The sequence below is a fragment of the Trichosurus vulpecula genome, chromosome 8 (genome assembly GCF_011100635.1).
Source record: "Trichosurus vulpecula isolate mTriVul1 chromosome 8, mTriVul1.pri, whole genome shotgun sequence".
Lineage (NCBI taxonomy): Eukaryota > Metazoa > Chordata > Mammalia > Diprotodontia > Phalangeridae > Trichosurus > Trichosurus vulpecula.
Genome location: NC_050580.1, coordinates 234,361,369 through 234,633,435, shown reverse-complemented (window position 1 = coordinate 234,633,435; position 272,067 = coordinate 234,361,369). Strand labels below are relative to the sequence as shown.

General features: G+C 39.4%; 2 protein-coding genes across 2 annotated transcripts; both read left to right on the top strand.

Moving 5' to 3' along the window:
• Nucleotides 1-62,199: 62,199 nt before the first annotated feature.
• On the top strand, nucleotides 62,200-238,208 carry SPTLC2 (serine palmitoyltransferase long chain base subunit 2). Its single transcript, XM_036734628.1, has 12 exons — nucleotides 62,200-62,423; nucleotides 105,908-106,102; nucleotides 118,410-118,564; nucleotides 119,654-119,802; nucleotides 121,229-121,353; nucleotides 135,357-135,450; nucleotides 137,729-137,834; nucleotides 138,850-139,069; nucleotides 140,424-140,550; nucleotides 225,439-225,574; nucleotides 227,513-227,642; nucleotides 232,560-238,208. The coding sequence occupies exons 1-12, from the start codon at nucleotides 62,286-62,288 to the stop codon at nucleotides 232,677-232,679; spliced, it is 1,695 nt and encodes a 564-aa protein (XP_036590523.1). The 5' UTR covers nucleotides 62,200-62,285; the 3' UTR covers nucleotides 232,680-238,208.
• Nucleotides 238,209-239,933: 1,725 nt separating this feature from the next.
• On the top strand, nucleotides 239,934-265,785 carry ISM2 (isthmin 2). Its single transcript, XM_036769513.1, has 6 exons — nucleotides 239,934-240,089; nucleotides 255,388-255,639; nucleotides 259,859-260,210; nucleotides 261,865-262,005; nucleotides 262,406-262,483; nucleotides 265,268-265,785. The coding sequence occupies exons 1-6, from the start codon at nucleotides 239,934-239,936 to the stop codon at nucleotides 265,783-265,785; spliced, it is 1,497 nt and encodes a 498-aa protein (XP_036625408.1).
• Nucleotides 265,786-272,067: the final 6,282 nt, after the last annotated feature.

Genomic DNA, 272,067 nt, shown 5'->3' with positions numbered 1-272,067 from the left:
GCCCTATATGCTAAGTTTTGGCCACCCCTAATAAAAGACTTTAAGCCAATAGGGCAGTATGTAGACATTGTTTGTGCAGTGGTTGGGGTGGAAAGGTGCAGAATTTAAATTAGGAAATGATTCAAATGAAGGGAAATTACAGTAGCATATTTATTGCTACTCTTTAATAGAAACATGATATTCCATTATGGTTTTGTTACTATTACAACAAGGGGAGTATCCTAGCCTACCTGCTTGTGCAAAGGTCCATCCAACACCTGATGCTTGAAATGTATTATCTACATTTAGGATTCACTTAAGTGTACATTCCCTGTATGCCCTATATTCAGATTTCTTATCTGCACTTAATACTAATGTCAGATGATCTTCTGATTTCTTAGAAATGACTGAGGAATAACTAACATATTTTTGTAGGTGTAAATAAAGAAGTTGTGAGGTCAGCAGAGAAAAAAATAGAGTGGATAATTTTTGACCAATGACGACAAAGTGTGACCTTTTCCCCCATTCAGATGTGTGTAGATACAAAGCTAGAGGTTAGAGTTAGCCCTAATATGGAATAAGCTATGTGTAAGCCATTTCCTGGAACCTAGACTTAAACCTTAAACTAAAGAGAAAGTTTAGTTTTCCTTTTCGTGAAGGGTCCTATATTGGACCTGGCTCCATCATAGGAAGGAGTGATAATGCTATTAGAGGGAGGTCCTGAACCACGTCAATTCATCCAGTATGTGTATGGTATCTAGAGGGACAATATACATTGAAGTCACTACCAGAGGCATATATGAAATAGCCCATTCACCACAGACAAGTCACCTCCTTGAATTTCCCTGGATCTATCTCTTACCAGAAGGGTTTCTTGTCAAGAGGAATTCATCTATTAGTCTGTACTAATAACCTCAACAGATTGCCTTGCTTGTCCTACGCTTCCAACCTCTTATCCACACTCCCTTCAGCTGACCTCCCTTAGAAGGATTCTTGAAAACTGGATGAGAAGATGGATTGCCAAACTGGATAGAGGCTCAACAAAATGACTTAGCAATTCTCCTTAGGAATTTCTCATTTTCTCTCTTCCTTTTGCAATGAGATAAGAGCTGTTCTTATCCTCTCTCTTCTTCCACTTAATCTTTAAAAAAAAAAAAAGCCTGTTTATTAGAGTAAGAAAAAATAAAAGTCTAAAACCCTGGATGAATTTGGCTGAGACAAATTAGAATGGTAATGAGGCAGAAAGGAGCCCTAGAGATAGCTATTGATTTCAATATGATGGAGTTGGTGAAGCAGGGCCTGAAAAGAATGCGACACTGCGTATGCTTTCTTTTCGAGAGGTCATAATGAAAAGCGCAGATGAAATCATAGTGTCTAGATCCTGACTTTAGGTTAGAATTATATCCCTTTTGGTTCAATTAACTCAATCCAACAAACATTTGTTGCACATTCTATATGCTGGGCCCTAGAGATACAAAGATAAAAATTAAAAAAAATCAACTACTATGCTGTATCTTTCCATTACAACAAATGTTTATCAAGCATTATGTTCTAGGCACCAGAAATGGGAAACTATTCCTATCTTCAGGGAGCTTATGTTCATTTTAAGAAGTGAGAGGTATAGACAAAGACAGGTTTGAGGTGGGAGAGATCCTTTAACAAAGGGAACCAGGAGAGGTTTAGAAGGAAGCTAAGAATTCAAAGGGGAAAGTAAAGGAGAAGTCCATTCCAGCCATGAGGGCAGCCTGTATAAGGGCACATAGAAGATGGAATGCCAAGCATGGGCTTGATAGATACAGATATAGATTGATATGACATAGTAAAATATATGTTACATAGTATATATAATAACTTGTTCAACAGTTTGGCTAGAACTTCAAGTGAATGAAGAAGAATCATGTGAAATAAGTCTGGTAGATTTTGGACAGGCTGAAGGTATTTAGAGACTATGGTGAGAAGTTTGTGTTTTATCCTAGAGGCATTGAGGAGCCCCTGAAGATATTTGAGCAGGTAAATTATGTGCTCCATCCTATCTGTGTCTTAGGAAGATAATTTTGGCTTCAGGGGAAGTAAGAGAGGGAAGAGACTGGAAATAAGGAGACCAATTAGGAGACTATTGTAATTATCTAGACAGGAAAATTGATACAAAACAACAAGAGCCATTCATCAACAGATAAATGCTCAAAGCACATAAACAATTCTCAAAAAAATTGTGAACTTTCAACCATGTGAAAAAAAAATTCTATCAATTGCTAATAATAAAAGAAATGCTAATTAAAACAATTCTAAGGTTTGATGCATCACATCAAATAAATTGGTAAAGATGACAAAAGATGAAGTGTCAATATTAAAAGGGTTGTGGGAAGACAGGCACACTGATGCAGGAGCTATGGAGGTCCCACCATTCTAGATTTCAGTAAGAAAAATAACTTCATACTACTCAAAACAGTAATTCCACAAGGAAGTAAAAAAACCAAACAAACCAAAGATTCAATATATGCAAAAACTATGATCTTTCTGGTTGCAGACAACCAGAAACAAAATGAATGTCTTATCAATTGGTAAATGAAAAAAACAACTATGATATGTGTGATAATTGAATATTGTATAGTAAGAAATTATTAATATGAGGGATTCAGAGTAACATGGGAAGATTTGTATGAGTGGTGAGTGAAATAATTAAAACCAGGAAAGCATCAATCATGACTATGACAATGTAAAGGGAAAAATCCCTACAGTTTGGTAACTAAAAAAAATCTATGAAGGCCTTGAAGAAAAGATCATGAAACATAATCTTTATATATGTTTATAAAATTTCTCATTTTTCTCCCAAGTTTTCCTAAGCCACAGCTGGTTTAGGTGAGGCTGAATAAGAATGAAGTTCTAGGAACGTGGGGGGGCTAAAGGAAGGAAGGGGGGGAGAAAGCATTTATTAAGCACCTACTATGTGCCCGGCACTGTGCTAATCACTTTACAAATATCTCATTTGATCCTCACAACAGCCCTGGGAGATATGTGCTGTTAGAGGAATTGAATGTATTAAGTATCTTTTTAAGGAAATATCTCACTCCTCAAATAATTATATTTAAGTTAGGTAATTGAACATACAAATTTAAGTATTACTTATTTTCTGAATGTTTCATGATAAGTGTTTAGCCTTACCCAACTTAACGTAAATAGTTTAATATTTAATAAGACCTCATCAATTCAGAATAAATGGGGCTTATATATGTTAGTGAAGTATGATAAGATGCCAAATGTGCAGTTTTATTACTTGTAGGAAAATCATTTTATTATTTTCAAATTGTTAGACAGTGAATAGAATGCAATTCCATTTCAGTATGTATAAATAGAGAGAAGAATTTTGTGTAATAAGAAACATCTTTTGGGATGGTGTAGTAGAAAGAGTTTTTAATTAGGAGCCAGGAGGTCCAAGTTGTAGTCCTATCCTGTTACTAACTTGGTATATGGTGAGTCAGTTAACTTTTCTGGGCTTCAGTTTCTTCATCTATGAAGGGATGAGACTGGATGATATTTAAGACTCCCTTCAGCTCATACTGGCCTTCTTACTGTTCCTTATGATGGCATTTTATCTCTTCTGTCTGTGTCCTTAGCACTGGCCTTCCTCTGGACCTAGAACATGTTCCTTCATCACCCCAACATCTTCGAGTTCCTACCTTCTTTCACACAGCTCAAGCCCCACCTTTCTGCACAAAGTCTTCCCCAATTCCTCCAGATGATAGTTCCTTTCCACACAAAATTACCTGGTATCTGTTCTGTGTGTGCCCATGTGTGTGTGTGTGTGTGTGTGTGTGTGTGTGTGTGTGTGTGTGTGTGCTGTCCTCCCTAGTTCACATGTAAGCTACTTCACTGTTGTCTTTGTCCCCAGAGCTTGACATAGTGCCTGGAACATACTAGTTACTTAATAAAGATTTGTTAATGGATTGATTAAATCACATTAGCTAGGGGCAGCTAGGTGGCACAGTGAGACCTGAGTTCAAATCCGACCTCAGACACTTGACACACTTACTAGCTGTGTAACCTTGGGCAAGTCACTTAACCCTAATTGCCCCTGCCTTCCCCCCTCCAAAAAGAAAAAAGAAAAAGGAAAAAAAAATCACATTAGCTTGCGAAGTATTGTATACGTAGTAAAATAGTAAATGTGACTTGAGATGGTCTGTCCAATATGCAGAACTATTTTTTTAGCACATTATGGTATTTGCTGTTATTTCAGATGCTGTATAGAATTGCTCCATAGAAAGAAGTAAATCGCACTAATTTTTTTTTATTCTAGAGTTGAAGCATGGTGTGGTAGAAAGTGCTCTAAACCAGGATGAGGAAGACTTGGGTCTTATATTTACTGAGGGAGAGATGTTGGGCTAGTCACACTACCTATCTGGGCCTCAATTTTCCTTAACTGTAAAATGGGAACATAGTAATAATTGCCCTAACAAGCTCAGAGGCTTACTGCAAGAATCAGATGGTGACCAGCAGTGGCCCTAAACCTCCATTCCAGTTTGAAACTGAGGACATTTAAAGTCAACTTGCGTGGTCCAGTGGAACAAGCATTGAATCTGGAATTTCACATCCAAACCCATGTTTCAAACCCAGCTTTATCCCTTATAACCTCCCTGTCTGACCTTGGAGACCTCATTTAACCTCTCTGGGCCTCAGTGTCCTCAGCTGTAGATTGATGGAGTTGGGTTCCTTCCAGCTTCAAAGCTACCATCTAGCTAAGACCTTCTCCCTCATGGCAGAGAAATAGGGAATTACTAGAACAGAAGATCGTTTTCATTTTATTACATGTTTTTGCTTAATTTTTGTCATAATAAATATTTCTTAAGTGCCTACAAAGTGCCAGGCACTGTCCTAAGCACTGGGGAGACAAAAAGAGGCCAAAAAAAAATCAGTCTCTGCCCTCAAGGAGCTTATAATCTTATGAGGGAAACAACATGCAAACAAATATATACAAAGCAAGCTCTATTCAGTATAAATAGGAAATAATAAACAGAAGGAAGGCACTAGAATTAAGAGGGGTTGGGAAAGGCTTCCTGTAAAAGGTGGGATCTTGGAACTTAAAGGAAGCCAGGGAGGTCAGTACTCAGAAAGCAGAAAGGAGAGTATTCTAGATACGGAGGAAAGCATTGGAAAATACCTGGAGTTGAGAGATAAAGTGTTCATGGAACAGTCGAGAGGCCAGTTTGGCTCAGTTTGGCAGGAGGAAATTATGATGTAGAGACAAAAATAAGTCATTTTTTTAATAGTCCAGGTAAGAGGTGATGAGGACAGAGAGGGCAGAGCCAAGATAACAATTCAGAGGCAATCCAGCTGGACTCTCAACATTCTCCTCCAAACACCTTTAAAATGATGCCTCAAATCAAATTTTGGAGTGGCAGAGCCAACAAAGGGTCAGAGTGAGACATTTTTCCAGCCTAAAAAAATTTAGGAGTCCAGCAGAAGTTTGGGATGCTGGGGTAGGAGCCTGTCCAGAGCCCAGACACATGATGGCAACAACAGCTTTGAGAACTCTCAATCCAGAGATAGTAACGGGTCAGACTACTGGTCAGAAAATGATTACAGGGGACCCTTTTGGTGGTATTGAGTACAGCTGGCACTGATTTGCAACTTTTTTGCCCATATACAATTCTGGATCATGGTTCAAGGGTGGAGAGGACAGTCAGTCGCAAGAGCTCTGATTGAAGTTCCAAGGCAAAGAGAGTCCTAGTGCTTGTGGCTGCAGGGATACAGAGGCCCTTCTTGGGTAAAGACCAGAACACAGACCAGAAAAGCAGTGACCACACCACCTTGGAAGCACCAAAAACTTGCAGACTGCCCAAAACTAGCTTGGGAAACAGCAGCATGAAAAACCTTGAAACTTGAGACAGGCCTCCTCACCCCAAGGTGAGTAGAGCCCAATTTTAACATAAAGTTCAAAGTCAAGACATAGGTTGGAAAAAATGAGCAAATAACAACAAAAAGAGCCATTGACCATAAAAAAGCTACTACAATGGCAGAGAAGACCAAGACATAAACTCAGAAGAAGACAACCATGTGAAAACAGCTACAAAGAAAAATGCTAACTGGACTCAAGCCCAACAAGAATTCCTAGAAGAGTTAAAGAGAAAAAAAGTGGTAGAGGAAAAATTGGGAAAAGAAATAAGAGTGAAGCAAGGAAATACTAAAAAGAGAATTAACAGCTTGGCAAAAAAAGAAAAGAAAATAATACCTTAAAAACAGAATTGTCTTAATGGTAAAAGAGGCAGAAAAATTCATTGAAAAAAAAAACTCCTTTAAAAGCAAAATAGGCTAAATGGAAAAGTAGGTACAAAAAAATCACTGAAGAAGAGAATTCCTTAAAAAACTGAATTGGCCAAATGGTACAAAAAATCACTAAAGAAAATAATTCCTCAAAAATTAGAACTTGGCAAGAAGAGGCTAATGACTCCATGAGACATCAAGAAACAATAAAACAAAGTCAAAAGAAAGAAAAATAGAAGAAAATATGAAATATCTCATCAGAAAAAGAAGTGACCTGGAAAATAGATCAAGGAGACATAATTTAGGAATTATTGGACTACCTGAAAGCCATGGTCAAAGAAAAGAGCCTAGACATCATATTTCAAGAAATTATCAAAGAAAACTGACCCAATATCTTAGACACAGAGAGTAAAATAGAAATTGAATTCACTTGAAGGCTTCATTTCTAAAATATATAGAGAACTGAGTCAAATTTATGAGTACAAGTCATTTCTCAGTTGATAAATGGTCAAAGGATATGAACAGGCAATTTTCAGAAGAAGAAATCAAAGCTATCTGTAATCATATAAAAAAAACCTCTAAATCACTGATTAGAGAAATGCAAACTAAAACAACTCTGAGGTACCACTTCACACCTATCAAATTGGCTAATATGACAGAAAAAGGAAATGACAAATGTTGAAGGAGATATGGGGAAATGCTCTGTTAAGTGGAGTTGTGGGCTGAACCAACCATTTTGGAGAACAACTTGGAACTGTGCCCAAAAGGCTATAAAACTGTTCATACCCTTTGACCTAGAAATAGCACTGCTAGGTGTGTGTATCCCAAAGAGGTTAAAAAATAAATTTAAAGAAGAGAGAAGGACTTATACATACAAAAATATTTACAGCAGCTCTTTTTCTGGTGGCAATCGCTTGGAAATTGAGGGGATGTCCATCAGCTAGGGAATGGCTGAACAAGTAGTGTATGTGACTGTGATGTAATACTATAAGAATTGACAAGCGGGATGCTTTCAGAAAAACTTGGACTTATATGAACTAATGCAAAGTGAAGTGAGCAGAACCAGAACATTGTACACAGTCACAGGAATATTGCATGACGATCAGCTGGGAACGATTTAGCTATTCTGATCAATACTGTGAGCCAAGATAATTCTGAAGGACTCAATGAAAAATGCTCTAGAGAAAAAACTGTCGGAGTTTGAATGCATATCACAGCATACTTTTTTTTTCCTACTATGTCCTTCACTTTTTTTTAAATTTATTTATTTATTTTTAGTTTACCACACACGGTTCTACATAGTTTTGAGTTCCAGATTTTCTCCCCTCCATCCCCCCTCCCTCCCCAAGACGGTATGGAATCTCATATAACTGTCATGGATAACTTCGCATTGAATTAACTTATGCACTAGTCAAGTTGTGGAGAAGAAATTTTGACCAATGGAATGAATCATGAGAAAGAAACAGCATACTTTTTAAACTCCATTTTTCTTATTTTGTGTGTGTGTGTTTTCTTTGGCAACATGACTAATATGGAAATATGTTTCGTATGACTGCATGTAAAATTGCTATGTTGCTTGTCTTCTCAATGGGTTGGGTAGGGGTGGGAAGGAGGGAAAGAATTTAGAACTCAAAAAAATGAATGTTAAAGAAATTATTCACATGTGTTTGAGAAATATTTAATGAAATAAATAAATATATTGGGGGCGGTGACAGAAGGAGGCGATGAGGACAGAACCACGGCAATAACTGTGTGAACAGAAAGAAGGGAATGGATGTAAGGTACGTTGTGGAGGTAAAATCAACGAGACTTAGTTAGCAACTAATTGAATTTAAGCGCTCAACAAGCATTTGTTAAGTATCTACCATGATTTGGGGGACAAGGGAGAGGAAAAGGTCCAGAAAGATACCAAGGTTATAAAACTAGGTGACTGAAAGGAAGGTGATGCCTTCAGTAGAACTTGGAAGACGTGGAAAAGGGGTGGCTTTATATGGAAAGATAATGATTTTTTTTTTTGACGTTAGTGAGACATCGAGGTGGAGACACTAGGCAACTGATGATGTGAGGTAGGGAAATATACACACACACACATATACACATGTGTGTATACATATATACATATATACATATATATATATCAATATATACATATATATTGATTTGGGAGCCACCTGTGTAGAAATAGTTGAATCCATGGGAGCCAAAACAGAATGGGGGTGGGGTGGGGGTGGAGGGAAAGGGGGCGTGCACAAGGCAAGGGTGACAGTCTGCGTCCAAAACTGCAGGACCAACGGGAAGAGGCCCGGCTGCAGTTGGAAGAGTCCCAGCGGTGAAAAGGCTCTGGGACCCCAGGGCAGCTTGTCTCGTGTCGTCGGCCTCGAGGAGGCTTGGGCTGAAGAAGGCGCTGGCCTCGGGGGTGAACAGCTCTGAGTCCGGGGAGCCCCGGAGCACTGTGTGCGTCAGGCCGAGGGGCGCGCATCGTCATGATCTCTTTGGGCTCCTTCCTGTGGTGCAGTGCTGAGGACGCCGCCAGAGGCTGCCTCGGTTTGGTTGGTTAGAGTTGTTTTTAACAAAGAAAAGGGGTTGTGGGCGTGGGAGGGGGGGGGGCGGGCGCGTTGTAATCTGGGAATGGCTGTGATTTAAAAACAAGGATCCACAAGGTGCTGAGGGGAGAAGAGAAATGTGTGGTCAGGCTGCCCGGTCTCCGCTCTCGCGCATCCTCCTCCCACTCACACCGCACAATTTGTGGTTCTTCAGCTGTCCGTCACGTGCGGCTCTCCGTGACCCCACCTGGGGCTTTCTTGGCAAAGATACTGAAGTGGTTCGCCATTTCCTTCTCCAGCTCATTTTACAGATGAGGAAACTGAGGGAAGCAGGGATAAGTGACTTGCCCAGGGTCACACAGCTAGGACGTGTCCGAGGCTGGATTTGAACTCGGGAAGAGGAGTCTTCCTGACCCCAGACCCCGGGCTGGCCACCGGCTGCCCTTTAGGCACACAATAGCGGTTCTTAAACCACAGGTCTGACCATACTGCTTCTAGGATAAAATCCCCACCCCCGTTGTGCATAGCCCTTCACATTCTGGCTCCCACTGGTGTTACCAGCTAGCTTCATGTTAACTCCCTCCTCGTGCACTGTGCTTTTCTTAGCCAGACAGTCCTATTTGTTACTTCCTGTAGGCGTCCCATCTCCTACCTCCCTGCCTTTGAAGAGGCTGTGCTCCTGGGCCTGCCATGCTCTCTCTCCTCCCCTCTGCCCTGTTGAATTCCTAGCTGTACTCGAGGCTTCAGTCTAGTGCTGCCTCTTTGCAAAGGCCTTTCCTGTAAATTTCCCCATAGTTAGAGGGTCCCATCGGGCCTCTGATTGCGCGATTGAGCAAATCACTTACCCTTTTAATGGTCTAGGCCAGAGGTTCTCAGGCTTTGGGCTTCAGGGCCCATTTATAAAGCTCTTGAAAATCATTGAGGACCCCAAAGAGCTTTAGTTCTTGTGGATGATGCCTAGTGAAATTTACTATATTAGAAATTAAAATATCTTAGTATTACTAGGAAAATAGTTTTGACCTCATGGACCCTTCCCCAGACAGAGAAGGTGATGGCCCCCCGCTAACAGAGGGAATTTCCTCACCTGGATGTTGCCTGTGATAGCAGGTTTTACATGGCACTTTAGTGTTTCCAAAATGCTTTACAAATAATTTCTCATTTGATCATCACAACCACCCTGGAAGGTAGGTGTTATAACCCCGATTTTAAAGATGAGGAAACTGAGGCAAACAGAAGTTAAGTGACTCACCCAGGGTCATAGAGCTACTCAGTGTCTGAGATGGGATATGAATTTGGTTCTTTCTGACTCCAGACCCATCTGTTGTGCCGCTTCTGCTAATGAATTCAAAGATCCAGGCACTGTCCCTTATTTTCGTATATGTCACTTAACCTCTGTTTGCCTCAGTTTCCTCATCTGTAAAATGGGGGTGATCATAGCACCCGCCTCCCAGGGTTTTGTCAGGTTAATTTTTACTTTTCTGTGTCCCTATTTCTTCCCCCCGGTAGAATGTAAGCTCCTCAAAGGCAGGGTCTGTTTTCACTTCTGTTTTTGCATCCCTAGCACCCAGCATGATGTCTGGGGCATGATAGGTGCTTTAATAAATGTTAATTTTCTGACTGGCACATAGTAGGCACTTAGGAAGTATCTTTGCCTTCAATGAGGTGAGCTCAGGTGGCTCATTCTGACAAGAAAGTTTCACTTCTCTCTTATGAAAATGCTGTATCTTGGCCTTGGCTACTGAATTAACCTTAATACTGAGTATAACCGAAAGGAAAAACACTGCTCTTCCTGCCCCGCCCCCAACCCCGACCCATTTCTGTGGTCCCCTAGTGACTTCCTGGGCGGATCTCAGCAAAGTCAATAGGGCCTAAAAGTTAATATTGTTTCTCTTAGCCCTGTGGGGCCTCCTAAGATATGCGTGCACATTTGACATGCTTGTAGATGGTTTCCTGTGCAAGTATTTCCCTAATCATTTCCCAGACTGACAGTACCCTTGCCAGTCCAGCGTTGCTGGATTTATTTTGGCCTCAGCTGTTGAATCTCCCAAAGGCCTGGACCCCTAAGTGTTTATGGCAGTGGTGGGGGGTTTCATTTGCTTTCACGGAGAGACATACTCTCCGCTATGCTGTAGCTCTTTCTGATTAATATCAGCTTATCGTTCGTAAATGAGCATTTATTGGAAGTCATTGGATGCGAGGAATGCGCTAAATGAGACTTTCAGATATTTTCATTCTAGAGACGGGGGAACTGTATGGTAGAGTGAAGTGAGCCCTGGATTTGGAACAAGAGCACCCAGGATCAGGTTTTAGCTCTGCCGCTCACTTGCCATGGGACCCTGGACAAATCACTTTCCTTTTCTGAGCTTTATTAGTTTTTTCATCCATAAAGTCAATCAACCAGTCAACATTTATTAAATACCTAATATATTTTAGGCACCTTACTGGGGAGCTGAAGATAAAAAGATAAACAATGTGTGATGAGAATACTTTGGGGCAGCAAGGTGGCTCAGTGAGTAGAGCACCAGCCCTGGAGTCAGGAGGATCTGAGTTCAAATTTAGCCTCAGATACTTGACACAACTACTAGCTGTGTGACCTTGGGCAAGTCACTTAACCCCAATTGCCCTGCCTTCCTCCCTCTAAAAAACAAAAAGAAAAAGATAAATAGAGTACTTGTACTATGTACGTCAAAGGGTTGTGGTAAGAATTAAATGAGACATTTTATGCAGAGTGCTTTGGAAACCTTATCAGATATTGTCATCATTATTATTATTACTTCAAAACTAAAACGAATCTCAATTTCGTCTGGTTACTCTATCCACCGATGTAATCCCACCCTCATCTTTTCATCTGGTTCAGCTCTTGACTATATCCTCTCAGAAATTCTCTACAGATTGTCTGAGGACAATGATAAATATTAGAGAAGATGTGGTAAAATTAGAACACTAATGCATTGTTTGTGGAGTTGTGAACTGATCCAACTGTTCTGGAGAGCAGTTTGGAACTATGTCCAAAGGGTATAAAACTGTACACACCCTTTGATCCAGCATTACCACTGCTAGGTCTGTAACCCAAAGATCATAAAAAAGGGAAAAGGACCCATATATATAAAAATATTTACAGCAGCTCTTTCTGTGGTGGCCAAGAACCGGAAATTGAGAGGATGCCCATCCACTGGGAATGGCTGAACAAGTTGTGGTATATGAATATAATGGAATACCATTGTGCTATAAGAAATGATGAGCAGGAAGATTTCAGAAAAAACTGGACTTACATGAACTGATGCTGAGTGAAGCAGAACCAGGAAAACATTGTACAAAGTAACAGCAACATTGTGTGATGATCAGCTTTAGTAGACTTAGCTCTTCTCAGCAATACAATGATCTAAGACAACTTCAAAAGACTCATGATGGAAAATGCCATCCACATCCAGAGAAAGAACTACGGAGTCTGAACGTAGATCAAAGCAGACCATTTTCACTTTTGTTTTTTTTCTTTCTCATGTTTTCCCCTTTTGTTCTGATTTTTCTTTCACAACATGACTAATGTGGAAATAGGTTTAACATGATTGTATATGTATAACCTATATCAGATTGCATGCCATCTTGGGGAGGGGGTAAGGAAAGGAGGGAGAAATTTGGAACTCAAAATCTCACAAAAATGAAAGTTGAAAACTATCTTTACCTGTAATTGGGGAAAAATACTACTAAGTCTAAAAAACTGTTAGTTATCATTATTAAGTTGCAACCTATCACTCACTATACATGTCTCCTGTAGGCAACCTATGATTTTGAATCTTCAAAAATTGTATTATTCCGTATAGCATCACTGGAACAATGCCGATGGCACTGTTCTCATTCAAATGAGTATCAAATGGTTTTTGAAAAAGCACTTAATACAGTGCCTGGTACATAGTAGGTGCTATATAAATGCTTATTACCCTGTTCTTTGCTGGAATACAACACTGATTATTTTGGTTGGTGGGGAGTAAATTCAAAGAGAAACAAAATTTTGATAAACTCTTGGTTGCAATAGCATTCCTTTCTATTTGCTTTCCACCTCTTGACCTTATTAAGATAAATTATTTACTGGAAAAATAGAAAAGCATTCTGAATTATAAATAAATAAATGCTTATTCCCTTCCCCTTTCTCCATCATTCAGAAGCCTCTGCAGCATTCCCTGGACTCAATGCAATCAGTACAATGTTACCCACAAACAGGAACATTGGAAGAAGTTGGCCACCAAAGGAATCTCTGATTTGAACCTGGTGCTGGACATTCTTCATGATAGGGGTAAACACTTCTGGTAAGTACATAGCTTCCTGCTTTATGCCTCTTTTGATTGTAGTAATCAGAAGGTTCTCAAAAGGTCATGCAAGTTTCAAGAGATCTTTTGAGATTTTAGCCTAAGTATGAGAGAGACTTTGTTGAAAGAGAGACTTTAGGGTTGTATTTTGCTCTACCTAGTTGATTTTTAAAAATTCAACCAACAGTAAGCACAATGATATCTAGTATTCTCTGTGCCTTTCAGTCCCTTGTGTAATAAAGATGTCGTCTGCTGTAGAATAATGTTTGTGAAAGCCTGCCAGCTCTCTTCCCATAGTTTCATTAAAGATTTGCTCCCTATGTGTATAGGTAATTCTCATAACAATTTTGTAGGAGATGGGAAAGCAGACATATTGGTCAGTAGTTACTGATATTTTATCATTTGTCATTTTTTAATATGTGATAGCATTGGGTTTCCTCCCCTTTAATGTTTTAAGAATTAGTTTCTCAAAGCCCTCACAATCACCTCACCTCTGGCCCAGACCTCCACAGTGGATGCTTGCCTTATTCTAGCTTTTCTTTACTGTTATTTTTGCTTCTTTGCATAGTATACTGGGGATTGTGACACAAGAGTGCAAAACAGTCCAAATGTGGTGGATCTACTGAGAAAGAAAAGGTTATGCTGTGAGAATCTTGACAAATACATCTTTTGAAAAAAAATTAATTTCCACATTAGCTGTGTTGTGGAAAAAGAAGCAAGAAAAATATGCTGCTTCAACCTGCACTGAATCTATCAATTCTTTCTTTAGAGGTAGTTAACATTTTTCATCATGAATCATTTGGAATTATTGTGAATCATTGTAGTGATCAGAATTGCTAAGTCTTTCGTAGTCAATTATTGTTATGGTATTGCTTTTACTGTGCAGTTTGTTTTCCTGGTTCTGCTCACTTCACTTTGCATCAGTTCATATAAGTCTTCCCAGGTTCTTTTAAAACCATTCCCTTCATTACAGCACAATAGTTCCATCACCATTACATACCACAACTTGTTCAGCCATTCCTCAAGTGATGGATATCACTCAGTTTTGAATTCTTTGCCTCCACAAAAAGAGCTGCTACAAATATTTTTGTACATATTATAGCAGCTCTTCTTGACATATACTATTTATTTCTTTGTCTGTTTGTCTTACCTTGATCTCTCACCAAGCTTTCTTGCTAAACTTGTTCTCCCCACTACTTCTTGCTATTTTATGAGGTAATTTTGCTTATAAGCTACCATCCTGTTCTAAGACTTTTTGAAATTTTCTTTTTTTATTATTATGAATTTGACAAACATAAGCAAATGTGATTTTTCCATAAACAAAGAAGAACAGGGGGAAAAAGAAGTGTATATGAAGCTGCAGATCTCTATTCTGAACAGCTTTTTTGAAAGTATGTATTAAATTTCATTTTCAACACTCACCCTTTTTTCTGTTTCTCTTCTACATTTCCTTCTGATGTCTTTCACATATTTTTTAAAGGTTTGACTCTCTTTTCTTACCTCTATGTTTCTTGTAAACAAAATTTTGTTAAATTCTTCTCTCTAATCCATACTATGGATTCTCTCTTTTATGGGAGAATTCATTCCATTCATATTCATAATTATGATTGTTAATTGTTTATTTTCCTCTATTATTTTTTTCTTCTTCCTTAACCTTTTCCAAAAAGAGGGAGGTGGAAAAAGAGAAAGAATTTGTCTAGGTGGCACAGTGGATAGAACTCTGGGCCTGAAGTCAGGAAGACATCTTCCTGTGTTCAAATCTGGCCTCAGATACTTACTAGCTGTGTGACCCTGGGCAAATCACTTAACCCTCTTTACTTCAATTTCCTCATCTATAAAGTGAGCTGGAGAAGGAAATAGCAAACCACTCCAGTATCTCTGCCAAGAAAACCCCAAATGGGGTCACAAAGAGTTGACACGACTGAAACAACTGAATAACAGCAATAATCTATAACTGGAGTGAGCTCTTCTTTGATTGCAAAACCTATGCCAGCTTCATGGCACCCTCCCTTCACTGTGGCCACTCCAGAAAAAGTGTGTATCCAGCTCCAATTTCAATAAATTAACCTTCATTTTCAAGCCTTGTTTCACTCAGGCCTGCTATTTGCATGTGATGCCTGCTGAGTTCTCTCCCAACAAGAGCTGTTCATTTCAGGTCTACTGGATTTCTTATTGTCCATAAGTGTATACACATTCCATGTACTGATGGTGAATGGAATCATCTTTGCAAAAGTTTTTGTACATTTTTGTGTGTGTGTGTGTTTCAACTCAGGGAGGGGATCCTCACCTGCCACACTAAAAGGCCAGGCTTGGGTGAAACAGACAGTTTTTAGGATGCCTTTTCTAGTTCCTTACTCATGCCAGGAGGTGAGCAGTGCAGTCCTTAAAAAGACTGCTCAGACACCCAGGGGGCTACCAAATACTCTGCCCCTGGCATTTCTCCTGGAGTTGTTGAGCAGTAAACAAACAAAAAAACATCAACTCTTTTGGCCCTTTCTGAAACCACACTGTCTTTTGGGTAAATGATCATTACATTTGCCTTTCCTCTTCCTATTTCTTCATTTATGATCCATCCTTCAGAGCTAATGTTTGTTTTTCTGGTGACTATTCCTTCCCCTGTTATGCTCTCCCTCCAGGAAAAATGCCAGGAACAGAGTATTTGGTAGCTCCCTGGGTGTCTGAGAAGTCTTTTTAAGGACTGCACTGCTCACCTTCTGGCATGAGGAAGGAACTAAAAATTGTCTGTTTCACCCAACCCTGGCCTTTTACTGTGACAGGGGGGATCCCACCCTACAGTTGAACCCACAAAAAATGTACAAAAACTTTTGCAGAGATGATTGCATTCACCATCAGTACGTGGATGCCGCGTTCCCCCTAGGCCTCTTCCTGGGCCGGGGGTCGCGGGCAGTCCTCCCCGGGGGACCTCTTCTGCTCCTACACCGAGCCTTCGGTCGTCACCGGCCGGCCTGGCCTCCACCCAGACCGGAATTCACCAGACAGAACGCCAGAGGATCTCGCTCACGGTCTTTATTGGTACATCTTCCACGGCGACTGCTCGACTCTGACTCACTTCCCCTATCCCCGTACATTATATAACCTATTGCAGCCAATCCAGTGGCGAGAGCTATAACATTGCCTTATATGGACGGGCTTCATCCTAAGCCGGCACCGCCCAGCGATATACCCGGAAAAGCGTTATACCCGGAAAGCTGTAGTCCCTGCCCCACCCTCCACCCAGCCCTAAGCGGCGTCCCACCCCCACCCAAATCCCAACAATTCACCCCTTAAACTAAAATTAAAAGGAAGAAGGGGAAACATAGGGCAGTGCTCACAAAGCGGAATCAAGATCCAACCAACCTGAGGGGTCCTCCCCCACACCTACGGCCCGCAGGGCGCGGTAACCAACCCGCTGGCGGCAAGAAAGCAGGGAGATGCGGGCGCAAAGAACGCGGACCGCAATAAGCAGGGCGAGGAAGGCCGCCGCAGCAGCCAGGTAGGGCCACCACCGCAGTCGGCGCAAAGGAGCCATTCCAGCAAGGGGAGAGGTAACATTCAACCTTTGAACAGTTGAGAAGGGGGTCGGAGAGAGATGCGTTGATGAGGAGCCAGAAGAAAGGGGGTTGGACGCAAACGTCCTGGGGGGGAACAGTCTGAGGAGTCAAGGTCCAATTTTCTCCCTCTTTCTCCCAAGAGAGAACCGCCGCTCCCGGTGAACGATGAGGAACCCCCAGAGCAGGCGAAGTCCAGGTGTCGGGCACATGGCTGACGGAGAGGGACCCAAAAGGGCCCGTCCCCGGCCTGGGGGCCCTGTACAGCCAGGCACCCGCGGCGTCGGGCCACAACCCGACTTGGGCCGTGCCATTGTCCTTGGGGGTCTCTCCAAAGAACTGAAGACCCCTCCCGGGCGCGAACCGGAGGCGGAAGTATGGAGGTGGGGTCTGAGTGTCCGACGAGACCGGCGTAAAAACGGGCCGCCGGTGTCGTCCCGTCTGCGCGAACAGACAAAAAGTTTAGGGCGAAGAGCACGCGGGCGAGGTCTGGGGTCGACGGTCGACGAGGGAGTTTGCCGAACATTTTAGTAAAACAATCCTTCAGGCTGCGGTTGGTGCGCTCGACCACCGCCTGTCCCTGCGGATTATAAACGATGCCCGTGGTATGTAGGATGCCGAACTCACGGCAGAAGTCCTCGAAGGCCTTTGCTACATAGGCAGGGCCATTGTCCGTCTTGATCTCCGTAGGAACGCCGATGTGTGCGAACGCCTGGTAGAGGTGAGCAATAACACAGCGGGCCGTCTCCCCAGGCTGAAAGGAGGCGCTGACAAATCCCGAAAACGTGTCCACTGAGACGTGGAGAACCCGGGAGCCAATGTGCGTCATGTCCATCTGCCAGAGAGCGTTAGAACTGTCCCCTCTGGGGTTGCGAGCTCTTTCCGGGATGCGGGGCTGAAAGGGGGCGCAAGAGGCACAAGCTTTGACAATGTCTCTGGCCTGCTGTCGAGATATTCCGTACAGATGACGGAGAGATCGGGCGGAGAGGTGCCAACGGGAATGGGCCAATTGGGCCGGATCTTCGGAAACCTCATCCGCGACAGCAAGGAAAGTCTCAGGCGGCGACCGGAGGGCGGCGTCCACAACAGCATTCCCCGAATAGATGGGGCCCGCGGTCGTCCGGTGAGAGTGGACATGGAGGAGGTAAACGCGGGCGGAACGAGTCTGCAGAGCCTGTTGGACCTGTGAAAAGAGTGGGTGGAGCGGTACACCGGGAGAAATAAAGGAGTCTGGGAGGCCAGAAACAAGCTCCACGGCATATTTGCTATCTGAAATCACATTAATAGGCGTATCAGGGAACAACTGGAGCGCCTGAAGGATCGCCCACAACTCACTGGGCTGCACCGAGGGATATGGAGAGCGCAGTCGCAGGCACTGTTGCAAATGGGGGATATACAGCGCCACTCTGTGGTCCTTAGAAGCATCGGTAAAAATCTGGGGCCCCTGTACCGGTTGCGGGCTCACCGGGGACGGGGCGAGGGAGATGGGGAAAAGGGGGATGGTCTCCAAGAGTTTGGGCAAAGGGCCGCCGCCCACCGGGACGTCAAGCAGTGTCACCGCCCACGCCCAGGACGCCTGCATCAGTTCAGGAAGGACGGGAACAAGGTACGGTGCGTCCAGGGTGGGCACACAGCCTAGCAACGCTAGGCAGCGACGCCGGGCTGCTATTACAAGGCGAGCCAAAGCGTCCAAGCGCCCCTCCAGCGAGGAGGCCGCGCCTGAAACATAGATCCACTCAATTACTCCATGGGCCTGATACAAGGCACCCCATGGTAATAGGCCGTCTTGCAGGGGCCTAAAATAAACTGTCTTATTTGGCTCATATCGTGTCAGCGCGGACGTGGCTCGAGCAATGATGCGATGCAGTGCATCGCGGGCTGCAGGGGTCCAAGCTCGAGGAGATTTAAGGTCCGTGGGTCCTCTGAGAAGGTCATAAAGGGGTTGCATATCCCCGGGGGGAATAGGAAGATAAGAGCGGACCCACTGCACCGAGCCCACAAGTTTTGAAAATCATTAAGAGTCTTGCAGCGCGCCTCCTGTAGCACAGGAAAGGGGCGCCGCACGGAGGTCTCCCCCACCACCGAGCCAAGATACTTAGCCGGGACCGTAAGTTGGACCTTCTCAGGATCCAGGAACAGGCCCGCACGGTGTAGCGTCCTCCGAACATCTCTCAAGCAAGGGTCCAACAATTGCTGAGTAGGCGCCGCCACCAGGATATCATCCATATAATGAAGAAGGAGAGCTGAAGGGTGGTCCCGACGGACCGGTTCCAGCACCCCGTCCACATGTCTCTGGCACAGCGTAGGGCTGTTGGCCATTCCCTGCGGGAGAACCTTGAACTCGAACCGCCTGTGGGGACGAGAAACATTAGTAGATGGCAGAGAGAACGCAAACTTGGGGGTGTCTTTCGGGTGGAGGGGAATGGAGAAAAAGCAGTCCTTTATGTCCACCACGGCCAAAGGCCATCCAGCCGGAATGGCCGTGGGAGAAGGAAGCCCGGGCTGGAGCTTCCCCATTGGTAACATAATACGGTTGATGGCCCGCAAGTCCACCAGGAGTCTCCAGCGGCCTTTTCCACCGCGTTTTTTAATGACAAAGGCAGGAGAATTGTAAGGGCTAGTGGAGGGCCTAATTTGGCCCTGAAGGAGCAGACCCTGGACAATCTCCTCCATTACGACGAGCTTTTGCAACGGGAGGGGCCACTGGTCTACCCACACTGGCGTGGTAGATGTCCAAGTGATTCGGGGTGTGGGGGTGCCCGTGTCACGATCAGTGGCCCTCAAGAGTTTAAAGTATCCGGGCCGGACAAGGTAACCTCGAGCTGTGCAAGGATGTCACGACCCCATAGTGCGTAGGTGAGACCGGGAACGCACAAAGGGCTAAACTGGCCCTCAAGCGCGTCCCGTCTCCAAGTCATAGGCCTGGCGGCCTCCCATGCCTCCACTACTCCTCCCACTCCCTTTACTGGCTTGCCAGCTCGTCGGCGTGGAATTTGAGGAGGCCACTGGTTGCGGGGCAGCGCGGAGCGATCGGCTCCCGTGTCTACGAGACCCCGCACTGGCTGTCCCTCCACCAGGAGGATCATCATGGGGCGGTCCATTGTGATCTTCTCCATCCAAAGGCAAGAATCAGCCTCTGTGTCCTGGAACGGCACTGCCTGAGCGAGGACCTCACCTGGGAAAATATCAACTAGAATAGGGTGTGGGTTAACTACCAGTAACGGGTCACCGGGGGCCAGCACCTGGGTGGGAACGGTATAGCGGGACTGAAAAGGGTTCCCCGTGGCCAGGAGCACTCCTGCTGGCCCTTGGACCGGGATTTCTATTGCCCCCCACGAGGGAAGGGTGGTTGAGTCTCGGGCCGTAAGGACTGGACCGGGGGGGGGCGAGTTGCCCGCTTTCTCGGCCCCCCGTGCTCGTTTCCCGACTCCTGGGTGGGGTTCCTTTGGTCGGAGCGGCAAAATTTCGCCATATGGCCAGGCTTTCCGCAGCGGAAGCAATTTGGGGTGCCTCGTCCCGACCCGCAGCTTTGTGGACACTGGGCCCGAAAGTGACCCAGCTGACCACATTTAAAGCACCGACGGTCGGATCCGGAGTCCCGGGAGACCGCGAGGCGGTTCAAAGCCTCTACCAGGGCGTCATTTCTCGCGGCCTCCTCTTTCAAGCGATCCCTCCGGTCCCGTTCTATGGCCGTCGCCAAGACTTCCATGGGACAGGGAGGAGCGAGGGACATCACCTTTTCTATCATTTGGTCCGGGGTGGCGTCGGGGGGCAAGGCCGCCAGAGCTGTCTTCGCCTCCCCCCGGAACCCCTCTCGGAGGATCTGCTTAATGATGAGTTCCCGGCCCGGCCCTGCAAACGTGCTGTCCACGTATCTCCGCACTCGCGTGGCAAACTCAAGTGCGCTCTCCCCTGGCTTCTGGCGCATATCGGCCAGGCCAGCTGGGGTTCCTGCAGAGGTACGCCCCAGCCTTTGCCATGCCTGTTGATGCACTACCCGCACATCCTCCAGCTCCTGGTTACTAAAAGTGGCCTGTACCCGGGGATCACTGTATTGTCCCCGGCCCAACAACAGGTCTACCCGCCCCGGGGGCCCCCCGGTGCGCGCTTGGAGCGCTCTAGCCTCCGATTCTTTGATAGCCTGGAACGCCGTGTAGTCCACAGGGCTCAGGACCCCCAACGCGAGGTCATCGAAATCACGCGGGGTCCAGACTGTGGAGACAGTCATATTAGAAAGAAGGCGCTGTGCCAACGGGGAAGCGGGGCCATTCTCCTGCACCGCCTGCTTAAATTCCCTAATGGTCTTCAGCGGCAGGGGCTGAAAAACTCGGGTACCATTATCCAGAAATAATGGAAATGCCTCAGAGATTTCTGAGTCCACCACCTCTCCGGACCGCATAGCTTCGCGGATCGCGCGAGGTATCAGAGGAAGGTACCCGCCTGATCTATCCCCCGGGCTGAGCCGCTCATAGCGGCTTTCGCTTTCGCCGTCAGAGTGGGGAAAAGAGGAAGTAGATCTGCGTTCCTGTTCTGGAGGGCGGGGCAGTGGGCGGCCCTCTGGCACACCACCCCTCCCTCGCGCCTCCCCTTCCCCGCAGGAGGGAATCGCCCGCGACTCCTCCCTCGGCCGGAAACCAGCGCCATCTTTGCTGGGTGCGCCCACCGCTCCAAAAAGTCGAACTGCGCCTGAAGCGTGGTAGCAGTTCTCCGAGACTAGTCTTTTCGTCTCTAAAAGGGGCCATTGTCCTGTATGTTCCGCCTGAGGCCGCTCATTTCCCGCCTCCTGCATATCCTCCCAAGGGTACAACGGGGGAGCAGAGGCCGCGGGCCTTGGCCCAGTTACCACCACCTCAGTCAGATCAGTCTCCCCTCCCGGGCCCCCACCGAGCGGCCGGGTCTCCGTCTGAGTCTCTGCCGTGCTGGTGTCCGGAGGAGGCCTGGGGTCGAACAACCCCTTAATGGCGGCCATCAAGCCAAAGTCCTCCGGAAGAAGAAAACCCGGGCACTGTTTTTGATAAGACAGCATTTGCTGCTGTAAGACCGGAAAACGGTCCGGCTGAAACCCCGAGTGTATGAGCCACGGAGCCACCACCAGCAACTTTTTCACGAGCCGCTTTAGCTGCTCCGTGGAGGCGGACAACCCCCGTTTAGACAAAGCAGTTCTGACCTGTAAAGTTAATAAGTCCCGATCCTCTGGCCGCAGCAAAGGGAGGCTGCGCGCTTGCCCCATCTCCGGGCCTTTCCCCCGTTACCTGCACGGAGAAGCTGTCTGGTCCGCCCTAGTCGGGCTAGTCCCCCCTATCACCGGGGCTCTTCCGGAACTCTGCAACGGTCCAGCCGTCCTAGGCCGGTCCCTGTTCGGGCGCCAACCTGCCGCGTTCCCCCTAGGCCTCTTCCTGGGCCGGGGGTCGCGGGCAGTCCTCCCCGGGGGACCTCTTCTGCTCCTACACCGAGCCTTCGGTCGTCACCGGCCGGCCTGGCCTCCACCCAGACCGGAATTCACCAGACAGAACGCCAGAGGATCTCGCTCACGGTCTTTATTGGTACATCTTCCACGGCGACTGCTCGACTCTGACTCACTTCCCCTATCCCCGTACATTATATAACCTATTGCAGCCAATCCAGTGGCGAGAGCTATAACATTGCCTTATATGGACGGGCTTCATCCTAAGCCGGCACCGCCCAGCGATATACCCGGAAAAGCGTTATACCCGGAAAGCTGTAGTCCCTGCCCCACCCTCCACCCAGCCCTAAGCGGCGTCCCACCCCCACCCAAATCCCAACACGTGGAATGTGCACAGACTTATGGACAATAAGAAATCCAATAAACCTGAAAGATGAACAGCTCTTGATGTGAGAGAACTCAGCAGGTGTCACATGCAAACAGCAGCCCTGAGTGATGACAGGCTCATGACAAAGCAATTACCACTCTCAGGAAAGCCGCCATGCCGCCATTTTCAGTGCACAGGATCCCACCATGATGAGTCTTGATAAGGTCAAAGAAAAATGTTATGAAGATCTGGAGACTCTCATCATCAGTGTGCTGAAAGATGACAAGCTTATAATTCTGGGTGACTTTAATGCTAGAGTAGGCACGAACTATCAGACCAGAGGAATGAGAGTGATGGAATTGGAAACTCCATCCTGAAGACTTGTGCGTCTCATGACCTTCTCCTCACCAACACTGCCTTCCATTTACCTAAATGCAATAAAACTTCATGGATGCACCCTTACAGCAAACATGGCATTTAATAAACTTTGTCATTGTAAAGAGGAGAGACAGGATATGAGAGTGACAAAGGCCATGTGTGGCATAGATGGCTGGACCAGTCAGACTTATCCCCTCCAAGCTAAACATCTGCATTCAACAAAAGCAGTGGTCCCAAGGAAAGACAATTACCAAAAGACAGATTAAAGTGCTTCTCTGAACATGGATAGTTCATTGCTAACTTTGAGGAAAACTGAGCCAATACACGTTGGCAACAGTGGAACAGAAAAGGAGTGGGTAGCTTTCAGAGATTTAATGTATACCACTGCATTTACTCATCTGGGCCAGAAAATTTGCAGATGTCAAGATTGGCTTAACGAAAATGATGGGGAAATTCAGAAGCTGCTAAGTGAGAAATGAGAACTCCATAGGGTTTACTGGAGGGATAGTTCATCTGTCTTTAAGGAAGCAGAGTTTAATCCATCAAAAGTAAAGTTCAAGTGAAGCTTACAGAGATGCAGAATGCTTGGCTCAGTAAGAAGGCAGATGAAATTCAGCTTTATGCTGATAGTAACAATCCAAAGCATTTCTGTGATGCCCTGGAGGCTATTCATGGCCCAAAGACTTATGGCACATCTCTACTACTCAACACTGATGGAGCCACATTGATTAGCGATAAGGGCATGATCCTGAAGAGATGGGCTGAACACTTCCATAGTGATCTCAACAGACTGTCATTAATCAATGCTGAAGCCATTGACCATATACCTCAGGTTGAAGTCAATCTTTCTCTAGCTGAATTTCCAAATGAAAAAGAGGTTTTGAATACCATTGGGCTCCTCTCATGTGACAAAGCACCTGGTGCTGATTCTATTCCAGCAGAGATTTACAAGCCAGGGGGTCCACTGTTCATACAGAAGGTGATGAAAATTTGTTGGGTTATATGGAAAGAGGAGGTCATCCCCCAAGAGTTCAAGGATGCCTCCATTGTCCATCTCTATAAAGGAAAAGGAAATAAGTTGTCCTGTGACAATGGAAAGGGGGTGCTTTCTCTTAGTCATTGCTGGCAAGATTCTTGCCAGAATTCTCCTTAATAGGCTGACCCTTACTTCACTTGGAAGATGATAATGTACCCAAGAGACAGTGTGGCTTCAGAAAGGGTCAAAAAAATAGTCGATATTTTTGTTTGTTTGTTTGCTGCCCAAAACTCCAGGAAAAATGCCAGGAGCAGAGGAGGGGTCTGTACACAACATGTGTTGATCTAATCAAGGCTTTTGATACTGTCAGTCATGAAGGCTTGTGGATGATCATGGCAAAATTTGGTTGCCCAGAGAAGGTCATCAGTATTGTATGCCAGCTCCACAAAGGCATTTTCTGGATCTTTGGATGATGCTGTCATGCTTCCCAGTCCCCAGTGGAGTGAAGCAAGGCTGTGTGCTTGCTCCCCTTTGTTCTTAGCATCACATTTTCTGTGATGTTGGATGCCTTCAAGGGGCAGCAAGGTGGCACAGTGCGTAGAGTCTGGAGCCTGGAGTCAGGGTGGACCCGAGTTCAAATCTAGCCTCAAACAATTACTAGCTGTGTCCCTTAACCTTGTTTGCCTCAGTTCCTCATCTGCAAAATGAGCTGGAGAAAGAAACAGCAAACCACTCCAGTATCTTTGCCAAGAATATCCCAGATGGGGTCATGGAGAATCTGAAACAACTCAACAACAACCAAAAAACAACATGTGGAGGCCTCCAACAGGGATGAAAACAGCACCAAGGCCAGCTAACCACACCGATGATAAATTATTTAACTTGAAAAGGACGCAAACCAAGACTAGAGTGAAAGGAGAGTTGACGTATCACTTTTTGTTTGCAGATGATTGTGTACCCAGTACAGCCTCTGAGGCTGAGATGCAACAGAGTATGGATTGTTCTCTGCCACTTGTGCTAATTTTGGCCTGACAATTAACACCAAGAAAACAGAGGTTCTTCACCAGCCAGCACCCACCGTCCATATATGGAACCATCAGTTACAGCAAATGGAGAGATTCTGAATGCTCTGGATAAGTTCACTCACCATGGCAGTATTCCTTCCAGGGATGTGTGCAGAGATGATGACGTTGATTGTGCATATTGCCAGAGCTAGTTTAGTGTTTGGGAGTCTCCAAAAGAAAATGTGGGAGAGAAGAGGTATTAAACTGATTACCAGACTGAAGGTCTACAGAGATGTGGTGCCAACCGCGTTGTCGTATACCTGTGAAACCTGGACAGTATAACAATGCCATACCAGAAAACGGAATTGCTTCCATTTGAACTGTCTTAGGAAAATTCTGTAGATCACCTGGCAAGATAACGTGTCAACCACTGAGGTCCTTTCTTGAGTTGAACTGCCAAGCTTTCAAACTCTGCTGCAGAGAGCACAGCTCTGATGGGTTGACCATGTTGACTGAATACCAAATGCACTTTTGCTTAAAAGATTATTTTTCAGAGAACTCACGCAAGGCAAGCATTCACATGGTGGTCAGAAGTAGTAATACAAGGAAACTAAAAGTCCCTGAAGAATTTTGGAATCAATCATGAGACATGGGAGATGCTGGCACAGGGCTGTCCAGCATGGTGCACTTACATCAAAGAAGGAGCTGTGCTCTGTGAGCGTTTTTCAGTGTTAAAAGCTTGTTTGAACAGGTCAGGCTGGAACTGATTTAATTGCACATATCCTCTTCTCATTACTTTTAGTTTGGTATTGCTTTTGATCTTTTTGATAACAAGTTATAACTGATTGAAAAGTCACTTCCAAATTGTTAGCCAGTCATTTCCTAACAACGCAGAATCAATTTCAGGTTTTTTTTTTTTGCATAATGTTATTTAGTGCTTGCCATGTCTAGCACCTCCTGAAATTTATTCGATAAAGGAAGTATTCCTAATATATTTGACTTCTGTAGAGTGTACAAGCCTTTGGCCTCTTTCATTTCCTAATTCTGAACAATATTTTTCTTTTTACTTTTCCACTATCCCCTCATTCCCGCCTTGTATCAGTTACCTAGTATTAAAATTTATATTGACTTGATTAGAAAGATTTTTTTTTTCGAGGGGAGAAGGCAGGGCAATTGGGGTTAAGTGACTTGCCCAAGGTCACACAGCTAGTAAGTGTGTCAAGTGTCTGAGGCTGGATTTGAACTCAGGTCCTCCCGACTCCAGGGCCAGTGGTCTACCCACTGCACCACCTAGCTGCTCCTAGAAGGATTTCATTGACTTCATAGTATTTCTCTACTTTTTATCCTCTGCAATAAATGGTAATAAAGAAGCTGCAGTGGTATTTTCAAAAATTTTTATTATGAGCACAATAATTCTAGATGACCAAATGCCTCTTAAAATGACATTTCTTGTTTCTTTTGGACCTCCAATAAAATAAACCCTCCCAACTCATTTGTCTTCTCTTAAGGAGAAGTTGTAAGCCAGTCTTTCTAGTTTCATTTATAGAAATCATGTCAGTATTGACTTCCTTCAGTAGTATGCTGGTTGCTGGCCATTAGAGAGGGCTTTTGCATTTGTATTGTTACATTTAAATTAATATTTGTAGTTGGACTAAAACTGTGGTTCTCAATACTTTCAGCCCCCTTTTCCACCACTCTGCTATCATCACCGTCAAAGTGGGAGGGGATCACTGAAGCCTGGAGCCTGTTTTATACTTCTCTTTATTTCATGATGTGCCTTAGCCATAGGCTACCCTCTATCCAATTCATCACCTAATGGTCCCCCTCCTAGCTGCAAGCCTCTCCATACTTGGGCTGGTCCTTAGAAAGCGTATGAGCTGATGCTGGGACCATACTAGATAATAATATAATAACAGATTGACAGGAATAATAGTCAGAGCCTTAACTAGCAGTCTTTGTGCTTGGAGAAGCACACGCTGTTCCCAGGGCATGTAGCATGAAATGCTCCTTCAAATGAGTGTTCTAGCCTTTGGGACACCAGGAAGCCCCTCTGAGGAGTCTGAAGTGAGTGGGCAGGGAGCAGGGCCAAAGAAGAGCTCGCTTTGTGTTTGGCAGGCCTTCTGGTAACTTCCTATTTTGAACTAATTCTTCTTGGTACTAGGTGCTTTCTTCTGTTGTGTCTTCTGCTGATGAGCTGCAGCTATAACATCCTCTAAATCCAGTCTGCTGTAGCAAATCCCCAATCACCATGATCTAGTTTTGGTTCTGATAATAATAATGAACAGAGGCTCTGCAGATTTCTACAGGGAAGGGGTGGGAAGAGTATACTCTCTCTATTGAGTTTTGTTATCTTTGAAGACAATGACTCTATGTCTGTACTATGAGCTGTTCATGTCTTAGAAAACTCAAATATATAGTTAAAGAGCGGACCGAAAGGGTAAATTTAAATCCTATATCTCAAAGCTCATGTTCTCTTGGCTCAGGCATCAAGTCCACAGTTCACACTAGCTTTATTGTTTTCTTTTTTGGCTGAATGCTTCTTGTTCTCTCACTGTTTGTCTCAGGCTGCTCATAGGCACACCGTACTAATAGTGGGACAGAAGCACTCCAATACAGCTAGCTTTACATTGTTCTCTGAAGGTGACCCACATTTTGCACGCTCTGGGATGCTAAGCAGCACAATTTAGAATTTGCCACAGTAAAGAAATGGCTAACAAAGATACCCTTGTTGTTGCCTGCCCAGCCCAAACCACGCTTACCTTGTGCTATGTTGTACGATGATCCCTCTCAATGGTAAGGGGATCCTTATTAATCCCAAATCATTGGGAAGGAAATGGAGCCAGAGACCAGGATGTGGCAAGCATGTAACTAAGGGAAGATTAATGGCTTATACTTATCAGTGGATCAGTGGAGACTCCAAGTCTCTTGAAAAAAAAAAAGAAAAGCTTCAGACTCCCCCATCTCACACCACTGTTTCTCCCCTTTGACACTCTCTTGGGGTTTGTGGAAGGGTTATAGATGGGGTTAGGCATCTGGTGCCTCGAAAGTCCCATTGCTTTGGAGACTAAAGGCAATTGAGGTGCTTTCAGCCAGAAAAATATAATTTAAGGGCTTGGCATCTGGCTGGGAGCAGAGAGCTTGGTTGCCATGACAATGACTCGCTTCATTTAACAGTAGCATATCCCTGAGTTTGGTCACATCCACATACAGATGCACACAACACCCTGTCATACACCCTTTCCACAACTGTGCACAGCCCTTGGCACAAACCGCTCTGTAGAGGATAGATGAGACACAACCCCACTCCCTACCTCCTCTCTCTTCAGCACAGGCATCCACATGTCCTGATAACCCCACAACTCTCACAACACACATTTCACAACATCTCAATATGCTCAAATTCTAGATATACACTCTCCCCAAGGACACGTACCATCTCTCCAAAATTCCATAATAGGCCCATATGGATGTCTGCTGATGTCATGGGTTTACAGGATTCAGAGCTGAGAGAGACTCCAGAAAACCATCTAGCACAACCTTCTCACTCCACATGTAAAGAAACAGATGCCCAAAGAGGAGAATGTTTCAAACGCAAGGCCTCTGATGCTAAGTCCTATATTCTCTGACCTATACCACAACGCCTAGCGATACACTAGTTCCATGTCCCTGTCACTGACAGCCATTTCCCTATACCTCTCAATTTCCATATATCTCCCTAGTAAGGGCTATTGAACACTTATAGGGTCAGACTACCCCAGAAGGCACTCTAGCATTCATCCAGTGCTATATGGGAGTGGTCATAGGGTTGGAGGAAAGAGAGAAATGGTATCTATGCAGAGTTCTCGTATTCTGTCCCACTCCTAATTCTGTCAGTAAGACAGGTAAATTATAGGAGGATGAAAGCAGCTAAGAGGTTCCAGTCCTGTTGTGAGGTGATGAGATCAACAGACTGGGTTGGGGTGATAGTGGTGGGAATGGAGAAGAAAGGATGAAGAAAGAGATGTTTTAAAAAGAAGAATCAACAGGTATGACATAGGAGATGAAGGAGAAGGAAGAAGCAAAGATGATTCCAGGTTTCTAGTGTGAAACTGGGCAGGAAGAATGTTCTAAGCTCTTTGAGAGTTGGGATTGTTCATTCTTTTTTTCATTCTTTGTGATCGTATCTTCAGTATCTAACACAGTGCCTGGCACATAGTAGGCTCTTAAATGGTTACTGAGTGATTAATTAACTAATTGGTGGCAGAAACTCTGGATTTGGGAGAGGACCCAGCTTGCTGGAAAAGAATATCGTTTGGGATATGTTAAAATGGAGTTGACATTAAACTGTCTAAATGGAGATGTTCTGTAAGCAGTTGGAAATATGGTCCTGAAGTACAGGTGAGAAGTCAGAACTGGAGATGTAGACTTGGAAGTCATCTCCACAGAGTTGATAGTTATATAGAGGAAAGGACAGAGGACTGAAGACTTGACAACAGTACCTCTGAAGATACCCATTCAGCCCCTTGGGGAGAGGTAGTGCAACTGAACAATTAACACACACTCAGACAAATATTCCCAGACAATCCCAACAGACTCTGACGTGTGGCACATTCACATATCCTCGTGTACCACCACCCCCAGTCACAGAGCCAGATAAGTGGACATACGTGAGCATGGGAACAGGTGAACATATGCCCATATACTGTCACCATTTTCCTGCTGCAAAGAAACACCTATCAACTACAATACTTCTGTTGCCCCAGAATACTTGTATTCTCCCAACCATAGCTTTGCTCCTAATTCGACCCATTTACTGGAAGATTAGTTTGAATTTATTTCTCTCCCTTGCTCTTGTAAATGCCATCATCTCCATTACACGTTGCCCAAAACCATAGCTCTACCAGGAAGAATGAGAGATAGCCATTTCCTTTATACTTTCCTGCCCTTTGGGGTTCCCTTCCTTCTTCTTTAGGTTTCTTCATTGGAGGAAGGGGAAAACCGCAGACTTGCAGAAATGGAGAACATTTTGTAGGCAAAGGAAGTTCTGTGATGGGATCTGAAAGTGAAACACTAGACTTAGGGAACTAATAAAGTGTTTCTCTTTGTTAGTCATAGGGTGAATTGTGGAAGGCCAAAGAAGGATGGAGGGAGCCAGTTTTGGGGAAAACCTGAGGCAGAATCTAATGCAGATTGTAAAATGGGGTCTCTGAAGTTCCTGGGACTCTTCGAGCACTCAGGAGAGGCCCCACCTGCCTAGTTCATAATTCTTCCATGTATAGTGAGCAGGGAAGCCAAGGTGCATCCAGGAAAGAGGCAAAGGCAAAAGATGGAGAGAGAGAAGGAGGCAGAGATGAGAAGCCATTCAAGGGGAAGCGGAGCAGATGGAGTTGAGAAATTTGGACCTAAGAAGGTAGAAAGAGGCGAGGCTGTCATTGTACTAATTCTGGTAGCAATTTTTCTTAATGAGTGGGAAGGAGAAGAAAAGAGACCAGAAAAGAGATTGGAGTATTCAAGACAAGACAGGATGACACCAATGACTAGTGATTTAGCACTAGTCAGAAAAGGCAAGTTAGGAAAGAAATGCATGGAGAGGAAGAAACAACAGGCTTTTCACTTGATTCACTTACAAGAAAAAGATGTGAGCAGCTCTTGAAGAAAGATGTGGATATATTCATCATTCTTGATTTACTAGAACAAGTACCAAGGGATTTGACTTGATTCTATTCCAGGCTCTTGCAACCTTTAGCAAACTACTGAACCATTTTCTGCCTTAATGCCCCCTTCCATAAATAGAGATTTATACATTATTTGTACATTATTAAGATTTTTTTTTGTGACAAAAAGTAATCAAAGACTTAACACTACTATATACTTTGGGAAAAGAGATGATCAGTTAGCATAGATAATCTTTAAAAAGAAATGCCCTTTCTTGGCTCAGTTAATATGAAGCATCATCAGTGTCACCATCAGCAAGAATTTACTGACCTAAAATATATAGGTTACTCTGTGAGGAAACAGAGACCCAAAAAGCACTTGGGCAGGACAGATCAGAAGAAGGCAAGTACATAAGGTTAGCCAGAGAGAAAACCAGTAATAATAATAAGAGGATTCAGTTTGGTTTTGGTTTTTGTTTTTGTCTTTTGCAGGGGGTAGGAAGGAGGTCTGGACTTGTGATTTCACCAGTGTGAGAAACTTCTTCTACTAATGCAGAATAACAATTCATCTCTAACTTGGAGTCTTAGATTCAGTTCAATACAGTTCATTAAACATTTATACCTACTATGTGCCAGGTACTGTGCTAAGCGCTGAGAATACAAATAAGAAAAGGAGACAGTCCCTGCCCTCAAGGAGCATACAATCTAATGGGGGAAGACAACACACAAAAGAAAGTTGAATGGGGGTAGCTAGGGGAGCACTTGGTGCAGAGGCATGATGTCCTATGGAGTTGAAACCAAGCGGAGCTGTGGATGAAAGATGGAGAGAATTCGAGAATTCTTAGAGAATTGTTTGTGAGCACTGTGAGGATTGTCAGGCTCTATTACTTACCTGTGGTCACCCAGCTGGTTTGTGTCATCAGAAGCACAGCTGGAGCCCGGATCTTTCTCATTCCAAGGCTGGCACTCCTTCTACCATGCCAGCAGAAATCAAGCCACTTTATTATATTTGTATAATGCCCTTTAGTTTGCAAAGAGTTTTCAATCACAATGTCTCCTATCATCCTCATAATGACCCTATGAAGTAGGTAAGGAAGATAATTTCACCCTGTTTTACAAATGAGAGCCCTGGAGTGGCCAAAGTCACACAGCACAAAGCTGGGGAGAGGGAACAAGTTTTTTGACTTCAAACCCAGTGACCTCTCCACTCTCTGTGGTCCATTTGAATGGGCTGGGACAACCAGAGATGAGAGAGGAGAGAGAAAAGGGACTGCTCTTCTGTGTGAGATGGGAGAAGAGTCATTGATGAAGGGCAAAGCAAAGATGTTGAAACCTGCCTGGGTAGTTCTTTATCTTCCCATTTGTTCCTCCTCTGCTGCTGCAATCTGTAATCCACAACTGCCACTCTATTCCTGGCCCAATCTTGAGCCATGTGTTTTTTGGCTAAAGAGCTGCAGTGTAAGGGCTGGAGAAAATGAGATACAGTATAAGAGATACTCATAAGACAAGAGATGGAGAGAGTAAGATACTGAGCCCCACTCCCCATGACCTAACGGGCTATGTAAGTCACATTTAGAATGTTCCTTATTGCGCATCTTTACGCTGTCTTAGCCTCACCACCTCTAGCACTGCTCTCCCCAACAAGTAGGCACTTAATAAAAGTCTCTTGTGAGGATGAATATTGAGAAGACTGGAACTCTTATGCACTTATCATTTAAAATGGAATTTATATCATCTATGTGTCTTATCGGCCTACTAGAGTACAAGGTCCATGAGGGCAAGGACCTTGACATGTCTTATCTGATCTAAATTTTCAGATGTTGCTCCTTTGGAACCACATCCCACCCAGACCAAAGGATGATATTTCTTAGACCACGCCTCCCTCTAGTGCCCAATCCTGGGACAACAGCAAAATGTTCATTATTTGAGGAACAAAAACCTGGAAATTAAAAAGCAGTGTTGGGTAGCTCTCATCTTCTCAGTAACTTTAGGTCCTTCTTTGTTTCTGAGAGGTTGGGGTTTGACTGATTAAGGTTAAAAATCTATTATGCAATAGAAGCTCTTTAGCTGGAGGGAAGGGGGTAGTACAGTGGGAAGATTAGAAGTCGGAGAGTGACAAATTCACTTTAATGCTGCAAGCATTTATTAAGTGCTTACTAGGGCACCTAACAAGGATACAGAGAGAAGTAACAACACATTGCTTGCCCTCAAAGAACTTATGATTTAATAGGATAAGACAGGCACAGATAAAAATGATACAAAACCAAGTGTGAAAAAGAGCAAAGGAGGGATCGAAAGTGGCATGACAAATAGAGGAGAGAGAAATCACTCTTAGAGCAGATTAATGAGGCTTCACGTAGATGCATTTGTGTGGGACCTGCAAAAAAGAAGACAATTTCAACATAAATTCTTGTTTAATGGATTGTTGATGGCATAAGCATAGATGAGGAATATGTACACAGCCTACAATCTTGGGCAAGGTACCTCATCTCCCTAAGACTCAGTTTCTCTGTCTATAAAATGAAGCTAAAATATGCTCTTTAAGCTGTCTAAATTCATCAAGGCTCAGAATGAAAAGTGATTCATGAGGTCATCTAATACCGGAACAGAAATCTCTCTAGCATTCCCAACAAAAGATTGTCATCCAGCCTACATGTGAGCTCCAGTAATGGAAACTCACTAGCTCCCAAAACACTCATACCACTTTTGGGCATATCTAATTGTTGGTAAGTTTTTGTTTTTGTTTTTTACTAACATCAAGCCTAGATCCCCCTCTGCAAAATCTACCCACAATTCCCAACCTGTTCTAGACCAAGAAGAATATGTCAGAATTTCTTCTTCCATATGGTAGCTATTCATTGAAGACAACTATCACACCCCCCATAATGTTTTCTTTTCTCTAGGTCAAACATCTGGATTTCCTTTGACAAATCTTCATGTGGCCTTTTTTTCCCAGTCCTCTTGCCATCTTGTCTTTCTCTTGACAGGCTTGACAGTTTGTGAAAGTTCTTATAAATGAAAGTCCTCCTAAAAAGGTGTGCAGACAGGAACATAACTCTCCAAAAGTGACCTGTGTTTAAAGTATTTAGAAAACCTTAAAGAGCTATATAAGTAGTTACTATGATGATGGTGATGATGGTGACAATATAGCATTCAAGAAATGGTAAAAAATATGGTATAAAGGACATGAATGATGGGGGAAAAAGAGGTAAAAAGAGGGTACTACTGAGATACTAAAGAACAGAAGGAAAGCCTCTAGCACAATTTTTTTTTGGTTTTAATAATAATTTATTTTCCCCCAATTACATGTTAAAATAATTTAACTTTTTTTAAAGTTTTGAATTCCAAATGTTATCCCTCACCTGTCCCCTCCCTGAGATGGCAAGTAATCCAATATGGCTTATACATGTACAATCATGTAAAACATTTCCATATTAGTCATTTTGTACAAGAAGACTCAAATAACAAAGGAAGGAAGAGAGAAAGAAAGAAAAAGAAGAAAGAAAGGAAAAAGGAGAAAGAAAGAAAGAAACAGGATGTTTTAGTCTGTATTCAGTCAATTTCAGTTCTCTCTCTCAAGGCGGATGGCATGCTCCATCATGAGCCCTTTGGGATTATCTTGGATCATTGTATTATCTAGCACAGTTGTTAGATCCTCAATGGAGGATTTATGGGAAAACATGAACATGTTTCCAGGTTCATAACTTTAGTGTCAGCTTTGACTCCTCCATTTTCCTCACCTAAGGCATGCAATGAAATGCCAAATCCTGCTGTTATTATATACTTCACCATCTCCCTTCCCTTTACCACCTCCTCTCTAGTCCCACTGCAATCATGCTTAATTCAGTTGTTCATCTCTTGACTCCAAGGCTATTATAAAAACTGGTCTTCCTCCTTCCAGTATATCTTTAGTCTCCTCAATGTCTAGCCTCCTCAGAGTTGCCCCAGTTATTTTCCTAATTTCATCACTATGCTCTATTCAAAAGTCTTTAGTGACTCTCCACTGCCTCCCACAAAATGTTAAGTTTTTGAGGGCAGAGACTGTTGCATGTTTGTCTTTTCTATCTCCAGTATAGCATCGTGCCTGGCACAACGTAGGCATGTAATAAATACGTTGAATTGAATTGTCTACAAAATGAAGTGTAAGTACCTCATTCTGGAAATCAGACCCCTCTACAATTTGGCTACAACCTTCTTGTCTAACTTTATTGCATATTGTTTTCCTGGACATATTCTGAGTTCTAGCCAAACTGGACTACTCTCCATCCCATATTTTCATTCTGCCTTCTCTCTCCTCCATGCCTTTTTTTTTTTGAGCTGTCCTTCAAGCCACAAATGGTCCTCTTCTCCCAGTCCCCAACTATTAAAGTTCCTCCCTCCTTTCAAGCCTCAATTTGAAAACTACTTCCTCCAAAAAGCCTTTCCTGACCATTCTTAATGGCAGTGGTCTCTCCTTCCCCCAATCTCTCACATGACTTTTCTTGGATCTTGCATTTGTACTTATTCCACTAGCTTTTGTATCATCATCATCATCTTTTTGTCTCTTGCCTCCTTTCTCCACAATTCAATTTAAACTCCTTGAGAGGAAAGCCTATATGTATCTCTATTTGTAGCTTACCACCTAGGACACAGCCTTTTACCAGCAGATGCATCTTAGGAAACGTTTAATAGAAGATACAGCTTTTTGATGCTATTTTTTCCCTTAAGTCCCATGACTGGACTTCCTTAACCACTAGGCCATTTTGTCCCTCTCATTATTTCATGTTTGTATAGTCCATGTAACCTAATCTTCTATATTTTTGATAATAAATAGTACACGAAGGATGACAAATGGGGTGGGGGGGAGAGAGAGAGACAGAGAGGGATTAAGAAAATAATCAAGTTGAGTTAAAAAAGTTGCAAATTAAATAAAGTTATAATAATAATAATATTTGTATAGCATCTACTATGTGCCAGGCATCATGTTAAGCACTTTACAATTATTATCTCATTTGATCCTCTCAAAAACCCTGTGAGGTGGGTGCTATTATTATCCGTATTTTACAGATGAGGAAACAGAAGCAGAAATCGGTTAAGTGACTTGTCCAGGGTCATACAGCTAGTGAGTGTCTGAGGCCCTGTTTAAACTCAGGTCTTCTGGACTCCAGGCCCAGCACTCTATACCCTGTGCCACCTAGCTGCCCAGATTAGAACTGCTCCCAGCCTCTCCGTTTCCAAAACTTAACTTCAGAACCATCTCCTTCTTCCCCTTCTTCTACTTCCTGCCTTTACAATCTTATAAAGAGCCTTTGTTTTCCCTACTATCTCTACCAGGGAATCTTCTTTCCTGGCTTTTCTGCCAACTTTACAGAGAAAGGCAAACTAGATTGGAAATGATAACACTTGCCTGTGTTTTTTCTCCCTGCCCCAGCTCTCAGCATTGCCCTCAACTTCCTCCTCATCCCCAAGAAGTTCTGATCAACTTCGAGGCACCTTATCAGAGCCGACCATGTAGCAACCTGACAATGAACATTGTGATTCTGAGTTTACATCCAGTTTTCTAATCTCTTTCCCCTGGTGATTTCAGGGTGGATGCCAATATCCCCATGTGACATTCTTCCTAAACAATTACACAGCAGAAAGTAGCCACAGATGCATACAGAGGACCAGAGAAACTCCATAGGCTTCTGTGCATAAGCACAGATACACTTCCTGAGAGGAAGCAATTTATCCTAAGGTGACCAGACATTAGGCTCTAGGCTTTTCATTTCAGCATTTGGCTTCCTGTCCCTCCAAATGCCCTGTGTTGGCACATTTTCTCCCCACCCACTGGTCCTTGACCCTTTCCTTCCTTTCTTCTCTTCTGTTTATTTACAAAATCAGCGCTTATATTTTTGTATTTTACCTTTCCACACCCTTGTTGCACACACTCCTCCTGTCATTCAGCTGCCCATTCAAGAGACTGCAAGGGGAGTGCTATAGTTCTGGGTGCTAGCAGTTAAATACAAAAGAGAGACAAGGAGAAGGGGGGAAGGAGAGAAGCATTTATTAAGTGCCTACTGTGTGCCAGGCACTATGTTGAGTGCTTTACAAATATTAGCTCATTTGATCCTCACAACAACCCTGGGAGGGAGGTACCATTATTATCCTTATTTTACAGATGAGAAAACTGAGGCAGAGAGAGTTAAATGACTTGCTCAGGGGCACACAGCTAGTAAGTATTTGAGACTGGATTGGATGGGCCTGACTGCAGGCCCAGCACTTTATCCGCTGGGCCACCTCTATCAGTATCACCCCTTTCATCTGTGTTGTTACTAAATCCAAAGTTGTTCTCCTACCTCCAGGTCATGATCCTTAAAAACAAGAAGCAAATCTATATTTGTCTTCGTATTAAACACATGAAGACAGTTTTCATTTCATGCATCAGTTTATTTTTCATTTCATTTCCTTATACTGACAATCCTTATACTGGCAATTTTCTGTATAATGGCAATCCAGCTTTTCTGATCATTAACAAGAACCAGAGAATATTAGCCTTTATGATACCTTTCATCTCCCTGTCAACCGCCTTAGCATCCATCAGACTAATCCCATGGGGTCAATCCCTTCTTGTCCAACAAGAGGATCCACCATATGCAGCCAGAAGCATGGTAATCACAGACCATCCAATCACTCTTCTTCTGGCCCTCCCTTCCCTCCCCCTCCTCCCTACACCATGAAGTCAATCACAAAGTCATCCGAACTCAGTCTTGCTAACTAATACCAGTGTTCTGGGTCAGACTTAACTTAGGCCAATCCAGTGCATCAGATACAGGATTGAAATGCAATGAAACACTCACAAAATTCAACAAAGATAAATTTACTTAATAAGAGGTTTGAAAGAATGTATTCACTAATTCATGTAGATGATGCCCCCCTTCTCCTCTGAATATGTCTTGCCAACATTATGCAGTCAGAAAGACAAATAGCTTCACGTAGAAGTGAGGATTCGTTCCATCAAGTCTAACCCTAACCCTAAATGCCTCAGATGCTGGGCTTTTTATACCTCAGGCAACTAGGAAACCATGCTTCAACCCTAATCCTCCAGACCAATGAAATCCCAAAGACAGCCTCTTTGCCCTTTTAAAGAGAAACCAGGCTAGCCAACATAAAACAAATTCCTCTGACAAGTTCCTCTCTGCCCTCCTCCATTACCTGTACTTTCAATTGCCCATCATCTCTGATGTAGCCTGCCCCACCCACTTCCTGAAGATCAAACAGATATTTGCTCTGCTATAAGAAAAGTACTTGGGAAGTACCCACTTTTGTGTGGGTAAAGATCTGCACCCTATAATCTCATCAGATTGACTGAAGTGCTCACTAAATTGAATAAGGATCTTTTGTTTTTGTTTTTTGCTAACCCTGCTATATCAAGATAATAGAGACAGTGGGCTGCTATGAGAGTTGGAGGTGACAAATAAGAGTGGAGGGGCAATTGAAGAGAACAGAAGCTATTTTCTTAGGAACTTAAGGATGCCAGGGAGTAGGAAGGCTGCTAATGTTCAAATGGCTTGGTGGCAGATGGAGACCACCTCTGGTGGGAAGAGTTTGGTGATGAAGGGGAGACAGAATTGGTATAAAGCTAAGAGATGACATCAGTATTTTTGATCTTGGAGCTCCTCTCTTGTGTCATCAATCACTATGATATATAGGGGAGAGTTCATAGATATGTTGGTCCAGGTTATGCTTTGTGTTGTTACTGACCCACATATAGTGTGTACCAGTATAGGGAATAAATAATTCTGAAGATGTGAAATCAGTGTAACATCACCTTTCAAAACTTTCCCAAGGGGACTTTTTGTGATAGCAAAGAATTGTAAACGAACTAGATGCCCAGTGTCTAGGGAGGAGCAAAACAAATTGTGGTACGTGAATGTAATGGAACCACACCATAAGAAATGATTCATGTGAAGAATTAAGAGAAGTATGGGAAGACATATGAACTGATGCAGAGTGATGTAAGAAGAATCAGGAAAATAAAATATACAGTAACTACAATAATTCAAATGGAAAGGACAAAAGCCCGAAACTTTCATTTCAGTGACCACTAAAGCTTGGCTCTGAAAAAGATGTAAAAAAATACATCTTTTTACAGAAGCAAGGCATTATAGTTGTGGAATATTATATATAACTATGAATCTCAGTAGTTTTTCTGAACTATATTGTTTTTCTCTCTTTTTTAAATTGCTATAAAGGATGGCTCACTGGGGAGTAGAGTAGAGAGGGATATGGTTAGAAATGATGGCAACAAACAACAAAAAACAACAACAACCTTGATCAAATGAACTTGCTCCCCATTTGTGGTTCATAGAGCATGGTACTAACATTTGTATCAGGACTAAGCTTTTGCATTTTGTAACATGCAAATAATAGCTGTGGGGAGCAAAATAAAGATAAATTTGGGTGAAGACTTCATGGAGAAGTTGGAACTAAAACTGGCATTACAATTTAAAAAAAAAAAGATATGTAAAACAAGTGTGAGAAGGACAGAGATCTTTGCCAAGGTAGCAGGAAAGCAAGGCAAAGCCCACCTGCTCAATTTTGTGCCTTTGAGTGTTGCTGAAAGCTTCTTTGAGACTTATCAAAGCCTCAAGATAATTTGAATAGAATTTGTGCCAGCTGTTAAGAATATGACGGTAATTGAAAGAAATTCATTCCCTCCATCATAAGCAGAATTGTAAAGTCCTAGGGTACATGCCCTTCAGTGGTAGTGTGTGAGGTTGAATTAAAAAAAATCTTGAAATCCCTTTTGGCTATGTGTGGTGGTGGGCCTGACTAATATTAGGACTGAAAATGTGCTGGTTAAACCCCAGGTTGGTTGGCTGGGGGAGGTCTCACCAAAGAAAGAGGACATTTTCTTTGAGGAAGAAGCCTGAGAAGTAAATGTAACTAAAGTTTCAGAAGATGGCCATGCTGAAAGATGGCGTCTACAGCTTGGTTATGAAGAAGCAAAAGGCAGCTGTGGAGGTGGACTCAAGCAGCAATGAGAAATAGCCAGTTGCTGGAAGGGAGTATCAGGAGAAGTGTTCAAGCCTGTAACAACAACGTTGCTTGCAGCTGTTGTGAAGGTGTAAGGCCAATAACACCAGCACACAGGAAGGCTGCTAGCACAGCTTCTTTGATCTGCTTTTCTAAGGAAAGCAACTTTAAGGGGTTTACAATCTCACTTTAATTAAACAAACATATATCATTCACTTTGTTCAGGGGAAAAAGTCAGCACCCTGAACTTCAGAAAAAACACAAACAGAAATTACAAGCAGAAATTATATAAACAGAGCAAATAACACAAATCAGCAGACAGGCTTCTAAACGTCTGTTCATAGCAATACACACATAGTTACCAGAGAGAGAAGCACCAACATCTGGGTTTTCAAAGCCGGAGCGGGGGGAGGGGGGCACTCCTTAACAGCTACCCAGAGTCTTGTCTAGTGACATCACAGGAGCTCTCTTCCGATGAATGAACCCCCAAAGCAAAATGCTAACCTCAGAGTATATATGTACTTCTTCAGGGTAAGCCCACAAAGGGTGTCATGACCATGTGACTTGAACTCATGTGGCTTAAGCAGGTCATCAAAGACTCTTAATTCAAACAAAGGCAAGTCTCAATCAAAGGCACTTGATCACCCTAATGTTGAGAACTAGAACTCCAAAAGAAAAAAAGAGCAAAACAAAGAGTCCCACTTTGCTCGCCATAGCCCCACCCTAAAAGCATGAGTATCTGAGGGTGTTAATTGTCAGAGACATTCCTCTCTGTCAGTCCTTTTCAGGTTCACTCCTGATTCTCCAGATTCTCTCTGCTATCATCTTCACCATGGAAGCTCACTCCGCCTCTGGACTTCACATATTAGATATTCCTTCTGGTCTCTTCCCTCTGATAGGCTAGTTCCTCCCCATGTCCCCCTCCCCCTTTTCCAGTCTCCCTCTATGCATGGTCTTCTCTCATTAAAATATAAATTCCTTGAAGGCAGAGATCATCTTTCCTTTTGTTTATATTTGTATTCCCATTGCTTAGCACAATGTCTAAGATTTCACCTTGCTGGTTTCTTTGGTTATCTGTCTTAAGTCTTCTTACTTGTGCAAGCTGGCTTTTGAGCATGCGCAGTTTGCCTCATATGGAGCTGCTGTGTTCCCTACCATGTGGGTGGGGCAGCCTCCTTGATTGGCTGTCTGCTTGACTAAGACTGGGAAGGGATTTGCCTTCCTTTGCTTACTTCTCTAAATGGACCTGGAGGTGTTTCTTTTTGTTCTTTCTGCCAATCAGGGTGGCATAGAAACCCTGAGACTCAAGGAGCCCAAGGAGGGTTTTGAACTTGGAATGGGGACTGTGCTCTAACCGAACTAAGCTAAACTGAACCTAATCTCCTTCCTCTCCCCAGGGACTGAGGTGGTACAGGGGAGTAGGATTATGCTTCTTACTTGTTGGGGGGGAGTATGTTTGTATATTTGTGAGGATACCTTTGGAAGTAAATATTTTGTAAAACCTCTGCCATGTTACCCTTGATTTATTGTTCCCTTTCTGGTCTGTTGAAATGAATACACTGGATGGAAGGAACTCAGGGTAGCCAGGGGTTCTAGACTCATGTAGGATCCATGTTATAGTTTTTTTTTTTTAATTCTGTTTCTAAAGGCAAGAACTGCAATGTTGTATGGGAGTTGGCTACAAGAGGAAATGATGTATAAGAACACGTGGTATAAGAACAATTGGTGAGAAAGAACACAGAGCTTGGAATCAACAGACCTGGGTTTGAGTCTTGGCTCTACTAGCTGTAGCTGACCTAAGAAAAGTCCCTTAACATTTCTGAGCTTTAGTCTCCTGTTCTCTTACATGGTAGGTAATGATACTTGTACCACCTATCTCACAGGGTTTTTGTAAGTGGAGCAGGATGTACGGGCACTTGTTGGTTATCCCAGGTGACACCTGAGATACTGTATTAGCAATAGTAATTCATACTGGCTCATGTTCTTCCTCAAACCCACAAGAAGACAGGGTATGACTTTACAGTTAATCAACAAAGGAGTGTAGTTTTTTTTTTAATTTTAAAATTTTAAATTTTTAAATTTTGAGTTCCAAATTCTCTCCCTCCCTCCCTCTTGCCCCTACCATTGAAAAGACAAGCAATATGATATCAGTTGTACAAAACATTTCCATATTAGCCATGTTGAAGGAAAATACAATAAAAAGCAAGAAGCATAAAAAAATGAAGAACATATGCTTCAATCTGCACTCAGAGTTCATCAGTTCTCTCTCTGGAGGTAGATAGTATTTTTCATCATGAGTCTTTTGGAATTGTCTTAGATCATTGTCTTGATCAGAGTAGCTAAGTCTTTCACAGTTGGACATCCTTAAAATATTGCTGTCACTGTGCACAATGCTCTCCTGGTTCTGTTCACTTCATTTTGCATTACATATAAATCTTCCAAGGTTTTCCTGAAACTGTACTTCTTATCAATTCTTATAGAACAATAGTATTGCATCATCATCACATCCACACAAAGAACTGCTATAAATATTTTTGTGTGTATATAAGTCTTTTTCCTCTTTTCTTTTATCTCTTTGGGATAGAGACCTAGTAGAGGTATTGCTGGGTCAAAGGGTATACCTCATTTAATTTCCCTTTGGGCATAGTTCTAAATTGTTTTGCAGAATGGTTGGACCAGTTCATGATTCCAGCAATGCATTAGTATACCTATTATTCCACATCCCCTCCAGAATTTATCATTTTCCTTTTCTGTCCTGTTAGCCAATCTGATAGGTATGTGGGGAGCAGGGGGAACCTATGGCCTTGAGGCCACATGTGGCCTTCTAGTTTCTTGGGTGTGGCCTTTTGACTGAGTCCAAGTTTTACAGAACAAATAGTTTTATTAAGCAGATTAGTCCTGTGACATTTGGATTCGGTCAAAGGGCTGCACTTGAGGACCTAGAGGGCCGCATGTGGCCTTGAGGCTGCAGGTTCCTCCCCCCGGATAAGGGGATACTTCAGAGTTGTTTTAATTTGCATTTCTCTAATCAATAGTGATATAGAACATTTTTTCATATGACTGTTTATAGCTTTGAAATCTTCTGAAAACTGCCTATTCATGTGCTTTTCATCATTTCTCAATTGAGAAATGGCTCTTATTTCTCTGTTCTCTATATATTTGAAAAATGAGGGAGTGTACTTTTCAATGTGACCACCAGGTGGCAATATATTAAAGCCACCAACCCAAAGGTCTCATTAGGTCTTCCTGACAAATGTGTAGAATGGTCCTTCTATAGACATGTGGCAGCCACCTATTCCAGAAAGCTACATGTTTCAAGAGATTTGGCAATAAGGAAACCCCTGCTAGTAAGCTCTAAGTCTAAACTAGGGATGATGAAATGTATCTCTGAATTATTGGAAAAATATAGTTAAGTCAATGGCTCCTTCCCCGCCCCCAAACTGCATCTGAGATACTTCCTAGGTAGGTCTTGAACCTCTACATTTATTTTCTACAGGCAAGGAATATTCAGTGGTCATGTGGCCTAAATTTCAAAGAAGACAGTTAAGCGCTTTTGCCTTGAAGTAGCTCACTCAATTGGAGAGATAGATAGAATAAGCATTTATTAAATACCTACTATGTACCAGGCAATGTACCAAGTACTTTATAAATATTATGTCATTTGACCAATTGTTTTTTTTAATTTATTTTTTATTTTTAGTTTATAACACTCAGTTCCACAAGTTTTTGAGTTCCAAATTTTCACCAATTCCCTCTCCTCCCTGCTTCTCCCAAGACAGCATGTAATCTGATATAGGTTCTACATATACCTTCCCATTAAACTTATTTACACAATAGTCAGGTGGTAAAGAAGAATTATAACCAATGGAATGAACCAGGAGAAAGAAGAAACAAAACCAAAAAAGAAGAAGAAAAAAAGGAGCAAATAGTTTGCCTCAATCCACATTCAGACTCCGTAATTCTTTCTCTGGATGTGCATTGCTTTTTTCCATCATGAGTCTTTTGGAGCTGTCTTAGAGCCTTGCATTGCTGAGACGAGCCAAATCCATCAAAGTTGGTCATCACAGATACCGTGTGTCTGTAATCGTGTATAATGATCTCCTGATTCTGCTCCCTTCACTCAGCATCAGATCACATAAATTTTTCCAGGTTATTATGAAGTCTATCTGCTCCTCATTTCTTATAGCACAATACTACTCCAACATCGATGATAATCATGAATATGCCTATGTAGTTCTGTATTGCAAAGTATGAAAGACTCTACATATAGAAGGTAGAAGAAGTAAAACATTTGTTCGGACACCAGATAACCATATCCAATAACCAGGCAATCTGCTCCCACAACCAGTAAGTCCACTTTGTCATAACAGCAAGGAACTTAAAACACAGCATGGAGTCTTGCTGTTCCAAAGCCTCTCTGACCCCTGGCTGGGGTCTTCTCAAAAACAAACTCACAGTACAGCTATCACAGGTCAACTTTCTTTACCTCAGCCCTAACTATCATGACAGCCATTAACAGCCATAACAGCTCTCTCTGCATTTCCTGTGACACAACTTCCTTTTCCTCTTAGGAAGCTCCTCCCACCACATGTAACTTAGGCTTCTTGTGATGTAAGCAGGTCACATGGCCTATTAATGGGTGGGAAAGATCTTCAAATCTAAATTGCTATTACACTCTAGAAGTGGTATTGCTGGGTGAATGGGTGTGCACATTTTTATAACTCTTTGGGCATAGTTCCAAATTGGTCTCCAGAATGGCTGAATCAGTTCACAACTCTACCAACAATGTAACAGTGTTCCTGTTTTCCCACATCTTCTCCAGCATTTATCATTTTCCTGTTTTGTCATGTTAGCCAATCTGACAGAAAAGATGTGGTACCTAAGAGTTGTTTTCATTTGCATTTCTCTAATCAATAGTGATTTAGAGCATTTTTTCATATGACTATAGATATCTTTAATTTCTTCCTCTGAAAGCTGCCTGTTCATATCCTTTGACCACTTATCAATTGGGGAATGACTTGTATTCCTATAAATTTGACTCAGTTCCCTATATATTTTAGCGATGAGGCCTTTATCAGAGACAGTGGTTGTAAAAATTCTTTCCCAGTTTTCTGGTTCCTTCCTAATCTTTGTTGCATAGGCTTTATTTGTACAAAACTTTTCAGTTTTTCAGTTAATGTAATCAAAATTATCCATTTTGCATTTTGTAATGCTCTCTATCTCTTGTTTAGTCATAAATTCTTCCCTTCTCCATAAATCTGACAGGTAAACTATTCCTTGTTCTACCAAATTGCTTGTAGTATCAGCCTTCATATCTAAATCATGAACCCATTTTTACTTTATTTTGGTATGCAGTGTAAGATATTGGTCTATTCCCAGTTTCTGTCATACTGTTTTCCAGTTTTTCCAGAAGTTTTTGTGAAATAGTGAATTATTAACCCAGAAGCTGGACTCTTTGGGTTTATCAAAGAGTAGATTACTATAGTCATTGACCACAGCATCTTGTGTGCCTAAACTATGATCAATTGTTTCAAATCCCTCCTTCCACATTCTAGGTTACAGAGAGGAAGTGATGGAGGGTGGAGCAACTCCAAGTCCTGAAATAAAACAGTGCAAGTAGTGAGACAAAATAAAGCGCCAGGGGTAAGTTTGGTCGCTGGCATTCTTAGGGATAAGTTAGGTTTTGTGGCAGCTGTCAGTCCAGTCCTAGTCTATCCAAACTCCTCCAAATAGCCTAATATGCCTTCAGTTTCATCTCTTCCCCCAGGTTCTGTAGTCCTGACTTCCAGGGTTGTCTCAGATTTCTCTCTTGACTTGAGCCACAGGGGCAGCCTGTGACAGCAGTAGCAGCCAGCTGCCAAGGGTGACTGGCAGTGGCTACATGATCTCCTGGAAATTCTCTTTTATTTCCTCTCTGTACCTGGCACTGGCATGTTGGGCCTGAAATCCTCAAGTCCTAAGGAAGGCAGAGGCAAAGAGGAAGGGATGACTCATGTACCCACAAATAAAATTCTCCCTTTCTTTCCCCTCACCAACTTCATCCCTCATTCACTGGGTAGTCCTACTTCCAGTGTCTTGCTGACATAGTTTCTCTTTTGGGAACCCTCAGCTCACACAGAGGTGAAACTCATTGCATATTTCCCCTATTATATAAGGACTAAATGGATGGATGGATGTGAAACTACTTTATGACCACAAAATGCTATGTAAATATTAATGATGAAGAAGAAGAAAAAGAAAAACAGGGCAGGTATATAACCTGTGCTGGTTTTTTCTCATTTCCTCTTTAGGGAGGCCACCTGAGAGAAGTCATCTTAGGGTCTTGAATCATCCAAGGGTTTCATGTTAGTCAGTAACTAAAAAAAAAATCGTCCAAGCAGGGACTAAAATGGTACCTTGGAGCACCAGTCACCAGGAAGTGTGCCCACATGGCTGTGGGGTGAGGAAAAGGGAGGGATAGCAAAGATTATAGAAAGGAGGTGTCCAAAAAAAAGCCTATGGAGGAAGAAAAGAAGAAACCAAAGGAAAAAAGTATCTTTAAAGATATGCAAACTATTGTCTGAATGCAAAAGAAAGTGCATTATGAATTCAGGATTGGTTTGTATCAGTACAAATACAATTTAAAGGAGCTTTTGGAGAGATCAGTGACATCACATTATTTCCTTGAAATCTTCTGTGATTAATTAGAACAGAACTGTCCATCTTCCTGTAACCCTCCTGTATTTCAGGATGTAACTCCCATGACTCTCCGCTCAACACTCCCCCTCATTGCCCTTTGGTCATAGGTAAAGTTCTTAGTTATGTATGGTATTTATTGGGTTCAGTTTTATTCTGATTCTCTATCTGCCTATATGTGTCATCGTTGTCATCTGTACCCAGAGGGCAGAGACTGCCCATTACATCTGTTAAAACTGCTCATTAAGGCTGCATAGTAAATGGTTGCATAAACTTATAGAATGTTAGAGCTGGACCTCAGAGGTTAGCTAGTCCACCCCCCTCATTTAATAGATAAGACATCTGAATCCCAGAGAGAGGAGTGACTTGCCCAAGGTCACACAGCTTCCAATTTAAAATATAGCACCTCCTCTAAGGCTGCTTCCCCAGCTCCCAGTTGTAGGATGGGCCAGGTCCCAAATAAGAGGCTATTTATTTTCACTGTTCCAGGGAGTAACTCTGAATGGCTGGAATTTTTAGTATTGTTGATTGTAAGTCCCCAGTAGTTTACTCCCCATTAATAATTAGCTACCCAGACAATTTTCAATCCTGAAATATTATAGCAGGAACAATTACTACGAAATACCTACCCTTCCAAATGAGGACACTGCAGAGTACACAGGACACTCCCTGAGGAGCCCAGGCTCAAATTTAAAGTGTGCAGGTAACAAATGAGATGATACTTCTGGCATTGGGAAACCTTTTCTCCTTATACCATGTCCTCCCCATGTTTCCCTAGGTGTAGCTCCCTGCTAGGTGAGCAGTACAGCTGGTGTTCAGAGATCCTTGCCTTTCTTGAATCCATATATCCTCATGTCTTCTCAAGACTCTCTTCAAGAGTGGCCCTGAAGCCACCACCATTGTCATCTTTCCATGTCTATCTGCTGCTGCTGCTCCCATTACTGTCAGCTACCACCAATCCAATGACTACTGCCTCCATTCCTGGTTGCCAATAGAATCTCTGGATCTCAAACTCACAAGGTTTCTTGGGCACTTCCATTTCTAATACTCATTTATTAAAATCAGGAAAGAATAACCACAAAGAGATAGAGATGGCCATATGTTCATAGCCAGATTCCACAAGTAGATGGGAAACAAAACTATATCCCCTTTCCCACAAGACTATTGGGACCAGTTCTAAATAGTCTTCCCTTCTCAAAACCTTAAAGAAAAAAAGAGATATAAGGTCAGGCTTCCTCTTTTGTTTACTTATTCAATTATAACTCAGAAACCTCTGAATCATCAATTCTTCTGGCTCTTCAGCCAATTGGGAAATCGTTACTACACCATATAAACCCCTGATTCACCATTATTATGGTCTTGAATCATCCAGAGATTTCACGTTGATCACTTGGGACATGGGACTTGGACTGAAGTTAAGCAGGAAGTAGCTATACATGCTTCAGGGATCTGCCTTCTTAGGTCAATCCATTCAGACTATAAATTTTATTGATGCCCTTTACTTTTTATAACATAGTCATCTTCTGATATATATCTCCCCTACCCAATACCATGGGGCCCTCCCTTGCTATAAATATCACGCTCTTACATAAAGAAAACCAGTTAAGCAAAACCAACTGACACTGAAACCTCATCTCGTAGTTTATGCAACATCTGGCATCCAGTGTCCCAACCTTCACCTCCACCTCTTCTAAGGTTCCTTCCAACTCTGACATTCTTTGGAATTTATACACACACACACACACACACACATCTGTTGTATATGTGCATGTGTATGTTTGTGTGTATATAAATAAAATTTCTTTGCTTCCTGTTTTGAAGTTTAGTTTGCAGAGTGGGTGTAATTCCTCATAGAAGTGAAATACATTCCCATGGATGGCATGTGGTGGCTCCTGGAGATCTGGGTTGTTACACTTCAGAATGAGATAGAACTTGAAGGACCACTTGATCCTCTGTCTCATACTGGGACAGAATGATGCCTCCCTGACTCAGCACAGGGTCAGAATGACTCCATCTCCCCCCCACCCCCACCCCAAACACACCCTCTCCCACCTCTCTTTCCAGTCAACCACTAGCTGGATATCTTTTGAGGACAGCTATATCTTTATTCTCCTCTACACCATCTCTGAAGAATTCCCTTTCTTGATTTCCAGCTGCTCTCCTCTGGACTTTCCATCATGACTCAGGAATCGGCTCATCCCACAAGTGCACTGAAATTCACACTTCATCCAGACCCTCTGCTCCTGGGGCCTCTCCCTGAACTGGAGGATGACAAGCTCCTCCCAGATCCTCCATTTAAGGAAGAGGCCCAGGTCAGCCATCTCTTCATTTACTCTCCTCTGAACTTCTCTATCCTTCCCCTATACCAGTTATCTTCTCTGTCTCCCATTTTTCAGCTTCCTTTTTGTCTTTCCCCGATTAGTTGGTAAGTTTCTTGAGGGAAAGGACTTTCTTTTTGTATTTGTATTCCCAGCACTTAGCACAATGCCTGGCTTTGTGGTAGGTGGTTAATAAATTTTTATTAACTGACTAGTAAGGTCTAGACTCTGGGGGTAGGTTGAGCTCTCTTTAGCCTTCTACTCTTTAGATGATATAGGTAAATGAAATCACCTAAACATTTTGTCATAATTTTACAAGTCCTGCTAATTCTATCACCATAACATTGTCTTATCCTCCCTTCCCTTCCCCTCTGTTCGCACTCCCATCAGCCGGGTTGAAGTGTGGACTAAACAATAGTACAGATGTTGTTGTCCAGTGATCCCATTTTGGGTTCTCTTGGCAGAGATCCTGCAGTGCTTTGCCATTTCCTTCTCCAGCTCATTTTACAGATGAGGAAACCAAGACAGACAGGGTTAAGTGACTTACCCAAGGTCACACAGCTAGTAAGTGTCTGAGGCCAGACTGAACTCAAGAAGATGAGTTTTCCTGACTTTAGGCCTGGCACTCTATCCACTGCACAACCTAGCTGCCCAGATACTATAGATAGATGAATATGAAATTTGTTAAATGGTCAGTCCCAAAGAGCTATCATTAATGTATGATTAAATATATGGTTGTATATTTAATAGCATAGTGGTTCATGGCAGTTTGGGTTACATATGCCTAGAAATCAACACAGAAGGAGGTTTCTAGTGGAGTGGTCTGGGAGCGTATACTTAGTCATGTGCTATTTAATATTTTTTATCAGTGACTTGAAAAATCTATGGGTGGCATTCCTATCAGCTAGCTAACATGTGGGGAGAGAGAATCAGCATCCGGTGTTGTCATAGGATCAGAGATCGAGAGCAGAAAAGAATCTTAGAGATTTTATTCCACACTGCCATTTAAAAAAAAGAGAGTTTGGCAGAACAGAATAATGAGTTAAGTCCAAGAAAATGAATAGTGATAATGATAGAATTCTACATTTTTAGTTAAAAAAAGCAACAACCCAGTTTTACATGTTCAGATTAGAAGAGGTACTGCTAGACATTTCCTATGGGAAAAGATCTGAGCTCTTTAGAGGACAGGGAGCTCAGTATGAGTCTACCAAATTATAACATATCAGCCACAAAAGCTAATGTGATCTCCAGCTGCATTAAGAGAGACATAGTGCTCCCGGGCTACAGGGGGGTGGTAATAGTTTCACTATATCAGGCCCTATTGTGCCACATCTAGAGTATAATGTTAACTTTCAGTAAGTACATTGGTTATATGTTTCAGTAAGTACATGGGTGAACTAGAATATGGTGAAGCAAAGAGCCTCAAATTCATGCCATGGCATATCAGGATAGATTGAAGAAACGTGGGCTGGCTGGCTGGCATAGTAGCAGTCTTTAAATACTCCAAAATCTTGAAGAATGCTATTTGGAATGGAAGTTGCAGAGAGGTAGATTTAAGCTCTATACAAGGAAAAACTTACTAATGAAAAGTCTGGATGACCATTCATCATGTACATTAGAGAGGAGGGGTTCTTGTTCAGGTTTGAGTTGGACTAGATGATCCTTGAGATCTCTTCCAACTCAGATTCTGGGAGCCCTCCTCAGGAACCAGTTTTGGTCATCACATTTCATCTGAGTTCAGTGCCCTTTTAGCATTTTCATATACATTATTATTGTCACTATGTATATTATTCTCCTGATTCTGTTTTATTACTCTACATAAAATGATACAAATTCTCCCGTTTCTCTGAATTGCTCTTACTCATTTCTTATGATGTGATAATTCATATACCATAATTTGATCAGCCATTTCCCAATTGGTGGGTCCCCATTTTTTCCCCAGTGTTTTGCTACCACAATAAGTGCTGCCATGAGTATTTTGGATTGTAGGGGCCCTTTGCTGACTGTATATTATATAAGGAGGATATACTGGCCATCTCTGTTGCTAGCCAAGTGAGTGTTCACCTCACAATCATTGAGTTATTGTAAGGATCAAATGAAGCCCTTAATAAATACCTGTTCCTATGCCCAAAGGGCTCTAAACTCATGCATACCCTTTGACCAAGCAATACCACCACTAGGCTTGTATCTCAAACAAATAAAAAACAAAAAGGAAAATGACCTATGTGTACAAAAATATTTATAGCAGCTCGTTTAGTGGTGGCATATAATTGGAAATTGAGGGGATGTCCATCAATTGGGGAATGGCTGAACAAGTTGTTGTATATGAGTGTTACGGAATACTATTATGCTACAAGAAATGATGAGCAGGATACTTTCAGAAAAACCTGGAAAGATTTACATGAACTGATGCAAAGTGAAATGAACAGAATCAGGAGAACATTGTACACAGTAACAATAATATTGTATGATGATCATCTGTGAATGACTTAGCTATTCTCAGTAATTCAATGATCCAAGACAATTCTGAAGGAATTCTATCCTCCTCCAGAGAAAGAACTGATGGAATCTGAATGCAGATGGAAACATACTTTTTCTTTACTTTATTTTCTTGGGGGTTTTTTGGTCTCTGTTTTCTTTCACAATATGATTAACATGGAAATATGTTTTGCATGACTACACATGTTTAACCTATATCAAATTGTTTGCCTTTCTCAATGTGGGGGGGAGGGGAAAGCTGGAGGTAGAGAATTTGGAATTCAAAATTTTAAAAAACAAATGTAAAAAAATTGTTTTGACATGTAATTGGGGCAAATAAAATATTAAACTATAGAAAACAAATAAATACTTGTTCCTTTTCTTCTGGAGGTCTTTTGAGGGGCGGTTAGGTGATGCAGTGGATAGAACACTGAGCCTAGAGTCAGGAAGACCTGATTTTAAATCCAACCTCAGACACTTCCTAGCTGTGTGACTTTGGATAAGTTACTTCAATGAAGATAATAACAACACCCACCTCCCAGGATTGTGAGGATCAACAAGATATTTGTGAAGTGCTTAGCATGGTGCCTGGCACATAGCAGGCACTGTGTAAATGCTAGCTATTATTATTATCATCATCATCTGAACAAAGGTTCTTCTAGTCTCACTAAAGGCAGCCTATCCTCATCTCCACACCATCTCATTCATTTTCTTTATTATCTCTCCCCTCACTCCCTTCCTGGAGGAAGAAACCAAAGTTCTTTTTCTAAAGCAGTGCCTCAGCTGGTTGTAGCAAGCGGTCTTCTGCGTTTACCTACAGGAAGCTAGTCCATAGTGACAGGAGGGGTATGGCAGGTAAGGACGTTGCTTAGAGATTCCTGTAAAGAGAAATGACTAGAGCAGTGTCTACCACCATCAAATTCACCTATTCCTAGAGAGCCTATCTGTTTTCTCTTAGGGCTTCCATCGCAAATGCCTGTCTGACAGATTGCAGTCACTATACTTGACGCTGTAATTGGACCAGGCATGTAACAGGTGTGCAATCAGTAATCATAATAAATTATTGCCATTTGCATAGCACTTTTCCTCTGAAGAACTCAATGCTCCTTGATGAGGATTCTCACTTATCCTGCCTCCCATTGGTAAGGGCAGGCATTATTAGCTCCATTCTATGAATGGGGACACTGAGGCATCACATGGTGTAGGAACTTCTCCCAGGTTTCCCAGCAAAGTAGTGACAGACAGCCAGGAATAGAATCAAATTCTGTTATCAATTCCACTACTTCAGGATTTCAAAGTGTAGAAATAGCCTCCACTGGTACAGATTGCAAACTACCTATGCTTTAGTAGACGTATGGACTTTGAGGATTGCTTCGGATCACCCGGTGGCCAATCATCCGGTGACCAAACTCTCCAACTTTGGCAAGTTTGGTCCTCAGATGTCAATCAGCCCCATCACCAGGCCTGTACTCAAAGCCTTTCTAGCTTGGCAGAACCTGCTAGAATTTGAGGCCTGCTGGCATGGGCTTTGACAATGCAGGGGTCACCCACATGCCACGTTGATGAAACGAGGACTTTGAGGTAGTGTGGTGGAGTACTGCATGACTGGATGTGGGGGAGTCACTGTGTTTGAGTCCTCCCTCTGCCACTTATCACCTATTTGATATGGGTAAAACACCTCTCTGGACCTCGGTGTCCTCATCTGTAAAATGAAGGCATGGGACTAGATGTCTCCAAGCTGCCTTTGTTGCTCTAGATCTAGATGTGTATGATTTAGGGGAGGCATCCACATTTTGCTTAACTTACCTTTAACTTACCCTTCATCAAATGCCTCTTTCTCCTTCTCCCTCCTATCTCCATGTTGAGTGAAATGTATTTTTGTATTCAACTGTATGTGTGTTCTTCCCTCCTTTGCCCCCTTCAGGAGAATGAAGTTCAAGTTCAGCACTAGTTCTCTTAGTTTGTATAGGTATCTACTTGTATTCTCTGATAATGTGAGGGCATTCTCCCCCACTCCATGAATTCCTCCTCCTCTCCCTTTCCATTGTTCTTCTAAGATCATCAAGATATAACAGAACCACTCCCGGACCTTCTGCCTAATAAGCCTCCTATGACCTCTGATGATTCATGTATTATTTCATGTTAAAATGTAAGCAGTTTATCCTTGTTTGTTGTCCACCCATCATTTACCTTTAGTTCATTGTTCCCTCATGTTTACCTTTCTTATAGTTCTTTCCATTTATGTGGCTGAGCTTTAGAGTTTCTACGCAGCTCTCCTCTTTTCATCAGGAACACTTGGAAGTCCTCTATTTCATTAAAGATCTATTTCATCCTGTAGGATTATACTCAGTTTTTCTGGGTAAACCATTTTTGCCTGTAAGCCTCTATCTTTCGCCTTCTGGAATATAGTATTCCAAGCACTCCTCCCCCTTATAGTGTTGACAGATCATGTATGATCCTGACTGTGGCTCCTCAGTACTTGAATTCTTTCTTTCTGTTTGAAGTATTTTTCTCCTTCACTTGGAAGCTTTGAATTTTGGCTCTAAAGTTCCCGGGACCTTTAATTTTGGGGTTTCTTTTGAGAAGTGATTTGATTTCTTTTATTTTTACTTTGTCTTCTGATTTCAAGAGATCCGGGCAGTTTTATGATTTCTTGAAATTTAATGTCTAGGTTTTTGTTTTGGTCATCACATTCAGTTAGTTAATTTTGTTTCTCTTTGATCTTTTTTTTCCAGATTGGTGGTTTTTCTATGAGATATTTTGTATTTTCTTCTATTTTTTTTTTAGCCTTTTGACTTTGTTTTAATACATATTCCATTTGGTCTTCCATTTGGTCCGTTCAAATTTTCAGGGAATTTGTTGCTTAAGCAAGATTCTGTGCCTCTTGTGCCTAGCTGTTAATTCCCTTTCCAGTTCTTTCTTACATAACTCATTTCTTTTTCCTTTTTTTTTGCCTCTAGCACTCTCATTTCACTTGTTAAAAACATTTTCACTCTTGTTAAAAAATTCTTGCTTCATCTCTTCTAGGAATTTTAGTTGAATTTGTGCCCAAGCTGTTTTTTTTTCTTTAAGATTTTACTTGTATATTTTTTGAAGTCATTTTCTTCTTCTAGGTTTGTGTCTTAACCCTGTCACTTAACCTTGTGGCTTTTTTTTTAATGGGATTCTCTTTTTGTTTGCTCATCATTCCAGTACTTGTTGACTTTGGACTTGGTGTAAGGCCCAGGCTCTGTCGTTCCTGGAGGAAAGGTCTGGGCTGGGCTGGTTGCTTTCTTGGAGTATTGAATGTTGTGTTGTTCCAGGACCTCAGGGACATCTCAGGCTAGGGACCTGCATGCTTTCAGTTTTCCCAGAGTGGTCTAAAAAGACAAAGTCTGATTGTTGTCCACCTGTCTGAGCTTTGCAAGTTCCTGATCTGGGTTTGGGTCTGACTAACAGTAGCCTGCTGCTGTCAGTCAACTGGGAAGCTCTGCTGCTTCAGAATTACAGAATGTCAGTCTCCCCTTTAGTTGGGAATTCCTGCCTTAGTTATTCCCTTTCAAACTTCAGATGGGGCTGCAGGTGGACTCTGCTTCTGGAACCTGAGCCACTCTGTTGCTGTTGGCTTCTTAAACTTGCTCCTTTCCTGGTATATTGCCTAGCGCCTGAGACTGCTGGGGATGGGGACAGTGGAGGGCTACTGCAGGGACAAGTCCTCTTGCCAGTTCACCCTGAATCTGTGACAAGGAAGCGGGTAGAAGGTAATAAAATCGCCAGTTTGCACATCCCCATTGTGATGCCCTGGTATGGGTCTAAGACCCCTTCTTGCCATGGTTCGCAGCTTCCCTGGGTGCTGGTGTGCTTTGAGTCTTAGTGTGCTCTGAGTACTTGTGTGTTCTCCCCCCTACCCTTTTGCTCCCCATGCTGTGTGCTCTGCACACAGGGTCCACAAACTTCTTTGTCTGTGCCTATGACCTGGCCTGGAAAAATGACTCACTATAACTTTTTTCTTGGGTTTCCCCATCAGGATTCAGTGTAGTGTGTTTTCTAGATCTATTTGGAGGAGTTTTGGGGGAGAACTCCTTGCTGAATGATTTCCTGCTACTCTGCTATCTTGGATCTGTCCCTAAATATCACTTTGTAAAAGCTAATTGATGTTAATTGGCTAAATGATATTTGGGCACAAATCTCTATTTCAGTCAACAATATAGGGGAGATGCTAACTCTAACTGGCGCTTGATATTGGAGAGAACACACCAGAATGGAAGCTTGAGCCCAAAGCACTTTTTAAACAGCCCCTAACTCCTTAGGGCTGTCCCTAGAACCCTGAGGGGAAGATGTAGCTAGTTGCTTTCCTGAAACCTGACCTGTAAGACCAGAGTATCATTCCACCAGTACTAGAAGGCTATGATAAAAAAGCTTTGTCAAATTCTGTGACTGATTCTGTGCTCTGTGGTCTCTACGCAGGAAAAGAGAATACCCAGAGGGCACCAGTGGACCCAGGGCCAGGCATTACTGAGAACAGAGTATTGTGAATGAGAGGTCCCTAACACACAGTTACTAACTCTCTGAAGTTTTGCTTGGAGATGTTGAAGTCATTGTCTTCCTCTGTGTTTGTGTCTTGAGTTTTCCTGTTTCCCTCGATCAGGTTCTATTTTCGTTTGCTCATTTTTCAAGCTTGCTTCTTGACTTTGGACTTTATGTTAGTTTTGAGCTCTGTTTACCTCTAGCCATGGTCTTAATGGGAGGGACTGTGTAGCCTGAGCTTCTGTCTTTCATGTCCTTCTGTTGCTTTCACAGCTCAGGCTGGGGCCTTTAAGATTTTGATGCTTCCAAAGTGGTTTGATCCAGGGAGAAGGCTGTTTGCTGCCTTCCTGGTCTGAGCTCTGCAACATCCTGATGCAAGTTTGGGTCTGTTGGTTTGTGTGTAGTTGAATTTTCACAAACTGCTGCTGGATTACATCACTGTTAGCCCACTGGAAGGTTCTGCATATTCAGAATGACTGAACTACAGACTCTTCCTCAGTTTTGTTCTCCTGTCCTGGTTTATTCCACTAGAGGCTTGTGAACATTAAAACCGAGTCTCTAATCTGTTTCTGGGTTCAGAGAGCCACAGCTATGTTTCTGGAACTTGTTCCTTGGTCCTTATATAAGTAGGGCTCCTGTTCCCTCACAACCCTAACCCTGAACATGATTTCTCCTCTCCTTCCTGAAATTGTTACTTAGAACTGGGTAATGGGTGACAGAGGTGTCAAGTGGCACCTATTTCTGCTCCTTGTGCTAGTACAGGGGACCCCTGAGATTTTCTCCTACCCAGGTATTCAATCCCCTTACTGTCCCTGGGCTCTGGGCTGCTCCTTGCAGCTGCTACTGCTGCTACAACATGCTGCTGCTTCTGCCTGCTGCCACCTTGTGCTCCTGACTAGCCCCCTATCCTAGTGTCTGCAGACATCTCTGTCCATCCTCCTAAGCTGACCTGGGCTGGAAAAATCACTCACTGTGACTTTTCCTTGGCTTTCCTGACCAGAATTCATTCTGGCATGCTTTATAGGTCATTGTGGAGGGGGATGTGAAGGAGCTAAGGCAAAATTGATACCTCTAAGGCATCTAAGATTGCATGTTGCAGAACAGTTGTCAGGTTGCCTTGTTAGAAGGAGTTACTCACACCAATGAAATCAGATATAGTTAACAACGAAAAAAACTTACAACTTTACTACCCACTCACTCTTTAATTCCCTGTCACCTGACTTCTAGCCTTATTACTAAAACTCCTCACTCCCAAGGTCATTAGCCAATCAGTTAGTCAACAAACATTAAATGTTTAGTATGTGCCCAGCACTGTGCTAGATATACAAAGAAAGGCAAAAGCAATCTCTGCACCCAAAGAGCTCACACTTTAATGAGGAAACAACCTGAAAAGAACTAGGTATATATTGTATTTCATCGCATATCATAGATTTTATGCCAATTTTTTTGGGGGGAAAGGAGGTTTGACCATTATGGGGAGCTTTTTTAAAATTGTGCTGGTATACTTAAAAATTATTTATTACTAAACTGTCTTTGGTGCAAGATTAGGATGCATGAAATACTCATGAAAATTAAATGCTGACAGCTTAAGCTGAGAATTCTAGGCTCTTGCCTTGCAATGCGGGAGAGATAAATGTGTTTCCATATACCACTGGTGAATATGTTGCTGCTCTGTTTACCTTTTATGCAGCATGACAAATAGATATACATGCAGGCAATTATGGGATGAAAGGCAAAACTAAGTTTTGGACTAAAAAAAAACCCACAACAACAAACGCAGGGTGCCATGATTATGTGGTGGTCACGAGTATGCAGTGAAATACAGTAAGATAAATGTAGAGTAGTTGGAAGGGGAGACAGTCATTAGTAGGTCAGAGAGGACCAAGAAACTCCTCCTACAGAAGTGAAATTTAAACTGAGTCCTAAAGGAAGAAACTAAGGTAGAGGTGGGAAAGCAGGGCATTTTAGGCATGGGGGAAAGTATGTGCAAAGGCACACAGTGGGTAGATAGTATGCCATGTGTGAGGAATAGCAAGTAAGTCAGTGTTCATGGATTGTAGTCCACTGAGGATAAAAATAGTAAAGGGTAAGAAGACTGGGAAGGTAGGAAGAATTGAGGTTATAGAGAGCTTTAAAAGCCAAATAAAAGAGTTTCTATTTGATTCTGGAGATAATAGGAAGACATTGGAATTTATTGGAGGAGACCACATGATCCAAGTTATGATTTAGGAAAATCACCTTGGTGGCTGAGTAGAGGATAGATTAGAGTGGAGACAAACTTTAGGTAGGCATACACATTAGAAGCGTATTCCCAAGAGTTCAGGTTTTAATCACCAAATCCAACATTAAATCCAATCAACCAAATCTCAATCATCATTCTTATATCTTTGTGTTCATTCTTTATATGGCTTGGAAACTGGTACCATCTCCTTCTTGATGTGCCTATCCCTTAGATTCTCTGACACTTTGATTCTTCTCTTTTTTAATCTTTCCCTTGCTAGTTCATCTTCCTACTCCTGACTTTCTAAATTGGAGTGTTCTCCAGGGCTCTCTTATTGGATTGCTTGTTTTTCCTCACTAAACACTCTCTTCCATGGAGGTCTCACCTGCTCCTATGATCACTTCAATGATCACTTTATGCAGATGACTTCCAAATCTACATATCCTGTGCTGACCTTTCCTGTGAGTGCTGGTCTTAAAATTTCAACTTCCTACTGGACATTATCTGAATATTCCACTGGCACCTCAAATTCATCCTGTGCAAAAGAGAACTCACCTCCCACCCAAAACCCACCCTTTTTCTCAACTTTCCAGTTTCTCTTGATTACAGTATCATTCTCTGAGTCATTTGGGCTTGAAACCCCAAAGTCATCATTAATGCTTCCCTCTCTCTTACCCTCTGTACCTAATCAGTTGCTAAGACCCATTGATTATACCCCTGAAATCTGGCACATCTGGCCCTTCTTTTCTTACTCTCATTGCTACCACCGTAGTTCAGGCTCTCATTACATATCTCTGTACTACTTCAGTAGTCTCCTAACTGGTGCCCTTACCTGCAGTCTCCTCCCACCTGATGCATTCTTCTCTTAGTGACCAATTTTCTGACCACATCATTTCATTGCTCGTAAACCTTGGTGGTTCCCTGTTAAATACAGGATAAAATACAAACTCCTTGTTTTGTTCTCTCAATGGGATGGCTTCAATCTACTTTTCCAGTTTTATTTCATATTACTCTACACTTATTGGGGGTTTTGGCCAAACCCATTGCCTCTCTTGCCTCCTGTTGCTAGTCCTTGTCCCAGGAATGGATTCCATTTCCACTGGTTGAAATCCTTCTCTTCCTTCAAGGCCTAACTTAATCCATGAAGCCTTCCCTAATCCTTTCCTCCCAAATATGTCCTGCCTGCCCATTTGACCTTTCTTATGCAATTTCCTCATCATCTGTACTAAATTTATTTGTGTAGCTGTCTGCTTACATCCCAAGGAAAGGAATGGTATCATTTTTCATCTTTATATTCCCCATGCCTAGCACAGTACCCTCCTTGAATTAATGAGGGCTTCAAGAAAGCATTAAGAACTTAAGGTCCTTTAAGCACAATGCCTATTGCAGCAAATTGACACTTGATAATGTGCTACCGTGGACCATTATTTTAACTTATTGTTAGTTTCTTTAATAACATTCCACAAATGTTTACTAAGTTTCCACTATGAGTTACTACTGGAGATACAATGTTCAGATAAGATATGGAGTTTGTAGCCTAATAGAGTCTTAAGAACAGAGGCCACATTGTATATTTCATTTGTATCTTTCATAGCCAGAAGATCAATGTCTGCTGTTTGTTTATGCAGGAAAATTACTCAATATAATGATGTGTGACCCAAAAGTCTTACAAACCTGTAACATATTATGATCATACAAGAATCCTTGATAGATGCAACCACAGAGATAACTCTGTATAACAGCAGTTTGATTATCTGTTAGTAAGGCATAAAGCAAGGAGGCATATTTTGCCAAAGTTGATCACAGGTGTCATGGAAGATGTCCTACACAGAATTCAAATGGAAGAGGGATTCCCCATATACAGTGATTTTTCCATAGGTGCTCTTACTTCTGAATAAAATTTTGATAATTGCATAAACCCCCAGAATACTAAAGGACATGCTCAATGAGATCTATTGTTATTTAAAAGAGATCAGCCTAGTAATCCACAGAGGAAAAAATCTAATGGATTAAAAAAATGCATATTGTCCAGATTAAGAAACCTAGTCGGAGGCACAGCCAGTTGGCTGAGGCCATTAGTACACATTTAAACAGGAACTATAGATGAGCAATGAGCTGGATCTAGAGTGGAATAGAAAGAAGAGAACAAGCTGGAATCTAACTGATAACACTGGGCAGCACTTGCAATGAACCTAAGCTGCTCCTATATTAAAACAAACAAACAAACCCATCTTTCCAACACCAATATGGCTATAAATCATGAAATATGATTTCTAAAAAATCACAAGTTTAAACATTTTTCATTAACAAAAGGAAGAACAGATCAATGAATTAGGCAAGAAACGGCACAAAAAAAACCCCTATGAAAACAACTTTTAAAAAACACAAAGATAAAAATTCTGAAAATTAAAGTGACTAACAAAACTAAAAGCAAAAAGAGAGAAACACGTTGAATTGGTAACTAAAAAGCCTAGTTAAATCTATAAACTGTTAGCTGGCAGATTGAGAGGAGGTGGTTAGGGAAATCAAACCATACATAACAATAATGAAAAAAAGAGAACCTACAAAAAATAAAGAGGAAATGAATGAATAACTGCATGAACATTTGTTAAGTGCTTACTAAGTTCCAAGCACTGTGCTAAGTGCATTGAGATAGAAAGAATCAAGACAGTCCCTGCTTTAAAGTAGCTAATACTCTTAGAGAAACAACAAATAAAAGAAAGTTTCACTTCAGGGCAGATAGAAAAAAATCACTTACAGTATAATCAAGAATTTAAATTTCCTATTATGAATTAACAAGAAAAAAAGCTTTAAAATAGCCCCAATCAATAAGACTGTACATTATAGGACTACTATAGTGTAGCTTGGGTAATGAATCAGTCACCAAGAATATATTAAGCACCTACCTCTGTGCATGATTCTGCTGGGCATTGGGGATACAACGACAAAAAAGAAATAGTCCCTGCCCTCAAGGAGGTAATGTTCGAGGGAGAAACAAAATGTACACATATAAATGCATATATACAAAATATTTATAAAAAGTAAATGCAAGTTTGGGGAGAGGAAAAAGTTACTGTCAGCTAGGGGGATGAGGAAAGGCCTTTTATAGGAGGTGCTGCATAAGCTGAACTTTGAAGGAAGTTAGAGATCTAAGGGCAAGAAAGCACACATTCCAAGTATGGGAAATAGATTGCAACCAAGCAGGAACAGGCAATGGAATGTTGTATACATAGAAGAGCCAGTAGGCCAATTAGGTTTTTGGCAGAACTGTAGAATGAATGAAAGGGAGTAACGAGTAAGTCTGGAAATGTAAGCTAGAACCGGATTGTGAAGGACTTTAAATGCTAAAGGGAAGAATTTGCATGTTATCCTAGAGGAAAAACAGGAGGGTGACAGGGTCAGATCTGTGTTTTAAGAATATTATTTTGCGCTGAGCAGAGGAAGGATTGAGTGGAAAGACTTAAGCCAAGTAGACCATTCAGGAAGGTTACTGAAACAGGGCATCTGAGAAATGATAAGGGCCTGCCCTAAGGTAGTGGTCTGCCAGAGAGGATAGAGGAATGCAAATGTGAAATATGTAGAGGTAGAATCTTCGAGGCTTGGCAACTGATTGGATATTTGGGGCTAAGGAAATAGCAAAGTGGAGTATGATTACAGGCTATATTGTGAACCTGGGGCACTTGGAGAAAAAGAAATGGCATTGACCTCCACAGAAAGTTCAGAAGAGGTCAGGGGAAACCAAAGAGGGGAAATGAGTGCAGTTTGGGGAAAGTCACTTCCCATCTCCAGGCCTCAGTTTTCTCATCTGTAAAATGAAAGGATAGAGCAAGATGACCTCTAAGGTCTTTTCCAACTCTAAAGATTTAAGAAGCTCAGGAATTTCCCAACTAGGCAAGGAGAGCAAAGATACCACCGAGAGGCCAGGGGCGAGGGGCGAGGGGCGAGGGGCGGGACGAGAAAGGGTCATGCAGTGGAAAGAGCACCGCCCAGGAGTCAGGGGAACCCAGCTCCGCCACTTCCTAGTCCCCATGAGACCTAGAGCAATTCACTTTCTTTCTCAAGGATTCACTTTCCTCTTGTGTAAAAGGAAGGAGTTGAGCTCGATGACCTCTAAGGTTCCTTCCAGTTCCAGATATCTGATCCTAACAGCATGAACCAAAGAACCCCCCACGTGGTCCGGGATCTAAAGCCACAGAGCCCGGGCTTTGGCTCCGCTCCCTCCCTCATTCCCCATCAAGGGCTCGGCCTTCTTCCCGTCCCTCTCACTTTCCCCCTCGGATGTGCTGCGGGAGTACAGCGGCCGAGCCCTTTCCTCAAACAGACGATCTCTAGCAGCACGGTTACCGCCCCAAGGTCCCTCGGAGGCGTGCCCCCACCCCATACCTTCGGCTCTCACGTCCACTTGGGTCTCACCAGCGATAGGCCGAGCGGGAGCTTAGACCACACCCTCTCTTCCTCTGGATTGGCCAGTGAGGCTTCGGACTGTTCCTCCCTCTCCCTGCCCCCTCCTCTTTCTCCCGGCCTCGGGCCAGCCCAGAGTCCGGGGGTGTTGGGTCCCGCCTCCATGTGACTGCCGGGTCGGGAATTGGCGGCGGCGCGGCTGCCATTTCCGGTTTGCTGGAGGTGGGCGGGTGGGGTGCGGCGCCGAGCCCGAGTGGCCGCCAGATCCTGCCTCGCACCTGGTGCTGCCGGCAGGATGCGCCCAGGGCCCGGGGGCTGCTGCTGCCGCCGCCCTCCGCTGCCGAACGGCTGCGTCGCGAACGGGGAGCTGCGGAACGGGTATGTGAGGAGCAGCGCAGCAGTCGCCGCAGCCTCTGCCACCGCCACCAGCCAGGTACGGGGCCGGGGGCCGGGCGGCTGTCCGGGGGCAGGGCCGGCCGGGGACCTGAGTTCCCTCGGGATCCGCTGCGGCCGCCGCCGCGGGGTGGGAGTCGCTGGCCCGCCGGGCTTCGGTCCGAGGCGGGGCCGCTGCCTGTTCAGGTGTTTGGCTCCGGATTGTCCCCCCTCCCCCCTTCCTCCGAGCTGCTCCCCCCTCCTCAGGATGCTCGGCCCGTGAGGCGCTGGGGGTGCGTTCCTGTCACCTGATTCTGCTGGGCTCAGGCTGCCACCCCGGGTGATGGGGAGGGAGGGAGAGAACTGACCAGGCGGCGGCAGACAACCCCATGCCCTGTCCTTCCCCAGGCCAGGCCGCGCACCCCCAGCTGACCTCCTCCTCTTCCTCCTTTACTCTTTTACTCTACTTCCTCCTCCTTCCTCTCAGGTGTTCGCCTTACCTGTTGGTCGACAGGGGGAATAAACCCTCCTTCTTCGGAAGAAGCCTGAGGCTGACATCCAGCCCTTTGGTCACATTAAGTGTTTGCCACGTGCAGATCCAGGCTGCATTGCCTCCCTCCTGCATAAACGGGCTAGCTAGCCCCTGCCCCCCCTGGCACGCACTTGTCTCTTCTTCCCTCTTGGAGAGGACCCATCCACTGGGCAGAGCAGTCGTAGTGGTTTATATCTCCCTCTGTTTCAACCTGAACACTGAACAGGCTATAAACTAGGGGATCTTTTGACCAGGTAGTGATTTGCAGTGAGTCTCTAATAATTGAGAACGAGGACGGACTTACCACCAACTTCAGGAAGCATTTCCCGCAGCAATTCTTAATTTCTCCATGTGTGCACGAATTACAAACAAAAATCACATAGTCCCTGCCCTTGAGGAGTTCTGAGTTCTCTTGAAACGCCATAACTTTCACTCACTAGTGGAAAGTTTCAGTTCAGAACAGTGACTTTTTGCTGTCAGGTAACCTGGCTTTAAAAATGCCAGGTTATGTGGGATAGTTGTGATGATTTGCAATTTTCTATTAACCAATCCCTTCGGGACTGTTTTTCGTCTTTGCATGGGGGGTGGGGAGGTGGCGGAAGTAGTTTGGTACCTGATAAAGAGTGGTGTTCAGTCGTTCTCAGTCTTATCCGACTCCAGTCGTGACCCCATTTGGGGTTTTCTTGGCAAAGATACTGGAGTAGTTTGCCATTGCCTTCTCCAGCTCATTTTACAGATGAGCAAACAAGCAAACAAGGTTAGTGAGTTGCCCAGGGTCACACAGCTAGTAAGTGCCTATGGTCAAATTTGAACTCAGAGTCTTCCCGATTCCAGGCCCAGCACTCCATCCACTTTGCCACCTAGCTGCCCTGATACAGAGTAGGTTCTTAAAAGGTGAAAGGTAAAAGGTAAACTTTATAAGTTTAAGTAATTTGAAAAAAGGAGTCAAGGTTTCCTCCAGTAGCCGAGACAATGGCGGTTTTCAATAGGATGAGTATCTGTAGTCCTGGGAGAAGAGAATAGAGAACCTAGCATACAGCACCCCATGTCCCAGCATTAGCAAAGAACACACACGCACACACACACACTGTATATTTCTCCAAATACAGCATCTACCGGAGTTTGGTGGTAGTGGTGGAAGTGGTGTTGAATTCAGTAAAGAGAAAGAATAGGTCAGACACCCATTCTGTTTTAAAATATAAGGTCAACTATAACAGATAGTGGTGTCCTGAGGTTGGAAGAGCCTGCCTCCCTTGGAGTCAGATGGAGCTAGGCTCAAGTCCCTGCTACATTTACTACCCGTGTGATCTTTGACAAGTTAATATTAATTTCTCTGACAGTTTCCTCCACCATTAAATGGAGATGATACTTGAACTCCTTCAGTGTATTGTGAGGGAAGTATTTTAAGATTTATGAAGCATTGTATAAGAAGACATTAATACACTGGACCGTCTTTTTATTTTTCTTATAATTGTATGGGAGATTAATAATTAGTAATAATGAAAGGAGCTTTCAGTTCTATGGTGACATGAAAATATATGTAACATGTTTTTTCCGGGCCAAAATGTAGCATTGACATTTAACATGTTTTCCTGTTGAAGTTGTAACTAGGAAAGTAAGTTGCAGTGAAAGAATGAAAACAAATGTTTCTTTTCCAATGGGTCATGACCCTTCTAAGAGGAAAAAAAGAATCAAGAGGAAGATGGTTTTCAACACAGGCCTGTGTTCTAATGTTTGGAGTGTTTTCTGTTTTTCTAGAAAACAAAAGTTGGGTCCCAGTCACCCAACAATTAGTAAATTTGCATTTATAATTATGAACTGTATTCAGAGGTTTTCAACTTGGAAGAAATATCAAATTACAAGAGTGAAATAAATGTATAAAAGATAGTCTTGCAACAAGTGTCTGACTTAAATGGTTGTGACCCAGTCAAGTTTATAGCCCAAAGGGGAAAATACAATTCTTAGTATCTTTTGTGTTTTTAAAAGAAGAGATGGCAAATCTTCTGTGGAACTGTTAAGATTGCGGTATACCTTATTTGAAACTATTTATCAGAATAAAAAGGATTTTAAATTTTGAGATCTGTTAGTGCTGAACTTCATTTTCAGAACTTTTGTTCAGTACACTTAGTTGGCTGGAGGAATACTGCTTAATTTGCTTCCTTTATTTTTTAGCAGAGAACTCAATATTGGTAGTTTTATAAGGACACAAAGTGTTCCTTCATGGCTTTTTTTTTTTCAAGCAAGTTAAGAAAAGGAGCAAAGCTCACAGGCAATAAAGAATGAAACCGATGCATTGTGATCCAACTATTTTGTTCTTCTCAGGGAAAATGTTACATCATATTATAAAAGATAAATTTGCAGATGTGTGGCACCTAGCTATATGTTAGCTAAGAAGAACACTAAGACACCGTAATGTGGTTTCGAAAACTAAGCTATAAAGTGGCTTCCTTATCAAACCAAATACTCACCCACGGTAAATGGACAAAAGCTGGTTGGATTAGCCAGGCTTCCCTACAAGGTACTTATGATTCCTATCACCACTACTTTTGTAGTAATTCTTAGCGTTCAGTTTGCTCTCCTAAATTGTATGTGTGGTTGCTATCTATATATTTCTAGCTACCTTGCAAGGTTGTTTTGAAAAAAGTGTTTTGTGATCTGCTGTTATTACACTAACTTCAAAACTCACAGTCCTAGGAGCACAGTCACAGATGATTAAAACCAAGTGGACACAATGTATTGTATCCAGACCTCTCCTTTTACAGATGAGGAAATTGAGGCCAGAGGGCTGGAGTGCCTGTCATTGGACAGTACCACTTAGTCTGTCTACCTCTGCTTATTTCCCTAGGAGCTTTTTGATTGTCTTTGCACTTGTTCTAGCTCAGATCTTTAGGAAGAATAGAAAGAATAACGAGCACCAGGGCTTCTTTACCTTCCATCCTGACAAATATATGGCCAGGAAGGAAATGTATGTGCCAGATGTTCTCAGATTGTACTTTGAGCCTTTCCAGAGAGTGTCTCAAGGCCTTCACTGAACCCAATTTGGGGTCCCAGACTGTACCATAGCCTATAGTGGCACGCTATCCTCTTTTTACTCTCTCTTCTTTTCCTTGAAAATTGAAAAAAAATGTTCCAAGAAATCTAGGGGCTGAATTGTAGATGCAAAATGAACCTGTGAAGGGATAAAAATAAATGTGCTTAGAGGGTGAAAGCTCTAGACTGCTTATAGGAATTTAAGATTGTGCCTTTTGCTCATAGGAAAGCATTTTGAGGGGAACAATCAAACATTATTGTGTAATGGTGCCTCTGGATGCTTATGGATATCACCAAGAAACACAGCAATTGAACAATAAAGCATTGATTTTTCAGGCTCCCCCTCCCCCATGTACAGCTGAACAGGAGGGTGGGTCTTGGTGGTAATTTATAGTTGGGAAAATTTGCTATTACCAAGAGCTTTCAAAGAATCACAGAACTAGAAGTCATCTTAAAGTATTTTACAATTCATTTTCTGCCTTTTTGTAGGATATTATTTGAAACATCCTAGTTACATTGGTTCCCTGCCTTGGTATAATGGGAGGAAAAAAGAACACTATTAAAATCAGAAGATTTGGTGACTTTGGGAAAGTCATTTAACTTCCCTGAGTCTCAGTTTTTTCCTTTATAAAGTGAAGGGATTGGAAAGTGATCTTTAATGTCTCTTTTAGCTCTCAATCCTATGATTCTACCATCAGGGAAGGAGATTTAATCATATCCCCAGAACAGCATATTGCTATCAAGAATATACCTCAAGAAGTAGCTAGATGGCCAATCCCTTGTTCTGTCTGCAGAAGTGAGATAGTGTGACTGGTTACTGTCCTTCATTATTAGTGAGTCTCAGCCTTCATTTCTGTGATAACGTGTATCTGTCTGATCTCCACAAATCTCAGAACAAAGTTAACTTCAAAAATTTTTAAAAATTTATTACTCTGGGGAGGGAAGTACTACAAAATAAGCATTATAGGGCATTGTCCTTGCACTAAGGTTGGGGAATAATACTTTAACATTTGGCTGTGTTAAACTTTTTTGAATATTTCCATGTATGTATAGTACAACATTCAAATTTCCATTTAGAAATCTTGTATAAGTAGGCATTCTCATCGCCATTTTCAATACGAGAAAGCAAAAACAAAGACTTGATGGAGTAGTGGAAAGTATCTTGATTTTGGAGTCAGAAGACATTGGTTTGAATTATTTTATCACTGTGTGGTCATAGTAGGCAGGTCACTTATGAAGATGGGGAGACAGTTTCCTCATCTGTAAAATGAGAGTATTCAATTCAACCTCTTAAGATCCCTTTCAGCTCTAAAATCCTCTGATATTATGACTGAGCAATGGTTACCTGGTGAGTCAGAGGTATAGTTAGAACCTAGAATCAAGTTCTCCTGGCTCACTATTCAGTTCCATGAAATTACTAATATAACAACCAATCAATTATATGAAGACTGTGGTCTGCTATATGTGGCACAGCCCCAGAGACAGGAAGACTCATCTTCATGATCTCCTCTGGTCAGAGATGGTTCCTAGCTGTGTGACCCTGGGCAAGTCACTTGACCCTGTTTGCCTCAGTAAACTCATCTACAAAATGAGCTGGGGAAGGAAATGCCAAACCACTCCAGTACCTTTGCCAAGAAAACCCTAAATGGGGTCATGAGGAGTCAGACATGACTAAACAACAACAACAAAATAGGAAGACTAATTACTTAATTTTTTCTGTAGTCTAAAGAAAATTGCTTTCACCTTTATGTTGTGTATGTCAGCTCTTTAATTTTATCATTGTGCTGCTTTTTAAAATTTTTAAAATGTCTCCAAAGCAACTCTGAACTATACCTCATATTCTTAGATATTTGAAAACTATGGGAGAAGAATCTTAATCATACCATTGTCACAAATTCTTCTCTGTCAATCAGTTAATAAGTATTAAATACCTATTTTTGTGTTTGGTGTTGGAGATAAAAATATAAAGAATGAAGCAATCCAGAGGCAGCCAGGTGGTACAGTGGATGGAGTACAGGCCCTAGAGTCAGGAGGAATTAGGTTCAAATCTAGCCTCAGACACTTATAGTTGCTTGACCCTGGGCAAGTCACTTAACACCGATTCTCCACCCCCCTCCCCAAAATGAAGCAATCTGTATTTACAATGAGCTCATATTATAAAGGAGGAGACAAGTATGTACAGGGTGTCCATAAAGTCTGTATGCAATTTAAAATAGTTGTAACTTTGTAACTACCATATTTCCCCATGTGTAAGATGTACCCCTTTCCGAAAAATTTGGAGTCTAAAAACTGCGTGCATCTTATATGGTAGTTGTAGATTTTTTTACTTGAATTTCCCACTTTTTGCGCTTGTTTTTGCGCTCATTGTAGATTTTTTTACTTTCATTTCCCGCTTTTTCAAGCTTGTTGTCTTTGCGCTCATTGTTTCTCATTTGTTACTGGTATATTAGGTTACATTTTGCCACGTTCTGCTCAGAAATGGCTCAGAAAAGATTTTCGTACAGTGCTGAATTCAAGTTCAAAGTGATCCAGTTTCCAAAAGTGAGTGGAAGTTGTGCTGCTGAACCTAAGTTCGGTCCTCCTCCAACTGAGAAAATAATCTGAGACTGGCTATGGGAAGAAGAAACCCTACTGAAAACGCCATGGCAGAAGAAGGCCATGAGAGGCAAGTCAGCAAAATGGCCTGACTTAGAGAGGGAATTGAAGATATGGATTGAAGAGCAAAGGGCAATTGAAATTCCTGTGTCCACAAAGATGGTTCAGCATGAGGCAAGAAGAGTTGCTGATGAAAAAGAAGTTACTGACTTCAAAGGAGGCCAAGATTGGTGCTTCAGGTTCATGAAATAGAATGGACTAAGCATGTGTACACACACCGGACTTGCCCAAAAGTTGCCTGAAAGCTATGAGCAAGTGAATAAAACTTGAGTTTATTCAATAACTTTATGTAATACATTTTTTTTTCCAAATTTCAGGCCCCAAAATTAAGGTGCGTCTTATACATGGAAGCATCTTATACATGGGGAAATACGGTATATGTGATAGAATCTGTAAAAAGCAAAAGAAAGAAGAAACACTTAATTTTTTTATTGTTCTTGTTAATTTTCAACATGTCCACCATCATTACTAATACAAAGGGTAATACTATTCTGTAGTTCACGTAAAACATTTTCAAGCTGATTTTCAATAATGCCAGCAATCACATCAGTTATTGCAAATCTTCTTTAGATCAAGGTTTGGTTGAATAAACATTAGTTTTCACATGTCCCCATAAAAAGAAATCCAGTGGAAGTCAAATCTGGCAAACCTGGAGGCCAAGAAAATGGTAGACTTTGAACAGCTGTGGTAGATTTTAGTTCAGCCAACCAAAGAACACAGTTTACTTTCTGTTCTAGTGAAACCATGGGTCAACAGTAATCCTGAAAAAATAAGTAATTTTTAAGTTGAATTTCTTTTTTTTTTTTTGCTTTTTTTTTGGCAGGGCAATTAGGGTTAAGTGACTTGCCCAAGGTCACACAGCTAGTACAAGTGTCTCAGGCCGGATTTGAACTCAGGTCCTCCTGACTCCAGGGCCGGTGCTCTACTCACTGCACCACCTAGCTGCCCCCAAGTTGAATTTCTAAAAATAAAAATAAAATAAACATAAAATTTCTAAAGACAAAAATAAACTAGATACATCGAGCTTTCTAATCCTTGTTACAGATTCTTTCTATCACATATAGTTACAAAGTTACAACTATTTTAAATTGCACATAGACTTTATGGACACCCTACTTAAAAATGTATGCAGCATAAATATAAAAAGTAAATACAGAAACTACAATGTACAATGTAGATTTAAGGGGAGCATACTAGTATTTGGGGGATGGGATCAGGAAAGGCTTCATGAATATGACACCTAAGATGCATTGTACAGGTAGAGATGGGGCAGAGTATGGGAATGCATTCCAGGCATGGGGGATGTCCACTGCAAAGGTATGGAGGCAGGAGATGAAATGTCCTGGAACAGACAGAAGGCTGGTTTGACTGGATCACAGAGTACAGTAGCAAGAGTAATCTCTAATCAAATGGGGAAGATTAGTTAGGTCTAGGTTGTATTGGACTTTCAGAAAAGCTAACCAGAGGAGCTTATAAAAGATCTGAGAGGCAATAGGAAGCCACTGGAGTTGGTTTAGTAGTGGAGTCATGTGTCCACTCTGAACTTTGTCTTTTGCCTAGTTATGGGTATTCAATTCTCATTTTGTATTTTTTTTAAAAATTTATTTAACATATTTAGTTTTCAGCATTGATTTTCACAAGAGTTTGAATTACAAACTTTCTCCCCATTTCTACCCTCCCCCCCCACTCCAAGATGACGTACATTCTGGTTGTCCCTTTCCCCATTCAGCCCTCCCTTCTGTCACCCCACTCCCTTCCCATCCCCTTTTCCCTTCCTTTCTTATAGGGAAAGATAAATTTCTACGCCCCATTGCCTGTGTATCTTATTTCCTAGTTGCATGCATATTCTCTCCCCTCTTCCCTTCCCACCCACCCTCCCTATGAAGTCAAGCAATTCAACATAGGCCACATGTGTATCATTACGTATAACCCTTCCACAATACTCATGTTGTGAAAGACTAATATTTTGCTCCTTCCCAACCCATCCCCCTTTATGGAATTTTCTCCCTTGACCCTGTCCCCTTTCCAAAGTGTTTGCCCTTGATTACCTCCACCCCCATCTGCCCTCCCCTCCATCCCCCCCCCTTTTTTTTATCTTCTTCCCTCTTCTTTCCCGTGGGGCAAGACACCCAACTGAGTATGCATGGTATTCCCTCCTCAGGCCAAACTTGATGAGAGCAAGATTCACTCACTCCCCCCTCACCTGCCCTCTCCCCTCCTCCCCCAGAACTGCTTCCTCTTGCCACCCTTATGCGAGACAATCCACCCCATTCTATCTCTCCCTATCTCCCTCTCTCAATATATTCCTCTCTCATCCCTTAATTTGATTTTATTTCTTTTAGATATCTTCCCTTCATCTTCAACTCACCCTGTGTCTGCTCTTTCTCTCTTTATATATATGTGTATATATATATACACACACACATACATATATACATACATGCACATTCACTTATATATATATATATACACACATAAACATATATATATGCATATTCCTTTCAGCTACTATGATATTGAGGTCTCATGAATCATACACATTATCTTTCTATGTAGGAATGTAAACAAAACATTTCAACTTTAGTAAGTCCCTTATGATTTCTCTTCCTTGTTTACCTTTTCATGCTTCTCTTGATTCTTGTGTTTGAAAGTCAAATTTTCTATTCAGCTCTGGTCTTTTCACTGAGAAAGCTTGAAAGTCCTCTATTTTATTGAAAGTCCATATTTTGCCTTGGAGCATGATACTCAGTTTTGCTGGGTAGGTGATTCTAGGTTTTAATCCTAGCTCCATTGACCTCCGGAATATCGTATTCCAAGCCCTTCGATCTCTTAATGTAGAAACTGCCAGATCTTGGGTTATTCTGATTGGGTTTCCACAATACTCAAATTGTTTCTTTCTGGCTGCTTGCAATATTTTCTCCTTGATCTGGGAGCTCTGGAATTTGGCAACAATATTCCTAGGAGATTTCTTTTTGGGATCTATTTGAGGAGGCGATCTGGGGAGTCTTTCAATTTCTATTTTGCTCTGTGGCTCTAGAATATCAGGGCAGTTCTCCTTGATAATTTCTTGAAAGATGATATCTAGGCTCTTTTTTTGATCATGGCTTTCAGGTAGTCCAATAATTTTTAAATTATCTCTCCTGGATCTATTTTCCAGGTCAGTGGTTTTTCCAATGGGATATTTCACATTGTCTTCCATTTTTTCATTCCTTTGGTTCTGTTTTATAATATCTTGATTTCTCATAAAGTCACTAGCTTCCACTTGCTCCAATCTAATTTTTAAGGTAGTATTTTCTTCAGTAGTCCGTTGGACCTCCTTTTCCATTTGGGTAATTCTGCCTTTCAAGGCATTCTTCTCCTCATTGGCTTTTTGGCGCTCTTTTGCCATTTGAGCTAGTCTATTTTTTAAGTTGTTGTTTTCTTCAGTGTATTTTTCAGTATTTTTTGGGGTCTCCTTTAGCAAGTCATTGACTTGTTTTTCATGGTTTTCTTGCATCCTTCTCATTTCTCTTCCCAATTTTTCCTCTACTTCTCTAACTTGCTTTTCCAAATCCTTTTTGAGCTCTTCCACGGCCTGGGACCAGTTCATGTTTTTTTTGGAGGCTTTTGGTATAGGCTTTTGCACTTTGTTGACTTCTTTAGGCTGTATGTTTTGGTCTTCTTTGTCACCAAAGAAAGAATCCAAAGTCTGAGACTGAAGCTGGATGTGTTTTTGCTGCCTGGCCATATTCCCAACCAGCTAACTTGACCCTTGAGTTTTTCAGCGGGGTATGACTTCTTGTAGACCAAAGATTTCTATGTTCCACATTTGGGGGGATGTGCCAGCTCTGCCACACTAGCACTCCTCCTTCCCCAAGAACCCCCAACCCAGACTGAGCTTAGATCTTCAGCAGGCTGTGCACTCCTGCTCTGATCCACCACTTAATTCCTCCCACCAAGTGGGCCTGGGACCAGAAGCAACAGCAGCTGCCCCACCTCCGCTGCCCTGGGGCTGGTGGCCGAACTGTGAACTCCTTCCACTCCCACAGCTTTTCCCACTAACCTTCTCTGCTGTCTTTGGTGTTTGTGGATTGAGAAGTCTGGTAACTGCTGCAGCTCACTGATTCAGGGCGCTAGGGCCCGCTCAGCCCGGCTCCTGGTCTGGTTGGTCCGAGCAGCTCACCATGGGCTCTGCTCCGCTCTGCTCCCAGCTCCCAGCTCTGCGTGGGATAGACCTCACCCAGAGACCATCCAGGCTGTCCTGGGCTGGAGCCCTGCTTCCCTCTGCTGTTTTGTGGGTTCTGCAGTTCTAGAATTGGTTCAGAGCCATTTTTTATAGGTTTTTGGAGGTACTCGGCGGGAAGCTCACTGTTTTCCAGCCGCCATCTTCTCATTTTGTATTTTTAAAGCATTTTTTTCCTTCTCCAAATGTACCATTGTGCATTTTTTTTTTTTGCATTTAGCACCAATCTTTTGTAATTCCCCCATTTTTACCAAAGTCATTTTGATTTCTAATCCTGTTATCCAAGGTACTGGCTCTTCCACACTCAAACTTCTTGGTAATTGACCCTATAAAATTTCTTAGTCTTTAGCTATTGGGAAAATATCTTCCAACTTCTTCCATAAATATATCTCAAGTATCATATTTAGAATTTCCATTTAAAAAAAATCATCAATGTTGGAGGGATTGTAAAGCGACAGAATTACTAAATGCACAGATGGAGCTGTGAATTGGTCTAACCATTCTAGATACAATTTGGAGATTTAAAGTAGGGTATGTAAATTATATGTAACTTTTGACCCAGGGATCCCACTACTGGATTTATATCCCAAGAACATTAAAGACCAAAATAAAGACATGACAAAATAATCACAGCAGCTTTCTTTGTGGTTGTAAAGAACTGGAAACAAAGTAGGTGTATGGCAGTTAGAATTGCTAAAAAAAAAAAAAAACCCACTATGGGGTATGAATGTAATAGAAGATGCAGTAAGAAATTACTCAGAGAAATAATGCTAAGATTTGTATGAATTGATAGGGTGAATTAAGAACCAAAAGAAGCAATATGTATGATTATATCAATGTAAATAAAAATATCACTAAAAGGACAAAGAACTGATCAAGGGAAAAATCAGCAAAGATCCCAGAGAACAAATAATGAAATCGACCTTCCCTTTCACAGCATCAGGTAGAAGATCTACTAGGTTAAAATGCTATGTACATTATTAGATGCAGGTACAGTATTAAATATTTGTCCTTAATTGTTACTCTTTGTCACAAAGGACAGTTTAGTTGAGGGAGGAGAGTTTTTTCCCTCTGCAAAATTGACTGGTGTCAGAATCGACAAAATGCATTAACAAAATATTTCCTGAAATATCAAATATTCTGAAGTGGGGAGAAGGTAAGAATACAGAGAAAACTTATCTGAGGTATATTCATGCTTACAGGAGACCAGACTGGTAAATTGTAAGTAGCTTGATACATATTTTGTGAATTCTAATTTTACTAGAATTGGTAGATGCAGACCTGTGAATTTAACAGTTGAATGAATAAATGTAACTTCATTCTCATTCCCAGTGAAACAAATGTGACTTCTCTTGAAACTGTCTCCTAAAATAGTTTATTTATTTTTGGGGTATTTTTTTTTGCTTTATTTAATATTTGTAGTTTTCAGCATTGATTTATTTTTTTAAAGTCCCACCTTTTTATTGTAGAATATTTTTGAAGATTTGGGCTAATTTTTTTGCCCTTAATCTTTTACTAAGGCAGTAGTGTGTCATAGTGAATAAAGGAAGACTGCCCTTGGAGCCAAGAGGACCTGGGTTGAAGTGTTCCCTCTGACATGCATTGTACTAGCTGTGTGAGCATGGACAAATATCCTAACCTCTTGGTTGACAGTAAGATGTTATAAATTACAGAGGACTTGCTGAAGTTTACACATTGGGATTTCTAGACCAAATGAAAACTTTGTTTTTCTTTTCTTCCCTGGCCCCTAATGAGTGAGGGAGAGAAAAACAGATTTTTGTTAATTTTTTTTTAAATGGGGGGGGTGGGGAACATGGTAGATGTGATTGACATATGTACCTTCAGATGAAATCACTGTATTATTAGTTTTACTATTTCACTGTTATAAAATACTTCTCATGAAGTGAGAGTAATCTTATATTATTACAAATAAATATTTGTAATGTTAAAATAAAACATATCAATAAAACTAAAAAAAAAAACCACAAGAATGGAAGGGAAGGAGAGAAGTTATCCTCTCACAAACCTACTATTAATTCAAACCTCTGCCCGCCTTGAGGGTAGTTATACTGATGGGATTATAGAGGACCTTCTGGTTAAGAGGATTAGTTAGATTCTTTGACTGGAAGAAATGAAGGCATTTAATAAATTAAGTTCTAACTCAAATAATTAAATCATAAGGCTGTTGTTGTTGTGTTTGTTTGTTCTAGAAGAGGACCATGACATCAGGGAAATGATGATATGACTTGTACTTGATGTTGATTTGAGTGAGGGAAGCAAAATAGAAAGCAATCTGACTCTGAGTGTCTTGCTATTTAAAATAGCCAGGTGTAGAATGAATAATAATGAAGGATTCCTTACTTAATAGTTACTACTAGCTTTCGTTTCAAATGGACTGAAAAACCTGGGACTGTTGGCTGTTAGTTACTTAATAAACATTTTTAAGGGCCTACTACGTGCCTGGTTCTTATGTTAAGCTCCCCCCCCAAAAAAAGTTCCTGTTCCCAAGAAGCTCACAATCTAATGGGAAAGACAACACACAAACAGCAATATGCAGACAAACTGTATACAGGATAAATTGGAAATAATTGACCCCAGAGGGAAGGCACTAGAAATAAGAGGGATTTAGAAAGGCTTTCTGTACAAGATTGAGTTTTTATCTGGAACTTTAGGGAAGCTTGGGATGCTTAATGCAGTAGTAGTAAAGTAGGAAGGGCAGCTAGCTGGGGCAGTGGATAGAGTGCTGGACCTGGAGTCAGGAAAACCTGAGCACAAATGTAGTCTCACACAGTTCTAAGCTATCCCATGCTGGGCAAATCACTTAACTCTGCCTCAGTTTCCTTGTCTGTAAAATGAGCTAAAGAAGGAAATGTCAAACTACTTCAGCATCTTTGCCAAGAGAACCTCATATGGGGTCACAAAGAGTTGGACACAACTGAACAGCAGTCAAGGAGGAAAAGAAAAAGTCCTTCCATGGCATACTGAAGGCACAATAGGCAAAAAGTTCAGCAGGGCTCAGTGACACTTATCATGGAGACCTAAAGACTGCAGGAGTTCTAGTATTGTAACTATTTACAACTTGTGAGACCAGATCTTGGAACACCCAAGGAGTTTGTTCTTAAAATGTTTGCTTTAAGAACCATAAAATGCTGGTACTTGTTAGCTAGGCCTGAAGGATTCTAAAATAATAAGTCATAGTATGTCTGTGTGGTGTAACGGAAAAGCACTGGATTTAGAGTTGGAACTGTGATTGAATCTCTTCTCTGCTACTTTATTATCTGTGCGATCTTGTTGAAATCACTTCATTTCTTGGGGCCTTAGTTTCTTCATCTGAAAAATGAGGGGCTTGTATTAAATAATATCTCTCTCCCTTCAGCTCTAAATCCTTTGGTCCTAATCAACCTCTTTTAGAGAAGTAACTGGAGGGAACTCCAGAAAAATATTTACATGTAAAGATGTCTCATACTTTAGGAGGCAGTTCTTTTGACCTTGAACATCCAAGGGTATCTATTTAGAATATTCTCTGGTGTCTTGGAAACTTTGTGGTGCTCTGATCAAAATGGTTAATTTGTTTAGATTTAATTTGTGTAAAAGCAATATTTGTTGGAAGGAAGAATGGTTGATTTTTTGGGGGGGGGTGTGATTAGAGGCAGTATTTACTTTTTGCATTCCAGAGAGGCATGCATGCTTATATTGGTTAATTTGTGACTTTAAATGAAGCCCTTTTTTCTTTGTTACAGTAGAGGACAAAGAATTACCAACGTCTTCATCTATATTATTTTCAGCATATTTTTCTGCAAAATATCTTGAAGACTACCAGGAAACTTGAGGAAGCTGAATATTTTTCTTAATAATGCAGGAAACCTTTTGTGTGAAACATCCATTGTGAAGTCTAGTAAACTTTAAAAAAAAGCTAAGATAATTTGGGGTGGTATTTATACATTTTTTTTAATTTATTTTTTTATTCTTGCTGAAGATCTTTCAGGGATTAGGAAGGATTTTCTGTTTGTGAATCCAGTTAGTTCCTCTTACCTGGAATACTGGTTAGTAACCTCTGTAGTACAAAGAAATGGATGTTTGAATCAAGGTAAACTAATTTTGTTTATGCCTAGAATGAAGCCATTCATGCCCAAATAAGATTTAGGACATAAAAGTTGGCAATGACCATATTTTATTAAACATAATTGAGGGGGTGGAGCCAAGATGGCAGCAGAAAAGTAGGGACTTGCTTAAGCTCCTCCCAAATCCCTCCAAACACCTGTAAAAAATGGCTCTGAACAAATTCTAGAGCTGTGGAATCCACGAAATAGCACAGGGAAACAGATCTCCAGCCCAGGAGAGCCTGGATGGTTGCTGGGAAGGGTCTATTGCATAGTGCTAGGAGTGGAGCACAGCCCAACATGGGCTGCACCGGGACAGACCAGACCCAGAGTCAGGCAGAACAGGCCTTGGGGCCATGAATCAGTGAGTTGTGGCAGTTACCAGACTTCTCAACCCACAAACACTAAAGAGCAGGTTAGGAGGAAACTGCAGGATAGAGTTCAGAGCGGTCCAGCCACCAGCTCTGGGGGTAGAGGAGGTCATGCAGCAGTGGCGGTAGCAGCAGCAGGAAACTCCTGAGGCCGCCTCCAGAGTGCCAGTGGCTTCCCGAGTCCCTGGCTCACATGATGGGAGGAATCTAGCAGCAGATCAGAGCGGGAATGCAAGGAGCGCTTTGTGGGCACAAAGGCAGATTCTCTTGCTGTGCCCTGCATGGATCTGTATTGTGGTCCTGGTTGGTGGTTCTTGGGGGAGGAGGAGAGCCGCTGTGACAGAGCCTGCAGTGATGGTAGAGTAGAAGTAGCTCTGAAAACAGCAGTGCTTGGACCCTAAAACTTGGGATAAAGTACTCTCTACTCTACAAGCAGTCATATCTTGACAAAAAGCTCAAGGGTCAAGTGGTTGGCTGGGAACATGAACAGGCAACGAAAATGAACTCAGATCCAAACACAGACTCAAACTCAAACTCTAGATTCCTTTTTTGGTGACAAAGAAGATCAAATCATACACCCAGAAGAAGTCAACAAAGTCAAAGAGCCTACATCAAAAGCCTCCAAGAAAAATATGAATTGGTCTCAGGCCAAGGAAGAGCTCAAAAAGGATTTGGAAAAGCAAGTAAGAGAAGTAGAGGAAAAATTGGGAAAAGAAATGAGAGTGATGTAAGAAAACCATGAAAAACAAGTCAATGATTTGCTAAAGGAGATCCAAAAAAATACTGAAGAAAATAACACCTTAAAAAATAGACTAACTCAAATGGCAAAAAGGCTCCAAAAAGCCAATGAGGAGAAGAATGCCTTGAAAGGCAGAATTACCCAAATGGAAAAGGAAGTCCAAAAGACCACCAAAGAAAATACCATCTTAAAATTAGATTGGAGCAAGTGGAAGCTAGTCACTTTATGAGAAATCAAGATATTATAAAATAGAACCAAAGGAATTTAAAAAATGGAAGACAATGTGAAATATCTCATTGGAAAAACCACTGACCTGGAGAATAGATCTGGGCAAGATAATTTTAAAATTATTGGACTTCCTGAAAGCCATGATCAGAAAGAGTCTAGACATCGTCTTTCAAGAAATTATCAAGGAAAACTGCTCTGATATTCTAGAACCAGAGAGTAAAATAGAAATTGAAAGAATCCACCAATCACCTCTTGAAAAAGATCCCAAAAAGCAAACTCCTAGGAATATTGTCACCAAATTACAGAGTTTCCTGGTCAAGGAGAAAAGAATGCAAGCAGCCAGAAAGAAACAATTTGAATATTGTGGAAACACAATCAGAATAATACAAGATCTAGCAGCTTCTACATCAAGGGATCGAAGGGCTTGGAATATGATACTCCAGAGCTCAAAGGAGCTAGGATTAAAACCAAGAATCACCTACCCTGCAAAACTGAGTATCATGTTCCAAGGCAAAATATGGATTGTTAATAAAATAGAGGACTTTCAAGCTTTCTCAGTGAAAAGACTCTAGCTGAATAGAAAATTTGACTTTCAAATACAAGAATCAAGAGAAGCATGAAAAGGTAAACAAGAAAGAGAATTCATAAGGGACTTAACTAAAGTTGAACTGTTTTATTTACATTCCTACGTGGAAAGATGATGTATGTAATTCATGAGACCTTTCTCAGTATTAGGGGAGTTGAAGGGAATATAGACAGAGGGCACAGGATGAGTTGAATATGAAGGGATGATATCTAAAAAAATGAAATAAATTTAAGGGGTGAGAGAGGAATATATTGAGAGAGGGAGAAAGGGAGAGATAGAATGGGGTAAATTATTTCACATAAAAGTGGCAAGAAAAAGCAGTTCTGTTGGAAGGGAAGAGGGGGCAGGTGAGGGGGAATGAGTGAATCTTACTCTCATCTGATTCAGCTTGAGGAGGGAATAACATGCACACTCAATTGGGTATCTTACTCCATAGGAAGGAAAATAAGGGTTAGGGGATAAAAAAAAGGCAGGATGATAGAAGGGAGGGCAGATGGGGGAGGAGGTAATCAAAAGTAAACACTTTTGAAAAGGGACAGGGTCAAGGGAGAAAATTGAATAAAGCGGAACTTGATAGGATGGAAGGAAATATAGTTAGCCTTTCACAACATGAGCATTGTGGAAGTGTTTTGCATAATGGTAAGTGTGTGATCTATGTTGAATTGCTTGCCTTCATAGGGAGGATGGGTGGGAGGAAAGGAAAGAGGGGAGAGAATTTGAAACTCAAAAGTTTTAGAAGGAGATGCTTAAAAAAAAAGTTAAAAAAAATTTTTTTTGCATGCAGCTGGGAAACAAGATATATATAGGGAATGGGGCATAGAAATCTATCCTGCCTTACAAGGAAGTAAGGGGAAAGGGGATGGTGGTGGGAGCGGAAATGGGGTGAAAGAGGGGAGGGCTGACTGGGGTAGGAGGCAATCACAGTATATGCCATCTTGGAATGTGGGGGAGGGTAAAAATGGTGAGAAAATTTGTAACTCAAAATCTTGTGGAAATCAATGTTGAAAACTAAACTATTAAATAAAATATATACAGGAAAAAAAAGATAGTTGAGAATGGGTGAGCTACAACAGATGGTTTCAGCCTATGCCTTAGTTATCTATTGATTTTTCCTATCTCCATCGAGATTCCCAGACCCGATTTTAATTGTTTTGGACATTTTGTCATGTGCAATTATTTTGTCCACGTGATTGTGGATAAATCTTATGAAGAGTTCTTTAAACTGACAAAAAGTACCGGATGGCTTTTTTTCCCTTAAGAACTTGCTTGAGAAATTCCAGTTGTGTCATTTGATCAGTTTTCAGGTAGGGCAATTTCTTAGGGGAAAATAGTCATATAGATAGGGAGGAAAGATCACCCAGTGGGATTTGATGTTCTTACTGATAAGATTCTGTGGATATCTATGATATCACTTGTTTGGAAAACTAGTTCATAACTACTTTGTGCAGTGTGGAATTAAATCACTACTCTGAATATACAAACATTACTGATTATTTTCCTCGAAGCAATTTTGTTTGATTTATATGTTGTATAATTGGGAAAACAGATTTTAGAGCTGTGACAGGGAATTCAGTAGTGTGAATACTTAGGAGAGAGATACCATTTAATTGTTTTAAGTTATGTTGGACTTAGATGATCAAAAAAATTTGTTTAATTGCAGCCTAAAACTGTAAACTTTTGGTACATAGAACTCTCATACTTATTGTTCTTCCTGGGTAAAACCTTTTTCTATTGAAAACCTAGTGTTATGTTAAAAAAAATTATATACTTTTTGTCACTTTAATTTTCCAGTATATCTATCTCCCTTTTTCTTCCCTACTGGAAAGCCATCCATTGTAATGAATAATAAATTCAAAAAAGAAGGTAACTACATATATATGTATATGTATATATGTGCATGTGTGTGTGTGTATATATATATATATTATATAGTTATTATTTAAGATTAGTATTAATCTAAGTCACTGAGAACCTTGAAATTTGTAGTATAGGTGGTCACATTTATTTATTTATTAAATTTATTTTTAGTTTGCAGCATTCAGTTCCACAAGTTTTTGAGTTCCAAATTTTCTCCCCCTCCCTTTCCTCCTCCCTTCCCCCCAAGTTGGCATGTAATCCAATATAGGTTGTACATATACCTTCACATTAAACTTATTAACATAATAGTCAAGTTGTAAAGAAGAATTATAACCAATGAAATGAACCATGAGAAAAAAGAAACAAAACCAAAAAAGAAGAAATAAAAAAGAGAGAGCTAACAGTTTGCCTGTATCTGCATTGAGACTCCATAGTTCTTTCTCTGGATGTGGATAGCTTTTTCCATCATGAGTCTTTTGGAGCTGTCTTTGAACCTTGTATTGCTGAGAAGAGCCAAGTCTGTCATCAAAGTTAGTCATCACAGATACAGTGTGTCTGTAATCGTGTATAATGTTCTCCTGGTTCTGCTCCCCTCACTCAGCATGAGATCACGTAAGTCTTTCCAGGTTATTATGAAGTTGGTCTGCTCCTTATTTCTTATACCACAATAGTATTGGTGGTCACATTTATATTTTATCATCAAAAATAAGTGTCACAACTCATTCATAGGATGATAGATTTATGCCTGGAAGTTCAGCCATGGTTGCTTTTAGTGTAAGACTAAAGAACTTATTGGATCAGATGTGATAATAACTGACTTTGTATAGTGCAAATTGCTTTACATAGATTATCTAATTGGAACCTCACAAGAACTCTGTAAAATAGATCATACAGACATATTGTTGTGATTTGTTCAGTCATACAGCTAACAAGTATTGGAAGAGGGATTCAAACCCAGGTCTTCCTGAGCCCAGCACTATATACCAGGCTGTCTCTATAGACAAGTGTCCAGATGATTTAAATCCATAATCTAAATCGGGTGGGGAACCTGTGGCCTTGAGGCCACATGTGTCCCTTTAAGTCCTCAAGTACAGCCCTTTGAATCCAAACTTCACAGAACAAATCACCTTAAGCAAAGGATTTATTCTGTAAAGCTTGGACTGAGTCAAAAGGCCACACTCAAGGGACTAGAAGGCCACATGTGGCCAGGAGGCCTCAGGTTTCCCACCCCGGTCTAAATTTTATGCCTCTCAAAGTTGAGTAACTTAAATATTAAAGATCAGAGGTGAATTGAAATCAGAAGCTAAAATTAGAGCCTTTATTTTTTACTAATATCTATTTTTCAAAACGTTCTCATTGATGGCTTAAAATATTGTTCATGGCCTGGTGGAAATTGGTTAGTTTGTACCTTGATTTAACATTAAAAACAAAGGTAAATGATGAATTAGTCAACAGGAATCTTCAATTCTTTTTCTCTTCTCTCTTCCCCCCTCCCCCTTTCTTTTTACTTCTTGGTGGTGGCAGCAGCAGCAGCAGAAAATTAAGTGAAAAGGAGGAATTGGAGGTGGAGGGAAAGGATGGTAGTAGTGTAAAAATGCTGGTGGTGCTAGTGGTATATCTGGGAGCTGCCCCATGGGGAGTGCTATATTTTATCATGAAATCCAAATTAAAATAATTAAAATGTAGCATATTTTAACAACTGCATTTGGAATCTCCATGTATAGAAATGTTCTTTAATGCCTCTTGATTTCTTTCTAAAGTAACTACTTTGTATTTTATTTATTTGCATTTAAAATTTTTATATAGTAGCTCAAATGAAATTATAACGTCAATAGTAGAGAAGCTAATGTTGCTCTGAGCTTAATCATATGATTGATTATTATTAGGTTTTGGATTGTGCAAATAGCTGAGCCTCTCAGCAGTGATCATCATCATGCTCTGGAGAGTCTCCTGTGATTTAGCTTGACACTTTTGTTTTGGAATTAACTCTGAAAAAATTAATTTTTCAGTTTTTAAGAAAACAAAAAAATTAAGTAGCATTTTGCCTTAGGATTCCAAGGCTCAGTGTAACATCCAAATTTGGGTAACTGAAGATGAGGATGGATCTTGAGGGAAAATTTGAAGGGGAATGCTGAGTACATCTGGCAAGAGGGTCTTTCACTACACTATGCAGGAGATAAGCAGAAGCTCTGAAGGCTGGCCATATTCTTTTTTTTTTTTTTTTAAACTTGCCCAGGGTCACACAGCTAGTAAATGCGTCAAATGTCTGAGGCCAGATTTGAACTCAGGTCCTCCTGACTCCAAGACTGCTGCTGTACTCACTGTGCCACCTCGCTGCCCCACTGGCCATATTGTGTTGGTTCCATTCATTACTTCTCCACATTTGTACATCAGAAACAATGGCTCAAGTCTAAGCTGGAACAGGTTTGTAGGAAGCCTAGGAGTTTGAGCACTGTTCAGGCAGATCTCCACTGTTGGTTGTAATGCATCTGTTCCTTCAAGTTATGTTGGTAAAAGGAAAACGTGCATGAGCAGGAAGGATTAGATGTACTTCTGTAGTTTCAACTAAGATGGCCCTGAAAATACTACATGACATTTGTTAAGCCAGTGACTTCTAACATATGAGTACTAGGATAGGGACTTGCCTTTTGAAACATCATCAAAACTTTTGGGAATACTTTGTAGCAAAATTGCCTAGTAAAGCCTCTAAGCACAAGGTGATAAACATATTCATTGAATGAATGTGGTAATGCTCTCCGAAAGAGCTTTTGGTTTCAAACATTGTTGGCTTATTTGCTAGTGGTAAGCATTTTCTTTAGTCAAAAGGGGCCAAAAGGCCTTGGAAGTGTTCAATACAAAGACCTATGGAGTGACTTCATCCTAACCTGTGAGATAATGTTAAGAATTGAAAAGGATCACAGAAACCATTTAGTTCAACCTGCACCTGAACAGAACTCATTTCTGCAATATGCCTAGAAAGTGGTCAGCCAGTCTTTAAATGAAGATCTCTAGTGAAGGGAACCTATTAACTCCCAAAGCAGCCCATTCCAATTTTGGATAGCATTAATCGTTTGGAAGTTTTCCTCACATCAAGGCTACATCACCAATTCCACCTGCTACTCCTAACCTCTGGAAACAATCAGAACACATCTAATCCCTCTGCCACATGATAGCCTTTTAAATACTAGAAGACAGCTATCATGTTTTCTGCCTAGTCTTTGCTTAAAAGTTAACCTTAATAAAAATTGATGCTCAGAACTAAACACAATTTAGATATTTTCTAAGCCAACATAACAGCAGCAATGTTACCTTGACATTTCTATTAATTCAGACTTAGAATTAGTGCTTTGTGGCAACCATTTCACACTGGTTTGTTGAGTCAAACACATGAACTGCCTATCCTGTACTTGTGGAATTAATTTTGTTTTTGAACCAAAGGCTAAGATTTTACCATTATTCTCATCGAAGTTCATTACATTAGGAGTCCATTCTCTTAAAGTGGAAAGACCTTTTTATATACTGCTTGTTATATACCATATTAGTTAACCTATTCAACTTCATGTCATTGGAACATTTGATAGATATGCTTTGTATGTTTTCATCAAAGTCATAGATTAAAATATAAAGAATAAAAGTCCATTAGAGGACATGTATCACTGGTAGAGATATTCCTTAACTGTAACAGTCCACTCATGGATATGTTCTTTGGATACAGTCATTTAACAAGTTACAAATTCACTTAATTATTGTTATTCGATCTGTGTTTTTCTATCATGTCCAAAATGTCCCGTGAAATACTTTGTCAAATACCTTGCTGAAATACACTAATAAAACTAGCATGATTTTTAGTGACTTTTAGTGATTGCTTCCTATTTTGTTTAAATGTTTTATTGATGCTTTTTTAAAAATTGCTTTCGCTTCCCAGTGACTCCTCCATATATATGCACCAGTTGAACTTGCTCTTGTAGCAGAGAAGTACAATCAAGCAAAACAAGTGAATTTATCCATAATATCTGGTAACATCTGCATCACTCTATGCCTGTCTCCTGAGAGGAGGAAACTGACTTTACTGTTAGTCTTGTGAAGTCAAGATTGAATTAAAGATCTTTTCAGTGTTATTTTCCTTTGTCATTATGATCATTGTGTAACTTGTTCTCTTGGTTCTGCTTATGTTGCTCTGCATTTATTTATACTGCATTGCCCAAGTTTCTCTGAGCCTTTACTGTAATACATTTATTAACCATCATGAAATAAATACTTAAATGCTTTGGAGAATGGAATTTCTTGCATTAAAAATATATACATCTATAAAAAATAGTATTTTAAAACATCCCTCATTTTGACTCACTTTGTGTTGTACCCTAGGTGGCATGTTTTGCCGATCCCTCTAATAATTATATAAGAAATTCAGTTATTTACTTTGATGCTCAGACAAAAGTGACTCTTGCACTCTTCAAAAAAAAATATCCCTGCCTAGTGGAAGAAATTTTTCAGAAGTAGGGATCTGTGAGCATAGACTGTTTTCTGTGACTACTGCAGATATAAGCTGTTCTCTGTACTCTGTGGTATGCTGTGGTGAGAGGCTGGTTCATTTTAATAAGATTCCAGCAAAAGATTATTTCAGCAGAAATGGTTTTGAAGGGGCATTTAAATAGCTTATGCCACTTTGAAATAATTAGCATTCCTCTCAGTGCAAAGGCATGGAAACAGTCTCCATTTTGAACACCAAAGGGAGTTGAGTATTTCACACTGGAAAGTATTGTATTTAAGGAATTATTTGTACCCATTGCAACCTCTTTATTTTAAGCCAAAATTGCTATCTGTAGGGCAAATCATGTCCTTCCAATCCAGAACAGAGGAAGATGTTTGCTTTGTCTAAACCTGTAGGTAGATGACTCTTGAGTACTTTGCATTTATATAATTACTTTCTACATCTATTTTCTGTGATGCAATATCCTATATCGTAAAGGAGCAACATTTACAACTGTCTTTTTGTTTTTCCTAACACCTAATAATTTAACTCATATCTCCCACCACTGGTACCACTGTCACATTTGACATTTTAGTTCTCTTGGTCTTTGTGTAGACAGACATTTCCCTAGACGAGGTTGCAGTTTTTCATAATGAACTTTATTTGGTGATGAAGAGAAAAGTAAAATACAAGGATAGAATTGACAAGTTTACATACAATGCAAAACTAATTCTAAAGTAACCACAGTCTATCCACATACTGCCTTTGCTGAGAAAACTTAGATGGCACACTTTATGTCCCATTCTTATTCTTCTTCTTAATCCTGTCTGTAAGGTCATTCTACCTAGTTAAAAAATCTAGTTGCTTTACTTGTTTTCCTAGGCTACCACTGGGTAGCTACAGTAGATAGTGTACTGGGCTTGGAATTAGGAAGACTCATCTTCATGAGTTCAGATCTGGCCTCAGACGCTTACTAGCTGTGTGATCCTGGGCAAGTCAGTTAACTTTGTTTGCCTTAGTTCCTCATGTTAAAAATGAGCTGGAGAAGGAAATGGCAAACCACTCTAGTATCTTTGCCAAGAAAACCCCCAAACTGGATCACAAAGAGTCTGAGATGACTGAACAACAACAGCTAGGCTACCATCCTTAACTTCTCAGAACTCCAGTCCCATATTTCTGTCTATGGAGCTCTTCAAAGGATGTACACCAGAATAACCCACCTCCAATTAAACATATTAAAAAAAAAAAACAAACCTTTTCCCTTACTTTACCATACTGTGTCCCCTCACAGTGGTCATTGTATCTCTTTCCTCCCTTTTTCAGTCAAATCCTCCCCAAAACCCTCTGCACTTTTTTCCTTCACTTTTCTACCTCTTGCAGTCTTACTACTGACTTCATAAATCAAATGAACCTGCTCTCTCCAAAGTTACTAATGATATCCTAATTGCCAAATTCCATAGCCTTTTCTCAGTCCTCATCTTTAATCTTTCACGCAGCATTGACCATAATAACTCTTCTGATAGGTATTCTCTTTATGTTTTTCTTGACTGTTTTCTCTTGGTCCTCCTATCCTTTTAGTCTCTTTGGCTGAATCTCTGTCCCATTTCATAGCAGTGGATATATCCTAATGCTCTTTTCTCTCTTATCTCATCCTTTCTCACCTATTTAGTTCTCTCTACGCAGAAGACTCCCATGTTATCTATACAGCCTTACTCTCTTGAGCTAGAGTTCTCCAACATCACCTGCCTATTAGATGTTTCCCACAACATGTCCCATAGACATCTCAAACCTTACATGTCCAAAATTGAACTCTTTTTCTTTTCTCTCCCAAGCCCACTTCTTTTTTCTAACTTTTCTGTCTATGTTGAGGATACCAACATCCTTCTGATCACCAAGGTTCTCAAACTTGGAGTCATCCTTTATTTCTTGTTTTTGCTCTTCTCCACACTACCTTCCAATCATTTGCCAAACCTCATTGATTTTATCTCCACATCTCTGTATCACCTTTCCGCTCACATAGCTTCCAGTCTAGTTCAGGCCCTCATCACCTGCTTATTTGTCTTCCTTACCATGTGACTTCTCTGCTCAAAAAGCTGCGGTGGCTCCCTATTGACTCTAAGATAAAATGTAAACTCTTTTGTTTGATATTTAAAATTCTTCACCATCTGGCTCCAGCCCACCTTTCTGGATTTATTACACTTCTCTTCAAACACTCTATGGGTTAATCCAAACTGGTCTACTTATTGTTCTTTGTACACAATGTTCCAACTCCCTTTTCTGCCATTTCAAAGGCTTCCCTGTGCATGGAATGCTTTTCCTCATCCTCTGCCTCATAGGATCTCTGGCTTGCTTCAAAGTTCAGCTTACGCACTATATTCTGCATGTGGCTTTTTTGATTCTCCTTGCTTCTCTCCCTACCCAGAAATTACCATGTATTTAGATGGACTTATGTATGTTGTTTCTCCTGATAGAATATAAGGTCCTTAAGAATTCCAAGAGAGTATTTTGTTTTATCTTTGAATCATTAATGCCTAATCAGTGCTATATGCACCTCTTAGTTTCTTAATGGACTGATTGATTTAAATATTCCCTCTCCCATCCCTAAGTGAAGATAATCTCTCTCTCCAATTTCTCTTAGAAGTTTGCCTGAATCTCTCCTTTGCATTTCTCTCTGGTCTCATATTTGTTTATCTATTTTCCCTTCTTCCACCCGCCACTAGATTGTAGGATCCTTGATGTTGGGGTTTGTGCCCTCTTTATTTACATGGCATAGTGCTTTGCATGTGTTGTTGGTCTTGAGTCTTTCAGTCATGTTTGGCTCTTTGTGGCCCCATTTGGGGTTTTCTTGGCCAAGATACTGGAGTGGTTTGCCAATTCCTTTCTAGTTCATTTTACAGATGAGGAAACTAAGGCAAACAGGGTTAAGGACTTCCCCAGGGTCATACAGCTAGTGTCTGAGACTGGATTTGAACTCTCCGAGAGGAGTCTTTCTGACTCAAAGCCCAGCACTCTATCCATTTTATCACCTATCTGCACATAATAGTTGCTTTAGTGTAAGTTTAGATTCCCCATTTGACTTCTCAGTATTTGTAGAGCTTAGACGATGTTTTCATTGCTACCCACTTCTCCACGTTAATGATTTATCTTCAGGTGCCCTCCTCCACAGGGGAATAACTTTTCAGCATCTTATCCTTATGCTTTTACCATAAATATATGTGGATTGGTGTCTCTCTCTCTCACACACACACGTACACACATATATCGGTGTGTCTGAGTATTTATATACATGGACCTGTGATTTTTTTGGCATAGGTATCTACTGATGAGGAAACTTCCCCTACCAGTGCAGGTTGGTATCCTCTCTGCAATTTATGGTCAGAGCTGTGTGGGGGCTCTGACGGGTCAAGTGACTTGTCTAAGATCTTACAGCTAGTTAGTATGTTAGAGGTGGGGGTCCACCCTGCCCCTTCTCTCTCTCTCCTTTATTATAAAAAAACTATTTAAAGCAGAATGATAATTTGAAGTAAAAATAAATAAAATATGTGTGAAAGTGCTTTGTGAACTATAAAATACCAAAGAAATATAAGATGGTATTTTATCTTAATTTGTCTTGCCTACATGAGAAAAATGTAAGCTTTCCAGACTATCTCTGCCTGTCTTCCTTTTTGGAAGGAAATTAATTTTAGCTATTAAGTCTGTTTTATAGATGTGTCTTTGGACATGTTATATTTGAAAATGATTGCTCAATCATAGATCTTAGAGCATTATAATCATAGTGTTTTAAGGTTTTCAACATAATTTCCTTATAGCAACCTTAGAAGCAGTGATATATACTGTCATTCCCAGTTGACAGATGAGGAAAACTGAGATGGAAAATTTTAAGTGCCTTGCCTAGGAGTTCCACAGCTAGAAAGTATAAGAACTAGAAGTTAAACCTAGGTGTCCTTTCTTTGTGAACTCTTCTGCTCAACATGCTGCTTAGATCATTTGTGATTAAAATTTTAAAAATAATGCTTTTTATACATCTTTTAAAAATATTTTTTCCTTTGATTTTTATGGCCATTCTTGCAAACACACAAACCAAGTATGTCAAAGTAATTCATTTCAATTTTCAGGATTTCTGAAATTTTCAGTTCACCATTTTTAAAGAGCCTATTATATGTGCAGGGTGCACCGCTAGGCAGGGTTACAAGGACAAAAATCTTGGTAAAAAAGCCTCTGTTTTTAAAGAGCTTATATTCTTCTCATTCCCTAAGATATATCTCTAGGATTCTTTAAGGGATTCTTCCTGTAAATTATATTTTAGGAACAATCTAACATTCTCTTGTCACTGCGAAATGTTGACAAAAGTAGTAACATTGGTATTGTTTTTTCACTTGGAAAAGTGTGATGCCAGGTTGACTTTAGTTTGTTTTTCTTGATAATCTCAAGAAATTTGCCTAAACTATTAATGAAATCATCCTTTGCTCAGAGATTTGTTCTTTTTAATAGTGAGAAAAAGCATTTGAATAATTTCAATTCTCATAAATTATCTGGATAATGAATGTAATGTCCCTTTTCTGTTTTTCTGTATTTTAGTGATCATCCATTTGAAACCAAGAGAGAGCTGAGTGGCCTTGGGCATGTCACTTAACATCTTTCGACTCAATTTCCTTGTATATTTTTGTTTTAAATAAATAAATACTACCTGGCCTACTGCCTATGAGACTTAAATGAGATACAGTATGTGAAAGTGCTTTGTATACTGTAAAGTACTATACAATGTTAGGTGTTTAGGAAAAGCGGCAAGAACATTTGAAAATTACTGTATTTTAAATAGCTATAACTCACATTAGGATTCTTAGGACATTATATATCCGAAAAGCTTGCTTATCTATGACTGGGTTTTTGTGTTTTTTAAAAGATAATTTGGGAGCAGCTAGGTGGCACAGTGACTACAGCATGGGCCCTGGAGTCAGGAGGATCTGAGTTCAAATGTGGCCTCAGACACTTGACACTTACTAGCTGTGTGACCTTGGGCAAGTTGCCTTGCCTTCCCCCCTTGGAAAAAAAAAAAGATTTGCCTTGTCTGTTGGCCAGAAACTCTACTGGTTTGATTTTTACAAATGGTTTTTCAAGGGTTGAAAAGGCATTTGATTTTCTGAACATTTTACTTTGTTTCTCTAAGCAAATCAGCATGACATAGTAGAAAGAACCCTGAATTTGGAGTCAGGATCTGTGTTCAAATTTGAGTTTTGCTGTTTACTGTCCGTGTGACTTCGGCCAATTCTTTTTGGACCCAAGTTTCATCATCTGTAAAATGTGGTCTTTGGAGATCTCTTCCAGCTGTAAATCCTATGATCCTAAGGTCTTGATTGAGAGAGCTTTTGAAAGTATTTATGTTCTCACTCAGTAGAATTGTATGTACATATGAATTATACTGTCACTTTAACTTTTATTTAAGGCATATTTGGTTTAGGACTGTTTCTCTGATCGTCGCACAAAATTTCTTTTTTAAAACTTCATGTCCTCATAAATAAGCAGGCCAGTTTCTGGTATCTTTCACAAATTCTTTCTAATTTGGCTTGATGACTTTTTTTTAATTGCTTACTGCTATGGGAAACAACAGTAAAGTAATGAAACTTTTAACTACACATGATCTCGTTTCTTTTTTTTTTTTTTTCATCTATATGTATCCTTAAATTACAGGAGGCTTGAACTGAGGTCCATAATCTTTAAAAATCAACCTAATGGTTTCTTCCTCAATGGACCAACTATGTTAATTTAGTTGCTAATGGGAGTTTGGGTGTGTCTCAAATCAACATTGATATTTTATAAAGAGTTCCACCCATAACATTCCTGAAACATAAATCTGCTACACATCAGTTGACTAGAGCTAGAGATTGCTGAGCCTCTGCAAATTGCCTGGTTTGTTACTGATTTATTCAGTTGAGTGGGAGTAGTTTTGAAAACAAAAGAACTTTGGGCCTACACTATAGTATATTTAAGACAGTTGGTAAAATTTTTATTAAAAAAATTTTTTTTAGAAATAATTGGAATTTTTCTTCTCATTTACCTTAATAAGTGTGTGTATGCACATACACATTTGCATTTCCCAATTCTGTAACCATCTTTTATCAATTTCCATTGCTTTATTCGTTCTTAGACCTTCAGATCTATTGGTTCTTTCCAGCTTATCCTGTTGGAAATCCTGTGGAGGAACCTTACTTCTCACTATCTGAAAATTCTTGAGTTTTAGCTTCTCAGGAGAAATGGATGTCTTACAAAGAGGTTTCAAAAATTGTTACAGCCATAAAATTCCTTTTTGGGCCACCAGATTTGAATTTGTTCAGTGTCATTATCCCCAACTGGATTTCCACTCCACCTTTTTTTTTTTGCCAGATATTTCTCCTTTCTTATAAAATTCTGCTTAATACTTAGTACAGGTAATTTTCTAGACAAATACCGTTGTGGGAATTTTATTCCCCACAACCCCTTAATATTTGACCATATGCATCAGTAGAATTGTGTTTTGTTACATATGTGTTCTTAGTGTGATGGATTGTGTATCTTTTTTTTTGTTATTGGTGTTTGTCAGCTTTCCAAATAAGACAGGAAATTATATTTCTTTCATCTTCAGTAAATTTTCACAATATTTTCCTGTTGCTTCACCAGAAATTTACAGCCACTATGCATTGATTAACTGTCCTATCTGTGATAAACAATACTCCACAAATGTAAATTCTCTTTAAGCAAAAAGGAAAAGGGGGGGGGTGCATAGTGGCTAAGATAGTAACTCAAAGGTATAGATTAATATTTAGCAATAAAAATTCCAACAAAACTAATGATAGGAGTGTTCTCCTTCCAAGATTAGGAACCGAAACTTACTTCAATATGTAGAGACAGACCAGTTGCTTGCTACTGTGACAGTTTTCCCTTTTGCTTCCATTTGGTTTCGTTTCCTTTCCATATCTGCTCTTACACAAGAATCTTCCAGCATTGTGTAAGAGTTATACATCTGTGTACAATTATGTGAATTAGTAACAGCAGAACTTAATGAGAATCACTAAGGCTTAGTGGTAAGAGTTATTAGAAATCATACGATTGTGTAGTTTGTACCTGCACAATTGTACCACAATAAAAATATTTGAAATATTTTGCTGTGTATTTGAAATAATTTTATAAAATAATAATAATAGCAAAATAAAATAATTTTGATTGCCTTTTCCTGAAGTGCTTGATTTGCTATGCATTTATTAAACTTTCGCAAAGGAAATAATAAATTCTTAAATGTTGCATTTTTATATTTTTTTATGGTGTGGGATAGAAAATAATTGATAAGGACTTATATGTCAAGCACTGCGGTAAGCACTGGCAATGCAATAGAAAATTGAAATAGCTTATAAAACCACCCCATGACAGAACAAAGATGCTGGCTACACTTAGTAGCATTTTTCCTTCTCTCTGATACTGAGTGGGAGTTTTATTGTGATATTTGTCTTCTAATATGGTAGAGGTACGTGTAGCTTATGTGCTTCCCTAAAATCCCAATTATTTAATTATTTAAATTTGAGCATTTAATTATTAAATTATTAATTTAATTTTGTTACTTCCCAATTACATGTAAAAACCTTTTTTAACCTTCATTTTTTTTTTTTTATGATTTTGGTTCCAAATTCTCTCCTATCCTCCCTTTCATACCTTTTCATTGAGAAGGCAAGAAATTTGATAGAGGTTATTTATGTGCTCTTTCTATGTGAAACAAGATTGTACTGATTAGATCTTAATGTTTTAATTGAATTATTTTCTCTTGTCTAGTCTGTGATTTCATTGGTTTTGGGAACTGTTGCTAATAAAATTCTCTCTTCCATTGTAGATCCACCAAGTAGACTTTTTAGAGAATTGCCTGAGGGCATTAAGAGGCTATGTATCTTACCCAGGGTGGTCACACAGCCACTCTTTGAGTCAGAGGCAGGACTGAAGCTCAGGTCTTTCAGACTCTGTGCTGGCTTTCTATTCCCTAACAGGGGTAGGGAACCTGTGGCCGCAAGGCTACATGTGATCCTCCAGGTCCTCCTCAGGTGGGGCCATTTGACAGAGTCCAGTTTTACAGAACAAATCTTTTTATTAAGGGGATTTATTCTGTAAAGTTTGGATTCAGGTAAATGGCCACACTTGAGGACCTAGAAGACCCTTACCTGTGGCCTCCAGGCCCCAGGTTCCCCACCCCTGCCTAGGTGATGCTGGCTCTTTTGCTCAAATGGATCTGTGATCTCATCAATGTGGATGTTTCCTCTAGTAATTCAGATGTTCCCAATCAGGATGATGATTTGGGGCCATTAAAGGAGCTTTGTAGTTTCCTGAAGACTGTCCAGCACACTCACTTTCTCCTATTTAAGTTGGAGCCCAACTTATTGTCTATTTATAATGACTGCCTAAAATATATGTACATTGATGGATAAGCTCTGTATGTTGTCCATTTAAATCTATGTTGTAGTCTGGACAACAAATCCTCATTTGATTTATTTTCGTTCTTGTTGTTTGTTGGATTTTTTCTTTAAATCTGAATTTACCACGAAATAAAATAACTATTTCTATATGTATATGTACACTATAGAAGGAAAGGATTGTACATGAAACTGAATATCCCTATTATGTAGAACTTTTGCTAAGTATATAATAAATTCATGTAATTTTCAAAGTCATCTAGCTTGTCTGTTATTCCTTCTGACTTTCTATTTTCTTCTCATTTTGGAAGGGGACCCTGTACCTAACCCCACTCTCCCTCCCACCAACCCCTAATTTGAAAGAAAAACAAAAATTCTTGTAACAAGTGTGCATAGTCAACCTAAATAAATCCCTATATTGGCTATATATAAAAATACTACGTCTCATTTTGCATTTTGAGTCTATAATCCATCTGTCAGAAGATAGGCAGCATGCTTCATCATTCATACTAAGGAATTGAAGTTGGTTATTATTTTTGATCACACAATTATATAATATTATTATTGATTATAGAATGATTAAAGTTGTTTTTCTTTGCAGTGTTGCTGTTGTATAAATTGTGTTCCTGGTTTTGCTCATTTAACTCTATCAGTTCATGTAAGTCTTCCCAGGTTTCTCTGAAATCTTCTCCTTCATTATTAATTCTGGTTCAGTAATATTACATTCATATGCCATAATTTGTTCAACTGTTCCACAGTTGATAGGTACTTTCTGGTTTCCAGCCCTCTGGTACTACAGAAAGAGTTCCTATGAATATTTTTATAACCGTGGTTCTTTTTCTTCTTTCTTTGATCTCTCTGGGATATAGAGAGAACTAATAGTCTTGTCATACACTTTGTTTACTTTGGAAGCATTGTTCCAAGTTACTTTTTAGAATGTTTATAGCACTTCATAGCTCAATTGTATATTAATTTGCCTGTTCCAACAGATATTTTTCATCTACCGTTTTTCCCCATGTATAAGGTGCTCCCATGTATAAGACCCACCTTAATTTTGGGGCCTGAAATTTGAAAAAAAAATGTATTACATAACGTTATTGAGCTCAAGTTTTATTCACCTGCTCATAGCTTTCAGGCATCTTTTGAGCAAGTCTGGTGCATGTGCACATACTTAGTCCATTCTATTTCATGAACCTGAAGCACCAATCTTGGCCTCCTTTGAAGTCAGTAACTTCTTTTTCACCAGCAATTCTTCTTGCCTCATGCTGAACCTTCTTTGTGGACACAGGAATTCCAATTGCCCTTTGCTCTTCAATCCATATCTTCAATTCCCTCTCTAAGTCAGGCCATTTTGCTGACTTGCCTCTCATGGCCTTCTTCTGCGATGGCGTTTTCAGTAGGGTTTCTTCTTCCCATAGCCAGTCTCAGATTGTTTTCTCAGTTGGAGGAGGACCAAACTTATGTTCAGCAGCACGACTTCCATTCAAAATGAAGAAAAATGAAAAATAGCATGCTTCAGTCTGTATCCAATCAGTATCAGTTCTTTCTCTGGAGTCAGATAGTATGCTTCATCATTAGACGTTTGGGATTGTTTTAAATCATTGTATTACTGAGAATAGGTAAGTCATTCACAGTTCTTCATCGAATAATATTGCTGTTACTGTGTACAGTGTTCTCCTGGTTCTGTTCACTTCACTTTGCATCAGTTATGTAAGTCTTTCCAGGTTTTTCTGAAATCATCCCTATTTCCTTCTAATACCCTAATCAAGTATGCTCTTTATGTTTATATAGATTATTCTTTAGAAAATTTCACAGATAGGGAAAGTAAGCCTATAGATTGATTGCTATCGCTATCTTCTCAGTCACCTTTTTTGTTTTAATAAGACCTGAAAAATTTTTCCGATCATTTTAATATTCTCCCCTTCTTTAGCTGTCATATGAATCAGTCCCTCGGTGCTTTTAAAATTGTTTCCTCCAACAGAGACGTTCTCATGGTACATTTACATTTCTCATTTTATTCTCTTTAGTGCCATTTCTACCTCCTTTATAATCGCCTCCAGGACTGGTATTATTGTCCAAGTATGGTGGCTCTATTTTCCTCATTGGTGAAATTTATGAAAATCTTTTAATATCTTTGCAATTTTTTCTTTTCTTTGTTATCCTCTTTCAATTTTCATTCTTAAATGCCCTCAAGATGACTTTGCCCAGTTGTATTTCTTGCTGAGCTTTTAAAAACTGGTTTTAGGCTTTACTGCTTCTCTGTTTTACAAGGCGATCGTAACTTTTTCATGATCTTGTACCTTATTTCTCTGTTAGATTTTACTTAGGAGTTTATATTCTTTTTATTTTTTAAAATTTTTAAATTTTTTTAAATTTTAATATTTTTATTTAATATTTTAGTTTTCAACATTGATTTCCACAAGATTTTGAGTTACAAATTTTCTCCCCATTTCTACCCTCCCCCCATTCCAAGATGGCATATGTTCTGATTGCCTTGTTCCCCAGTCAGCTCTCCCTTCTTTCACCCCACTCCCCCCCATCCCCAGTTTCCCCTTACTTTCTTGTAGGGCAGGATAGATTTCTATGCCCCATTCCCTATATATCTTGTTTCCCATTGGTATGCAAAAAACAACTTTTTTTTTTAAGCATCTGCTTTCAAAACTTTGACTTCCAAATTCTCTCCTCTCTTCCCTCCCTGGGAAGGCAAGCAATTCAACATAGATCACACATGTATCATTATGTAAAACACTTCCACAATGCTCATGTTGTGAAAGGCTAACTATATTTCCTTTCATCCTATCCTGTCCCCCTTTATTCAGTTTTCTCCCTTCACCCTGTCCCTTTTCAAAAGTATTTGTTTTTGATTACCTCCTCCATCTATTTGCCCTCCCTTCTATCATCCTGCCTTCTTTTTAATCCCCTTCTCTTTACTTTCCTGTGGAGTAACATACCCAATTGAGTGTGTATGTTATTTCCTCCTCAAGTTGAATCCGATGAGAGTAAGATTCACTCATTCCCCCTCACCTGCCCCCTCTTCCCTTCCAACAGAACTGCTTTTTCTTGCCACTTTTATGTGAGATAATTTACCCCATTCCATCTCTCCCTTTCTCCCTCTCTCAATATATTCCTCTCTCACCCCTTAAATTTATTTCATTTTTTTAGATATCATCCCTTCATATTCAACTCATCCTGTACCTTCTGTCTATATTCCCTTCAACTCCCCTAATACTGAGAAAGGTCTCATGAATTATACACATCATCTTTCCATGTAGGAATGTAAACAAAACAGTTCAACTTTAGTTAAGTCCCTTATGAATTCTCTTTCTTGTTTACCTTTTCATGCTTCTCTTGATTCTTGTATTTGAAGTCAAATTTTCTGTTCAGCCGGAGTCTTTTTCACTGAGAAAGCTTGAAAGTCCTCTATTTTATTGACAATCCATATTTTGCCTTGAAATATGATACTCAGTTTTGCAGGGTAAGTGATTCTTGGTTTTAATCCTAGCTCCTTTGAGCTCTGGAGTATCATATTCCAAGCCCTTCGATCCCTTGATGTAGAAGCTGCTAGATCTTGTATTATTCTGATTGTGTTTCCACAATATTCAAATTGTTTCTTTCTGGCTGCTTGCATTCTTTTCTCCTTGACCAGGAAACTCTGTAATTTGGTGACAATATTCCTAGGAGTTTGCTTTTTGGGATCTTTTTCAAGAGGTGATTGGTGAATTCTTTCAATTTCTATTTTACTCTCTGGTTCTAGAATATCAGAGCAGTTTTCCTTGATAATTTCTTGAAAGATGATAGCTAGGCTCTTTTTTTTTTTTTAACACGGCTTTCAGGTAGTCCAATAATTTTTAAATTATCTCTCCTGGATCTATTTTCCAGGTCAGTAGTTTTTCCAATGAGATATTTCACATTGTCTTCCATTTTTTTCATTCCTTTGGTTCTGTTTTATAATATCTTGATTTCTGCTGAAGTCACTGGCTTCCACTTGCTCCCATCTAATTTTTAAGGTGGTATTTTCTTCGGTGCTCTTTTGGACCTCCTTTTCCATTTGGGTAGTTCTGCCTTTCAAGGCATTCTTCTCCTCATTGGCTTTTTGGAGCTCTTTTGCCATTTGAGTTAGTCTATTTTTTAAGGTGTTATTTTCTTCAGTATTTTTTTGAATCTCCTTTAGCAAATCATTGACTTGTTTTTCACGGTTTTCTTGCATCACTCTCATTTCTTTTCCCAATTTTTCCTCTACTTCTCTTACTTGCTTTTCCAAATCCTTTTTGAGCTCTTCCTTGGCCTGAGACCAATTCATATTTTTCTTGGAGGCTTTTGATGTAGGCTCTTTGACTTTGTTGACTTCTTCTGGCTATATAATTTGATCTTCTTTGTCACCAAAAAAGGAATCTAGAGTTTGAGTTTGAGTCTGCGTTTGAGGCTGAGTTCATTTTCGCTGCCTGTTCATGTTCCCAGCCAACTCCTTGACCCTTGAGCTTTTTGTCAGGGTATGACTGCTTGTAGAGTAGAGAGTACTTTGTCCCAAGCTTTAGGGTCCAAGCACTGCTGTTTTCAGAACTACTTCTACTGTACCAGCACCCCAGGCTCTGTCAAAGCAGTGCTCCTCCTCCCCCAAGAACGACCAACCAAGACCGCAATACAGATCCATGCAGGGCACAGCAAGAGAATCTGCCTTTGTCCCCACAAGGCACTCCTTGCACTCCTGCTCTGATCCACTGCTAGATTCCTCCCACCGTGTGAGCCAAGGGACTCAGGAAGCAGCTGATGCTGTAGCTCTGGAAGCAGCCTCAGGAGTTTCCTGCTGCTGTCAAAGCCACCACTGCACCACCTCCACCATCCCCAGGGCTGGCAATCAGACTGCTCTGAACTTGATTCCGCAGTTTCCCTCTAACCTGCTCTTTGTCATTTGTGGGTTGAGAAGTCTGGTAACTGCCATAGCCCCCTGATTCATGTTTCCAAGGCCTGTTCTGGCCGACTGACTCTGGGTCTGGTGTGTCCTGGCGCAGCCCACGCTGGGCTGCGCTCTGCTCCCAGCACTGTGCGATAGACCCTTCCCACTTCCCAGCGACCATCCAGGCTCTCCTGGGCTGGAGACCTGTTTCCCTCTGCTGTTTTGTGGGATCTGCAGCTCTAGAATTTGTTCAGAGCCATTTTTTACAGGTGTTTGGAGGGATTTGGGGGAGAGCTTAAGCAATTCTCTGCTTTCCAGCTGCAATCTTGGCTCCACCAGGAGTTTATATTCTAAACCAGTATTGCCCATGGCTGCCATCCTAGCTAGACAGACAACTGATTTAGGAACAACTCCTACATCAGTAACAAGTCATTTCTTGTCTATTAAAATGGCCTTTTATTTTTTGTGATGTTATTAGTTGCATGGCATGTCAGTGTGATTTTTTCTTGAATAAAATATTCACGTTGTATATAAGAATAAAGCATCTGTGTAATCTATAAGACTTTGAGGTGTCTCATTCTTTATACCTGATGCATATTTTCAAATACTTCTTACTGTCCTCACCTATTCCCATCTTTTCATTAATGTCAACAAGTACTGGAGTATGTGTTGATAGAATTTGGAGGTTCTTATTGAGTTCTTCATAGAATTTCTCTACAAATTCCTTTTCTGTAATAGATTTTGGTGCATATGCTGGGGTTATTTTTATGGTGATATTTTTGCATTTGCCATGAGCACTGCCATTACAAGATGACCAAATCAAATATTCTATGAAATGATGTTTTTTGTTAACTTAGGATGCATGGTACAACCAATTCTGCTAACTCCTTTGTCTTTCCAAGGAGAATCTTTTAGCCAGACTTCTATTCTGCTACAAATTTTTCTGTCTTAAAGCTTGTATATATTGAGAATATCAAAATTAACATAATATCGATCCTCTAGTAATATGTTCATTTGTTGCTCATTGGACAAGGATATCACTTTTAGACTATAAACAGCCAAGTCAAACTTGTTATCTGCACCAAAAACTAGGTGATTCGTGGTATGCTCTGCTCCCTTTTCTATCAGTCTTTTAATGTCACTGCATTATAGAAGCAGGATTGTTTCATATTTTGCTTTGTTTCATGGATTGCCATGGTCAAAGGAATCATCACTAAATAAAAAGGCTATTGGTGATGAGTTTCTCACATGACTCACAGAAGCCCGACCCAAAGAGGGCAGACTCAGTGTGATGCCAGTAACATGCACAATCTTCCCATTGAGGTAGAAAATATAAGATCTTGTATTCTGTAAACATGGTCTTTAAGAGGATAGATCACTTCTTTTTTTTTTTTTCAGAGCAGGGGAGGCAGGGCAATTGCCCTGGGTCACACAGCTAGTAAGTGTGTCAAGTGGCTGAGGTTGAATTTGAACTCAGATTCACCTGACTCTAGGGCTGGTGCTCTATTCACTGCGCTGCCTAGCTATCCCTATAGATCACTTCTGAGAAACAGTGAGGCATCAGAGTAGGACCTACTCATTAAACGTTTCATGTGAAATTTCCTTCTTAATTATGTGTGTTTATTTGCTTATTATCTTCTGAATAAACACATAATAAAAAAATTTATACAGTACTGAGTGGTTAACAAAATAGAATTAAATGAACGACCAGGCAAAAAACAATGAAAAAATGCTGTGTCCCTTGTCTTCAAGCCCATCTGAAATCCTGCAACATTCATCGTTGTTTATATGTATGTGTGTGTATGTACTCTCAAGGTGCATACATTCTAATGGAGAGGAAATGATATATGAATATCTAGGTGTATGTATAAGATATATCCAGAGTACCTTCTAAGATACATCTAGAGTACGCGAAAGTAATCTGAAAGGAGTAGTTAGCATGGCATGGGTGTGGGAGAGGAACCAGGAAAGTCCTTCTGTAGAAAGTGGGAGGAAAGCCAGGGAAACTGAAGAGGTGGGAATGAGGGAAATAGCATTTTTCAGACATGGAGGTAGCCACTACCAAGGCACAGAGGTAGGAAAGGGACAATTATGTTAAGGAACTGCCAAGTAGACCATATATCTGGATTGCAGAGTTTGTGAAGGGGAGTAATCTGTATGAAGGCTGGAAAAGTAGCAAGGGACTAGGTAGTGAAAAGCTATAAATGCCAAACTGGGGACTTTGTATTTGATCCTGCTATCCTTCCTATCCTGATAGGATGCCACTGGAGTTCCTTGACCAAGGAGGTGATGTGGTTGGATCTATGCTTTAGAAAAACTATCCTGGCACCTGAGTGGAGGAGTGTTTGGAATAGGGAAAGACTTGGGCAGGGAGACCAATTTGGAAGACTGTCCAGTGATTAACAGGTGCCTGGCATACCATAGGTGCTTAATAAATGCTAACTGCTAGACTGAACCAGAATTGTAGTAGTCCAGGTAAGCTGTAAGGAGACCCTGAATGAGGCCTGTGTCTATATGAGTCGTGAGAAAAAGATACATCCATGAGATATTGTGACAGTAGAATCTACAATATTTGGCAATGGATTGGATAGCTGAAATGAGAGAATAGCAGGTGTAGGATGACTGAGGTTGTGTACTTGGGTGATTGGGAAGATGAAGATTGAGAAATGACTAGTAGATTTGGCAACCATGAGATCTCTGGTAACTTTGGAGGGGTCAGTTTCGGTTGAATGATCATGTCAGATGCCAGTTTGCAGAGCCTTTAAAAGAGAATGGGAACATGACTAATATGGAAATATCTTACATGATTGCACATATATACCCTATATCAAATTGCTTACCTTCTTAGATGGGGGAGGGGATAGAGGGAGGGAGAAAATTTGGAACTCAAATTTTAAAAAATTAATGTTAAAATTGTCTTTACACGTAATTGGAAAAAATAAAATACTATTTAAAAAAAAAGAGTGGGAGGAAATGGAGATTCTGACTGTAGATGATTTTTCCTAGGACTTTAGTCACTAAAGGGAGAAGGGATATAGAACAGTATTTAATGGGGATGGGTAGGTTTAAGTGAAATTTTTTTTTTTAAAGGATTAGAGAGACATGGACATGTTTGTCAGCAGCAGGAAGGGAGCCAGTAGATAATGAGAGATTAAAGACAAGAGTGAAAGAGGGAATGATAGTGAGTGTAATATGCTGAAGAATCCAGAAGGGGTTGGGATCAGAACACACATAGAGAGGTTTGACTTGGCAAGGAGAAGGGCTACCTCTTAATCTGTGACCAGAGTGAAAGAAAAGATAATGAAAGATGTCTGAATGCTGTGAGATGAGGCAGGGAGGAAGAAGATGGGAGTTCTCGCTCTGTTTTTTGAAATTAGTATGAAGGCCTTGGCTGAGAGGGGGCGGGGGTGGGTACGGTTTGAGACTTGAGGAGAGAGCCATCTCTCACATTATAAAGACCCTTGGTCCTTGTGGTCTCCTCTGATGTTACATCCTCTTTGCAACTGAAGTCTCCTATATGTGTTACTTCTCTCAATTAAAATGACTTTTGTGAGCAGCAGCTATTCATTTTTCTACTTTGTATCCCTAGTACTTAGCTCATTTCTTGGCACATAATAAGCACTTTAATAAATGTTTTTCAATTCTAGTAACTCAGTCAAAAAAGTTTATCTTTCAAGATTGATTCTTGAAACCATCCAAACCACCCACTTACTCCTTTTCTAGATGTTCTCTTACCGGCCTCCGTTATTCTATAATTAAAGATCAGTGTCACTAGCTTACACTTTTTAGGCCCCATTCTCTTCCTTTTTATAGAAACCAGGACACTGGTAGTTTTACTGTCTTGTATCTTTCCCATTTTGTAGTCGTTCAAAGATCTCTAGCAATCATAGTTGTCAGTTCTTTCAGTGCCCTAGGATATGGTCTATTTAGGTCTGATGACAGACCCATCTAGGGCAGCTAGGAGCTTGCTCTCTATATCTCACCATTAATCTCATTTTTCAGCTCCCAGGTAGCCATTTCTGTTCAATCCTTTCCTGTCCAGATTCTCCTGAATAGTGAAAAAATAAGGAAAATTAAAGTTGAGTATCTTTGACTTGTCTGTCTAAGCACTGATCCTGTCCCTTTTTTGATCTTCCTCTTCAGCATATTTTTAATATCTTTTTTAATAGTTGTAGTACTTAGTTTTCCTCATTGCAAGCTTTGAAAGTTCCTGATACTATTCTTATGGAACTATGCCACACTTTTATATCCACCCTCTGTTATCTGACCTTGCTTTCATTTTCTGTACATCTTTTAAAAATCTGAGTTGGCCCTTGAACCAGAGATTTCATTGTTAGGCATGTGCCCCAAGGAAGTCAAAGACATGTCTCACATTCACCAAAATATTCACCATAGCCCTTCTTAATAGTGGCAAAGAACTGGAAACAAAGTGGATTGAAGAATAGCTAAACAAAGAGTGGTACATAAATGTAATAGAATATTAGTGTACTATAAGAAATGATGAATATGAAGGATTTTAGAGAAGTACGTGAAAACTTGAATGAAGCAAGCAGAACCAGAAAAAAGTATATACAGCAGTGTAATTGCAAAGAACAAAAGCTTGGATCTATTAGGCCTAGGTATGCCCTTCTACAGTCATATTACAGTCATGGGTTTCATTTCATGAAGTTTCAGTGATATCTGTGAGTTAAAGTTTGCCTTCGTGCATCAGAATCTCTAGATCTTTTACTTGGTGCATTTTTGTGCATAATTCAGGTGTGAATAGATTGTATCTCTATCTCCTTCCTTGGATTTTGTGTTCTGTGAAAACAATTGACTTCTATTCTTCCTACATTACAGTGTAGCCACAGCTACTCTTTGTGATGTTTATCCAGCTTGGTTTATATGTATAGACAGCTTTTTCCCTACCCTTCCATTTTAATTTCAAACATTTTTATCAGATTTGCAAAATTCCAAACATACATTCTATTAAAAAAGTTTTTATTCTTAAAAATTTATCTTGTTTGTTTATCTTGTTATCTTTCATTTTTTACATCATATTTATTTCCAAATATATCCTTCTTCTCTTCCCCACCACAGCAAACCATCCCTTGTCAACAAAGAAAAAAAGAGGAGGAAGCAGTTTAGCAAAATGGAACTGATATATTAACTGTATCTGACAGTTTATGCAAAATTGTACATCTATAGTCCTTTTTTTTTCAATCAAAGGAGGGAATTGCATTTCACAACTCTGCTCCAGGGCCAAACGTTATCATGATTATGCAGCATTATTTCTTTTTTGTTGTTCATTCTATTTACATTGTTGTAATCCCCAAGTTTTCCTGGTTCTGCTTGCTTTACATATCTTCAAATGCTCATAATTGTTATATTCATCCTTCCTTATAGATCAGCATACAATTGAGATCTTCAGTCCTTTATCATTCTTGTTAGCAACACCCTGGAGATAGTCCTTTTTAATGATTTTTAATGATATAGTTCTAATAATGGAATCTAGGTCAAAAAGCTTGATCAACTTTGTATATAATCATATTGTTTTCTATAAACGTGGTGCCCATCTTCTGTCCCACCAGCTTTGTTTAGGGATTCCTTTGAAGTTTGAGTGTGTCTCTGCAAACTTGTCAAAGTCTGAGGCTTCTCAGATGTACATTTCTTGCTTTCAACAAGGTTTTGGAAGGAAAGATCAATTTATTTTTGGACATGTTGAGTTTAAAAGATCTATGAGATATCCACTTTGAGTTATCCAGTAGGCTATTGGAGACTCGAGTCTGGAGGTTCGGAGAAAGGTTAGGGCTAGCTAAGCAGATGTAAGAATCATTAGCAGAGAGGATAATTGAATCCATGAGAAATGATGAGATCACCAAGTGGGTCAGTACACAAGAGAAGAGGGCCCAGTCCAGAGTCCTGGGGGAACGTTCATTATCTAGCTACTGTGATACTATTATTGCTCCCTGCTGAGTGGGTCCTTCCTCCCCTTTTTAACCCTGGAAACTTTAAGTATTTTTCCTTTTTTTTTTGTAAGGAAAGACACTTTAACAATATAATTTGTATAGACATATTGAATATTGGTTTCTTCCCGCCCCAAATCATGCTCATTTTTAATAGCTTATTCTAATTCTCAAAAAGAATATAATGTTGAGATTTTAAAAAAAATTCTGGGATGTCAGTGATTTGGAGATGGCTACATTGTGACCTGTTTTTGAGATCTGTCATTTGAATTTCTGTTTTCCTGTTGCTTTGCATTGTGAATGAATGGAGACGTGTTCATAAGCGGTTACTATGTGCTAAGCAGGGTAACTAGGTGGCACCGTGGATAGAGTGCCAAGCTTGGAGTCAAGAAGACTCCTCTGCCTCAGTTCAAATCCAGCCTCAGACACTTATTAGCTGTGTGACCCTGGGCAAGTCACTTAACCCTGTTTGCCTCAGTTTCTTTGTCAGTAAAATGACCTGGAGAAGGAAATGGCAAACCACTGCAGTATCTTTGCCAAGAAAACCCCAGATGGGATTATGAGGAGTAGAGCATGACTGAACAACAAAAATATGCAAAGCATTGTGCCAAGCCCTCAGTATACAAATAAAAAAGAGACAATTTCTGCTTTCAAGGAGTTTACATGCTTATTGAAGTTGGGAGGGAGACAGTACATAGGATGGTTCAATTGTAGGGCAGTTGGTAAGGCCTATTGGTTTGTCATCTTATTAAAAGGATTGTAGTTGGTGACTCTGTACTCATTTAATTGCTGTGAATGACCATATCCATCGCATGGGGAAGTGAAAGCTGGAAGAACCTGAACCTCATGACCATTGGGAAGAGAGGCAGAGGGCTGGAGTTTGAATGTCCTTCCCATAGGGATGAGGCTGGCCTTCAGTTGAGAAGGGAACCTTGGAAAGAAGGCGTAGGGGTAGAGGGAAGGACATTCATAGACTGATCAGTTACATGTCATCCAGTCCTTTTATTTTTCTTTATCCTTTTAAAGCATCTCTTCATTACATCTGGAATTCCTCTGGTAACTCTTCAGTTTCTTCAAGGTATTCTTTTATTTAGGCCTGTGGTTTTCTTACCTCTCTCATTCACTTGAATATGTATCTCAGGTTATCTTGTTTCTTTTTCCATCTGTCTTTTTCATTCTTTAGCTATTGGAATTGCTCCATGCTATTTTTTAAGTGGACACTTTTTGTTGCTTTTCTCATTTTCTATTGTGTGTGCAAGAGCATTTTTTTCTTCTCATAGTTGTTTCTCTCCTTTTTAAAAAGAATATCAAGAGACTTATTCCCTTCAATCTTCTCTCTCTGCCACCTTAGCTGAAAAGCCTCCTCTCACAGAAAGCTGAAGTTATACCCTAATAGAATTTTTAGGACTTTGCTTATAAATTGAAATCCTTTTCTCATTGTGGTTGGGATATAAGTAAATTCTAAATTCGAATTTAACTTCTGTTCTAGATTCATCATGTTACTCAAAATGGTGGACTGTATAAAAGACCATTTAACGAAGCCTTTGAGGAAACCCCAATGCTTGTTGCTGTGCTTACATATGTGGGGTATGGTGTTCTAACACTGTTTGGATATCTGCGTGATTTCTTGAGGCATTGGAGAATTGAAAAGTGTCACCATGCAACAGAAAGAGAGGAACAAAAGGTAAGTGAGATTTTTTGATTCTGCAATGAAAGTTCATTATGAATTTTTTTTCTCCTTAGCCTTTACAAGGATTGTTTTATTATTCCAAGTACAGTAAAATAAAACATTTGGAGCCAAGTCAAGGTATAAAGGAGTTAATGACACCTAATGGGGGAAAAATTAAGTAGAAGACATCTGTGTCTGCTATAGACCTTCCCAATTAACAAATAAATTGTGTTCCACAAGTTAATTTGTAAGTTAATTGTTATAGAATATTTCCCCCCTGAAACATGATTAATGGGTTCTTAGGCTAACCCAAAGAAACAGTGCTATTAGTGATGATTTACTTTCTTGGCCAGTCCACACATGGCTGGTTTAACCCATACTCTATCTTGAAATACTACATATTTGCCATATAAACACTGCACAAAGCAACACTATTATATTATTTGTAATCCAACAAGTATGTATTAAGTGTCTACTGTGGGAAAAGTAATGTTCACAGGGGAAGATGCTGCTTTTAAATAAAGACATGAACATGTTTTTTAATTAAAGACATGGAGCTTACAGCCTCTGTGCAGTCTCTACAATCCAATAAAAATGTAAATTCTTATCAGAACCATACAAAGAGATAGGTAAAAATGAAGGAATAGTACATATGGCAGACTAACACATAGACTGATATTGTTGATTCAGCATCTTAAGTCATTTATTTATGCATCAATCCATCAGTTGATAAATAAATGTTTAACCAGTTGTAGAAAACAGCTTAATAGAGATTAAAAAAAAGAATCACAGCTGATGTGATTATGTCACAGATACAAAAGTCAGAAAAGCGGATTATTTGAACAACCTATGTACATAAACTAGCCATATTAAAGATTTAACAATTAATTGGAGTAGTGCTTAAGTTTAAGGCAAGTATCCATTCAGTAAAAAGAGCCCAAACAAAAGAGAACAAAATTGAATCTGAATAGTTTTTAGTTTATTTATGTATTGAGAGTACATACATGTTGTTCTTCCTCTGGCTTTTACCATTTCACTATCAGCCCCAAATAGACCTTGTTTCACTTTTGCTTCCCAATCCAGTAGGTATCACCAGCTGGCCAGAAAGGTTGACTTGTTGCCAGGCTGATTGCATAGCCCTACCTCTTGGAGGGCAAATGGGAAAGTAAAGTTTTCAGTCAAGGAATTCTTCTTTGTATGCATACTGAACTCCAGGAGTGCCCAGAGAAATTGCTACTGGGAGCCCCAAGGTAATGAAAGGACCGTCTTTGCTCTATGGCCTAATTTAGCTGTGTCTTTATACTAGTCTTTACAATTAACTGCCTTCAAATTAATTACATAGTGAAAGGCTTTAATGTGGAAGACTTTTTTCATGTTGTAGGTTGATTTGAGTGGTGTTTATATTTTATAGGACTTAGCTATGCATGCTATGAAATGCATAAACCATTTTTTGGGAAGTTGAAGGGCAAAGGTATAGCATGAAAGCCACCCAAAAAATAAGGAACAAGGTCTTTCTGCACAGGGAGTTTGTAATTTATTTGTGAATATTTTATAAATCCATGTTGTATGAAAGGGAATAACTGGATTTGTAAAAGTATATTGCCACTCCTGAGAAAATTAAGTAGTGTTTATTTTGGTAGAACAATAGAGACAGTGCATTATTACAGAGTAAATGAAATAGATAAGCTCTGATCTTTATAAGTTTGTAGTGTAAACCCAAACCTAATTAGTTTGTAGTACTATTAGGATTAAGTTATCTCCCAGCTTTTACTAGCTAGGAAGCATATAGATTCCCCCATGGATTTATAATTTAAATTTGTAAAATGTAGCAGCCTTTATTGTTTTGGCTCTTTTTGCTAAATAAATGCTTACCTTAAACTTAATTGTTTCTCTAATTATTCACTTCATATTTTGAATAGTTAATGTAATGTAATATTCAGACAACCTGCTTTCCTGACTTGCTTGACAATGTATGTGACGTAACCATATCAATTGTGATTCATTTTTTCAGTCATTTTCTGCTGTTGATTAAAGTAAAGTAAACTTTTTTTTATCCTTTGATAAAATGGTTGAAAAAATGGAATCTATAATACCCCTCTCATGGCACTAGGATAGAATTAGAAGCAGTGGATGGGAATTTCAGAGAGATAATTACTATAAGAAAAACAACTTATTAAATGTTAACATTGTTAAAATTGGAAGAGACTGCCTGGTAGTCGTGATTTCCTCTTCACTTAGAGATTTAAATAAAAACTGACCAAACATTTGTTGGAGATGTAGAGGCAATTTACCTCGTACAGTTATGGGTTGGATTTAAGGTACTTAATTATATGGTTTTATATTTACTAAGCAAGATACAATTGAGCATATTCATATGTTTATGTTGAGTATGGGAGATTAAAGCAGTAATTTGAGTAGAATGGGGTGAATCAAGGTATGTTTCCTGGAGGTGTGAATTTGGAAGGAATAGAGGAACTGGAGAAAAGGAAGGTCCAAAAAAAAGTCTAGATATTTGTAACATTTAATTTTGGCTGTTAATCGTGAAAACATTATTTTGGGTTTAAGCTAAACTAGCCATAGAAATTTCTAAAAGTTATCATTAATAGAGAAAGTTCTTAAGGGCCACAGGACCTTAAGATTATTGTTGTAAGGATAATATAAGTAGTCCTATGTACATTAACTTTTGAAATAGATAGTGAAAGTATTATCCTTTTTTTACAGTTGAGAAGCTAAGGTTTAAAAAGGTAGTAACTAGCTCAGGTCCTTACAGTATTAAATGGAATGAATGCAAAGTGAGGTCTTCTTTCTCCAAGATCAGTGTTCCTTCTGCTGTACTAAGCATTTTCTGTTTGAGAGGCAGAGTTAGACAAGAGAGGGATTTTTAAAATAATAGACTGGGGAGAGGGGGAGTCACGTGGTGCTATAATTGGTGCCAAATGCCCACCTAATTCTAGGGGATTATAACATGCAAGTTACATGCTATTATTACCACATCCTGATCTCTTCTGGGAAGTTGCATCCCCAACATGGTACCATCTCTGTGTCATCTACCATTCCTCCTTCTACACCTAATGTATTAATTCTCTTCTTAGGACAATTGATCAAGTAACACTGAATTCTTCAATTAACAAACCCTCTGATAAAGAATTAATTAGAACAACTTTTATACAAATTAAATATGATTCTTGGTAGAGTGATTTTCCCTGTTAATTGGGTAGAGCTGGATCTCAATCACAAATATTAAGCTCAGATGTATAGATTAGACTGTATATGCCTTCCCAAGATATTGTTTTATTTATCTCTTTTGCAGTAGGAATGTACTAGGAATTCAGATACATATATTGCTTTAGGTCCAGCAGGACTTCAAATTTTTCAAATTCATTAATGTCCAAACATGAAGTAAATAGAAATTATAAGGAATCTTGGAATTAATTATTTTGGGTAGTTACCACATGCTTGTTCTACTTTAATGTTTTTGTGGTGCATTTTAAATGATTTTGTTTCCAGAAATAGGAAGGATGAAATGATAAAGATCAAAGATTTGGGGATGGAAGAGGAGTTAGAATCATCTAATCGAACCCCATAATTTTAAAGTGAAGACCAGGGAAGTTAAGTAGCTCATCTGAGGTTACTCGAGAAACAGCACTATCTGGATTTAAGCCTAGGTCTTCTGAATACAAATCTAATACTCTTTTCACTGCAGTGCTCTGAAAGGAGATACTGGGGAGGGCCTCATATGTGATTACAATCTGGATTGTTTAATTTTCATATACAATAGGAGGAAATAGATCTGATTGTATGAATAAGGATTCCTGGAAGGATTTTGTTCTTAACTTCCTTCAAAATGTACCCAACAGAGACTTTCCTGTTAATTGCTATTCTAACAGCCTCTTAGGACAGTTAATAACACAGTGTTGTTGCTTGGTATATTGAACTACAGGTCCATCAACAGGGCATCAATATGTTTATTTTCCCAAAGCCCCTCTAACATTTTTCATTTTCGTTTTTCATCATCTCTAACACTCTGATGGGTGTGAGATGGAATCTCAGAGTTGCATCTTTTGGGGTTTAGTTTCAAATTGCTTTCCAGAATGACTAGACCAGTTTGCAGATCCACCAGTTTGTATGTGGGCCCTCTTACACCCTCCAACAACTGTAATTTTCCATTTTTGTCGTCTTTGCTAAATAGGTGAAACCTTTGAATTGCTTTAATTTTGCATTTTTTTTTATTAATGATTTAGAGCCTTTCCCCCCCACAGTTAGTAGTTTTGATTTGTTCCCTTGAACAAATTCATATCCTTTGACCTCTTGTCTATTGGGGAGAGACTATTCATTTATAAGAGGCTCTTTTCAGAATTAGACCTTTTAAGAAGTCTTTGGTTATGTTTTTGTTTGATTTGCCTCTTTCCCCTTTGTACTAAGCCTGCAAAGAATTGTTTTGTGTACAGAGTATACATATAGCTATTGTGCTGTCTTGTTGCACTTAATTAAAGCATTATTAAGAATATTTTGAAGTCACCCGCGGTGGATCATCTCAGGTTTTCTTTGTGCTTGGTAATTTAGAACATATCTTAATTTTTAACTTTGCATGTTGACAAAATTGCTTCTGTTAAGTTTCCATTAAACATCTTTGCAAGTTTAAAGGCTGATTTTCTGGCTGTTGATCTCTCTCCCAAAGCTTAAGATTTGGAATGATACTGGTCAGTAGTTGCTTTAGAGTTAATAGCTATGAAACAGATTAGTCTCATACCAGTGGAATGAAAGTGCCACCTATCTACCCATATATGTGACTAGTTCTGTGTAAAGTTTATTTTTCTCTTATTTTGTTTGTGATCATTACTTTAAAAAAAAAGCTTTTTGAAGATTAAGGAGTTAATGAATAACATAGCTATGGAGCCACACTTTAAATTACAAAAAAAAAAAAACACCTTACATTGTTATCTTTATGGTTTTATAATACTGTTCTTTTTTATTATGTTCCCCTCAGCCCCAGCCCCCAGGCAACCCTTATAACAGGAGTAGAAAAGAAAGACGGGGAAAAAAAGCAGTTTAGCAGAACTGACTAATATAATAAGCAAGTCTGACAATATACATGCTGTTCAACGTCCATAGTTCTTTCTCCCCTGACACATGCCCTCTGCAAAGGAAGGAAGGTAAATTTTTTCATCTCATACTTGGAGAGAGTATGATGAAGTATGTATAATTACACAGGATTGGATTTTGTTTTTGTAGTTTTGTCCTTTGATGCATCCCTTGATATATTTAGACACATTTATTTTTAAATCCAAGGTTGTTGTATTTTTCTAAGGGCAGTTTTAAGATCTTGGCTTTTTCTCAGTATGGTTTTTTTTTTTAAATGTCACCACATATAGCTTAAGGAATAGCAGAAAGGGTTGGTCTTAGAGTTAAGAAGACCTGGGTTCAAGTCTTGCCATTAGTAATAGTAGCTACGTGAGCACGGGCAGGATTTTTAACCTCTCAGCGTCCCAGGTACCTCTCTAAGATTACAGGTTACAAGTGACTTGCCAATCCTCATTGGTGGAGGGAGGTCTCACCACAGTATCAGCATCATGAAATTGTTCTTAGGTCACTGATGTAATAATTTATTAACAAATAATTTAATGTCTCCAATATTCCTTATTAAAATAATGTGTTGAGATTTTTAACAGGAAAACATTTTCATTTTATGCAATTAACTTTATGCTTTCTAAAATAGAGTAATTGATTTTTTTAGTTTTGCCTCATATAGGAGTTCCTTGGGATGTGCTCATTTTCTAAAGTTGTAAAAACTAAAATAGTTGCTTATGCCTGAGATGTTTCTAGATCTATTGGGTTGCTTTCTACCATGGAAAAGAAACTACCTAAATTCAAAGGTTTATGATTTCCTTTTTAACCTGCCTTTGGTAAAAGTCTACTTATATGTGGCTTATGGCCCAGAATAAATCAACAGCTGTATTGAACTATTGTAACTTAAAAGCAGTTCATTCTTATTATTATGTTGTCAAGTGGCTTGCATTTGGGTCCAGCTGATCCAGAATGTAAAGAACTTGGACCTTTCTCAGACAGAAGAACTGGAATAATTTTAGCACTATTGCATCACAGTTAAAATGGATTTCCTTAAGGTCAGATATTAGTCTGGACTCTAGAAGAACCTAGATTGTCATTTTGGGGAGAACCTAGGTGGTACAGTGGATAGCATACTGGCCCAGGAGTCAGGAGGACCTGTATTAAAATTCAGCCTCATTTATTAGTTATACAACCCTGGGCAAATCACTTAACCCCAATTGCCTCCAAGCCCTGTCCCCCTCAAAAAAAAAAAGACATTATCGTGTTGGACCTCTGTCTGCTCAAGAGAGATGCAAACTTTTTTCTGAAAAAATGAAAGCTCTTGAAGGAGAAGAGAGAAAAAGACTACCTAATAGAAACCTTTTAGGAGAAAATGTAAGTCATGATAATTTTTTTTTCTTTCCTTCCAGTGTTTGGTTTCTTTAGTTGGAGCACAGTCTCTTAATTTTTTTTTAATTATGTAGCAATCAAGTAGGAAAAAGGAGAACTGGGGGCCTGGAGATATTTTAGATTGTAAAGAAACAGGCAATTCAAGAGAAGGGGAATTTGTCAGTATACAACTTGAAGAAGGTTTAGTCAAAAAAACCCTAGATTTCGAAAGTAATTTGAGCACACCTCAAACCCCCCCCCCTCCCCACACACACAATATGAGAAACCAATTTCCTAAAGTATACATCCTATCAAAATTTTTATGACGGCTTACTTTGGAAGTATAAACATAACCTGTATCTGATTTTTTAGAAGTTTCTTATAGAAAGTTATGTTTATCTTTTAGGAAAATAAAGTTTCACTGCTTTTGTATGAAATGCCCTTCATTTGTATCTCAGGTTAGTTTCAAGAGGGTTTCAATTCCTTATTGGTCTCCTTTGCTAGACCACCATCCCTCTCATGCTTACCAGTTGTGGGTGTCTTGGATCCTCTTCCCTTTATCTCTCTACTTCCACCAGTGACCTTATCAGCTCTTATGGGTTCAGTTGTCAAGGATGTGAACTCCTTGAGGGTTGAAATGATTTTGCTTATTACATGCCTCTATATTCCCAGTTCTGCACATCTAGCTCTAGTATCTCCTGAGCTCTAGTCCTGCATCACTGACTGCTTGTTGGACATTTTGAATTGGATATCCACTAGGCATCTCATACTCCACATGTCCAAACCAGAACTTCCCTTTTTCCCCCAAACCTCCACCTCTTTCAAACTTCCCTTCATGGATGCCCCAATAACCCAGGTTTGAAGGCTCAGTGTTATCTTTTGCTCCTCACTCTCACTCATGCCTTGATCTAGTTAGTCGTCAAACATTGTTTCTGTGTCAGTGGCTCTCTCCTGGGCCTACTGCACAAAGCTACTGCTCTCCCTCAGGTCCACATTGCCTTTCACCTGGGCTGTTGGAGTAGATTGCTATTGATTATTTTGCCTCAAGGTTTCCTCCAGTGCAATCCAACTGTAGCATCAATAATTTTCTGGGTAGCATAGTTCTGTCACTCTGAAGCTCGTAGATTGGACTACGATAGGTCCCTGCCTAAACACCACTTAATAGCTGTATTTGGGGCCCTTCTGCCTTAGAGTGAATGTCAATGGTAACTGTTTCTCTTTGGAACAGCAACCCTGAGGGCCTTCCCCTCTCATCTTGATTTATTTTTCTTTCTTCTAATTAAAGGGGCCATCTCTTGATTTACTTCTTAAAGAGGCCTATTCACTGAATGGGCGTTACCTCACTCTAAGTGAGTGCACAAAAAGGTCTGAGCCTAAAAGGGCCAGGGTCTGCCAGTGCATCCTGGGCCATCTCCAGTTTCCTGATGAATATCTGGTCACTGGACCCAGATGACTCTGGAGGAGAAAGGCTGATGACCTTGCCCAGCCCTCCCTCACTCAAATCAAAGTCAACTGCAAGTCATGTCATCATCTCCCTGATGTCATGGTCCTCTTTGAAAACGAAGGACAAACACAACCAAGTTCTGTCCATGTTTCTCTACCACTCAAACTCCAGTGCCTCTCTAATCCTGTAGGATCAAATAAAAATATTGGCTTGGCATTTAGAGCTCATTTTGTAACCTAGCTCCACCCTGCTTTTGAGCCTTCTTATACATTGATGCCTCACTGGCTAGATGCTGTTGCTCACACAAGACATTCCGTTTGTCATCTCTGTATGTACTGTATGTACTGTATATGCCTCATCCCCCGTGTGCTGTCTCCTTATTCCTGCCTTTTAGCATCCCTGGCTTTCTTTAAAACATAGCTTAAGCTCCGCCTTCTGCAGGAAGCCTGTCCTAGTCCCCCTACTTGGCGGTGCCTTCCCCAAGTTTCTCTTGCATCTGCTTTTTATGTGTTTTGAATATGCCTTTGTTACATATGTGGGAAATTAGGTGTTGCCATGGATAGAGCATTAGGCCTAGAGGCAGGAAGACTCATCTCCCTGAGTTCAAATCTGGCCTCAGATATTTACTAGGTGTGTGACCCTGGACAAGTCATTTAACCCTATTTGTTTCAATTTCCTAATCTGTAAAACAAGCTGGAGAAGAAAATGGCAAACTACTTCACGATGAGTCATGAAAAGTCAGACACAACTGAAAATGATTAAACAACACTTATGTGTATGTGTTGTCTTATTGTTGGGGATGCGAACTCCTGGAAGGGTAGAAACTATTTTGCTTTTGTCCTCATACCCCCAGCATCTGGCATATAGTAGCTGCTTAGTAAGTGCTTCCTTGATTCCCATTGCTATAGGTACCCTTCAAGGCATATATATCAGCATATAGAGAAAAGAAGTAAAAGATGGTTTGAGAGCCTTATGGCTACATGAGATATTTCAGAAATAGGTCAAAGAGAAAGAAAAGGACAATATTGGGGAAATAGCACAGCTTGAGGGGAAAATTATACTGCTTTTTTGTTGAAAAGTTAATGGACCATCATTTGTTCCTTAATAACAGGAATATAAAACTGTGTCACTGTATAGGTTGTTCTCCCTTCCTTTCCTCCCCTTAATTTAAATTATTCCCTGTGGAAGAACTACATATTGTTCACTTCTAAACAAGTAAGGAAGTAGAAGGACAGAGGGTGGAAAGCAGGATCTTTTTATTTTTTAGAATGTTGTTTTACATAGGGAAGGATCCTCTGTTCTGTGTTAGCAGCTATAGTTTTTACATATTGAACATTTCAGGGTTTTGTTTGTAGCTATAAGAGAGTAGGTAGCTCTCATTTTTAAAATAAGCAAGTATCAACTTAATTTTCAAATTATTTGGAAAGACCTGAGAATTCTTAATCCTTTGAAAGCATTTGATGCCCAAGTGCTAGGTGGTATTATAGAGAGGAAACTTTGATTTCCTAGCTTTGTTAATTTTTTGAGTTGGCTTTCCAAATGAAATGAGTTTCATTTTCAGAAATGAGTTTCATTTTCAGAAATTACTTGACTGCTAGAATCAGTTTACTTGATTGTGGTTCTCCTTCTGCCTCCCTCCTCTTCATCAAAGCACAGAATGTCAAGGATGGAGTTTTAGATCTTTTTGTGTGGACTGACAGATATTTGAGCTTGAGTTTTTTCAAGCTCTTCATCTCAAGGTCAGAACAGTTATTGTTAGTGACTTCAAAAGCTAGCATGTCAAAATGAAATCTCATTTGATAAGGTATACAATTTTAAGCTGTGTCCTTTGAGAGGAATTCAATCTGTGGAATCAAGACTAGAGGTGAGAGTTCTTGTTGGGATCCATGCTGAGAACATGTAAACAGTCCCAGACCAATGAGTGTTTATACTCATTGTGCTTCTGAATTCTGGTAACTTTGGACAAGGCATTTCATCTTTCTATTTCTAATCCATAAACTGAAAATCATAACTATTACTACTGTCTTTGACTTATGACTATGAATTATATAGAGATAATACTTTATATTCAGATAGTAGTAGTTATGTGTGGCTCCTAATAATTGAAATATCTGCCTGTGAATTTGTCCTCTAATAAAGGATGTCTCTGAGGGACTGAAATAGTATGTCTAAACAACAACAACAGCAGAATCATGGAATCTGGATGGGGAGGCCATTTGGGTGAGAGCCTCTCCCATTACCTTTTAAATCTTACTGTGGAGAGGGTACTCTATTCTGCTGGCCTCGACCACATTTCTCATCATAATGACAGCCTCAGCCCTGGAGGAATAAAAGGTGATATTGGGGAGAGGTGGGACATAATTTGCCCAGAGAATTACTCAGCCCCCTCTGGCTCCTGTAAAAAGTAAGGAATCCGTTGGTCAGAGGTTTGAGCATGGAGTCATAATGTTAGGATTTCTTTAGTAATAAAGCTAAACTATACATAGATCCTTCTGTTTTTTAACCACAAAGAACTTCCATCATTCCTAGCTGAATTAGGTATGTTGGAGGTGCCAACCTTGGGAGTTTAGGTAGGGGGAGTTGTGATGAGAGGGATAAAGGTTTAATCTGCTCTTCTTTCTTTTAGTAGCCTCCTCCAGTCTTGCTCCCCACTCCCTTTTCTGTCCCAAGATCTACTCCTTTTTCAAGACTTAAGTTGTCTCACTCTGTAAACTGCGTAGAGAAGAATAGAACCCTTGCCTAATTCCCAGGCCAGGTACAAGTAGAGACAGGTACCAGCCCAGGTTAGTTCACTTACCTTGGGTTCATATTCCCTTGACCACTTGTCCAGCATCTCAGACATTCACTGGGAAAGATTATTTTCATCCACATGCAGCATAGGCTCTAGTGCGTACCACTGACTCCAAAGGTTTCTTTTCCCTATATAATCTAGGAAGAACTCTGACCTATGAACCTCTCTGGATTATCATTCTCAACCATTTTCTCTCTCACCCTGATTGAGGTTGTACCTGAAATTGGAAACTAGTACCCTAAAAGATGGCAGAGAAAACTTTTGGGGAAAACCTTGATTTATTTGTAGAAAAAACTGACTGGCTGTGTTTTTCCTTGTTCTACTTTTTACCTCCTTTTTCAAAGGCTTATTTTCTTCCTGTGAGATAGGTTTCTATATTGCGTATCTCATACAGATTTCTAAGTCAATATCCTATTTTAAGCACAACTGAAGTAGATATTTGGAACATTTCAATTTGGAAATTAAAAATAGAGATATGTATCATATATTAAGGGGCAGTGAGGTAAGTACCGAGCCCAGCATCTGGAATTAGAAGACCTGGGTCTAAATCTCACCTCTGACATGTAACCTCCAGACCTCAAGTTCCTCATCTGTAAATTGAGAACATTGAACTGAGTGGCCTTTGACATCTCTTCCAGCTCAAGATCCAAGATCCATGGTCAGTGAAAAATCTATTCAGGAAGGAGATCGGATTCTTTAGTGTTTCATTCTATGAAACAATATAGAATTGTCATGGATGACTTCTTTTGTCTCTTCCCTCCTCCTCCTAACTCCTTCAATATTTTAGGAGAGTGAATAGAGCAATCACTCACTAATGTGTTTACTGACTCACTAAAAGAAACTCCTGACATCCTCTAAGACAGTGCTTCTTAAAATGTGGGTCTCAATCCACAGTGCTAAGACTACGGTGCTAAGAAGCAGTAGAGGGGTCCCAAATGGAAAAAATTTAAGAAGTCCTGCTCTAGGAATACAGGTAGAATTATACTTAACCATTAAGATAGCTATCCATTTTTTTCTTAGCTCAGTAGAGGTAGATATTCCATAACTTCATGTCAAGTAACTTAAAAAGATAGGAAATCTTTCCCAGTGTCTAACTTATTAGTGATTTTTTTTTTAACTAGGGGAAACTTTAGGTTTTAAGCACTTTCTGCTTAAAAAGACATCATTAGAGAAAGTCAGGGATAGCAGAGGGATAACATTGTGTATTATCCAAAAAATATTAAAATATCTCAAGGGAGCAAGTATTCTCATAAATACATTGCAAAGTTGCTCTATGGAGGATTTATGGAAAGATAGCTAAGAACTGCATAGCTGGATTGTAGTCTTCATGGATTAAGGGTGTGCCCACATTTGTGATTTCATGGGTCCCTTGAAGTTTCAGAACCTTAGAGTTCTCATTTTCCTTTAAATTTATGATTCTGTTACATTTTAGGTTTCTTTAAGATCTGTGGTGAGAGAAATGTTACAAGTTTGGTTTTGTGCATTTTAAAAAACTAGTTGAAACTAGTGCTTGAACTTCCAAAAGCTATAGTAGTTTAACTTTTTTTTTTTTTTTGGCATTGGATTGCTGGCTAAAATGTGAATTCAATGAAAGACAAAATTTCTAACTTTGAGTACCATGGTTTTTCTATATTTTATTGTTTGTTGGGCAGGACTTTGTCTCATTGTATCAGGACTTTGAAAACTTCTACACAAGGAACCTCTACATGCGAATTCGAGACAATTGGAACCGACCAATCTGTAGTGTGCCTGGAGCCAAGGTGGACATCATGGAAAGACATTCCCATGATTATAATTGGTCATTCAAGTGAGTCTATATTATGGATAATTTACCAGATTATAACTCTATAGTGAAAAAACAAAATAGACTGAATTTTGGAGACATTTGATAATGAATTGAATGAAAGATTTTGCGGGGGGGGGGGGACCTAAGCTTAATTCCCACCATAAACCTACGAGTTTCATTGAAAAATAGATTAAAAATTGTTGAGTTTTTGAAGTTCTTTTCTGACATTTTACATTTCTGTTACATTTAACTTTGTTGGAGTTAAAGTCCTAGCCAACAATATAACATATATGTTGTACTGCTTTGGAGTCATTAAATTTGGCCTTCAAACAAAACCAACCTTATGCTGCTTATTAAAATCAAATGTCTGACTTTTTAACTGCTTCAAGGGTTATAATAAGATTGCATGGAAATGTTACCAAAAAGAAAAAAGAAAAAGTCTGAAAAATGGTGTTCACAGATTATTTTAATTTAAGTGCTTTAAAGTTTGCATATGGTATGGAAAAATTTCAAATTATTTACAGACAATAGGCTGCAGGTTTTTCTTTTCTTTTCCATGTGTCTTAATATCTGAGGAGCAAAAACAGTCAGAATCATAGAATCTTAGAGTTGAAAAGTATTTTACAAGTCTAGTTCAATCCACATGTAACATTAGGAAGCAGGTCCATTTTTAAAACATCTCAAATAGTTAAGGCGTTTTTCCTTATATGGATCTAAATCTTCCTCTGTGTGCAATTTCTATCTACTTTTACTGGTTCTCTTCTCTGGTGACAAGCAGATCAAATCTGATCCCTTTTCCACACAACATCTACACTACTACTTAAGCAGCCATAGCCACTTATCCAAGCTAAACATGACCAGTTCTAAATTCTTCCCTTGGTTAACTAGTTCCTAAATGTATTTAAGTAGCTTTTGCTTGATATCCACACTTGCAAATGATCAGATACATGATAGGATTTAAACTCAAAAGGAGTATTTTTTTAAAGTATAAGACTAGGCTTTGTTTATTTACTATAGTCACTAGCAGTTTTTTTATACCATTAGTATATTTATTATTAAATTTTTCTTTTGATTTATGGGTTTCATTTACCACATACTACTAAAATACAGGTACACAGGAAACATAATTAAAGATGTTATCAACATGGGTTCCTACAACTATCTTGGATTTGCAAAGAACACTGGGACATGCAAAGAAGCAGCAGCCAAAGTCCTGGAGGAGTACGGAGCTGGAGTTTGTAGCAGTAGACAGGAGATTGGTAAGCTTGGACTCAGGGTTACATTTACAAAATTGAAATTTCCAAAATTTTTATTGGTTAATGAACTAATTATCAAAATTATGTCTATAAATATCACATAGTCAAAACATTAAAACTGAATATTTTATCATTGAATTTTCAGCCATTGTTCACATCAGATAATGACAGGTAACATATGATGGAACACCGGATTTGGGGTCAAAGGGCCCAGGTAATCATTCAACAGACTTTTTTTATTAAGTGTCTGTTATGTACTGGGCTCTGTAAAGTAATGTTAATATTTCTTTTTTTTCCGTGACATTGGGCAAGTCATTTAATGCCTCTGGAACTCATCTGCATCCTTCGTAAAATAAAGAAGATTGGACTAAATGATCACTAAGATCATAAGAAATCATATGAAATAAACAAAATCTTGACTATGAAATTTCACAGGCTTAGTTTTGATTTTTTTCCCCAAGTGTACTTACTAATTGATGTTCCCTAGTTGCTTGAATATAAGAAAGCTCCACAATATTAGGAAAGATAGCTTTGTAAAAAGATGAACTTTTTAGAGACTAAATTTAGTTTTTATTTCAGAGGTAGAGTAAAAGAAAAATGTGTCTGCTCTTAAAGAATTGGTTGTCATGAACATTATAGGATAGCTTTATCCTTCTTTGGTTTTATAGTATCATTAAACTTACAAAAATTACATTTGAACTTCAGAATTTACATTGTTTTCTTGCCAGTATTGACTAGTGCCACTGCCATAACTCTTCTCCTTATAACATTCAGCCTCATATGGCTGTTTTGGTTAATTGTACAAGTTTTGACAACATCTATTTTGCATATTAAAATATTTTGTTATTATATCTACAGAATCATGTTAGTCTTGTTAATGGTAATTGCAAAAATACCTTCATAGTCATAGCTATGTAAACAGAGTCATCTAGAGAAAATACTCAATTCCTCCACTAAAGTAGGTTTCCAACAAAAAGCAAGCTGAACCAAGAGGTCAGATATGTTATATTTCTCTCGGACCATGGATGACCTTTTTTGTGGGGAGCAAGGTACCCTAAAGAGCCTTGGATTTCCTAGCTAGTGCTATTAAAACAGAAAGATCTTACAATACGTTCAGCTCACAACTTTATTTGTCCTTGTCAAGTGTGTAAGGAGCATTATTTAATAAACATATATAGCAGATATTATGCTTCATAGGTTATTCACTAAGCAGTTAGCTGCCACTTGTGTGCCCACACGGTACTAATTTGTCTTTCAAATTATGAATATTTAAGTGTTATGTTTTTTAAAATAAGTTAACATTATACGTAACTCTCATTCCTTTTTAATTCCTAGTCTACAAAGTTACACTCTATTTGGATTCAAATTAGAAATGTTTCTTAAATTTGGAAAGTTTGGGGTTTTAAACTATTATTCTTTCTGTACATAGGAAACCTCGATAAGCATGAAGAGCTAGAGAAGTTAGTGGCCAGGTTTTTGGGAGTGGAAGCAGCCATGGCATACGGAATGGGTTTCGCAACCAATTCAATGAATATCCCTGCTATTGTTGGCAAGGTAAGACAGTAACTCATTTGTTAAAGACTGATTGTGATCGTTTCCCCCTTGATTTTGCTGAAAAAGTAAGATAAAACAGGATGGGTTATAAATTTCAGTTTTGGCTGTGATTACCATACATTCTAACCAAACCTACATTTACTGCTTCTCAGGTTTCAGATAAGCATACCCCATGGCAAATTTGGTCACTTTGAGTAAGCGTATGACTCTTTATTAAGATTTCAGACTTATGTGTTACTATCTTCCTTTCTTGCAGAAAAAGTTTATTTCAGTCCCTAACTTCTAACAAAAATAATTTAAGGGAACTTTTAATTTATGTAGAAGATTCTTGACAAAAGTCCTATTCTGTTGTCTTCATCATTGCATTGAAATGACCCTGGGCTTTGCTACACCATCAAGCTCTAACAGGTATTATTAGGCAGGATAATATGTATATGTATGGACTTTTCAACAGAGTGTATGTCTGCTGTGCTTGGACTGACCTAACTAATTGTGGAGTTTGTTACCAGAATGTTGCTCACCATTCAAAAAAAATTTTTTTAACCAGGTCATACTTGATATGGACAAAATACAAAGTGAACATTGGTTCAATGCAGTTTGCTATGAAAAGGGGGCTAATGGGGCTTAGTCTACAAGCACTAACTTAAATGGCTATATCTAATATATTCTTTGTCCAGTGACTGAGTTGACATGGAGAAACTGAACAACATCTATATTGACATTCTTACTGTAAATGAAACCAGGAGAAGTAAAGACCTTGCAAATAAATGAAAGGATGGCTTGTTTTCCTCAGAGGTGAATACAAAGGCAGCATTGTTTAGTGTATAGATAGAGCCTAGGACTTGAAATCAGGAAGACCAAGCTTCAAATCTGGCTTCAGACACTTACTGGTTGTGTGAGCCCAAGCAAAGTCATATGACTTCTCTGTGCCATAGTTTCCTTCTCTATAAAATGAGAGATTTGGGCTTGCTGGCCTCAGAGATCCTTTCCAAATCTAAATCTGTGAGCTTATGAGTCTGTGATTAAATGTTAGCTAAGTTGGCGCCTGGTAAGAAACATAATTTTACGACATCCTTGGTCTCATTGTTCATGAGGAGCACTACCAAAGAGACCACCATGAGGATTATTATAATATACATGCCAATATCCATTATACAATGAAGAAATGGTGAAGTGGGTAATAGATTGATTTTGGAGTTGGTAGACCTGGATTCAAATCCTGTCTTTTCTACTTATTTTTTTAAAATATATTTTATTTCAACATCATTTTCATTTCCCAAAATATCCCTTCCCCTGATGTCCCCTGAGAGAATCATCCCTTATAACAAAGGATTTTTTAAAGAAAGATGGGGAAACAAGCAGTTCAACAAAACCAACCAAAAAACATACTGACCTGATAATGTATGTAACATTCCAGGTCTGTAGTCCACCACTTTTATAATGAAGGGAAAGGAAGTCCTTTTTCCCAGCTGCTCTATGTGGCCACACTTTCTGATTATTGACATGGTATACTTTTTTCTTTCTGTGTTTTTTTTTTTTTTTTGCTGTTATTGTTGTAGTCATGTGTATTGTTTTCCTGGTTGTTCTGCTCATTTCACTTTATATAAGTTCACATGCTTCTGAATTCTTCACAGTCATTTCTTACAGTTTCCTAGTGTATTCTATTACATTCGTGTACCTTAATTTGTTTAGCCATTCTCCAGCATTTGCTTTATTTACAGTTCTTTGATACTATAAAAAGTGCTTCTGGCATTAACTAACAGCCAGTCACTGGTAATGATGAGACTCTCTAGTCTCAGTTTCCTCATCTGCAAAATGAGGGGCTTGGAATAGATAATCTCTAAGTTTTCTTTCAGCTTTAAAGGCATCTGATTATATGTAGAGAAATTCTATAGAGAATCTGATGAGATTCTTTAACTCATATGTTTTAATACTTTGTGACTTCAGTTTAAAAAATATGGGCATAGGGAATGACATTGAAAACTTCTGGAAAATATAGTTAAGTGAAATCTCTTGTAGAGTATTCTAACAAACCAAAGCTATGACAGGACAACAGACTTTCTGTTTTTCCATCTAAGAAAAACAGCAGAGTAGAGCTTATCTTCTATACTTGTTGCATTTTGTGGAATCACAAGAAATTGCTCAGCAAAAAATATGTGGTCCTGGGAGAGGAATTGAAATATGTGTGGAAATGGAGGACCATAAAAGTAAGCCTAGTTATCATTTTGATGGCTTGAGATGTTTTATGCTATCATCAGGCTCTGTAATTATTTGAGAAATAGGATTTTCTCCATCCATTGTATCATGAAGAGATTTCTAATGGATAATTTTAATGTACTTGGATCTTATGTTTCCTATTGCTATGATGTGTGAAGGCTAGATTCACTTATTCCCCTGAGCTAGCAAAATAGAACACTAAGGAAGGAGAAGAGAATAAGGCTTAAGATCAAGAAATGAAAGAGGCCAACATATAAACCTTCTTAGGTACAAGGTACAAGTATGTATCAACTGAATCTTACAGATAAGGAAACATACTACAGGTGATGAAATTGACTTTCTTAAGAGACAAGAAATTTACAACTACTAGTTATCTTAGAATCAGCTACCTGATTGCTATCAGGTAATCAGAACTGGAAAAGGTGAGAATAAATAAAAAATTAGAATGATAAAGATGAAGAGAAAGGATATCTATCCAATGACCTTATTTTTTACCTGATAAAAGCTGCCAACTGAAAAATAGGAGAGAGGGGGGCAGCACCAAAATGGCATCTGGAAAGCAGGGACTTGCCTAAAGCTCTCCCCCAGGACCCTCCAAACACCTATAAAAGTGGCTCTGAACAAATTCTAGAACTACAGAACCCACAAAATAGCAGAGGGAAGCAGGGCTCCAGCCCAGGACAGCCTGGATGGTCACTGGGTAAGGTCTATCGCACAGTGCCGGGAGCGGAGTGGAGCAGAGTCCAGAGTGGGCCATGCCCAGACCAACCAGACTGGGAGCTGGTCGGAACAGGCTCTAGTGCCCTGAATCAGTGAGCTGTGGCAGTTACCAGACTTCTCAACCCACAAACACCAAAGACAACAGAGAAGGTTAGTGGGAAAAAACTGCGGGGACAGAGTGAAAGGAGGTTGTGGTGGGCCACCGTCCCAGCGACAGCGGAGGTGGTGCAGCTCTGAGGCTGCTTACAGAGCTATAGCTGCAGTTGCTTCTGGCCCCAGGCACACCTGGTAGGAGGAAATAAGCAGCAGATCAGAGTGGGAGTGCAGAGCCTGCTTAGATGTGAGTCTCAGTCTAGACTGGCAGTTCTTGGGGGAGGAGGAGCACTGGTGTGGCAGAGCTTGCTGTGTGGAAATAGCTCTGAAAACAACAGTGCAACCCCGTCAAGCTTGGGACAAAGTACTCTCTACTCTACAAGCAGTCATACCCCAACGAAAAGCTCAAGGGTCAAGTAGTTGGCTGGAAACATAAACAGAAAGCAAAAACGAACTCAGATTCAGACTCAGACTTTGGAATCTTTCTTTGGTGACAAAGAAGACCAAAACCTACAGCCAGAAGAAGTCAACAAAGTCCAAGAGCCTACATCAAAAGCCTCCAAAAACACATGAACTGTTCTCAGGCTGTGGAAGAGCTCAAAAAGAATTTGGAAAAGCAGGTTAGAGAAGTAGAGGAAAAATTGGGAAGAGAAGTGAGAGTGATGTGAGAAAACCATGAAAAACAAGTCAATGACTTGCTAAAGGAGACCCAAAAAAATACTGAAGAAAATAACACCTTAAAAAATAGACTAACTCAAATGGCAAAAGAGCTCCAAAAAGCCAATGAGAAGAAGAATGCCTTGAAAGGCAGAATTAGCCAAATGGAAGAGGAGGTCCAAAAGACCACTGAAGAAAATACCACCTTAAAAATCAGATTGGAGCAAGTGGAAGCTAGTGACTTTAGCAGAAATCAAGTTATTATAAAACATAACCGAAGGAATGAAAAAGTGGAAGACAATGTGAAATATCTCATTGGAAAAACGACTGACCTGGAAAATAGATCCAGGAGAGATAATTTAAAAATTATTGGACTACCTGAAAGCCATGATCAAAAAAAGAGCCTAGCTATCATCTTTCAAGAAATTATCAAGGAAAACTGCTCTGATATTCTAGAACCAGAGAGTAAAATAGAAATTGAAAGAATCCACCAATCACCTCTTGAAAAAGATCCCAAAAAGAAAACTCCTAGAAATATTGTTGCCAAATTCCAGAACTCCCAGGTCAAGGAGAAAATACTGCAAGCAACCAGAAAGAAACAATTTGAGTATTGTGGAAACACAATCAGGATAATACAAGATCTAGCAGCTTCTATGTTAAGGGATTGAAGGGCTTGGAATATGATATTCCAGAGGTCAAAGGAGCTAGGATTAAAACCAAGAATCACCTGCCCAGCAAAACTGAGTATCATGCTCCAAGACAAAATATGGATTGTCAATAAAAACAGAGGACTTTCAAGCTTTCTCAGTGAAAAGACCAAAGCTGAATAGAAAATTTCACTTTCAAACACAAGAATCAAGAGAAGCATGAAAAGGTAAACAAGAAAGAGAACTCATAAGGGACTTACTAAAGTTGAACTGTTTTATTTACATTCCTACATGGAAAGATGATGTGTATAATTCATGAGACCTCAGTATTAGGGTAGCTGAAGGTAATACATACACACACACACACACAGAGGGCACAGGGTGAGTTGAATATGAAGGGATGATATCTAAAAAATAAAATCAAACTAAGGGATGAGAGAGGAATATATTGAGAGAGGGACAAAGGGAGAGATAGAAGAGGGTAAATTATCTTGCATAAAAGTGGCAAGAAAAAGCAGTTCTGTAGGAAGGGAAGAGGGGTCAGGTGAGGGGGAATGAGTGAATCTTGCTCTCATTGGATTTGACCTGAGGAGGGAATAACATACACACTCAATTGGGTATCTTACCCCACAAGAAAGAAGGAGGAAGGAGATAAAAAAGGGGGGATGATAGAAAGGAGGGCAGATAGGGGGAGGTAATCAAAAGCAAACACTTTTGAAAAGGGACAGGGTCAAGGGAGAAAACTGGATAAAGGGGGATAGGATAGGAAGGAGCAAAACATAGTTAAGTCTTTCACAACATGACTGTTGTGGAAGGGTTTTGCATAATGATACACATGTGGCCTATGTTGAATTGCTTGCCTTCTTAGGGAGGTTGGGTAGGGAGGAAAGAGGGGAGAAAATTTGGAACTCAAAGTTTTAAAAGCAGATGTTCAAAAAGAAAGTTTTTGTATGCAACTAGGAAATAAGATATACAGGCAATGGGGCATAGAAATCTATCTTGCCCTGCAAGAAAGTAAGGGAAAAGGGGATGGGGGGGTGAGTGGGGTGACAGAAGGGAAGGCTGACTGGGGAATGGGGCAATCAAAATATATGCCATCTTGGAGTGGGGGGGAGGGTAGAAATGGGGAGAAAATTTGTAATTCAAACTCTTGTGGAAATCAATGCTGAAAACTAAAAATATTAAATATATAAATAATAATTAAAAAAATAAAAATAGGAGATAGAAAAAATTCAAGACATTGATTCTATCTACATCTTTTATTTTTTATTTTATTTAATTTATTTAATATAGCTTATCAATATTGTTCTTTTTTTCCATTTTATTTAACATTTTTTAGTTTTCAGCATTGATTTCCACAAGATTTTGAGTTACATATTTTCTCCCCATTTCTACCCTCCTCCCCGACTCCAAGATGGCATATATTCTGTTTACCCCATTCCCCAGTCAGCCCTCCCTTCTGTCACCCCACTCCCCTCCCATCCCCCTTTTCCTTCTTCTCTTGTAGGGCAAGATAAACTTCTATGCCCCATTGCCTGTGTATCTTATTTCCTAGTTGCATACAAAAACTTTTTTTTTGTTGTTTTTGAACGTCTGTTTTTAAAACTTTGAGTTCCAAATTCTCTCCCTTCTTCCCTCCCCACCCACCCTCCCTAAGAAGGCAAGGAGTTCAACATAGGCCACATGTGTATCATTATGTAAAACGCTTCCACAATATTCATGATGTGAAAGATTAACTATGTTTTGCTCCTTCCTAACCGATCCCTCTTTATTGAATATTCTCCCTTGACCCTGTCCGTCTTTGAAAGTGTTTATTTTTGATTACCTCTTCCCCCTGTCTGCCCTCCCTTCTAATGTCCCCCCTTTTTTATCTTCTTCCTCCTTCTTTCTTGTGGGGTAAGATACCCAATTGAGTGTGTATGTTATTTCCTCCTCAGGTCAAATCCGATGAGAGCAAGATTCACTCATTCCTCCTCACCTGTCCCCTCTTCCCTTCCTATAGAACTGCTTTTTCTTGCCACTTTTATGCAAGATAATTTATCCCATTCTATCTCTGCCTTTCTCCCTTTCTCAATATATTCCTCTCTTATCCCTTAATTTGATTTTATTTTTTTTAGATATCATCCTTTTTCATATTCAACTCACCCTGTACCCTCTGTCTATATATATATATATATATATATATATATATACACCTAGATATATACACCTAGATATATACATACATATACACACATACACATATACCTGCATATTCCTTTCAGCTATTATGATACTGAGGTCTCATGAATGATGCACATCATCTTTCCGTGTAGGAATGTAAACAAAACAGTTCAACTTTAGTAAGTCCTTTATGATTTCTCTTTCTTGTTTACCTTTTCATACTTCTCTTGATTCTTGTGAGTGAAAGTCAAATTTTCTATTCAGCTCTAGTCTTTTCACTGAGAAAGCTTGAAAGTCCATATTTTGCCTTGGAGCATCATACTCAGTTTTGCTGGTTAGGTGAGTCTTGGTTTTAATCCTAGCTCCATTGACCTCTAGAATATCATATTCCAAGCCCTTCGATCTCTTAATGTAGAAGCTGCTAGATTTTTGGTTATTCTGATTGTGTTTCCACAATATTCAAATTGTTTCTTTCTGGCTGCTTGCAGTATTTTCTCCTTGACCTGGGATCTCTGGAATTTGGCAACAATATTCCTAGGAGTTTTCTTTTTGAGGAGGTGATCTGTGGATTCTTTCAATTTCTATTTTACCCACTGGCTCTAGAATATCAGGGCAGTTCTCCTTGATAATTTCTTGAAAGATGATATCTAGGCTCTTTTTTTGATCATGGCTTTCAGGTAGTCCAATAATTTTTAAATTATCTCTCCTGAATCTATTTTCCAGGTCAGTGGTTTTTCCAATGAGATATTTCACATCGTCTTCCACCTTTTCATTCCTTTGGTTCTGTTTTATAATATCTTGATTTCTCATCAAGTCACTAGCTTCCACTTGCTCCAATCTAATTTTTAAGGTAGCATTTTCTTCAGTGATCTTTTGGACCTGCTTTTCCATTTGGGTAATTCTGCCTTTCAAGGCATTATCTACATTTTTTAAAAAATAAATTTTTATATATACTTTTTGTTCTGACTTTAGCTGCACTCTTTTCTCCTCCCAGGGAGCCATCCCTTAAAACAAAGAATAAAAACGAGAGGGGAAAATAGTTCAACAAAACTAACCAACACATTGACAAAGTCTCACATTATGTATCAGATCACACAGCCTTGTTGTATACCTTTTGCAAAGAATTTGAGGAGGGTCAGACTTGTTAAAATTTTATGGCATTACTTTAATTTTTTTCTTTCCATTTTGAAATATTATAATCACTGTATATATTGTTTTCCTTATTTTTTCCTCATTCTTACAGAAGCATAATGAGTATAAATTTGTTACCACCATGAGGTCAAAAGAACTCAGAAATTTCCTTAGCCAAGAAGCAATCTTTTTTTCCTTTTAAAAAATTAAAAATTTTTATTTTAAATTCCAAACTCTCTCTTCCTCTCTCCACCCATTGAGAAGGCAAGAAATACAAAACTCTTTATTCGTATGAAGTCACGCAAAACATATATTCCCCTATTAGTCACATTGGGAAAAAAAAAAAGAAAGTGGAAAAGAAATGCTTCAGTCTACACTGAGTTCATCAGTTTTCTCTCGAGGTGAATAGAATTTTTCATCATGAGTCCTTTGAAATTTTGGATCATTTGTGTTGATCAGAGATGTGAAATCTTTCACAATTGATTATTATTACAGTATTACTGTTACTGTGTACATTGTTCTCCTGGTTCTGCTCACTTCATTTCACATCAACTTATATTCATCTTCCCAGGTTTTTCTGAAATCATCCCCTTTATCATTTCTTATAGCTTAGTAGTATCTCTTCAAGATCATATGGCATAACTTTTTCAGTAATTCCCTAACTGATGGGCAATCCCTTAGTTTCTAGTTCTTTGCTACCACAAAAAGAGTTGCTACAGATATTTTTATACACATGGGTCCTTTTTCTTTCATCTCCTTAGGGTACAGACCTAGTAGCAGTATTGCTGAATCAAAGCATATGAACAGTTTTGTAGCCTTATGGGCATAGTTCCAAATTGTTTTCCAAAATGGTTGGACCATTTTCATAGCTCCACCAACAGTACATTAGGGTACCAATTTTCCTATATGTTCTCCAGAATTTGTCATTTTTCTTTTTTGTCATCTTAGCCTGATGGGTATGAGATGGAACTGTAGAGTTGGTTTAATTTGCATTTGTCTAATTATTAGTGATTTAGAACATTTTTCCTGTGACTATTGATAGCTTTGATTTCTTCTTCTAAAACTGTCTGCTCATATCCTTTGACCATTTATCAATAGGAGAATGACTAACAGTCTTCTTTCTAAGAGGAAAAGTATGCACAAGGGCAATGCCACTTGACAGTATAAGTTCATTTGCAAAATATTATGGAGGAGGAAGATTGAAAACTGGATATTATCACCTCACAACAAGAGCAAAAACTAGTTCAGAAAACCAGTCTTCAAAGAGCTAAGCCAGACCATTCTGACAGCATTTGTAGATGAAATTAGGACAACAGACATGAAGTAAAACAGATTTTCTGGTATTTTTATACTATTTTATTTTTATCAGTGATATAGAAGCCTTTACATGGACATTTCGGTGCCCAGTGTACCATGTGGTGAAATGTCAGTGGTACTTCAAGATGAAGTAGAAAAGTGCAACAGAACCTGATCAAATATATATGAAAGAAATCTGTGTTGAATATGACATAATTTTTGATGCTTAGGAATTGATTTTTCAAGCTATTTCAAAGGAGAAATCGAAAAGAAAGGAAAAGGAGATTTCCCTCATTTATATCTTGCCATCACATTCAGATTGAGTTATTCTGCAGTTGATGGACATCTTGTTTACTACCAGAAAATTTGCTGTTATGAATATTTTGATGTATTTTGTCTTCTCTCTCTTCCTCTCCTCCTTCCTCCCTCTCTCCTACCTTTCTTTCTTTCTCCCTTTTCTTCTCCTTCTCCCCCTTAATTGCTTACCAGAGTGGCTGGACTAATTCATAGCTTGATCGCCATTACTTTAGCATGCCTGTCTTTCTGCAGTCTCTGTAACATTGATTGTTGTCATTGGGGGGGGGGTGTCATCTTTGTAAATGTGCTGGGTATGAAGTGAAATCTCAGAGTTGTTTTGATTTCCTTTTTCCTTATTAGTTATTTGGAACCACCTTGTGATAGCTTCATTCCAAAGTAAGAAAAAAACCTCAGGAATTTTCCAGGAAAATTTCATTGTTGTTAATATATTTATTATTTTGTTCCATTCTTACCCTTTCTGTTATCTTTTCAGCAGCAAAAATCATTTTGGAAAAGTTCAAGTATGGGGGTGGCAAATTTTAAGTCTAAGAGTTCTGAAATATATAGAACCATTCTTTCACTTTGCATTTTCTAGCTGAAAAGCTGAGGTTATTTGGCATGGTGGAAGCACATTGGACTAAAAGGGAGAAGACTTGGATCTAGCCCCAATTTTTCCTTTAACTAGTTGTATGACCTTGAACAAGTCAGTCACCTTTTTAGGAACTCAGTTTCCTTATCTGCGGAATGAGGGATTTGGATTAGATCTTGATTGTCCCTTCCACTTCTAATTCCTATGTTTTTTGTGAAATCTTTTATTTTTAAATTCTACTGAATTCCTTCTTCCCTTTGCAAGAAAACATAACTTTCCTCAACTTGTAAGAAGTTTTCAGTACTTTCTAGAGTAGAGGATTGGCTTAATACCTTATCCTGTCTCTGGAGAAATAGGTTTATTTTTATCATCTAGCAAAAGTATTATTATACCAAATAAAATGATAAAAGGCATCACAAGGAATTTAAGGAATCAAGAGGCACATGGTATATTGAAAAGTGACTTTGGAGTTATTAGACCTGGAGTTTGAATCCCACTTTTTTTTTTGAAGGGTTTGGGAATATTTGTTTGTTTATTTATTTGTAAATAGTATTTTTTCCAATTACATGTAAAGATAGTTTTAACATTCATTTTTTATAAGATTTTGGGTTTCATTTTTTTCTCCCTCCTTCCGTCCCCTCCTTCCTCCCCAAGACATCAAGCAATTTGATGTAGGCTATACATGTGCAATCATGTAAACATTTCCACATTAGTCATGTTGTGAAGGGAGAAACAACAAAAGGGAAAAGCCACCAAAAAAAAAAAGTGAAAATACTATGCTTCGATCTGCCTTCAGTCTCTATAGTTCTTTCTCTGAATGTGGATACCATTTTCCACTATGGGTCTTTTGGAATTATCTTGGATCATTGTATTGCTGAGAAGAGCTAAGTCTATCATAGTTGATCATCAATACAGTGTTACTGTTACTGTGTGCAGTGTTCTCCTGGTTCTCCTCACTTTACTCAGTATCAATTCATGAAAGTCTTTCCAGGTTTTTCTAAAGTCTGCCTACTCTTCATTTCTTACAGCACATTAGTATCCCTTCACAATCATATACCACAACTTGTTCAGCCATTCCTCAGTTGATGGGCATCCCCCCAGTTTCCAATTCTTTGCCACCACAAAAAGAGCTGCTATAAATATTTTTTACATGTGGGTCCTTTTCCCTTCTTTATGATCTCTTTGGGATGCAGTAGTGGTATAGCTGGATCAAAGGGTATGCACAGTTTTATAGCCCTTTGGGCATAGTTGAATCACCCTTTAGACACTAACTGTGACTCTGGGCAAATTATTTAAGCTCTGGGTCTCAGTTTCCTCATCTCTAAAATGAGGGATTTGGATTAGAAGATCTTTAAAGTTTTTTTTCTGTCTCTAAATTTATGATCCTGATCAGAAGAGAGAAGAAAATCTTAAAGAGAGGTGTGTTAGACATCATACTTCCCTTCTTGGTCATGAAAACTGTATATTGTCATTATGGTTTTCATGATATTATAAAAAGTCTGAGATAGGACTTTGGATATCTATTCCTAAGGTCGGGAGGGGGTGAATTCTACAAATGATTTGTTACCTCAAGGCCATGAAGTGGTGGGTGGAGCTGTAGCTAGACTAGAGAGGTTTGCTGTGTTATATATTCTTTTCACCTGTAGTTAAGGCCTGTCAGAAACTGGGAGTCCAAAAGCTGTACCACTTTTGATATGAGAAATAAAAGATAATTACTTCTGAGCATTGGACAAAAATCTCAGTGTCTAGTTTTTAGGGATATAAAACAGCAGAGCTATTTAGCTAGGTTTGGTTTAGGCTACAGCACAAGTTAAAGGGAAACAATCTGGGTTTCACATAAAGGATGAGCCAGCTTAGTGACTAAGTGGATGCCGATAGAATGAGATAAGAACAGAATTCTAGAGAAAGAAGGCCAGACATAGATATACCAAAGAATATTACTATACTTTTGAATTTCAACTGTCCTATTCTTCCTAAAATAGTTTTACTTCTCCCCACTCCCAATTCTTTAGTAAACTGTTTATTTGACTTTCTGCCAGTTGAATTGAGGGTTATTACATTAGCTTGCTGGCATCAAGATCAGAGAGTCAAAGAAAGCATTCTTTTTCCCTCAAGATGCTCTGGTGTAGTCTAGTAGCAGAATGAGAGAAGTTAGAAAATTCATTTATATAAAACTTTAAGATTTACAAAGTGCTTTCTCACGCCAATCCTATGAGGAATCTGTAAAGAGGTATAAAAAGCTAGTTGTTATTAGGGAGCATAAAAATTATCTCCATCTTACAGATGAGGAAACAGACTCAGATATAGAAAACTATTTGCCCATAATCATGTCTCTTAAGTGTCAGACCCTGTACTTTGACCCAACCCTTCTAGTTCCAAATCCAGCATACTTTTCATTATCCCATGCTGACCCCAGAAGGAAGAAACACTGTCAGGGTGAGGTGGGACAGAGGGAAGGGATTTCATTTGTGGAAACCATTCCTGGACTTCCAGGGGGGATTTTTATACTAATAAGAACCAGGGAAATTTAACTTCACATGAGTGAAAAAATGAATTCTGATAACCAGACATCACCTAGGCAAAAAGTAACAAAGCACTAAAGAGCGCACATTGCAGAGTATGAGAAATTATTGATGGAAATTATTAATCTAAAGTTAGTCTAATAGAATTTACAGTTGATTCTTCTGCTTAAGTCATGCTGAGGTGTGGTTTTCTTTCCTGGTTGCACACCTGTTACATAACTCACTGACCTTGCTTTTCTAGTAAAACATGCCAGGAGAATCACTTGTAAACATGAGTCTGCTTGATTCATATACCATAGATCCCATCTGTTGAAATCCAGCTAACCTTGTTGTAAATTTGTGCTGCATGAATAATCCTTTAGATGTATGTGAACTGTTGTAAAGGTTACTTGATTTTTAGTATCCTTAATACCCTTTTGAGGAAAAAAGGGAAAAATTAAATAATTTCATTGAATTTTAAAGTATTAAATATATTCCAGAAATACATTGGGCCCCATTAATGATCAGGTTCAAAACTATTCCCTTAATGTACTTAAGGGGATAAGAGGAATGCAGCCCCTCTTGAAGTAGATGATCTGGTAGGCAGCTTTTTTGAAATCTGACTTGAATCAGATCAGACTGTCTGAGGAAGTACTGAAAGAATATTCCTATGATGTGTCAGGACAGTTGAAATCCATTTGTAAGAGGGAGAAGATATTCTAATCATTGCATCACTAAACATTTTCTTTCAGGCTCATTTTGGCCAATAAATCAAACCTCCCACCCCCCATTGAGCCATTGCCAGGAATGAAGACAATTCAGTTCACTGAAAGAGATTTCTATTTGACAGGAAAATCTGCTTTTGAGTACAGGTCTTACCTGTTGAAGATTGTCAGCAATCTTATTGGCAAGATTATTTTGAGTCCTAGGACAATGTGGTACATCAGACTTTGGGAGTGGTTAAATAAGTAGTGAAAAATATCACATTTTCCTGCTTCAGCAAAAACAAAGTATCTTTGTGCTGGATGGAGCTCTGTGCTAGGTTTTAGAAGCAAAGCTAAAACTTTGACTTTGCTACCCATTTCTAACATTAAGGAAGGGCAAACAGACTCTGTGTGAGAGACAACAGTGTTACCCTTGGTCCCAGCCCTTCTCCTTCCCCAACTCGTACAAAAGCCTCAGAACAAACAACTCAAACCCCTAGGAAATTGGACGGGTTTCAGATACAAGTTTTTTAAAAATCATTCTTTTAACTATGAACCTACAATGTGTTATCATCCAAGAACTAACCTTGAGAAGCAACTCACTACAAACTTCTACTTAGCCATGTAACGTGCATCAGTTGGGGGAGTGCTAAGCCGATGATAAGTATTTTGAGGTATATTGAACTATGCAGTTGGTTATACATATGACCTAGTTTAGTAAGCCTGAGTTTTTGGAATAAGAAAATAAATTGGGAAGGTTATTTTTTATCGACCTCTAGGTATATATCCCTTATCAAGGTGAATATGGGAAAAATATGATTTATTTGCTTTCATGCTGGCTTTCATTTTCCCCTCAAATTTTCTGGCTTTGCTTTTGTGTTTGTTCTGCTTAACAGGATACTGTATTTTTAGTGGTTTTCATTTTTTGTGATTTGTGTGACCTGCTTTTTCTCCTTAATTTCTTCTTTCCTCTGACTCTTCTACACAGGGTTGCCTCATATTGAGTGATGAACTGAACCATGCATCTCTAGTTCTTGGAGCAAGGTTGTCTGGAGCAACAATTAGAATCTTCAAACACAATAGTGAGTGGTTTCCGTGTTTTTTGGTTAGTCTTAGTTATTTAATTTTTCTTGATCACTGGTTAATGTAGGCTGGGAATCCCATTGCTTACACCACGCATTGTAACTATATTGGAAAGTATAGAGGAAATAGCAGAATTTAAAGATGTTTCTATTCTTTTAGCAGATATTATCGTTTCAGTTAGATTATGGGGAAAGGCTGAAGCGGAGGGCTTTTTCTCCTAAAGTAATCATTCCCTTATGTTCTTTCTCCCCTTTGTTGTCCAATTCTCCTTCATATGGCAAAATTTCTATATATAAACCATTTTATTGGAAATATTTTTTCCTTTGAAACCTAGACTAAACTTCCTATTTTTTTTCTTTTTCCTTTCTGAATATAAACATGAAAAACTAGAATAATCACCACATTTTCATGTGGTTCCTTCTAAGTTTCCGTACTTTACTGATTTAACAGAAACTTTGGTTTCAACTCCAGAAAGCATACTTTGGGGAATTTTTTTTTGAACGTCTGGATTAGTTATCATTTGGCTTGTTTGGTAATGCATCACTTGAGATTTAAACATACATACTCTGCTGCTTTATTGTTTTTTAATGCCATGTTTCTAACATCTTCTCCCGTCTTTCCATATATCTTCCTTTATGCAAATAGGGAAGTAATGTTTCCCCCATATATCTGTATTTCTTGAAAAGGCTTTTATGACAGTGATGTGTACTTTTAAAGTCACCCCCCAGATTTTATGCTGCACAGATTTTTTCTAGTTTATCTTGATGTGTATCAAACCCAACATAAGTATGTGGCTTATTGTGGTATTTAGAACTTTAAAACTAAATAAATCTAACGTGAAAACTTCCTTCTGCTTAGGAAAACTACAGTGTTGGAAATGGCAGTTAAATTATTTCCCAGGCTAGTGAACCCCTCGAAAGGGGCAAATAGAAAAGCAAGACCTCAAGAAGTTAAGAGTCCTTTGGATATAATCTGTACATAACTAAGCTCGATTTAAATTCCTTGGCCCAGGTATAATGAAGAGTATGCTTTATATTTCCCAAACTAAGATAATTCTTTTCTCCACATAAAAATTATTCCCCTAACAATTTTTTAAAAAATCATTATTGAGATAATAACTGTATGGCTAGTTACCTTACTATTAGAGAACATACAGACTCTTTCAAGGAAATATTGTACATATTTGAAGAATTTAGCAAACTCTAATGCTTTGGTGGCTTTTAGTTAAATAGTTAAACTTAACTGTTAAATTTATTGTTAAATATTTAATAATTTGTGGGTCTTACTATATCCCTAGTTAGAAGCCATCTTTTTTAACTTTCCCAACACTTTGTGAAATAATCATATATGTTTGATTTTTTTATCCATATTAATAACTCCACATAATTGATCAAATCAAGTATTTTTTATCCCAATTGACTGCTGAGATGACTGTGAAAATATGGGATCAGTGGTAGAATTCTGGCAGAATCAGGGCAGAATGAGGATAAACTGCAGATTAGCAGAGCACACAGTCTCAACATAAAGAAAAACTTGCTAGTAATTAGAGCTATTCAGAATTGGAGTAGAGTGCCTTAGGAAGGAGTGGGCGCTTCAACAAAGGCTGAATAATAGTCACTTATTGGGGATGTTGTATAGATATCATTCAAACTCAATGTTCTCCAAGATCCCATGATTCTGGTAACTTTTCAATCGCATACAAAGATGACACTGCTCACCCACTATTAGCATTAGGACACGTGTTTTATTGTTATGTGGCATGATGTGGAGAGTGTGTGACTGTGTTTGTGTTTTAATTCCCACAATAGGGATAGTGTACCTTCACTGATCCATCCAACCTCTGTTTCAGCCTTTCTTGTGCATCCATTTGTGGAATGACCAATTGAGGTTACAGATGTAGCCTGTGGGCATGGAACAGAACAAAACTCTTAAAAAGAAATAAAATCAGAAACTTTGGCCTAGTTTGGTCAATTTCTGCTATTTAGAAGCTTATAGTCTCATAACCAGGCCTGAGTTAGCTCTAACCAATAGTAGAGTCATATTAATTGGGTCAATTAGGTCATATTAACTTAAGCAGGACCTCAATAATTTCTGATGACATTCCAAATGAAAGATCTTAATTCAAACTGACCAGCTTTCTCATCTTCCTCAACACTGTAACAATATGCCATTTCTGGCACCTTTCTTGAATTAAAAAAAAAATCATATATTCTTGGAACGAATGAAAGAGAAGAAAATTTGTTGTGGAGTGTTATGATTCTTTTCTATTTGCTCTAGATATGCAAAGCCTTGAGAAGCTGTTAAAAGATGCTATTGTGTATGGACAGCCTCGAACACGAAGGCCTTGGAAGAAAATCCTCATCCTTGTGGAGGGAATATACAGGTAATCTTACAGCCCTTCATCTTGGTGATGTTGTTCCATAAAATCATAGACTAATAATAATAGCATTAACATTGGTAACTTTGCATAATGTTTTTATGTTTATAAAGTGCTTTGCCTAATTATATTTAAATGATCCTCTTAATCCTTCGAGATAAGTCCTATGAGTGAAAAAATTTTAAACTGACGTTAGGTATCCCCTCATTTTGAAGGTAGGGAAACTGAGGCTCAAATTGTGAAAGCTATTTGCCTAAAGTATATGCTATATAGTGGCACAACTAGGAGTATAACTCTTCTCATTCTGACTGCATCACTCTTTTTCTTATGCCACACTTTCTCCTTATCTCCCTTCTGTTTAGATCCAGTGTGTATTTGCTGAGTATAATTATGCATGCTGGCAGCTTATTTTCTTTTTAAAAATACTGTTTCAGATGTTTATTTCCTGTGACCATACTCCTCCCCTTCCCACACCCAATTTGTTTACTGTTTGTCCTTGCTTCCATCAAAAAATTTTAAATCTGTTGTTGAGTGCTAGATATAAGCTTGAGGAAAATCTGTTCTGATCTTTTTTCTTCCAAGGTAGATTAGTTTCTGTTGTTGACTGCTTATGAAAGAAAATTTCTTTCCCTAGAAGTCTGCAGAAACATGGTATTCAAGTTGTTTAGCAATCAATGATAACATTGTAATATGGCATCTAAATGTGTGCTTAACACCATTGTGTCATGAACTGTACTTAGAAGCTATAATTGAATTCCTGCCTTAGAAGGGACTGGATTATGAGAAATAACTTTCGAATTGAAATAGACATTGAGGCTTCTTAGATACTTTTAAAAGCCATGATGGTTTCAAAAAGGGTAGCCATCCAGTCATGGGACCAAGACAAGTTTCAGTGTTTTCGTTGCTGCATATATAACAATCAGACTTTGTTCAAACATCAATAAAGTTAGCAAACAGGAGCCAAAATATTAGCTTTTAGTTAAAATCTAAATTTATGTATCCTGTTATCTTGTTTTGCCAGCATGGAAGGGTCAATTGTTCGCCTCCCTGAAGTGATTGCTCTTAAGAAGAAATACAAATCTTACCTGTATCTAGATGAAGCCCACAGCATTGGGGCCCTGGGCCCGACAGGTCGGGGTGTAGTAGAATACTTTGGTCTGAATCCTGAGGACGTGGATGTTATGATGGGGACATTCACAAAGAGCTTTGGAGCTGCTGGAGGATACATTGGAGGCAGGAAGGTAAATGTGGGTTAAGAAATGGGGAGCATGCTTGAAGCTTGAGTGATGTATCGGTAGGCCCTTGAGTAGCAATGCTGTGGGTATAAATTTGTTTCCTACTTGGATTTGCAGTACCAGTGAACTTCACACTTTGGTTGTATGGTGAGTAAATCTCATGTATCTTTGCTGAACTAAAGGTACCTTCTATTCTTTGTTTTTCATTCTTACAGCTTTTTCCCAAACTAAATGCTGGTCTGAGGTACAGAGTGCAGTGTTGTGTGAGAGAACACATAGTGGTATTTCCTATTTACAATGGACTTCTATTTGGTTTGAGTTGTGCTAGTGATCCTAGATGCAGAGGATTTTAGAGACACCAACTGGGAATGAAGTTATTTTACTTGATTTGGGGTTCCAGATGATTTGAGATTCTCAGCTGGGTGTTAAGTATTAACAGCAGGAATTTGGAAGAATCCAGTATTTTCCTGATTTTGCCAGAATTAGTCTTTAAGTGACAACCTGCTAATGGTATCTCATAATAAGCATACAACATCTGTGTTAGGTTTTCTTTTGGAAGGCAACTGTTTAAGAAACATGAAAACAAAATATGAAACCCTTATATCTGGCAGACCTTATTCAGTGACTTTAACTGATGTTTTTGCTGATTATATTTAGGTAGTTTCCTTTTTTATAATTTTTGTTGCACTTCATTCACCTATGGATAGATCTTCAGGGGTTTGCTTGGGTTCATAAAATGTTGAGTTTGAGACATTAACAATATTTTATTGGTATGCTGTTTAGGGGCTTTAAAGGATTAGTTTGTGGAGCTCAGGATAAAATGTAAGTGATAGCTTTGTCAAAATAGAAAAATGTACAGAAAGAGTGACCACAGACAACTGCCTGGGAAAGCCAGCTTAGTATCTTTAAGAATGTGAGGTGGCATGGTCTGCTGAGTTTAGACTTTGGAGGATATAGTCTTCTGTGTTAGGACATGGGGAATAAAATTCAACAAGCATCTAGCATGCAGAAATAAGTGCAATAAATACTTATTAAGTACATGCTATGTGTGGTACCACGTGAAGGACTAGAGATAAAAACAAAGCCAAAAGTGAAGCAGCCCTGTCCTTGAGAGTTATATATTCTCCTAAAAAACTATGGATGCCATATGCTTTCCTATATTTTCCTGATTTGGGGGTCAGTTCTTCTTGAACTATAATGGCAATAATTTTATATGTCAGCTTAACTTATTTGAGATCAGAATTGAGGACAGTGAAACAAAAAATTTGTACTAGCTGCCAATAGGATAGTGGTTTCATCATTAAAGTCTTTAAAGACAAGAAATGCCTCTTAATTGTGTGTTTTTTGCCAACTTCCTCAGGAACTGATAGACTATCTCCGAACACATTCTCATAGTGCTGTATATGCCACATCATTGTCACCACCTGTGGTGGAACAAATCATCACCTCAATGAAATGCATTATGGGTGAAGATGGCACAAACCTTGGTAAGTATTCATTTTATTACATAATATATCTCTTAGCTTAGGAGTTGTAGTTATAGGGCAAATGTACTTTGCTGCTGTTCTTCCTGAACATTTTTTGGGGGGCAGTCTCTCACAGAATTCATTCTTGTAATCCCTAGTGTACCCAGTGTAGAATGAGTATATTCAAGTTTCTTATTCTCTAGACCTTATAATCTAGCAGATGAGCCCTTTCAGGTAACAATCAGGCTCTCTCACTTCCCTTTGAGTTTGTTTATAGTCATATTAATTTTAACATCACAACTTTTAAAGTTATATATCCTTCCAGTCTTGGCTGACTGCAGTTGTGTGTTTGGTTATATGTTATGGTATGATATGTAAAAGCTACTACTTCGTTGATTCATTGTCTTAGGCTTTCTTGTTTCATATAAATAGTAAAGGATAATTCAACCTTTATCTCCAATTATTCTCAGGTCTAATAAGTTATTTGTGTTGTTTTTTTTAATGTCTTAGAATAAAAGTTGAAAAATAATATTGTTTATGCTAGTTGGTATAATTGTTCATCACTAGGGGGCAGTGTTGATTATACAGTGCTTTGGATCTTGATTAAAAATAGAAGATGATCTTGTGGCTTTGGAATGTTGTTAACTTCATATAGCAGGAAGACCTGTGTTCATTTACCTGGTTGCCTTTTTAAGTATTTTTGAAAAAATTTTGGTGCTAGTAAAAGTTGTCAGACCCACAGTCCTTTGAAGTTGCAAGAGGCAAACTTAGATTGGATGTCAGGAAAAACTTACTCACGATCCAAGCTATCCAAAGGTGGAATGGACTGCTTTCAAAAGGGTGAGTTCTCTCCCTTCATAGTTCTTCTATCATAGGATGGATGACCACTTGTCAGATATGTTATAGGAAAATTCCTTTAGGGAAAGAGATGTTTCTGAGGTCTCTTCTAGCTTTCAAATTTTATGATTATATGTAGGCTGTCCACAAGGTAGAATTCATTTTGTATTACAAGAATGAGGAGATAGTTGTCAGCTAGATACTAAACATAGTTTTAAGATTCTTTCAACTACAGGCTATTTTTGATTGTATTTGAAAAGTGTGAAAATGCATTAACAGAGGGTAGCGGAAAGTGTTCAAATGTTACTTCCATTCCTTACGTATGAGATGTTGGGCAATTAATTCACTTAGACTCTCTGAGCCTCAATTTTCTCATCTGTAGAACTGGACAAAGATACCTGCAGTTCTTACCTCCCAGCATCAAACAAGAAGTTGGATGTCAGCTGCTTTGCAAAGCTTTAAGTGCTATTTAGTATCAGTTGTCATCATGGCTCAGTAGCTTATCTGTCCACAATTTTCAATTTTAATTCCTTAGAATTGTACATTGTTTCAAATTTGTCTATGAATGGGAAATAGAAGTTAAATTTTGTTCAGTTGAAATGGCAAAGACGGTGGATACCTTCAGTTTTATTCCTCCTGATTCATTAAGATTTAAACTTTGTTACTCAAAGTTGTAGCATTCCTGTGACTAATACAAGTACTATGTTAGTAGGAATTAAATTGTATCTCCAAAACCTCTTTCACTTTTGTTTTTAGTTAGTGTCCGTGCCATTCATATCTCACTTTCACTAAATCTGATCTTTCAGGCATTTCAGACACTTCATAGGGAACACTAAAACAATATGTAAGCTCACATGTATAAAAACAAGTCTTAGTTTGCTACCTTCCTTATCTCCCATAATATAGATCTACATAAAGTATTGCTTGAGCAAATTAAATATCTTTTAATAAGAGAGTGATGTGTTGGTGAAGGGGACAGGAAATATAGTGACGAGACATAGGCTTTTTGGTAATAGGAGTCTGGCAAATAATGAAAAAAACATTAATCCCAAAGGCATTTTTGAGAACAAATATCACATTTTTGTCTTTGTAAAACCAGAGCCTAGCACAATATCTTGCATATAATAGGCATTTAATAGATGTTTGTTAAATTTAATTTATATTAGCTGCACATATATTCATCAATTCCTTTGTTTGTCCTAATCATTTTTATCGCTGGCTGCTCAATAAAATGAAGGAGCGTAGTACAAACAAAGGTTGTGCTTAATCTGGTTGTGACAGGTAGATTCACAGACTTGCTCCATAGAGACTTCCTTGAAAATTATCTCAAAGTAGAGAAAAAGAAGTTATATAAAGTTACTTACTTTAACTTTAGATCTTAGGCATGTGAAATAATGTTTATTTCATGGTTTTGTTAGAAGAGCATCTTTCTACCTTCCTAATAAGAAGGAGGAAATGCAATCAGTACTGTGCCACTTAAGTGAATTTACAAGGAGATGGTGCCATATGCTAACATTGGAGGGGCAAGGACCCTTAGGTCCCTAAAATATCGTTATCTTGACCTTTTTTATGTTGAAAGATTAGAATTGGATATTAAATTTTACTCCAAATAATATTTTTAGGGATTGTTGTAAGGCAAAGGAATGCACAATTTAGATAGAAAGCAGCATAATATAATCTAGGCAAGGTGACAGTTAAGAATGACCAAACATAGCATTCCTAATATTGAGTGTCATCTCAGTCCTTAGATAAAGAGTAGTTAATGAGTCTCCTTTTGGGTTGATAACTTTTAGGAACAGCATCAAACATATCCTACTGCGAGGCACAGATACTTAAAATATGACTCGCTTAGTTTTGGCCTGCGTGCAATTTCTTCTTTTAGGCTGAACTGATAAGAGATTTTTTTAAGGTATTGATCTTTTTATATCTATATGTATATGTGTGTGTATATAAGTCTATATACATGATGTATATATAGTATGTGTATATTTTGTCTCTGATATATATACTTAGATCTTTCAACGCTATTTGAAATTATTGGGATTGTGTATAAATTGTCCTAATAGTATTATTCTTTTTAGTTTAATTTAAACTATAACCAGTATTTAAAGTAACAAAGTTTATATTGTCCAATACACCTTATTTACAAAATTTGAAATCTTTTTAACACTTTTTGTTAAGGAAGACAAATATATCTCTGCTTAACAGAAGGAGAAGGAATATCATAAAAAGCAAATTACTTTAGATCACGTGGTGCTTTAAGGAGATCTTAGGAACAACATCTAGATATCCTGTTCCTTATTCCATTGTCTTGAACTCTTAAGTTAATACTCTGTGCCTCATTTTTTTTCACTTTTAAATAAAAAGAAAAATAATGAAAATATGCATAGAGTCATTTCAAGACATGTCTTTTTATAGGATACCCTGTGTTATGGTATTCTGTAAGATTATTAAACTTGTATAGTCTCCCATAAACTGATTGTTTACAATGAGTATTCCTTCCTCTGAGACCATTCCAGAAGTCTGTCTCTAACCAAACAGAAAATAAAAAGATAGCATGATTTCGTGTAGTGGACTGATCATTTTTATAGGTGAGACTGGAGGAATCAGTGAAGGAAAATAACTAGGTGATGTTTTATGAGTATGTCACATCAATGAGCAAACTCTTTCTTTTACATCTAAATTTTGATATTCCCACCCAGCACTTAGTTATGGAGCAATAGAATTGTACAAAGAGTGAATAGATGGAAATAATTTCTGTTGAAAAAATGCTGCTTGCCTACTCTATACCTACTATGTTCTTACCAGTATTTTGGTTGGTGAGAACCCTGAACCAAAAGTATGCCTACTATTCTTATGTCAGCAATGGATAATAGAGAAGAATTTTTATTTTGCAGTTGCTCTATTTAATTCAATTCAATAAATACTTATTGAGGATCTACTTTATGCCAGGCACTGTGCTAAGCACCGGGAATGCAAAAAGAGGCCAAAGATAGTCCCTGCCCTTGGGGACAATCTTTGACTATATTTGCAATGTTCAAATATCGAGCTTTCAGTCATAGTAATAAAAGGTCAGTCAAATTTTTGGACCTATTTGCTTTATTCTAAAAAGTTGAATTTTATTTAGAGAATACAATAGTTGTGTAGTTGAAAGAAAAGTTTATAGGGACCCATAAAGCTTCTGTCATTGGAAAAGATGACACTTATTATTAGGGGTTCAAAATTTGAAGTCTTACATATTTGATGCTCAGAAGGGAAGATGTGCCATCTTTCATCTTAGTAGCACATTAGTTATTCTTTGTGCATCAGCCCTTTTGAATTAAGAACATATTTTTCTAGTGGTGTTGCATTGGCCATTGCATCTTTTGGAAATTTTTGTTCTTAAAATTTTTGGGAAGTGTCTAGGAAAAAAGTGATCACAACATGGGTAAAGTTCCTAATTACAGGTCATTGAATATTTGAGGAAAAGACAATTGAACCTGATTCAGAAATTGAACAGGCCATAAATGAACTACAAAGGAAGGGGGGACCCTTGGTTTCCAGGATTTAAAATAAAGTACATCAAATACATAAGAAATAATTAATACCTCTTCTACAAAAGTCATTCTGAACAAGTAAGGGGGAGAGCACTGTACCAAAATCCTTTTATAAGACCAGTGGTTCTGATACTCAAAGGAATGAGTAATGAAGGAAGTAGAGAACTGTTGACCCATTTTACTAATGAATATTGAGTCAGAAATTTTAAATAAAATCTTAATAAAAAGACTACTGCAATACATAAAAATTTGCTGTCACCAAGTTGAATTTTTAGTTGTTGTTTTGTCATTTCAGTCATGTCTGACTCTTCATGATCTCTTTGGGGTTTTCTTATAGCATTCCACCTCTGCAAAGATAGGATGGAAGTACATATTTATATCTCATTTTTGCCACCAAACGTGGACGTTATAATTATACATCGTTAAGTTGCTATTTTGGGTTGTTGTTTTTATTTACTTTGTCATAAAAGTGTATTGTTATGTTACTTAGTTGGAAGCTAATCAAGATAGAACCTCCAGTAAAGTGATGAGATACAAAATATATCTTCTCAAAATCATGATTATTTGTTACTTATTAGATAAATTGTTTTCCTGCTTCTACTTGCTTCACTTTGTATATCTTCCCCAGCTTCTCTTATTTTTCCTATTTCTCATTTTTTTACAGTGCAGTAATAGTCCAGTGCCTTAATACATCATAATTTAAACATTTCTGAATCTGAATATCTACTTTGGTATATATGAGACCTTTTTTTTTTTCTGTATTTGACTTTCTTAGGGTAAATGCTTAGCAGAAAAATTTCTGAATCAAAGGATCTGGACATTTTAATCATTTTTTAAAACCATAATTACAAGTTGCTTTCCAGAATGGTTGGCCCTGTTCATGACTCCACCAGTAGTGTATTATTGTGTCTATGGAAGTGTCCTTTAAAGCAGTCAAAAATGTTTAACAAACACCAAGAGCTAGCATTATTTGTCATGGAGAAATCTTGGATCCTTTCCTCAGCAAGTAATGGTGGGGGTAAAACAAGGATGCCCCTCTATCAGCTGTTACTTGACATAGTACTAGAAATGCTAGCTATCACAGTCAACAAAAAGGAGAAATTAAATGTATAAACAAACAGGCAAAAGTCAAGGCCAAATTATTCCTATTTGAAAATGACACACAGAAAGCCTAAATAATTAGGAAAAAATAATCAAAACCATACCTCCAGTAATGTGATAGGGTACAAAATAAATCTATAGAAATCATGAATATTTCTATATAGTACTAATAAATACCAGGAGAAAAGCAATAGAAAAATAAATTTTAAAGTAAATACCAAAGGCATAAAAATTTTGGAAGTTATGCTCCTAAGATTAACTAGGAATTTATATAAATATACCTATGGTTGTTTTTTTTTTTACAGAAATAAAGGAAGATTTAAATAATTGGAGGGATATTCTTGTGACATGATAGAGTCTAAAGTGATTTACAGCTTTGTTGCTATGCTAATCATAAGGGTTTTTTTTGTTTTGTTTTGTTTTTTTAGAAATAGAACTAGAAAAATTAAAACAATCCATTTTTAGTAGTAAAAGGTTTAGGACCTCAAGGGAAATAAAAATTTAAGTAGTAATGAAGGGGGCCTAGTATCACCAGATCTCAAACTACATTATAAAGTTGCAATTACCAGTAATAATTTTCTATTCTGTTTATAGCATCGTAGATTTAGAGCTAGAAAAGACCTTAAAGGTGATTTGATCCCAACTCCCTCATTTTATAGATGAGAGCACAGAGGCTCAGAGAGCTGAAGGAATCAGCCACAGCAAATTGCAGAGAGTGAGTGTGCACTCAGGTGCAGGTGAATCCAGCCTGGATCCCTCTTCTTCTGATTCCCTGCTTCTTCACATCTGCTGCTTTAGCTCTAAGTCACCTTTCTCGTGTCCTCTTGTGTCAGCAGCTCATCTTTTCAACCTCTTCAGATGCTTTTGTTGTTGTAGTTCTGGTACTATTTTAGAGAAAAGAAAATGTCACTAAAAAAGGGAAGAAAGCAGTAAAATAAATACAACTTCATTATTGTATGGGAGAAATAATCATTTCTTTATGATTTTACAAGGGAATACCAGAACTGTTAAAAAACAAAACTGAAGTACATGTAGCAGTTTTATCCCTAAAACAGTTAACAAGACTTGTCAGGGGGCGGAGCCAAGATGGCAGCTGGAAAGCACAGACCAGCATGAGCTCCCTGCTGAGTCCCTCCAAAAACCTATAAAAAATGGCTATGAACCAGTTCTAGAACTGCAGAACCCACAAAACAGCAGAGGGAAGCAGGGCTCCAGCCCAGGACAGCCTGGATGGTCTCTGGGTGAGATCTGTCCCACACGGAGCTGGGAACGGAGTGGAGCAGAGCCCAGCCTGAGCGGCGTGGACCAACCAGACCAGGAGCCGGGCGGAGGGGGCCCTAGCACCCTGAATCAGTGAGCTGCGGCAGTTACTAGACTTCTCAACCCACAAACACCAAAGACAGTGGAGAAGGTTAGTGGGAAAAGCTGCAGGAGTGGAAGGAGTTGGTGGTTCGGCTTCCAGCCCCGGGGGCAGCGGAGGTGGGGCAGCTACAGCTGCTGCTGCTTCTGGCCCCAGGCCCACCTGGTGGGAGGAATTAAGTAGCAGATCAGAGCAGGAGTGCACAGCCTGCTCAAGATCTAAGCCCAGTCCGGGTTGGGGGTTCTTGGGGAAGGAGTAGTGCTGGTGTGACACAGCTGGCACCTCCCCCCCAAACGTGGAACATAGAACTCTTTAGTCTACAAGCAGTCATACCCTACTGAAAAACTCAAGGGTCAAGTTAGTTGGTTGGGAGTATGGCCAGGCAGCGAAAACGTGCCCAGATTCAGTCTCCGACTTTGGATTCTTTCTTTGGTGACAAAGAATTCCAAAACATACAGACAGAAGTTAACAAAGTCAAAGAGCCTACAACAGAAACCTCCAAGAAAAACATGAACTGGTCCCAGGCCATGGAAGAGCTCAAAAAGGATTTGGAAAAGCAAGTTAGAGAAGTAGAGGAAAAATTGGGAAGAGAAATGAGAAGGATGCGAGAAAACCATGAAAAACAAGTCAATGACTTGCTAAAGGAGACCCCCCAAAATACTGAAAAATACACTGAAGAAAACAACACCTTAAAAAGTAGACTAACTCAAATGGCAAAAGAGCTCCAAAAAAGCCAATGAGGAGAAGAATGCCTTGAAAGGCAGAATTAGCCAAATGGAAAAGGAGGTCCAAAAGACCTCTGAAGAAAATACTACTTTAAAAGTTAGATTGGAGCAAGTGGAAGCTAGTGACTTTAGCAGAAATCAAGTTATTATAAAACAGAACCAAAGGAATGAAAAAATGGAAGACAATGTGACATATCTCCTTGGAAAATAGATCCAGGAGAGATAATTTAAAAATTATTGGACTACCTGAAAGCCATGATCAAAAAAAGAGCCTAGATACCATCTTTCAAGAAATTATCAAGGAGAACTGCCCTGATATTCTAGAGCCACAGGGCAAAATAGAAATTGAAAGAATCCATAGATCGCCTCCTCAAATAGATCCCAAAAAGAAATCTCCTAGGAATATTGTCACCAAATTCCAGAGCTCCCAGATCGAGGAGAAAATACTGCAAGCAGCCAGAAAGAAACAATTTGAGTATTGTGGAAACCCAATCAGAATAACCCAAGATCTGGCAGCTTCTACATTAAGAGATCGAAGGGCTTGGAATACGATATTCCGGAGGTCAATGAAGCTAGGATTAAAACCTAGAATCACCTGCCCAGCAAAACTGAGTATTATGCTCCAAGGCAAAATATGGATTTTCAATAAAATAGAGGACTTTCAAGCTTTCTCAGTGAAAAGACCAGAGCTGAATAGAAAATTTGACTTTCAAACACAAGAATCAAGAGAAACATGAAAAGGTAATCAAGAAACAGAAATTGCAAGGCACTTACTAAAGTTGAACTATTTTGCTTACATTCCTACATGGAAAGATGACATGTATGATTCATGAGACCTCGGTATTAGGGTAGCTAAAGGGAATATGCATATATATATATATATATATATGTTTATGTATATACATAAGTGAATGTGTATGTATGTATATATCTATGTGTATATATATATGTATATATATATCAAAGAGAGAGAGAGAGAGCAGACACAGGGTGAGTTGAAGATGAAGGGAGGATATCTAAAAGAAATAAAATCAAATTAAGGAATGAGAGAGGAACATACTGAGAGAGGGAGATAGGGAGAGATAGAATGGGGTGGATTATCTCGCATAAAGGTGTCAAGAGGAAGCAGTTCTGTGGGAGGAGGGGAGAGGGCAGGTGAGGGGGGAATGAGTGAATCTTGGTCTCATCAGATTTGGCCTGAGGAGGGAATACCATACGTACCCGATTGGGTATCTTACAACACAGGAAAGAAGAGGGAGGAAGATAAAAAGGGGGGGGGGATGATGGAGGGGAGGGCAGATGGGAGTGGAAGTAATTCAAAACAAACACTTTCAAAAGGGGACAGGGTCAAGGGAGAAAATGCAATAAGGGGGGATGGGTTGGGAAGGAGCAAAATATAGTTAGTCTTTCACAACATGAGTATTGTGGAAGGGTTATACATAATGTTATACATGTGGCCTATGTTGAATTGCTTGACTTCTTAGGTAGGGTGGGTGAGAAGGGAAGAGGGGAGAGAATTTGGAACTCAAAGTTTTAAAAACAGATGTTCAAAAACAAAAAAAAAGTTTTTGCATGCAACTAGAAAATAAGATACACAGGCAATGGGGCATAGAAATTTATCTTGCCCTACAAGAAAAGAAGGGAAAAGGGGATGGGAGGGGAGTGGGGTGACAGAAGGGAGGGCTGACTGGGGAACAGGGCAACCAGAATATATGCCATCTTGGAGTGGGGGGGAGGGTAGAAATGGGGAGAAAATTTGTAATTCAAACTCTTGTGAAAATCAATGCTGAAAACTAGATATGTTAAGTAAATAAATTTAAATTAAATTAAAAAAAACAGTTAACAAAATGAATTCTTGTTTTAAAAAAAAATTCCCTTGTAAACAAATGGTCAAAAATATGAATAGGCAGTTTTCAAATTAAGAAGTCCAAACTCTCAATAACCATATGGAAAAATGTTCTAGATCACTAATTATTAGAGAAATGCAAATAAAAGCCCTTTTGGGGTTCTACCCCTATTGGCCAAGATGACAAAAGAGGAAAATAACAAATGTTTGAGGGGTTGTAGGGAAACAGGCAACAATTAGTTACTGTTGGTAGAGATGTAAATGGGTGCAGCTACTCTGGAAATCAAATTGGAATTGTGCCCCCAAAGTTAAAAAACTGGGCATACTCTTTGACTCAACTGTACTACTACTAGGCCTATACGCCAAAGAGATCAGAGAAAGAGGAAAAAGACCTATATATACAAAAATTTCCATAAGATCTTGTTTTGTAGTAATCAAAAATTGGAACCTAAGGAGCTCTGTTCTCTTATTTCAGAATGACTAAGGGACAATTTTTTTAAAAAAACATTATGATATATGAATGTGATGGACAACAGTATAGAGGTAATCAGGTCTGAAAACTTTTACAACTCTAATTCATACAGGGATAAACTACTAGTCCAGAGTACTGAAGATCTAAGCAACTTTCACCTCTTGACAATGAAGTAAAGAATTTAAAATGCCAGAGAGCCATGAGTTTTCCAGCGTGACTAATATAAGAATATGTTTTGCTTAACCATGCATGTTTATGATGAGGGCTTTATTTTTCTTTTTTCTTCGGTTGGGAGAGGGGGAATGGGAGGTCCAAATGATAAATTTATGTAAAAATAAACAAATTTAATTTTTTTTAAAAAAAGAAACCAGTCAGAGCCAGAAGCAGTGCAACATAATAGCATCATGTTTGATAAACCAAGGAACCCTAATTCATAGGGTAAAGAATCAGTGCCTAGAATGCCTAGGAAGTTTGACAGAAGTTTGACAGAACTTAGTTTTACACCAATTCAACCCCATATGCCAGAAGAATCTCCAAAGCTGATATGTGACCTAGGTGAACAGATTTAGAGAAGCACAGAAAGAAGTACCTATCACAGGTATGAATAAGGAAAGAGTTCTTCATCAAACAAGGGATAGAAAGGATCACAGGAGACAAAACGACAATTCTGATTCTGTACAATTGAAAAGTTTTTGCACAAAATTGATGCAATAAGAATTTGTGGGAAAACAACTGAATGCAAGAAACCTTTAAATTAAATTCCTCTGATAATGAACAGATATCTAAGATTTATAGAGAATTGGTTGAAATATATATGAATAAGAACTATTTCCAATTCCATAAATGATCCAATGACCTGAATAGTGTGAGAAATACTTCATTTGGACTCCTATTCCAGTCAGTATGAATCCATTTGGTATTCTACGTAAATCATGTAGGGATAAATAGATTCTTATAATGGGCCTCAAACTTTAATGTAATGTTCATACTTGTTTACCAAGTCATGAGGCACACTTGCACAACCACAAGAATGCTGACAAAGATATCTCCATCCTGTTTTACTCAAATTCCATATCCAAACCCAGCCTAAGTGGCATGCCTTGATGCTTTGGAAAGTCCCCAACTTATTTTTTATCCACTAGGACCATTCTTTCTTGTCCATTATGAGCAGGTGACCATCTTATGACCACTTGGTCAGTGGAGATGCCCCATGCTTAACCCAACCTATGATCCCCTTCCCTCTCCCCACTGATTTGTCATTTTTGGCCCTCAAGAGCAAGGTCTATCAACCAATAAAATTCCATATTCTGTCATGCCTCTTTTGCACATTTGGTTATCAAATCCTATAAAAAACAAGGTCCCAGAAGAAAGGGGCACTTCAGATTGTGAGGTCCACTTCATTGGAGGGGATCATGGACCCTTTAATAAAGTGCCATTGGCTCAGAGCTCTGCTTCAGTCTCTTTTATTGTAGGCTGGACAGTTTTAATCCCTACATTATTGGCACCCAAGATGGGACTGCAGTGTGTGGATCTCCACCTCGTTAGGCCAGCTTCCACAAGGGACCCAAAAATGAAGTGCATACCAGGTGGAATTTTCGACACTTTCTCCCCCAGGGATGGCAGCCCTGGGAGGTTGCACTTCCCTTGCTGTCTGTACTCAAATTCTCTGAGCCTGAGGTAAGTCTGTCTAAGCTGAAGATTGATTAGTCTGCCTGGATTTATCCTAAATTCATTTTCTTTAAGAAGGGTCCCTGATTGGGCTAAGAGAGACTGTTTTTGTGGCTAATGTCTAAATTTATAAGCTCTGGAGCACTCAAATTCTATTTTTATAAAAATTACATGGCCACAATTTTAACCTTTTATACCCTGGCTTGGTTTTTTGTTTTGTTTTATTTTGTTCTGTTCTTAAGACCAGGTTGATTCATCAGTGGAATTGCTAGTTCTTCATTTTCAGCCAGCTAGCCACCTAGCTAATTTTAAAAAACTTCCTATTGGCTGGATTAAAATAATTTTTTGCCTTTAAATTCTTTTACCAAAGAGTAATTAAATGATTCTTGTCATTAGTAGAGAAATCTCTTAAATTGGTTGAGTGTAAACCTTTGCTCACAGTGGGCAAGGAACCCATGTAGAGGACCCTATGACCAGTCCCTGGATGCGTAGGGCTTGGGGGAGCCATTCCCCACTGAGTGCTCTGACACCACCTTGAGGGAGCAGTAATTCAGGCCAGACCTGATAGCCTTAGGGGAGAGATTCTCCACCTCAACAGCAAGCTGTCAAGGCTGTAATAACCATCCTGGGAGAAATCCCACCCTCTTCTGACCTGAGAAGAAAGCTCATTTTAATGTTTTACAGAGATGAGGAAAGGAGATGGCTCCCTTTCATTTAGTGAGTAAGCTTATTATCACTTATATTTGCTTAGCATTAAGTCAGTCTGACTATCAGAGCTAAATTTTCACCAAGTTTTAAAGGAAAGTAGATATAAATTTTGCTTAATATTCCCTTATAAAGAACCTTTAGGCCCTTGTTGACTGGTCTTTAGGACCCTAGAGGTTAAGCCCAGAAATTAAGGATTGGAAGTATTAGAGAATTGGCCAAAACAAATCCCTGAATATTACAGTGGTAACTATAGGAAAAGAACTTCCATATAGGCGGAACTCAGGCAGAGAGAAGATTGCCTTCCTCAATTCATAATTGAAGGGAGGCCGTCTCTGGTGTCTTCAGTGGGGAACTTCTCAGATTGAATAAAGCCAAAAGGCTAGTACCTCAGGAGTCTAGTCCAGTTCTCTCAGAAGTTCCTCTGAGGAGTGCCCCTCCTGTTTGGGGACATCCCCAGGAGAAAATGGGGTCAGTCATAAGAGGATCAAGACACCCTACAGGATTACCACTGGGACAAGGGTGGACTCCCTATCCTGGGATGATTAAAGAAAGTACTATTAAACTATGTAAAGTTTGGTTTGAGAATACAAAGAGTTTAGGGAATTGTTTTGACTAAAGCATGGAATTTTTGATTACTTAGAAAGTTAAAAGAATTTTATTGAACAGTTTCTCAAAATCAGCTTAGCACAAATGAACTGTTGATGTTGCTAAATTCTTCATCAGTCTCAGTCTTTCTTCCTGTGATTATACTTTCTCAAAAAGTCTGGAGGAATGGAATTTTAGCCAGCTCTTCTATCAGGGATTTGTACTAAATACAAAGTGCTCTTTAAGTGGGTGAACCCAATTGGCAAATTAGACTAAAGCAATTTGTATTGTTACTAAATTACATGTTTTATTGATAAAATTCTAAAAACATTGACACAATTAGGAAACAGAGGAATTATCTTAGGCTGACAGGAGGACCTCAGCCACAAGCTGGTCATAAGTCTATACTTAATAGAAGAAGCAGGTAAGGTCTTGACTTCAAAATCACCTAGAGAAAAACTTAGGAGAAGGTCAGGCCTGATTTAATGTTGTGTCTTGTTATTTGTTCTATATGTGTCTGTTTTGTAAAGGTGAAACTAAGTTTAGGAGTAATGAGTTCTTTAGTTCAGATAGAAAGGGACTTTATACAATTAGGAAAATCTTTAAGAGAATGGGAAATAGTATCTGTTTGTGTTATACTATTCATGCTTTGTGCTAATCCGTAGCTAACAGGTGTTTTACTTATACCTTTTCTTTTGGTGTGATAAACCAAAAGAAATGAGCTATTTTTTAAAAAAAGTTATACTTTAAAAAAAAAGCCTTAAAAGATGCCAAATCTCTCTGTTTTCTCTTTCCAATACTGGCCTTGTTGGAGATTGCTGAGATGAAAGACAGAGATTAATTGAAAACTAAGATACAAAAAATGATTAGAAACCAAATTTGTGAAAAAAGAATAATCACATTTCTTTTATTTCTAAATTATAACTTGTATGTTTTCCTAAGTATTTTCAATGAGTTTATGGGGTATTACCAAACTCTATAAGTGTAATGAAAGTGACAACAACAACAACAACAACAAAATTCACGGGTCAGTTATTTCTTAATAGGACCTTTAAAGTGACCAGGGATTGATTTTAAGGCTGTAGTTTGAATTTTAAGCACTGTCATGAGATATGTTCAGGAGAGATTTAATGAAATAGGAATTTAGGTTAAGTGTTAAAATAAGAAAAACTTAGGAAATAGTATAGGAGAAGTTAGATTAAAATTCTTGTGAGCTTAAATAGTTTCACAGCTCAGAATTTTAAAAGGAAACATATTTGCTAAACCCAAAGAAGTGTCTGTTAGCCAGTCCCTAAGTCTGAAGTTTTGGGGTAGCAATCTGTGAAAATGGTTTTAATTTTAGTGTAGAATAAAGTATACTTAAAAACTGTACTTGAAGTTGGGATAAGTTTATTGCAAGATGGAATTTTTGTTATTAGAAGGCAGAATAAGGAAATTTTAGAACATCTTCAGAAAAGAATAAAAGTGGGTAGAATTTTAGTTCATTTACCCTTCTGTTGCTTACTGCTTCTAAACAACCAATCTGAGGGCACCAAGCAAATCCTGATTAGGGCTCCCAGATTGAAGGTCAATCCCAAAGTGTTCCCAGGAAAAAGAAAACTTGTTTTGAAATCGGAAAGCAACTGAAGGTAAGTGAAATTTAATGATACTACTACAGTTTAGGTCAATTGTTTAGGTAAATTAAATAAAAGTGAAACTTGTGTTGAAATCAGTTGGTTAATGAAAATAAGTTCAAATTGCATAAATAAGGCAATAGTGAGTTAAGGAAAGAATTATTGAAGATAGAATTAAAATAGAATATTTTTTTAAAGATAGATATATAGGAATAAACTAAATGCATGCACACCTGATAGGGGATGCTCAGAATAGAAAAGATCAAATTAAAATGAGCATATGACTTATAAAAGTATAAAATACTGACATTTTGAGAGGGAGAAGCAGACCTTGAAAATTAGTTCAGAACAAATAAACATTTTATAGGATGAAATAAAGAAACTTACTATATATATATATATATATATATATATATATATATATATATATAAAATTCTTATCACTTGGAAGTTTGCACAGTCATAAAACAAACAGTGATATGGAATATCTACTAAATGATACCTTATGATAGGTTAAGTAAAGGGGGGAATATGTACTTAATTTATGAGTGATTTGAAAGGAAATAGCGAAAAAGTTACACCCTAAGCCCTTCAGAGAGGTACGATCTCCATCAGATAGTTTTCCAGTAGTGAAATTCCTGTTAACCCTATAGGAAGTCAAAACTATGTGTAAAAGCATCTTTCTAATTCAAATCATTGTCAAACATATATTAAAGCATGAGTATATTGATGATATTGGGCCCTGAAATTTGAAATCTTGGCAGTTAGTGGTGTTTGTGGAAGCTGAGATTTTTAAATTATTGAACTGTTTTTCATTTAGGTGATTTCAAAATTAAATTAGTGTAATAAGGATTTCTGTTCATTTATAACTATTAGGAAATTAGCTCTTCTTTTGATGAAAGGCAAATAAAACTCCTAACAAGGAAATTACAGTTTTGGAAAATACCAAAACTTTGTTTAAAAAAAAAAAAGAGGCAATTAGGAATCAGGATCATTTACAGTCAACAAACACCAAAATGGAAATTGCCTTTGAGAAAACTTTTCAGTGTTTCATTAAGACTGAATAACAAAGAAAAGAGTAATAATGGTAACTTACTGTTGTGAGAAGACTAGCAGAGAATGTTTTAGGGTACCAATGTCTGTGACATTCCTGTGCCATAGTTGGGCTTTAGCTGATCCCCTTTGGCATTGCCAAAACAGCTGGATGAATGCTTTCTGGCATAAAAGAGGTTAGCTTTGAGGAGATAGGTGGTTCTTCTTAATAAAGCTGATTTTAGTTTTAAAATGACTTAGTTTAAAATATAAGCACTTGCTTTATGTTTAGTCTGCTTGTCTACCACCTCCTTTCTCCCTTGCCTCAATGGTGCAAATAACACAGGCATCTTCAAAATAAGATAACTCTTTCCTTATGGAATTTGCTACTAAAGGAGGTCATGGAAACTAAGGGATGTCACTAGAGCACTGTCCTGTTGTTCTTTCCCAAATTTGGGGTTCAGGATCTTGTCTTTTCCTATCTCCATTTCCTGGATTCTCCAACCTCCCCACCCCAAAATAGGATTTCCAAATAGCTGATACTCAAATGTGGAAAATAGAAGATAGGTGAAAGAGCTTTTTTCATTTCCTAGGTCCCTTACTCACAATCCTCCAAACTTTTTACACCTTCTGTAATGCTGATGCAAAGAATACATGATATTTGGGGGCTACCAAGCTTGGAGCAACCACATCCTGGTGGCTTTTCCTTGACCCTTTTGTGTTATGAACTATGGACCCCTTCTCAGAAAAATGTTTTTACATTTTGCTTTTGAGTCTCCTTTTCCAATTGGTTGATTTTGCCTCTCAGGGTGTCCTTTTCTCTCTCTAAATTCTGAATCTCCATATCCTTTTCGCCAATCTTATTCTTTAGGGACTTGATTTCATCAGTGAATTTTTTTTCCATTTTTTCCATATTTTCTTTTAGCTCCCTAATTTGGTTTTTAAAATCCTCCTTTAGCTCTTCCAGCAGTGCTTTTTGGGCTGGAGACCAGTTCATATTACCTTTTGGGGTATCTGATGTATCTATAGTATCGTTACTTCCCTCTTCCATATTTGTATTTTGATCCTGCCTGTCTCCATAAAAAGAATCTATTGTCCTCGGTTTTTTTGTGTTCTTCTTCATGTTGGTTTGCCTTTTTCTGGCTTTACACCTAATTTCTAACCTTTGGGCCTCAGGGCTTTCTGTCCCAGTTTTGTTATTCTGGGAGTTGTGAGTCTAGAATTATAACCTTCAGTTTCCTGAGGTGTGGGGGAGGGGTCTGGCTCCCTGGCATCTTACTCCCTGTGGGTGCTCTCCAGCACTTGCTTTTCAGCAATGGTCTCAGCTGTTTGTTGTTTGAGCTGATGTCTGGCACCTCCCCTGGGGGAGCAAGGTTATGTCTGGGCTGTTGCCTTTGACCCCTGCCGACTCTGCCCCTCTGGGACTAATGAACTTCTGCTATTTAACCGCTGAAGCCCCACTACTTTCTGCTCAGTTCCAGCGTTCTTTTTTTTTTTCTCGAGGGATTCTCTGGGTGGGGAGGGGAGGGATTAGAGCTGTTTACCTGGACATTAAGAACTCCCAGAAGTTCAAGAAGCCGCAGTTCATACGTTTGGGCTGCAAACCTCTGGAGTCAGTGTATCCCGGCGGCGTTGTGCTGCCTCTCGTGGCTTCCACAGACTGCCGACCTGTGTTGGGAGGTCTGGGGATCTCCGCCGGTTTCAGGCACCCAGCTTTCTCCCAGCCCGTCTCCCACGTGGATTTCCCGGCCAGCCGCTTCCGCCTTGGTCTGGAGCAGCTCTGCACCAAGCACTCTCGGAGCCTACAGGTTCATGCCTCCGGCCTTTCAGACTCTCCCGGCTCGGAAATTTGCCCCATGCAGACTGCTCGCGGTTTCTGACTCTCTCAGATCTGCTCAAATTCAGTTTTTTATAGGAATCTGACAGACCTTGTGAGAGAGCTCCGGTAAGACACTGCCTTCACGCGGCCATCTTGGCTCCGCCCCCCAGAAAAATGTTTTTAAATACATAAAAAGAAATATATAGACTTATAAAGGGAACCAATTATATTGAAATAGACTTATAAAATTTTTTTTAACAGATTAGCCCAATTTAGGGTTTTCTTGGCAAAGATACTGGAGTGCTTTGCCCTTTCCTTCTTCAGCTCATTTTACAGATGAGGGAACTGAGGCAAAGAGGGTTAAGTGACTTGCTCTGGGTCACATAGCTGGTAAGTGTCTGAGGCTGGATTTGAACTTAGGTCCTCTGGGCTCCAGGCCCTGCTCTCTATCCACTATGCCACCTAGTTGCCCTTACTAGAGGATTTAAAAAAAAAAAAAAGGATTGTTGTTTGGGCCATTCATTATAGTGTCACTTAACAACATTAAAGAAATTTTTCTTACCTCCTTCCTATTCCTTTCCAAATCCAAAAGAAAAGATAAGGTTAGATGTTTCTAGTTTCATTGTTTTTGTGCCTTGACCATAATTTTTTGAGTTGGAAAAAAAGCTGTGAATTAGAGTAAGACCCAGACAACTTGAAAAAACTGAATCAGACATTTGTGAAGCTTTCGCTCCCTATATTTCAGAATTTAGGGTTATTAATCGAAATTAAGGCTCAACATTCATTTATGAATCAAAGCAAATTAAGATATACCACTGAATTAAAGAGGGAGTGGTCTAGTGAAAAGTGTGATGAGTTTGCAGTCAAATATCTGGGTTTGAATCCCATCTCTCACGTTCTGCCTGTGAAAGTTTGGGCAAGTTATTTAATCTTTCTTGATTTCAGTTGCTTGCTCTGTAAAGTGAGGGGTTTGGATTAGATGATCACAAAGATCTCTTCCAATTCTAGATTTATGATGTTATATATTATACATAAGTCAGTTGTGCAATAGTTATCCTTAAATAGATAAATTTTTATTTTCAGAGTAACTGGCCTGTATTTGATCAGGATTTGCCTTATTCTCAAATTTGTATTTTGACACACACTACTTTTATACTTAGATTATATGTGTGTATATATTCAAACATGTAATTCAAGGAAAATTTGGGAAGAGTGAAGGTTTTCAAGGTATTTTATAGTGTTGCATATTTAACAAGATGTTGAAGTAAAATTCACTAAAGCATAGAATAAAATAAGCTAGATTGGTGCTTTTATACAGGGATTTAAATATGTACCTCATAGCAGACTTTATTTAGAACTTTTATTTTCTCCTCTGTCCACAGTATTGTAAAGAATTGGATTATACCCATTTAGTTTAGATTAAAGCAGCTATTTCTCAAGAGGAGGATTTTTTAAAGCATGTGGTTGATTGAGACCAAAAATATTCAATTAAAATTAAGCTTGGCTCACTTGAATTTTTTCCAATAATGAACTTGTTAATGAAGTGTTAATTTATCACTTTGAGTTCCCCAGGGCACTGTCAAAACTAATTTTTGAGAATTGAAATTTAACCCTTCTGAATCTCAAAGCTAAAAGGAATAAAACCTGAAAAATAAATGGGGAGGAAGGAGGGAAGAGAAACCATAAAGAGAATTTCTTGCTTTTTCCCAGGGTACTAACGCTTTTAAAATAAATTACTTAGTTTTTTTGTGTCTGATAAGTTTTTGGTCTGATTGAACTTTTGTAGCTGTCCTAATTAGCAGAATGTTCACACTGCAAGCAAACATTTAAATTTGGAAACAGTTCTCTCAATTGCTGTATAAAAGAAAAAAATATTCTTTGGTGGTTCCAGATGAATTTTGTCCTGGACAGTAAGCCATCACAGTGTTAGCTTGTGGTTGCTTTCTTCCATCTTTTCATTAATTTTCCACTTTAAGACAATTAGTATGTTAGAGTTTTAGTAGCTTATTCACTTTATTTAATATGAAAATTATTTTTCAAGTAAGTACAATTTTGACCTCGTATATCACATAGATTAAGCAATGTGTCTGTTACTGAGAATTGATGACCAGATGTTAAAATCTGTGCTCCCAAGACGATTGTTAATAACAGCTAATGAACCCTTATGAAAAGAAATTTAAGTCATCTAGTCTAACTTCCTCCTTTACATCACAGATGAGCACTGTTTCAGGTACACTGACTTGTGGGTAGAGTTGTTAAAACTAGTGTGTGTGTGTGTGTGTGTGTGTGTGTGTGTGTGTGTGTGTGTGTGTGTGAGAGTGTTTTAATGGGAAGAGTGGTAATATCTCAATTTCTTAAAATTTCTCATCCCCTCAAAATAAACAAAGCACTATCCAGAGTCAATTGAAGCAATTGATCCAAACACAGATCATTGTGTGAGAGCTAGCACGGTACCATGGATTTGGAGCTAAAGTACCTGAATTTGCTATTTATTTATTACCTGCATATATTTGGCTAATCCTTAACCTTTCTGGGCCATAGTTTTCTCTTTTTAAAATGAAAGAGTTGAACTATATGATCTTTAAAGATCCTTCCCATTATAAATCTATAATTTAATGACCAAATGAATCAATTAACAAGAGTTTTTAAAACTTCTCTTGTCAGAAATCAAGAGAAAAATAAAAAGTGTTTTTCTTTTTACTAATTCTAGTAAGTTAGACAAACACTTTGTGGGTGAAGAAAATGAAGTAGACAAGGAAAGGATGCACTGAATTTAGAGACTGCCTTCAATAGAACCCTCTATTCCTGAACTCCATCTACTTAATGTGGAACATGTTTTCTCTTTCCTTAGGAGTTGACCAAAATGCAAAGACTATCTCAGGTTGGTGTTAGGGTCTTCTAATCTACCCATAAAAGTTCCTCTAGGCATTTACCTACCTGTTTCCTATTCATGAATGAGTTGCCTCCTTTACCCTCCTCTTTGCCCCCAAGATCTACCTAGTGAGTTCCAGAGTTTTTACTGTGTTGCCTTTTTTTTTTAAGTTCCTCTTTTCACTCCTATCTCTTTCTTCCATATCCAAATGCTAATAAAAATCTTTTGCAACAAGAGTAGTCTTCCCTTTTGTGTCTTGTTTTAATTTGTTTGAAGCTAGTTAAGATGGAATAGATGGAAGTTAACCTTGGAACAGATGTAGATGCGTTTTAAAGTAGAATACTGGTTTTGTTTGTTTGTTTTAGTACAAAGGACAAATGGAGAGATTAGATGTGTTTCCATGGGTAGGAAAGGCACATTGAATTCTTCCTCATTTAGAGATAGAGAAGACAAATTCTTCTACAAGGAAGATAGCCTCTTTATCTTGAATATTACTTAAAAAGCTATTATTTTTCAAATTGTTGGAGAGGACAGAGTTCCTTGGTATTCTGTCACATTTTTAATATAGAAGTTCTCTCTCCTCTCCTTTCCTGGTTTCCCCCTCATCACTTGAGTTTGCTGAAGTGCACAAAAAAAAAGCTCCCATGGACATTTTGAGGAATAATTGTAACTTCCCAAAACTTACCTGGTAGGACTTGCTTTCTTCAAGATTATCTTTAAAGGCTTTGTTGTCTAGGAGACTTTATCCCAGTCACTCTACAACTTTATAGAAATATATGTTACCACATGAATGCCAGCATATGGAACAAGAATCAAAACAATATAAACTGTGTTTGTTCTTAATTAAAAGCTTATAGTTAGTTCAGTGGAAATTTCAGTCCTCTGATGGTTTGCCAAATTTGAGGGCTTTCAAAGGAGAGGTTGATTTTAAATTCTGTCACCTTTGGCTTTAAGAGAAAACTACTCTTAAATATTTGATTTTTTTCTCATCTTTTTTTGGAAAACCCATTCACAGAGTGTTTTTTATGTCTTTTAAAGCATTCCTCAGCTGCATGCATAATCATATCCTTGCTGCTGGTTTAATCAACCTCAGCCTCTGCCTTCGAAAGATGAATCTCCTGAGGAATGTTCCACTCAAGTTATTAGACAGTGCCTGCTGGCTTGGGAAGTGTGAGTCCTTGTTTAATTTGTTGTAAAGGTTGCCTGAGGCCTTTATTATCCTAGAAGTGTCTGATTCTATATGAGAGCCTAATGCTATGACTTGTTGGTGAGTATTTCAGGGATTAAAGAGTTATCTTGAAGACTTCTTGTACAAATCAGAGGAGGAAAAGACATCTCTTTACCAATCTGTACTCTTTCAAGGAAAAAAAAGCAGGGAGGCAAAATATTTCTTCTAAAAAAAGGAAAGTGAAAATACAAATTTGGAATATAGGGAATAGGAATTTGTCATCCAAAGAAATAGACTGTTGTAAAATGTCCTTGGAATTCAGAGTAGGTAGAAGTTAGTCTTAATAGGTAGCAAGTGACCCTTGTTTTATTGCTAAGCTTTGACAGGGATTTGCAAACATAGAAGGTAGAAATTGCAAGATAAGAGTTAAGAGACCTATTTTAATGATACTTAAGGCTTGTGAGATTGTAATGTTTATAGTTTTCTTGGGGATCAGTTCCTTCTTTCCTTTTCCTTTCATTTGAGATAGTTTTTTCCCCCACTGATCTAGAAATTACTTCATCCATTATAAAATGTTTAACATGGTAATTTTTGACCAACTGTTTCAGAGAGTTGTGTATGGCTTTGGTGTCAGATATTGATACATGGAACCCCAACTTTCCTGCCATTATTTTATAGAGTATCCACTTGCTAAATATTTAGATTTCCAGGTGGATAGTTGACCCCATCACAGGTGCTTTTTTTGACGAAATCAGCAACGACTTATTTAAATAGTCTTTAGGCTCATCAGTAAGATCCATCTCTTGAGATGAAGGTTGTCTTGGGGATGAGTACTCTTGACCATGTGTTGGCACTCTTCAGTTCTCAACTCATTTATTTTTCAAGGGGACCCAGACTCTTTCTTCCTTTTGTTCAGGGTCCTGTTTCTAGCTGTGCCTTAGAAGCCATTCCTTTGGAACTCTGATTATAATGAAACAACTTTAAGCCATGACCCCTGCTGTTTGTAGCACATCCTGTAGCAGTCATCAGGAACTGCAAGAGGAAATCCTGGTTCTTGGCATTGGAAGGATTTAAAAGATTAAGGCACAACTAGGAGGGAGTGGGGGAGGAGTAGTGATAGGCATTGCCTTATTATACTGATCCTTCTGTTTCCCCTTTAGGAGGTATTCAGTATTTGAATCTTTTTGGCAGAATGTTTAGATAAAGATACTTTTTTTCTCACCTGGAGAGGTAGGGCATCAAAAGAATTCTGTTCCATTGGTCATCCTTAAGAGTTGGGGGTGGGAGTGGGGGGAACACAAGCAACATTGTCTATGATGTATGGCAGGCAGTTTGACTGTGGCCCAAGTAGAACACTCTGATATGTCTCCAGTCTGGCAAAACAGAGCCTGTACCAAGCAGATATTATACATAGCTCACACTCACTTTGGTTCAGAGTTAAGAAGCTACTGAAGTTTGACTCCCTGGAAGTCCATTACAAATATCTCTTTTATGACACAGTTTGCTGAAACGCAAAAATTCCTTAGCTTGTCAAAAGACTTCTATAGGTATTTTTTTTTATTCTTTATGACTCCTAAGAAAGTAGCAATAAGAAAAACTTTTCATTCATATTTAGGTTAGGGCTTAAGACACAATTTGTCATTAAGATAAGCCTTTTCAGTTTTTTATCTGCCACTTGTCATTTTAGTTCATATTTTTTTCTTGTTTATCTTCCTTTCTCTGAAATACAAATTTTAATAATCATAATAAAAGATGGATATAGTAGGGTTTGGAATAGCTTCTGTCTCTTCCCTACATTCCTTGGCCCCCTTTCCCACTTCTACTGTGTTTAGTAGTTAAGATATGGTTAACAATTCACACTGTTTCTAGTAACTACTGAGGTACCAAAAAAAAATGGATTTAGGTACAAAATCAAAAGAATAGGATGACTTTAATGATAATTTGATTTATTCGTATATAGTTACTATACATGTTTTTGTTCCTTTCCTATTCCTAGGCAGGCTTTGAGCTGCCTGTGAGGTGCTACCTTCAACAAACATCCTATCTCTACAGCTAGGCACTTGTGACAAATATATTACTTATTGACCTGAAGAGTGCCCTGTGGTGGAATCTTAAAATGTTAACTGTTCTCTCCTCCCCATGTCTGTTGAAAGAAATTGGACATTAATAAATTATCAAAAGAAGAGGTGTCCTTTCTTTAATATATAGATTAATTAAAGAATTAATCTAAGTTGTTCAGCCCATATAGTAAGGTGTGTTATAAGTGGGAAACATTGCTACACACTAAAAATTCAAAAATTATTTTGTTTTGTTGTTTTATTGATTTTTCTAAATAGAATGTTTCGAATTAAAAAGAAACTTAGATATTTATCTGCTATGAAATTTACTTTAGACTATTGGTATTTCATTCAGGTAAGACGTAATGAAATATAACAGTTAATGGAAATAAAACAGTAAATCATTCTGCCGCTACTTATAAAACAGGGATTTTTTTCATGAATTAGATTTTACTTTTATTATATAGTAAGCCACAGATCATTTGGTTGCTAATTATTTATCTCTGCCCTCCCCTGGCAACAGGGTATGGCCAGCCTATCAGAGCAAATTTTTGTTCTGATATATTTTCAGTTATTCCTGATTTTGGGTAACATATATCATACACAAATAGTCCTCAAGCATCAGAATCTGTTTATTTTGCAATTGATAAAGAATAAAAAGGTACTTTGGGGGGCTTACAGTAGCATCACAATTCATCCATTAATCCAGGATAAGGTGGTAGTTCCTTGTTCAGTTTGCATGAATGAAGAGGCAGAGTACAGCTAGTACCAGAGACTTTCCTGCAAACTTGTGACTGCTGCCAGTGTTAGTGACCCCCTTACTCCGGATGATCGAGGTCTGACTCCTCATTTTGGATTGTGTTCTGACGACTGTCACCAGCTCGCTGCTTCCATGAGGTTTCTCCTTTGCTTCTGATGACTCTCTGTCACCAGCTCGCTGCTTCCATGAGGTTTTCTTTGCTTCTGACGACTCTCTGTCACCCGCTCACTGCTTCCATGAGGTTTCCTTTGCTTCTGATGACTCTCTGTCACCAGCTCGCTGCTTCCATGAGGTTTCCTTTGCTTCTGATGACTCTCTGTCACCAGTTCGCTGCTTCCATGAGGTTTCCTTTGCTTCTGACGACTCTCTGTCACCAGCTCACTGCTTCCATGAGGTTTCCTTTGCTTCTGATGACTCTCTGTCACCAGCTCGCTGCTTCCTTGAGGTTTCCTTTGCTTCTGATGACTCTGTCACCAGCTCGCTGCTTCCATGAGGTTTTCTTTGCTTCTGCAGAATTTCGTCTTTTAAAATGGCACTAAGCTCAATTCTGTTGACATTCAATGCATGTGTTGGGTATCTACTATATACAGAGTTTGCCCTTTGTCAGGCCCAGAGAAAAATATAAGGTTTAGACAATATCCTTGCCCTTTTAGAATTGATAGTCTAGTAGGAGAATATAACACATTCACGTAATTAGAATACAAAATTGTACTCAAGTGATTTAGAGCGATGTACACTAAAGTGTTGTGTGAAATGGGGGAAGAGGAATCCGTGACTGTAGTACATAAGGGAAGGCTTCATGGAGAAGGTGACCTTTGATATGGGCTTTAAAGGTTAGATAGGAAGCGCAAATAAAAGTACAGAGGCAAGAAAGATATTCTGGGTTGCAAAGGAAAGTGCCTTTTGGCTGGGTATAGAGTAATAAAAGAGTGGTATGAGAAGGCTAAGGTAGAGTGGTATTGAATTATAGAAGGCCTTGAAAGCCAAGCAAATGAGTTTAAATTCCATAATAGCAATAAGGAATGATTGAAGCAGTGGCATAACATGACCAGATCTATGCATAAAGATAGATAAGTCTGACAGTAACATGATGTCTGGATAAGAGAGAAAAGCAGAAATGGAGGCAACTCCAAGCTGGACATGAAGTCTAGAAGACTGCAAGAGCCACTCTTAGGGTAGTGACAATGGAAATTAAGAAATGTAGTAGAAATAGATTTGGTAGATCTGTAACTTTTAGATATAAGAAGTGAGTTAGAAGGAAGCGTCAAAGAGAATCCCAAGATTTTGAACATGTGAACTTAAGAATAGTAATAATACTGCTGGAAATAGTCTTCAGAAAAAAAATCAGGTTTATGGGTCAAGATGATAAACTCAATATCTATATCTTCTACCACTTTATTTTTATATATCTTTTTAATATTCATATATAGTTTTTTATTTGTTCCTTTTATGTGTGTTACCTATCAATTTTCTCTTGTTAAATACTCTAACCACCTGGAAGACAAGAACAATGATATGTACTTTAATTTGTCTTAGTCTAACACAATTTGTCTTGATGTTTCTCTTTTAATATAGTTCTTTCAATATTTTAAAATTAATATAAAAAAAACCTTTAGCTCTGCTGATTTTTCTGCAGTAGGAAAATGTGCAATATGAACCGTTTTATCTACAAAATAAACTTTTTGCTGGGGATAGTGGCATGGCAGGGTATAGAGGAGGTCCTCTATGTACCTTCTTTTCCTTTCTTCTTCACCTCCAGTTTTGAAATAAGTATGTACCCATTATATGCAAAGGAATAGAAAAAAGGTAGAGAAGAGAGGTAACAGATAACATGTAGAGTTGTCAGAGAATGGGGGAGATAAAGGGGAATCAGTTTTCCATGGCTAATAGTTGTACTTTTTTGGCCTCAAAATAATAGCTTACATAGAAATAGTCGTTTGTTCACAAGCTGCTTTCTTACTGCATCCCTGTGAGATAAAGGTGAGGCTATTAAAAAAAATTGGCCAACATAATGATAGTTAAAATAGTGGGGGGTGGGGGGGGTGAAGCCAAGATGGTGACTAGAAAGCAGGGACTTGCGTGAGCTCCCTGCCAGGTCCCTCCAAAAACCTATAAAAAATGGCTCTGAACAAATTCTAGAACTGCAGAACCCACAAAATAGCAGAGGGAAGCAGGGATCCAGCCAAGGACAGCCTGGATGGTCACTGGATGAGGTCTATGAGCGGAGCCCAGTGTGGGCAGCAGCAGGACCAACCAGACCAGGAGCTGGGCGAAACAAGCCCTAGCACCCTGAATCAGTGGGCTGTGGATGTTACCAGACTTCTCAACCCACAAACACCAAAGACAACACAGAAGGTTAGCGGGAAAAGCTGTGGGGGACAGAGTGAAAAGAGTTTGCAGTTTGGCCACTGCCCTGGGGCAGCAGGGAGGAAGTACAGCTACAGAACTAGAGCTGCAGTTGCTTCTGGCCCCAGGCCCACCTGGTGGGAGGAATTAAGTGGCGGATCAGAGCAGGAGTGCAGAGCCTGCTTAAGATTTGCGTCAGGGTTGGCAGTTCTTGAGGAAGGAGGAGTGCTGGTGTGGCAAAGCTGACTGTATAGAAATAGTTCTGAAATCAATGGCGCATCCCCTCAAACTTGGAACAAAGTACTCTTTACAAGCAGTCATACCCTGCTGAAAAACTCAAGGGTCAAGTAAGTTGGCTGGGAATACGGCCAGGCAGCGAAAACTCATTCAGATTCAGTCTAAGACTTTGGAATCTTTCTTTGGTGACAAAGAAGACCAAAACATACAGCAAGAAGTCAACAAAGTCAAAGAGCCTACAACAAAAGCCTCCAAGAAAAACATGAACTGGTCTCAGGCCATGGAAGAGCTCAAAAAGGATTTGGAAAAGCAAGTTGAGAGAAGTAGAGGAAAAATTGGGACGAGAAATGAGAATGATGCGAGAAAACCATGAAAAACAAGTCAATGACTTGCTAAAGGAGACCCAAAAAAAATACTAAAAAAAATATTGAAGAAAATAACACCTTAAAAAATAGACTAGCTCAAATGGCAAAAGAGCTCCAAAAAGCCAATGAGGAGAAGAATGCCTTGAAAGGCAGAATTAGCCAAATGGAAGAGGAGGTCCAAAAGACCACTGAAGAAAATACTACCTTAAAAATTAGATTGGAACAAGTGGAAGCTAGTGACTTTATGAGAAATCAAGATATTATAAAACAGAACCAAAGGAATGAAAAAAATGGAAGACAATGTGAAATATCTCATTGGAAAAACCACTGACCTGGAAAATAGATCCAGGAGAGTTAATTTAAAAATTATTGGACTACCTGAAAGCCATGATCAAAAAGAGAGCCTAGATATCATCTTTCAAGAAATTATCAAGGAGAACTGCCCTGATATTCTAGAGCCACAGGGCAAAATAGAAATTGAAAGAATCCACAGATCACCTCCTCAAAAAGATCTGAAAAAGAAAACTCCTTGGAATATTGTTGCCAAATTCCAGAACTCCCAGGTCAAGGAGAAAATCCTGCAAGCAGCCAGAAAGAAACAATTTGAGTATTGTGGAAAAACAATCAGGATAACACAGGATCTAGCAGCTTCCACATTAAGGGATTGAAGGGCTTGGAATATGATATTCCAGAGGTCAATGGAGCTAGGATTAAAACCAAGAATCACCTACCCAGCAAAACTGAGTATGATGCTCCAAGGCAAAATATGGATTTTCAACAAAATAGAGGACTTTCAAGCTTTCTCAGTGAAAAGACCAGAGCTGAATAGAAAATTTGACTTTCAACCACAAGAATCAAGAGAAGCGTGAAAAGGTAAACAAGAAAGAGAAATCATAAGGGACTTACTAAAGTTGAACTGTTTTGTTTACATTCCTACATGGAAAGATGACGTGGATCATAGTAGCTGAAAGGAATATGCATATATATATATATATATATATATATATATATATATATATATATACATATATATATAAATATATATGTATATATATGTATATATATGTGTGTGTGTGTGTATATATATACACATATGTGTGTGTCAATGTATGTATAAATGTTGGTGCGTATACATATACACACACACATATATACACACACAGAGGGCACAGGGTGAGTTGAATATGAAGGGATGATATCTAAAAAAATAAAATCAAATTAAGGGATAAGGGATAAGAGAGGAATATATTGAGAGAGGGAGAAAGGGAGAGATAGAATGGGGTAAATTATCTCGCATAAAAGTGGCAAGAAAAAGCAGTTCTGTAGGAAGGGAAGAGGAGGCAGGTGAGGAAGAATGAGTAAATCTTGCTCTCATTGGATTTGACCTGAGGAGGGAATACCATACACATTCAATTGGGTATATTACCCCACAGGAAAGAAGGAGGAAGAAGATTAAAAAAGGGGGGACGTTAGAAGGGAGGGCAGACGGGGAGGAGGTAATCAAAAACAAACACTTTCAAAAAGAGACAGGGTCAAGGGAGAAAATTCAATAAAGGGGGATAGGTTAGGAAAGAGCAAAACATAGTTAATCTTTCACAACATGAGTATTGTGGAAGGGTTTTACATAATGATACATATGTGGCCTATGTTGAATTGCTTGCCTTCTTAGGGAGGGTGGGTAGGGAGGGAAGAGGGGAGAGAATTTGGAACTCAAAGTTTTAAAACAGACATTCGAAAACAAAAAGTTTTTGCATGCAACTAGGAAATAAGATACACAGGCAATGGGGCATAGAAATTTATCTTGCCCTACAAGAGAAGAAGGGAAAGGGGGATAGGAGGAGAAGTGGGGTGACAGAAGGGAGGGCAGACTGGGGAATGGGGCAACCAGAATATATGCTATCTTGGAGTGGGCGGGAGGGTAGAAACGGGGAGAAAATTCGTAATTCAAACTCTTGTGAAAATCAATGCTGAAAACTAAATATAGTAAATAAAAAACAAAAGAAAGAGATATTCTCTGAGTTTACTCAGAGAACAAAGAAGCTCTTAGGTCCAGGCTCTTCTTCTGGTTGATTGGTTCAGGCTCTGGCCCTTATTGAGGTTATTAAATTGGTATTATCACCTTGAAAAATTAATTTGAAATGATCTTATGCATCATCTTTCAAGAAATTATCAAGAAAAGCTACCCTGATACCCTAGAACCAGAGGGGAAAATAGATAGTGAAAGAATCCACCTATCACCTTCTGATAGAGATCCCAAAAGGAAATCTCCGAGCAATATTGTAGCCAAATTCTAGAGTTCCCAGGTTGAGGAGAAAATATCACAAATAGTTAGAAAGAAATAATTCAAGGATTGTGGAAACACAATCAGAATAGAACAAGACTTAGCAGCTTCTACATTAAGGACACATATACACACAGAGGGCACAGGGTGAGTTGAATATGAGGGGATATCTAAAAAATAATATAAAGGGTGGAGAGAGAAATCTACTGGGAGGTGAAAGGGAGAGGTAGCATGGAGTAAATCATCTCACATAAAGAAAAATAGTTTTTACAATGGAGGGGAAGGTGAGAGAGAATGATTGAACCTAAGTCTCATCAAATTTGGCATAAAGAGGGAATAACATAGACACTCAATTGTTTACGAAAATCTCTCTTTCCCTACAAGAAAGTAGCGGGGAAGGGGATAAGAAACATGGGTGTGATAGAAGGGAGTACAAATGGGAGGAGGTGGTAATCAGAAGCTAACACTTTTATGAAGGGACAAGATCAAAGGAGAGAGTAGAATAAACGGGGGTAGGATAGGATGTAGGGAAATGTAGTTAGTCTTTCAAAATATGACTGTTATAGAAGTGTTTTGCCAAACTACACATGCATAACCCATATGGTGTTGTTTGCCTTCTCAGGGAGGTGGCTGGGGAGGGAGGAAGGGAGAAAACATGGAACTGAAAGGTTTTTTTTTTAGATGAATGTTAATTTTTTTTTCCTGCAACTGGATAATAAGATATACAGTAAATGGGGTGTAGAAATTTTTCTTGCCCTACAGGAAAATAGACAGGAAGGGGATAAGGGTGTAGGTGGTGATAGAAGGGAGGGCAGATTGGGAGAAGTGATTATCAGAACGCATGTAGACTTAGGGTGGGGATGGAAAGACAGGGAGAAAATTTGGAACTCAGAATCTTGTGGAAGCGAATGCTGAAAACTAAGAATAAATGAGTTAAAAGAAAACATAACCAGAAACCGAATCTTAATAAAATTATTATTTATTTTTTAAAAAATAAAATAAAATAGTGGTGGGCACTCAAATAACTTGTTTAAAGAATACATCTGTTCTTTTACTACTATTAGGAATCTATTTCTAAACTTCTCAAGGATCGAAGATAGAAGTCATTATAATTCGGCTAGCCTTTGTTTACTACATCAAAGCAGTTAAATGCTGACTGTGTACTCATGCAGATCTCCATTCATAGATGACCAACTCAACATCCTTGAGTATGATTTGGTTTTACTTCAGTCAAGGGAATGAGGACAGTACATTTTGTTTTATACCCACCAGACCATTTTATTCATGGATGATAGGAGTCATGTTTTGTGGCTGATGACAGAGAAGTATGATACATACTAGGGTTGGATTAATGTGTACACTTATATCCTAGATACTTCAGTTCATTCTTCAGGTGTGAACTCTGGCAATAGACTGAAAATTTTTGGCAATGCTTGCATGGACATGGAATTTTCCCTTAATCAGCTGCATAATTAGAGTTAAGTTAACCCCAATGATTTTGGGCTCTTCACATATATGGTGGTTACATCTTTGGCAATCTCCACCTAAGAAACAGTAGAACAAATGGGAGCTAAGAAGAGTAAGAGTAATTGGGAAACATTATTTTTAACCCTAAGTAATAATAATAGAAAATTTATACAAAGGAACCACAAATATTGTTACAGGCATGGATTTTATGTTCCTCTGTTTGAATTTGAGGGTTTCTTTACTGTTTCAGAATTCCAAAGATACTATGACAGAAAAGATTTCCTTTTATGTTAAAAGCCTCTTGTTGAATACATCACCAGTTCATATACACACACAGCTCAAGTTTGGGATTCTGTATGCAGAGGAAGAATATTTAGATGAGATGACTTCATTTACCTTATTAAATCTTAAAAACATCACTACTTTAGCAGTTTTATTTTTAAGGATACGGAGTTAAAATGGGGAAATGATTCGATAATTCAGCAGTTCTATACCAAGTAACATTAAGTAGCTTTGAGTCTATTTTCACAACACTGGATTTTTTTAATGTGCTATTGTGTTTAGGGGGAACAAAAAGAAGACAAGCTAATAACCATTGTGCTTGAACTGTCAAGAATTTTTAAAGGCTCCTAACAAAGCAGTAGGAGGATCATCTTGTCAGCTGAGCATCAGCTGGAGAATTCCATATAAAACAAGAAGTCAATGATGCCTAAACTCAAGTGATAAATATATAACATGCCTTGAATGCCATATTCTTAGCAGTCATCATGGTATTATAACAGCTGAGGAATGCTCTTGCTGTTTCCCCCTTTTCAGATAGTCCAGTCTTAGTACATTCTCTGAACACGCAGCAGTTATTTCACATCAAAGTAGATGATACAATCATATTGATGAAGAGATATTAATTTCTGTTGATATGTTTTATTTTTACATCATCTTCATTTTAAAATATGTCCTTTCCCCCTCCCAGCAAGTCATCACTTGTAACAAAGAATAAATAAGGAAAAAAATCGGTTGTCATTCTGCCAATAAATATATCAACTGAATACACATACACACACACACACGTGCACTCACAGAGTGTTCCATATTCAGAGTCCTCCATCTCTGTAAAGACAGGAAGGAGGCACATTTTCTCTACCTCAGACATATCTTAGCTATGTGACTCTGGGCAAGTCACTTAACCTCCGTCTTTTTCAGTTTCCTAATTTTTTTGTAAAATAAAATAACTTCCCAGAGTTTTTATGAAGATAAGATGGACATTATTTGTAAAGATTTTGCAAGCTTTATAGTACTGTATAAATGCTGACTATAATTAGTATTTATTCTTTTGGTCTAAGCATCATAATCATAATTACATAGCATTTAGTTTTGTATTTCATTTTTGCTTTTCTTTCCCCTTACATTGTCATTGTGTAAATTCTTTCTCTGGTTCTGCTTACTTTACTTTGCATCAGTTTGCAAGTCTTTCCATGGAAGATAAGCATACCAATGCAGTTGGTAAAACTGTGAATTTGTTTAGCCTGTCTTGAAAGCAATTTGTAACTACACCCCAAAGGTTGCTAAACTGTGTATACCTTTTGATCCTGCAATATCACTACTGGTGCTGTAACCCAAAGAGATTAAAAATTGAAAAGACTCATGCACAGAAATATTTGTAGAAACTTCTTTGTTGAGATTTTCCAAAGAACTGGAAGCCAAGGAGTTTGCGCATCAATTTGAATGGCTGAACAAATTATGGTATATGAATGTCATTGGATATTATTGTGACATAAGACATGATAAAAAGGATATCATCGGGGAAACCCAGGAAGACTTTTATAAATTGATACAGAGTGAAGTGAATATAACAAAGAGAAATATTAATATTAGAACAACAGTACTGTCAAGAAATATGTCCAGTAACGACTCAAGAAATTTAATAAATAAAATGAGCCATGATTCTAGAAGACTGGTGGTAAAACATGCTACTCACCTTCTGACAGAGAGGTTATGACCTCAAGATACAGAATGAAAATATTTTTGGACATAGACGCTGTGGATTTGTTATGCTTTGTGATGCCTATTTGTTTAAAGATTGCTTTGGTTTTTCTTTTTTTTTTTCCAAATCAAGGAGAAAGGGGAGCTAGCAATAGTATTGTCAAAAAAAAAAAAAAGAGAGAGAGAGAAAGAATGCAAAGAGGATCATTGAAGCATTTTTTAAAAATCCATCAAAGGAAATACAAGGAAGTTCAGAAGGAAGTAAGACAATCAAAACATCTTTGAAAAAACACTAAATTTATAATATGCTTAAAATTCAGCTGTACATGTGAGAGATTTGTGGTTCCATGTGCAATCTTAACTTAGTTGGTATATCAGTATAATCAAAAAAGTTAAAGATCATACTGAAGTCAAAAGTAATCAGATGTGTTTAACATAAAATACGTTCCATATAGTAATAGCAGACATTTTTAAAGTATTAAGTTTTACCAAGTGTTTTTCATGTATTATCTCAATATCTATAACCCTGCAAGGTAGGTTGTATATACATTATTATTATTGCCATTCTGTAGCTTAGAAGTTCATAAACTCTGTGTGTGTGTGTGTGTGTGTGTGTGTGTGTGTGTGTGATGGGCCCTTCATTCATACAGAAACCTGTCTGAAACCTCAGAATAATTTTTTTTTGAAATTCATAATTGAAGGAAATGTAAAATTTCATTTAGAGGTTAGTGAGAATAAAGATGTATTGATTTTATTTCATCCAGGTTTGTGAATCCCTTGAATTTTACCCATGGACACATTGAAAGGTCCATGACCTCCTGGTATAGAAGGCCTGGTATAGATGAAGAAACTTAAGTTTTAGAAAGGCTTAGTGTTTTACCTATGGTCGTGAGCTAGTAAGTATCAGAAGTAGTCTTATATCCAGTCTCTGTTGACTCCAAATTCGTTGCCCTTTCTAGCATAGTATACTGGGAACCATTTTTGAATCAGGTCATCTACCCTCCCCTGTTGCTTCCTATTTGCACAGATAATGGAGAACTGATACCATTATATTTTATTTTGTTGACTACGCTGATGCTTTATCATAGCATGCAGATGACCCCAGGTTTTTAAAAGCTATCCCAAAGGAGTGCAAACTCCCAAGTTGGAAAGGTTTTGAATATGGGCCAATGATAGACAATATATCTGTCAAACAAAGGCCAGTCTAAGTTCAGAGATCTTCACAACAAGAACCCTAGTTACTATGTGATGAGTTTTTCAGCCACAACAACTCTCAAAGAACATTTTCTAGGTACATAATAGGCATAGTAGGGTTACAGTCTTTATTAAAGTACAGGGAGGATATAAAGAGGTTGAATTGTAGATTCTTATAGCAGAAACATTTTGGCAGAGAGAACTCTTAAGTGCCATTAATTAATTAAAGGGATAGATGTTTTCTTAAGATGATGTTTACTTTGATATTTTATTTAATTTCTCCCAAGGCCTGTTAAGTTAGCCAATATTAATTATACTAGATCAATATTCATTAAGAAGGAAACAGTTCTTGTTGGATTGAGAAGTATGGTTAATATTTGGATTCTACTCATCTGTAAACTGAGAGTACAGAAGATAATATACAATGTGCTTCTCTTTGTTGTTGAATTTCATAACTTAAGCATAAGAAGGTACATCACAAAGTCATTTAATTTTAGAAAAGTAAATCAGTGGAACAACTTAGATGTGGAAATATGAGAAATAATGTAACTCCGAAGTCAGTAAAACCCCAAACATAAATTAACTTGGAAACAAAATTTCTAGTGACAGGATAAAAACTTATGAGAAAATCAGAGAGCAGTGTAGCACAGATTAGATTTAGACCATCATTTTAAGCCATTCTTTTTTTTTAAGAAAGGTCTTTTCTTCTGAACTTAAACACCCAAAAATCCCTCCAGCATTTCCATCCACATAGCAAAACACACAAAAAGAGGATACTATATGAAACCACAAATCTCTATTTGATAATTACTTCTTTAAAAGTATATAATAAATTCTTTCTGTTTCCTTCAAAACCTTCCTGCTTGTCTCTACTTACTTCTGAACTTCCTTCTCTTATGTTCATTTAAAAGAAAATTACAATGCCCCCTCTTTTTTGGTGGGGGGGAATCAATAATGACCTCTTTCTAACCATCCCCTCCTCTATTAAAAAATGGAAGAAAAAAAGAAACCCTGGTAATAAATAAATTCAAGGGGGTGGAGCCAAGATGGCAGCTGGAAAGCAGGAACTTGCTTAAGCTGCCCCCCAGGTCCTTCCAAACACCTATAAAAATGGCTCTGAACAAATTCTAGAGCTGCAGAACCCACAAAATAGCAAAGGGAAGCAGGGCTCCAGCCCAGGACAGCCTGGATGGTCTCTGGGAAGGGTCTGTCACACGGAGCTGGGAGCAGAGTGGAGCACAGCCCAGCGTGGGCTATGCCAGGACCAACCAGACCAGGAGCTGGGCAGAACAGGCCCTAGTGCCCTGAATCAGTGAGCTGTGGCAGTTACCAGACTTCTCAACCCACAAACACCAAGCAGGGAAGGTTAGTGGGAAAAGCTGCTGGGAAAGAGTGAAAGAGTTTGCGGTGGGCCACCCCGGGGTGGCGGAGGTGGTGCAGCTCTGAGGCTGCTTACAGAGCTACATCTGCAGTTGCTTCTGGCCCCAGGCCCACCTGGTGGGAGGAATTAGAGTGGGAATGCAAAACCTGCTTTGCCCTGCCTGGATCTGGGCCAAAATCCTGGTTGGTGGTTCTTGGGGTAGAAGGAGCGCTGGTGTGGCAGAACTTGATGTGTAGAAGTAGCTCTGAAAATAGCAGCGCAGCCCCTCAAGCTTGGGACAAAGCACTCTCTACTCTACAAGCAGTCATACCCTGGCAATAAGCTCAAGGGTCAAGTAGTTGGCTGAGAACATGAATAGGCAGTGAAAAAGGACACAGATTCAGACTCAGACTTTGGAATCTTTTTTGGGTGACAAAGAAGACCAAAACATACAGCCAGAAGAAGTCAACAAAGTCAAAGAGCCTACATCAAAAGCCTCCAAGAAAAATATGAATTGGTCTCAGGCCGTGGAAGAGCTCAGAAAGCATTTGGAAAAGCACGTTAGAGAAGTAGAGGAAAAATTGGGAAGAGAAATGAGAGTGATGCAAGAAAACCATGAAAAATAAGTCAATGACTTGCTAAAGGAGGCCCAAAAAAATACTGAAGAAAATAACACCTTGAAGAATATACTAACTCAAATGGCAAAAAAGCTCCAAAAAGCCAATGAGGAGAAGAATGCCTTGAAAGGCAGAATTAGCCAACTGGAAGAGGAGGTCCAAAAGACCACTGAAGAAAATACTACCTTAAAAATCAGATTGGAGCAAGTGGAAGCTAGTGACTTTATGAGAAATCAAGATATTATAAAACAAAATAAATAAATTCAAGCAAAGTAAATCCACAAGGTAGTGTTATTAAAAAATGTTTCTTTCTGCACCTTGTGTCCATCACCATCAGTAGGTGATTAGCATGCATTGGAGACATGGTTGGTCATTGCATTGATTGGAACTCTTAAGTCTTCCAAAGTTGTTAGTTTTTCTTCCTCTTCCTGCCCCCTTTTAATCTTCCCTTGAGCATCAGGAAATTTGTTTTGCTTGGGACTATTCCCTACTCAGTGTTATATTTTCTCTTAAACCCCTCTCACCTTATCACTGCTTATTTCCCTATTGATTTTCATCTGTTCCTACAGCAAATTGAATCTATGTTTTCAACTCTTTTGTTGTCCATTTCAGATAACAGGGCAGTTCATGATGCCTGTTTGTCCTACCCCTTCCTCTACATTTGCAGGGTCTTCCTCTCAGCCACTACAATGAGAAATCATATAGCTCCTTTCTGTTGCTCAAATAAATTTATAGGTTTGTCTGGACTCTTTTGTTTGTGTGTCAGTGAAATTTCTACTCAGATCTAGTCTTTTCATTAGAAGTACTTGAAAGTTATCTATTCCTCTAAAAGTCCATTTTCCCTCTAGTATGATATTATATCTAACTTTGTAGGATACTTCTTGTTTAAAGACCTATCTTTTTGCCTTTTGGAATATTGTATTCCAAGATCTCTCATTTTTAGTAAAAGCTGCCAAGACTTGAAAAGTTATAGCAGCACTTTTTGTGGTGACAAACTGACCACAAAGTAGAACCCCATCAATTAGAGATGACAAAAGAAATTATGATGCATGAATATAATGGGAGGTTGCTCTGCTTTAAAAAAAGCTGTTAACACGAAGAATACTGAGAAACATGGAAAGATTTATTTGAGCCAATGCAGAGAAAAGTAAACAGAACCAAGAAAATACACAATGGATACAAAAGTATAAATGGAAACAGTAATGCAATAATTAAAACTGAATGCTATGAAATTATAATAACCATATTTTGCCCCAAAGACAAGTGAAAAGATACTTCTGTCTCTCTCTTCTAATATGGAACACTGAGTATAATGACAGACTTGGTGGATTTGTTGTTTGATTCCACTGAATTTTTTTTTTCTTAGACGCCTTTAAAATTATTTATTAAAACTGAAGGCTTCCTGTGAGTTGATAGAGGGAGGCATACGCTGGGAAATACAGGCGATGTGAAAACAAAAGAATCGATCAAAATCTGTTTTAAAGAAAAAAAGTAGGCCACTTGATCAGGAAAAAAAATTGGTCACTGACCAATGGAGATGAAAATTCTATTCTGACATCTTAATAAATTTATCATTATAGGGTTATAGAATTTAACGTCTAAACCTCTTAAAGGTTATCTAATCTGGGACAGCTAGGTGGCACAGTGAATAGAGCACTGGCCCTGGACTCAGGAGGACCTGAGTTCAAATCCAGCCTCAGGCACTTGACACATGTACTAGCTGTATGACCTTGGGCAAGTCACTTAACCCCAATTTCCCTGCCAAAAAAAAAAAGAAATTTTAAAAAAAGGTTATCTAATCCAACTCCCACATTTTACCTATAAATCTGAAACCCAGAGAGGTTAAATGATTTGCTAATGAGTAGCAGAGGCAGGATTTCAGTCCAGTTCCTCTAAGTCCAAATCTAAATGTTCTTTCTATTATAGAGTTCTATTTATCTTTGCATTAATTTAGTGATACATTTTGGAATAATAATGCTTTTCAATATCATTCAAAGCAGCTGTACTAGTTGAATGTTATATTGGGTAACTTTGAATTTTATAATATTTTAAAGATATAGTGGCAAAAAGAGCTCTAATGATTATCTTTCCATTTAGTGAAGTCAGACTTCGCTTCTACATCTTTATCCAAAGGGAAATGATTAAAACATAGGATTAGACATTGTGGTTGTTATAGTTAATTAGCCAGAAAGGTTGCCTCTTTCTGGTCTTAGTTCATTACCTGGACTCCAAATTGAAGAAATTACATTTCTTTTTTCAGCTGACCCAGATCAAAAGGCATTTTGAGTTCTCCATTCAACAATGATATTTTGGTGTAACTGCTTCAGCAAACACTTATTTATTTGTATATACCACATACAAAGTTCTTCAGTGCTCTTGAATAAAGTTAATTAAGAATACATATTCCTGAAGGTACGGCTAACAGAACAACAGGTTCAGTAGGGTGTAGCTTAATAAATAAGGTAAGTTTTTGTAAAAAGCATTAATTAATAAAAGATATACTTTGATACTTCAGTATCTCACTGATGTGGGGATTCTTTACAGTAGTGTATGTTGAAACACATTCATGCCCTATCTTGTGTGTTTCTTGTCTATATCTTCCTATAAATTGTTCACAAGGGGATTCACTTAGATTGCTTGGGCACGCTTTTTGTCAACTTCTGGATGTTGTATGGATAATATACATGTTGTCTTCCAGTTACCTTACACTCTCCTGTGACTCATCCACCTTCCTTTTAAATCATCCATCTATCTGGTGATATCCTTTATGCCTTTTTAGTGCAACTCTTCATTGGTGATAAATTGCAACTTGTGCCCTCCCATTCAGGTGCATCTACATCCCTTCCCTTGGGTGACCTGTAACTTTAGGTATTCAAAGACTGGTATTTCATGACTCAACCATGTAGCAATACAAGAAGAATATTGTGATTAAAAAAAAAAAGCTGTCCCTTTGTTTTCTGGAGATGCTTGAGGGCATGAAAAGCCCTGTGCAAATCCCTTAAGGCAGTCTAGCAGACTGTCCTCTTCCTACTCAACCCTGGGCATCAGATCTGAGAATGGTAATGGGCCTGTCAGTTGACTGCCCTATTATTCCATGCAACCACCTCAAATTATAACTCTCTTCCCTGACAGTCATTCCCCTCTATGGATTGTCTCCTGCCTTCCAATGAAAGGTCCTCAAGGGTGCAGGCAGGGACTATCTCCATTATGGATTTTTATCCTTAGCACTTAGGAAAGTGTAAATACTTGCTATTAATTAAGTCATTCTTTATAGAAGGAAGATATTTAAAGAGATGATTTCACTGATCCATAAAGGGATCTGTGTCTTAAATAGAATGAAAGTATTTATTTTTAGATTCTAGGCCTTGTCACTGACATCATTTTGAGATTTATTATGATATGCACACCAGTTATCTAGTCAGAACACCAGGCCTTTAGGAATATGGTGATAAAACCAGACCTTATGTGAGAACAGTGATTGAATCTTCTTGGCCTGGTACCCTGTGGCATTGCTTCAAGCTCTTACTCTTTGGGGAAAGAGCATTCTTTGTAAAACATCTATATCATCTTGGATTTTTCTTGAATCTCCAAGCCGAGAACAAGTTAACCTCCTCAACTTTAGTGCTGATAAGCTCATGTCCGTATGCTGCGGCTTCTGGCTAGTCTTGCTAGAATGTATCACTTAGTCTTTATTGTTGGAAAACCAGATTTTTTTTCGTTTTATGCTAAAGTGAATGTTGGCAAAGTAATGTTCCCCTTACCAAATTTTTGTTCTAACATAATTAAATCTACACAAGGTGAATTTGTGGTTTTTAAGTGAGAGACATTTAAAAAAAAACATATATACCCATTTTTCCCATTTAAGGAACACAAAATACATACAAGATGGCTCAAAAGTCTTAGTGCAGCTTAACTTTGTACAGTATATGTTATAAGAAAAAGATAAGTGAGAAATGTCAAAAATGTTAATCAATTTTGTTAAAAAATACAAGATTAATAAACACCTCAGCTGCTAGTGCCTTTCTTTGGCCTCAGGATTTGGGGTTTGATCAGATTCAGTCTCTTCTTTTATGCTTACTCCCGTAGCTAATTAAAGCACAGATAAATACCTTGTAGAGCCCTGAGGAAGCAGGAAGTTGGGCCAGTCTCCTTCAAAGTTTTATTTAAAATATTCTTTCTAGTTCAAAAGAAAGGTGGTTGCTTTGTGTTGGAATGATAACAAAACTTGCCCCTTTGTAGTTCTTTTACTTCTGTTGACAGTGAGCCATCTGGTTGTGATAAATCATGTGCCTTTCTGGGTTGCTGCTTTCTTAGGAGAGATAGGTGACTGATGGATGGCTTTGCTTTTGTGTACTGTATGCCTTATTCTGTGTCCTTATCCTTATAAGCCTACCCATGTCATTTAATGGATCAAATGGTTTTTACCCTTTAAAATATTGATTTAGAAACACTCTTTGAAAGGTAGTTGGTAGTTTCCATAAATACTGTGACGGTTCATTTTGAATGTATATTAGAATTAAGCATGCTTCTTTAGAGAAGTGATTTATAACACCTATGGTGGCATGACTAGAAATATAGTTGATTTAATGTCTCTAATTAAATCAATTTGTAAAACAAAAGAAGAATTTGTCAATAGCTGTATTGTACCTGGTTTATCATTTTCGTGTTGTTTCACTTCCCGATGTCCTTTCTTCCAGAGTCTTGGAATAGGGCCCATCCAGTCGTCTTTGGAATTTGAATATTTAGATCATATGTATTGTGAGACTCCAATTAGTTAAAATGCATGGGGGTTGGGACAGTGATGGATGGTACCATGATAAACTTAGTTGTCTAGTTAATAGTCTAGGCTTGAATAGAAAATCCTTTTGTGTTGTTATTTTTCAGTGCTTGTTCAAAACATTAGCGCACCTTCATAGACTTAGAATACTAAAACAAGCTGTTGTTTTTCCTCAGAATTTCAAGGTACTGTAAAATCATAATGAAGGCAAATTATTATAGTAGTACATATGTATGTATATACACATACATACATATGTATACTTATATCTATAAACATATATATAAAAATATATATGTGTAGGTAGTGTAGGAGATTGAGTTGGATATGTTTTAACTTCTGGATGTGCCTCAGAAATCACTGAAAATGCACTCAAAATTTCTTATATTTTTTAAAATATTTAACAAATTTTCTCTCAATAATGGAAAATAGAAAAAAATGAGTGTCCTTAGATAATTGATATCTAATTGAAATGTTAGTATACTAGTTAATATATATTATTTTCATTATTGTAAGGGTGATACTTTTTACCTCAGTTAATGTAACCACTGAAGGCCCAGACACCTTAATTAAATCCAGTCCAGTAACAAAGTAAACTAGGTATTAAGGAATTTTCCCAGCTTCCTTGTAATGTGTAGGTAAGCTCTCAGTCAGTCTGAAAAGACCTTTGAAAGTATTGTAGGACTTTGGGCTGCTGGGTGCAAGGAAGGTGCTTCCACATAGGAAACATCTTATAATTAGTTGAGAACATTAAAATCATACCTCTTGTGCTAGATATGAAAATAGTGTCTCCTCTGACAGTGCCAGCACCGTGATCCAGCTTATCACCTCCCACCTGGACTATTGCATTCTCCTTCTGGTTGGTCTCCCTGGCTCAGGTCTCTCACCACTCCAGTCCATCTTCCACTCAGATGTCAAATTAATCTTCCTAAAAAGTAGATCCACTTGGAGATGGTTTTTATCCTTTAAAATATCGATCCAGAAACATTCTTTGAAAGATAGTTGGGTCATTTCCACAAATACTATGATGAAATTCATTTTGAATGTATATAGTTATCAGAATCAAGTGTGCTTAATTCTAAAACAAGCAGGTTCTCTATCACCTCCAGGATCAAATATAAAAATCCTCAGTTTTGACATTCAAAACCCTTATAACCTGTCCCTCCTTCCTTTCTATTCTTCTTATACCTTCCTCCCCACCACATACTCTGAAATCCAGTGACCTACTTTCTGTTCCTCACAAAAAACACTTCATCTCTGGGCATTTTCACTGGCTGTCTCATGCAGGAATATTCTCCCTCCTCCTTCCTACCTTCTGGCTCCTCTGGCTGCCTTTAAATTCCATCTAAAAGCCCATCTTCTATGAGAAATTTTTCCTTGTCTCCCTTAATTCTCATACCTCCCCTCTGTTGAGAGCTCCATCTTATCCTGTATGTATCTCATTTGCATACATTCATTTTCATATTGACTCTCCCATTAGACTGTGAGTTCATTAATAGGATTTTGCCTTTATTTGTTCTCCCAGTATTTAGCACAGTGCCTGGCACATATTAGATGCCCATACACACACCCTTATTGACTGACTGACATTTGGATCACCTCTTTCAGTGCCCGTAGCTTATGGTTGTTGGTAGTTGTTTTCACAAGCCCAATCTAGATGACAGAACTTCCTATTGTTTCTCTTGGAATTTGTTGAGTATTAATTATTTTGGTGCTCTTTTTGTGTTTGGAACTCATATGGGAGAGTTAGGCTCTTCTGTGACCTTTTCTGTAGCCATTTTAACTGAAAGTATAGACTTATTCTATCCTGGACAGCAGAACTATGTGGAAGTTGTAGGGTAATAAATTTCTAGTCAACATAAGGAAAAATGGCCTAACAATTAAAGCTCTTACAGAATTGAATGGATTGCCTCAGGAGGAAGTGAATTTAGTATTACTAGAGGTTTTCAAAAAAGAAGGTGGACTTTGTTGAACATCCTAAAAATGAGATTCATTGGGCTTCCTTTTCTTAGATATATATTTAAGAATCATTTTTAATGTATATTTTAACTTGATACTTTGAAAGATTCATAATTTCATAGGCATTTCTTCTACTCAAACTGATTGAAACCTATCCAGAGTTTCTTACCCTGAATTTTATTCATATATTTCCATAAATCCAGTAGAGTGTAAGCACTTTGAGCAAGGGGTTTTTCATTTATGTCTCTGTATCCCTATATGCCTAGTGGCTTGTTTATTGATGCTGAGTAAATATTTGTTGAATGAAATTACCATGAAATTTTATGATGATCTATCCAGTGGACTTGAGCCCTTCATTTTTTTCTTCTACTCTTTTGTGGCTGTTATCCTTGTCTCTTGCTACATGACCAACCAAACTTCTTTTGGGCATGTGTGCCTTCCAGGATTAGAGGACTCATCATGGTACTGAGTCTATATTCAGTTAAAAGATGTGGGTTCAAATTCCAACAATACCAGTTATTGATTATTGTCTCTATGGTCTTGAGTAAGTCATTTTCTGCGCCTTAGTTTTCTCATCTATAAAATGAGAGAAGAGAATCAGATTGCTGTCTGTTTTAGGTCCCTGCCAGATTTAAATCTTTAATTTCTATGTTTTTTATGCCATATCTTTTTTAACTCAGTAGCAACAAATGAAGTTTGGAGAGGAAAGAAAGGGGAATAGCTAGTTTTCCTATAGCCAACAACAACAACCATAGCAAAAGGTTTTTCACTTCTTTTAAGTTCTCAGACGAGGTTTAACTCCTGGGATCGTTATTTACTTCACAGATAATGAAACTCTGTAGCTCCGTACTTCCTGGTTCTTTGATCTCTCAATCTGGGATAATAACCATATAAGTGTAAACAGGAGGGAAGGTGGGGCAAAAGGTACTTCAAACCTCAAGGTGGAGGAGGGGGGTGGTTCCCCCCCCCTCTCTTTTTTTTTTCATGCAAGCCAAAAGATTTCTTGCCTTGGACCTTTTCATACAGAGGTGTCTGTAACAAAAGACCCCTAACATATTAAAAGCTAGATAACTTGCTGTCAGGGCTAATATAGAAAAGCCTCTTGAATTGAGTGGGAAATTCCTAATGTAGAAGCTTCTCTGAACTCCTTTGAATGGAATTTAATGAAGCTGATCAAGCTTCTTGGTGCCTCTCCCTTTTTAAATTTTTTTAATGTATCTGCGATTTCACTTGTGTAGAGAATTTCATAGATTACTACCATCTACTCTGCAACTTAAAGGGGTACCTGGGATCTTGAGCAGTTAACATAGTCATGCATTGAAACTACATCAGAGAGATGACTTGAACCCAGGTTTTTTTGTCTCTTAAAGCCATCTTTCTATTAACTCTTACATATGGTACATGAAGCTAGTAAATGTCTGAGGCTATATTTGAACTCCGGTGCTCCATCCACTGTGCCACCTAGCTGCCCCTACATAGTAGACACTTAAAAAATATTGGTTGAAATTTAGTCAGGTATGGCTCTAGATTGTCCCACGAAGCTTAGTATGGAATGATAAAGCAGATACACTTCATAATATTGACTACACAGATAATGAAGTATATGTGACCCAAAAAACTCATAAGGCATTGTAGTAAAATAAATTATAAAATGTTTTCTTTGTTTTAACTGAAGAATATAAATGAGGAAATAAGCCTCCACAACAATTCCTAGACTGCACTACATCAAGCCACCTATATACACAGAATATCACCTCCAACTCCCTGCCTTTTCTAGATCCCCTTTATGTGTTCCCCCATTTGAATGTAAGCTCCCTGAAAGCATGGACTATCTTGCTTGCTTGTACTAAAGAATACACACAGTTCTCAGAACCTTGTGACTTTACAAACTATAAATCTTGTATTAAGGTACAGAGAAATTATAAATAAATATGAAAAGTAGGAATACTAAATACATCTTTTATTTTTTATAAACATGCTTTTATATATCTTTTATTATAGTTCATGTAATAAAATAAAAGTAATAGTGATTCCAGGGAACACAAACAAAAGATGCAGAGCTGAGTGGAAGCATAATAATTACATAATGAGTAATTTGGGGAGTAGGAGACAATAGCTGTAGGAAAGGCTGGTAATCAGACAGCATGATTCTGCATTGCATCTAAAGTAGTCCTCAGATGAAATACTGTACCTATGAAAACATACATTAATAAAATGGAAAAAGAGAGATTAAATTAACTGAGTATAAACTTTAAAAAAACTAGGGAGTAAAGCTCAAAATGAGCACAAAAGAGGAAATCTTAAAATTAGAAGAGAAATTTAAGAATTATAGAAATAAGAAACAAAACCTAAAAGTGATTCTTTGAAAAAAGTAACAGAATTAATATCTTTCATTTCACTTCACTTTTGCATTGCTTCATAGACTCTAAGTTGAAGAAGAGGTACTGACTACAATTGGTAAAGGAATTTCTTCATTAGGAACTATCTATATGGGTGAAATCATGTGCCCAGTTTTAAAAACAAAATACAGTAGGAAATAAGAGAAAAAGAAACTCCATTGAAAGTCCATGAAATATCTGGAATCAATCTAACAAGTCACAAATAATGTCTACAAATACCATTACAAAATACTTTTTAAAGAAATAAAGAAGGCTTTGAGTAGTTAGGGATATTCATTGGTTTCACAAGTATAGTCAGAAGAATTCTTAAATAAAGTATAAGGTAGATCAGTAAAGATTAAAATAGGTGATTTCAATTACATGAAATTGAAAAGCTTTTTAAAAAAACTTTCATTTAAAAAAAACTTTGCATTCATTTAGGACAGGACTGTCCAACCTTAGGGTTATCTTAGGGCTGCATTAAAATAAAATAATCATTTGAGGGCTGCACCCAGAATAAAAAATACAGTACACTAATAGACAGTGGGGGAACACGCGTCATCAATACGACAGGCAAAGGCACAAAGTGCAAAAGCAAAGACAAAACAACAAAGCGACAACACAACAGTATAAAGGTAGGTGCATGTTGACTAGTCTGCATCATACAGATGGAACACATCCCACAGATCGATTGAAAGTTCCGTGGATATGTTCAGTCCATAGCACTGCTTAAAAACACTAAAGAATATTAACATCAGCAAAATTATTTATTAGTGATGGAATTAAAAATCTAATATGCATTCCATGCAAATTATTATTTTATTTTTTCGCTCACGAAAATTAAAATCCACAAACAGGCTGCATAAAATCACACTGTGGGCCACATTTTGGACAGCCTTGATTTAGAATAAGAAAGGAAATTTTTAACTAGGGAAAGTCATCAGATATCTCTCATTAAGACCTAAAAACCAGAAAGAAAATTAACACAAATTACTAACAAGTCACTGATTAATGCAGTGTAAATTAATTGCCAATAATTTGCTCCAAATCACTAATAAGAAACATTTCAAGTCAAATAACTGAAGTTTTACCTCACACCTAAGAAACCGGCAAAGATGACAAAATATGGGAATAGTCAATGTTGGAGACTCTGTGGGAAGACAGGCACCCTAACACAGTTGGTGGAATTATGAATTGGTTCAGCCTTTCTGGAAAGCATTTTGTAATTATATTTTACAAAACAAACAGTGAGTAAGATATCCATACCATTTGGCCCCTAGATCCCACTGTTTTGCATATATTCCAGGGAGATCAAGGTTAGTTAATACAAAGTTATTAAAATAAAAGTGAACACTGCAATTGTAATGACCAGGTTTAACCTCCTGAAATAATTCAGACAACATACTTCTCTCTCTTCATTGAAGAAGTAGAGACATATGATTGTGAAACACTTCATATACCATTCAGTGCATCAATTTATGGTTGGTTTTACTGAACTTTTTTTTAATTGAATTTTTAAAAAAATTTTAAAACCTGTTTTTTTGGTTTGGGGTTTTGTTTTTTTTTGGTTTTTTTTTGAGAAGGTACACTGGATTGAGATGGGTAGAGGAAGGGTGGGAATATATTTGGAATTGAATGTGAAGTTGAAAACAAGGCATCAGGTTTTTTCTTTTTTTAAAGAAACACTACAATACCATCTTCCTTTAAAAATCGTTTGAAGGCAATATCTTGAAATTACAATACATGAGGCTGTTACTAAATGAAAGGGTTTTTTTTTTTTTGTTTTGTTTTTGGCTGTTGAGTAAAAAAAGGCATGGCATTTTTTTTTTCAGTGTTCCAGAGCAGGAAGTAAGGACTTTTGTAAAGAAAAATAATAGAGAGGATTAACAAAATACCTTTCCCTCTAAACTTTAAGAATTTAAATGCTATTCAGTATATTTTTTGACAGTGGTTAGTCACATTTCTAATGTATAGCAAGCTAGGTTTGTTTTCTTTTTTAAAGAAGGTAAGCCGAGAGTAAATTATTTAGATTTCTCTTTATTGAGATTTAATGAACAAAAAAAAAAGATTTTGCACCTTTTAATATACTCTCATTTTTTAAACCTCTGGAAGTCTATTTGCATGAAATGGTATTTTTTAAAACCTGATTTTTAGAACCCCTTTCTGTTGTCCTTTCAGGTGAAATCACAAAGAATGTTAGGTCAGACAGCTTTCTTCTTTTGCTTTAATTTGTTTTCAGACTTTTGAGTCCTTAGGGAGGATATTTAGGACCACCTGGATACAGAATTGAATAAGTGTGAATTCCAGGCTGATAGCAATATTCAGCTGTCAGCACTTCAAAAAGGTGTCAAAGTAGCTATATAGAACATGTTTATTTTGGCTGAAAGCTATCTGAGCAATTGGGAGGTTTCTCAGAAACTAGTTTTGATGGTGGAGCTTAGGGGAAGCTGTTTCCTTAGACCCTCGTGGAATTAAAGAGTGCCCTCCTCCCCAGAATCACTCAAGATGGGTTTTAAATGTTTGTATAAAAGGTCTGTTGAACCTAGGCTAGAGGTAGGCAAGATAGAAATTTCTGGATGGCAGTGATGAGCTTTCTTATGCTTATCATTTTTTAGTCATGTCTTTTCAATTTAGAGAGAAGTAGACCCATGGAAGAAGGCATTCTTTCTACACCCAAAGAAGAAATTACTGCTTTCAAGAGGAAGATTATCATATCAATGATCAAGATGTTTAAGAGACTTTTAATAGACCTCACTAGTAAACATGCAGTTCTTGATCAGCTATACTGAAAGAATGTTAACTGAATGCCCATTTTGTATCCAGTTCCTCTTCTTCAGCAATTAGAAGTTGAACATTTAAGTTCGAATATCAAGTTACCAAATATTGAGAGTACTGGATTGGGCAGGTAGGTGGTGCAGTGAAGGCACTGGCCCTGGAGTCAGGAGGACCTAAGTTCAAATCCAACCTCAGACACTTGACACACTTACTAGCTGTGTGACCTTGGGCAAGTCACTTAACACCAATTGCCTTTTCTTCTCTCCCCCCCCCCCCCAAAAAAAAGAAAGAAAAGAAGGAAAATAAAGAGAGAATACTGGCTTAAAAATGGATTGGAAGGAAAAAATATGATAAATATGTAGCTTAAGCAGTAATATGAGGGTTATATAAGACAATTTAATATAATTGGAAAGTGCATTGGATTTGGGAGAACATGGCTTCAGCTCCAGGCCCGGCCAATTATCAACTGTTTGACTTTGAACAAGTAATCTAAATGCTGTGCCTCAGTTTTCTCACCTGGAATAGAACGTGAAGATAATACTACTTGTACTACTTGCCTTACCAAGCTGTGGTAAGTAATAGAGTTTATAAACTGTATTCTCTGTTTATCAGATAACATTATTGACATCTTCTCTTAAAATGTCAGAGATGATCTCAAGTTCTGTGCACATCATTGTGAAGCAGGAAAAAAGGAGGGTTGGACAATTGGGGGAGGGGGCCGCAGAAAAGCAGTGATACCAGATTGGAAATCAGAGGGACTTGAACTCACATTCTGGGTCTGTTACTACTACCTGTGGGATCTTGAGGGAATCACTGAACCTCTCTGTGGGCCTCAATTTTTTCATTTGCAAAATGAGAAGAGATGATCTAGAATGCTGAACTATGTTAGTGGAAAGAGTATTAGGATTGTAGTTAGAAGATTAGAATGTTGAGCCCAGGCTCTACAACTTAGTCATCTGGCCCTAAGCAAATATTCAACCTCTCTGAGCTTTTTTTTCCTTCTCTATAAAATGGGGATGTTAATGGTTTTACTCCCTATCTTACATGGCAATTATTAGGAAGTATATATATTTGGGCCACTATCATTTCATTTTCATATGGTCACAAATATTTCCAGTTATTGGCATTTCATGACTTGGCATTTTATATTTTCACAAATGTATAACCAAGTGCATATTATTTTGGAGGTGATATTGGAGACTACTATCAAAGTTTAGGGGAAAATTATTTTAAACTGCTATATTTATCTTTTTCTCAGTCCACATTGATAAGACCCCATTATTGTTTTACTTGGCTTTATGCAGGTACCCTTTATAAATGAGCTTCACAGGATTCCAAATCACTAAGTTTTTTCAAAACTTCATTGTAATTAATGACAGTCTATGGCTATAGTATAATTATGTATGTATATATACATACATACATGTATAAAATTACACATGCACACACACACTCTGTATCAGTCAGTGGTGTTTATTTCCATGGAGGAAATATTGGCTATTAATTTTATTCAGTAAGCTTTAACAAATGTTTATTAAGCACCTTCAATTTCTAAGTAATTTTAAGTTAGGCAGATTTGAGATGTGTGGTCAGAACCAAAGTATATAAGGGTAAATATTTCTATATTTGTGTTTATCCCTTCTATCGGACCTGGACTTGAATGTAAAAGAAGATATACTTACAGAATATTTAACTCGTCTTTTTCTTTTTATATTTTCTTTTTTAATTGTGAACTCAACAATCATCAATAATCGTAAACATCTTAAGACGTGAAGAACAGGGAAGAAGATGACTCTGAAACTCTGAACTTCTACATGTTTTTTATATGAGATAGTGATAAACTATTTTTCACTCCTTCAAATCCTCCTCTCCTTTCCCACCATGCAACTTTTAATATACTTTATTTATGCTATTTTTCACACCTATCATTGTTCACCACCTGCCTTCCCAGAAGTCCTCCCTTATAACAAGTGTGTGTACACACACACACACACACACACACACACACACACACACACACTTGCAAATAAGGATATTGGCCAAAGCTGAGGATGCTCTTTGGTTCTGTATTTCTTTACTAAGAGGTAGGAGATATATTTCATTAGCAATCTGATTGATCACTGCTTTAGTGAGAGTTCTGAAGTCTTGCAGATGATTATTATGTTCATCGCATAAATTGTTTTCCTGGTTCTGCTTATTTTACTATACATCAATTCATAAGAATCTTTCCCTATTTCTCTAAATCTGTCATATCTAATTTCTTAGGATCACAGGCTCATTTGAATTAGAAGGGGCCTTAGAGGTCATTGAATCCAACCCCTTCATTTTACAAATGACGTAATTGAGTCTTGGAGAGATTATGACTTCCTAGATCATAGTGTTAGTAAATATCTGAGCTAAGGTATTCCTAACTTCAAATTCAATGTTCTATACCAGGGCTGTCCAACCTTAGATTTTTATTGAAACAATAGGCAATATATTTTGATTTGCCATTTTAGTGAGAGGTCTGTGGTAGCTCAGCTTCATTTACTAAAGCATTTATGTAAATTTCTCTGCTTGTAGGCGGGCTGCGTGCAGCCACATTTTGGACAGCCCTGTTCTATACAATATATCACCCTACCTTAATGGCACAGTAAAGTTTCCATTGCATTCATATACACCAGTTTGTTTGGCCAGTCTCCAATTGACAGGCACTTATTTTATTTCCAGGTCTTTATACACAAAAACTGCGGCTACCTATATATATAGGTCCTTTTGTTCTGTCCCTAATTGTACTATTGCTGGGTGAAATTCCAAAGTGATTTCCAGAATGGTTGGAAACTTCTCAGTTCTACCAACAATGCATTAATGTGCTTGTGCTCCACATTGCCTCCAACAATTGTCATTTTCCTTTTTTGTCATCTTTGTTGATCTGAATAATTTGAAATAAAACCTCAAAGTTGTGATTTTCATTTTTTTCGTTGTTAGTGACTGACCATTTTTTCATATGACTTTTGATAGTTTGCATTTCTTCCTATGAGAATTATCTGTTCATATCATTATTATTTCATTATTATTTTCTTATAGTTGAATGATTATTCTTATATTTGAATTAGCTCCTTAAATGTTTCAATCACTTATCAGAGAAACTTGTTACAAAGACTTTTCCCCAGTTAACTGCTTCCCTCATAATAATAACTCCATTTATTTTGTTTGTATATAAGCTTTTCAATTTTGTATAATCAAAATCATAATTTTTTTATCTTATAAGAATCAATCCTATCTCTTTAGATAGGATTCTCCCCCTTGCCAGAGTTGTGAAATACATCTCCTTACTTGGTCATCCAATTTTTTTTTATTTATGGTATGTACCCAATTGGAATTTATTGTGGCAGACAGCTTAAGGTATTGGCCTTATTTTTTGAAAAACTGCATTCTAGATTTTTGAGCAATTTTTATCAATTAGGAAGTTCTTACCCCAGAAGTCAGTGTCCCTAGGTTTATCAAATACTGTGCTCAGTTACTTCTAGGTTTTATTTACCTAATTCATTCCATTAATCAAGTTGTTTTAGTGACTACTGCTTTATTATATAGTTTGAGATATAGTATTGCTAGACCCCCTCAATTCCTACTTTTTTCATTATTTCCCTTGAGATTCTTGACCTTTTGTTCCTACAAATGAATTTTATTATTTTTGTCTAGATCTACAAAATAATTACTTGGTAGTTTGATTGGTATGGCACCATATTTGCAAGTTAATTTAGGCAGTATCAACATTTTTACTATATTGGCACAGCCCAACCTTGAGCAATTAATATTATCTCCATTTATTTCTTTATTAAAAGTGTTTTTATTGTCCTCATAAGTTCTGTACATGTGGTATTTTACTGTACATCTGGGTCTCCCAGATACTTTATTCTAGCTAATATTGTTCTGTTAGTAGTAACTGAATGCATTCATCTTGTTGAGTACTTGTTAAAGCTTTTGATAGAAAAGTATTATTTGTACCTTAATGGACTGAAAAATCTCCTTTGCGTTAGGGGAAAACATTTTTGAAACGATGGTGGGAAATCATTTCAGTCTATATAATAAGAAAAGGAATATTGGTTGGGAGGATATGAATAGCAAATCTTTCTGATGAGCATTTGATATCTAAGATAACATAGGGAATACAAATATGTAAAACAAGAGTCATTCCCCTAGTAGGTAAATGGTTATGGTATATTAATAGATAATTGTCAGAAGAGGAAATGCAATAATATGAAATAATGTTCCAAATCACTAATAATAAGAAAAAGGCAAATTAAAATGACTAAGATGTTTCACATCATACCTATCAGATTGGCAAAGATTAATAAAGACTAAAATGATTAAAGTGGCTATGGGAAGACAGGCACACTAATGCAGTTTTGGTAAAGTTGTGAATTAGTCCAACCATTCTGGAAACATTTTGTTATGCTAGAAAAGTTACTAACTTGTACGTGCTACTTGATGAAATTATTTCACTACTAGTTAAGCACACCAAGGAGATCAAAGACAAAGAGATACACAAAAATATTTATTGCAGGACTCTTTGTGGTATCAAAGAACTAGAAATAAAGTGGGTTCCTGTAGTTGGAAAATGGCTTGAATAAACTGTAAAACATGAAAATAATAGAAAGGGGTTGTCAGACAGCTATTGCATTAATTTATTTTTTCTTAACTGTACTAGTTTGTTATGAGGGAAGCATCTCCTTCCAGATGGGTGAGGGGAAGTAGTAATTGGAAAGTGACAGTGAAACAAACAAAAAAAGCATATAGGAAACATTAATTATTAAAATTGAAAAAGAGAAAAGCACATTTTTTAGCCATTTTTCTTGATTTGAACTGTGGTGAGGAAGAGTTGAGGATGATGAAATTTCCCTGCTTAAAAAAGAAGAAACTTCTTTTGGAACTTAGCCACAATATGTGAGTGTGAACAAATATGACCTCAATTCTCACCAATTTCCCTGAACCCAAAAGTTTTATTTTTTGTTGGCTGAAGATTTGGAGAAGTCCTGTGTTTTCCCAGCACTGAACCAATTGCCTATTTTATTTTTCAGCTCTCAAAAATGTAAAAATATGTCACTGTGACTGAAGCATACTTTAGTTTGCTTATTGTTTCTATGGTCGGCCTGCTAGGGTGCACGTCTGGGAGACTGGCCCCTCTGAAGTTGTGTTAAGTTGTCTCTAAATCTCATCAGATCATTTATGTGGAATGAGGAAGGAACCAAGGCAAATTTGACTCACACTTTCTTCAACTGCCAGGGCTCATAGTAGAAGATGTATATTGTTTGGAAGCTTGGCAGACTCTGCCTTAATTTTTCATGTGGGCAGAAACACCTCCCCAACTTCAAGCAATTTGGATCAAAGTAGTCAGATTTCTTTGACTGCAAGACATTTCTAACACTTTCTGTGTCTGGAAACATGCTCCGGCCCACAGTCCAGTTGCTGTCCCTAAAAGCAACTTTGACATAAACTAGCTGCCTTGACTGTCAGCTCTAGGTGTTTATGACTCAATTGGACATGAAGAAAGTAAATCTGTTACTATGAGCCATTGCTGCTTTTTAGCTGTGTCCTGGTTTCATAGGATGGATGTTGTAAGAAGCTTTTGTTGATGTATTTTTCTTGATATGAAATGATTTCATTAAGTGAAAGATGTTGAGAACTAAATAAAATATTAGCTCAGGGAACCAGATATTTTGGACACTTGGCATATTCTGACATAGTAAAAATGATTTAAGTGAATAGACTAGAATCCATAAGTTTTAAGAGGTAGGGCAAATTGATTAAAGAATATGATTATTATTATAACAAGGCTCCCTGAGTTAGCTGGTTGTAAGATACTACACTATATAACTATAAATATCAACAATTGTTAATATGTTATGCCTCTGATGAAACGGACTGGACAGGAGCTACTTTTTTTTTTTTTTTGAGGCAATAGGGGTTAAGTGACTTGCCCAGGGTCACACAGGCTAGTATGTGTCTGAGACCAGGTTTGAACTCAGGTCCTCCTGTCTCCAAGGCCTAGGAGTTAGGTTAATGCTCGAGAAGTATTTTTTTCAAGTGATAACGCTGCATCCCTGTCTAATATCTTAAATTGATTCATTTATTAGGCCTGTGATTCATTGGAATGTGGAACTCCCAGTGGGAAAATTTCTTCTCCCAATGCAGATATGTATGCTTTGTAACAAAAAGGTGTTAGAGATTTACCGAGAATATTCAGGAGTTAAGTGACTTGGCCAGCCAGGTCTTAACACAGACCTTCTTGACTCTGGAGCCAACCTTCTGTTTGGATATCCCAGGCTTTCTCTCTGATTAATTCATTCTGAAGTAAGATGATGATTTTTCTGATTTGGAATAGGATAATCAAGAGATTTGAGGAGTTGAATCTCATTCCATAGAGCTGCTTACCCCATCCTGTGCTATTCTCTATAAGTTTTGCTGGTCATCTCTGGTTCTACTTTCTGTCCTTAATCTTTAACAGACACATATTAGCAGATTCAGAAGTTCTCCTGGTTTGTTTTGTTTTTATTTTGTTAATTTTAGATTTCTGCTGTGTAATCACCCCTAAGCAGAGCTTTTTCTTACATACATGCACTCTCTCCAACATAATTTTTTTTTTTTTGCACAGAAAAACAAACACTGATTCATTCTAGGGGAGGAAGGACAGTGGCCTAGCACAAGGGTCAGAGGTCAGAGCCCACAGCCCGGGTAAGACCCAGAGGGAACAGGTCATATTGTGTGTGGGGAGTGTAGAGGCAAATCAGGCCTAGGATGGTGTATTCTGGACCTCTCCTCCTACCTCTGCCAGGCAGCCACAAGGCTGGGGGTGTGGAGGGAGGAGGCAACAAGGCCACCCACACTGCTGTGTGTCTTAGTTGAATGACAATGCCAGGGGGCCAATAGGGGCTCTGAGTTGGGGGAGGGATAAAGGGTGACCAGGGCATCAAATCCCTGCCTTTTAGGGCTTGCCTCCTGGGATAGGTAGAGTTTAAGCTCTTAGGCATGCAACAGCGAGGCTAGCACCCACCTTCTGGGTAACCCCTGGTGTACAGCTGGCTGGATTTTATCTTGCCCCTAATCCAAGGTGGAGCAGAGGCAGAAAGGGTTCTAAAGGCTTACTGATGGGACTTCGCCCAATGCTGCCACTCACTCAGCTGTTCTCCAGGCCCTAACAGAAGCTTAAAGGAGGAAGAGAGGAGAGAAAGAGAAACCCATCCCTTCCTAGATGCCTGTTGTACCACCCACCCTGGCAACCTTGTGACTGTAGGGGAGTGCATGGAAACCTGGGGCCAGAGATCAGTAACCCAGACTATAAATACCCTGAGGGATGACTTGAGCCATCAGTCACATTCTCTGTCTGTCCATTCATCTGTCTGTCTATTTGCCCCCATGACAAAGTTTGGCTGGGCCCCTTCTAACCCAAGACCCTTGCCCTGAGTCCTTTCCAGCAGACAGCAGGGGATGCTCTTCCTCTGTGGGGAAGGGGAAAAAAGATGGGAGCAGGGAGAAGGGCCAGGGCTGCTGCAAGGCTCCCCCTCCCTCCTTGGCTTGTTTTATTTTGGGGAATACTTGGTGTATACTGTATGCTTTTGAGTCCTAGTTCTGCCACCTCAGAATTAGCATTAGATATAGAGTAAGATGCTATTATCTACATGACCTTCTGCCTCTCAGTCTCCATTTCTTTATCTGCAAATTGGGGGTGATGATAATATTTGCTACATCTACCTGTTGTGGGGATCATATGAGAATGTGTATTATTAACTTTCCACTTTATAATTGTCACCTGTTACTCTTCAGATACTTGATAGGTCTTGTAGTGGATAAGTGTTCAGTAAGTGTTAAATAAACACCAGGGAGAACACTGGTAATCCCAGCTGCCTGGGAGGCAGAAACTGAAGGATTTCTTGAGCTGAGGTGGGCTAACCTGATCAGTTTGCACTGCACTAAGCCTGACATTAGTGTAGTGAGCCCTTAGGAAAGGGAGGCCACCAAGTTGTCTAAGGATGAGCAGATTGTTCCAGGTGCCAGTTAGTTGTGGGGTCAGCCTGTGAGTAGCCACTGCCTGTGACAAAATAGGGAGACCTACTCTTAATGAATCAATAAATAAACAAATACACACCAGGAAAGGGAGAAGAAAGAACAGAATGACAAAGTTGGATAGCATTTCTTTTAAAAAAAATAAGTGGGAGTTTCAATGTATTGCAATCTTAATATTAGTTAACCATGTGATGTGGCAGCCAAAAAGCTAATTCAGTCTTGGGATACATTAAAAGGGTGTGGCTTAGGAGCATAGGGAAGTGATAGTCCCACCATACTCTGTCTTCTTTAAACGTTATCTGGATGGAGTATTGTGCTTAGCTCTGAGTACTATAGTTTAAGAAGAATATTGAAAGGGGGTGGAGCCAAGATGGGGGCTGGAAAGCAAACATTGACTTAAGCTCTCCCCCAGGTCCCTCCAAATACTTGTAAAAATGGCTCTGAACAAATTCTAGAGCTGCAGAATCCACGAAATAGCAGAGGGAAGCAGGGCTCCAGCCCAGGATAGCCTGGATGGTTGCTGGGAAAAAGGGTCTATCACACAGTGCTGGGAGTGGAGCACAGCCCAACATGGGGCACCAGGACCAACCAGACCAGGAACCGGGTGGAACAGGGCATAGGGCCCTGAATCATTGAGCTGTAGCAGTTGCCAGACTTCTCAACAAAAGACAACAGAGCAGGTTAGTGGAAAAACTTCTGGAACAGAGTGAGAGGAGTGCGGGGTTGGCCCCAGCCCCGGGAGCTGCAGAAGTGGTGCAGTGCTGTGGCTGCTTCCAGAGCTCCAGCTACGGTTGCTTCCAGCCCCAGGCCCACCTGGTGGCAGGAATTAAGCAGCAGAGCAGAGTGGGAGTGCAGAGCCTGGCTTACCCTGCTTGGATTTGGGTTGCAGTTGTGGTTGGTGGTTCTTGGGGGAGGAGGAGTGCTGGTGTGGCAGAGCTGGCTGTGTAGAAGTAGCTCTGAAAACAGCAGTGCAGCCCCTAAAGCTTGGGACAAAGCACTCTCTACGAGCAGTCATGCCCTGACAAAAAGCTCAAAGGTCAAGTAGTTGGCTGAGAACATGAATAAGCAGCGAAAAAGGACGCAGATTCAGATTCAGACTCAGACTTTGGAATCTTTTTTTGGTGACAAAGAAGACCAAAACGTATAACCAGAAGAAGTCGTCAAAGTCAAAGAGCCTACATCAAAAGCCTCCAAGAAAAATATGAATTGGTTTCAGGCCAAGGAAGAGCTCAAAAAGGATTTGGAAAAGCAAGTTAGAGAAGTAGAGGAAAAATTGGGCAGAGAAATGAGAGAGATGCAAGAAAATCATGAAAAACAAGTCAATGACTTGCTAAAGGAGACCCAAAAAAATACTGAAGAAAATAACACCTTAAAAAATAGACTAATTCAAATGGCAAAAGAGCTCCAAAAAGCCAATGAGGAGAAGAATGCCTTGAAAGGCAGAATTAGCCAAATGGAAGAGGAGGTCCAAAAGACCACTGAAGAAAATACCACCTTGAAAATTAGATTGGATCAAGTAGAAGCTAGTGACTTTATGAGAAATCAAGATTTTATCAAACAGAACCAAAGGAAGGAAAAAATGGAAGATAATGTGAAATATCCCATTGGAAAAACCACTGACCTGGAGAATAGATCCAGGAGAGATCATTTAAAAATTATTGGACTACCTGAAAGCCATGATCAAAAAAAAAAAAAAGCCTAGACATCATCTTTGAAGAAATTATCAAGGAAATCTGCTCTGATATTCTAGAGCCACAGGGCAAAATAGAAATTGAAAAAATCCACCAATCACCTCCTCAAAAAGATCCCAAAAAGAAAACTCCTAGGAATATTGTTGCCAAATTCCAGAGTTCCCAGGTCAAGGAGAAAATACTGCAAGCAACCAGGAAGAAACAATTTGAGTATTGTGGAAACACAGTCAGGATAATACAAGATTTAGCAGTTTCTACATTAAGGGATCAAAGGGCTTGGAATATGATATTCCAGAAGTCAAAGAAGCTAGGATTAAAACCAAGAATCACCTGCCCAGCAAAACTGAGTATAATGCTCCAAGGCAAAAATGGACCTTCAATCAAATAGAGAACTTTCAAGCTTTCTCAATGAAAAGACCAGAGCTGAATAGAAAATTTGACTTTCAAATACAAGAATCAAGAGAAGCATGAAAAGGTTAACAGGAAAGAGAATTCACAAGGGACTTACTGAAGTTGAACTGTTTTGTTTACATTCCTACATGGAAAGATGATGTGTGTAATTCATGAGACCCTTCTCAGCATTAGGGTAGTTGAAGGGAATATACATATGTATATATAGACACAGGGCACAGGGTGAGTTGAATATGAAGGGATGATATCTAAAAAATTAAATTAAGGGGTGGGAGAGGAATATATTAAGAGAGGGAGAAATGAGAGATAGAATGGGGTAAATTATCTCACATAAAAGTGGAAAGAAATAGCAGTTCATTGGAAGGGAAGAGGGGGCAGATGAGGTGGAATGAGTGAATCTTGCTCTCATCAGTTTTGACTTGAGGAGGGAATAACATACACACTCAATTGGGTATCTTACCCCACAGGAAAGTAGGGGGAAGGGGATAAAAAAGCGAGGATTACAGAAGATGGGGGAGGAAGTAATCAAAAGCAAACACTTTTGAAAAGGGACAGGGTCAAGTGAGAAAATTGAATAAAGGGGGACAGGATAGGATGGAGGGAAATATAGTCTTTCATAACATGACTGTTATGGAAGTGTTTTGCATAATGATACATGTGTGGCCTATGTTGAACTGCTTGCCTTCTTAGGGAGGGTGGGTGGGTAGGGAAAAAGGAAGATAATTCGGAACTCAAAGTTTTAAAAGCAGTTGCTAAAAAAAAAATTGTTTTTGCATGCAACTGGGAAATAAGATATACAGGCAATGGGGCACAGAAATCTACCTTGCCTTACAAGAAAGTAAGGGGTTGGGGGGGGGAGTGGGGTGACAGAAGGAAGGGCTGACTGGGGAATGGGGCAATCAGAATATATGCCATCTTGGAGTGGGGGAGGAGGGTAGAAATGGGGAGAAAATATGTAACTCAAAATCTTGTGGAAATCAATGCTGAAAACTAAAATTCTTAAATAATATAATATGGAAAAAAAGAAGAATATTGATAAGCTGGAAATTATGTAGAGTAAGGCCATCAAGATGGTGAAGGGCCTTGAATCTATGTCATATAAGGGTTGGTAACTAGAGATGTTTAGCTGACTTCAAGTATTTAAGGGGAAGTCATGTGGAACAAGGGTTAGATTTGTTTGTTTTGATTCTAGGGGGCAGAACGAGGAGCCATGGGTGGAAACTGCAAAGAGGCAAATTTAGGCTTAACATGATGAAAACTTCCTAAAGTTTAGAGCTGTTCAACAGTGGAATGGGCCGCCCATGGGCAATGGGTTTCCCTTCCTTTGAAGTTTTCAAGAAGCTGGATAGAGCACTTTTGGGTGTGTTATAGAGGGGATTAATTTCATGTATGGATTGGATTAGATGGAAACTGATGAGGTCCCTTCCAACCTCAGACTCTGTGATTCCATGAAAGAGGAGAGTGGAAGTGAAGGCTAGGTGTAAATGATGACTCATTGATAAATACTACATAGTACCAGTATGCGTCTGTCTTTATGAAATGTTTTCTTTAGGGGAAGCAGTCTTGCAAGATTAGAAGCGTCTTATATTTGGTATCACCACCCTGCCTCCCTACCCCACCCCACCCCCAACAAGTAGAAAATTGAGGCCTTTGAATATTCCAAGAAATTTTGTTGAATTTATTACCTTTGTCCCCTTAGCAAGGATAGAAGTGACAAGCTTGTCACGTAGCTTTTTCCTCTCTGTTCCGTCTTCCACTTTACCCTATATGATTCTTCTTATTGAAAACACACATACACACATACAAATGCACACATGCCCCCATTAGGTTTTAACTTTAAGGAACTCCTTCCTATACAAGGAATAGGCTTTTTTGTATATGTGCCAAAGGTACAAGATTCAGCTTAGCAACTTAAAATGAAAGATGATCATGAGTTACATGTGACCGCAAAGAGAGGCTTTCCTTATGGATTGCTTCATATTTAGTTTATAAGGTCTATGCCTATATGTATACTCTGATGTGTCTTCTGTCACTACTTTGTTTTTTAAAACCAAGTTGCCGGATATTATAAATATCATTTATGATGTACTTTTGACCTTTCTTGGTGTTTTTTCAGCTGTCATTCTTTAATGGTATGGGTGTTGAATGATAACTTAAGTATCAACACATCATGAATTTATTAAAGCTTTCATTCCCAAAATAGAGGGTTTGCAAATAACAGCCATAATGGGGGCATAGTTTCCTTTAGAACTTTAAGAGGGAAGTCAAATGCAAAAGGATTTGTTGGTTAAATCTTCCTACATCAAAAAGACCTCAAAACATATTTTCAAAACTTTCTGGCAAACTAAGATTACTAATATGTTTCCCTGGGGATAGAAACATTGATCTCCTTTAAGTTTACCATTCTTATTTTTTTATCCCTGCTGAAAGATGTCATAGATTCTTTCCAGTTTGTTGCCATTATAAGTTCAATGTGTTTGGCATTCAGCTTGATATCCAACCTGGCAATTGAATCACCATATCACCCTTACTGATCAAATCACTCCAAGTGAAAGAACTTTGCACAGAAAGGGTTTTGTATGTCTACAAAAATTGTTGTCTTTCAAAATTGATTTTCTATTTTCAGTTTCATAAGCTGCAAGAGGTTATGTCATTCCCAGATCTTTGGAAGAGTTTGAAAATTTGTTCTGCCTCTATCCCATTCTTATATCAAAAAGCCCTATAAAAACACTCTTAAGCTGTTTCTGGAACAGTGACTCTTCAGGTTAGGGAGAAGGTACTTTTTAATTAAAATTGGATGGGTTTGGATTTTCCTTCATAATATTGATGGTGTCTTTGTGCACAATGTCCACTTTTACTAAGGTGTTAGCTATGGAACTGTTGTAAAATACTATAAAACTTAATTAACTCTTTCCTTCTTTTTTTCTTTACTCAAGACATCTGAATAAGTCTCCAAGCATTTCTCTTATGAACTGTTGGTATCTGTGCTTCTAGGTTTAATTTAATGAATGCCCTCTCCCTGCTTTTTTTTTTTCCAGCTCAGGATTGCTTTTGCAAATTCTTTTAAAAACAACAACAACAAAAATAAGCAGTTCTTTCTGCTTCTGCCTATCTTGATTTTTTTTTCTCTATTCTGCTTTCCAACAAGTTTGTAATACTTAATTTAAAAAAAAAGTTTTGGTTGCTTTGCATTTTCTTTCTCTTTAACAGGCTTTCTGGCATCTCCTTTGGAAGCACTGCCTTAGGTGAACTAGTCCACTCATGTATCTTACTATTTGAAGGGATGATGTCCCTTCAAATATATGAAGATAGCTATCTTACGGAAAAGGGAATTGACTCATTCTGGGTTGCTTTAGGGCAGAAGTGTCAGACATGCAACAGAGGAAATGTCACTTTGAAAAGCAGATTTTTTTAAGCATGTACCTACTTAAGACGTATCTCAGCACAACATACAAATACATTTTACATTCTGCTATAATTTTTTAATATTACTTAAGTCAACCAGAAACATTTTTTGAATGCCAGTTATGTTCAGACTATGATATAAGCCATGTTGGAGAAGATTCACTAGAAACAGGAAATGTAGTAGTGAGCCTCAGAACTATAATTTATTTGGATACACAAGGAAAATATAAATGAAAAGAATTAAGAACACTTGCAAAGGAACATATAAACAAGTACAAATTAACGTACAAACTACAGACAGACTTGAAGTGCTGAAGGGAGTTTTCCATGACTTCATTTTCTAGCCTCTCTCCATCATAGTGACTTTTTCAATGGCATTCGATTCCTTTGGGGATTAAACAAAAATTGTAACGTATCTGTACATGTGTAGAAGACAACAAAACCAAAATGAAACTGAAAAACAAATTTCCTATGTTTACTGAGATTTGCATGGTTTTCATTTAAATAGTGGAAGTTTTTCCACAGGAATTTTCATGAGTAGTTCTATGTCTTTACTAAATCAGTATCAGTGTTAGAGCAACATCATACCTAGAAATGTTTTGTTTTGGTCTTTTTCCAAATAAGAGGCCAAAAAACTCTCTGTAGAGCTAGCACTTGTATCATTTAATGTGAATGTACTGCTTTTGTAGGATAAGATGTAAATTGTTATGTAACCTGTGGCCCAGAAACTCAAGCTGTGGTTTTACACAGGCCAAATTCAGCCTTGGGGAGGCTTTCCAGAAATCCTATTCATTGGTTCATGTCCCTACTCAGGGTTTCTTCTAGGAACAGCATGTCTAGGTCTCTATAGAAGAGATTTTTAAAAGAGTCCTCAGCCCTCATACAAGTACTCAAGTTAACAATACCTTGATTATAGGAGAAGTTTAATTTTACTTGACAGAAAATGAAACTCAGTTCACACCTAAACTGATAAACAACTAAGATAACTCTTTTTCCATCTTTGATGAGCCCTGCCTCTTCCATGGATCTTTATAGTCCTCTAGACTTATGGTAAATAACTTGTGGTTGAGCCACTCTCTCTCCACCAAAAGGGGAAAAGCACTTGGGGATGTTGCTAGGGAGCCAGCCCCCTTCCATTGTGGCTGTGTCTCATGCCACTCTTTCCTTAGTTCTGGCTCCTACTTGGTCCTGAAACTCCTGTTTGGTCAAGGAATTTGACATCAGTCTGAAACTCTTCATCTCTCCAAGAAGTTGGGTCCAGAAATTCTTTGTGATCTATTTCCATCTTTGTGGCCAAGGGTGTCCAACCTTTCTTAAAACCACCTGTCTCCTGGAAGGGGTCACTGAACCATACAAGTTTTTCCCTTGAAAACTAATATATATGTATATTACCCAGCTTCTCTGTCATCTTGGCTTTTGGCTTTGGTTCCCCATTCTGTGGTCTCTTTTGAAAATCAATTCCAAAGGTATGGCTTATATATATGTGTATGTACACACACACACACACACACACACACACACACACACACACACACACTAGCCTTGACTCAATCATCTTTGATTTGTCAGTGAGCCAAGAGTACCCAGGGAAAGGGTTCTAAGATGTCATCAAAGTCCTAAATGTGGTGTCAATGGCAATAGCCTATGCCCTACAAAAGGAAGACATCTTCAACAAAGTGATTCTTCAACCTTTTCAGTCTTGGATAGATTCTTTCATCCTACTATCTACATTTTAAATAGTTTCACTTAATTCTGACTGAACTATGGCAGGCAGTGATAAGTAAACAATAGTAAATCTTTGAAATAAAAATATAATTTTTATATGCTAATTCACCATGTTTGGAGGCCAAGTGTTGCCCTTTCTTAATTTTGAAGTTCTTGATGATGAAAGTGGAATCTTCCTAAAAGCTAACGGCTATATCTCAACCTTAATTTGAATTTGTTATACTTTTTTTTCCTTTTCTGAGTCCCCCCCCCCCCGCCCAATTTCTCCTAGTTATAAGATCCCAAGGATATTGATTGTATATGATCAAGTTAGTTTGACATTTCGAAGTTAGTTTTATCCAAATTTCCAGTATGGTTATGTAATCATTTATTTACAGTATTATTGTTAAGTCTTTGTTTGGTTTTCAGTGCATGGTTGAACCTAATAATCAGTGATAACCAGAGATCTAGTCAAGAAAAAGAGAAAATCTAAGGGTTGTGCTGAACCAGGCATCTTAAAAATTAGAAGAAACAATCCTACCTATCCTTCAGAAGCCAGTTGGATTCCCTCTCCTACAGTCTTTCCTGACCCCCATAGCCCACTGTCGATCTCTGAACTTAGAGTTTGCCCCGTGCGTTTTGGAATATAATCAGTGGTGTTGTATACTGTTGCACTGTGGCAAGTACATCTATATCTGATCTCTCCCTGTAAACATTCTAAGTTTTGTTTCTTTTTATTTTTTTGTAGGGGGGGAAGGCAGGGCAATTGGGGTTAAGTGACCTGCCCAAGGTGACACAGCTAGTAAGTGTGTCAAGTGTCTGCAGGTGGATTTGATCTCAGATCCTCCTGACTTCAGGGTGGGTGCTCCACTCACTGTGCCACCTAGCTGCCCCAACATTCTAAGTTTTGATAGACTGAGACATGGTTTAATAAAAAGAGCTGGAAAAAGATCTAAGTTCAAGTCCTCACAGTTAGTACTAAACATTTAAATATTTTTATGTTCTGGCTTTCCTGAGTGATTTTGCATTCTTGCATTTTGTTTACTTAATAAAATTCTTATTCTTAACAGTTTGTTCCAGTCATCCACTTGACATTACATAGTTAAATAAAGGGTCAAACAGCTACTGTTCATTCAATTTTCTTGTGTAAGAGGCTTAATTATCCAGGGATCTATTAATGCAGCTGTAGTTATGTCTGTCACAGTTTCCATGCTCACCCCCTTCTTTTTAAAGAGCATGTAACACGTACAAGTACATGTTTCATTCCAGCCGGCACCTTGGCAAGTTCCTGCTTAGCCTGAAGTAACTTTTAATCTAGTTTTTTGTAGTTGGCTTAAGTTTTAGTTTTTTTAATGATGGTTTTGAGCCTCTTCAAAGGTGTTTGAAAATTATTACAACAGGTCAATTTCCCTCAAATTAGACTTAGCTCCCCTAAAAAATTCAGAAGTAGGCTTACTTCCACTATATGTAAGCAATTTTTCCCCCTTAAGTTTGATCCTGTGAACATACACTAACTTTAGACCACTAAAAACTTTAAATTTCTCTTTTAATCATAATAATATGACTTTATAAGTGCAAACATATCTTTATCTGTAATAAATGACACAAGATGAGAGTTACCTTTTATATACATTTGATTTTGCCATATAACTTTTTGAAAAGTAATCCAAATTTTGCCTATTTAAAAAGAGATGATAGATGGAAGTGTGAATAGTATGTATTTTATAAAAAATTCTAATAGAAAAATATATAGTATACTTCTTCTTGGCTTTAGACAATCTTTACTACTTAGCAACCAGAACTTGATATTAGCCTTGATCTGAGTATGCTCAGATAGATGCTACTTTTTATCTTTTTTAAGAAAAATTATTTTATAACCATTTTCCTGAATAGTGGAGGCAGAAATCCTGGTAGTCTGACTCTTAAAGGAACTATTTACTCTTATACATAATGTTCTGCGTTAGCTTAAAATTTAATTCGGGACAATTACCATGAAGCATGGAAAGGCTCCTTCCTATACATCTTGCATTATAGGGAGTTTCAACAAAACTTTTTGTGATTTTTTTTTTAAACTGAGCTCCCTGTTACTGACAGTATACCCACTCAAAGCCATGTTAACCCTTTGTAGCCGGATTTAGCTTTTTCAATTGGCCAGAAACATCTTCTTTTCCTTAATACTCCAGGTGGTTTTGTGACAATGCTTTCTCTTGGTTCTCCTCCTTGGCTCTGACATCACCTTCTTAATCTTTTTTTTTTTTTTTTTTTGCTGGATCTTCATCATAGTCACACCCATGGGTGTCCACCAAGGCTCTGTGGTGGGCCCTCTTCTTTTCTCTTTTATACTGTCTCACTTGGTGATTTTTATCAGTTTCTGGGGCAGCTAGGTGGCGCAGTGAGTAGAACACCAGCCCTGGAGTCAGGAGGACCTGAGTTCAAATCCTGCCTCAGATGCTTGACACATTTACTGGTTGTGTGACCTTGGGCAAGTCACTTAACCCCAATTGCCCTGCCTTCCCTCCTCCAAAAGAAAAAGAAAGAAAGGATCTTTTCATTTCCATGAACTCAAGTATCTTCTCTATACAGATGATTCCTGGATCAGTATGTCCAGCCTTAACTTTTCCTAAGCTTCAGCCTCTTAGATTTATTGAATTGAATGGCCTGTAGTTATCTCAAAGTCAACATATTTAGAACAGAACCCATTATATTCCTCCCGTCTACTGTTGAGCGCAATGTCCTCTCAATCACCAAGGCTTACAAGCTCAGTATCATTCTTGACTCCTCACTCACACTCACTCCATATAGCCATCTGTTGCCAGTTCTAGTCTGTTCTACCTTTCCAGCATCTCTCATGTAAAGTCCCTTTCTTTCTGCTAACAGAGCCATCATTTGTATCCAGGCTCTTATCTCGTGCTTGGAGTATTCCAATAGCTTTCTCAGTGTTGTCCTTGTCTTATTTTTATACCCGTTCCATTCTATCCTCTACTTAGCTGCCAAAGGGATTTTTCCTAAAGTATAAGTCTGACTATGTCATCCAGGCCCTTTTCAGTGGTTCCATATTACACCTAGGATCCAATATAAAATACTTTGACATTTAAAGCCCTTCACCACCTGGCCTCTTCCAATCTTTCCAGTCTTAAACTTGAATCACTTTCGTGTACTCTGTAATATAGTGACACCAGCCTTCTTAACGCTCCCTCTGTTGACTCCATGCCATTTTACTGGCTGTCTCCTGTGCATAGAATGCTCTTCCTCCTCATCTCCATTTACTGATTCCTGTCTTCCTTCAATACTCAGTTCAAATACCATCTTTGTGTAAGATCCCCTCACTCCCTTCATTTCTTGCATGTGTTTTTAGCATAATGGTTCCTGGCACATCTTATTTAGTTTTAAAAAAATTTTTTTCAGTTAACAAGCATTTATTTTCTCTCCCTCCTATCTCCCCATATTGGAAAAGAAAAAAAGAAAAGGCACAACTTTTCTAACAGATATGCATACTCAAGCAAAACAAATTCCCATATCCAAAAATGTGTCTCTTATTCTACAGATTTAGTACATCACCTGCCTCTTCAGTTCCCTGGAATCGTGGTTGTTGTATTCATCAGAGTTATTACATCTTTCAAAATTGTTTTCTGTGAATGATACTGGTATTGTATTAATTCTTCTCCCTTCACTACTTAGGAAATCTTTCAGAGTTCTTCTCCCCCCATACTTTGCCTTCCCTCTGAGATTACTTTCCATCTCCTATGTCTGTGTGTGTATGGGTGTCTCAGATGTACATGATCTTTAGATGTTTTCTTTCCCATTAGAATGTGAGCTCCTTGAGGACAGGGACAATATATTTGTCTTTATATCTCCAGCACTTAGCAGAGTGTCTGCACTTAGTAAGCCCTTACATTAATGGTTGTTGACTGACCAACTCTCATTTTATGGATGATGCAAGTAAAGTCTCAGAGATGCTAAATGACTGACCAGTTTCATAAAAACATAAATTAGCAGAATGGTTTTGAAACCAGGTCCTCGAATTCAAAATCTAGTGGTTGACAGTATACTACTTGGAAAACTTAGCTGACAGGTCTAAGAATCAAATGAGATATAATGTACATAAAATATGATTATTTCAGCTATCTTGTTACCTTAGGATATCCGATAACTGAAAGCAGTTTGTCTCTAAGAACCCTAGTTCCATATCCCACTGCTGACAAAGTATCCCATCATTCTGCTAGTTTGAACAAAGTCTTTATTGTACTGGTGGTGCCCTGTGCCAGCCTTTAGTCAACATCTCCCATCTTGTTAGCAGTTTATAGAAGAAATTTCCAACAAACACCCAGAAAAAATATGTAAACATAAAGAAAAGAAAAATTTTTTAATGAAAGTTATTTTTTTTTGAACTTAGAACAGTTATATTCATGCATTTACTCATGTGTTCATTCAAGGGGATGGGGGCCACTCAGGGAGGACCAGTCCCTTTTTCCTTTGGTTACTGCTTCAGGGAAAAAGGACTTTCATAATATTTCTCCTGTCTTACAAGTTGCACCACTGAATATTTGAATAACTTTTCAATTTCTTCTTAAAGCAACAAAAACTGAGAGAATATCTTAGCTCACTCCTTTAATACCTAGCTATTACTAATATTTCCAGATTAGTACATGACATTCATTACTAGTTAGACACACTTAATATAATGAGTAGAAGGAAGAGAAATCCAACCTCAATTCAGGTTTCTTTCTTTTAGTTTTGTTTTAGCCTATTAGCTTTTTTTAAAATCATTTTTATTTAATATTTTAGTTTTCAACATTGATTTCCACCAGATTTTGAGTTACAAATTTTCTCCCCATTTCTACCCTCCCCCCATTCCAAGATGTCATATATTCTGATTGCCTCGTTCCCCAGTCAGCCCTCCCTTCTGTCACCCCACTCCTGCTCCCATCTCCTTTCCCCTTACTTTCTCGTTGGGCAGAATAGATTTCTATGCCCCATTCCCTATATATCTTGTTTCCCAGCCACATGCAAAGAACAACTTTTTTTGAGCATCTGCTTTTAAGACTTTGAGTTCCAAATTCTCTCCCCTCTTCTCTCCCCACCCTCCCTCCCTAAGAAGGCAAGCAGTTCAACATAGATCACACTTGTATCATTATGTAAAACACTTCCACAATGCTCATGTTGTGAAAGGCTAACTATATTTCCTTCCATCCTATCCTGTCCCTCTTTATTCAGTTTTCTCCCTTGACCCTGTCCTTTTTCAAAAGTGTTTGCTTTTGATTACCTCCTCCCCCTATCTGCCCTCCCTTCTATCATCCCCCCTTTTTTTTATCCCCTTCCCCTTACTTTCCCATGGAGTAAGATACCCATTTGAGTGTGTATGTTATTCCCTCCTCAGGTTGAATCCCATGAGAGTAAGATTCACCCATTCCCCCTCACCTGCCCCTCTTCCCTTCTGACAGAACTGCTTTTTCTTGCCACTTTTATGTGAGATAATTTACCCCATTCTATCCCTCCCTTTCGCAATATATTTTTCTCTCACCCCTTAAATTTATTTCATTTTTTAAAGATATCATCCCTTCATATTCAACTTACCCTGTGCTTTCTGTCTGTATATATGTATATTTCCTTCAACTGCCCTAATACTGAGAAAGGTCTCATGAATTACACATGTTATCTTTCCATGTAGGAATGTAAACGAAACAGTTCAACTTTAGTAAGTCTCTTATGAATTCTCTTTCTTTTCATGCTTCTCTGGATTCTTGTATTTGAAAATCAAATTTTATATTCAGCTCTGGTCTTTTCACTGAGAAAGATTGAAAGTCCTCTATTTGATTGAAGGTCCATTTTTGCCTTGGAGCATTATACTCAGTTTTGCTGGTAGGTGATTCTTGGTTTTAATCCTAGCTCCACTGACCTCTGGAATATCATATTCCAAGCCCTTTGATCCCTTAATGTAGAAGCTGCTAGATCTTGTGTTATTCTGATTGTGTTTCCACAATACTCAAATTGTTTCTTTCTGGCTGCTTGCAGTATTTTCTCCTTGACCTGGAAACTCTGGAATTTGGCAACAATATTCCTAGGAGTTTTCTTTTTGGGAACTTTTTCAAGAGGCGATTGGTAGATTCTTTCAATCTCTACTTTACCCTCTAGTTCTAGAATATCAGGGCAGTTCTCCTTGATAATTTCTTGAAAGATGATATCTAGGCTCTGTTTTTGATCATGGCTTTCAGGTAGTCCATTAATTTTTAAATGATCTCTCCTGGATCTATTCTCCAGGTCAGTGGTTTTTTCCAATGAAATATTTCACATTGTCTTCCATTTTTTTCATTCCTTTGGTTCTCTTTTATAATATCTTGATTTCTCATAAAGTCACTAGCTTCTACTTGCTCCAATCTAATTTTTAAGGTGGTATTTTCTTCAGTGGTCTTTTGGACCTCCTCTTCCATTTGGCTAATTCTGCCTTTCAAGACATTCTTCTCTTCATTGGCTTTTTGGAGCTCTTTTGCCATTTGAATTAGTCTATTTTTTAAGGTGTTATTTTCTTCAGTATTTTTTTGGGTCTCCTTTAGCAAGTCATTGACTTGTTTTTCATGGTTTTCTTGCATCACTCTCATTTCTCTTCCCAATTTTTCCTCTACTTCTCTTACTTGCTTTTCCAAATCCTTTTTGAGCTCTTCCTTGGCCTGAAACCAATTTATATTTTTCTTGGAGGTTTTTGATGTAGGCTCTTTGACTTTGTTGACTTCTTCTGGCTGTATGTTATGATCTTTGGCTGTATGTTATGATCTTCTTTGTCACCAAAAAAGGAATTGTGAGTTTGAGTGTGAGTTTGAGTCTGAGTTCATTTTTGCTGTCTGTTCATGTTCCCAGCCAACTACTTGACCCTTGAGCTTTTTGTCAGGGTATGATTGCTTGTAGAGTGGAGAGTGCTTTGTCCCAAGCTTTAGGGTCCAAGCACTGCTGTTTTCAGAAGCCTGTTAACTTTTTAAAAGGCTTCCCCAAAGGGGAGGTTGGAGATGGGAATGTAAGGGAGAAATAGAAATTATATATAAAATTTTATACCATATTTTAAACTTTCCCATTTGTCATTTAATGTTATTCAGTTCTTCGAAGAGATGACCATTTCTGGCTTCATCATAAAATGTAATCCTATTTAAACAGAGCTTAACTCATTTCTTTTGAAAACATTGATCAGGGATGAATCTTGCTGAACTGTACCCATATATGGTAAAGATTAATGATGTGTCATACTAGTGTGTAATATATTATATTACCCTGGTTAGTGCCTTCCTTACCATAATTATTTGTGAAGTATCAAGAAGAAAAACATATACCTTTCTTTAGAATAATATTTACCCTTTTTCTTCCCTTTGGAAAGCCAGCTATTCTTAGTTTATAGGTTATCTGAATGCAAGGTACTATTTCTTATTTATCTTTGCATAGGAATTTAATAAATGGTAAACAAATGATTACTTCAAGTTATAGATTTAAGATAATTGAAAACTTTGTTTATATTGTCAATTGACCTTTGTAGTTAAATTTGTATTGGATAAATCAATCAACATCATTAAATGTATACTATGTGCTAGATAGAGCTAGGCAGAACAGCATATAGAGCAATGGGCCTGGAGTCTGGAAGACCCCTCTTCATGAGCTCAAATATGATTTCAGATGCTTACTAGTTGTGTGATCCTGGACAGGTTACTTAACTCTGTTTGCCTTAGTTTCCTTATCTGTAAAGTGAGCTGGAAAAGGAAATTATAAACCACTCCAGTATCTCTACCAAGAAAACCCCAAAAGGATTCATAAAGAGTCAGACACAACTGAAAAACAACTAAAGTACAAACAGCAATGTGTGCTGGGTGCCCAGCAAAGACTAGGAGGAAGTAGTCTGTACTCTCAAAGACCTTATGTAAATGAGGTATATCATGCAGGTGATAGTACTGGTTTTGTCAGTAAAGTTGCTTATTTCAATCTATGCTCATTCTATCCTATTCTTTTTCCTCAAGTATCTTAAAGAACTTTTTCAATGCTGTTTAAATATACCTAGTTTTCTCTGCCCAAAGGGCCATAAAACTGTGCATACCCTTTAATCCAGCAATACCACTACTGTACCCCAAAGAGATTTTAAGAAGGGGGATGTATTTGTACAAAAATATAGCAGCTCTTTTTGCGGGGCTAAGAATTGGAAATGGGGGGGGGGATGCTCATCAATTGGGGAATGGCTGAACAAGTTGTAGTATATGAATGTAATAGAATGTTATTGTGCTGTTAAGAAATGATGAGTAGGATGATTTCAGAAAAACCTGGAAAGACTTACATAAACTGATACAAAGTGAAGTGAGCAGAACCAGGAGAACTGTGTACACAGTAACAGCAATATTGTGTGATGAACAACTGTGAGTGACTTAGCTATTCTCAACAATACAATGATCCAAGACAATCCCAAAAGAGTCATGAGGAAAAAATTGTATCTGCCTCTAGGGAAAGAACTAATGGTATCTTTAGGCCAAAACAAACTATCTTTCTCTTTTTTTCCTTCCTTCCTCCCTCCTTTTCTTCCCTCCTTTCTTGCTTTCTTTCCTTCCTTCTTTCTTTCTTTCCTTCTTTCTTTCTTTTTTTCTCTTCCACAAAATAACTAATATGGAAATATGTTTTACATGATTGTACATCTATAACCTATGTCAGATTGCTTACTATTGCAGGGTGGGGGAGAGGGAAGGATAGCATTTAGAACTCAAAACTTTTCTTAAATGAATGTTAAAATTGTTTTTAAATTTAATTGGGGAGGAAATGTTTTTTTCAAAAGTATACCTTGTTCCATTTTGTAATAGAGGACAAACATTTATATGATTAGCTTCCAATAATAATAGCTGATATGGTACTTTAAAGTTTGCAAAGTGTTATATATGTCATCTTGTCTGAATCTCACTGTCACCCTGAGAGGTAACTACTTGGATACTTCCATGATTTTATAATCTCTGAAAAAGAGTTCAAGTCCTGCTCCTGACACTTACTACTTAGGGAAATCATTTAACCTTCCTTGGCCTCCTTTTCCTCACTTGTAAAAAGAAGGGATTAGATTAGATGAGCTATGAGGTTCCACCTCTAGATCCATAATCCTGTTATCCTATTTTTCTTGATGGTAGTAATTTAACCCATTCATTCTTCATCCTGTGCAGCTCTTATCCATATCCACTTATAAATCCTCCAGAGGGGAATCCACCTTGATTTTAAATATATACCTTTGACTATGTAAAGAAAGGGTTCTTCAGTGCCTATGCTTAAAAAAAAAATGTTTAACATAAATGAATGCTGTATTTTACTAAAGGCTGGCTCAGCCCTTCCACAGATATCTGCCAAGATACAGTGACATGTGCAAGGGAGACCCTTCTTGCAGGCGAATTGAAGTTCTGCCTCTCCAGTTACTTTTACACTCTTGCTCCTTTCCTCACCTTTATATCTGTAAGAGGGCTGAACTGGCATCCCTTGTGGTGGCTGTAGTTTTTAGGCAGAGACTTTTGAAGTTAACCCTTTGGCAGTGTTCCAGGGGAGCCTCCCCCTAAAATTATGTGTCTTAAACTGCCTCTGTCAGAAAAGATAAAAGAATGTACTCTTAGGTAGGAGAAGTGGGAGCAATAGTCTAGTGAATTGTTTCTAACTTTTTTTTCTGTAATAGTTACTTTGGGGTAAATTCTTTCAATTATCCTTCCTATCATGGATGAGTTTGCTTCATGTAAAAATTCTTTATTTCGTCATTCGATGTAGTCAGGGGTGTGGTCCCCTCTAAAGTAACATCTTCATACACCATCTTCCCAAAATTTTTTTTCAAGGGACTATTTGTAATTTGTTTTTGTCCCTTGGAATTTTTTTTTAACATTTATCCATTACAGTGTTTTCCTGAAATATTTGTATCAATTCCTTGTATGTTTTAATGTGAAACTTTTGTATCTGGATAAATAAAACTGATACAAACTTAAGTGGCAGAATTTGAAAGGGATGGTATTATTCCTCATCTGCTAAAATAAACTGTATGCTTATTTTGTTTACACTATCTTGACAATTTCTGAATTTGTCCACATTATACTTTGTATACAGTACTTCATCTATAAATGGTAACAATAGTTAACACCTCAGTCTAATCCCTCCTCAGTCCAGGCTTTGAAATTGCTTTAAACAAACAAACAAACAAAGCAGGGACCCAATCTTTAAAGCTGAAACTTCAACTTCAAAGAAAGACTAGTAAAATCTTTTAGGTTTAAAGACTGGGTCACTGCTTTCTTAGTAAAAACCATAGCAGCCCCAGTGTCAGGGATGCCATGAATTCAATTCCCATCAATATGTTCTTGTATTAGCCTTAAGACTATTAAATGCCTTTTCAGAAGAGTGCAAGAGTAGTTCCTTTTGGTCACTTGTGAAAAGATAGTTTTCTTTAAAAAAGAGCTTTCTTCTTGAACTATAAAGAGTTGGTTATAGTGGTCCTTTCACTACTATAAAGGAAATAATGTATTGAAAGTCCATTCATAATAGGCAGGATAATATATTCTGCAAAATAACTGAAATTTTTCTTTAAAGGGCAGTTTGAATTTAGCATTATAAATACTTGTGTGAAAGGTCTAAGATGCCTAGTCCTCAATTTCAAGATCAGCAAAAACACATGTTATAAACAAAGGAATCAGATTTCCTATTTTCCCCAAATTTTTAGTTTATTCAGTTTTTTGTGATACTTTGAAATGAACACCGCAAGAGTGATATCTGTTCCTTTTTTATCTGTACTGAATAGAATAGATAAAATGTTAGGGAAAAGCTTTTAAAATGTACAGAAACAGGGCCTTTTGTATTGTAAAAATGTGCAGCTGTAGTCCGACTTGAAAAAAAACAACAACAGGTAATGGAGGTGACTGGTGTAAAATATTGACAGCTCAATTAGTAGATATGCCAAGAAAACAATGAATATGTTTTTTGAAGCATATCGTAAAACATTGTGTCGAGCATTTTCGGTATAGAGTTTTTGATGGTGTAAATGAATAAAAAGATTGATTTTTCTCTATTTTCTCCATCCTTCTGCTACTTTCCCTTGTGTTAGACAGTAGAGTAGCTGAAGGCAGCTGATTTTGCTTTATTCATTCTGTATACACAGCCGAAGCTCACTAGTTTTAAATATTTGTCCAGGTCTGTGGGGCTGTCTGCAGTACTTAAGTTGATTACCAATTGAGAAAGCTCTCGTGCCACCAATTGCCTACTTTCACACTGGTGCCTTTGAGGGGGGAAAAATCAGCAAAAAGTGACTTCCAGATTCAGTTAGCCAAATGCACTTAATTGGAAAGTACATGTTGGAAGGGGTAGCAGTGATTTCTAAACAGTACCTCCAACCCTAGGCAGATTATATCAGCTCCTCCAGGAAATCTGTAAAGATTAAGAACTGTGCAGTAGAGTGTAAAGTGAATTAGAGGATTAAGTCTGACTGTGCATCATTTGTATAAATGTCATTGGTAGCTCGGAAGATTTCAATCAACACCTGTAATGTTATTTTTGAAGTTCCAGACTCATGCATTTTGTTGGCTGTGATGCAAGGTGTGCAAAAGAAAACAACTCACTATTTTAGCCATACTAGTTAAATGGAAAATTACATTAAAATTTAAACAGGTGGGCACATGTCAAAAGCACATGCTTTTGAAAAGCAAATTTTTAGTAAGTTGCACTAGTAACAGTTATGGCTAAACTTTTATGTCCTTAACACACTCCCAACTTTTAACCAACTGCATAGATTTCCAAGAACCTTCCATGGAAAATACCTATGACCCATTCTGTCTAGGATCACTTGTGTCATTTGGTTGAGTTGGAATATCATGAGTAGCCTTCTTCTTATAGCTGTAGAATTATATGATTACTTATCAGATATGAGAGACCTAATGGAACTGGAAATCTTCAAATTTTGTTCAACTTGGAAATCTAGTCACATTTAAACTCAGATCACCAAAATCTAATCAAAAGCTATGAAAGTATCATACTACTGATATAAAAATCAATGCTAAAATTACCAATACTGGTTAGTAATTTAAGATCCTAATGTTTGAGAAGAGCATAGGAGTTGGAAGAGACCCCCCAAAATCATCTATTCTAACCAACCCTCATTTTGAAAATGAGGAAACTAAAGCTCTGAGAGTTAAGATGATTTGCTTAATGTTATTCAGGCAGCAAGTGGCAGAGCCAGAATCTTAACCCAAATCTTCAAACTTTAGGACTCTTTTTAATATACTATACTAGCTCCTTAGAAAGTAGGTGGCATATTTTTTATTCTGCTGCTGCCCCCACCCCAATTGTAGGAAGTTTTCTTCCCTCAGTTTTTAATTGACACCATAACCTATTTCTTCCTATCCCCAATTCCTTTCTCGCCTTTTAGGTGTGTCGTAAACATTTCTCTAAACATTAGGCCAAATAATAGTGTAAACAGCCTTGAATTTCTTACCAAACTCTCTTGATGAAGAATATTCAGAAGTAACTTATGTAGTCTTCTTACTGTAGAAAATGGACTGAAATAAAAATTTTTTAAAATTTCTGCAAAAAACTAGGGGTCTTGCTATTAACATCTGTCATTTTGTAGTTTTTCTCTAATATTTAAAGTTATTTTAATTCTGATATTTTGGACAGCTAGGTGGTACAAGGGATAAACTGCTGGGCCTGGAGTCAAGTAGACCTGAGTTCATATATGGCCTCAGACACTAGCTTTGTCACTTAATTTGTGTCTGCCTCAGTTTCTTCATCTGTAAAATGGGGATAATAGTAGCACCTTCTTCCCAGAGTTTTGAAAATCAATTAAGATAATAATTGTAAAGCACTTAACATACTGCCTGGCACATAATAAGTGCTATATAAATGTTAGTTACTGGTAGTAATTGTGGTGGTGGTGGTGGTAAGAGTGTATGCAGGTAACTTTTAAAGATCCCTATTTTTCCAATTATTTTCATTTCAGTCTTACATCTCCAACTACCTAATACACATCTCAAACTGTTCTATCGATATCTTTAACTCAGCATTCCCAAAACTAAACTCATTATCTTTTCCCCAAAACCCTCTCCCTGCCCCACCCCCATCTCAAACTTTCCTATTCTTGTTAAAGGCTCTACCATCCTCTCAGTCTCCATGGCTCTCTACCATGGTGTTATCCTCAACTATCTCTCACTTGCTATATCCTATCTATTGGCAGGACCTGTCATTTTCACCTTTGTGGCAATGGATAGAACACTGGGATTGGAACCAGGAAGACTCAGTTTCATGAGTTCAAATCAAGTCACATAACCCCATTTGCCCCAGTTTCTCATCTGTAAAATGAGGTGGAGAAGTGAATGACAAATCACTCTAGTATCTTTGCCAAGAAAACCACGAAGTGGTGTCATGGAGAGTCCAACACCAATGAAACAACTCAACAACAACACCTCTGTTTTGATTCTGCCACTACCCTGGTGCAGACTCTCGTCTCCGCACTCCTGGACTGTTGCAATAGCCTACTAATTGGTCTGCCTGGCACAAATCTTTTCCCACCACAGTCTATCTTCCACTCAGTTACTAAAGTAATTTTTCTGTAAAGCACAGGTCTGCCGCGTCATTTTCTCTCCCTCTAACTCAGTAAACTTCAGTGGCTTCTTATCACCTACAGGATCAAATAAAATGCCATGATACCCAAAGTCCTTCAAAACTTAGCCTCTCCCCCATTTTCCAGTCTTCTTACACCTTACAATGCAAACACTACCCCGAAACCCAATCCCCTGTATTCTTCAATCCAGTGATACTGGCCTCCTTGATGTCCCTTGAACAAGAGGCTACAGGCATTTTAACTGGCTCTCTCTCTCTCTCTCCCCACCCCCACCGCCCTACTCCATGCCTGGGATGGTCTCCCTCTTCAGCCCTGCCTCCTGGGCTCCTTGTCTTCCTTCAAGTCCCAGCTAAAATCCTGCCTTCTACAGGAAACCTTTCTTGGTCTCTCTTTATTCTAGTTGCTTCTCTTCGTTGATTATTTCCATTCTATCGTGTAAGAATGTCTTCTCAGAAGGACTTAGTATGACAAGTTAATAGTAATGTTTAGTTCATTATAAGTTTCTAAACAATAGAATTGAATTATGGTGTGTTATTTCTGTCCAAATAATTTTTATGGATCTTCTAAACAAACCCTTGAAAATAATAATTTATGTTTGAAAAGTAGGGGAAAAAATCTTAACGTCTAATTTTCCTACCTATTCTCCCTATAGAAAAGATGAAACATTTTTGAGAACTGATTCTTCTTTATTGTTTTCTCAGTTAATAAGGCTAAATTAACAGAGTAGCATCCTAAGTTTTTGTTGTTCAGTCTCTTCAGACGTCTCTGACTCTTCATGACCCCATTTGGGGTTTTCTTGGCAAAGGTACTGGAGGAGTTTGCCATTTCCTTCTCCAGCTCATTTAACAGATGAGGAAACTGAGGCAAATGGGATTAAGTGACTTAGCTAGGGTCACACAGTTAGTGTCTGAGGTCATATGTGAACTCAAGTCTTCTTGTATCCAGGCCCAGCAATCTGTCCATTGTGCCGCCTAGCTGTTACATCCCAAGTATGAAGCGTAAAAAGAGAACTAAATTTCAAATCAAAGGGTAGACTCTGCTACTTTGGACCTCACTTTCCTCATCTGTAAAATGAAGGGCTTGAACTAAATCAGGGTTCTTAACCTTTTTTTCCTCATGGATCCTTTAACAATCTGATAAAACTTATGGACTCTTCAGAATTGTTTTTTAAATACAGAAAATAAAATACATAGGATAGCCAAAGAAATAAATTATATTGAAATAGGTTTTTTTTTTTTAAGTTCGCAGACTCCAGGATAAAGAACCTTTGGATGAGGTGTTTTCTATGGCTCTGTACTGTTTTAAAGATTCTGTGCAGAAATGCTTCTTATAATTGAGCTAGTAGATTGGAACAGAGTAGTGCTAATTCTTTTTGGCTTAATAGGATCTGCATTTCGGATAAGATTTAGATTAGAATTGAGTGAGTTCCTTTATTCTTGAGGACCCAATGATACTTCAAGAAGTCTGAGTAATATTTGAGCTTGAAAATAGATAATTAATTTTGGATTTTGTTGGTTTCCCACAGATTTTACTTAGCTATGATATTTGACCCCATTTTCTGTTTAATATTTTCTTTTTTCTTTGTGTTGTTGCTTATTGGTAATAGCAGGCAGGAACAACAAATATGAATGTGGCAAGATCAGGTTGAATGATTCCCTATAAACAGCAGAGATTACTTCTTGGGATGCAACAAAAATGGGAAGTAGATTGTCCATATTGGAATATCTTCAGCTCTACCTCCCTATCTCATATTCCATTCCATCCCATACCTCCCTATCCCATACCTGAAGAGCTTGGGTTGCTATTATCATTGTTTGACAAATCACTGGGGTCGTGTATTGTTTATGCTGATAGAACTCCTGGGTAGGTAAGGTGTCTATCTTATAGAAATTAAATTTCATCATATTTGACTAACTCCTGTAGAGTTGTTAAGCAAGTGAAATTACATGTGTGGAAACATTTCATGTTTGGTAAAGTGCTTTAGAAATGGAAGATTGTCTTTGAATGAAGTGGTTGCCAGTTCATATTTAGGAGAGACTTGAATGTTTTTCAGAAAAGTGTTTACATTTTTAATCTTTGCCAAAATGACAGTTGAACTAAATTTCATTTATTCAGACTTTTCTGGTTCTATATGTGTCCTCCTCTAAAGTATTTCCCTCTGTTTTCATAAATTTTTATTTGAGCTCAGATTTATTGAATACTAAAATTGACCATCCCATACTTGCTTTTATAAACATTGTCCACATAGACCATTGCTCATATTAAATTCTCACCTTGCCATTTGGCTGTTTGTATTTCTTCTGTTTCCATCATCTTTTGTCTTTTCACCTGATTGAGTGTGATGATGCTTCCTAAGTCTCTTAATTTTGATATTGTCTGAACCTGCCTTAAACTTTGATAAAAACATAAGGGGGGAACTTTGCCTCCCTTTGGGGGATATAATGAGGCTTCAGGAAATAGTGAATCATCACTGCTAAGACAATATCTGAAATACGTGCAATTAAGGAATCACGCTGACTAAACTACGTAGTCCACTCACGTTGAAGAAGGAGTAGATAAAATATCCCTTGAAATGTTATCCTTTGGTGAGAGATTGGGAAAACAGTCTTCAGAAGAAAGCTATTTCTAGATATTTAAGGTAACTCACCTAAATATTCTTTGGGCTGCACAAAATAGCTGAGAGAACAATTCTGAAGAGAAATGGCATGTTGTAGATGAAACTCTTTAGTTAGGAGATGATTCCAGACTTTTCTACTTAGCATTGTCCCCTGGCATGTGTTCTCTCTTGTGTGAAGAAAGACCTTGCATTTTAATCTACTTTGAAAAAGTATTTCCTTACCACCCCCTACTTGTTCCATGTATACATTTTTTTTAATTTTCAGGAAAGTTCCACTTTTTAGCAATGAGTCCATATGAGAAGAATCTGTCTAATCTTATAAATTGTGTTGTTGTTGCATTGTGTTGTATTGAGAGGCAAGTCCTATTATGAGAGCCATGGGATAAAATGTTCAAGGAGTATTCCCTTGTAAAAGAAGCTGATCTTGTATAAGGAAAACCTTTGGCATAAGACTGGTGGAATCCAAATTCTATTGCTCAATTGTCTTCTATTCTCAAGCTGTAAAAGAGGAAGGTGTGTGGATTTTTCCATAGAATAAGACACTAAGTTGTACTTTTTATATGCCTCAGACTGACTGAACAGAGTAATGAAATCTGGACTCAATATTTTCTGCCTTTCTGAGTTGCCAGTGGATGTTCAAAGTTAAGAATAGTAAGGAACCCAAGGGGAGAAACACCTACTATGTACCACACAGTATACATATGTATGACCTCAGTTTACTTTGTAGACTCAGCCTGAAAATTTTTCAAGGTCAACTCAGGAAAATCTCTTGCCACTTTGGCTAATTATGCTGTACTTAAAATAGTGAGTCAGGAACTCGGGGAACTTTCAGAAGGGTCCTGTGAAAGAGACAGCAAAACAGTATATTGCTTTTGTAGAAGATTAGCCCCCTTTTTTATTTTAGAGGTATAGTGTATTGTCAGATATCCCCTCCTCCCCCACCTTTTTGAATTATTTAAAAGGATGTTGATTTGTATCTCAATCTATAAATATTTCCAGTATTCTTACAAAATATGTTTTATATCTTTTGTTTGTAAATTGTTAGTGTAACAAGTACATATATAATCATGTATATAAAAACATATATAATAAACATACTCTTTGGGGGATATTAATTAGTCTTTATTCAGTGAACAACTGTGTATTACTTAAAAAATTCTGAATTTAAGTTTTAGAAGAGTAACAAGTTTAAACATTAGTGTACTTTAACCTTCTTAGGCAATTAGTTCATTTCTTTTCTGAGCTGGTTGGTATTCACTTTCGTGACTGACCTAGCACTACTCTTTTTTCCATGGGACTGCCGTTAACCTTCCCTTCCCCTTCCTGGAACTCAGGATAATAATACCAAACTATAGATGTATTTGCTTCAAGAAATAGGGCTACTTTAAGTGGTATATCACTTGTAAGTCTTTTAAAAGATGAAAGGCAGGGGAAAATAAAGAAAGGATATTTGAACAGTATATTCTACATGCTACCTTACTATATTTACCATGTCTTAGTCCAAATATAAACACTTCTTTTCTCCATAGTTTCTTATAGTTTATTCATTTATCTATGTCTTCTCATATAAATTTCTCCAGCTTCATGTATTTTAGAAGGAAAATCAGGAATAAAGGTTTTTCCCAGAAAAATCATTCACCCACACCCCAAATGGCTAAGACTAAAGGAGATAGGGCTGAGGGTGGGGAGATCTATTCAATCACTTCAGAAGCCACCTTCTCACTTATTTCCTCCCCTTCCCTTCCCTGTCATTCTCCCTCTCTTAAAGAAAGCTATTTGCTAGAAATGTCGCTAAAAGGAATTGCTAAGAAAAAGGAAAACTTTTATATGTTGATTGCTGAAGGAGAGAAACGTTAGGTTGATTTGTTGCTTGATGCTCTGTAACACTATGTGTAGTTCTTTTTAGTAAATAAGAGTGGAAATCTCAAAAATTATTAAATAATGCTGCCAGATGCTAGATATTTAAGTAAATAGGCTGTTTGCATTCTCTCCTACTTTTATTTTTATTCTTTTTCTTTTTTAAATCTACAAAATCAATGTTACCCAGCATGTTGAGGTAAGAAGACTGGCTTCAAAGGGAACAATTGCCATCTTTATTTTGCAGATTGGAAGCAAATCATGCAGAAATCTTTCAAGGTAGTTCAAATTTAAATGTATTCTATAAGAAAATAGAAATTATCATTTTTTTCTAGCAAGAAATTATTTCCCCTAACTGAAAGGGACCTTGCAATGAGATTATTTATTGGCATATGTTTACTAGAAGAGGGATTTTTATATTTTGGAACTGCCAGTGCAAATAAATTTCTGTTTTAGTAAGAAAACAACTATGCTGAAATTTTAAATTCTCTTTAATAGTTTGTCTTTTTAGGAGATCATGGAATAAGAGCCTGGGAAGAGCTATCTAATTGTGGCTTGATTCTTTGAAATAAAAGCTATTAATTCAAAATGTTTTTCATTCCTTTTGGAGGAGACTAGCTCCTTCACTGTTAGCATTCTCCTACCTATGGCATTAGAGTCATATGAGAACTGGAATTCTACTTGTCTTTCCAGCTCACTAACATGGTTAACACAATGTAATCTATATATATTCTTTTCTTCCAAATCTGAAATCCCTAATGGGCATTTTGGGTCAAACATGAACTACTACTTGGGGGGAGGAGCAGGATGGAAAAAAACCTGAGATAGGAAGAACCAATAAGAGTTATCTGACTGGGAGGAGGGAGAAGTACTTAGTAGAGAGACTTTCTCACAGCCACCATCTTGGGACACATTATTCATGACACTAAAATACCCCTTTTTAATCACCATTCCATAATGGCAAAATGTATGATCTCAAAGAAAGAAAGACCTATTAAAAAGTTGTTACAGTAGTCCAAGTGAGAGGTGTGAAGTGGTAGCTGTATGAGTGGTAAGAATGCAACAGATATGAATGAAGGTAGAGTCAACAAAATCATATCCTGATTGGTTATGGAAGGTGAAGGTAAGAATGAAGACTGAAAGACGACTTCTAGGTGGTGAAATCTGGGTGATAACCCTTGACAGAAATACAAACATTATGAGGAAGGATAGGTTTGGAAGGAAAGATACTGAGTTCTCATGCATTTGAAATACCTGTATCACATCCAGGTAGAAGTGTCCAGCAGACAGTTGGAGCTATGGGTCCAAACATGAGGAAAAGGATGAAGGTCTTTTTGGATTTGGGAGTTATCTATATAAAAATTCTTGAGCCCAAGAGAGCTGACGAAAGAGCAATATTTGTTCTTGGTGCTATACTAGATGCGATATAAAATGAGTTACTAGATATGAATCCTCATCTAGGAATTCACAAAGACAAATATCATTAATGCAGAGATTAATCAGTCCACAAGCAGATGCCACGTTAGGGCACTGAGGATAAAAGACAAAAATGAAACAGTCACTGTCCTCAGGGAGTTTACATTCTACAGGGGAAGACAACATATGCAAAATAAATGAAAGGTAAAATAGGATGGGGTGGAGGGGCCACATGCAGTTCTGCAGATTAGGAAAGGCTTTGTTTAGAAGGTGTCACCTGAACAAAGTTTTGAAGGTGACAAAGTATTCCAAGAGCATTCTAAGCATGTGGATCAGCCAGTGCAAAGACTTAGAGATAGGCTATGGAGTGTTATATTCAAGGAAGGGGTGGGGCGGGGGGAGACATCAATTTATCTGGATTGTAGAGTACAGAAAGGGGAGTAATTTATAATAAAGATAAGTTTGGACCAGGTTATGATGGACTTTTAAAAACTAAACAGTGGAGCTTATATTTGATGCTAGAGGCAATGGAGAGGCATTGGTGTTTGAGTAGAAGAGTGGCATGGTTAGATCTGCTCTTTAAGAAAGTGAATTTGGTTCTGTGAATAGACAGAAAGGGACAGATGTTAGAGATCTTGTGAAGGTAAAAGCAAAAATATTTGGCAACTGACAAGATATGGAGGGGTGAAGGAGAATGAACAGTCAAGGAATAATGCCAAGGTTGTAAGCCTGGGTAACTAGAAGGATGGTAGTACCCCTTAAAAACTGAGAAGGGGGAGAAAGAAGGGGATTTGGGGAGGGGAAGATAATGAGTTCAGTTTGGGACATGGTTCAGTGTGAGATGCATAAGAACTTTAGTTTCGAATATCTAATAGAGATTAGAGCTAGATATGTGGATTTAGGAGGCATCTGTATAGAAGTCAAGTCAAATCAGCAAAGCATTTATTAAGCATTTACTATGCCCTAGGCACTGTGCTAAGTGCTGGGAATACTAAAAAGCAAAAAGACTGTGCATTATAAGTAAATCCTAGAATCTGATGAGGTCACTAGGTGAGAGTATGAAGTGAGAACAGAAGATGGTTCAGGACAGAGCCTTGGGAAACACCCACACAGGGCACGGTACCAAAGAAGAACCAGTATAGGAGGCTAAACAGGAGTGGTCAGATAGGTTGGAGGGAGAACCCAGAGACAGCAGTTCTATGAAACTTCAGAGAGGAGAAAGCATCCAGAGGAAAGGAGTAGTCATGTGTCACATGCTTCCAAAAGGTAAAAATGAAAAGATAAGGCTTCAAAAAGACCAGTAGATTTAGCGATTAAGATTGCTCATTAATAACTGTAGAAACAGCAGTTTCAGTTGAGTAATGAGGTCAGAAGACAAATTACAAAGGATTTAGAAGAGGGAGTTAGCTGCAACAAGTGTAGACAGCTTTTTCTAGGGATTTGGCAATGAAAGGGAGAACAAATAGGGATGATAGGGTCCCGTGAGGATTTTCTACTGGGTAGGGGAAATTTGGACATGTTTATAGGCAACGAGAAAAAAAAACTAGTTGATGGGGAAATATGGAAAATTAGAGAGAAAAAGTGATTATAGGGGCAGTCTGCTGGAGAAGATACAGAGTCATAGTAATGTTGTCACACAACGTATTTGCTGTATGTCGCATACAGATGATAGAATGTTTTTTGTTTTAAAAAATGAAAATGAATTGGTTCGGTTGTTATTAGTAGAGGAAATCACATTGTTATGAGTTTTTTAGTTAATCAAAACAGATTCTGCCAGTATCCTCCTAGTTTTACTATCCTTCAGAAGTCCTCCCCATTTTTGAGTCATTCAGTCAGTAAACATTTTTTAAGCACATACTATGTATTAGGAACTATGTGAAGCGCCTGTGTGCTCAAAAACCACATCATTCCTAGATGACTAAGACCAACTGAATTATGCTCTGTCCACAAATACCGTAGTGACATCTGCATGTGCTGCCAAGTCTGCAAAGAGCTTTACATCCAACATCTAGCTCATTTAAGCCTCACAACAACCATGTGAGGTAGGAGCTGTAGGTATGGCTATTTCCCTTTTACACATGAGAAGAAAAAGGTTTAGAAAGGTAGGCAGTAAGTATCAGAGGCAGGTTTGAAACCCAATGTTCCCTGACTCCTAAGTCTGGCATTCTGTCTTCTTAGTCACACTGGTTGACTGGTTCTGAATCAAGTCCAAAGGAAGATAACGGTATTTGAAGAGATAGTCCTTGGTCTGTTGATGATTTTGTTTTTGTATGTTTTTCCTCAATGTTTTCCAGGCAAAGAATGTGTGCAACAGCTAGCTGAAAACACTAGGTATTTCAGAAGGCGATTGAAGGAGATGGGCTTCATCATCTATGGAAATGAAGATTCCCCTGTGGTGCCTTTGATGCTGTACATGCCAGCTAAAATTGGGTGAGTCATAGAGCAGGCTGTTGAAAAGACCCTCTCTGAACTTCAAGGGGCTAGTGTGGGAATATATATTATTTTCTGGAGTATATGCTGTTGAGGAAATTCTTTAGCTTCTTTATTAACATAATTATAATAGCCTCTATTTCCTGAAGATTATACAAACTCAGTAGATTCAGAGTTAATAATTTTTTATTTCAGCAAGTGATTGTTTATGTATTTATTTTATGTATTTATATGTATTTATGTATTTATAGAACTGCAGGAGCTGCTTTGGTGTTGGGATGTTTGAGGAAGCACTGTGGTATAGTAGAAAGAACCCTGGACTTGAAATAAGATCTAGGTGCAAATCTGGCTTCTACCATTTACTAGCCATGGACAGCACAGCCAGTATTTTACTTCTCTGAACTTCAGTTTATTCCTCTTTAAAGGGAGGACCATAGTATTCATACTACCTACCACACAGGAGTGTTGCAGAGGCACTTTACAAAGCTATGCAGCTGACAGGTGTGATTTCCATATTTACTAACATAATAAGACTGTTTTTAAGTGCACTTAGCATAGATACCCAAGGCTTGTAAGGACCTTGAGTCATCTAGCCCAGTTGCCTGTCTACAGATAGGACTACATCTAAACTATTCCAGAAAGATACATAAAATTATATAAATCATAAAGCATTTATTTACAAAGACAGAAAAACAATGACGCTCTAGAATGAAATAAAGAATTAGATGGGTTTAGGCGAGTAGATTGAGCAAAATAAAATGTTTTTACTTCGATATAATAGTGAGACATTTCTCACTATTTTTTACTCCTGTTTATAGAATATTAGCACTGCAAATGCTAGAGAGCAGTTGGCCGGATAAGGTCTAGAAAAAACTCCTGACCAGTGCTGCTGTTAAAGGACTAATAGAGAAGAAAATTTTTTCATTTCAAAGAAGTTTGAACAGCTTAAAAAGAAAAGTTGTTTGTTTTTAAACTGTGTTCCATCAACATGAACAGAAGAAAAAAGCACAGCTTAATTAAGCAAACGTCAAAATCTCCATGGATATTTGATCCATGATAAGGTATTACTTAGACAAGATTTAGATGTAGAGTCAATAGCCTATACCAGAGGTTAGCCATGTTGCTACTACAACACTCCAGAGTGCAGGCAGAACCAGATTAAAATATAACTGGGAATTATTTAACAAAATATATTTAAAATACAATACAACATAGATAATATTAATACATGGTTCTATGAGTTAATATGCACTTGCAGGGATCCTTATATACAGTTTTGCAGTTCTGTTTCTATTTGATTGACACCACTGGCCTCTACTACAAGCTTGGCTTGAGGTGGAAGGGAGATTAGACAGAACTATGTGATCTTCTAAAGCCAGATGATGAACTGGCCCTGCAAACAAAAGGAAGAGCTTAATTTCAAAAGCAATCTTGTTCTCAAGCTAATCAAAGAAGTTCAGAGTCTGCAATTATTTTCAATTCTAGGGGCTAAGCCAGTTGACCAAAAACTCAAGTGTGGTAGGTCAAAAATAACCAAATCAGAGCTGATTTCTCTTCTGCTGGGCAATAATTCGATCACCTGCTAGGTGTGAAATCTGCCGAACCTCTTTTTCCGAGGTCCGGGGTTTAGACTTGGGTTCATTTAAGCCCCTTGAGTCACTGTAGTGTATCAGAAAGATATAGCTCATGTTACAAATCCATTTAAACCAGACCTGCCAAATATAATCTTTCAACTTTGTGAGTGAAGCCATTCGGGGGCAAGACCACCTTAAGGAATGAACAAAAGAAGCCTTTGTATCCTGTCAGTTCTGTAGCTGAAAGAAGGCAATAGGTGATTCAAAATAATCTCTAATGCACAGTCCATCCAAAGAGTAGCAGAGTTCAGGACATCAAGAGCCTTATTCTTTCTTTTTTCTTCCTTGTTGTCTCCCTTTATAGTGCATTTGGACGGGAGATGTTGAAGCGGAACATCGGTGTGGTTGTGGTGGGATTTCCTGCTACTCCAATTATTGAATCCCGAGCTAGGTTTTGCTTGTCAGCAGCACATACCAAAGAAATACTTGATACTGTAAGTTTCTCAATCTTGGGCATGTTTACAGTGATGATAATTATGTCTTACATGGGGCTAGATATAATAGAATTACTTATTCATTCATTTTTGCACCTCAATTTGAGTAGTGTCCAACACAGATGGTGATGATACACAACTCTTTACTTTTCTCTCCTAATACCTCCTTCCTTAGATCAGACAAGCAGGACAATATTCAGATACCTGAAGAACTCATCCCTTTGTTCTCATAAAGGATCCAAAGATAACATAATTTTGAGTCTCTTTCTGCTCTGGTCATCCTCGTCTTAATCCATCCCCTTATTTTAATAGAGATGAAATGATAGAGATGAAAGTGCCCCATAGTAGACCACTAGTTTAGTGGTAGAGATGAGACTTCAACACTAATGCCCTGCTTCCCAGGTCCTTTCTTTTATATGATATTGAATACTTCCTATAATTCATTGCAGTTCCATTAATGCTAAAGAGCATTTGAGAGGAATAAATGGTTTGTAATGTTGTAACCACTTGTTTTATATTTTAAATTTTCCAAATTCTTAGGGCTTTTTAAAGATCTCTTTTCTAACTTCGACAAAGCAAAATGACTAGAATCTTTAAAAATGTGCTTTTTGTGTAAGTTTTTACATTTGACAGCTACCTTATTTAACTTTGAATTTAGCTCAGTATCCCTCAACGTTCCAATTTCTGTGGTCTCTTTAATCCAATTTCTGAACCTTGCCTTGGGAATACTATAGCCTCCCATTCTGTAAAGACATAAGGGCTGGGGAGGGGGTGTGTGTGTGGAATTATTGATGTCCAAGCTTATGTAGATTTAATGCCTTATGCTAGATTTTAAGTAAGTCAGTTGCATTTTGATTTTCTCGTCTGCCCTTGTACTTTCCTTTTAAGCAGGGATTATGAGAGTGCATTGCACACTTCTGATACTACTGTGGTTACAGTGAAAAATATGACCAACTCTGGGAAACAATTTAGACTTGTCCAGTGTAACTATCCAATTTCTGGTGCAGTCATGGAAATTGTAGAAGGTAAACTAGTGAAGTGATTGAGAGAAGTTAGTCTTTCCAGAAATTTTCACATGTCTGGGAACATTCAATTTAGCCCTTTAATTTTAGACATTATGATACACTTTTGAACTGCATTTGAAATATTCATATCTCATGGCCTTTGATGGAAATAGGCTGTTTCCATGGGTAAGCCTATTATGAAATAAAATAAAAATGAAATTCAGATTACATACCCTGTGAACAATGACTTTTTCCAACAAAGCTGCGTAAGTTAGATTTGTTTTAAGGGATTAAATTTCATTGACTTTCATAACCTGTTTATTTCCTGATTGAAGCAGGAATTATCTAAAAGTACTTGAAATCATTGTTCCTAAATGGGCTTGGCCACCTCTAAGTCAATGCAAATATTCCAAAATAAAAGAATAAAGGGAAGAGCAAGGGGCCCCGCTCAGTGGGAGGGTTATCTGGAATACTCCCTCCTCCAGTGTACTACATTCAACCCTATCATTAACAGCATGGTGTTTTCCTAAGAAACCATTCTATCCAGTGATTCAGAAGTCCAGGGTAGACTATTTGTTATTAAATGGTGAAATATATGTAATGCTTCCTTATTTCTGTTCTTATTAAATAAACCCACGCAATGGGCATTAGTTTTCAGTTACAATTTATAGCTGTTTTATGTAAATAGAACTTCCTTGCCTGGAATATTTGGCATGGGATCAGAGGGAAACCTTGAAACCTGTATCCCTTTGGGCCAGTGTGGGTTTTTTCTTTCATTTTATGGTGATGAAAAATATTACACTCTTCTGAAGTCAGAGTTCACAAATGCCATTTCCTTTGTGGTCTTGGCAAGTCACGTGGTCTTTTTCTTTTAAATTAATAAAATCCTAAATCAGAGTTTAGGAAAAAATGGTTAATGGACTTTCCCAGCTGAAATTCAAACTTAAATTGTTTCCATATGGAGCTTTTAGTTCAATATCTTCTCAAAGGTGCCCACTGTTCTTATGGCAAAGTTCAGCTTTTAGTAACCTCCCGTTCTCTCTTTGGAATGAAGAATGTCTTTCTGCTCAGCCTAAGAAGCTTGGGGGAGCTATTTTATTTTTCTCTTTTTTTATTTTTAAAAGAAACATTCCTATTTATCTAAGCTAAATAGTTCAGTTTAACAATTACTGTCTTTTGTAGTGACTAACAGTTAATCCTTTGGAGGAAGAGGGTATGAAAACCAGAATCTTTCAGAATAATGTTATTGCCACAGGGCTAGAAGGAAGATACTCATTCAACCCATATTTGGTTTAAAAAAAGAACAAAACTTGGGGATTAGTGAGGGGGAAGAACACATTGTGGAATAAGGCTTCACTGGGCTTGGGCCTGCCCAGAAATATCCCTATGGCTCTCATTAGAGCCACACTTATCTCTAGGAGTTGCTCTAACTCTCCTCTGATCAGACTTGCTAGTTGATACTTAGCAACTCCAAGGGATAAGGTACTAGATTAATGATAAATCTTAGTTCCAGGAGCTTGGCCTCCCCTAGGAGATCTAGCAAGAAGGTCCTGAGGCAAGAGTGCAGCTTTGGGTTGTGGAATGCTTAGCACAAGAGCAGATGGCAACATCCCTTTTTCAAAAATCGTCTGTTAAAAAGCTACTTTCCGTGGTGCTGAGCAAAGGTGGTTGTTGTGTTTGTCCTTCATTTTAGAAGAGGACCATGATGTCACGGAGATGATGACGTGACTTGCAGTTGACTTTGATTTGAGTGAGGGAGGGCTGCGCAAGGTCACCAGCCTCACTTTCTCCTCCAGAGCCATCTGGGGCCAGTGACCAGATACTCATCAGAAAACTGGAGATGGCCCAGGATGCATTGGGAGACCCTGGATCTTTCAGGCTAAGGTCTTTTCAGGTTCTCACTTTGAGTGAGGTTACACCCATTCAGTGAATAGGCCTCTTTAAGAAGTGGATCAAGGGATGGCCCCTTTAATAAAAAATAAAATCAAACTGGGAGGGGAAGACCCTCAGGGTTCCTGACCAAAAGAGAAACTGTTACTATTTAGTATTTACATTCACTCTGTGCTAGGAGGACCTGTCGTCCAATCTGTGAGCTCCAAAGTGACTGGGTTGAAGGCTTGGTCCTTAAGAAAGAAATCTAGCCAATAAACCCAAAGTTAAAGTGGCAGCTTTCACCCATCAAAATGTACCTTAGCTTGGGCAGAGCCCCCTCAGGTAAGGGGAGAGGAGGAGAGGAGAGGCTACTCATAGGTTATCTTTGCCCTTCGTTCTTGAAGAGGACCATGATATCAGGGAGATGATGAGGTGACTTGCAGTTGAGGAAGGGCTGTGCAAAGTCACCAGCCTCACTTTCTCCTCCAGAGCCATCTGGGCTCATCAGGATGACTGGAGATGGCCCAGGCTAAGCAAAGAGAATTAAGGAAAAAAAAAAACAAACCCAAAAACAAAGTCTCTCCCCTCTGTTTATTTCACAGTTTTTCCTGGTGCCAGCCCTCTCCCTGAGAGAGCTGCATTTGTGTTCACTGGTTTAGAGTAAACAATTTTGCCAGCCATTTTGAGAAGGTCCTGCTCTAGGTCTGATGCTTTCTACTGCCATGCTCTGGAGGAATCCCCCACCATATTAATTCCTCTGTCTACACCAATAGCATTCAAAAGCTGATTAAGAAATTTTCCAGTACTGTCTTAACTCATCTTCTCATTTACAGGGAGGAATGATATTCACTTGAGTTGAACCTTAAAAGTGTAAGAGTAGAGAGGGATGGAGAAGGAAATTGAATGAGACAAAACAAATATTCAGAGATTGTAAAAATAAAAGCAGACAAATGTGGGAAAGGAAGAGATGAGTAAAGGATTGTAGCACAATAAAAACTAACTGCAGAGAAATTGGACGAGAAGCTTAATTCTTTAAAGAAAGTTTGAAGTGTTAATTATCCAGTTGAAATTTGCATCTTTGAAACATTCTCCCTCTCTTCACCTGTTGAATTCCTAATCATCCTCTAATCAAACCAAATCAAAGTACACTTTATCCAAGAACCCTTCCTGGTAGCATCCTTCGCACTCAGGCCTCATGTGTCATGGTTTTGCAGCTCTGACAAAAATATACACAATATGTGATATCCTATATTATCATATATGCACATTTTATTCACATGTATCCCCCTATCCTCAAGGCCAGGGGGGTCATGTTTTATCTCAACTTTGTTATTCCCTGTATTATTTATCATAGTACTTTACACACTGTAAGTGATTAATAAATGTTAATTCTGTTTGTAGAAGGACCATTTTGGGGAGGGAACATGATTTTTTTTGACCAGTTTGGTGGTTGAGGTTTTGGTTTCCTTGTCTTTTCAACTTTATTTCAGCAAGTCAGTAAATATTTACTAAATACATGCTATATGCAAAGCAGCATGCTACAGTTACAAGTACAAAGACCAAAAAAAAAAAAAACAATGCCAGTCTTACAAAAATTTACTAGTCCCAAGAAAAAATGAATGATATCAGCCAGTAGATTTGATTATGTATTTATACATAAGTTCTCTGGCACATCCCAGATTCATTCCCCAGGTAAGCAACACACATCCTGATTTTCTAATGTCAAGTCTACATGGTGGTTAATAGTATACTCTCTACCTAATAGTGTACTAGGCACTTTAGAGACCTACGAAAGAAAAACGTGGTCCTCACCTTAAAAGAGACTAAATCTCTCTGGTTGTGACTGAAGAGAATTTTTTTCCTAGCTGTATGTCCAGACTTTTCCTGAGCGCTAGAAGTATGCTAAACTGTATGACCAAACCAAAAAAATAAACATCAGCCATGCCCAATAAGGTTGCTGCTCCATAAATAACTATGATGAAAGAGATATGCTAATATTCTGCTGACTAGACTGATCATTTTTTGTCTTTACTCTCATCAGGCATTAAAAGAAATAAATGAAGTTGGGGACCTGTTGCAGCTGAAGTATTCCCGTCACCGGTTGGTACCTCTGTTGGACCGGCCCTTTGATGAGACTACATATGAAGAGACAGAAGATTGAGCCCTCTTGGTGGCCTTTAAAGGACACCCTCCTTCACCCAGGACAATATGTGGCCTTTCTGAGCCCAGTCTAGGAACCACACTTCTGTGGCTGCTTCACGTAAAAGACATTTTCTCACAGTGCTGAAGGTGACCACATCCAATCCAAATGGCATTTTGTAAATAGTGAAAGTTCTTTCACATTCTTTCTCTGCTGCATCTCTCCTTCAAAGAAAGGTGTCTTATTCTTTGCCTTCCTACCCCCACCCCCACACATTTTTGGAAGAAGAAAAAAAGGTTTTGTTTTATAGCTCTTGTCCTGTTGAAATCACGATATCCTAGCCTGCCTTTGGCTAACCCCATAAACCACTCCCTACCCTTACATCTTTCCTTACCATTCTCTTCCCAGGTAACCCTTCTCTGCAAGCTATTGCTGCTGTTGGTTAGAGAGTGGTACCTGCAGAGAGAATTCACTGAGCTCCTCCTCCTTAGGAAGCAAGTGCCTTCCACTTATCTCCCATCCAGTCCTTGAAAGTTATTAATGTTTAAACCCTAATTTAACCAGACAGATAATCAACCAAAGCTCTCTTTCTTTAGTTTTGTCTTAAGTTTAAACACTTGAAACTTAGCTTTAATTTTTTTTTTAAGATAACAAATGTTGCTAACAGGATCATTATGTAATTCCCCCTGCCCGTGGGCCTCCAAGACTTTGTCCAATATCCATTTTCATCCTGGCCACCAGATGTTTCTTACTTTGCCATCAAGTGTTTCCTCATGATATTCATAAACCTAGAGTATCTCCAGGCAGGACAGGATTTTCCCCCATTAAGCATATTTGATATTTATGAGACAGCCATATCCCATTCCTATTTAATCTCCTTTTGCCAGTGAGACCCTTATTGGTGAAGGCAAGTTTCCTGTTTTGGTATTTTGTGTACATAGCTGCTCTACACTGTCAGGTGGTCGATTGATATTAGACAGGGTTTTGTAAAAGGATCACAGAGAAGAGTCCTGTTAATGTAATTGACCATGGTTTATGAATCTTTTTCTTGCTGCTTCCTATATCTCAGAACTGTGGCTGTCCACAGGAAAAGCTGTTTCCAGTCAGAACTTAGAATGATTGAGTAAAATAGGGATAAGTTCTCTGCCTGGAAACTACTCGGTATATTTCTATGAAAGGATTAACATTGCTACACTAGCTCTTTTTAAAGGCCCACTTCCTTTTTCTGGTTATATCCTGATCAGTTTACCTTTGTTGTTTTCCATCAAAACACCTACTGTATTAAAGAGATAGTGTTACTTTGGTTATTTTAACCTGCTTTTGACACTGAGAAACTTTACTGCTTCCTTGTTAGCTAGACTTTGCCCTTTTTTCTGGGAGGTTCAGAATGCATCCTTCCCCTGAATTGGGTTCCTTGGACCCTCTGCCAGTGGGGCCTGCTTATATAATCCATGTGTATCACATGGCCAGAAAGCCAATCTGGACACCACCATTCCAAAGCTATTTTTCTTTTAACCAAAGCCTAAAGGGAAAATGTTCTTGGCTTTATTATACCCAAAGTTAGCTTGTCTTTCCAAAAGATAAGGGATCATCAAGCACCTCAGGGGAAGGTTGGGAAAGGAATGGAAAAGAGTACTTTGTGTATGGACTTTTGCATGTGTGTGTGTTTTGAAGCCATTTGTTTTACTGGCAAATTTTCTCATCTCAAATGCTATCCAGGCAGCTTGTCATCAACTGTAGTATGTTTGTGAAGAAATGCTAAGTTGTTAAGTAGAAGGCGGAAAAAATACTATTGATGGGGTGGTTTTGTTATTTGCTTTTAGTGTATTAAATATGTTGATTTCCTTGATACCCAAACTTAAAGCTTTTAGGTAAAGTCCACATTTTTGTGCTTTTTTTTTTTTAGTTTGGAGAAAGTTGAGTGGAGGTGGAAAAGACTATATGTAACATATATGTAAGTGAAGAAATGAAGAGTAACAGGAAGGGAAATAGTCCTTCGGCAAAAGCCAAGCAAATAGCTAGTTTTTCCTAAACGAATGCTTCCCCATCATAGCACCAATATGCCAGGTGACAACATCTGCCCTTCAGTTGAAGAGAATCTCCAAAATCTCAGACATAGACTTTCAAAATCAGTGCATTTTTCTATCCTGTCTTTTACCTTGGGATATATGAGGTGGTAGCAAATGAAAATGTGTGACATTTTATGGCCAGTTTAAACTATGATTTTACTTATAAGGGACATAAAACCCTTATGTTATCTAGAATTCCATGCTTTCTAAAAGATGAACTGCTATTTTACTCTAACCTGTGGAAGAATGAATTACACATAATGACTGGTTGTCTCCCTTCTTGATACTGTGATACCAACAGTCTAGTCAGATTTCTAGTATCTTTATTTAACTGTTTTGAAATCATTAAATCTACCTGTTGATTAATGAGATGGAACCTGGCACACCAGTCATGACAGGATACCCTGATCCACTGTGGTGTGGGAATCTGATAGGACTCTTTAAGATTGATCAATTATCACCAAAGACTGGGATCCAAAGTACTATATTAAGCACTGCAGAATAGGCTGTTTCCTCTTTCCTCATCTTTACCTCCCCCCTTCTTCTCCCTCCATTTCTTTAGCAAATGACTTAAGCTGATTTGAAGTTCATATTATTTGGAGTACATATCAAATCAATCCTCCCCTCTGAGAAATAAAGTTGTTGGGTTCAGATTCAGTAGCTATGTCTCCCTGAACCCCCAGCAATGTGAAATTGAGTAGAACAAGTAAGAAGGGTGGAGGTGGCAACCTCTTCTGCCTTCATTTATGCTTTCACCAAACACTTTACAGCATTCTTGCTTCAACACAAATAAATGGAACAATTGTAAAGCATTCCTGGAGAGATTCCCTTTAGGAGTAGGACTTAGAGAGCTTTCTCTTTAGTTTTGGATGAAGTCATCTTCATTTCAATAAAAATATATTTAGCTCTAGACCTTTAAGGAACTATGAACATGCAGCCCACTTAATTGAGCCTTTGCCACTTATAGAGTGAAAAGAAAGCGAGCACTTCTCAACATCATTTTGGAGGCAAAGAAAAGGGGCGTTACTTTCTGGGATTTCCCTCCCTACTCACCACTCTGAACTCTGCTTTCTTAATTTACCCTCTTTTCTCACTCAATTCCCTCTTTTTTTAAGTTTCTTTCCCCCAGAGAAAGCTGGTATGATGGTATACTGTTTGTGGTGTTTTAGGATGAGTATATCAGAAAATTTCTTTAGGTACATGGGTCTCTCCAAATGCATTTGGCCCAACTTCTTCTGGCATCCTTTATTCCCCCTCCCAACTTAATAAGGAATCAGCCTCCATATTTCTGACCAATAATCATTGAGCTGAATTTCCCAGAATCTACATATGCCTCTGCTGTCCATGAATATAGGGAGAAAGGATGAAGAGGAAGTTTCCTAATTTCTTTAAAGGAAAATCCTGAAGTATAGTCCAGCTACTTCCATTTCTTTGTCTTCCAAATTTGTGAGGAGACTATCTCCCTCAGTAAGACTGGACTTGGTGGCCATGCTACCCTATTAATCAAGCGATGAGTAGGGAAGAGAAATAGTTTAGTTAGTATATCTTGATTAGGATAGTATGGAGGCATGGCATAAAATATCCAAAGAAACTGGGTTCCTATTGAAAAGCTCCAGGTTCACTGACTATAGAATAATACTTGGGTGAGCTATTGTTCCTTACAATTCAGTTGAGATACTACCTGCCTATTCCTTCTCCTGGTGCTCCATATGTAAAGTGACTTTTTGAAATTTCTCTTTGCATAACGTGGACCCTATGTGATGTGAAATGAATGGAACTAGAGAAGTCCTTTTTCCTTATGTGGTCTCATTCACAATGTGATTCATGGAGTAATGTTGAATATTCCATGCTGTTAAAATAGAGCAGAGCATCAGTATATAGTGGGAGAACATCAAAATCAAGACTAGAAGACTCAATACTGCTCAAAGAGCCTTCAAGTGTGGCTGCTACTTGTTTTACATGGGGGCACAGATGTCAGACTGCAGTTCAATTCAGCAAGCTAGGAAACTGAACCACACATACCTGAGAGAGATAAGCATGTCTGCTCCCTGCTCAGCTTTACTAATATGAAATGTAGTTCTCAGACTCCCAGTCTATTGCCACGTGCATGACACAGGCAGGATTTGGCAGCTGTCTCTCTCCCTTATCATGCAGAACAAATGCCTGGAGCCAAGGAGTAATTTTTGTTGGATTTAATTCAGTAGAAAATGTTGTGTCCTCTTCTGTCCTTTTTAGCCTCTCAGATGTCCTGAGTATATCCTGCTATAGGTTGAATGCCTGATTCGGGGAGGGAACCAAAAGGGTTGACTCATGTTCCTCCAATAAGAATGCTGTTTTGTGGCCTGTAACTAGTGAGTGAGTCTAGAGTTAATCTTGTTCCCATCCCACCCCAAACTTAAAGAAGAAAGTAGGGAAGGGTACAGACAAGAAAGACTTTGTTTACTGTATAATGCACATCAAAAATGGCCTTAAACTGTGATTCTTTTTGGTATGATGTGTTTTCATTAACTGACCCTAAAGAATGTGGTGACTTAAACTGCAGGTACTGTATTCCTAATGAAGTGATACCTGCGATTTTGTTCCTTGCTAAGCAAAGTGGAGGGATAGGGAGCCATAGAAGGAAGGAGGAAACAACCTCTTTTGCTTTCTATTTGTGTTCCCGTACTATGATCTCCATGGATATGCAGGGAATAGTCTTATGCATAAGGAGACCTGATTCAGTTCCAAACTTGCTTTATGCAACATTCCATATCCAAGTCCTTCATGCAAAGCTTGGTAAGTTGGCCGGGAATTCCTGGAGAATAAAGAAGGGGAAATAGTAGGAAGAAAGTTAGGGCTTCTCACTGCCTGGTATGGGATAATGACTGGCCTTTGCCTTCCTTGAAAGGGGTCTTGTTCTAGTGATTGGAAATGGGCAAGTGGTTGGAATGATAGAAGCACAGGTTATGTTACATCACCCCGACCTCTTTCAACCAGCATCCCTATACAATCTTAATGATCCCCCTCTGTATGAAGGCAGCTAACATAAAGAAGACAGGGGTAAAAGATATGGGTTAAAAATTAAGGAAACAGCTTTTTGTGGAGCCTGAGCTGTCTGGTGGCCCAGATTTTTCCATTGCCATAGAGGAGAGGACAAAGTGAAATTGCAGGGAGTGGGGTGGAATTGTCCCTCTCTAGTCCTATGATGTACATATATACATACCCTTGGAGGGAGGAGGGGGATAGATTGTAAATATGAAGCATTTTAAATAAAATTTTGTAACTGATTCCCTTCTACCACCGAAAAATAAAGTATTTTATGCCAGATGATCTAATTTTTTTAATTGTTGGATGACTGTGAAACTGGGTACAGTGGGAGGGAACTGTTCATTCAGCTTCAAAAGTGCATGTTCAACCCTGAAGGGAAACTGCCTGGGATAAATAAGAACAATCCATGCAAATCTATTTATGTTTTTGCCCAATAAAATACTCAGAAAGATGAGTTTTGGCTTCTTTCTTCAAAATCCTTGAAGTTTATGAGTTTAGGAAAGAGGCTTTCCAATGGGAAGAACAAAGGGTAGACGAGATTGTGAAAGCATTTTTTAAAACTCAAAGACACTTTAAAAATACAAGTTGGCATGTACATCAAGTAATGTACAAAGCAGTAGCTGGTTAAATCTAGGCTGAATTCTCAGTGGGGGTCTTGGGGACTTCTGTAGGTAGGTCAGTTGACCTGAAATGTATGAAGTCTGTTGTGTTTAGAGTATTAGTCTATCTCCCCTCCCTTTTTTTTTTTAAGCAAAATACAGAATTCTAATCCAACTTTTGCCCTTTTTCAGTCAAGCAAGCAGTTCCTGAGTGGGCATCTTTCTGGCAACCCTCGAACTGATTCTTAAGCATCACACTGAACTTGGATTTCTACAGGTTCTACAGTGGGATGCAAGCCGTATTTGCTGTCAGGTCATATTCCATCATTTTATTGGAGAGACAACACGACCTAACCGAGGTTCTTCTTAGGAAAGGATTTGACTCCTCTCTTCTACAGCACCTGGCTATTCCTCCCTCCGAGGGTGCTAATTTTTTTTTCTCCCTTCTGAACCTCACTTTCTTCCACCATAAAACTCCAAAAACTTTAAAGGAAAAGGAAAGGGATTGCTCTTCTCTAGTGAACGAAATAACTTGATTTATTCAGTTATTGGGCATTTTGATTATCTTTCTGTCAAGTCCCCATGGAGCAGTGATGGTGTGAATTTTTTTATAAGCAGCACCAAATCTACAAAAGTTATTTCAGCAGTGCAAGAAAGCCCCTCATTCCCTTGAGCTGTACTACTTAAAACTACTCGTCTGCGTTTCAAGTAATAGTCCAACAAATCTTAAGTCATTAGGATCCTATTCCTAGTGAATTCCCCGGGGAACAGCCTGGCACCCTTCGACCACTTGTAGGATTTTGCCTTTATCTCATGGAACTCAATGTCCCCCACCCTTCCTTAGTCTCTAGCCTTGGAGAAGACTGGAGTTAGGAGTTCGCTTAGTATTGGGTAAGACAGCCTGGAGTCAGTCACTCCCATGGGCGGGAAGATTGTCGAAAAGGATCGAGCTCCGCTGGGTCGGGGCTGCTGCTTCCCTTCTTTTTGCTGGGGATAGCGCTGGCGGCAACAGCCGGAGCCCGAGGAGCCTAGGGACCTGATAAACCTGAGGGCCGTCTGCAGGGGGCTAGGGAGATCAAAGAAGACAGGCTCAGGCTAAGAAGGGGCATAGTCACAGAGAAGCCTGGCCAGCTCGGGTCCAGATGAGGCACATTCGCACACACGTGCCCGAACTTAGATGGTGGCAGTTGCACGCACGCACGGGCCGGCTCCCGTACGGCTGGGCAGAACTCCGTAAAGCCCTGATTATTCCGTGTGTATTTACGTGTGTGTATGCAAGAGTGGCTGCACGCGTGTCTGAGCGTGCATGGGTGTGTGCAGGAGTGTGCAACACACACACACCCTTCTTCCTCCCCGACTCCCTCTGTCTCCTCCCCTCCCGCACCGCCCTCCCGCGCCCCCCAGAGAAGGCTGAAGGAAGAGTGATTCTCTCCTCCCGCCCTCCTTCGCCAGCACTGGTCCAATCTGTACCCCCCCTCCCCCCGCAACGGAGGGGAGTGGAAAGGGTGGAAGAGGAAGGGGGGCAGACGCTAGTGAGCGGAGCGAGAAGCACTGAGGCGCCGGGGAGAGCTGAGGAGACGATGCCTCGGCTCCTCGGGAAAACTGGGCTCCTCCTCGGCTTTGTCCTGCTCACGCTGCTGCTCCCAGCCGGGAGGGGGCTGCCCCTGAGAAAGCTCCGAGGACCCGAATCCGGCCCCCCGGGGCCCCGGGACAGGAGCCACTCCAAACCAGCAGAGGTGAGAGAGGCGGCGTGGCCTCGGCCACCCCTCCTAGGGCAGGGGCCAGGTGGGGTAACTCGAGAGCGCGCTCTGCCCGCCCACTCGCCCGCGGCTCGTGCGCCCTAGCCTCTGCTCAGTTCTCGGCCAGGTGCCTGGGGCCGTGCCCGCCCGCCAATGAACTGGGTGGGCAAGAAGCTCTCCCCAGCATCGGCGAGGGTAAGGGAACGGGGGGCCTGGGGATAGGGACTGGCTGCAGGTAGCAGGTTGCTAGGGAAGAACAGTGACTGCCCGCCCCCCCAAAAAATCGATGGAGAGCTGCATTTGGGCAGATGGCATTCTGGTCCCCTGGGTGACTCCTTTTTTACTCCACCACGCCCTGTCAAAAGGATGGAGTTTTACCAGGGTGCTATATTATCCTCACTGCCCGGTGTGCTCCAACCTGGGATAGCCCCAAACACGGGACCGATCAAGCTGAGGGTTTTTAGCGAGGCAGCTTGGAACTTATGTTTCATTTCAGTACCATGTGTGTCATTCCCCTCAGGGATAGAGTTGTCTCTGGGGAAAAAAATGGTTTTTGACTGTTTAGGGTAAAGACAAGTGCATAAAAATAACCCCAAATGAATACAAACCCACCGAAATGGAGCACGTGTTACTTTTTCTGTGTACATGGATTCTCCCTAAGTTCTTTTGGGCCTACACAGTGCTTTGCTCACAATAGAACTCTTAATAGATGCTTATTAAACTGAAATGAGTTGAATTAAAGAGGGCATTTGCGCTCTCTCTTTCTGATGGGACTGAATTTGCTAACACTGAATCTTTACCCGGTAGCCTCCTTCCTAGCAAGTCTGTGGAAACTTGCATTTGCCAGCAAAGTAATAAGCTGTTTTGTGATGGAAAAACGAATTGTGTTCCGTAGGCCAATCGCAAGTGTCACAGGGTAGGAATTGAATAAAGAGAAAGGAAAAGAGCCAAACAAACAGAATTCTCCAGGTCTGAGGGGGAAAAAATCTACCTAGTAGCTCAGGAAACTCAGCTAGTCCAACCCTCCTATTTTACAGATGAGAAAACAGGCCCAAGGAGGTTAAAGTCTCGAAGGTAGAAAGTATCAGGAGCAGAAATCAAGCCCCAAGACCTCTAAGGCCTCAGTTGATATACCCTTTCTGTGGTACTATGCTGAGACACACCCCATCAAGAAAACTGGTGTACTTGGAGAAGGAAAGAAAAGACTGAGACCTTGGGGCTGCTGGTGTGTGTGGGCAGGTTCCCACTGTAGTAAAAGACAATTAAACAACAAAACCGGAATGGACTCCCTTGAGAAGTTGTGAGTTTCTCACCACCACCAAATACTTCCAGGTAGAGTCTAGATGATCATTTATATAAATGATATTCGTGGTTGTTTCAGGTATGAGTTGTACCTCTGATAGATGAAGTCCCTTCCAGTTTTCAGTTTCTATTAAGTTTTTCTGTGGCTTCTGTCTCTCTGTCCAGAATAGGGTAGAGTTCAGATTTGGAAACATCTGGACTCTTGGAAATTTTGCCTAGTAGCCTGGCATTATGGGAACTTGCCTCACCTACCCTGAAGAAATTATCCAATCTGTACGTAGGGGAAATTCTTCCCTCCCTTATTATAAACTAGGTATAGGGCAGGGTGTGAGGGGAAGGCTCAAGATAAGGAAGTTGTGACTCACAGAGGCCAGAGGAAGCAGGGAGTTGAGCTAACAACCATGAAGAAGGGGGGAAGTGTTTGAAACAAACCTTTATTAGCAGGACCAGGCAGCTAGGTGGCAAAGTGGATAGAATTTGGGCCCTTCAGTCAGGAAGACTCATCTTCCTGAGTTCAAATCTGGTCTCAAACTTATTAGCTGTGTGATGTTGGGCAAGTGGTTTAACCTTGTTTGCCTCAGTTTCCTCATCTGTAAAATGAGCTGGAGACGGAAATGACAACCCACTCCAGTATCTCTGCCAAGAAAACCCCAAATGGGGTCACAGAGAGTCAGACACCTGAAAACAACTGAATAATATGCCAAGGAGTATGTTAAGCACTTTGGAAATATCTCATTTACTCGTCACAACAACCTTGTGAGGTAGGTGCAATAGGACAGCCAAGTGTAGCATATAGAAAGCACCTGGTGTTAAAAGTCAGGAGACTGAGGTTTTGGGCCCACTTTGACACTGGCTTGAAGGGTGATTTTAGATTTCCTCTTCTGGGAAAAAAGTAAACAGATTCTTCCCATTTTACAGATTGGGACTGAGAGGGACACAGAGAAACCCAGATGACCTTTCTGATGCTCAGCCAGGTGCTCTGTGAGCCACTAAAGAAGACTACCCGTTTTAATATCCAGGCTGGGAAGGAAGGAATTCACATTCCATATTACCACCATCATCATCTTAATAATAACAGTAGCTGACTGATATTATTTAAGGTTTGCAAAGTACATTATCTCATTTGAGCCTCAGATGAACTCTATGAGGTAGTGCCGTGGTTGGGGCACGTTCAGTCCATTCTCATGGTTAAGTCCATCATCACAGTTAAGTTCATCTTCACGGTTAAGTCCAAAAGAACGAATAAGGGTAAAATTTTTATTTCTCTTTTTTCATGAGCCTGGTCTCCTGTCTGAGAGGTGGCACTGGTAGTAAAAGGAACTCATTAGCATCTGTTTCTATTCACTTGGCCACAATTGATCTTCCGTCCCTCCTTCCTCTGGCACTTTCCCTAGGTTTTAAGGGCCCTTAGGGTACCAATGATTTCCAGTGTTGTAAAAGAGATGAAGATCCTTTCAATGCCTATGGAGTGCCTGCTGGTGACTTACTTGGTTAATGTTTTTGAGTACTTACTGCATGCTTATCACTGTCCTAGGCACTATGAGGGACATGGAACTGTTCATCTCTGCCATAAAGGAGTTTAGAATCCCCCTAGGGGAGATGAAGCACGGATACATTCTTCCCTCTCTCACCTTTTATATCCAAGCAGATCCTAAATCCCATCAACACCTCCCCAGCATCTCTCATGTCCATAATCCTTCCTCTCAACTCCGAGTGCTATTACCATCCTACTACAGACCTTCATCATAGACACAGAATGAGTGTTTGATAAATGTTCATCAACCTCGAGTAATTGAACTGTCTCTGAATAATTTTGCGTGTCTTTCCTCTCTTCCCTCTCCAGTCTATCCTTCACATAGTGGTCAGAATAATCTTTCTCATGCATAGATCTGCTCATAGGGTCTGAAGTAGCTAGATGGCACAGTGGGTAGAGCACAGAGCTTGGAGTCAGGAAGACCCGGTTTCAAATCCAGCCTCAAATATGCTTTCGCTGTGCAACCCTGGCAAGTCACTTAATCTCTATTAGCCTCAATTTCCTTAATAGGGTTAATAATAGCTCCCAGGGTGGTTGTGAGGATCAAATGAAGAAATATTTGTAAAGTGCTTAGCATGGTACCTGGCACTATATAGATGCTATTATTTATATGGAGCTCCTCTGCTCAGAAATCTTTATTGGTGCCTAGGTAACAACCAAACAAAGCTCACACTCTTCTGGCTGACATTTAAGGCCCTCCACTACCTGGCACTATCCTTCCTTTCCAGTTTTATCTCACATCACAATTATCCCTTTCACACTGCTGGGGTTAGGGGTGCAGTGCCTCTGCAATCTGGAAAATCCGCATAAACTTTTTTGGCCCTCCCTTCACACCAGAGAAGAAGTCTGAATTATTGTGGTATCGAAAGACAAAACATGTTGATATTATGCAATACCATATATATAGTTTATGCACTTCTGAGTTTCTAAGCATTTTCTGTGTCATCTCCTGACAGATGTGTTTTCTGCGGCTTCCACAAAATTCCCTAAACATTCCCGTTTGATTTCTTATGCCGACCTGTGATATATCGAAACCTCGGCAGAGAACGTTGAGCTGTGGAAGGTGTAGCTGTACTTGCTTTTGTGTGATTTACTCTCCAGCCAGACATGCTGTGTGCTCCCAATGCTTCCATACCTTTAACACCCAGCTCATTTGCCGACTCTTCCTCAAAGCCTTCCCCAATGCCTTTGTGGACAATTCCCAGTCATAAACAATTAAATCAAACAAACCAAGTAAGAAGAAATATCCCTGTGCACATGGAGGAGGAACTCTCCCAAGGTTTATATGCAGGAAAAAATATGATCAGACTTGCAGAGCACTGTGCATGACACATAGTAGGCTCTTAGAAAATGTGTGTTTCTTGATCAATAGAATGGCATGTGCATAAAGAACTTTTGTGGCCAGAGGATATACATAGCTAGGGCATTCATGCATCTGAAATCGAAGGGCCCTAATGTTCACTGGTGAGGTCACTGGGTACCAATGCTTGCTTTGGGTTGGGAACATCCTCTGTGGTTCCATTCTTTCTGCCACACTGCTCTCTGCTGGATATCTCTGCTGAGCTGCTTTGGCTTCTGTGCAGCCTTTTCTGTTCCTCCCCTCCCCTCCCTTCCCCTCCATTCCATTGACATTTCCTGGATTATATCTGCTATTCAGCCTCTCCCCCATGGGTGTGAAGCTGGGAGGAGCGGGCAGAGTTTCTTACTGTACAAATCATCTCAGGAATAAATATAAAACCTCCCAGATGAAATTGGTGTAGCTGGCAACCTCTGTCCCATTTTCTACCAACAACTAAAACCTTTGTGCTCCTTATGCAAAGATAAAAAATGACACATTTCTTGTCCTCAGGGGGTTTAAAGGCTGATAGAAGAGAGACAGTACAAATATACAAATGAGCTTGATAGAAAGAAGGACATAATGTGTTTAAAGAAGAGCTAGCCAAATGCTATGAGAAATTTTGATCCTAACAGTAGCTCTGTGGAATGATATAGGCAGGGTACAGGTCTTTATCTCCATTTTAAAGATGAGAAAACTGAGATTCATAAAGGCTTTGAGTTGCTCAAATTAAACTATATTAGGCTAACCTGATTATTCTGTATTCCAAAAACCAACAGGAAATGTTAGAGTCCTCTACATTAAGGAAGTCTGCAAAATAGACTATTGCTATCTAGAAGACCCTGAGTGTACAGATTATAGATTGGGGGTCCTACCCCCAGATTTCAGTATTTAATCATGGCCTTCAAACCTGAATCTTCTTGAGTTTTTCTCCAGTCTTGGCCACTAGCCACTCACAGAGTCATCTCTGAGCCAGTAACATTTGAGATCATAGGAACAGTGCTGGAAAGGACCTCAAAGGCCATCTGGCCCAGCCCTCTCCCCTTACAAATGAGGAAACTGAAGGCCAGGGTGGGGAAAGTGATTTGGCCAAAAGAACATGCCTTTGCTCATCCACCTATCTGGAACTCCTTCAAACCCTACCCCCTTCCTCTGAACCCAGCTGAAACTTATCTATCCTTCAAAGCAAAGCTCATGTTACACCTCCCTTGTGAGGCTTTCACTGGACAGACCAGCCCCCAGTGAATCCTCTTTCCTGAATTCCTGGAGTATTCACTGTTTCACTGTTTATTTGGGATTTACCATGTACTCCCTCAGAGTGTTATTCTTTTACCTTTCATTGTTATTCTTTTACAAGCCCATAGTCTGTTTTATTTCTCTAACTGTAAGTTCTTGGGGCAGAGACCGTATCTTATACCTTACTCCCCAACAAGTGCTCTTTAATCCAGCGACGTTGGCCTCCTGGCTGTTCCACAAACAAGACATTCCATCTCCTGACTCCAGGCGTTTTCTCTGGCCATCCCTCATGCCTTGGAATGCTCTCCCTCCTTCACTCAATCTACTGACCTCTCTGGCTTCTTTTAAGTCTTAATTAAAATCCTACCTTCTACAGGAAGCCCTCCCTAACACCTCTTAACTCCAGTGCTTTCCCACTTTTAATTATTTCCTATTTATCCTAAATATAGTTTGCTCTGAATATATTTGTTTTCATGTTGTCTCCTCCATTAGACTGTCAGCTCCTTGAGGGCAGGGACTATCTTGCCTCTTGGTATCCCTAGCACTTAGCACAGTGTCTGGCATATAATAGGAGCTTAATAAATGTTTATTGATTGTTGATATTATTGGTTGATGAGAGGGATTGAAAAATACCAGAACTAGCTATCCTGGACAATTAAAGGAATTAGCCTGGTATATAGTTGTGTCCATTGTAGATATACAGTAGGTGTGAGTAATAGGATGAATCTGTCCAGGATGATAAGGTGGAGGCAGAGAATTAGGCTGGTTGGCCTCTGAGAGTCCCTCTTCAGGGACCTGAGGATGTTTAGATTCTGTGTCTGGAGTTTGGGGAGTTTAGATTGGCTAAACATCTTCTTCCGCATTAGCTAATACTCTGCTAGAGGTAGCAGATGCATAGTTTGATAATAATAACTCTTATTAATATCATTAGAACTAATATTTACATAGGACTTGCTATGTGCCAGGCACTATGCTAAACACTCTCTGAATGTTATCTCATTTGTTCTTCACAGCAACCTTGTGAAGCAAGTGTAATTATCATCTCCAGTTTTTAGTTGAGGAAACTGAGGCAAAGTTTTAAGTGACTCGCTCAGGATTACATAAGCTAGTAAATGTCTGAGGTCACATTTGAACTCAGGTCTTTGTGACTCCAGGTGCTGTGCTCTATCCCCTGTCCTACCTGGCTTCTAAAAGGTAGGATCAGAGCTCTCTTTGTCCCTGAAATAGATGACAGAAGTTCTCCCAGACAGACAGAAATATAAGGTCCCTTCCCCCTCCTTTTATCTAAGTACCTTTAGCCACCAAGATTCTAGCTGAGGTGTCTGTTCACCCTGAGTCTTTCTACTCCTGTCTCCTCCACAACTGGGTACTTCAGCAGTCTGTTGGATATTGGCTTTGGAGTTTCCAGGAGATGAAGTATACTCAAACATAGATTGACCTCGTCCCATTGTTAAGAGCTATTGTTGTTTAGTCATATCCAAATTTATGTGACCCCCATATGTGACCCCCTCTTAGTAGACCTTAGCCTGAAAGGGCCAGGGTCTCCCAATGCATCCTGGGCCATCTCTAGTCATCCTGGTGAATATCAGGCCACTGGACCCAGGTGGCTCTGGAGGAGAAAGTGAGTCTGGTGACCTTGCACAGCCCTCTCTCACTCAAATCAAAGTCAACTGCAAGTCGTGTCATCATCTCTCTGATGGTCCTCTTTGAGAACGAAGGACAAACACAGTAACAACAAACAACAATCTATTAGCAAAGATATTGGCATGGTTTGCCATTTCCTTCTCCAGTAGATTCAGGCATTATCTCATTTATTATTTACTATCATTTATCTCATTTGTTCCTCACAGCAACCCTGTGAAGTAGGTACCATTATTATCCACATTTTTTTTAGTTGAAAAAACTGAGGCAAACAGAGTTTAAGTGACTTGCCCAGGGTCACACAGCTAGTAAGTGTTTGAGGTCAAATTTGAACCCAGGTCTTCCTGACTCCAAATCCAGTGATCTATCAACTTGGCCACCTAGCTACCTCCATTAAGGACTGACCCTAAACCCACATCAGAATAATCTATTTTGGAGCCTGAGGAGTGGCTATACCCTTTTCACACCTATAGTTTTCCTCTAAACTTAGATGTTAGGTTCCCACAGAGTTATCACGGAGCCAACAACATTTGAGATCACAGTAATGGTGTAGGAAAGGACCTCAGTCTCACTCTGACCCAACCCTCTCATTTATATGTAAGGCAACTGAAGCCCATGGAGGTTACCGCCAAAAATTTCTTCCATTTCTTAAGGTCTAGAGCAGGAGGTCATAACCTTTTCATGTTAGGGACTCCATGGGCCCTAGGCAGACTGGTAAAGCCTATGTATCCCTTCCAAGAATAATATTCTAAGTGTATAACATAGAATACATAGGATTACCAAGGAATCCAAAGTTTAGTGAAAATAAAGATGCATTTTTTTCCCATCCAAATTCATGGATTCCCTGAAACCTATCTTTGGGCTCCTAAGGTTAAGGAGCCCTAGTCTAGAGATAACAAGCAGGGCTAGTTGGGAGGAAAGAGGGGACAGTTAGACATGTAGTGGGGAGGGAAGGAGCAGTGGGGTATAGTTAAAAAGAAAACACTGGGGCAGGGTAGGGGAAAGGAGGGAAGAAGAGAGCAAGCATTTATTAAACACCTACTGTGTGCCAGGCACTGTGCATTTGGAGTTGCTCAAGAATAGGGGGAGGGGAGGATGAGTGGGAATGTTGTTGGTTTAGCAGCTGGGGTTGTTGGGCCCCCATATTCCAAGACAAGTTCATAGTTCCTAAAGCACTGGTGAGTGGAGATGGGGCTAATGAGAGGGTTAAGGCAGGAATAAGTTAACAGCAGCTCTGCCCACATTAAGGATTATGGCTAACATGCTTCCACAATATTAACTGGGAACATGTGGCCTAGGGGTGGGGTGATCCAAGCCAGACTCTAACTAGGAGAGGATATATACAAGACTCTTAGCCACAGATTATCATATGCACACATATTAAGCCAAATATGGGTTGTGTAACTGTGTGGGTGAGTGAGTTTGGGTGCATTTAGGTGCGTGAGTCCTCTGTATATCTACATGATCATTTTGGGGGAGTTTGAGACCTGTAATTTCAAGCATATAAAGACCTCCCCAGTGAGGAAACCCCTCTGCCTGTGCAAATCAGGCACTTTAGAGAATTGCCTAGGCAGAGCCTTGAGGGGTTAAGAGATGTGCCAAGGGTCATACAGTCAGTATGATTTGGAGACAAGACTTGAAACCAAGGCCTTCTTGTCTGAGTAGAACCACTTTGACAAACAGGTTAAACCAGGCTGAGGGTAAAGGACAGGCCTCCAACCCATCAGTGAGTTAGTGGGGTGCCTACCTCAAGCATGTGAAGACTTCCCTTGGAGAAATGGGCAGATGAGAACAATTTGTTAAGTTGGCCATGGAGGCAGCTGAAGCAAGCTCTGTGTGGTGCTTTAGAGCTTGGACAGACATCAAAGATGCCGAGGTCGCCTACTGCATCCCAGCCAGTTATCCTGATTTTTGTCTTGTCTCTGGACTTCGCTGATTCTGGAGGAGAGAGTGAGGCTGATGACTGTGCAATTCTGCCTCACTTCAATCCAATTCCCAAGTAATTCAAGATGACATCCTCCATGTCATTGGTCCTCTTTGGAAAGGAAGGATAACCAAAAAAAAAAAAAAAACAAACCATGCTGCCTTTCCTATATGATGTCATCTAAAATTCAGTGCAGTTAAAAAAGATGTTGAGGATATAGGAAGTCCTGAACCCAGATTCAACTTCCAATGCTGTCAGTTAACTAACTGGCTGAGTGACCCTGTGCAAATCATTTAACTTCTCAGTGCTCTAGGCAATTCTGTAAGGCTAGAAGCTTCCCAGGGGGTGCCAACCTGCATTAGTAGAGGGAATTTCTTCTTCTTGGACTTCCCTTTGTATCAGTAAAATCACAGGGCCAGTCCCTTCCCTCTAAAATATTTAATGAGCTGAATTTAAAAAGCATCAGTCCCCACAAATAAGTCAGTGAATCCATGAATGTGTGACAGGATATGTGCCCATATGTATGTGGGGTTGGGGGTGGTGGTCCTGGCCTGGTCCTAGGTCCCACCATCATATTCTCATCTAAACTGTAGACAAGACTTTCTCAAAGGGGAGATTCCTAGATTTCTTTGAGTTAGGGAGGAAAGTGAGGTTGTGTTAAAAGCTCAGTGAGGAGTGATTTTTGGATCACTCCTGGTATCAGTGGAAGGGCCAGGAAGAGGATTCAAGCCACTAACTATTGCTTTCTAAAGGCATGAGAGCCTGGTACTGCAGTCACGTGCCCCTACTGTTCTCAATGCCAGTTTCTCAATGCCATCAGCAAAATGGTAAGAGTGACCCACCCATCAATGTGTGAGTACACCCAAGTGTACCTGAATGTTGGGCAGTAACACCTAGGGCAATCAGAGCCGCAGTGAAAGAGTCACAGGGCATTTCCCCTGAGGCCAGTGTAATCCTTTTCATCTGGATGTCTTTATGAGCCTGCACCCTTCCAAGTAGGTAATCAGCTGCAACCTTGGGCTGTCCACACAGCCAAGATCCTACTAGCAACGTGCAGGCTAACACAGGGAACACTCAGAGCAGAAGAACTGAACAAATGCACCTTGCGTGCCTACGGCAGGGAAGCCTTCCGGCCTTGGGGACAACTGACTGGGCTGAAGTATTTTCCTTTGGATTGACCATCCTCAAGTTCTTTTAACTGGAGTTGAGATTGCTCCTGGAAAAGACTGCTCCTGAGGGAAGGAGAGAGACCTCTGCTGGAGCTCCCTGGAAACACATGCTGGGGGTGGGGCACTGAAGGCTTAACATTAAGGTACTATTCTAAACTTAACAAACACCAAATAAAATGGATAGTTTTATATTTATAATAGAACAGAAAAAAAGGAGTGTATGTGAAAATTCAGGTCTCTATTAAGTACAGCTTGAGTAGCTTTCAAAGCTGTCCGACTTGTCTATGCTTCTGACTTGCTGTCTTTTTCTCTGCATTTGTAAATGCCTCTTTTCTTTCATTTCTTTTTATTTTTATCTATCTTCCTATCTTCACTCATTTTCTTTTCCATGTCCCACTGGAAAAAAAGAAAGGAAAAGGAAGCCTTTCCAATTAACGCATGATCAAGCAGAAATAAATTCCCACATTAGTTGTTTTTAAAATTATGTCTTATTCTGCATCTTGAGTCCATCGTCTCTCTGCTAAGAGAAGGGTGGTGTACTTCATTATCAGTTCCCTGGAACTGAGACTGATCGTTGTCTTTATCAGAATTGCCAAGTCTTCTGAAGTTGTGCTTCCGTATGACGTGATTATTGTGTAATTTGTTCTAGTTCTGCTCATTTCGTTCTGCATTTCATTTCATCTTCTCAGACTTTTCTGAAGCTACCCATTTTGTCACTTCTTATAGAGCAACAATACTCTTTAATAATATTTAATTTAATAATGGTTCTTCTAGAGCAATAATACCTAATAATAGGGTATAATTTGTTCAGCCATTCTCCAATACATGGACAGTTAAGACATCCTATATATGTTTTACAGTCACCGCTTTTCCCACCAGCGTTTGGGGACAGTTTGGGAGTTTGATTTTGGAGCCAAAGCACTGGAGTAGTAGGAGAGAGAATCCTTCTGTAACTCTTTCTTTGTTTTCCCCAAAGTCTTCACAGAGATTCTGTCCCCAAGAGATTTTCCTGAAACCCAAAGAAAAGGGGCCGTGTCCTAATCTGGCTAGGGTACACCTCCCCACACACACCTTGATCTCAACAAACTTGAGGAGAGAGAGCGTGTAGTATAGGGATTCCACAAAAGTCTTGCATTGGAGAGACTAGAACTTTTGATGATATGTGCGTGTATATGCATATGTGCACATTTAATCATCGAACCTTTCTAAAGGACCTTCTATGGGCCAGGTACTGTACTCCCAGTCAGCCAGCAAGCATTTATTAAGTGCTTACTATGTTCTAAGCAATAGGAAAACCAAAAAAAAAAAAAAAAAAGTAAAAAAAATTCTCCTTCCCCCTTTACGCCCCAAGGCAAAATCAGTCCCTACTCTCAAGGAGCTCACAGTCTAATTGGGAGAGACAACATGTAGACAATTATGTAAAAACAAGATATAGACAGGATAAATGGAGATAACAGAGAGAAAGTGCTAGCATTAAGGGGAATCAGGAAAGGCTTCTTTTAAAAGGTGAGATTTGAGCTGAAAGCTAAAGAAAAAAGCCAGGAAAGCTAACAGATGGAGGTAAGTGAGGGAATTCCAGGCACTGGGAACAGCCAGCAAGAATGCATAGAGTTAGGAGATGGAGTGTCTTGTATGAGGAACAGCCTCGATCGGTAGATCACAGAGTGTGTGGCAAGGGGAGTAAAGCTGGAAGGACAGGCGAGGTCCACGTTACTGAGGGTTTTGAATGCCAAATAGAGAATTTACATTTGATCCTGGAAGTCATAGAAGACCATTGGAGTTTATTTATTTGGGTTTGGGTGACATGATCAGATTTGTACTTTAGGAAAATCAATTTGACAGCTGAGTGGAAGATGACCCAAAATGGGGAAAGACGAGGCAGGCAGACCAACCAGCAGGCTGTTACAGTGATTCAGGTACAATGTGATGAGGGCCTGGATTAAGGGAGTGGCGTTGTCACAAGACAGAAGGAGATACATAGAGAGTGATGTTACAAAGGTGAAATCAATAGAACTTGGCAAAAAAAATTGATATGGGGGTGGTTAGAGGGCACGAGGAATCAAGGATGGCATTGTGTAAGCCTGGGCAGCTAGGAGGATGGTGGTTCCCTTTTCAGGAATAAGAAAGTTTGTAAGAGGGGGAGATTTTGGGGGAACTAATGAATTCAGCTTTGGACGTGTTAAGTTTAAGATGTCTATGGGACATCCAGTTCAAGATGTCCAATAGTTAGTTGAAGATGTGAATCTGGAGATTAGGAGGGAGTAGATTTCAGAATCATCAGCATAGAGAGGATAATTAAATCCATGGGAACTGAGATCACCAAGATAAATAATGTATAGGGAGAAGAGAAGAGGGCCCAGGATGTAGCTCTCAGAAACACTTATAATTAACAGTCATGACCTGGACAATGAGTGTGAATGGAAAGGAAATAGAAGCACCTGTTGTAGACAACCTTCTCAATGAGTCTAGCCACAAAATGGAAGAGAGATATGACATAATAGCTGTCAAGGATAGATGGGTCAAGTGAGCATTTTTTGAGGATAAGAGAGATATGGGCATGTTTGTAGGTAATAGGGATGCAGTCAGGATACAGGGAAAGATTGAAGATAGTGAAGGAGTAGGGATGATAGAGAGGACAGTCTGCTGGAAAAGACAGGATGGAATGGGGTCACTTGTACACGTAGCTGAGTGGGACCTTGGCAAGAAAGGACCACCTCTTCATGTGAGATAGGGTTAAGAAAGAGAGAGCGACAGAAGGCATCTGATGATTTCTTCTCCGTCTCCTTGGATTTAATTTCCATCTCTATGCTGATGATTCTCAAATCTACTTATCCTATGTCAGACTGTCTGCTAACCTCTAATCTTAACATCTTCAAAGGCCTTTCAGACATCTTCAACTGGATGTCCAGTAGACATCTTTAAACTTAATATGCCCAAATCCCAACTCGTTATCTGTCCCCCCAATTTCTCCCCATCTCCTGCCATCCTTATTACTGTAGAGGGCAACATCATCTTCCCAGTCCCTCAGGCTTGCAACCTAGGAGTCATCCTGGATTCATCACTATCACATACACTCTCTCCCCAACAAATCTGTTGCCAAGGCCTGTCTATTTCACCTTTACATCTTTGGAGGTGATAAGGAGCCATTAAAGTCTATTGAGTAAGGGAGGAGGGGGTGCATCCTGGTCCATCTCCAGTCATCCTGATGACTATCTGGCCACTGGACCCAGATGGCTCTGGAGGAGAAAGTGAGGCTGGTGACCTCACTCAAATCAAAGTCAACTGCAAGTAATGTCATCTTTTCCCTGATGTCATGGTCCTCTTTGAGAACAAAGGACAAACACAACACGCACAACAGTAATTGGAGGATCAGCTGAGAATAGCTAACTATTGTTATTTATGCCGACCCCCTGTGAAGTTTCAGGATGGAAATGCCATGAAGCTAGTCTGAGGGATACATAAGCAAATCAAAACAGCAAAGGAGGGTGGCATGTATGTGGGGAGGTGGGGACAGGACTGGGGTGTGTGTGGGGAAGTAATAGCAGAAATGATGAATAAGACAACATCAACAACTGTGGAAGTTTCAAATAAAATGATAGAATGCTGAGGATAAAAAAAGGGGGGAATCAGAAGAAACTAGAAAAAGATTCTTTTTCTGATACTGAGTACTGGTTGGACTAGATGGTACAGGGGTCCCTTCCAACTCTGAGATTTCATGCTTCTATGATATGTGGGAGAGGAGAAAAATAGGAGAGGAATATAGAAGAGAAGGGAGAGGAAGGAAGAAAAGGGATAGTATGTGGGAGGGCAAAGAGAGATGGGATAGAAGTGTGGGAAGAAGAAAAGGATGAAGAAAGAAGAAAAAAGAGAATGAAGATATAAGAAAGAGGAAAAAAGATGGGATGGAGATGTAGAAGCAGAGAGAATTGGAGAATAGAGAAGAGAGATGGGCTCGGGTTTAAGGAGAAGAGAGATGGGATTGGTGTTGGAGGGATAGAAAGACTGAATGGGATGGGACAGAAAGAGATGTTGTGATGTGTGAGGCAAAGAGGATGGGATGGATGCCGTGGGGGTAGAATGGTGGTGGGACAGGAGGAGAGGGATGGGAATGGAGAGAAACAAGATAAGGTTGGAGGAGGGAGGAGGGAGATGGGAGAGAAGAAATGAGAAGTTGCTAACCCAGATTATCTCTTCCCATAGCTACTCTCCTTGCCCAACAAGCTGAATCTCTCAGGTTCAGTTTCTTCTACTTCAAATGCCCAGCACACACAGTGAACTGAGGAGCAGCAATGTACAGCTCACTGTGAATGGTGCTGGTGGTAGTGTTTGGGAAGGTGGTGACTCTAAGGATCAGGCAGTGAATAGAACCAAGAACTACTCAGGCATTCTGTCTCCTTCTGCCCTTTCTCAAATCTTTCTCCTCAGGGGTTCTGAGGACTCCTAGTGAGAAGGGAGAGGACCAAATTGGCTGCTATCCATTAGAAGTAATAATAGTGGTAACAGCCTGTAGTGGAAAGGGCACTGGACAGGGAGCAATGTATCTGGGGTCTAGTTGTGGTTGTGCTGCTGTGTGACACTGAACAACTCACTCAGTCTCTCTGAACCTTAGTTTCTTCATCTGTGTTATGCTAGAAGACCTCTTAAACTCCCTTTCCAGACCAAGTATTCTTCGGCTGACTGATTGGTTTGTTAAACATTTATTGAGTTTCTACTGTATGCCAAGGCACTGTGTGTTTCTACTGGATCAAAGAATTTACTACTGAGATTATGATAGCACCTTGAGGTCAAGGGCAGTATCACCTTCCCTTTTCCATTCCCCACAATGGGGATGAGTGAATTCTGAAAATCATTATACAATCTTAAAAGCTCTTTCACATTCATCATTTGATTTAATCCTCACGGAAATTTTTCAAAGTAGATACCACAGATCCACATTTTACATGAGGGGAAACCAAGGCTGAAGGCCATTACAGAAATTACCCAAGATCATTTAGCGAGTTAGTGGTAGGGGCTGGGATTATAATTTAGGCATCCTTATTCCAGATCTAGTGCTTTCATCACCACTTGGGTCAGCCACCATTGACTTTATTAACACCTCTGTTCTCTAGGAGGGGTCCTTGACCTTGTTCCTGGCCACCTCTTTATTCCCTCAGATTTCTACCTCACCTGGTCCCATGTTACTCCAGGAGGAGAAAGCATTATCATCCTCCCAAACCAGGAACCAGGCTGGGCTACGACGACATAAGCGCCGTGGCATATCCCAGCCAGTGACCCCAACCCACCACGTCCCAAAGGATGGTCCCAAGTCCCCTACTACACAGGAAGCTTCTCCTTTCCTATTGGAACTGCAGAGCCTTCCAGGATTGGCCGACGTAGATCTCAGCGCCCAAAACCCCAACATCCAGGTGAGTGTCTGGGAAGGTGGGTCAGAGAATAGAGTAGAGGTCTAAGGGAATGGGGTGGAGTAGGGGAGAGACTGAACTCATCTGGGAGGCAGTATGGTCAAGTACAGGGAGCCCTGGGTTTGCAATCAGGGGCCATGACTCCAGATCTTGAATCCTGACTGTCATCTATGCAACCTTGGGCTAGTCCCTTCACTTCCCAGGGCCTCTGTCAAACAAGGGGCTTGAAGTAGATGACTTTTAGGTGCCTTCTCTATAATCCTATGATCTTTTGGAGTCACCATTCAAATAGTCACCTTGGTGCTTTGGAGGATAATGGAGTTAAGATGAAGAGGGTAGAATCTTCAAAGTTCTTTCCAAATTTCAGCTTTATGATCAGTGCTTCTAGAAATGGAGGCTAGAGTCCCCTCCCTTTCTGTCCCATACAAATGAATTTTGTTCAGCGATAAAGAACTTTATAGTAATTCACATACGTATAATGCTTTAAGTTTTGTGAAAGGTTTTCTTCACAACACTCTTATGAGATAGGTAATACCATGTTTATTATCCCCACTTCAGAGTTAAGGAAATTGAGGCTCAGAGAGGTTAAGTGACTTCCCCAGTGTCACAGTAGTAGCAACTGTTGAACCCAAGACTGAAACTCAGGTCTTCTGACTCCAAATCCAGTACTCATGTTACTACCCATCTCTGCCTCAAACTATAAACACTTGAAAATGTAGTTTGTTCCTCAAACTGGGAAAACTTAGGAACTGAACAGTTTTGGTCCATCCACCTTGTTTTATACCATAATGCTTCCTGGGTTCTACTTACTGCCACAAGTAGGGAAGACTGCACACAGGAGTAGCGTGCAGGGAATCCTTGGCCCATCCAGTCCCATGGAGGCCCAGACTAGTTCAAATTCTATTTTTTTCCTTCAGAGAGGCAGTGCCCAACTTTGGTTGAAGCTGAGGGTCAGAAATGTAGAATTGCAATGCAGGCTGTATAGAGAAGAATGCAGACTTTGCAGGATAGAAATAGAGAGAAGAGTTGAGGGAATGTAGCTTGGGCATTCAGGTCTTTCTGGGTAGGCTAGAGCTTGGCATAGACCCTTGGCACAGGAACCCTCAAGGGGAGGGTGACTTAGATAAGGTAGATTCTAATTCCTAACCACGACCTGAAAACCCCAGAAGTACCGCTCTCCATGGTTTAAGTTATCCATGTAGTTAAGATGAAAGGGGTGGACTCTCTAAAATTCCTTCCAAATTTCAACTCTTTGATCAGTGCTTCTAGAAATGGTGGGCAGAAGTCCCACAACATAATGTAATATAATATAATTAATATATTTATATAATATTATGTTGGATTATCCTATACTATAATTATTATATTCTAAAATACAACCACATGTAATTATAATTATATTTCATAGCCTGTGTTTATGTTATAAATATTATATGTCATATTATACTGTATCATAGCATAATACTGTCACTATCCATTACTTTTATAAGCTATTTCTTAGCATGGTAAGTGCAAAGAGCACCAGATCTGAAATTAGAAGCCTGGGTTTGAATCCTGGCTTTACCACCTACTTACTCTCTCTAGGGTTCAGTTTCCTTATTTGTAAAGTGAATGGGTTGAACTAGATGGTCTCTGAGGTCCCTAAAGTCCTGGGGTCTCCTTTTTCCCTCACAGTTATTCCCCATAAGAGAGAAGGCAGCATTAGAATTTCTGTTTTGCAGAGAAGGAAATGTTGGCCCAGAGCAGCAATGTTATTCCCTAGGTCACACAGTTTGTTAGTGGCAGCTTTGTAACTAAAACCCCAGCTGTCTCCCAGACTCAGGCTATTTCAGTTAGACTCTATTGGCCGTTATCCTGGACAGTGCTCCCAACAGATGAAAACCTGAAGCAATCTCTTCTCCATTTGCCCTAAGAAGATTCATCATTTCCCAAGCCATAAGGCTTGGGGCTGAGAACACCGCCTGCCCCTTGCCTTTAAAGGTTAAAAGAGAACCTTCTGTTCCTTCCCTCTTCTCGGTCCTTTGTTCCCTCTTGAGGGGACAAAGAGGAAGGAAATAAGATGGAGGAGTACAGGGCTTACATCAGGAGCCTGGGTTCTAGTCTTGTCTCAACTACCAACAAGCCGTGTGATCTTAGTTAAGGTTAACTGTGAACCTCAATTCCTTCATTTTACAAATGAAGACAACAATATCAGATCATGTTTGCCTAGCACTTTGGGGTTTGCAAAGAACTGTTCTCAAGGTAGGCAGTACAGGTGTTATCATAATAATAGTCAATACAAGCTAGCATTTATATACTGTTTTACAGATAAGATAGCTAGGTTCCAATTAGTGTAAATAACAATCCTGTGACATGGTCAGATGTTGTGCAATTCATACTATTCAAATTTATAATTATGTAGAAGTATGGTCATTAGAAATATAGAAAATATGGTCCAATGGAAATATGCAGTGAAAATTTAAATAATACAGCCACTTCCCAGGATTCATTATTCAAGCTAATTGGGATCCTCACAACTACCTGGGTGCTATTATCCTGCATTTTACAGATGAGGGAACTGAGGTAGACAGAGATTATGTGACTTTCCCAGGGTCACATAATCAGTAGGTGTCCAAGCCTGGACACTTACTCACTTTGCAGAATGAGCCTTCAAGGAGAAAGTGAAGCTAACTGTGCTCAGGGGCATTCCAACACTGGCAACTCCCTGCCATGGCCTGACTACATCAGAAACACCATTCTCCATGAAGAGTAATAATGAAATCACCTCGATTGATAATATCGCATTAATATGGCACTTTCCTCCTTGTGTCTTCATCACAACCCTTGTGAGGAAGGCGAGTTGCCAAAGTAGAAAGAATGCCAGATTTGGAGCCAGAGGAAGCGAGATCAGATTCCAACTTCTACTTACCACCCCTGTGAGCTTGGACACTTGAGCAATAAGCATTTATGAATTGCCTACTCTGTGCCAGGCAGAGAGGCAGCATGGCATAATGGATAGAGAGTTGACCCTGGAGTCTGGGAAAGTTAGGTTCAGATCTCACCTCTGACTGGGTAACTCTCAAAGACTCTGATGTGTAAAAGTTGCCTGTTTTTAGTGGTAGGAGTGTCTTCATCCGGAGGACCTTACACCCATGAAATCACAGATCATTCAGTCGATAAACACTTATTAAGCTGATAGCTCTTGCCCTCCAGGAACTCACAATCTATTGGAGAAGAAAGACAACATACAAAGAAATATATACAAACAAATTATATGCAGGATAAATGGGAAATAATTAAGAGTTAAGAAGGGTTGGATAAGTCCTCCTGTAAAAGAAGTGATTTTATTTGGGACTTCAAGGAATCCAGGGAGGTCAGTAGGTGGAGCGGAAGGAGGGAGAGCATTCCAGGCATGAGGGATGCCCTCAGAGAAATGCCCAGAGCCAAGAGATAGTGTCTTGTTCCTGGAACAGCCAGGAGGCCAGTGCCTTTCATTGGAGAATACATAGTGGGGGGTAAGATGTAAGAAAACTGGAAAGATAGGAGGGGGCTAGGCTGTGAAGGGCTTTGAATACCAAACAGGATTTTGTATTTGATCCTGGAGGAGATAGTCACTGTCAAACAAACAAACAAAAACTTTAAAAGATACAGGAAAAAAAAATGTTCCAAGCATAGTTCTAGGCAATCCACTGTCTTGGCTTCAGATTCCTTGTATGGAAAAGGAGGGGGCTGAACTAGATCAGAGCTTCTTAAACTATGGGTCACAACCCCATGGAGTCCTGAATAATTTGGCAACAGTAAAAGGTTTCTGAAGTTGAAACAACCAAAAATTGATTCAAAATCGGAGGCATAATGAATCCAAGGTGTTTCTGGCAGCATTTGCCCATGTCATGTGCAACTTCACTGGAGCCTTGGTTCTTAACACACAGCATGCACACTTTACACTGTGCATGCCCACAGGCCACACAAGGCCAACTGATGCTGCCGAAAGTGAAAAGGGGTCGGGAGTGGAAAAGGTGTAAGAAGCCCTGAACTAGATGATATTCTAAGCTCCAAATCTGTGATCCCCCAGGCATCTGGCCTCCTTTATAGGGTCCCTTATGAGGCACAAATGAGATTCTGTGTTTGAAAGTATTTTGTAAATTGTAAAGTATTACACCATTGCTGTTGTTGTGGACAGAAGTGGCAGTTTTGCTGCTGAGATCTCCCTGACTGCCCAACCTGGCATCCCCCCCCCACCCAGGTGACCATTGAGGTGGTAGATGACCTGCAGGCTGAGATGGAGATGGACTTGTTGACAGAAACCAGTGATTACTGGTCCTTGGGCTCCCCCAGCTGGCTCCCTGCCAAAGAGCTCTTCTGGCCTCTGTTCTGGGGCTATACAGAGGGTGAGGAGGGAGGATCTGGGCCCCAACCAGAGGGAAAAGCCCTCAAAGAGGAAGAGGGAAAGGAGGACAGTGAGGAAGACTATGCAACAGAATATGAGGAGGAAGAAGAGGAAGAAGAAGAACCCATGCCGAGTGGAGTGGGGAGCAATTGGCATCAGAGATGGCCAACACCAAAGACCTGGGATTTCATGGAGAAATATAACTATGGTGAGTAGATGGTGCATGTGTACCACCTTGGGACGTGCCAGGAGGGGAAGAGGGTCTGAGAGAGAAAGCCCAGTATCATAGGAGAATGACAGAGTTGAAGAGATCACTCTCTTTGTGGATTGGGCATAAAATAATAATAATTCGTTTGATTAAATGATTTTTGATTTTACATGAACCCGTGATCTCTGTGGCCTTAGGCAAGTCACTTAACCTGTCTTGGCCTCAGTTTCCTCATTTGTAAAACCCTGAAGTAGGGAACAGACCAGTGATTTAATTGATCAAGAACTGGGTGAAATAACTCCAGCTACTAAGGCAGGTCAGCCCCGGAGCCTTCTCTGCAATTTACAGTCTTAGAGAGTTACCTTGAGTATTGAAAGGCTAAATGACTTGACCAGGGTCACACAGCTGTATGTGTCAGAGGTGGGGCTTGATCCCAGGTCTTCCCAGCTTTGAGACCAACTCTCTATCCACAACACCAGAGGTGTCAAACACTGGACCCAAGGGCTGCACAATGACCCACAATGCTTCCAAGTGGGCTCTGAACCAGATTAAAATGTAATTGGGAAACATCTCACAAAAGAAATAAAACTACAACAAAACTTAAAAATTACATTTTAAAACTAAATCAATATATGTCTGCAAGCATCCTTATGTATGGTTTAGTGGCCCTGTTTCATTTCAAGTTTAACCCCACTGCACTATACGCTATGAGTGGAGTAGGAGACAACAGAATCAGAGATGGCCTCTCTCTTTAAGAGCTGCAGAGGCTAAAAAAAACTTCTACTGTTGGCTGACCTTCTGGTGGTGAGCTTCCTCCCCAGAGTGAGTGCTTCGTTCAAGGCCATGAAGTCATTGGCAAAGGTAGGACCAGAATCAATCGGTAAACAAGCATCTATCAAATGCCTCCTCTACCAGACATGTGCTAGGGGCTGAAGAGACAAAGAAAAAATAGTAATGCCTGCTCTTGAGAAGTTTACAGTCTGTGGAGTCCCTATGACCAATGAGATCTTATCTCTGAGCAGGTAAGCAGGAAAATCCCCCAGACTTGCAAACTCACCTTCTTAATCTAACAGGTGAATTTAGAACCATCAGTCAACCAATTTATTAGGCATCCACTACTATATGTGCCAGGTGCTGGGGTCATACCAGGTAGAGCTCCTGAGTCCAGCTCCATTGGAGTTATCAGCAAGGTAGGGGTCTCACAAGAGAGCTGGGATAAGACATCTATGGGCCCCAGCCAAGTTGCATTTGTGGGCAGCTCAGTTATAATGAAAAAAAAATGTAGCTTCAGTCAAGGTTTCAAATCTTTGCTGTAACACAGCTTTTTTTTTTAGAAGGGTGGGACAAGGCAATCAAGGTTAAGTGACTTGTCCAAGGTCACACAGCTAGTAAGTGTCAAGTGTCTGAGGCCAGATTTGAACTCAGGTCCTCCTAACTTCAGGGCCGGTGTTCTATTCACTGTGCCACCTAGCTGCCCTTCACATACAGCTTATCACAAAATAAAATGCCTACGTACCATGGAAAATACCCCAAATTGTTCCTCCTTCGACCATACTTTCCCCATTCTTGCTCTCACTATATCCTAAGCAGCTGCTTACCTAGACTACCCCTCATCTCAACTGTGTCTATCATATTCTCCTTTCTCTGCTCTCAGATTATGAGGTGGAAGGAGAATGGAGCCCCTGGTCCTCTTGCAGTGTCACCTGCAGCAGTGGTACCCAGAAGAGGACCCGCTCCTGTGGCTATGCCTGCACAGCCACAGAGTCTCGGATATGTGAATTACCTCGATGCCCTGGTGAGAGTGTGAGCTTTGTAAAGGTGAAGCTAGTGTGGATGAACCCATTGGCTAAATGCCCTAGGGAATTGGGTGTTCTTATGTTTACATGGCAGTAAGTAGGGTATAAGGCTTGGGGGTGTGAGGATGTGTTGGAGCAAAGCAAAGACTCCAGTCCCATGTTAGGCTCAAGAATTCCTAGGCTTAGCTTAGGTCCCATTGAACCTTCCCAGTGATCAGTGGAAATAACAAAGGATCCTGCCTAGCTACTGAGATTTTCCATTGACTCTGTTACCGTCCAGGTGTAGTTTTAGTGCTGTCCATCTCCTACATCCAATCCTAAAGTCTACCTCTTCAACCCACTAGTTTGGTGGTACTTCAGGAGGGGAGGAGGTTGTACTGATTTTCATTCTTATTAAAGGAACAGAAAGCAAAACAGGCTTTTCCAGCGAGGATTGGCTGCCTGAAGTCCACAATGACACCCAAATGCTTGGCTCAGGTCAGTACAGGGTTTGGTCTTGAACTTGAGAAACTGGGGTGGTGATGGGGGTAGGGCAGGCACAGGGATAGAAACTTCACTGTGAAACTTCACATGGATAAGAAATCTCTCTCATTCAAATAATAATGTAGCAGTTAGATAGATAAGGCTTGGACTGGTCACAATGACCCTTAGAGTTGTATTTCTTTCCAGTCTGGGAAAAGAGGAAGTAATTCACAGTTGTATAGCATTTTCAAGTTTAAACACTTTATTCACAATAATCCTCTGAGGCAGGCATGCAAGTATCATTATCGCTGCTTTACAGATGAAGAAACCGAGGCACAGAGCAGTTACATGACTTGGTCAAGATCATAGAGCTATCAGGAATCAGAGCCAGGACTTGAAACCAGACCCATGACATCCCCAGTCTAGTGTTCTTTACACTACACTACATTGCCTCTTGGAGGCAACTAGGTGGGTCAGTGAATAGAGCACTAGATCTGAGTTCAAATCCAGCCTCTAACATGCACTAGCTGTGTGATCCTGGGCAAGTCACCTAACCTCTTTCCTTAATTCACTGGAGAAGAAAATGGCACACCACTCTAGTGCCTTTGCCAAGAAAACCTCATACAGGGTTGCAAAGAGTCAGACACAACTGAACAACAATAGTGCCCCTCACCTCTCCAGAGGCAGCATGGAATAGTGGATGGGGCCCTGGACTTGGGGGCAGGCAAATAGGGGTTCATATCCTACCTCAGACTTACTAGCTGTCCTTTTGGACAAATTATTCAAACTCTCCATGCCTGTTTCCTTCTGTAAGTTAGCAGCTTTAAACTAGATAGCCTCTGAGGTCCCTTCCAGCTTTAAATCACGGATTCTTTGAGCTTAAAGGTCATCTGGTCCAACCCCCTACCAGAAGCATGAATCACCTGTCAACTGACAGCCTCCACTTGAGACCTTCTGTATCAGTGACCAAACAGTTGATTTTCAGGTAGTCCATTGATTTAGAGCAACTCTAACTAATAGGAAGTATGGACATACCTGCCTCTCTGAGCCATGCAGTTCCCTCATTCTAGCAAGGTTTTTCTTCCCTTGAGGAAAGAGCTAGGCTAACCATTGCTCTTCCCACCCAGTTGATCACTTAAGGGAAGCCTAATGGAATCCATTATGATCAGGGAAAGGGGATGAGGGGACTGAGATGATCCTCTGAGGCCTTCATTGTCCTTCTCGTTATATCAGAGGGATAAGGTCGTTCTTACCTTGAGCTGCCAGGTCTTATTTTAGGGAACACTGAATAATGACTTGAGAGGCAGGGAGATGGTACTGCCTGCTAACAGATATCATCAGCATATTTCAAATATATGACCTTTATGTGTCTTTAGTTAAAAAAAAAGACAGGACCATGAGATAGTCACAGCATTGCCATACTTTACACTTTTCAAGGTGAGAAACTCTGAGGGTCTTCTCCCCCCCAGTTGATTCTTTTATGAAGGTGAACTAGGCCATGTTATACCTCAGTTCTTACCTGGCCCTTAACTACTGAATGGGCATTGCCTCAGCCAACTGAGACCTGGGAAGGACCTCAGCTTAAAAAGGCCAAGGTCTCCTATGGTATCCAGGACTATCACTAGTCTTGTTGACGTATGTCTTGCCACTGGACTCCGATGACTCTGGAGGAGAGAGTGAGGCTGATGACTTAGCTTAGCTCTGCCTCACTTAAATGCAGTTCACTTGCAAGTTAAGACATCATCCCACTGGTGTCATTGGTCCTCTTTGAGAACGAAGGATGAACAACAACTTTTCAAGAATCTGGGTTCAAAACCTGCCTCTATTGCTTGCTACCTTAATTTCCTGGGCCTTGGTTTCCTCATCTGTAAGATGAGAGGGTTGCATTAGATGGCCTCTGAGGTCCCTCCTGACCCCAGCTTTATAATCCTCTGATCTACTTAATTCTCATCACAATTCAGTGGTGAGGTCAGTAGGGCCAGGGCCCATTTAGCAAGTAAGGAAACTAAGCCCCAGAGATTTTACCTGTATCACAAGCTAAAAAGTGGCCAAAATAAGACTGAACCTTAGCTCTTTTAACAACTGGCTATGGCACCTTCTCTCCCAGAATACCCTTTTTCAGGGATACTCCCTAAAGCATATGTCTGAGATGGTGTATGTGAAGCTTCCAGCTCAGGCACCAAAGCTGGTCTCCCTTCCTAATAATTAGAGCTGCTCCAAAATGAAATGGGACATACCTGCAAATTAATGTGCCCCCTGATGTTGGAGGTGTTCAAGCATGGGCTGCTTGACTGTGGTGATAGAATGAGGCAGCTCATGCTGCAGGTCAAATGAACGGGACTAGATAACCTCTGGAAGTCTCCGCCATCTCTGGAATTCTGTGGTTCCCTGATTGCCATGGCAGTCCTGAGAAAGAAGGGCAGTCTCTCCTCAGCTGTAGCTGCAGTAGGTTTGCTTGGCCCCCTTCCTTCCGAGTAGGAGTTTGAGGAGCAGGGTAAGGAGAAAGGAATGTTTCCTACTGGACTTTGCTCAACTGGCCTCTTACTCTGATTCCTACTCCCAGAGTCACCCTGACAGCAGTTTAGGGAAAGAGACCTTTAAGGCTTAGAGACTTTTACAAGGTTGGGCTCTCATTGCCAAGTTCATAATCACTGCTGGATGCTTTCAGGAGGATAAGAAGGGAATGGTGGTATCCCACTCATGCATTCATTTTCTCAATTAACATTTCTTGAACACCAGCTATGTATAAGGCACTGTGCTAAGTAGTCAAAATGGATTCCTTCCTTCCCCCCCGCCCAGAGGTAGACAGCTGTGAGAAGTGGCTAAACTGCAAGAGTGACTTCCTGGCTAAATACTTGAGGAAGGTTCTGACAGATCTGCCCAGCTGCCCGTGTGCCTATCCTCTGGAGGCTGTGTACAGTGCCGTGAGCCTTCCAGATGAGCAGCGAGGGAGAAGCTTTCGCTGGAGGGATGCAAGTGGCCCCAAGGAGCGCCTAGACATCTACCAGCCGACTGCCCGATTCTGCCTGCGCTCCCTCCTCTCTTTGGACAGTACCACACTGGCTGCCCAGCACTGCTGCTATGATGAGGGCAGCCGGCTGCTGACTCGTGGGAAGGGAGCTGGTGCACCTGACCTCATCAGCACTGACTTCTCCCCAGAGCTGCACTTCAAGGTGGACACACTACCTTGGATCCTATGCAAAGGTGACTGGAGCCGCTATCATGCTGCACGACCCCCGAACAATGGGCGAGCCTGTGCCGACAACCCACCTGAGGATGAGTACCTGGCCCAGTTGCAGGAGGCCAAAGAGTATTAACCAAAGGGTCAGGGAGGCCCAAAACATGGAGGACGGATGGAGGTTTGGCTTTGTCTCTGGTGGCTGGGCCAGAGGAGATGGGGTCCTGTTGGCTGCTCCCTAGGAATATCTGGAAAAGGGTAGGGTAAGAACGCCTCTCGATTGGGGTATTTATGCCAAGCTGCTCAATGGGGGAGGGTTTTCCTGGGCATCTCTGACCCTTGCATGTTTTCGCCCAGTTTAGTGGAGCGAGAAGTCTCCCTGAAAGAGGGACTTCTCAGTTGATTGGCTGCACCTGTTGCTTTCTTGTTTGGATTATGGAAGGTGAAGGAAGTGTGTGTGTGGGTGTGACAGAAAGAGAGACAGAGACAGAGACAGACAGATAGAGACAGAGACAGATAGAAAGAAAGAGACACAGAGACAGAGTGAGTGAAAAGTTGGTCTTAGATCAACACATCCTTGGGTTCTGGGTGGAGAAAAGAGGGCCGTGTCATTCCAAAAGCCCTTAATAGCCCTGTGGATTCAGCTCTCCCATCCCCCAACCTCTCCCTTTTGCCCTACTGCAGGGAGACTTTTGTTTTCCCCTCATTCCCAGGTTCCTGTGTCCTCATCATATCGGTTTGGACACAAGTTTTGGCATAGCCATCCAGCCAGACTCCAATTTTTTGGGGAGAAAGGCTGGGAGCTTAAGACTTGCTTAATGGATCTTAGGAGTGGCTCAGTTGAACTAGAGATAAGCACCTTCATCTCCAGTGACTCTCTGAGGATCTAGGGGAATGACTGAGGGTCAGTTGAGGACTAGTGGGTGAATGTTACTGCCACTGCCAGGCATCTCTGGGACAGTTACTTTGGCTTCACCCAGCTCTATAATGGGGCACATACCTCATTCACTCTCCCCACCCCTCCCCAAGAGACTGGCTGCATACCTCAGTGCCACCACCCTCCTATTTCCCCCAATAAGGTAATAGACTAGACATTTACTTTCAGTGTTTGGGGTAATGTGTGGGCATTTGGACAGGGAGAGTAATGCCAGGCATCTTCAGCCCACAGAGTGCTTGGGATAGAATCATTAACTGCCCACTTGTGTCAGTAGTTCCTTAGTCTGCATCAAAGCAATCCCACAAAGGCATTGAGGGAGGTCTGAAGCGAGCATATGGCCTTGATGTGTTGATGTGTTGATGTGTCGGGAGGAAGAAAGGTGATAAGAACTGGATTGATTGGATTAGGGCTAGAGGAATGGTACTCAACCAGGGAAAAGGAGAAGAGGATGTTCATGCTGATCCCAACCCTTGCTCTCCATCCTATGGACATTTTACTCCCAGTCCCATTCCCACAGTAGGAATGTGAAGGCCTGAGTGAGGATGTGAGTGGATGTCAGAACAGGGCAGGATTGAAGAAGGGTGGGTCTTATAGCTACAAAACCTGGGATAGGGTTTTAGTTGACTTAGAATGGTGTACAGATCTCTGCTCTATACCTATTCCTCTCCCCACACCCAAGAGCTCCTCACTTCCCATTGGCTTACTTCTGCTCTGTGGTGCCCTTTTTTTCCATCCCAGGTTGCAATGTCTTGTAGCTTCTATCTGTGAGGGGTTAACTTGATTTAGTCCCAGCTGTCACTTATTACCAAGCTCTTTGGAGGGTAGGAAAGAGGGTAAAGGAGACTCAATGAGCTGCAATGGGATCTTTCTGGATCTTCAGCAATAAAGCACTTTATTTGAAACCACTGCCTGGTAAAGCAGGGAGCAGTTGGAGGAATCCAGGGGTGGTTGAAATGAATTTGAACAACCTATGGACTGCCTTGTCAAGGCTCTCAGGAGGGTACTGAAAGGAAGCTCTCCTCATTAAGGGTTGCCTATGAAGGCTTGGGATTCTCCTTACAGGGAGACGTGAGCAGGGCAGGACAATCCAAAGGCAACTGGCTATTTGGCTCCTGACACCCTTTTTGCACTTTAATAGGCAGTCCTGGGAGGCAGGGGGAGGGGGACACCAGATCCCCATGCATTTAGCAATTTCATCAAAATCTGGACTAACACTTCAAAAGGTACTTCTTTCTTTCTATTTGAATCATGCAAATGTGCAAATTGATTTACTTTGCTGTATTAGAGAGTGCTCACCCAGGACAGCAGTGGTATCTGCCTGGAGTACCCTCAGTCTTCTCAGCTGCCCCTACACCTGCTCCAACTTAGGCTGGGGTGAGAGAAAGGAATGTTGGCTGTCAGGGCTTCCCCTGGCGCTGTAATATGACCTCCAAAGTGCCAGTCCACATATGTTTGGATTCCCTCTCCCAGCTCTTCCAGAAGCTCCTGAGAACTTTCTGTCACCTCCGATTGATAATGGGAACCAGTGTCCCTGTGGCCTCTCTTCCCTTTCTCCCTTTGAAAGCAGACAGTTCATCTGGCTACTTAATTTTGAGCCCGTTTGTAGAGGCCTGTTTCAGAGGCCAAAGGATTTCTGCAGGGGGTGGCTGCCCCCCCTTCATGGATCCTCTCACTAGAGAAGGGCCCACCAGTAATGGCTAACATTTACATAACACTCTATGCCATGTGCTGTACTAAGCACTTAACAATTATCATCTTATTTGATCTTCACAATAACCCTGGTGCTATCATTATATCCATTTTACAAATGAGGAAACTGAGGCAAACAGAGATTAAGTGATTGGCCCAGGGTCACACAGCTAGTAAGCGTTTGAAGCCAAATTTGAGCTCAGGTCTTACTGACTCCAGGCCTTGGGTTCTATCCACTGCACTACCTAGGGGCTGCAACTAAGACGGTTTATGGGCTGCAAGATCTCCCCTGCCCTCTTTTATAGGATAAATCACAATAGCATTATAGGAAGAGACCTTGAAGATCGTTGCTCATCATACAGGTGAGAAAACTAAAGTCCAGAAAGGAAATGTGGGTTGCCTTGTCATTGGGTGAATATGAATGATAGGATAGAAATATGACCTAGGATAGAACTCTGGCTTCCTGACTCCAGTGCTAACATTCTTTCCTCTGTACAACATTTATTGGTGCTTGGGGAAGTTGTATAGCCAGGAGCAATGAAACAGGACAGTTTCTAAAGATTTCTAAAGATCATCCCTAGAGCCAGGCAGAGGTACATGCTGGACTCTTGAGCAGGCTGCCAATACGCTGCAAGCAAGGGCATTTGAAGGTGAAGTGGGCTGAAGACTGTCATTGAAGCACTGTATGATAGAAAAAGATAGGCTAGTTGTGTGGTGAGAGGGGGTCACAATGACCCATGGTATCAGGCTGTCAAGAGAATTCAAATGACCCAGCATGTTGGGTGGACCTCCCAAGGCCAACTTAAGGGAAGACTTGGTAAGAGCGGGCAGGCATGGATTGGTTGTGATGTGTATCCTCAGAGGGCGTATCAGTGAGATCTGGGAGCTATTTCAGTTTGGCTAGCCAGATACCTCCTTACTCCAGTCTATGTTTGTGCACATTGCACAGGATAGGTTTGTTCTTTTTTTTTTTTAATGAACCTGGCAACATTAGCAATACACACATCCTAGATTGGAAGTGCCTCCTGTGACAACCAGTTTGCAACACTGTCCCCTTGTAAATTGAAACACCGTTAATTTCCACTATGCCAAATTCTGATTTTTTGGTGATGTGATTTCATCAGTTCAGAGAATTTCCAGCATAGAAAGGTAAGTAACTAATTAATCTTAGACTTGACTGGGGGCACTGAAAGAAGAAGTGATTGGCAAATCACATAGACCAAACTAAATTTAATCCTTGAAATGGGGCACATATTAAATTGCTACCATGTCAAATCACTGGCAGAAGAAACCGAACTCAAGAGTGGGGAGAACCATGATGGGGTTGGGGATGAGTAGGACTTTGAAGAGATTATTCAAGACAAGAAAAGACAATAGACACACATGTGGCCCCAGGTAGGAACAGCTCCTGTGCTTGAGGTGAAATAGGAATGGGATATTATAGAACCTGGAAAAAGAGTGGATGGGCACTGCCAAGAGAACCTGGTTTCAAGCTAACACTCAGAGAAGGGGGCTGTGAAACCAGATCCAATTTATTACTCCATCACCCCTACCCCCTACCATGTCTTAGCAAAGAGGAGTTCCCTTACTTATTAATCCCATCCTTGGGCAAATAGACATCCTAGACCTCTATTAAAACAAATGTGAAGATTGCTGACACTGGGATCCCAAGCAAGTCACCTAACCCGAGTTCCAGTCTCCACATCTGTAAAATGGACTAGTTGGCTGCTAAGGGCCCTTGCAGCTCTAAAAACTATTGATCCTTGAAAATTACTCATTCAACAATGGCTGTCTGCACTAGTCACCCAGGTAATTTTCCCCAAAGCTGTTACAGTACTTTCTTCCCTCAACCTTTTAGTCTTTCGGAAAGCCTGGCTCAATAAATACTATCCAACTTGGTTCTATATTAGACAAGGATGGATATTTTCTTTCTCCTAGGAGCTGATTTTAATTGGATTCTTTCCATCTCCCAAGTAAACACTCTTTTTCAGACTTTTCTCCTTCACCCCCTCAGCCCCCAAAGAGGATGTAGCTACCTCCACTGATTCCTCTATTTTAATTGGATTTTCATAATGAAGTAACTGTTTAGGATTTTCGAATTGACTAGATTCATTTCAGAATTACAGTTCTGGTGTAGGGCACAGGGTGCTTCCTTTTAAGGTTTGGGGAGAAAGAAAAAGAAATGAGCTTTTCTGGTGTTGGGATTGGATATTAATAGTAGACATAGCATTTCTGCTTTGCATCTTTTTGGTGCAATGGCTGGCCTTCCAGATCATTTGATTATCTATAGTGCTTAAGAATAGTTTTTTGTTCACTAATGGCATCTACCTGGAAGATCGTGTAGCTTGTATCCAGAGCTCTTCTTTAAAGAGCTTATTTGTAACTTTTCTTCACGATATTGTCAGTGTAGGAGATACCAATAATGAGACTCCAAATGCCCTGGAGATACTATGTAGCAGCCTCTACATCCCAAGCAAAGATCTTGGACAGTTACCTATAATAGCTTACCTTTCTGTAGCATTTTGTGGTTGGTCAGTCATTTTAGGCAAGCCTGTCTCTTTGTGACCCCATTCAGGGTTTTCTTGGCAAAGATACTGCAGTGGCCTGCCATTTCCTTCTCCAGCTCATTTTACGGATGAGGAAACTGAAGCAAACAAGGTTAAATGACTTGCCCAGGGTCATATAGCTAGTAAATGTCTGAGGTCAGATTTGACCAGTCAGACTTTAGGCCTGGCGCTCTATCCACTGCACCACCTAGCTGCCCCCAAAGTCCATTTTATGGTCCCAGAGCTCTTTAACATCCGTTTCCCCATTTGATCCTACCAATAATAATCCAGTAAGATACATAATGCAAGAACTATCCTTATTTTGCAGCTGAAGAAATGGTTTGTTCAGGGTCATAGAGCTACATGGCAAGCCCATTGAGTTTGGATTTAAAGGATCTGTATTCAGATTCCAGCTCTGCCACAATATACTATCCTTGTGACCTTGGGCAAGTGACATACTGTATTCACTGTGTTTGGATTGTGTGGCCTCTATGGTCCCTTCCAAGCTTTAAACCTGATTCCATGATTCCTATTCCAGCAAGGTTTCCACAATGCCATAGCACTTTCTGAGGAATTCAAGCCTAAGAAAGTTGTTTGGGATCTGAATTTTGAGTTTCTCTTAAAAGCTGAGACTCTGGCTTAGGTTGAAGCTTTGACCACCAGCATCATGGCTTCTGTACAGGAAGAAATACTCTCATGAGAGTCTGGGTATTTTCAAGTGCGAAGTGCCAGGTACTGTATCCACAAGTTTTAAAAATAAGAGAAAAATCCTATTCCTCTCATCAGAGCACCAAGAATTCAACAAATATTAAGTGCTAAATTGGATCCCAAAACCAAAAAATGTAGTACCTGTTCTCGAAGAGCTTAATTTCTAGTGATGCCTAATCAACTAATGATGTGGGAATAACTCAGATGACAAATTTGAATCCTCCATGCATTCCTCACTCCTCCATTCCATGGAGTAAGAGAGGAGGCGAGAAATGTTTTACTTGTAACATCATTGAAAACAGAGCTTAGATTGGCAATCAAATGTTTTGAGGCCAGAGAGGGAAAGAACTTGGTATCTGGTCACCCCTAGAAGTAAGGTCAAGGCAGAATGGTATGCAATGGAAAGGCCGATGAACTACGAATCAGGTATGGATTAGGCCCAACTTTGCTACTGACTTTACTATGTGAATTTCAGTACACCGATTATTGGAAGAGTCTGATACTTTCTAGCACTGTGTGATTCTCCTTATATTCAGCTGGT

What these genes read in the sequence shown, in the direction of transcription:
- SPTLC2 (XM_036734628.1), top strand. Translation starts at nt 62,286, where the DNA reads ATGCGCCCAGGGCCCGGGGGCTGCTGCTGCCGCCGCCCTCCGCTGCCG. An exon ending in TAGCAGTAGACAGGAGATTG is followed by an intron (nt 119,803 to 121,228) that starts GTAAGCTTGGAC and finishes TTCTGTACATAG; the next exon opens with GAAACCTCGATAAGCATGAA. An exon ending in TACATGCCAGCTAAAATTGG is followed by an intron (nt 225,575 to 227,512) that starts GTGAGTCATAGA and finishes CTCCCTTTATAG; the next exon opens with TGCATTTGGACGGGAGATGT.
- ISM2 (XM_036769513.1), top strand. Translation starts at nt 239,934, where the DNA reads ATGCCTCGGCTCCTCGGGAAAACTGGGCTCCTCCTCGGCTTTGTCCTG. An exon ending in GCCACTCCAAACCAGCAGAG is followed by an intron (nt 240,090 to 255,387) that starts GTGAGAGAGGCG and finishes TTATTCCCTCAG; the next exon opens with ATTTCTACCTCACCTGGTCC. An exon ending in CCCAAAACCCCAACATCCAG is followed by an intron (nt 255,640 to 259,858) that starts GTGAGTGTCTGG and finishes CCCCCCACCCAG; the next exon opens with GTGACCATTGAGGTGGTAGA.